Here is a 288,358-nt window from a genome sequence, read left to right as displayed (position 1 = left end):
GGACCTTGTTCGTGAAAAGCAAGTCTAACACCTCCGAAAGTATTGTTCATCTCTCAGCTCATATTGGCTTCACACTAGCTTGATTGTAAGATGTAGCATCTTCCAGAATCTTGGTCAATTGACACACATTCCAAGCCAAGGCAACACAATTGTTTCGATTGGGATTGAGGGGTATATAGGTGCACAAGCAGTATAGTCATCGGCCTTAGTTTCATCTCTGGTGTTGCACCACTGCCAGCAGGCCTGGAAAGTACCCCAGTGGAGTCACATAGGAACACAAGCATGGCTCCATTGCCAGCGAGCCTGGTCAATACCCAGACGGAGTTACTTGCATCACGTCCATGTGCAGGAAGCCTTTCTTTTCTTTTGCCTTATTCACTTTTCATTTTGAATTTTTTTGAATTTTCATTTATTTATTTATTTTCATTTTCACTGTGCATAGCACTTATTCATTTCAGAGGCGGAAGAGGGATCTCAACTTATTGAGAGTAGAGGAGGCTGTTCCAGTAGAGAAGTAGTTTATTATATCTCTGACATTCCTGTTAATTTTTCCCCCTCTCACCTTACTCTACTTGACTAAGCTGACAAGGGTTAACCCAAAAACAATCGACTAGAGAAGGTGACACTAGTTAGCGTGCAAGTGTTATGTTTACACCAAGGTTCACTTCGAAGAATACGTATTTTACTTCAACATATCATAGACTAAGAGTAACAAGTTCATCATACAGAGGTAAGATGACAGATAACCAAGTAGTGATAGTTGTACAAACCCTCTTGTACTTTACCAAGCTCGTTCATGAGTCACACATGGTTTCATGCAAACTAAACTACGAATGAAACAAGTGAACAAACTAACAATCAACAAATCAAAGCAAGAGCAAAGGAAAAAAATGAGAGCAAACTAAGCCAACAAACAAGCAAACAAAGCATGAAAGTAAACAAGCATGCAAGCAAACAACTGAAAGAAAACACTACTCCTACTCTTACACTAACAGTGCATGGGCCTAATCACGTGAAGTGATACTTCCAATGTAGCGATCAGCGCATTGGTAGACCCATGTGAGTGAAGGCTTGGTCCGCGAGTAACCCAGTTGTGTGGACCAGCATACAAGAAAGATATGATAGTGAAGACAACCACACTTCGTGTTTCAAAGTGCCCACGGGACATAGGTGAGTGCATGTGCATGAAGGACAGTCTGTGGACTTATCATGGTGCTGTGTGACATTAAGTGCAACTTTGAAGCAAAAGTGCCCTCTTTACTGAGACATGCAAGAAAACGAAAGAAACAAAGATAACTTGTGTCGCGCATGAGTGCTTGCAATGTAAGACTCCTCCAATGCATGAATAATGGGATTGTGCAGTTCGAGTGGAGGAAGTGTGATCTATGTGTGAGATGGTTCTTCAATGCATACAGATGAGTGATGAGGAGCCTTGGGTGATTGAATAGTTTCATGATCGGAAGTGAGATTAACCCAAGAGAGAGAGGGCCTGACATGACCATCAACTCGGGTTGAAGTGCCTCGACAGTCTTGGGTGTCTCAACTTCATCATCAAATAGATCATCATAAACCGATGGCTTCGAAAGATCAACTATGATATATTCATGATCGTGATAAAAAATGGAAGCAAATGGATCAAGACCGCCATGATCAGGAAAATAAATGAATTCTTCGGCATCCTCATGATTAGATGAATCAAATAGAGTAGTAGATGAAAAGCGAACGAACTCACCCTCTCCGTTTCCGGAAAAGAAAGATGAAGGATCAAGTGGATCTTTAATGAATAACTTATCCTCTCCGTCGTCGAATGGTGGACTAGCATTTGGTGAGTCCTGTGAGTGATCATCAATGGGTGCATCTATAGATGAAGACACACATACAAAATCATGGATGGTAGGTTCACCAAAGAAGCTAGGAAGGAACGTAGGGGGCTCGGACGGAAGGGAGTCATCCTTCGTTGAGTGTTGATGTTCAAGATACCACTCATACTCTTCATGAATGACAACGCATGTTGGTTGTGCAACACCAACTCCGTCAGTGGGTTGTTCCTTGTTCATAACAAGTGAAGAGTTCGGAATGGACGAACACAAGACAACATCATCCAGAGGAACACCTGGGTGTGGAGATGGAGGTCAAAGAAAATAATGCATATGGGAACTCGAAGGACTCACAACCAACTCTACGTGAAAATTATGTCGAGTGATTTTGGGAGGGTGTGAAGAATGAACAGATGTGCGAACATGATCCTCAGCATCACTGGGCGATGGTGGAACTATTGAATGAAAGGGAGGTGGACAGTTTGTTGAGAAAGTGCCTTGCTCCCACATGGGATTATGCAGTTCCATCAACAAATAAGGTTGAGCGAGGCTTGACATCAAGCTTCCTCTTAGGATGACATATTTCTTAAGACAGTACTCGAATCGGTCCCAGAGATAAGCAAACTTCATCTAGCTCTTCGGAGCTTGAAACTGTAAGTCACGGAAGTGCTGCCAAAAATCAATAACGGATTCATGTGGAGCCCTCCATTGCTGTAACAGTTTTTGGTCAAGATGGTCTGGATCAAAATGATGGAACATGTCTTCAATAAGATCACATAAGTGCTCACATGAGTGCACGGTGTCAGCCAGTAGGCTGAGCACCCAATGAAATGGGGATTCGCGAAGTGTGAATGCAAGCTGCAGACCAGCATATTTGTCAATAAACTCATCTTCCTCATAAATCATGGAAAGGAAGTTATGTAAGTACTTAGGCCAGGCCACTTCGCCTTCACCATCATACGTGTGAGTGGACAAGAGATTGAAAATCTTCCCCTATATGGAGACATCTTCATGATTCGAAAAACACCTCGGGGGAAGAACAATGCAAGATTCCATGAAATATATGCAAAGGTTCAAAATTTGATGAGAGGGCACTGCTTGTCATTAGGCCCCCCATCTAGCGCCATAAATGTTGCCGGTGTTGGACCTGCCAACATGTCAAGGGGATCTCCTCGGTAAGAAGTCCCAATTAGACCTCATACCATTTGGTGTAGGAGTCCCAGCAGTGGGTCATAAGGTAATGCCTTGACTGCGATCTCGCACAGAGGCAAGTAAGATAACTCTATTAGTAGCAAGGGTGTGACTGATGGAGTGAGTCAAGGAATGAGTATGAGAGGTTCCAACACTTCAAAGGGAGAGGAAGGTGAAGATGAGTTCCAGGTTGAAAGGGATCAGTCCCAACTCGGCTAGGAACACACAACACAAAGGACATGCACAGCTTCTGGCAGAGCAGTTGACACGAATGCAACAGTCATAACATACAAGGTAAGATACCACGAACAACACTCATGGATCAATGCGAGACAAGTTTGACGGTTGATATAACGAGGTTCAGAGAAAGGTTTATCTGATGTCCGACAGAGCATTCGACATGGACGGTGACAACATTAAAAACAAATGCAACACATTAACAAAAAGATTCATATAAATGCATACAAATCAGTTCATATACAAGTATGTAAGTTAAACAACATATGTCATTAAGGCAAATGGAACAGTCCAACTATAATAACAACATATGCATGAAAATGTGCTGGCTCTTATTATTAAACAAGTGTAAGTCACAATCATACAATACACCATGTAAACCTGCTAGCCCCATTAGTGGAACGTTACAACCACATCCACTTTCTCCTCCAAAGAGATGTACTAGCTCCGTGCAGTGGAGAAGCCAAGGCGCATTACAATAATGTCCAAGCCTTCTTCAACATAGTCTTAGTAAAATCTTGGCTGACCAAAAGCTTATACAATGAGTTATGAGGGACTATTTATAGCAAAGGGTGGGGTGACCCTTGACATTCCCCTTTGTGACAGTTCAACTACCCTTATGACTCTTCACCTACTCTATGACTGTTACATCCAACTGTTGACACTTGACTTACACTTGAAATGACTCAACATTACAATGCACATGTAATCATGTGAGACAACATGGCTCAAGCAAGCCTTGCAAGACATCACTGACACTTGGTCGCTGTGGTGAGACCAACTCTTTGACATGCTTGTGATGGTGAAGCAGGTGAGCTGATGCCAAGCTTGGTCATCCATGATGGTGTGCATGCACCTCATGGTGACATCTTGCTAAAGTGAACTCTTGCCTTTGTTGCAACCGGTGCATTGTTTCAGCCCCTTCATCCAACTCGTCTAATAACATGCACATGGTCTTCTTGGGTACGGTTGAACTGGAAACACACTAATGCATAGTGTCCATGTTGATCTTCAAGTGTGTGTTGGTGTTCATGTGCATCAACTTGCCAAAGTGCATGTTCAACCCCAGTTGGACTTGCTTCTTGTCTTCGTCTTGGTGAGTGTGCTGATGGGTTTGATTGCATGTGCGCGCTCAATGACATGCATGCTATTGGATCCTTTGCTTGTGATCAACAACACTGCTCACCATGTTTTCTATGTGTCAGCTGTCGGGATGGATCCTTAACTCGTACTGGCGCAGTTTCATTCGTGAGTGCATGTTGCGTCCATTGTTGTTCATGTTCCTGTTGCAACTCATTGGTCTGTCTGTGCAGCTTCATGTTCTTCCTAAGTTGTTGCTTCGGCACATGCAACTCCTTATTTGTTCCATCTTCTGCCTTCGCACGATCTTCATGTCACGTCGTCACTTCATAGCCTGAGTCTCCAGAGTTTCTTTCATTATTAGTGGATCTGCTTGATCTTGCAACTTTGCTCCGCCTCTATGTTTTCAACAACCTTCCTCTTGCATTCGCTGCATTTGGTATGCTGCCTACAGCTGCTGTTTACGATGCTGCTTGTTGTGATGTTGCTGCTTGATGTCCTTGTCCACGAACAACTTGATGTCTTTGTGAGTAGGTAAGCCCATGGAGACTTGATCGACTGCATCCTCAAGCTTGATCTGAATGGTGTCTTCGTCTCTGCTCTCTTGGAAACCATTTTACCTGTACTGTTGAGAGGCAGATGAACACATGTGATACTTGGAGACATGGAAACACTCATAGCAAGCAATATGTCAGTCGAAAACTAAAATGAACATGAGAACTGACTTGCAACATACTTAGTTGAATGATCATGAAGGTTGCGCAATTTCGGTCAAGATGTCAGGAGACTGACTGCCAAGACTGCACAAGGCATAGTCTGGGCTGTTGGGAGACATACTGACTACTAGAACTGTGCAATGCACAGTCTAGTCGGGTAGTTGGCTGCTGGGATTATGCAATAGGCAATTCCAACTGGGAAGGACTACTGGCCCAGGGGCATATTTGCACAAAATTATGGGCCAAGCAGCCACTAACCTCCAGAAATGCACAATTTAGTCCAGGAGGCCAGTGTTGGGCCAGAATGCACAAATGTGGATAGGAAGGTGAGCCTTCCTTCTCCAGATTGCGCAATGCAGCCTTGGTGAAGATAGAGACCGGGTCAAGGTTGGCTCGACTTGCCGACGGGCAACTGAAAACAAGTTAGTTGATGAAATGCATGGTGACACTAAGTGATAGCAGAATCGATAAACAATGCATGCAAAACATGAATGGAAGATTGAGCAAACAGATCAACATGCATGTGGGTGAGGTCGTTCACTGGTTGGGTGAACGTCCATGCAAAGCAGTTTCATGCATTCGACAACAGTGAGATAGTAATGAAAATTGAAACGGAGATAGGACAAGCTAGAATATATGTAAACGACAAAAGGAATTCAAAGAAATCAAGCAAACAACACTCACACAAGTGTTTACACAAAAAGCGACATAAATACAGCACAAGGCATGGGAAGCGAGCTTACCCCAAAAAAACTGAGCTAAATGTGCCGAATACTCCTAGATGTGATGTGGGATGTTAGAGCTACAAGGTTGATGTGAGGAATGAGCTCTACAATGTCCGGTTGATGAGTTTTGATAACATCGAGGTTATGACGCACATGCCACAAATCTAGGGGAAGTGACACTTGGAGGGAGGTTTCGGAATTACTCCTTGGATGTAACCTCCAACTGCTAAACATAGATCCCTGAAACAAGGGATGCCTTTGCATGCTACCTTGGGAGAAGCAACCTATGTATGCAAGTCTGTTTTTCTCAGTCCCGGAGGGAACCAGTCAAATCAGTTACACATGAAAGAGACTACTTGATTGCTGCAGAAAAATGCACATTCTTGACTGTAAGCTGAGCTGACTGCCCAAGTGGATTGCGTAATTTCTGGGCCCGGCAACTGACTACTACCCAGATTTGTGCAAATCCTGGGCTGAATAACCTGTTGATGGGAAAAACTGCGTAAATCTTGCTGGGAGGGTTGACTGGCAGGATTGCGCAATCTTGGAGCCTAGCAGGCTATCAGAGGGAATTGCGCAATTCCTGGAGGGAAAGGCTCGTTTTCCTCCAGAAATGCACAAATTTTACTGGGAATCTGCTCAACCTGCAGCTGGACCAAGTCCGGGTGAGCAGCCTGTGAAGGGAAAAGATCAAACTGTGGTCGATAGGCTACCTTTGAGCAAGAAAGACATTGAAGCTTGAGGACTTGACGAAACAAGGCAAGCTGTTGTGAAGGTTAGTAGGGAGGCTCCAAAACAGGCTAAGGAAAATTTTTGGAGGGTGGTTGTAGCCACTACAACACCTTCGTTGCACTTCAACTTTTCCAAGGCCTCTTCTACGGCTTGTAATTGAAGTTGCAACCTATGCTTATCCTCTTCTACTTCTTGTAGAATTCTCCTTAATTCAACATTCTTTGCTTGAAGGCGTTGATTGATCTCTTCATTTGAATGATGAGAAGAAGATGAAGAAGAAGAATATTCTCCTCAAGATGGAGATGGAGCATCATCCTCTGCTCTCTTTCTCTTGTTCCTCTTTTGCCATTTTCTCCTCATAATCTGCAAACAATATGTCTCCCATGTTTTCCATCCCGTAGAAGGCCTCATAGAGATCTTGGTTCTTCTCCATTTCCCTTCTTGTTGTATGTTCAATATCGCCCATGATGGCATTCACAATCCTTAGCAATAAGTTCAAAATGCTCTGATATCACTTGATCTGGAAATTTTTGTGAATGCTTTCAAACAAAAATATGTTATATGCAAGACCTTTTAGTTTCACATATTTGCATGTGAAATCATGAGCTATGTGAATTCTTAAACAACACTTCAACAAACCGTCAGCATGAAACAATAAACAAAGAAGAAGTAATGATAACACAATGATATGATAATGGAGTTCATCTAGTTTGGAATATGTCTCTAGATCCGGTGTCAACTTGTCAAGAGTGGATAGGCCACTTCATTAGTCGCTATAAGAAGATGATGAGTACACGATGCAATCTTTGTCAATACAAGGATGAACCCCCGTATATAGAGTGGCATGTCTCTTCCCAAGAGATGTTCTCCTACAAAACTCTCACTCACAATTGTTCTCCTCTAATATGACAAAGGAACAATTTCTCACATAAAGTGGCATATGATGATCCTCAGACAAAGTGGCATACATGGATCTCAGATTCAAATCATCATCTCAACAAAATCAAATGAACACATGATGAAAATACACCTTATACCTCAAAGTCTGGGATAGTCTAAAAACGGTTACTCGGATGAAGAAATGTCCTGCGCTATCACATTACTTGGGAAAAACTATGAAATTTGAGTATAAACACATCCCCTTTCTGTCACGGTCAAATCTGGGCTCCCTGGGAGTCTTTTAGATTCCTTACAATATTCTCTTTTGGACACGGGCCAAAAATATACTACTGAGATGAAGAAATGAACTACACCATAAGATTCTTGGAGAAAAACTAGTTCAAATGAGTATAAACTCAACATATTTCTGACATTGTAAAAAAAATCAGCCCTAGGGAATCTCCAAGATTCTTTAAAGATTCTGCATAATAATATTTTATGGGATATTCCCCCAAAATATTCTCTCTTGAGAAGCATGCCTCGCTTGGAAACGGATCCTCCTCGGCTCTTGGTTCCACACGCGCTTCCTTCTCGACCTCTGTTCTCTGTTCAAAATGAGTGTGGGTTTTATACATACTTGTGGGCGGATTTCCCAAATACTGAGAGTTGGCACGTTGGTTTAATCGGGAAAATTAGTTAGGGGTGGCTCTGGTTCCCACCCATGGCCCACCCATTCTTCTTTTGCGCTTGTGTGTTTATTATTCAATGACATTGTTTCTAAATGGCACACGGGGTTGCCTGTTGAGGGTCGGCCCACCAACTAGGCGGGTTCAATCCCCGCTGGCCCTGCATCACATGGCATGGTCATTGGGCCATTGTACCATCCATATATATATATATATATATATAATGTGTTTGGGGGTTGGACGGGTCCCCCTAGGCCCGCCCGCCCCATTTTTGTTTTTTAATATTTTTTGTCTGACTTGCAAAAAAAAATCAATTGACAAATTTTGAGGGTCGGCCCACCAACCGAGCGGGTTCGATCCCCATTGGCCCCACATATATATCTATATATATATATACACACACACACACATATAGATATTCAGGGGTTGGACGGGTCCCAGAGGCCCGCTTGCCCATTTATTTTTAATATTTTTTATTTGACATGCAACAAAAAATCATTTGCAATTGGTATGCAAGAAGAAGATTTATAGGAGCTCTGCGATGGCGATGGTTAGGGTTTGCTCAAGCAGGGCTCGTTCTGCAGCCGCATCGGCCCCCAAGCCAGTCTCAGGACCTGAAAGCGATCCAGGGTATGGGTTAACAATAAACGCTGCGGGGAAGCTGTCTGCGCCCTCAGAGAAACGGTCTACCTCGCCTCAAATATGTCCAGATCAGTGCGGCCGCGTATCTGCAGGGCTTTCGGTCACATGGAATCTAATGATCCTGGATTGGGAGCGAAATACAAGCTTCCAACGAGACTGTGAGGCGAGGGCTTCAACGGAAGCTCACCTTTCTGCGTGGATCCACGAGGAGGGTGTTCTCTGGTGGAAGATCGAAGACCCAAACTGTGCATTTGAACAAGGAAGCCGTCGGGCCGTATGGCGTTTAGGGGCCAGGGCTCGTCAAACCCAGAACGCATGGAAAAACGGCAGGAGGGGACTGCATGTTGCAGATCCGCTTTCCCCTTCATCGCATGGACCCAAACTTTGTAGTTTCGGCTTGGATCTACACGATCTAGCCTTTATCCGAGTACAGCTTGACCCCAGGCAGCAGATCGAAGGCACCAATCATAGATCGAGCAGGTTTTCGGCAGATCTAGACAGGCACAAGGAAAAACGAACCAAAACAGAGCCAGATCTGGAACTTTGCCTACAGCCAGAGCAGGTAACAAATTCTTGTTTTCAGATTCTGATTAAAAACTCGTTTAGTATGGGTTCATGCAGGAGACACCCCTTTGCAGTTGAAACAAAAAATATGGGCAGAAATGGGATACCCAGTCCAGATCCAACATCTGGTCAGTGGTAGGCGGTCCCTCCAGGACTGTAGATCGCTGGAAAGTTATGAGATTGGGCCAGGATCAATCATTACGTTAAACTTCAGATTGAGAGGAGGGGCTCTGCCTCAGGGACAGACAAGCTCCTCAGGGGGAGACAAAGGGAAAAAAACTGCAGCCCAGCACCAACCCAAGGGAGGTTTATCCTACAAAAACATTTTACAGGGCAGCAGGAATTCAGGGCTCTCTCCAGACCAAGGCGGACACATGCCCAGGCCATACATAGTAGATCAGTCAGAGCAAACCCCAGCTTTAAACTTAGATTCGTCAGGGATTGATGACTTCGTTAAGTCCTATGAAACGCAAGCTCTAATTTGCCGTTTCAACAGCTTCTGGCCTAAACCCTTGGATCTATTCCATTGGATCTTCACCAGCTGGACCATGGAATGTGATATTCATCTATGTTCAAAGGGGTTCTTCATAGTAAGATTTACATCCAAGGAAGTCAGAGATACAGTCATCAGTGCTGGGCCATGGTTTTGGGGAACATCGGGGCTGTTTATGACCCCATGGTTCCCAGATTTTGATCCAAATAAAATGACTGTAACCAAAATGCCAGTCTGGGTTAGACTATACAATCTTCCACTGCACTTTTGGAATGAACGAGTGTTGGAAGGCATTGGGAACAACATAGGGAAATATATCAAAACAGACCTAGAAAGGATCGATGAAAGGATCTACACTTTCGCACGTATCTGTGTGGAAGTAGATTTAAGTAAAGGGCTGCCGGACAATATAAGGCTGATCTACAAACAACAGAACTGGTTACAGGTACTAGATTATGAAAACACCGCTTTCAGATGTAGGCTCTGTAGGCAGACATGACACTTACAAAGCTCATGCCCAGAAGCCAAGAATAAAAAGAAGCAAAAAAAAGGATGGCATTTTTCACCCCCAGATTCAGAGGATGAAGAATAAGAAGCAGCAGAGGAAGAGATCCCAGCAGAGAAGACCGAGGTATCTCAAGAAATGGAGAATCAGAAGGAAACCCCATCAGAAAACAAGGCAGAGAAGTCTAGCATGGATCCTAGCACGGGAGGCATCAAACGGCACCACCACTCAGATAATTCAGATTCAGACAAAGAAACTGGCCCATAGAATGCAGAAAAATAGTTAGTCATTGCTTCGATCGAGCCCACTCAAGGAGAGTGGCGTAAGGTTGAAAAGAAAAAGGGGAGAAAAACTTGAAGCGTGAGTCCTACTCACTGCCGGAATTCAGTTTTTTTGCCTCTTTTCTTCTCTTTCCTCCCTTCTTTTCTTCTTCTTTGTGCACGTTAGTCCTCTAACATTGCGTGGGGTGCGAAAGCACTCGAGCCCTTGTGGCAGCTTACGGAATGCTTCAATGCATCTGCTAGTGTAACTTTTCATTATCTTTTTAATAAAAAGTTACCGTTTTTTTCCTTGGAAAAAACAAAAAATCATTTGCCAGATTTTGAGGGCCACTGACAAAATTAATGAGGTGATAATTTCATCAATTCTGAAAATCACAAAGTGTCAAAATGTCACTTAGTTAGTGGCTGCCAAATTTGGTAGGTTCTGTCAGATTTAGGCAGTCTGCCAATTTTAGGTATGCTCCAAATTTAGCTGGCGATAAAAGTACTAGTCCTTTTGACTCGAACTTTGACTATGAATATCTTGTAGATACGAAGTCAGATTTGAGTGTCGTTTGTGTCATTGGAATCAAGATGACGAGCTCTACATTTTGGTCCTAGTTTCTATGAATTTCGAAGACTTCTTATTTTTGAGCCTTTCTGGAGCCACCTGGATCACCTGGAGCCACTTCTGTCCTCATCGAAGGGAGACCATTCAGTCCATCATGTTCCACTGATTGTGCCAGAGTTCATTCACGAAAACGATAACCTCATTACAATCATCATGTCAGTCTTTGGCCAGTTGCTCCACCGCTTCTGACACCTCACGAAGTTGTGCTTCTAAAACATCAAATGGAAAAGGAAGGTCAATGTGACTCAATCAATTTATGTGTTGTTGCTCAATTCCCTCACCCTCATCTGGTTTCTCCACACGGTATCCACCTCCTTGCCCATGCAACCCAACAACTTGTCAAGCCCAACCATATCGGTGCTGCATAGTGCCCCATTTAGCTGATTGACTTAGTCCATGCAAGAAAGCCAAACCAGAAACCCAGTTTCCAGGGCGATACTAGTCCACAAACACTCCCAGTACACCCAAAACACCCCTTCAACTGGGTCATCTTCTCCCCACACAACCAGTCAGATGGTGCGACACACCCTTCTACATACCCTCCTCCTCAAAGGACAACCCCAATCCACCACCACCTCGAAGAGAGTAATGCAAGAGTCTTCCAACACCCCACTAAAAGGACCCTCCAAAGACAAAAGGTTATAGAAAGAGAACACATATGACATGCTTAGGTTTCCACTATCCCCAATGACCATTGTAGCCAAACCCAAATACTCTCCACATGACACAACAAGAACCCCACAAGGAAAGAGTCGACATATAATGAAAATTAGACTGAAAAAAGTACATGCACCATTGAGAGAAGGGATAAGATGCGCCCCTTGTGGCTACCCAACACCACAAAGGGATTATCATCACCTTTTACACTTCCTACCCCGAATCCCCAACACCTACCAACTCCCACGCAAAACACTAGACCAGACCCCTCAAAGCTTTCAGTAAGAGAACTAGATAGGGTCAAGACATAAGAATATACCAGAGAGGAAGGGGTTCCAGAGATTTCAGGTCCCAAAAATAAGCTGACCCTTTTGGTCAAATTTCCAACCCACACTACTGGTAATACATTGTAGCTAAAAGCCACGCCCCTGCATCCCAAATGACTATCACTTGCGCCACTACCAGAGTCAAATAAACACCAAGCTCCTTACAGACATACCAGAATGTCATAGTCTTTACCGAGGGAGCAAGGAATGGATCTGTCTTAAATCTACCCAACTCTCCTAATGAAATTCCCCTCACCATAGGCTTATCCTTAATCTCCCAAATCTCGAAAACACCACCATGTGACTAGGCTAGCGGTAATTAAACGAAACAGGTTCTCTAGATCCTTCCCCAAGCGAGCACCAAGTGAAGTTTCCACGTCACGATTGAGCAGCATTAATGACACATGGGAGGAAGGTTGTACGCTAACTCTTGAGCCATCAATCGTTCGTTCATCACCCCATCGGGGAGAGAAAGACATCTATTTAAAAATTTACTATAATGAAAAATTACTTTAATATGAATAAAATATTTTAATAACCATGTTGAGCAAAATGTTTCAATGTCAACTATGTAAATATTATATAAAGCAATTTAAAATAAATAAATAAAATTATTTTGGTAGAAACATTATATTGGTGTGTTGCTCCAAATCAAGGAGACATGGAGTTCTTTTTATGCTCAACAAAGACTTACAAATGGAATATATGACACATGGCACAAATCTGTTGAAATCTTGCTTCTAGTAAGGTAAAAGTGATTCAACGGGCAATAATGGACCCACTTCATCTGCACATTCGCGACACCATTTCTGAGGCATCGGCGTGGCCTTGTGCTGATGACTCATAGATATGAACTCTAACTAGGTCATTAATTTTTCATTTTTCAAGCCATCGTTCTGGCTTGAACTCGCAACAGTATTTACCCCAGATGAGTAAAAGAGGCACAACACCATCGACCCATTTTTAAATTTCATTGCATCTAGTGGGACATTATCATCCAGTGCCTCTAATATATTTATGCAAACCGATGTGTATAGATGCACAAACTAAACAGGTTTGGGTCGTTTTCACCTTTTGATGTCTGCATTCTCTGGCTTATGATGCCTTTTAGCTGCATCAAAATATTATGTTCGACGTGTAGGTACTGCTGCAGGATCCAAAAGAACTAGGTGAGTGCAATAGGCATCGTGTCCATACCCGCCATTATTATGCTTGCGTAGGTGCCTCTCAACTCCTGCTCAGCGTACATGCCACCCTTAATTTATTTACCAACATTGAACATGGAAACATTTCTCTCGAAGAGGAGGAGCTCATTATTCGCTTGTGTTAGGGTCCTATAATAGGAATCAGTGGTGTTGGCCTCTTACTATTCAGTTTTGGTCAGTTTAGCCTATGAATCACTAGGTGTCATAGCCTAAAGGTTTGCTTGTCCAAGGAGCCATTTAGTTCTTGAAGTCCTGTGGTCAAGACAAGTTTGAATGTTTGGGAGATTTTTTGCATATAAATTCTGGGTCAGATCATGTTGCAGGTGTTTTCATGGTAAAGTTCTCAGAAGCAACTTTCCAATAGTATATTTGGTGCTTCAAACTGACTTCTGGATCAAAAGATAGAGCAAGTTGAAATTTGCTCCTCAAAACCAGAAAACAAAGGAAAAATGCCCAAGTGTGAAATTATTTATTTGAAATATTAAAATTAATTCAAAAATAACTTAGCAACCCAATCTCTAAACCATTAGAACCACATTTACTTTCATGCGTCAGCCAATAATAACTTCCGAAGTCAAAATAAAAAAGTCAAACTAAATTTGTGACCCCACCCCGCACTTCATACATTAATTTTCCCTAATGTAAAAATGCCTCGAGATATTGAATTTTTACATCGATAGTTATTAATGAATTTAAGGGAGGGTGGCCTATTCAACTTTTAACCTACCCACCTACCAAGAAAAAGGTTGTTTTACCTGACCACTCTCACTCATTTAAGACCCCCCCCCCCCCCCCCCACCTCCGAAACCACTTACTACCTACCCACCCCAAAACACTTATGATCTGAGTTGACTCAACTCCCGGATTCAACCAAGATCTTTTACTCTCATGATGTGGTTAGAATTTCATTTTAACGGAGCATAAATGAACATATATGCATGCTTAAGCAAATGGAAACATACTGACGATCAACAAATCATAAACAAGAGACATTGATAACGAAGTTCGTTTAGTGTGGACTACGTCTTCAGGCCCGGTGTCAAGATGGTGTTGGCCGCTTCATTTAGTGCTGGAAATGGTGAAGATGTACATCGACTATATTTTATGTCATACAAGGATGTTCCCTCTACATGAGTGGCAAAGTCTCTCCAATAGACCTCTTATCAGCATGACATAATCTTACACATGGTGACAATGAGTATCCCGCCATCGTGGCATTAAAGGGATCTCAACCAAAACACCCATGGTGACAATGAGTATCCTGCCATCATGGCAACAAAGGGATCTCAATCAAAACATACATAAAAATCCATGATGAATACATCTCACATGAAATAGACACAAAGATTCTACATCATACATCAAGCAGGAATCAAAACAACATAATAAATCTCATAGCAAATGATCAAAGAAGTACATGACAACAACACTGCATATACCTCAACTTTGATGATGATTGAAGAATAGAATACTCAGTTGCTGGACCTGAATGCACCATCGAAATCGTGGCGTCGAATGGCATAGAATTGGCTGTCCACACTCTGAAATCTCACACTGTCAGTCCAATCTGGAAAATGACCAAAAAATAGAAGGATCAGCTGCAAAAACTAACTGCACCACTGAATTTCTGTTGTCGAGAGGTGTAAAATCGACTATCCATTTTTTGAATTCTGACATCGCAAAATCTGGGCCTGTAGGAATCTTTTAGATTCCCCCATGATTCTCCAAAGATTCCCTCCTATGGGTTCACTGGAGATCTGCAACTCAAATTAGAAAATGGATCTAACCATTGATATCCTTGTGAAATTTTGAGAAGAATGAGTATAAAGTTGGCTGCATTCTGGATCTGGGAAATTTCAGCCTCCAAGGAATCTGAAAGATTCCCTCAAGCATCTCAAAGATTCTCCTTTGTTGGCAATCTGCAAATCTGCTGGTCAAAAGGTGAATCCAACCTCGCCATTGCGTTCCATGCGTAAATCTGAGAAAAATGACTGTAAACTTGATTACATTCTGACAAAATGAATTTTTACCTCCTAGAGAATCTTTTTAGCATCTTAAGATTTTATGCAAAACTTTTGTCTCGAAAAATGTGCCATCATGGTTCCACCTCTGTGAACCATGTCATGGTTTCGCTCCTGGCTTAGGGTTCCCCACAATCACGGTTCCGCTCCTCTCTCCGTTCTCAAATGCGCTCCAACTCCTCGGCGTTGGACTAAGGGCGCGTTTATATGGTGGTAGGGTGGCAGATTTTTCAAAGCCGCCACCTGTGGCACGGTGGTTAGGCAGAGGAATGGAGACGGAGAGGTCGGGAGATCAAATCTTGCCTCTCCCAAATTCAGCGCATGGTTAGTTTGTTTGTAACCAAAATCCAAGTTTTGTTTTAATGTAACGATTATATGTCACATACGGGCGCGGTTTTGTTTGACCGTTGCGCATTAAATGGTAACGTTTTGGAATGGTTCATTTTTTGCATGTTGCCACATGGGGCCACCCAGTGGGGGCCATCCCACATGGGCCAGGCCGGTTCAATCCCCGTTGACTCCACTATTAATGTTTATGTGCATGAGTTTTGGCGTATAATGGTTGGGTGTGGGCTGGGTCCACTGGAGGTGGCCTGCCCACCCTGGTTTGTTTTTAATGAGTTATAACAACATCCAGATATGTGTTGGAGGTCTGGCAGGGTCATGGCCGTTGGCCTATTTTTAATAAAAAAATTGATACATGGTTTTGGGGTCCAGTGGAGGTGGCGAGGGTCATGGCCCACCGCTTATTTTATAATATTCTTTTTGTTTTTATTAAGACAATTGGTTATTTTTAATTTTTTCGAAAATAAGGAATATTGTGAAATTTAAAGAGGCCAGAATTTTTCCCGCTTTCGGGAGCTGAGTTTCAACGCCATTTGATGGTGAATTTGTAGGACACTTAAACCTGGTCCACTGCCCAACTTTGACCAAAACTTTGAATGACTGTATCTCCTCCATACGAGCTCGGATTTGAGTGTCGTTTGCACCGTTGGAATTAAGGTGACGAGCACTTCAACCTAGTGCTGGTTTGAGAGAAATATGACAACTTTGAATTTTTACCCTTTCTGAGTCCTCTTGTACTTCTACATGTGTCTAGAGCCACCTGGATCAAACCTCCCCACTGAGGATATTTTGGTCCTCCAAAATCATTCAAAATAATCTGCAACTTCTTTGTACATTATCTACACTTACAAGTGTCTAATAAGTCACCCTTCCTTCTCCTTCACCTTTGTCCTTTGGAGCCATAAGCGATGAGCCAACACTTGCAACCTCTGCAAACTTGTAGTACATTGTTTTTCAAATTACATGCTTGATTTACAAGACCAACTAATGACCCAAGCATCGCATACTTGCCACGAGTTTATAACACATACTCTATGGTCAAGTTTACATCATAATGGAAACAATACCCCAGCTATGAAAACAAGGCCAAAATATCATTGTTGCTTTAACATGCGATGGAAAACACATCATCACTACAACACATGATTTACGAAAATAAGGCCAAAATCTATTGTTTCTTTAACGAGTGATGGAAACACAACATCACTTTCATAGTTTAAAATGCATCACAAAATAAGTCTAGACATCATTGTTGCTGCAACAAGTGATGGAAAACACATCATCACGTTTATAGTTTAAAATGCAACACATGATTGGAAAAAATAAGACCATGATATTCTACAACACCTAGAAGAACCATTTCTCATTTATCAAAGTGAATGGGTTGTCTCCTTGTGGCGCATTTGCTGGTCAAATAGTTGTTTCATCTAGTTCATGCTTGGATGCTTTGTCTTTAAAGCGCTTCTTTGGATGGAGCCTCCAACATGTGGCCCTTTGATGACCACTTCTGTTGCAATGACTACAATAAGTCTTCTTCCTCCAGATCTGCTTTACCTTCTTCTTTGCCTGTTGTTGAGAGGGTCTTTCATGCCTCCTCCTTTTGTGTGCTGCTATTCTTTTCCAGCACTCAACAAATGTATGGTTATGTAATCCACAAAAAGTACATGTTTTTTGATGCCATGTTTTACATTCATCATTAACAACATGATTGTAATCGAAATGAACATTCGAATATTGAGACTTGTTATACCTTTCCTTGTTGTCTCTGGTGTAATTATGGCGATGAGAGCTTGCCTCAACTCTTTCCCTACAATGGGCACTGCCATGGGATGATGGTGATGTGTTCCCATCATTCTCTTTCCTCGACGATTTCGACGATGTCTCGAAAGCATTTGACACCTTCGAGCATTCTCCTTCAGTGTATCCCAAGCCTACAAATCGAGGTCTCTGCACAACCTCCAATGGCTAAGTAATGCCTTGGCTATTAGAACCAAGTTCTTCTTCTTCCTTGTACCTCATTTTGGTAATGAGCCTCATGTTTGTCCCTGTAATTGGCATCTCCACATTTCCAACAGAAATTATACTATGTGAAGATGAATCTAAAGGGAAATCAACATCTTTTACCTCCACTGTCGAGTTGGAAATAACCGATGAGGGCTTCTCATCATCGATTGTTGGTGGTTCGTTGGCTGTCTTGGCGCATTTCCCAACTTCCTTCCCGACATACCCAAGTCCTGCCTGACGGGGTAATTCCTCTACTTTGATGGGGTTGATAATGCCTTGGCCATTAATTCCCAAGCATTTCCCTTCATACCCCATTTTCTTCAACAGTTTGGAGCAAATTCCTGTGGTACGATTTTCAAAAATAGTGAAATCATCATCAAAAAACATACATGAAACCGAAGAATTACTTTTTACCTCACAGGGGTTATGCTGCAGCTTTTCCAAGGCCTCGTCCTTAGCTTGCAACTGTCGTAGAAAACTCTGTTTCTCCTCTTTCACTTCTTGTAGAAGCATCTTCAACTCAGTGTTATCTACTTGAAGAATTTGGTTGTTGTGCTTCAATTCTTCTAGGGCCTCTTCCGTGGCTCGCAACTGAAGTTGCAATGGTTGCTTTTCCTCTATCTCTTTTTGTAGATCTTCATACATTATGTCCGTCTTTTGGGACACTTTGAGCACATTCTCGTACATCTCTTTGTCATCCTCCATCATTTCATGTTCCATTGTTCACTCTCGCAATTCACATCCACATGAAGACTACTCTAATACCAAACTCGATCCGAGTTGACTCAACTCTCGGATTTAACCAAGATCTTTTACTCCTGTGATGTGGTTAGAATTGCATTTTAACAGAGCACAAATGAACATATATGCATGCTTAAGCAAATGGAAACATAATGATGATCAACAAATCATAAACAAGAGACATTTATAATGGAGTTCGTCCAATGTGGACTACGTCTCCGAGCCCGGTGTCAAGATGGTGTTGGCCGCTTCATTCAATGTTGGAAATGGTGAATATGTACATGGATTATATTTTCTGTCATAAAAGGACATTCCCTCTACATGAGTGGCAAAGTCTCTCCACGAGACGTTCCGCTACAAGAACCATCACTCACAATAGACCTCCTATCAGCATGACATAATCTTACACATGGTGACAATGAGTATCTCGACATCGTGGCATCAAAGGGATCTCAACCAAAACACCCATGGCGACAATGAGTATCCCGCCATCCTGGCAACAAAGGGATCTCAATCAAAACATACATAAAAATCCATGATGAATACATCTCACATGAAATAGACATAAAGATTCCGCATCATACATTAAGCAGGAATCGAAACGAAATAATACATCTCATAGCAAATGATCAAAGAAGTACTTGACAACAACACTGCATATTCCTCAACTTTGATGCCGACTGAAGAATAGAATACTCAACTGCTGGATATGAATGCACCATTGAAATCATGGCATCGAATGGCATAGAATCAATTGTCCACACTCTGAAATCTCACACCGTCACTCCAATTTGGAAAAGTACCGAAAAATAGAAGGCTCAACTACAAAAACTAATAACACCACTGAATTTGTGTCCTTGAGAGGTGTAAAATCGACTATCCATTTTCTGAATTCTGACACCGCCAAAATATGGGCCTGTAGGACTCTTTTAGATTCCCCCATGATTCTCCAAAGATTCCCTCCTCTGGTTTGACTGGATATCTGCAACTCAAATTAGAAAATTGATCTCACCATTGAGATCCTTGCGAAATTATGAGAAGAATGAGTATAAAGTTGGTTGCATTTTGGATCTGGGAAATTTTAGCCTCCAAGGAATCTAGAAGATTCTCTCAAGATTCTCGAAGATTCTCCTCTGCTGGGAATCTACAAATCCGCTGCTCAAAAGGTGAATCTAACCTCGCCATTGCATTCCCTGCAAAAATTTGAGAAAAATGACTGTAAACTTGATTACATTCTAACAAAATGAATTTTTACCTCCCAGGGAATCTTTTTAGCATCTTAAGATTCTCTGCAAAAATTATGTCTTGAAAAACGTGCCATGATGGTTCTGCCTCTGTGGACTATGTCATGGTTCCGCTCCTAGCTCAAGGTTCCCCACAGTCACGGTTTTGCTCCTCTCTCCGTTCTCAAATCTGCTCCTCCTCCCCGGCGTTGCACTAAGGGCGCGTTTATATGGTGGTAGGGTGGCAGAATTTACAAAACCGCCACCCGTGGCATAGTGGTTAGGCGGAGGAATGGAGGCAAAGAGGTATGCGGATCAAATCCCACCTCTCCTAAACTCGGCGCATGGTTAGTTAGTTTGTAACCAAAATCCAAGTTTTGTTTTAATGTAACGGTTATATGTCACATATGGGTGCGGTTTGGTTTGACTGTTGCGCATTAAATGGTAATGTTTTGGAATGGTCTGCTTTTGGCATGTTGTCATATGGGGCCGCCCCTTGGGGGCCATCCCAGTGGGTCGAGCGGGTTCAATCCTCGTCGGCTCCACTATTAATGTTTATGTGCATGAGTTTTGGCGTATAGTGGTTGGGTGTGGGTCGGGTTCAGTAGAGGTGGCCCGCCCACCCCGGTTTGCTTTTAATGTGTTATAAAAACATGCAGGTATGGGTTGGAGGTCCAGCGGGGTCATGTCCACCAGCCTATTTTTAATAAAAAAATTGATACATGGTTTTGGGGTCCGGTGGAGATGGCGGGGGTCATGGCTCGCCACCTATTTTATAATATATATTTTTTTTGTTTTTATTAAAACAACTGGTTATTTTCAATTTTTTCGAAAATAAGGGATATTGGGCAATTTAAAGAGGCCACAATTTCGCCCACTTTCGGGAGCTAAGTTTCCACGCTGGTTGACGGTGAATTTGTAGGACACTTAAACGTGGCCCACTGCCCAACTTTGACCAAAACTTTGATTGTCTCTATCTCCTCCATACGAGCTCGAATTTGAGTTTCGTTCGCACCATTGGAATTAGGGCGATGAGCACTTCGATCTAGTACTAGTTTGGGAGCAATCTGACCACTTGAATTTTGACCCTTTCTGAGTCCTCTTGGACTTCTGCATGTGTCTATAGCCACCTAGATGAACTTATTACCTACCCCTCGAAATCCATTAATCGTATTGATTTAAATGAAAATGTGGTGGGAAAGAAGATAAAGGAAATTTCATATGTTTATGAAATGGGTTTATGAATGAAGAAGTTTACGAAAGTAAAAAATATTTTACCAACCATGGCAAAACAGGACATGGTTTTTAAAATCCATGGGAAGGAGAAACAAGACATGGTTTTTAAAATCCATGGGAAGGAAAAACAAGGCATGGATTTAAAAACAAGTCATGGATTTCAAAACAAGAGGATGGTTTATTAAATCATTCAAAGAGATATTTTGAAATTTTATTTTATGAAATTCAGTTCGATATTTAAGCAAAATATTTGGAAATATTATTCAAAAAAATTTCTTCCCAAATATTTTGCAACAATGATGAAGGAAAAATCTATGGAAAAAAGGTTCAACACATAAATTTGATTTAATTCCAAAATACAAATAATTTATTGATCAGCTAGGTGGAAAACATCAACAGACATGCAATTATTTTCAGATTTTTTGGCTCAGAAATAACATTCAAAGGGACAACTAGTTGATATAGATGGCAGAGTTAATTAGGTTTGAAAGGGCAACTAACAGGTTTTGTGAAGACAACTTCAACGTCTCCAGATTCCAAGGCAGAGCATCAACATTAATGAACTGATTTCCAGATTTGAAGGCTGAAGATCTTCCAGCAGTTCCATATTTCCTACATTTTTTTAGTGATTCTTTTTATCTTTAGCTTATTATTTAGATTTTTTCAGAAATTGTTAGATATTATTTTTTAATCAGTTCCTTTTTGGAATCTGAATTCTAGTAAGAAATCTATGAATATGTTGTAATAAGACTTAGTATAGGTTGGAATTTGTTGGAACTTGTATAAAGAAAGGAGTTGTGTATTGATGTAAGTTGTGCATTGTACTGAAAGTGATCAATTTACAGAAATACAGAGAGTTTTGTTCCAGGATTCTTGTGTCAAACAATTGGTGATGTACTTTCTTATGTAAGATTTGTTTCTTTTCTCAGTTTTCCATATGTTTTCCCTCTTTATTGTTGCAAGAAGATTAAGGGTCAAATTTGCTTAAGTGTACTCTGCTCTGGCTTGTAAACAATATCAATGTTTTCATTCTGATGTTAAGTATAAAATTCATCTCAGTATGCTCTATATTTAATTGAACTTAAATCATATTCATCCTTTCACTCCACAAACACCCTATAAGATCCAAAAGTTTGCCTATCCTGCCCTGTTATAGCTGCTCTGTCATTTTGTGATTGATTTCCCAAAGGTTCATGACTCCATGCCCAATGGACTTTCCCTACATTTTTCAACCAAACCTTTGAAAAACCAACCTCAAATTTCAATAACTGTCTTAATATCTTAAAAAAAAAAAATCTAAATCAGAATGAGAGGTCCTTATTTGAAGTTGGAAGGGCTAGATCCCAGCTTTACAAGTTGTTTTGTTGTTACCTATGGGTTTCTCTCCTCAGCCTAGGGAAATTACAGAGTGATAATAGCTTGCATCGCTTTGTTTGCGTTGAGCTTATCTCGATTGTAGGTTTCCCAAACCTGTCTGCGTGGCTCATTGGGTCCCTCGATCTCCCTTACCATCTCCGTTTATAAACCATCCAAATGTTGTGACTAAAAATTTGTAGAAATTTCAAGTTGGGTAGGTGTAGTTAGATGTTGAATTAATGATTTAAATTAATTCCCATCGTTCGCCCTTCCCTTCCAACCCTCAGATCCATCTTAAACGAATTCAAAACATACATTTTCCCCTCCAAATTTTCCATTCCTGAAGAAAGATGTAATTAGTGTTACAAAGTGGCATTCAAAATAATTCTGCAAGGTTTGTTGTAACATAATAGGTTGTGTTATCTCCTCCAGATCTCATAATATCAGGCCCAATAAAAACAAAGTAGCAGAAAGTGGTGAAATATTTCGTTCATCTCCTAATTACCACCACTGATTTACAAAAGAGAGCAGAACCAATCACAAACTACGATCTCGTCTCACCAATTTCAAATTCATTTGAATGAAACTAGAAACTGGTTGATGTAAGGGAGATACGTCCCCTTCGAGCAAATCCTTTTTGGCTATGCTTTCCTCTACATAATTCCCATGTTTTTGCATCGAACACAGGCACCTTTAAACGATATTCAAATCTTTCTGCCAATATATTACAATATTTTTCTTATTGTGTCATTTTTCCTCTTTTGCACCTAAGTTCCCTAAGTGAACTTTCTGTAAAAAAAGTAGAAATCGCTCAAGTGTTTATTTCTCAGTGAAATTTCCCTAAAATTGAGGGCACAATTAAGTGCCCTCAATGAACAGATTGTCGTGCCCTTCATCACCCGCCCACTGCTAAAATGTTATTCTCTGAGCCAGTGACCCATCTTGTTGGTATAATAAATGTGGAGAATCCCCCTGAACCTGATATAACCTTGTATTGATGCCTTTCCCTTTTCCTCACCCAAATAGCGCTAGGATCTTGACTCACAACTGTCAGATTAAGAATCGGGTGTTTAAGCTTATTATGTACAATGGTAGTCAAAATAATTTGGCCTCCACTGCACTTGTCAAGGCACTTGCTTTGCTTTGGGCAGGGCATAAAGTAGCATAGAGGCAAGAGGGATAGAGTGAGTGCTCTTTTTTCCTTCCTTAAAAAAAAAATTGCAATGTAGAGGAGAGTGATAACCTGACTGCTCTTTTTTTCCTTCTGTAAAAAAAAAATAGCAGTCCAAAGGAGAGTGATAACATCACTTCTCTTTTTTTCCTTTAGTAAAAAAACAAATCGTTGGAGTGTTCATTTTTCATTGAAATTTCCATAAAACAAGTCTTCATTTAAGTAGATTACAATTTTGTTAAATTTTGAACTAATCATGTCATTTGTTAGCTCCCAATTGCACATAGAAAAAATGTGAATTTTAACAACAACAAATAATTCAAACTATAATACTTTTCAATCAAAATTTCTCCAATCTTAAAAATTCCATATCCCATTTTCTATATGAAAAAAAATGAGTAACTAAAATCTTACAACTGTAAAAAGATATATTTTTAGTATAATTTACATTTTCAAATATGAGTAGTAGCTTTCATTTTCAAAATTGATCTTAAAATTGGTATTTGAAATTGGATTAACTAAAAAATCTAAAAATAGAAGTAAGGTAAAATTAAGAAGTTATAAATCAACATGATAAAATGAGAAATAAAAACTAATTAAAATGAATATATATATATATATATATAAAGCAATCAGCTCAATATGTTCGAAAACATGGATAAAAGAAATAATAGTTATAAAAAAGGATCCTAATGTTACATTCAAAGACTAGGATAAAATTAAGGCATTCAAATCTTTCTGCCAATATATTACTGTATTTTTCCTATTGTGCCATTTTTCCTCTTTTGCATCCGAGTGCCCTTAGTGGAGTTTCCACAAAAAGACAAATCGTTGGAATGCTTATTTTTCAGTAAAATTTCCATAAAAGCAAGTGCCCTCAATGAAGTTTCCATGTTTTAACTTTAAGAAGTAATGAAAACTGTGATATCTAGTGAAGAAATTTTATTTTATATGGTAATTTAATATATCTCTCTGAATAGAACCTTGATTTTATATGCTATTTTATTATAGTTTTTCTTAAAAGGAAAGATTATTATTCTTGAGTGAGATATGGATGTTACTACTATCATTTTAATGTATTCTTTCTATTTGGGTTTGTTTTCATGGTCAAAGTGAGTTAGATCACTTCTTGATGGGGCAAAGAGTTTTTTGGTGATAAGTCATTAGCAATGTTATTTGATATTTGGTTTATTCTATTGGTATTGGTACCATTTTTATGGAATAATAGATGAGTAATTAATTAGTTTTGGATAGTGTTTATATTTTTTTTTGAAATGGATTAAAGTTTTAATTTAGATTTTTTTATTTGTCATCATGAAGTGTTTGATTTAGAGTTTATTATTTAAAGTAGATTTGGATATTAAAATATTTTTTCATAGTCTATTAAATTGGAAACTAGACTAATAGTAGGGTTGTTGCGCGTGTGTTTTGCAGTTTCTACCACACTTATCTCAAAGGTAGCAAGGCTTTCTCTCTAAAATATTTTCGTGGGGTTGTAGCTCTCTAAAGCATATCTAGTTCACCTCCTTACCATGGTATTTTTAAAACTTAAGAATAATAATGAATAGATGACTATGAGGAGAATAGAGCACATCAAATGAAAATATTTCTAATACAATCTGCAATCACATTTTCACTTGTTAGTAAATTTAGATGAACATGTAAAGACCATTTAAATTTTTAACTTTTAGCTTCTTTGATTCAAACGTGGCACCCAATAATTAGAATATAGCGTACCCAAAAAGTGACCTACAAATTCAGAAACACCCCTCATGTAATTTTAGATGAGGACCATCACACTGTTAAGCTTGAGTTTTTAGATGAGAAATTCCTGTGTTTTGGAGCATTAAACATATTATAGTGAATATTAAACTTTGAAATTCAAATTTCAAACTATTTTCAAGATGTAAATTTTAAATATATTAATATGTGAATAAAAATAGGAAAAAGAGAAAAATATAGATGAATATGATAATCAACATGATACGTTATTGGATGTTCGTGGATTGAAGAGACAATTTTTTAAGTTAAAATAAAAACATCATTTTAAAAAATGTTAACTAATTATCAAAAAAATAAAATAAAATAAAATAAATGTTTGGTCAATTTAGTGTGTCATAAATTGCTACATTAATTATCAATCTGGGAGTCGTAAACTGATGAAGTGTGGCGCACTATATGTGCAAGATAGCCTCTTTCTTATGTTTTTGTTGTTTTTCAATTTTTATTTTGTTTTGGGGGTTTTTATTTTTGTTTATCTCCTAATGTGAATGGAATTCCTATTCCTGAGTCTCTAGAAGGCAAGTATGGTTATAGATTTTAAGGCGATTGTGTCCTCTATAATGGTTCCCAAAACTTAACACTTCAGAAGGTCTTAGAACATACTAGTGATGAAAGTAGTACTTGAACGAGAATGAAAATGTGCTGCTATTTAAAACAAGTAAATAATGTGTTGTTATTTAAAACAAGTAAATAATGAACTACTGATCATGAAACTATCATCTCTGCTGCTGTCTAAATACAAGAAAAATGATTTAAGCTACTGCACTCAAAGAAATTAAAAATTGCAAGGAAAGTAAAACTAAAATCAAATTACACATTCATAATTCGATCCCTTTCCAGTAGTCCAACTATGGCTTTCAGAGGTAATCATCAATGTCATGAGCAATCTGATATCTAATTGCAGAAAAGTAAAACTAAAATCAAATTACACATTCATAATTCGATCCCTCGCCAGTAGTCCAGCTATGGCTTTCGGGGGTAACCGACAATGATATGAGCAATTTAATATCTAATTGCAGAAAAGTAAAACTAAAATCAAATTACACATTCATAATTCGATCCCTCGCCAGTAGTCTAGCTATGGCTTTCGAAGGTAACCGTCAATGATATGAGCAATTTAATATCTAATTGCAGAAAAGTAAAACTAAAATCAAATTACACATTCATAATTCGATCCCTCGCCAGTAGTCTAGCTATGGCTTTTGGAGGTAACCATCAATGATATGAGCAATTTAATATCTAAGCTAACTAATAAAGCAAGGAAACAAAACTGAAATCAACAAAACAGAACTGGAATTAAAAACTAGGAAAAGCAAAGTCAACAGAGAATTAATCCCATGTCATTAGTCATTGTGAAAATTATATGCAGATGCTCGGGCTGCCTACTCTATCCTGAAACATACATGCACTGATCAGTGTTATACAAAGTTGTAAAATCATGAACAGAAGTGGAATGTTAATACCATGACAATTGAAATATACACAGGTGGAATATATGCAAATGGAAATAAGAAAACAATGCAGGAAACTTTACAGCAACAAGAGAAACAAAACCTCAGCGTACAGGGGCCCTCTGCACAGCCTCGGTCAACAGGCTATCAATCCAAGATTATGTTCACGCAATCATGTAGAAACAAAGTCTTCTCATATATTTCATAACACAGTTACAACAATAAAACTAGTGTCACGGCACAGTGGGCTTGAACAACAAAAATTACATTCACAAAGACTAAGACTATGCGTTATAGAAACGCGTTATTTATAACAAAGTTTACATAATTGTTTTCTTGTAGAACTACGTGAACAAGGGACACGTAAAAGACAGTGTCCATGGATTTAGCGTATTGGTGGCTGAGAATATTAAATCTATCAACTGTGGTTGTTAGATTCTCGTCATGGGTCAGCCTACAGGTGGCAACAGACCCCAGAGAGTTAGGAACGGCCACGCATCCTTCAGAATCCTTCACGTGCTAGAAAACGGAGTCTGGCTGCCGTAGGACTCTTACATAGGACCACCGTTGACCACAACTTCCCTTGATGAATTCGGCTGAACCAATAGGACCTGATCCATGTCCAGGTCATTTCTAACTTGCTTGTGTGGCCTGTTTTGCCTGGTGACACCTGCAACATAGAGTTTAACAAAAACAGTTGTGGAAAGTGATTGGATTCCGCAGCTAATGAGCAAAATCTAGTTCAAATAGCAAACACAAAACATAGTTAGAAAACCACGTCAAATGCTCTTTTAGAATCAATATGCAATGATTTTGATAGCTTAGGAGGTCCAGGTGAGTGGAAAAAGTTCTAGGAAAGTGTGTAGGAGAGGTGTAATTTCAAAGCTCTACATACCCCCACTGTGAAGGTGTTGCATGTCCCCATGCAACCAAAACTTTGATCATCCTCCTTCAGTTCATGTGTTCTGAGACCTCTGCCAATACATCCAGTCTTCTTTTCTTCTTCCTTGGGACCACTACCATCCTTGGCTTCCTCATTAGACACCTGAACTTGAGGTTGATGAGAGCCCTGTTCAACCTTCTGTTCTTTCTCTTTAATTTTCTATTTTTCTTCTACCATAGCCCAAGATGCAACATGGTGTTGTCATGAATGATCTTATCTAACCTGCTTTGTTCCTTCAATGTTTCATTTTCATTTTTAATGTGTCTATTTAAGACCTCCAGCTCAAAAACTTCCTGTTTCAGTGATTGGATTTGAGCTTCTTGAGCTGTATTAGGCTGGGCAGATGAAGTGCCTAGGTCTCCGACTGTTTTCTCCAAGGACTCTATATAATCATACATTTCTTGTTGGTTCGGTTCTATCTTAGGTGTGGTCTTTCTTTGGCTGACCCCAAAATCTTGTTGAGAAGGGTTGATTTCAAAATCTGGCTGAGAAGGACTCATGTCAAAATCTGGCTGAGAGATAGGAGTATGGTGGGGACCACGGCCAGGAGGGATTGCTGAAGGTTGCTCCGGTGTTTCCCCTCCTAAATCAATAAAGTGGGGTCCTTTAGTTTGTATTTTTCTCAACTTCCCCTTAAGTCTAGAACTTCTCCTTAAGTTTTGTGGGCTGGTGTCCTCTTTCTTCCCACTCTGTTTTTCTTTCCCTTTCTTCTTTGCTGCAGCTGACTGTTCCTGAAGGTAAACTAGTCTTTCAGACAGTATTTGGTGGTCCTCTTCTGAGGAAGGTTCTGGGGTTTGATGGACAGCCTCAATACTTCTTTTCCCTTTTGATTTTCTTGGCTTCTTACCCTCAGTCTTTTCCTTCCTACTTTCAGATAGTCTTTCTTCCCTACTAGTTTCTTCAACTATGTTAGTAGGAGTACCTTGAATTTTATCACTTGTTCTCTTTCTTCTGCTTCTCCTTGATGTGCTACTTTCAGGGGTTTCTTGTGGATCTTTAAAGAAATTTCTGACCAAAAACTGCTCCCATGTGTCCTTCTTTTCTTTTAATTGTTTTTCTATCAAGATTTTCACAAGGCCGTGGTGATACAAGTGGGGTTCTACGTCCCCCAGATTCTTTTGGACTGTGGTGGACATTTTCTTCAGGCTATTTAGCAAGAAATAGGGCAAATTAAGAGTTTGGTTCTCTAGAAAATTCATCAGCAACCGGGTGTGATACATGTACATTGACCCGAATCGTCCCTCACAGGTAATGAATTTCTGGATTATTAATAGTAAACTAGCCCATTTTTCTTGTAAAGCAGAGACAGGGATTCCTTTATTAAAGATGCTTACATCCATACCTAGATTTCGTAGGATAACCCTCCATGCTCTTTCGTCAAAGCTCTTATTTTTGAACCACCATTCTCCCTCCTGTGGAAGTTCGGTTGCAACTGCTATGGATGCCTCCGTGACTGTGAATTTAATGTCTCCAATCTCCGCTTCTACACCGTCAAAGGACCTCGCAAAAGTATTCATAACTTCCTTGTTGTAGCCTAAGAATTTCTGAATAAATTGTAACCACCAGGCCTTTCTTAGCATGCCTTTCACTTGCGGATACCCTTCCATAAATTTGGGCCCTTCTGGTTCTGCTCTCAACAGAGGACCCATTCTTTCCTCTTGTCTTAAACACGTCTGCGTGGGTATTGGATGAACGGAAGTGAGATGGCTGGGTTAGCGTGAAATGGACAGGATTTATGGAGAAAAACCAGTGACTGTAGATGGAAAACAGAGAACAGGTAGCGGGAGTGAGTTTATGCAGCAGAGCAGAGGCTTATGTGAACAGGGTAGGAATACAAACACGACTTGAATAGGATAGTAGGGGAGTAAAATGAGCCCGGCAGAGTTTTAAATTGAAGTAGACGTAAACATGCTCAAGAAATGGCTGCGGAATTTGTGCGGCGGAGAAAATCCATGATCAAATCAACCACGTCCCATAATTACAGGTGGAGTGTCAAAGTACAGCCGAACACGAGTTAAAACCGGAGGCTTGATCATGAGGCCGTTTGAAAATAAATGCAAGGCTTGTGGAGGAATCATATAGAGGTCGTGGAACGATTATGGGGCTATCAACGCCAATCATTGCATATAATGGAGCTGTGGTTTCAAAGCTATATAAAATGTGCTCTAAATGCTATTTGAAATAAATCTTACCCATACCTTGGAAATTTTGCCACTTTTCGTCCATTAACCTTTGATCAGCTACTCCTTGTTAATGCTTTTAGGTTCCTCATATCTTCAAAATAGGTCCTTGGTCATACCTGCATTTGATTTTCATGATCATTTAACTAACATCTGACTGTCAGTTTTGAAAAACAGAGTGATGGCTGCGAAACTGCTTGTAGCTGCAGAAACTGGGTTCAGTTGCGGAAACTGACACAACAATCATATGACTAAGTGGAGATGGATAAATGATGACTGACTAAATGAAAATGGTCATGAAAAAAACTTTTATTGGCGAAATGAAATGAAATGGAGTGGAATGAAATGAAGTGGAGTGGAATGAAATGAAGTGGAGTGTCACAAAACTATGAAATGAGAGAGAGAAATTTTTTTTTTTGCAAAATATAGGGCGTCAGGAGTTCCTGATTTTCGCCCTGTATTTTCTGTATAAGACTGCCAATCAGTGATTGGTTTTCAAGCTTATACATATTTTTTCTTTTTTCTTTTTTCTTTTTTTCTTTTTTAGAAACAGAAAGGAACAAAGGCTAGGTTGGTGGAGAAGAAGGATTCTTCTTCACCAGCCTTATTGCAGAATTATACTGAAAGATTTTGACAAATTCCTTTTGAGAGTGCTTATGATAGATCTTTAATCTATGGCCATTCACAATAAGAGGAGTTTGATGTTCATCAATAGTTCTGATTCTTATCGCTCCATTGCTAAAGATTTTGTTAATCTCATATGACCCAAGCCAATGAGTCTGAAATTTTCCTTTAAAATCTTTAAACTTGGAATCAAATAGCAATGCCCAATCTCCTTCTTGAAACTTTTTCTCCTTGATGTATTTGTCATGCCACTTAGATCTTTGATATTGAACTAGATCAGTTTTTAGGATTGCCTCTTGTCTAATCTCATCTAGCTCATTCAACTGCTCCATTTTATGCTTTTGGGCTTCTGATAGATCCATTCCCAACTGAACTGCCATCTTAAAAGTTTTGACTTGCAACTCAATGGGGAGCAAGACTTCTTTCCCATAAACAAGTTCATAGGGAGAATGTCCTGTTGTATTCCTCCATGTAGTTCTGTAGGCCCACAAGGCTTCAGGAATCCTTTCTACCCAATCTCTTATGTGTAGATGAACAGTTTTGGTGATGATGCCTTCAATAACTTTGTTTGTAGACTCCACTTGGCCATTTGCTTGCGGATGGTAAGAAGTAGGATTTCTGTGCTTGATTTTGTATTCTTCCATCAACTTCTCCACCAGGTTGGATGTCAATTGACTTTCTTGATCTGTCACAATTTCTCTTGGAACGCCAAAGCATTAGTTTCTGCTACTGAAAATCCAGTTGTTAGTTTTCTTAGAACTAACATTTTGGTTCTCTTAAAAAAAAAATTAAAAAAAATCTTAAATTTTTTTGTTTAAAAAATTTATATTTTAAAGATTAAATTATAAAAAAAAATATTGAAAAAACTAAAACTAAAACTTAAATTAAAAAAAATAAAATAATAATAATAATAATAATAAAACAATTAAAAAATACCCCTCCCTCACCCCCCTCTCCTCCCCACCCTTGGTCGTCCCCTTTCCTCTCCTTCCCTCTTCAAATCTTCCATGCCTGTTTTCAAATTAACTTCCACGTCATTCATCTTAGCTTCTACGCCTTTCTTTAAACAATCCATCTTAGCTTCTACACCTTTCTTTAAAACATCCATCTTAGCTTCTACATCTTTCTTTATATCATCCATCTTAGATTCTGTTACTTTTTGTGCAAGTGACACTTGTTGCACTTGGTCCCGTAATTTTGATATATCATGTTGCATTTCTTCCTCTTCTTCATGAGTCATGCTAGAGATTTCAGGTTGCTTACTAGGTGTTTGTATTTTCTTTCCTTGGGGCATCAATTACCGATAATAATGCTTTACTATGCCCTTTGAATTCCTTCGAACTAACTTTTCAAAACAAGCTTATGCAAAAATTTAAAAAAAACTACACACCTTTTTTCACTTTGTAGGAGCTTGATATTGAATCTGATGTATCTCTGTAATTTTGGATCATCGAGTTCTGAAATTGCAAATTGAAGTAGCCCTCTATGTCCTCCTTCCAATGCCACCAGTCTGATCTAAATTGGATTCTCCAGGGAAGATTTATGTCAAATCTCCCACAGTGACCTGATTGTATACTAGTTCAGTAGATCGAACTTGTACGACGTACCACGAGTCACTGTTTTGACCTTTAGCTCTGAAAAATATATAAAAGAAACTACAATCTGTCCTCTTCCTATACCTTACGAAATTTCAATCCGATGCTCAGAGAGAAATTTATGACGATTTTCCCTAGGTCACCTATTTGGAATGTAATTTAGGAGTTTGCTAAAAGACCAACTTCCTCAGATCATATCTTCGCAAATATAGTGCAAAAAGCTCTAAAATTCGGACCTCAGGTTCAGCGTGATTTCGTCTCAAATGGGTTTTTTTTTTAGCTTCTGAAACATCGTAGAAAAAATGTTATAGCGAAAATTCCACGATGACCTATTTGGAGCAGCGAAACCCTAGAATCCAAAGCTCTCATACCAAATGTTATGAAGCCAGCTCACAAAAAGATAGAAAAGATAGATCAACGCCTTAGAATTCAGCCTCTTCGAGGGGGAAACCTCCTTTACATTACATAAATGAACAATTCTTGGATGATTCAAATGACAAAACCTCCTTTCTATATATAGGAGTCTAAGGAGTCACAATATAACCCAGCCGACCTAACAATGATTATATATAGCCACAAAAATAACAATAGAGGGATTCTATGGGGCACAGTAATAAAAATATGGGCACAATAGGGGCACAACAATATTAATAAGGGATACAACTAGAATAGTAATGGGGTAATCACTAGTATTATTGGGACCTAACATGAGGGGAGAGGGGAGGGGAGGGAGGCTGAGCGTGAGGCCCACGAGCTGCAGGGCGTTCAAGCGCGCGGCGGTTGGACGAGTTGTGGCACGGTGGGAGAACCCGCAAAGTGAAACAGAGCAAATGCGATGTGTTTTGGTGGAGGAGTGTTTATATGCCATGTGGGTGGTCCTGGGCGACCCGACAGGCGAACCACCACATGGGTGGGCGGTCCCGGGCAGGCCGACAAATGAGTTTGGTGAAACAATGGATGGGCCGACGTGTTGGAGTATCGAACGGTGGGTCGGCCGAACAAAGGGCAGAGATGCATATATATGCCAAATGACGACTTGGTGAGGGATCAATCATTTGGAAGAGCAAGTCTTCGGTGAAGAGTGCGAGCAAGGTGCATTTTGCGGTTAAGGAGTAGGGCGTGCGGATGTGCCCGCATGACGGGCAAACCGGAGAGTGAACCGCAGGTGTCACAGATTGTGAACAGGTGGGTGACCCGGTCGTGCTGAGCACGCCCGAGTTGGGTGACACAATCGTGCAGAGCGCGCCCGAGTTGGGTGACACAGTCATGCAGAGTGCACCCGAGTTGGGGGACACGAACATGGAGGACAGGCGCCTAATTTGGGCAAGTGACACGGCGACCCGAACGATGAGCAGGTGAACCAGAGGGCGTGAACGGGCGTTTGTGCAGGCGGTACTACGTGCGGCCCACCGAACGAAGGGAGGTCAAGTTCGTGAACGAGAGTTCGGGCGAGAGGCGACATGGGTGCGTGTGCACCCGCCGAATGAAGGCACAGTTGGCTGAACAATAATGTCGGGCAAGGTAACATGGTGAGGGCATTTGCTAAACGAATGATGAACGAGTTGGGTGAAGAAGTGCGACGGGTTGTGAACAAAGGTGACCAATGTGCGGATGTGTCGGGTAGGCGTGCACGGTGACACGGGTGGGCGCCCAAGTTGGGAAAACAACATGACGAGCTAAACGAACGCATTCAGGGGTGAACGAAGAGTTGGGCAGAATGTGCAGTGACCGTTTAGGCGTGCCGATGAGCTGGGCAACCGAGTTTTCCGAAGTTGTAAAATTGGCTAAGTGTAAATTTGGGGTTTCCTCAAGATTTAACTTATATATATATATATATATATATATATATATATATATATATATATATATATATATATATATATATATATATATAGATATATATATACGGGTAGACTCACATCGGGGAGTTGCCCCTCCGTTTATACTCTTGTGCATTTATACATGTTAATGCTGTTATGATGAATGTTCATGGTTTTCCTCGTGTATAAACGATAACTTAATACTTGGTAACAAAGAAATAAACTAAGTACAAATGTTAGGCGTAGTCCATGACCGTGAGTATTGGTGGAAAGAAAAGGTTCGGTAGTGCCGCACCTTGCTATAATGCGGTTGGAAGAGTACCGCCAGTGTAGGGGCGTGACAGGTGGTATCAAAGTTGATGGTGGACAAGGTGCAGGTTTTGTAAAGAAGCTTATCTCACTACACTTCGTGACTGGTTTAGCAGAGGTGAAGCTTCGTGCTTGAGCCAAGCTGAATGACAAGGCATGGCAGGTTTGAAAGAATGTGAAGGGAAGCTCTTGCTAACCTTGTATAGGTTGAAGTGGATGAAAGAGGAGAACCCACGAATTCAAGATAAACTTGAAGTCTTGGAAAGGAATGTTGAAGACAAACTTCTTCGACTTGGTTGGGCAATGGAGCAGGGTGAAGCTACAGATTGCAATGACGAAGAAGAGGAAGCCGTGATGTTTGTGGATGTTGCAGATGTGACAATGATGGAGGAGGAACTTGAAATTGATCAAGTTGGACCAGGATCATGCAGTTTGCAGACATGGGTGGATGAGGAAATTCACATGGAGGAGCCTTATGATGAAGTAAGTATTATTGATAGTTGTGTTTCGTTTGAGCCTTTGGTAGATGAACCGTATGCAAGGAAGAGCAAAGTCAGTTTGCCAATGCAAGGGAGGATCTTACCATGGATGTCTACGATGAGACCTTGTATGGAGAAGCAAGGACCATTGACTGTTGCAAGACTTGTTGGGGTTGTTTGTGACCTTATGGTAAAAGGTACAAAGGCCCGTGACAAGGGAGGAACATGATGATCATTGCAGAATAATGGGTCGTGCTTTAGCCACATGGAGAATTGGCTAAGTGCCCGGCATGGCTCATGGATAGATTGGAGGAGGGCACACACTTGAGTATGATGATACTTGGGTGGAATTCTCATGGCCAATACCAAGAGGAAGTCTTGGTGGAACCTTTAGTGGGGGAGCCATGGTAGAAGAGACTCATATGATGTGATGATGAGATGGTTGGGTGACCAAGTTCACTAGACCGAGATTGCAGGCTTGGGTGAGGATGACCGATTGTTGTGATGGGTCTACTTAGTTGGACAACATGGGCAACTTAGTCATGGACATCAGGTTGGAGACATGGAGCATGGCAGTCTTACGCAGGGACATTACGTAGGAGCACTTGTAGAGGTGTCACTTATGGGCATCCAATGAGGAGTGCTAAGGCAGGGATGTTGTGCAGGTGGATTTGCTGGTGTGACATGGAGACTTATTACTATGAGCGATGGAGATGTTGTGCACTCTTGTACAACAAGGCCATGGACTTGGTTGGACTTGTGAGCAGACTATGGAGCATTCCTACTACATGGAGAGCTGAGGCATCTTGCAGAGACCTTTGGGCCAAGACATGTATGCTTGTTGGGGTGTTGGTTGGAGACGATTCATGGAGCTCATGATGACATGAGGTTGTGAATTTTGGGGACTTCATATATGGTGGACTTGGAGGATCTGATGCATTGGGGAGCTGAGGTCAGGGACTTTGATGCAGGATGGGGTGTATACTTTTGAGTACATGTGTGGGTGTGCTTGAAAGAGTGACTTGATGTGGAGGATCGATACGAGACACTTTGGAGTGATGGAGTTGCAACGATGATGATGCCTTGGTGGCAACACTTGGACATGGGTTGAGCCGAGACTTAACCACTTTTGACACATGGGAGTTGATTGATCTATGATCATGGGCAGCACATGGATGGATATTTTGCTGATAGATGATGATGTTGGGATAGATGCGGCTGATTTCATGCAACATATGGACACCAAACATCATGGAGAGCATGTTGCAAACGAGATGAAGTTTACTTCATGGACCTGAGCATGGCTTATATGGAGATGGATTCTTGATCGAGTTGATGATGTGACAAGATGTTCTAAGAAAAAACTGATGATGGCATAAGGATGTGCATTCTTATGGTTTGAGTGTGACAGTTGGACTGATCACCTGACTAGTTCGAATCATGAGGTTCAGAAGTGTGCAGAGATGTGTTAGCATTGTGTTGGAGTATCATGGCAGCAGTTCACACGATGACGATACATGATGAGGTCGACACGATATGTTGCAGAAAGCATGTAGCTTGAGATGGAGGGGCTAGCCTTCCATAATGGGAGCAACATGTGAAGATTACGACAACGGAGGTTGGTGATCATGGATTAAGAAGACTTTCTAATGTATGACATACCGGTGGATTATATGCCTTGGTATGGATATCTTGGTGACAGATGGTTGCTGGGATGAGAGATTGTCGAGGATGACAATGATTTCAAGTGGGGGAGAATGTGAGGCCCACGAGCTGCAGGGCGTTCAAGCGCGCAGGCGGTTAGATGAGCTATGGCACGGTGGGAGAACCCGCAAAGCGAAACGGGGCAAATGCGATGTGTTTTGGTGGAGGAGTGTTTATATGCTGTGTGGGTGGGCGGTCCCGAGCGGGCCGACAGACGAGTTTGATGAAATAATGGATGGGCCGATGTGTTGGAGTGGAACGTTGGGTCAACCGAACAAAGGGCGGACATGCGTATATATGCAAAACAATGAGTTGGTGAGGGATCAATCATTTGCACAAGCAAGTCTTCGGTGAAGAGTGCGAGCAAGGTGCGTTCTGCGGTTAAGGAGTAAGGTGTGCGGATGTGCCCGCACGACGGGCAAACCGGAGAGTGAATCGCAGGTGTTGTAGATTGTGAACGGGTGGGCGACCCGGTCGTACAGAGCACACCCGAGTTGGGTGACACGGTCGTGTAGAGCGCGCCCAAGTTGGGCGACACAGTCATGTAGAGCGCGCCCGAGTTGGGCGACACGGACATGGAGGATGGGCACCGGAGTTGGGAAAGTGACATGGCGAGCCAAATGATGAGCAACTGAACCGAAGGGTGTGAGCGGGAGTTTGTGCAGGCGGTACTACGTGCGGCCCATAGAACGAAGGGAGGTCAAGTTCGTGAACGAGGGTTCGAGCGAGAGGCGACACGGGTGCGTGTGCACCCGCCGAATGAAGGCACGGTTGGCTAAATGATAATGTCGAGGAGGGTAGCACAGTGAGGGTGTTTGTTGAACGAATGGTGAACGAGTCGGGTGAAGAAGTGCGACGGGTTGTGAACGAAGGCGACCGATGTGCGGACGTGCCGGGTAGGCGTGCACAGTGACACGGGTGGGCACCCAAGTTGGGAAAACAGCACGGCGAGCTGAACGAATGCATTCAGGGGTGAACAAAGAGTTGGGCAGAATGTGCGGCGACTGTTCAGGCGTGCCGATGAGCTGGGCAACCGAGTTTGCAAAAGTTGTAAAATTGGCTAAGTGTAAATTTGGGGTTTCCTCAAGATTTGACTTTTATATATATATTGATATACGGGCAGACTCACATTAGGGAGTTGCCCCTCCCTTTATACTGTTGTGCATTTATACATGTTAATGCTGTTATGATGAATGTTCATGGTTTTCATCGTGTATAAAGGATAACTTAATACTTGGTAACGAAGAAATAAACTAAGTACGAATGTTAGGCGTAGTCCATGACCGTGAGTATTGGTGAAAAGAAAAGGGCCGGTGGTGCCGCACCTCGCTATAGTGCGGTTGGAAGAGTACTGCCAATGTAGGGGCGTGACAGGGAGGGTCAAGGGTGGTGAGGGGAGGCGGGGGAGGTAAGGGGGGAGAGCACCGAGGGTAGGGAGAGGAGGGGGGTGACAGAAGGGGGGCACAACAAGGGAGAGAGAAGGGGTCAGGAGGGGGTGAACGATGGCGGGGGTGAGTTTTTTTTTAATTGTGTTTATTGAATTTTTGTTTAATTGTTTGTTTTTAATGGTGAGGGGAGGGCCGAGGGTAGGGAGAGGAGGGGGCAAGGGAAGGGAGAGAGGAGGGGTCGGCAGGGGGCTGGGTGATGGCGGGGGCAATTTTTTTGAATTGTGTTTTTTGAATTGTTTTTTTTTTATTATTTTTTTTAATTAGTTGTTTTTTTTAATTGTTTTTTTTTAAATTGTTTTGAAAAAAAACAATGTTTTTGTTTTAATTGTTATTTTTTTAATGTTATTTAATTATTTTTATAATTTCAATCTAAAAAAAAAGACAATTCTTAAATTTTTATTTTATTTTATTTTTTATTTTTTATTTTGTTTATTTAAATTATTTAATTTGAATATATATATATATATATTTTTTGTAATTATTTTAAGTTTTTTTTTTGTAATGAGGTTTTTATTATTATTATTATTATTTTTTAACTAAAAAAATGTTTTTAGATTTTTTTGTGGATCAATTTGTTTTTCTTTAAATTCTATATTTTCTTTGAAAAAAATCATTTATTTATTGATATTTATTTATTTTATTTTTTTCATTTTTTTTTCAACGAGTTAATTTTGGTTTTTTTTACATTTTTATAAATTTTTTGTTTTTTGTTTTTTGTCATGTTTTTTTTATTTTTATTTTTATGTTTTATTACTAACATGTTTTATATGTTATATGTTTTTATTTTTTTTTATTTTTTTTTTGTTTATTTTTTATTTTTTATTTTTAAGTTTTTTTTTTTGTTATGTTTTTTTATAAATTTTTATGTTTTATTACTATGTTTTTATTATTTTTATTTTTGTCATGCTTGATGTTTTATTCTTATGTTTTATGTTTTATTTTTACATTTTTATAGGTTGGTTTGTTTTTTTGTTTTTTTTTTAAATATGAAAGTCACCAACATTTAAAAAAAATTATCCACACTTAATTCATTAGAAAATTCAAGGTGTAAAAATTAAGCTCTTTAAACAAAAAGGGTTGATGCTCATCAACACTTTTCAAAATCAAGATAAAAATCACTAACAAAAAAAAATGTTCACACTTGATACATAAAAAAAAAAAATTAAAGTGTAAAAAATAAGCCCTCTAAAAAAAAGTGTTGATATGCATCAACACTTTTTAAAATCAGCATGAAAATCACTAACATTTAAAAAAATGTGTTGATGCTGCATCAACACTTTTCAAAATCAGCATGAAAATCATTGACATCGAAAAAATAATAATAATAATAATAATAATAATAAATAAATTGTTCATACTTGATACATAAGAAGATTTAAAGTGCCAAAAATATGTTTTAAAAAAAAAGTGTATTCTTGCATCACCACTTTTCAAAATCGGGTGATTTTTTGATACCTCAAAAAAATGGGTACCACTTCACTTTCTCGTTTGATCAGTGACTATGTTAGCATTAGATTCAAATTTCGTAAATAGTGATACAAATAGGACAGACTTTAGTTTGTTGGGTATCATGTTCAGGGCCAAAGGTTGAAACATTGACACGTGGCAATTCGTACCAATTTGCTCTATTGAACCAGTCTATAATCAAGTCATCGTAGGAGATTGGGCATAACTCTTTATTGAAGAATCGAATCTCAATCAGACCTGTGGGGTTGGAAAGAGGATTCAAAGAGATACTAGAGGAAGAAATTTCAGACCTTGGAGATCCGAAATTACATAGATACAATAGATTCAATATCGAGCTCCTAGAAGGCAAGAAAAAGTATGCATTCAAGGATCATTGCAGTAAGGACCACACGTCAACAGTCAAGGGTAAGTCTACTACAACAAGGTATGTATGATTAGTGTTTGCATTTGAATTTTGAGTATCATCTCTGAGATATGTTTTTGCAGGACAACGTAAGTATATTGTTTTGTATTTGTTTGGGTCTTGCTTATTAATGCATGTGCAGGAAGGATGACACTTTAGAACAACTCAGACACATACTAGAAGGATCTGCAATGCCAAAGTACCATTACTTGAAGCAATCACAACAATATCTCAACAGCTACAAGTGATCCAAGAAGCAATGTCAAGTGAAGTGTCAGGTCTTGTCAAAAATCCAGTGCTATAAAAGATTCATCATTGTAAATTTGTAAAAGAGTCAATATGCCTAGAGTCGAAGAGGCATTGCTGGGAGGTATAGAAGTCACTGTTGGAATGATGTCATGGTTGGGTTGCAAGTTACAGTTTGATTGGGTGTTCGGTCAAGTACAAGAAAATCATTGTAAATCATATTATATCGTGGATCATTGTCCATGGTACGGGAGTCCACACTCTTGTCTCACTTCTGATCATTATAGGGTGGCAGGGAGGTGTTAGGCAAGTGCATGAAGTCACCTACAGGTTGAAGCATGTGAACATTTCAGGGTGGTAGGTTGGTCTAGGATGTTGGGGCATCCATTCAGTTGACTACTGAAGAAACTAGGGCGTTGGTGTTACAGGGAAAAGTGTCTACTCAGAACTGCTTATCCCACTAAGGTGTGATAGCTGCCTTAGAAACAAACAAAGTAAAGCTACTTTCGTTTTTCATTTATGAAGTATAGATAGAGAGGAACAAAGAAGACCAACCTCTGTCTTGCGCTAATCTCCTGGTTCGATTCCTCTCTTCCTTGATAGTCTTTCGCTACTTGTTCCTTGCACGCCCAGCTTCACAGAGTACCTGTAAGATCACAGTAGCATAGCACTATACAAGAACATGGATCTATAATCATAAACAATCTAGGATCAGATGTAAATTGACCATACAAATGCAGCAAACATAAATGACACAAGAGTATGGAGGAAAACTTGAATAGATTTTATTGATAAACAAGAAAGAGCCAAGAGGAGTTACAACCAGTTGTTCTGACCCAACATCAACCTCTCAGCAAGGAAGCCCCTCTTCACCTCATACAAAGCTTAGATCACCCAACAATCTGATGTTTGTCTCAAGAAACCAACAGCAATTCCTTACAATATGCAAAATTCCAGCCCCCAACCTCCGGATCTCTGGGATGAGAGATCTATATATAGATATTTACAGAGGTGTGAGTCAGCTCTGGGTTTTTGATTAGTGTCTTCTCTCTGATAGTTCTTGATGCCACTTGGAGATATCATTGATCTCTTACTCATCCTTGGGCGATTATGAGAGGCAAGTGTCCCAGGAGAAGTTTCTGGAAGATTCCATGATCATCCACCTCGCAAACTGTCTCCGCCACTTGTCTTTTCCCGTCCATCGCACCCCATAGAAGGGCTTTTTGAAATGCAACGCACTTCCCGTGTGTACAAGGTGCGATGCATCGCACCCTGGCCATGGAGCAAGTGAAATGATCCAGTTTTGACCAGTTTTGAGTAGTTTTTCATGGAGAACTTCTGGGAGAAGCTGTAGTTAGTTGACCTTGTTCTTTTAGGGGTTGGAACAACACCTTTAGGGACTTAGGAGCCCTTAGTTTATGGACATTTATGCTTGGGGTTGTAGTGCCCAAAAATGTCTATAACAGTTGGGGCATCCTTCTAGTGGGAGCTGGAGAAGAATGATTTTCTAGAATTCTAGGAAGTTGTAACTTTTATTTTAGTTGGGGCTGAAGATTAAAGAATTTATTAGAAAAACGTTCGATGGTTTTTTACCCGGAGGGGGTTTTCCACCTAAACTTCTTGGGCCTATTGTGTTCTTCTGTTACTGTTGTTACTGGATAAACATCAATAATAATTGAATATTAACTAATGCTCTGAAAGATTTAAAAGTGCTAATTGCTAAGGAAAACTGATTCAAACCCCCCCCTCCCCCCAACCCCTCTATTTCCAAAAATTGGTATCAAAGCTTGTTTCCTTCAATATCAATTTAACAACTAGAATGAGATCATGGAATACACCAAGAATAGAGTTCCTTTGTTCAATGGAAATAACTATGCACTTTGGAGTGGAAGAATGCAGGTTCATTTGCTGGCACAAGGCTTCACATCGACCCCGGATGAACAAGGTAAGAAAAATATGGTATATGATGCAAAGGCTAAAGATCTTATTATCAGTGGGCTTATCAAATTTTTCTATCTTAAGGTATTGAGTTGAAAAATTGCTAAAGAGGTATGGGCAAGCTTGAGAATATATATGCAGGTGACTCACAGGTGAAAGAAGCAAAGCTTCAAAATTTTAGGGCAAAATTTGAGTAAATTGGAATGAAGGAAGATGAATATGTAGAAATTTTGAATAATAAACACTTATTCACAGAGATTATCCCGATTATACACTATTGTTGAATACATGCATAATACATAATATCCTCTACGTTGATCATCAATTTAGCAGCATCAAAAACAATGAAACATCAATCGCATGCACATATTAACACAGTATGTAACCCGGGGAAAGCTTACAGCTGAAAACGCCACACTATCTGTATATCAATGATTGAGAACATGTAACATTACATAGTACAATACTCCTCCCAAGTATCCAGCACTATCTCCACCTGTTACACACAAAACTAGCTCAGATCCAAACAAGTCACAAGTTCAAATCTCCTCCGCTGCTTTGCCTGCCTCCACTGCACAATGCTGCAAGAGAATCACTCCACTGTGAACCAAAAAGAGAAGTCCATCTATTTTTCCCAACATGACCAATCATCCATAATCAACATACTGCAACTCATAGACCATGATCCATATGTCTAAGAATAGACATAGTCTAAAAATAGACTTTGCGCCATAATTTGCCTACGAGCCCACTTAGTGAAGGCGACTCCTTTCCACTAAGCTCCATCATCTTGTTGCATTCTCAACGCTCCCTCTCAACAAGATATGGATTATCAGCAAACCCTATCCTGCCTCGGTGGTATTCAAATTTTCTTCTGGTGAGCGTTCGTCAAGATATCAGCATCCTGATCCTCCGTTGGAATGTATGAAAGTAACATGATTCTCCGCTGCACACAATCTCTAATATGACGGTACCTGATGTTAATGTGCTTAGATCTATGATGAAATACAGGATTAGCCGAGAGTTTAATGCAACTCTAGTTATCACAGTAGGATCCAAGTGAGAACCGAACAAACCGACCAGAATCTTCCTCATCCATATAGCCTCGCATGCAGCCAAACTTGCTGCCATATACTCGGCCTCTGCTGAACAGAGTGCCACGGATCTCTGCTTCCTACTGTACCAAGAAACTGTTGTCGACCCAATACTAAAGACCCCTCCTGATGTGCTCTTTCTGTCCGTTGGGCTCCCTACCCAATCTACATCCGTGAAGCCACATAGCTTCACCTCATCCTCATGTCTGTACCACAAACCATATCCCGATGTGCCTCTCAAATAACGCAATACATGCTTGCCCACCTTCCAGAAGAGCTTGGTTGGCTTAACCATAGCTTATGAAAGTTGGTTAACAACATAACATATATTGGGTCGTGTATTGACCAGATACATAAGCGACCCCACCAACTGTCGATAAACAGTGGCATCCACTTCTTCTGTCGAAGTGGCATCCTCCTTCCTCCAACCTCCAGGAAGAGGAGTATCAACAGGCTTGCAGCCATGCATGTTGAACTTCTCCAGTATCTCCCGAGCATACTTACCCTGAGAAACAAATAGTCCATCACTACACTGCCAAATTTCCAATCCCAAGAAATAATGAAGCAGGCCCAAGTCCTTCATCTCAAACTCCTTAGCAAGATCATCCTTGCATGAAAGTATCAACAACTCATCACCCATTAGAATCAAATCATCCACATAAAGTACAATGATAAGCAACTTACCCTCCACCAAAATCTGGTATAGGTTAGGATCCGCCTCACTCTTAGAGAATCCAAGTCCGGTGAAATAATTATCTATCTGTGTGTACCAAGCACGTGGTGCTTGTTTCAACCCATACAGTGCTCTCTTGAGCCTGCACACATGCGACTCGTTGTTGAAGATCTCAAAACCTTCGGGCTGCTCAATGTATACCTCCTCCTCAATGACTCTGTTGAGGAACGCAGTCTTCACATCCATCTGATGAATGTGCCACCCCATCTACGCTGAGAGAGCAAGAATCGTCCGTATGGAAGAATACCTTGCGACAGGTGCAAAGGTCTCCTCATAATCGATCCCCTCTATCTGTGAAAAGCCTCAGGCAACAAATCTTGCCTTGTACTTCTCCACACTCCCGTCAGCTTCCTGCTTAACTTTGTAGATCCATCTCGAACCCACCACTGATTTCCCTTCTGGTCTAGGAACAATCTCCCATGCATTGTTTTTGACAATCAAATCATACTCTTCCACCATGGTGTCTACCCATGCGAGATCCTCCACAACTTCCTCGAAAGAGGATGGCTCAGTCACAACACATTTGCTCACAAGATCCATGTATCCAATGTACCGATCAGGTGACTGTCTCTGCCTGCGTTGGACTGTAGGTGGTCCTACAACTTTCTCTGCATCTTGAGCCAGTCGCTCAGCTTCTGTCAAGCGCTTTCGCCCTCTGATGGTTGGCGCTGCATGAGTGGTCTCTTCCACTTCATGAACTTCGTCCTGTGGCTGATCCACATCCTGAAGCTCATCCTTAGGAACTAATAGCTCCTCATCTGCATGCAAGTGTGGCTCCCTCTCAAGCGGACACTTCATGGCTTTCTCCTCCTGAAATTTTATATCCTGTCGCACAACAGTGTTACCACTTTTTGGATTTAAGAGATCTGTGGTTTGTGTCTTTTGAATTAGTGATCGGAGAATCCACAGTTTGAACATCTTTATACCAACGTTTCAAATCCCAAGTGGGATCCATCATCAGGGCTGAAGAATGATGATAAAAGAAGAGCAATAAGGCAGAATAAATACTAATGAGGAAGAAGTTTAAGGAAGAACACAGAGTCGGCTAGAATTTTTAATTTATTTTATATAATTTTATTTTATTTATATTTATTCATATTAATTATTATAAATAATTAATAATATTTTATTGTTATACATATTAATTATTATAAATAACTAATATTTATAATAAATTAATAATTTATATTTATATTTATATTTAATATAAATATAAATATTAATTATTAATTTATTATAAATATTAGTTATTTATAATAATTAATATGTATAACAATAAAATATTATTAATTATTTATAATAATTAATTTATTGTTATACATATTAATTATTATAAATAACTAATATTTATAATAAATTAATAATTTATATTTATATTTATATAAATATAAATATAAATTATTAATTTATTATAAATATTAGTTATTTATAATAATTAATATGTATAACAATAAAATATTATTAATTATTTATAATAATTAATTTATTGTTATACATATTAATTATTATAAATAACTAATATTTATAATAAATTAATAATTTATATTTATATTTATATTTATATTTATATAAATATAAATATTAATTATTAATTTATTATAAATATTAGTTATTTATAATAATTAATATGTATAACAATAAAATATTATTAATTATTTATAATAATTAATTTATTATAAATATTAATTATTTATAATAATTAATATGAATAAATATAAATAAAATAAATTAAAAATTCTAGCCGACTCTGTGTTCTTCCTTAAACTTCTTCCTCATTAGTATTTATTCTGCCTTATTGCTCTTCTTTTATCATCATTCTTCAGCCCTGATGATGGATCCCACTTGGGATTTGAAACGTTGGTATAAAGATGTTCAAACTGTGGATTCTCCGATCACTAATTCAAAAGTCTTACCACTGTCTGGCAAATACACACGATAGTTGTGGGGCATATCAGTGTACCCCAAAAATATCCCAACCTCTGCGGTCGGCTCCAACTTCTTCCTGGCATCCTTCGTCACATGCATGTAAACATTAGCACCAAAAATCCTCAAATGAGAAAGATCAGGCTTCTTACCAGAATAAGCCTCCTCGGGTGTACTCATGCCAAGTATCCTGTGAGGACAACGGTTCTGCACATATACTGCAGTATTGCATGCTTCCACCCACAAGTGAAGGGATAGGCCCTGATCATGCAACATCGCTCGTGCAACACCCACGATCATTCTGTTCTTCCGCTCAGCAACCCCGTTCTGCTGTGGGTTATGGGGATCTATGAGCTCTCTTCGAATCCCTTCTGCCTTGCAGAATTCATTGAACCCGCTAGAGATGTATTCACCACCATTATCGCTCCTAAGAGCCTTCACCTTCTTCCCCAACTCCTTCTTGACCAGTGCTTTCAACTCACAGAACTTTGAGTATGTCTCACTCTTCTTCTGCATGAACAAGATCTAGGACTTACAAGAGAAATCATCAACAAAGATCACATAATACCTGTGTTTTGTTGTCGAAGCCACTGAGAAAGGTCCACACACGTCTGCATGAATTCTCTCAAGGATCATCGTGGCGCGACTATCCTTCTCGTGAAAGGTGGCTTTCGCAAACTTTCCCAAAGTACACCCCTTGCACTGATCTGACTGCGCAAGAGTGCCTTTAGGAAGCCCTATAGTGATCTGTTGTAGTATCTTTAAGGCTCCATGGTGAGGTGACCGAATCTCCTGTGCCACAGCTCGCCATCATCCCGGCTCACCAATCCTTCTGCCTTGCATGCCATTGCTGCACATCCATCTACATGCAACTAATAAAGGTTCCTCACTCGAACCCCTATCTTCTGGGTTTCTCCAGTTGTCTTGCTGCGCAGGAAAGCCTTTCCCTCGCTGAAAACAACATCATATCCCTTGTTTTCTAACATCGCCACAGATATAAGATTCTTCTTCAATCCTGTAACATGCATCACTTCCTTCAATACGAAGGGTTTACCAGACTCCCTCTCAAAGGAAATGGTACCGATACCAGTCGCACTGTATCTACCATCATCGCCCATCTCGATGTGCACTCCAAGATCTTTGTCCTCCAAATCAGAAAACAAATCTCGATCTCCTGTCATGTGAAAAGACACACCATTGTCTAAGAACCACACCGATCCCATCACACTTAAAACCAAGCATGCGATCAATGAAAAATCAAGCTCAAACTGTGAGGCTAGAGCCTCTCCTACTGCAGATCCAACAGCTTGCTTGTTCTTGTTCTTCTGCGGACAATTAGTGGCATAGTGTCCATGCTGGTGACAGTGAAAGCACTTCACCTTGGACATGTCCTGCTTCTTGCCTTTTGCACCAGACTAAGAAGCCTTCTTGTTCTTCCCCTTCTTTGCTTTGGCAGCCAAAGTGCAATTTTCTTCATCAGTCCCCTTTGATGAAGATCCGTCCGTGGTATTCCGCTTGATCTCCTCCTGCACAAGATCTGACCAAAGTCTCTCCCATCCTAGCAATTTCTCTCGACCATTGACAGAGTCCTGATAGGAATGCCAACTCTTCGAAAGACCAAGGAGAGCCAAGTTCACCAAGTCCTCATCATCAACAGTCACCGCCACACTTCCCAGCTCATCCCGACACTGAGTGAACTTCGTGAGATACTTGGGCATACTATCTCCCTCCTCACATTTGATGTTTCTAAGTTTATCCTTGAACGCCAGATTCCTCTAACCGCTCTTGCTTTGGAATAGATCTGTCAACGCTTTCCACATCAAGTATGGAGAAGCCTTTCCATGTAGGCTGGACACAATTTGATCCTTCACGCCCTCCAACCGAATCCTTCGACACTTTGCTGTCTTCTTTTGCCAAGCATCAACCTGCGCAGTATCAGTAGGCTTTGGGACCTCAACCTCTATGAACTCCTTTAGCCCATTATCATCCAACACTGCCTCCATCCTGTCCTTCCGTGCAATATAGTTCGAGCTACCCTCAAGAGTATACTCCAATCGCAATCCGTTGAAAGACTTTGCCATGTTGATACCAAGAAAACATTGCTACAAATTCGAATTCCACCAGCTCCAAACTCAACCGCCTCCGATCTAGTATTCGTGAGAACAAGGTATTTCTCGTACAAAGATTGACTGTATGGGCTTTTACCTGATATCTCACCTTCCAAAGGAAGGATGAATCCAGAGGCTACCTGGCCCGATTACAGACTCTGCCTGAAGAAATAAGATGTAAACACTTTCTGAATAATAGATCTGATGATCAACAGCTCTGATACCATGTAGAAATTTTGAATAATAAACACTTATTCATAGAGATTATCTCGATTATACACTATTGCGGAATACATGCACAATACATAATCTCCTCTACGTTGATCATCAATTTAGCAGCATCAAAAACAATGAAACATCAATTGCATGCTCACATTAACACAGTATGTAACCCGGGGAAAGCTTACAGCTGAAAACCCCACACTATCTGTATATTAATGATTGAGAACATGTAACATTACATAGTACAATACTCCTCTCAAGTATCCAGCACTATCTCCACCTGTTACACACAAAACTAGCTCAGATCCGAACAAGTCACAGGTTCAAATCTCCTCTGCTGCTTTGCCTGCCTCCACTGCACAATGCTGCAAGAGAATCACTTTTCTGTGAACCAAAAATAGAAGTCCATCTATTTTTCCCAACATGACCAATCATCCATAATCAGCATATTGTAACTCATAGACCATGATCCATATGTATAAAAATAGACTTTGCGCCATAATTTTCCTGTGGGCCCACTTAGTGAAGGCGACTCCTTTCCACTAAGCTCCATCATCTTGTTGCATTCTCAACAGAATATATTGTTGCATACTTTAATAATGTTGATGAAACAACAAATACATTAGAAGGTTTGGGAGAACTTGTCGACACAAAAATTGTTGTCTGAAAGATCCTCAGAACCTTGTCAGCAATATTCAACCCAAATGTATTTGTCTTGGAAGATAGATCGAATCCGACCAATCTCAGCATAGATGAATTGCATGGAATTCTTACAACATATGAAATGAGGATTGGAGAAGAGGATGTGTTATATCCCTATATGTAGTTGTTATGCATGTATAGTCTTGGTTATAGTTATTCATGAATAGTAGGTCAAGAATGCCTTGTGAAGTCATTGTATGTCATGATGCTATTGGTTGTTATGATGCTAATGTGTTGGCTAAGATAGAGTAGGAGATGCAAATCATCATAATGAGGCTGCAACATTAGACTTTGGAGTAAGAGTAGATCGTCATACATGTATTGTATGTTTGGCATGCATGTATATAAATTAAGGATCTTTATATGCATTAGGTTTATATACATAGGGTTTATGTACATGTCTTTTGGTGTTATGGTTACATTCATGATAGATGTTAGTTGATTAGTGTAGTTATATGCACATGTGTCAGATAGTCAAAAATGATAGTAACCTGTAGTTGTATGCATTGCTATTGTTATTTTATATTAGATAACCTGATGATTATGTTATATGTTGTTGATGAGTATGTTATAGGTTAACTTATTGTTGCTATATGACAGTTAGCTTGACGATTAGGGTTTCATTAAGATCTTGATGTCATATGTATAATGTTAAATTGGATTGGCCTATGCAGATGGTTAGGGTTATGACATTCAAGTATGAGTTGACTTATTGTGTTGCATTATGTGTTACTTATCTAGACCGATCGTACATATGTGATTGCTATGGATAAATGATAAACGCTTATGAGTTTAGGATGTGAACATGTTAGTTAGTTAGTGTTATGGATATTGTGATCTTATTTATGTTTGAGTTGACATGTTGTGAAGTTATATCGTGCTAACTAGATTGATTATGTAGACAATATAGCCCCCATGAGATACATTAAGGTATGCACTTGCTCATGTCGTCTACTTTGTGCTTGATTGTTTGATTATGACATCTATTTGGTGTTTGAGTGTTTGGTGTCTATTATGTTGTCTAGTTGATTTATTTAACATGGTATGTTTGCAAGTTGGTTGAATGTTTGATGAATTGCATAATATGAGTATGTGTTCAAATGATGTTACTTTACGATGGTTGTACTAATACATATGTGTTGAGACAGTGGATATGTGCTTAAGGGTAGTAGGTGATAGTTGTAGCATGATGTCTAATGACTATGGGTGGGCAATGGATTATGACATTATTGTTTGCAAAGGTTGATTTCAAATTTTTAGATATGATTGTTTTGATATTTAGAACGTGAGGTTGACATGTGTGAAGAGTTGCAGGAAACATGCTTGGTATTAGTGTAACAAGGTAACAATTGATGTGTTTATAATACTAGCAGTTGGATGATGTGATAGCATGTAATAAGACTCAATTGCAGTAAGGTAAAAAGGTAAAAGAAAGGAGTTGAGAAAGAATTCCTTTGGCTATGTTTGGAAACCCTAATTCCAAACGAATGAGTGTTTTGCATACAGGAAGCCTTATTAACCTTAATCTTGTCTAACATTATGTGGATACGTGCTATATTCATGAACATGTACTTGGCAAGTACATTAGCTAGTCTTTAGTTACAAGTGGATCTGTCAAAGGATTGGAGTCCCTTGAAAAATGGCGTGGATGTGTTCAGTTGCAAGCAACATGCTTGGCACAATAAATGAGGTAACTGGTGTATTGTTATGTTTATTTATGCACTAGCAGTTATGTGTTTATGGCAGTATGATGCAGGGAGTTGCATGGCAAGAGAGGTTGCCATGAAACCTTGAAGAAGGCTCTGGTTGAGTTTCCTTGGGAACCATGGGGATTGAGTCATGGTGTCTATTATTAGTATTGTGCCTTTGGTCTTTTGTGATTTGCTTGTGTTTGATTTGTAGTTTTGTTATGTCTAGCGTATGATCATGCCAATTTGTTTGTGATGTCGTATTGCTATTGGTTTTCATGGTTTTCTCTTGTTTGATTATTGTCTTGCCTTCTATGTTTTAAGTGTCTTGGGGATTGTTGGGAAAGAGGAAGTTTAATGGAGCTCGGGGAGAGTTGTGTGGTACCCAACACGTAATGCAAGACACAGATGAAGCTTGGTGCATGAGTAAACGTAGCAGAAGGTAAGACTATGATAGTCAGTTGGACTGGTTGGGTCCATTGCAGTAAATGGATGATGACAAAACGGCCATGGGAAAGGTCGTTAATAAAAAGGTAAAGTAAATGGATCTGAGGTGTCAGATGCCTTGGCTATGTTGGGACTGTTGTTCTCAATATTGCACATGTGTTGCATGAATAAAGGAAGTTCTCTTAATCTTGACCTTATAATATCTGGCAATTTTGTTGTGATCATGATTATGTTGTTGTTTATATATGTATACATGTAGGCGTGTATATATGTCATGCATAACAAAGTGATCATGAATCATGATTATTTTATGCTAATGTTTATATGTACATGTGTATGTATGTATGACGTTGATTGACGAGATCATTAATATTTTATGATGTATGTATGTGTACATGTATCTATGTCACTGTCTAATAGGGTGATCATGAATCATGATTATTTTATGCTAATGTTTATATGTACATATGTATGTATGTATGACATTGATTAATGACATCATTATTATTTGTGATGTATGTATGTGTACATGTATCTATGTCACTATCTAATAGGGTCATCAGGAATCATTATTGTGGAGGAATGATTGCTTACGCAGGCAAATGACATGAAGAGGTTCCTGGTCTATGGGGAATCAAGCGGGAAGAGTAGTCATGACAAACATATGCGGTCAGTATCATGTGAATATGAAATTATATTGTATGCTTGTATTATGCCTATGCTTATGTTATGGACAGGTTATATCGATGGATACATCAATAAAGTGAAAGCAGTGTGTTTTGCGGCATGTTGGGACAAGCATGGATAAAACACTCGAAGCAAGGCTGCTTGATAAAGAGTCAGTGTGGTTTTGGATGCATGGTACCACTGTTGTGCATGTCGTATATGTTGTACTTGTTGCACTTGTTGCACCCGTGATGTTGTGTGCATGCAGTGTAGTGTACATTTAGTGTGTGTACATGTTGATTATGTAATGTTATGTACATGATGTAGTACAAATAGTGTTGTATGAATGTTGCATATTCAGTGTTGGGTATAGATGGTGCTATGTACATGTTAGATATGTGGTATTGTGTGCATGATGGATATGTGGTGTTGTGTGCATATGGTGTTGTGCACATGTTGGATATCTAGTGTTGTGTACAAATGATGTTATGTACACACTGGAAATGCAGTGCTATGTACAAGTGGTGTTGCGTGCATGTTGTACATGTGGTGCTATGTACATATGGTATGGTGTGCATGATTGTACAAGTGGTATTGTGTTCATGTGGTGTTGTATACATGTTGTACAAGTGGCATTGTGTGCGGGTGGTGTTGTGTACATGTCTTTCATATGGCGTTGTGTACATGTGGTGCCACGTACATGTCGTGCGCGTGGTACTGTGTACATGTGGTATTGTGTACACGTTGTACAGTGGTGCAATGTACATATGTCATTGTGTACACGTTGTGTAGGTGGTTCCATGTACATGTGATGTTGTGCAGGTGGTGCTTGCTACATGTGGTACTAGTGTACGTGTGGGATTGAGTGCATGTCATACAAGCTGTGTTGTGGGCATGTGGTACTATGTATGTGCATTGTGTAGGAATGGTATCATGACATATGCATTCATTATGTTGCACTCTAGACACATATTTGTGTTATGTTGTACATCAGGTATAGGTACATGTATAGTGTTGTACACCGAATGTAGGCATATGTATTGTATTTCATACAATGGGTGTAGGTGTATGTGTTGTACGTCAGGTCTAGGTGCATGTATTGCATGGAGTTGTATGTCGTGTGTGGTTGTATGTGTGTGATGCATAATATGCATATGTGCGCATGGTTGAAGAGAAGGCACTGGGTGTTTGTCGGGTGTGGCAATTGATCTGAGGTGCTTACAGAATAAGGACAAAGGTGGAAGCGAAGGATCGATTAAAGGATAAGTATCGGTATTGTATTTTAGTTTTACTATGCATATGATTTATGATTATGGTCTATGATGATTACATGTGATCTATGATTCCGGTTTACGATGGTTACATGTGATTTATGATTTTGATCTATGATGGTTATGTTTTGAGCTAACCTAATGTGATGTTTTTATGCATGATGCTACTTTGACTTGTCGTGACAGGAAGTAAAGGTGTACCTTATTAATGAGCTACCAATGAGGTATGATTTGAAGTTATTTCAATTTATTTTGGATCTAATGGAAGTTATGTGTTTGGTACAATAAGCACGAAAATGCCTGGTTGGGTGGTTAAAATCAACTACAAGAATCAACAGCAACAGTGAAAAGAATTGGAATATGCAGTAGTATGTTGGTAAATCACTTCAGGAACAGGGCCAATGTGGGACATTGGTATCCAATTATGTCCATTGATTTCCAGGAGCACGCTATGACCGGTATGGTGGTTTTAAGGCAAGTATATGCCTTGGTTTATGTATCTTTCGATGCGAGGAAGCTTTGCCAAGGGATGGAATACCCAAGATGGGGGTGCCAGCGGAACTTGGAAGGTGAGTGATTACACGAAAGGGTTGACCAGATTTCCCGAGGGACTATGTAGCAGAGAAGGGAAGGTTGGGGATGGATTTCTTTTGGTCATGAGCATTGCTAGATGGAATCAGATGCACATTGGGAATGCACCCTGGAACAATGAGCCGGTAACTGTTCACTGAGAGGACAAGTAGTGCAGGATTATAACGCTGGACATTAGATGTAGTTGACTGTGGCAGTGGATTCTGGACTTCCTGGGAAGGAGGTGAATCCTATTATTATTGGAGGGTGGAGGTGTAAGCCTCTAAATTCCCTTTTTGTGGATGCAGGCATCACATCTTTTTATTTTCTGGTTGAGCAAATGTGTATATGCATATATTATTGTAATTATTGTATCTAGTTTGATTTATAAAGCTCCATTAAACGATATGTTTGTCATGTTTTAGCAGATGGTCATTGTAAATACTACAACGATCTATGTTATAAAGCTCCATGGGAAGTATGTTTTGTTTTCAACATTCTTGTTGGTCATAGGTGTCATTGAACATTGAGGACAATGTTCCCCCAAGGGGTAAGGTTCTGTAACAACCCTGGTGAAAATTCCATGTAAAAAAAATATAAATACCGCGGATGATGGGACATGTATTCCAAGCTGAATGATGGGCAAAACATCCTAGTGGGTGTTCATTTGGTTGTCTATAGCTAAAGGGATTGGCAAAGGCAATGGCTAAGGCTTTGGAAAGGCATGAGGCATTTATTGTCATTTTATTTATGAAAATAAAGGAAATTAGGATAAAAGGAGGTGAAAGGTCACAGGTTACATGTGAGGAGGAAAATGAAGAAAATAGAGGCCTCATTAATAAAAAGGCTTTTGAGGATTAGTTGGTAACCTTTTGTCAGTTTAGCTTTTGAGCTCTCTCATTATTCTCTCTCTCTCTCATACTCTTGGACACTTAGAGTTTTCTTGGAGCACTTTGGCATTGGAGCAAGGAAGGCAAAGAAGGCAAGAGGAAACAAAGATCAAGCAGGGAAAGGCAAGATCAAGCAGCTACAACAGGCTTCATTGCAAGTATCAACTTGCATGTGTGTTTTCCTTGCTAGATTTGGCATGCATGGGATTGCATGTGTTTCTTTTCTGCCATGGTATGGGTTTTTCCAGGTGTGACAGTATTTTCAGCCTAGCCTTGCCATTTCCTAATAGCTTTGATGAGATGGGTTCTCTCATGCAGTTTATGTGGGATGATTGCATTGGATTTGAAGTTGAGTGGGGTGGATCTTCAAATTGACAAACACATGGTGGTAGTGGTCCCTGAACCAGACTGAGGATGCATGAAGCCACTGGCCTAGTGACCCTTGAACCAGACTGTGGGTTGTGGTAAAGCTAGATTGTGTGCCTCGGTGGGCATAGGAATCCTTGCCGGTGAATGGCGAGATATAAGGTAAAGCCAAGAGGTGGATTTTTTCTTCGTTGGTCCTAATGATTTTGCGATGGAATGCACAATAAATACTAGAGAGTATGTCTCAGTGTAGGACCTAGTGATCCCTCGATCAGACTGCGGATCCACGATAAAGCCTGAGAGACTAGGAGGTGTTGTAGCATTTTTTGGTTTTGATAAGTTAGAATAAATTAGACAAAAAATGAAAATATATTTACTAAATGTCAAGATAGGATGTGGAAAAAAATAATATTGAATAAAAAATGTTAGGAAAATATTTTGATAATATGTCCATATCAAAGAAAATGTTAGGGTAGATGCCCTAAAAAATGAAGGCAAAATAAAATGTTAGGTTAGACATAAAAGAAAAAGAAATCAACTTTGAAAGTGTTGCAAATCTAAATGCCACTACTTTGTTCTAAATTCAGTTTGAAAAATAATAAGTTGTGTGCAGTTTGTTTAGATGCCACACTAGGTTATTTTATCCAATTATATAGTTGTATCATAATTGGTTTTGTTTTAAATTAATTCTCATAGGTAGAAAATAAATTGGCTAAACAGTTTAATCTGAGCCAATGGAGGGAATAAGGTATAGAGATAGATTTTTCGTAGATATCTAGTCGCGCGCGCCCTGCTCTCGCTAGGGCAAGCCACCTCGGATCTTGCCTTGGCCCTCAACTCTCAGTTCTCAGCCATGGCCCCTTCGGAAGCTTCACCGGAGGCGGCCGCTGCCCAACAGGCTTTTTCTGATCTGGTTAAATCTTTACCTCCTCAGCGACCACGTCCTGCAATCTCCAAGTTCGTAAAGAAGCTCGATGTCCTGCAAGAAGTTAATCTACCTCCAGCTCTACCCTGTATGGCCGCTCTTTCATTAGCTGAACGAGGTCTCATTGGTCAATTTATTGGCCTTTGGCCATCCCTGAAGACAGTGCAAAGATGGGTTGAGCGAAACTGGTCCAACAAAATTCAAGGCAAAATCTCCATCTGATTCTGCGGGAAAGGGTATTTCACCTTCCATTTCGAGTCAAGAGAAGACAAAGATCTAATCTTCAGAAACGGACCATATTTTATGGACTCCAGAGGCTTATACCTTAATAAATGGACCCCAGATTTCGATCCTGAGTTGGATGTTCTGAGCACTGTTCCGGTCTGGGTCCGTCTCCCTCATCTTCCCCTCCATTGTTGGGGAGACGAATTGGTTCGAGCCATTGGGAATGTTGTTGGAAGATTCATTGATCGTAGTGAGCCGAAAGATAATATGCAGGCCTGTGCTCGCATATGTGTTGAAGTTGATCTAGGCAAAGGCCTTCCTGAGGCCATCAAGCTCAAAGTGGATGATTGGACACACATTCAGCAATTGGACTATGAACAGATCCCGTTCAAGTGCAAGGTATGTCACGAATACGGCCATTTTTCCAATCGTTGTACTAAATTAGTTGATGTAGAGAATGCTTCACAAGATGAGCAATGGGAAATAGTCAAGAAAAAGAAGACAACCCCCTCCTCCAAGACATTCTCTGAACCATCCCATCCCATTCATAATCCTCCCATTCCCTCCACCTCATCCCTCTCTAACTCCTCCCTCCCCTCTTTAGCCCATCCCCCCCCTCCTCCTTCTTCATCTAATCCTTTTTTTGTCCTTCCCCCCCTGAAGATAATCCACCCCTCTTGTCCCAAGCTGATGCCTCTGATCCCCTCCCCCCTCTGCCTATCTCCTCCTCCCTCTCCCTAGATCCGCCCTCATCTAGACTTACCAGGAGCACTTCGAAAGAACATGGTGCAGCTTTGGATACACAAAAAAAGCATGGGCCAGGAAGGAAGTCTGCCAAGCAAGAGAGAGATGAAAATGCTCAGAAGGATATTGCCATGGGCACTCAGAATCCCATAGAGTCATACATCTTGGGGCAATACGATAAAGAAACAACATACAAGGAGCAAGGAGGGCGAGAAACTCTCCGTACCCCTCATACTCAATGATGAAAGTTCTCTCATGGAATAGTAGGGGACTAGGGCACCCCTCCAAAATAGTTGCCTTAAAAGATTTAATAAAACTTGAGAAACCTGGAATTCTACTCGTACAAGAAACAAAACAAGGACAACAAGAAATGAAAGGAATTATTGGCCAACTAAAGCAGTATAATGGCAGCATTTGTGAGTCAAGGGGTGCTTCCGGGGGAATCACAACCCTTTGGAACCACAACATATGGACTCTCATATCAGACACAGTCAGCCAGCATTGGATAAAGACCGTTCTAGAAAGCACTATAGATAGCCAAAGTATAGTCATTTATAATATTTATGCACCAAATCATTACAGAGACAAAGAGCAGTGTTGGGCTACCCTCAAAGTAAATATAGATGAAGAAGAAAACAACAGTATTATTCTTGGGGGAGACCTCAATCTCATTCTACATTCCAATGAGAAAAGAGGAGGCTGCTTCTCTCCAGATCCGTGCAGAATGCAATTGGAGACCATCATGCAGGAACACGATCTTATTGATGTTGTTCCAAAAAATCGAAGATTCACTTGGAGTAATCGCAGGTTGGGCAAAGGCAACATCATGGAGAGGCTGGATAGAATTCTGGTGAATATCATGTTCCTTTCCTCCTTCTCTTCTACCTATGCCACCATCCTTCCCTTCTCTGCTTCCGATCATTATCCCACAACTCTTGTTCTTGAAGCACATTGTCCCTTAGGGCCCATTCCTTTCAAATACAACCCTCTGTGGAACAACATCCCAACTGTCAAAGAGATCATTCAAAACACTTGGTGTCAACATATAGAAGGATCATCAGGGTACATATGGGAAAACAAGTTAAAAAGAACAAAAAATGCCTTAAAGGATTGGGCAAAAAATTATTACACGGAGCCTGAGAAGAAAAAAAGAGATAAAAGCCAAATTGGAAAACATTCACAGCATAATAGAGGAGGGTGGATTTCTGTAGGAAGAAAAAGACCGTGAGAGTGAACTTTACTTCCAGCTATACCGCGCCAACAGAGAGGAGGAGCAGAAATGGAGATTAAAATCTCGGCAGCTATGGCTGCAAGAAGGAGACAAAAACTCAGCATTCTTCCATAAGCAGGCTGTTGTTCGAAAAATTAGGAACAATGTCACATCTATCATAGACAGAGAAGGAAATCTTCAAGTCACTCAAGGAGCTATTAGACAGGCAGCTTCAGATCATTACAGCGCTCTCCTAACAGAATCGAAAGAGGAGGAAGACTATTCAGATTTGCTGCAATATCTTCCCACTGAGATCAGCAAGGAAATAAATGATAGCTTGGTTAAGGAGATTGAAGAAGAAGAAATAAGAGGAGCTATCTGGACTCTTCAACCAGATAAAGCTCCTAGGTCAGATGGTTTCCCAATCTGCTTCTACAGAGCTTACTGGGGAACAATAAAAAGAGATCTAGTCAAGATGATGAAATGGACTCAGCGAAAAGGAAAAATTGGAGGGTTCACCAATGCTACCCATCTCGCCCTCCTTCCCAAAGAGAACCGGCCCTCATCTTTCTCCTGATTTCGACCCATCTCTCTTTGCAATTCTTCTTACAAAATCCTGACCAAAATCCTTGCTACTCGTCTCAAACCTCTACTTCCCTCGCTCATCTCTGAAAACCAAGGAGGATTCCTAGCCAACAGGAAAATTTCTGACTCAATCCTCCTCGTCCAAGAAGCTATTCACTCCAGCCAATCTAGGAATGAAAAAGGTTTTATTTTAAAATTGGACCTGGCCAATGCCTTCGATAGAGTCAGGCACTCTTTCCTCATTGTTGTTCTAAAGAAAATGGGATTTGCTGCCCCTTTCCTCGATCTCATTAAAGCTTGCATTTCAGGCCCTTGGATCTCTCCTCTTGTTAACGGTAGACCTAGACCTTCTTTCCAATCTTCTCGAGGGCTAAGACAAGGCTGCCCCCTCTCCCCCTATTTGTTCATCCTAATGGTTGAATCCTTTAGTAGAGCTTTGGACTACAAGCGGCGGGTCGGACTCATTACTGGCATTAAATTTGAGAACGGGGTCAAAAACATCAATCACTCTCAATTTGTTGATGATACTCTGTTGATAGGAGGAGCATCCAATATAATAGCCCGCCATTTCAAAGCCCTCTTGGACAAATACATGAGCTACTCAGGAGGTATGGTCAATCAACAAAAAAGTTGCATTTATGGTTGGAACACTACAGCTCAAGTCCTTCATAGCATCGCCAACACCTTTGGGGTCCCTTGCAAATTAGATTGGGAACACTTTACTTATCTGGGCATGCCAGTGAGTGTTGGTCCTTTGAAAGCTAAAGTTTGGGATACCATAATAGAAAAGATGAAAAGGAAAGTGCAGCAATGGGGCTCCACTTGGCTCAATCCAGCAGGCCACCTTGTTCTACTGAAATCAGGTCTTTCTTCTCTTCCCTTATACCAATTTACACTTCTGCAAGCTCCTGCCATTTTCCATCATAAAATGGAAATCATTCTCCGCCACTTCCTTTGGCAAGGGGGGAAAAATGAAAAAAAGTTCAATCTTGTTAGCTGGAAGCAGGTCATTCAAACCCACGATCATGGAGGGCTAGGAATCAGATCTCCCAAGTACCTAAACCTGGCCTTTGGTGGCAAGATCGTTTGGAGATTCATCAGCGGCCACTCCACCTGGTGGAAAAGAGTGTTGGAAGCCAAATATCTAAACTTTCCAAGGCAGCACCTCTTAGACAACGATATCCCCAACAGAGTTTGCTCCAAAATCTGGAGATTGTGCAAGAAAGCAATCCCTTTAATGACCCAAAACATTTCCAAAGTCCCCAAGGGTGGCACCAATATCAAAATTGGAGCAGACAAAATTATGGGACAACAGCCTATCAGCAGCCAACCTGGAACTGATCAAATTCTCTCTTTCTTTGACAACATAGGGCTTCATTACTTGGATCAGATTTCCCAATGGGATACCCATTCTCAAATTTGGATGGGATGGACCTTCCCAGTCATACCCATGGACCTCAAGGCGAGTTTCACCATTCTCCAAGCTCACCTCCACAACATTGCTCCTATTAAAAAAAATGATATTGACAGTTTTCATTGGGATCCCTCAGGCGCCCAGTACACAATTCAAGCTGCCCATCAGTATATCTGTAGCAGCGATCATCCAATGCCTATTTGGAATCATTGGAAAACTGTCTGGAAGTCTGAGGCCATCCCAAAAATTAAATTCTTCATTTGGGCACTTCTAAAAGGGAAAATCCTCACTTCTGACAACTTGCAAAAGAGAGGCATAATTGGACCTTCCCATTGCCCAAACTGCCAAACAGCTGAAGAAACTATTTAGCATCTCTTTATAGCCTGCCCCTTTGCCACTTCCTGTTGGAAAGAAATATCCTTCAACGACCATCTCCCATGGAACCCCCATAACTCCATTGGAGAAGTTCTGCACCTTTGGAAGAAGAGTTACCCATGGCAAAAAAAGAAGAACAGCATAGTCAAAAGGGTTTGGGATACTCTTCCCTACTCTCTTCTGTGGAACATTTGGTTGGCAAGAAATCGAATGGTTTTCAAAGATAAAGAAACCATCACAAGGAAACTTTGTAACAAGGCAAAAAGTCTTACTTTAGAAACTATCTCAGCTAAAAATCAGAAGCAAATTGACATCACTAGCCTTTGTGTTGAAGAAAGGAACTTCATAGGCTATATATTGGACAAAAGCAATAGTAACCAGAGTGGGAGCAGCATCAGCAGCCAGCTTAACACCTCTATTCATAGCTGGAAAGTAAGATTGAAGGAAGAGGAGTTCTCAACTTGGCTCAGAAACAACAACTCCAACTATCTCTTCTTCGATGGAGCCTCCAAATCCAACCCTGGAACAACAGGGGCAGGTGGAGTCATCTACAATACCAATGGAGATATCAGAGCCACTTATGAATGGGGGCTCGGTCCCCTCTCCAACAATAGGGTTGAAGCTCTAGCTCTTTACCAAGGACTCGTACAACTTCAAAAGCTAGGAATCAACTCAGCAATGATCTTTGGTGACTCAGCTACCATTATCAGTCTAATGGTCTACAACCGAAGTGCCTCCAATGTGATTCTCCAACAAACTATCAATTGTTGTCAAGCTCTCATTCAACAAATGGCTGACCTTCGCTTCTTTCATGTTCTTCGAACTTTCAATAAGGAAGCTGACACTTGTGCCAATAGTGCTTGCAACAGACCCATAGGAAATATTCTCTGCAACTCTGTTGAATCCCATCATTATCTTCCTTGACCAAAATCCTTTCAATGCTCAGAATGGACTGTGGCCAAACAATTGACCCCAACTCCTGCAGCATCCTCAAGAACTGTCAGGATCTGAACGCTACTCAAATCCTTTTTGTCAGCCTTCAGAATCTTGATCTTGCAGTAAAATCTCTGAATCCGATCCGCTATCATCCTTTTAGTCCTATCGCCCCCCGTGATCTTCCCCATGATCTTCCCCGCACTTTTCTCGTGTTCACTTCATCCCTCATCCTTAGCCTCTTGCCTACCCTCGCATTCTTAAATGCTCTCTCCCCTCACTTCCGCATCTCCCATTTTCTCTGGCAGCTTTCGCTTCCCCATTCGTTAGCTCCCTGCTCTTCTTCTGTGTTGAGCCTTCGATCCCCCTCCCTACTGTCCCTCACTCATCCTTCAAGCTCCTTTCGCTCAAACTCGCCGGATCTGCAGCAGCGCAGAGCCCTCCTCCCACAGAGCATCAAAATCATAGTTCGGGTTCCCTCAATGGCTAGAAACGAAGACTGTCTTCATTGCATTGATTTGCAAGCAGAGCTGGAGCAAATCCGTGCTCACCAGAAGATTTTGGATGCTAAAATTGACATTCATGCCAAGATCACTAGCGAGAAGCATGAGGCTGACATCAACCTTTTTCTCCACCGAGTTACTTCACTTCAGGAACAGTTTAACGATCTCTCCAACAGATGCAGCCATGCTTAGGAATCCATTGAAATTCTAAAATTTATGTTGGAGAAAAGAAATGTTCCCAACACCAGCTCTTCAAGCCTAAGAAACATTGAAATCGACAGCAAGCCAGAAGAATCTACAGCGCACCAGATCAGCCATATAAATATAGATTAAGCATGCACTACAAATTTTGCTTCTTATTATTCCAGTTCATTAGAATCTATACTTGTTCAGGTTTTCCAAAAGTCAAAAATGATAGGAGCAAAGAGGAATTTTGTCTTCCTTGTAGTGTTTTCCTACTTTGCTTCCCGGGCATAATGCCTTGTAACTCAGGAGCTTAGTCTCCTCAATCTTTTTTTGAAATACAAACAACAACCGATTATGTTAAAAAAAAAAAAAAAAAACAGGTATAGAGATAGATTTTTCATAAAAATAAAATATTGGGTTGCTAGTTTAAATGCACTTTGAAAGGATGAGTAAAATGTTAGGAATAGAAGGGTAGGTAGAAATGTGAAAGTTTGAGATGTTGAAATGGTTATTTCCTAAAGATCAAAACATTAGGAAACATATTGGTGACGAGAGTTCAAATAACCAAAGTTTAACCCTTATGTTATTTCATTCATATCCTATCACTTCATTCATTTAAAGTCACCCAGACCCACAACCACCGCGTCCACCTATCATATCGCGACCCCATCGTTCATTCCCCGCTCACACCACCTCACCTTTCATCCCGCACACTCCTCCGAAATCATACGGCCCACACTCACTTTCGGCCCTCATTTGCCATCCAAAGTTTATCGGCGGGGTTGGGGGGGTCCCAAAATGGGAAGTCTTTAATACCGCCTATATAAACCACAAAAAAGTGCCTTTTAGTCTTTCAGGACTAGAAATCCTAAAACCACAAACCACTCTGTCTTACTCCCGAACGTGATATCCTTCATAGCCATTTACCACCGCCCCACGTCACCTCCACGTCACATTTCACTTCATATCTCCCATCCAATCATCTGCCACCTATCTGTTGCCCATTCATTTTCGCTCCTGCGCATTTATAACCAAATATCCGTTAATGAACCCGTTGGATAAGTAATGAACTTTCAAACATTCGGTGCCACACTCCCACTCCATTTTTCTCTTTATAAACATCATGTCATACACTTCAAAGGTTACACAGTTAACTTCTACGACCAAGATTATTCTTCAAGCCCGCCTGCTCAATAGCTCAGCCACTGTCTGACATTCTAGTAGCCACTTGTCCTGTTTACAAGCACATCTTCCAGGTCCACTTGTCAGTTACCTGTCTCCACTCTAGTAACTCTTTTTACCATTTTATCATTTACAGTCCACTGTTTCGTTTGAAAAAATGCCTCCCAAGGGAAAAACAATCGCAGAGGTTTCACATCCTCTAATTCACCCACATATTGATTTCCACCATACTCCATTAGTTGACAAGGATTGCAAAATCATTGAGACTTCTTCTCAATTTGATTTATTTGAAATTTATTGCTAGTGGGAAGAGCAGCTAATTGACCAAAGTGATGAAATTGGGCTCTGGGAATCCCAACTACCCCACTATATTTTTCCACAAATACACAGAGCTCCAAAGTTTGTGAGAAAATGCCATGAATCCTATGATCCTAGCCAAATAGCCATTATCTCACCTACTGGAGAAATCCTCTGTCCCATTAACGCTAATTCAATTGAGAAAATGTTGCAGGCCCCTGCCAAAACACCAACTCATCCTTTTTCTCATGAAAACCTGATAGAATCTTATAATAAACTGGACTTTACCAAGAGATCCCAGACCCTGGAACTGTTTTTAGCAATTGGTAGTCCTCTACCAAAGAGAAATCCCCCTTATGATTCATCTATGTTTCCTGATAGAACCAGGCATATTACTACTATCCTGTCCTATTTTCTTGGTTATCACTCTAATCAGTCTGTCAATGAAGCCATCCTTGGTTTCTTATCCATGTTTTCTTCTGATTCTAAGCCTACTGTTATTTATGATTTCAGTCATTTCATAGCAGAGACCATACATGAGCAGTTTGTCAAATTTAACATTGAAGAAGTATTCAAGTATGCTTTACTACTTGTGTATCTTTTTATATATTTCCAGGGAGACAACTTCCCATTTCCTTTACGGAAACTTGATGAAGAAGGACAACAACAGTCAGTGATTTTTTGGACTTCAATGGGGATGAAGGAGAAAGAAGAATTCACATACAAGTAGTTCATAGAACTATTTATTCATCTAGCCCTCAGCCTTATGAGCAGCACTCCATTACCAAGGATTAGTGAGGAGATTGTCAAAGAACTTCAGTTCATAGATCAAGCTGCAACAGGAGATTGGTATTGCTACCAAAACTACACATAAATCAGGGTTTTTGGCTGTGAGCTTCCACCCTACAAACTGCCAAAGTACCTCCCTATTAGAATCTTTGCACTGGAGTACTTGAGGCAAATATTGAATGTAGATGAAGTACATTTTGTAGCTGCCAAAAAGAAATCACAATTTAAGCTCAAAGCTCAAGTTGGTCCCTTCATTTGTAATACTAAGACAACAGGGGAGGAAGTAGATAAGCTGTTAAAAGAAATGAAATTTTCTCTCAGTTTCTCTTGGTCATATGATCCATTGGGAGTCATCTCCAAACTCAGGGTGGAAAATAAGTTCACACCATATCATCATACAGCTAGGCCTGAGATAGAACAGTTCAAGAATCAGTTGGAATGGACAGAGAATACCCTCCAAGAAGCTGAGAGTAATCTCTACGTCAAATATGCAAATTCCCATTGCACAAGAAAAGACTGCCAAGAGAGGGAGGGAAGAACAATCTTCACCAGCAATAGAGGCAACAAGCCAAGGCCTCAAGGTCTTTCACAGGAAAAAGAAACAAAGGGTCTCTATGAATATTGATTCACAGTCTCGTGAATAGTCTATACAATCTCCAACTCAGTCTACCACTTCTCATGAACAACAGATAGTCTAAATTGTTGGAGGCATTCCAGAGAATAAAGAGGAAGACATCTTCCATGTCTTTTGTGAAATTGAAAGAAAGAATGAAGAATTGAAGTTAAATACTTACACCCAGTTCTGGAAGCATTCTTCCAGCTCTCAAGCTAGGATTCTTTCAGTCTTCGACTCTAAGAAGGGGAAGATGCAAATGGTTTTCTTGCAAGTCCAAGTTCCTCAGCCCAGGACTGCAGCATAATACCAGAAACACACTTCTTTTGAGTTCAATGTTCATGATGTGCATCCAATTGATCAAATCGAGATGCACAAACAAATTGGATAGATGATTGCTTCAACCTTGACAAACATTGCTATGAGTTTGTCGAAAATGCAGGTTACATTGGCCAACATTTAGTCACAACTAAAGTTGGAGAAGGTATCCTCATTAGCAAAGGATGCCAAGATTCAATCTTCGGAAAATCTAGGGCTATGGATGGGATATTATCCCTTAAACATAAATGTTGCAGAGGAGCTCATTAAGAAAAAGAACACTGAAGTTGCAACACTAAAGAAACAGATAAAACTACCAACATCTGAGGATCCAATGGCCAAAGAAATCGAGGAGACAGAGACTCAAAATTCAGATATGACGAAGCTCATCATAGAAAAGAATTTGTAAATAAAACAAATGGAGGAGAAGATGGATAAATTGGTTAAGGAGAAGGAGGAATCTATCAAGAACATTCAAACTTCAATGGATGTAGTCTCTCTTGCAGCAGTTCCCATCACCAGAGTTTCTACTATAGCCACTACGTCAGTGACAGGTACAACAGAAGGAGCTGAACATTGTACTAAAGTTGTTCAAAACTTGTCTATCCAGACAGGAGAAATAAATAAACTAAAGGATTAACTCAAATAATTACGTTTTATGAAGTCTGTTGTACCTTAAGAAACCAATTTCCTGGTTGTAGAGAAATTGTGCTGAAGACATTAATAAATATTATTTACTATCACTTATTGTTTGTTGTGTTCTCAAATGAAGGACCTGGAAAACTTGGTCTTTAACCCTTAACACATGTATGACCAGAACATCTCAGAATGCCATTTGTTACTAGATATAAATGATGAGTGAAGAGAGCTTGAAGGAGAAGTTAAAGATAATATGCTCGTTTTTCACATAAACTACTATTTGTAACTTAGAAGAATTATGAAAATGAGAACTGAATCATAGACAATATGTTGCTTAACATAGAAACTACTATCTGTGACTCTTGGAGAAGTTAAAGATAATATTATGGTCTTTCACAGAAACTATTATCTATAACTTAGAAAGGAAGGTGGAAACTTCAAGTATAGGAGCGCTCTTTTAAGGAATTTTAACTTTATCTACATAAGCAAATAAAAACCTGCAGCTTCATTACTATGCTTGAAAGGAGAAAACATAACATGACACATGACAGAGAAGGTTACCAAATTATACACAACAACTCATGGAAACTTTTGATTCTTTCATTAAACAACGATGATATCAGGAATATAGTGGGCTAGTCTCCGAGTTCTCCAAAATTCGAACCACCCTCGTTACAATTCCCTTTTTGGGCTTTTATCTCTTCTATCAAATCAGTTTTGGAACAGATTTCTCGGAACAGCTAATAAACTGCTTTATAACAGTTACAAAACTATTTTCTCTTTGAAATTATTCAACTTTATTACATATACAATATTAAAACTCAGAAAATATGTGAATTGCACCAAAAGCTTTGAAAGGGGTCCATATATATATGTCAGGAATGATCTGATTGGAAAAAACATAAATAAAACATGCCCATCTGCCTTTTCTTCGAACTCAACTTTAAGATTGATTTTTCCCTTTACCAAGCGAAATTAACGCAAACCTTTGGTAACTGCGGAACTGAAAAAGTATTAAATCTACTTCATGAATCCATCAGATCCGCCTTTTCAGCGCTCCTTTGACTTCCCATCGCATATCGCAATCGGCCCTTTCCAGTGGTGTATTAACATAATGTTGGACTTACACATAAATCCTTCATATTTGCGCTATTTCTATTATATCTCTTTTATAATAGAAATACACCATAAACATACCTTTTCCACTTTTAACGCGGGCTTTGCACAACTATCGAGACATACCTTTATCACAATCACTATTGGCGCTTTCCATTGTTATATCGACCCAACCCTTAACATATTGCGATATGACGAACACGTCGAAGTTGGTCAAACAGGATACTCTTGAGGTGGTGGAAGACTCAAGAAGATCCAAAAAGGTTCTGAAGGCTTTTAATGCTTCATTCATAGCTTTGATCCCAAAACAGGAAAAAGCCACGACTCTGGATGGCTTCAGACCCATATCTTTATGTAATGTGGTGTATAAAATTATTTCCAAGGTGATCCCCAATAGACTCAAGCCCCTTTTATGAGCTATCATCTCAGAGGAGCAAACGGGCTATGTGGAAGGAAGACAAATCCTCAATAATATCATCCAAGATCATGAGGTGGTTCACTCTCTCAAAAGAAACAAATAAGTTGGTATGATCATTCAATTGGACCTAGCGAAAGCTTGCGACAAGCTAAGTTGGTCTTATATAAGAGCAGTTCTAAGAGCCTTTGGCTTCGACCAAAACTAGATAAGATGGGTTATGGCACTGGTTACCATGACTAGTTTCTCCATCCTACTTAATGGCGCTCCTTCAAGACTCTTCACACCCTCCAGAGGTCTCAAACAAGGGGATCCACTCTCACCCTTCCTCTTTGTTCTTATGATGGAAGGGCTAGGCAGAGCGATTAAAATGGCAAATGCTGAAGGAAGAATCTAGGGCATCAAACTCACCTTGGATGGAGCGGCTAACACTCATCAACAATTTGTGGATGACACAATGCTGCAGGGAATACCCACAGTCAGGGAAGCCAGAACGATCAAACATATTTTGAATGACTTTGCTATGGTTGTTGGCACAGAGGTAAGCCTCAACAAATCAAAATTTTTTTTGTTTAACACTGACATTGCTATTCAAAGAAATATCACTAGAATTCTTGGGTTTCAAAGGGACCAGCTACCTTCCAAGTATCTGGGCATACCTCTCACAGATAAACCTCTCAACAAGGAAGTGTGGGAGCCAATTATAAATAAACTTCAGGACAAGATTGGAAAATGGATATGTAGGTCTTTAAATTTGGCGAGGCACCTTGTGCTCACATAGGCTGTCCTGCAGGCCATTCCCATGTTCATGTTCTTAACTCTTCCTGCTCCTAAAGGAAGTAAGCAATAGATCAGGAGCATACAAAGGGACTTTCTATGGGGCAAAGGAGAAGAGAAAAAGAAATGGGCTTTAGTTTCCTGGGACAATATCTGCAAATCCAAGCGCCATGGTGGCTTGGGGCTTCATGATCCTGAAACCATCAACTGAGTTTCGGGAGCTAAACTCTGGTGGAGGTGGATCAAGGAATCAACAACTCCCTGGCCTAAGCTTTGGCAACAAAAATATGTTAAGCATTTGCAGGAGAAGGATCACATTAGAATGTCAGGGCATATTAAGGGCTCCCACATTTGGAACCTTGCCTGGGAAAATACAAGTATTGTTCAACAACATAGTTTCTAGGAAATTCGAGCTGGGAACCTAGCTCGATTTTTGGAGGAGAACTCGCAACAGGAACCCAATTTGTATAAGGATGAATTAGCAACTCTCAAGAATGACACAGAAAACAAAGGTCTACTTATGGTAAAAGACTTCTGGGACCAAGATAGAAACAATGGAAAATGGAGAACTTGGAAGGATCTAGGCCACAGTGAAGAGAGTCCTCTGAAGGCCTAGGCAGAATCTCTTACCCAGGATCTAGAACATAGGAGGATTATGGTATCCTCCTTGCCTGACCAACTAAGATGGGGAAAGAACACCAAAGGAAACTTTAACCTCAAAGAAGCTAAACAGGTAGTAACATGATTTAACTATCTAAACCCTGATCAAGTTTGGAAGAATCTTTGGCAGAGCCCCCACTGGATGAAAATAAAGTTATTTATTTGGCTAGTTCATCAAAGGAAAATATTAACTTGGGAGAATCTCCTGAAAAAAGGCTTCACTGGACCATCCAAATGCTACCTTTGTGGCTCACAAGAGGAGACGATGGATCACCTTCTCAACCTCTGCCCTTTCACCTCCACCGTGTGGGAATGGGTGGCCTCAATCTTTAGGTACACTGATAGGGACAGACTCGGCATATCCAACACTTTGAAGAATTGGAGGAAAAATTTCTCAAGGAATGAAATCATCAATAAAGCCTGGACTCTGATTCCAGGCTTTGTCAACTGGAATGTTTGGAAAGAGCGCAATAGTCGGATCTTCAAGAACAAAGCAAGCAAGCCCCACATAATTGACCAAATTTTAAGGTAGCTCAAAGACACAGTCAAAATCTTGTTGAGGACACTTCCTAAGGACCCTCCTCTGCCCCAAGATGCGAGTATTCTACTACATTTGGGTCTCCAGTCTATAAGCCCATAGGGCATAATCAAGGGTGTGAGCCAAACAAATGCAGATATAAATATTTGGAAGCCTCCTCCACATGGATTCTTAAAGGTCAATATAGACGGAGCTTCTAAGGGCAACCCAGGGTTAGCTGGTTTTGGGGGTGCTATAAGAGATGAACAGGGTCAAATAAAGAAGATCTTTCATGGCCACTTGGGGAAGGCCACTAATAACATGGCAGAACTCATGGCCCTAGAGCAATGCTTGGAAATCTTGGTGGATTCAAATTCACATAATGTCATCATTGAAGCAGATTCGGAATTGATTATTAGAGCGGCCAAGAAAATATGCAATGGTACATCACCAGATAAAGTGTCAAAACACTGGAGGCTATCACAGGTCTTTCACCGTATCTACACCCACCTGCAAACCTTAAAAACTGTAAGCTTTGTCCATGTGAAAAGAAAAGCTAACATGTTAGCTGATCGTTTGGCGAATGAAGGAGTGACTAATAAGGAAAGGGACACTCAGCATATTTGGGAGTTGTTACCCCCAGGTAAATTGTTAGAGGACTGTCTCTGTCAGGCTGCCAAAGATAGGGAGCAATGGATTAATAGGATGGATCGAAGAGGATCAGGAGACAGGCGGGAGGATAGGGAAGCCTAAACTATTTGCCTGTTGTTTGGCAGCAGTCCGAAGATTGTATTGGCATTAGTATTCCATTGGATTTGAGTGGAAGGTTGAGATCAACGGAGGAAGACCAAGGATGCAGTGGCGTGAGGACCGATTTTGGAAGTGCTGCAGGTTTAATCGACCATCAATCATTATATGGATCGATGGCGACACATTGATTAACGAAATATTGTTATCTATGAGTGTCTGTGTGTTAAACGAAGTATGGCAGAGAAACTGGGGTTGAAGCACAAATCCATCGATAAGCAGCAGATCGATGGTGGAGGGAGGAAGGAACGACAACCGTCCGATGGAGTAGATCGACGGTCTTTGCTTGGTGAAAGAACGTGCAAATTAATTCGCGCGGAAATGGTTTCTTGAACCACAAGTGGTATTTCGGGCGAGGTCTAAGTGGTAACCGGTTTTTTGAGGATGGCCTCTGATTCCACTCTTCAAGCGACACGTAGTAGCGAGGAGGAGAGAGGAAACCGCTTTTTGGGCGATTAATCCTCGTGCTACTTGTCCACCTGAAATCAACGTGGACCATTGGATCCATGAAGGGTAGATCAACAATGGAGGTTTGGTCGTGCAAGTGGTTGTTTGACATTCGGAGTAAGGAGGTGGAGTTGGAATTGTGACTCGCCGATATGCGATTAAGTGATTCGACGATAGCCATTGGATCATTGGAAGAGTTGGACGACAGTTTTCAAGCCGTTCGAAGATCAGTGTTCGGTGAGCGCAGTGGGAGGGCGTTGCACCGGAAGTGCGTACCTGTCATTTTTTATGGTCGCAGATGTATTATTTTTGAAGTCTGACCTTATGGGTTGCGGGTCGGGTTTTGTGTATTTCCTGTGTAATCCTTATTTTCCGTTAGAGTGAATGGTTCCGAGTTTTAAAGGTTTAAAGCCAATAACACTTCTGATAGGTTATGTGGACCATTTTTTGGTAAACGAAAGGAATTTTGGTTTACCCTGTAACATATGTAATGTACTTGTTCGGTTAATAGAAAGCTCCATTCTTACTTGACCAAAAAAAAGAAGTTATAGAACATAATATAAAAACTATCGGGTCCGGCATCCTTATCGCAGATCGCAATCGGCGAATGAACCAATACATATGCATTCGGCGCCTTACGGACCTGCCAGAGTTATTAAACACTTTATATATATATTCGGGTCCGACCCTTATCACAGATCGCAATCGGCGGGATCACATATATAATAAACGCTCTATGTTATTTCGGACCCGCCGACATTATAAAATATGGCATATAATATCGTGTCCAGAACCCAATCGCAAATCGCAATCGACGCTTGTCAACGGAACCAATCGTCCATAATCATTGTGGACCTGCCGAACTTTTAAACGCAACATATATATTTCGGGTCCGATGTTAACACTTTAACACTTGTTTCCTTTGTAAATCCGATATATTTCTTTATTTCTTTCTCGTTTCGATATGCACTTATACATATATCGGGTCTAGCTCCATATAACCATTTATATAATGACTTGTTTTGTTTGTATAGCAACTTTGGCTACTCCGGGGCTGATTCTTTTACAATTCTTTTAGTGATTCCACTATGTCACTTCTTCATCTTGCTTTTATCTCGTTTTAAAGATATTTTCAAGTGATTTTTGAATCAAACATGAATATTAAAGGTAACAAAAAATGCATGCTACAACAAATTCTATATCAGATAATACACACACAACTGAAACAAACAGACTCAAAGGCCAAGTGGAAGTGTTGAAGAAAGAACTCACAGATTCCTTCATAGGAAACAAGTTGGGTTTAGCAAAAGAAGTTTTGTGGGAAGAAATCACAGAGGTAATCAAGGAGATTTGGCCCTCCATTAAGATAATATTCAATCAAAAAGATCTCTTGGAAAAAGCTTAGGAAGTAGTGGAATCCATAACTAGGTAGCTGGAGGATATGCCAGAGACTGCCTCTGACATAATCAAATTCTTGAATTCCAAGGATGACTATGAGCTTGAGGAGTTAAGGATAAGTGACAGAACTGCAACAATATTAGAGGTAAAGAAGATTATCACTAAGAAAAATCTCATCCTTCAGCTACATGGAAAGTGTAGAAATGTTAACAACATAGTTCAGAGATTTTTCAACAAGATTGAACCTTTGGTCAGCAAAGGTTTACCTTCTATGATGGTTATTAATGATAAATTGATGCCAATTGAGGATTATGTCAAGAAGTTAACAGAGGTGGGCACCCATGCAACTTCAATAGCCAATATCAAAGGATCAACAACACTAGCTCTCATAGTAAAAACACTCAGGGATTCTTTCTTCATCCTGGATCAAATCAAGCATATATTTTTGGAAAAACCAACTTTTACTAAATACACTGAGATGGATGAAATCTACAGGAGGGTAACAAAGATTTCTATCCCAGATAAGAAACACTAGGAAGAATTAACAGATTTACTTGATTAAGGATTATTGAACAACATTCAGTTTTTAAGGGAACAGTCAGCCAGCTTCAACCACTTTTCAACTTTTTTTCAGTAATAGTCATTAAACAGCACAGCACCAAAGTAGTGCCAGATCATTAGACAGTTTCATTTTCGATTGTGTAAATAATCTATTTTTGTAAAATAAGTTCAAGATATTTTTTGTCCTATTGATGTATAAATAACACTCTTCATGAGTTATTCAGGGTTGCACCCTTGAAGAAGCATTTCTAGACATCTTATGTAATTAATCTTTCTAGATCATTAATACAAAGCAAAGGATTCTGAATTCTATTTTACATAGTTTGTGTTTCCTGTAAGTTTTTCCAGTGTCATTCATTATGTTTTTTCTTCATATACTTGTGTCTTGCAGAGATAACTAGGTAGGAATAATTGTATTTCAATATATTCCTATAAGCTTTCTGAAGTGATAATCTATAAAGAGAATGAATTAATAGACTGTTTTTTTAATTAATTCCCTCAAAATTAATAAATCATCAACATCTTTTGTAGGCTCATGTGTATTTTCTCAAACCTTTAAACATAGTTTAAAGGTTTTCATACCTATGATTATTTAGCTTTCAATTTGAAAACTATGGCAATCATATTACTTTTCTGTTTCTGCTCATCATCTTAAAAGCTATTTCACTGTGTAAATATTTATAGCAGCCCTCTGCTGAGATATTAATATTATTCAATAGGTTAGGCACATCAGTTCTATATCTGTTTCATCCATTGGTCTCCCAAATTAAAACAAAACCCCCAAAACATTTATCTTAGATGCTCTGGCATAATAGCTGACCATTATTATCTTAGAGATACAATGGGAGGCACTCAAATTCCTCGCGGTGTAGGCGGAGAACTCTGGTGGAATCCACATTGATTGGTGTTTTTGATGTGTTCTATGAGTCCCACATTCATGCTTGGAATATGGCACAAGGGTGATTGGTTGAAGAGAGACTTGGCTCAGCCAATCTATGGTCGGGTGGAACGTGGTAGTCCCATCTTCGGATGGTTCATTGCATTGATTAATGAGAATTTCATTCCATTGATTTTCATGTGTAAATGTATTGGTGTATATATGGATTTTGATAGCTGATATGTTTATTGTAATTTTGTTCCTATTCTGTTGGTTATACGTTCATTTTATGGTAGCAACTATGTTAACCTCTCTACATGTTTTTACTTGTGTTGGAATGGATATTGTATCTATGACCTAATAAATGATAAGGCAACAAATGACATGAGGAAACAATGGTTCATGGTGATTCTCAGATAAGTAAGAGATCCCTACACTTAACTATGTTATTTACACATGTAGGTTACATGTCGATGATATGTTTGATGAAATTCCTATCATGGCTAGTAGGGGTCTGGCTAAGGCCTTGATCAACTATTTACTTTTGCATCATTGTTTCCCTATAATTTACTTAATTTTGAGCTTTCATTCCATTATGGGCAGTGGCCTAGGCTTTGGGCCTGAAAAAGTGGCTCAAATCCCGGAGTCGTTGGCACAAAATTGACAAGTTTCGTCCACAGTCCCTGGCATGCAGGCCTATGAGAGTGACTTTAGGTCTCTGGTCGCTCCCTTGCCCATAGAATGAGAGCAACTAAGCCTTAAATTGTCCAAAACAATAGTGGGACCCAGGGACAGGTTGTCTGAGTGGTTGACTTGTCTCCTAAGGGTTCTGTTGATGGGTTGGATGGTTGTGTGTGATGTTCCATTGATTCCACTTCCTTAAGGTCACCTAGGAGGTCAAATCTGATCATAGTAGCCTCTCATCTCATGTTTACCCCAGTTGCACAGTTACTTGGCTGGATGTGGGAGGAGGGTGTTACAGTTACCACATTGGTTTACTTTATAATTATAAGACTTCCAAACATTCATGCATTTGATTTGAAAATTGGATTTAAACCAAATTATGCACACATCTCAAAATTAATTATTACCGACCTATTAATAAATTCAAACTTCGTTATGCACATATCTCAATATTAATATTACCATACTTATTAAGAAATGATGGAAGAGATCAAAGCAGTAGAGCCATCAAACCAACCCAATCCTTTAAACAAGAGAGTTGTAATATAATATCTTTTTTCCCAAAGGAAAACCTCATACAAAATCTTCCAAGTACTTGCACATGATCCATGGATGGTAAATGGCATAAACCATTGGCCCTGATTATGGAACCTAATCCAAAGGGGACAAAGAGAGTTTAACTTGTCACCTCCCCAACTTTGTGGGAGAGATCTCAAATATGGCTCATGACCGCTTGAGCTAAGATTTGGAGCCAAAGTTGTGCCATATTGTTTGAGTAAAGCCTTAAGGCCAGAGTTGTACTATAGTATCTCTCCAATATTTTTAAGATAAAAATGAATTACATTTGACAAACTAAAATTGAATGTTCCAAAACTTGTGATAAACCTTAATTAATAATTTAAGAGCTACAAAGCTTTACCCAAGACTTATCCATTTTACCAATGATATTCTCCCATACTTTTTTTATAAACTTGGCAGAGCTTTACCGAAGCACTAGTTTTCCAAATTGTATACGTCATCATTTTGTAGCAAAGCTAGATTAATAGATTAGATGTATGAGCTTTGACCAACCTCTAATGTAGTTTCTAATAAATCCCACAACATAAGAAATCCCATATATCAACACTTATGTGTGGATATTCTTTAACCTAACTTTCCATGTCAACGATTTTTATCCTTCTCACGCATAGGTAATTTATCCACTTACATTCCCAATAAATTTGGGTTTACGGTGTTAGCATGTGTGGGTCACTTAAGGACAAAACATGTGAACCCAACCCAGGAGGAAGAGGCAAAAGATTATGTTTCAACATAGGAGTCCAATAAAATCAATAGGAGGTGCAAGAAATAGGGCAATGCGCAATCCCTATGGCAATGAGCTAATTCCCCACCAAACAAGGCAAGCATGGATTTTTATTTTTTAATCAGTAAAACCAAAAAACTTCGAGGGAAAGCAATTAAGATGAATCTTATTAATCTTCTTATAAATGTTATGGATGGATATTTGAATCACTCTAGGTTAAATTTTACAACAATAAACTATTCAAAAAACAATTGCATAAGAAAGCAAGTGAAATATATATTAAACTAGGTTAGTTTCCCTTTCACTTTTGGCGATCTAATTAATCTACTTAAGTTGGAAAGTAAAATTAAAAATAAAGATGCAAAAAACATAAAGAAACCTTTATCTTTCCCTTCAAACCCAATGCAGACAATAAACAACAAGCATTAATGTTTATTCTTAATTCTTCTAGATGTGTAAGTGCTCAAAAAGGAAATGAAGTGTTTTGGGAAAGAGCATAAATTTATGTGTATAATCAACTAACAAAATCCTAAACTTCTGCAAAATAAAATAACAAATATAGAGAAATAAAAAAGGAAAGGGTTAAACCTCTTCAATATGCCCAATTCACTAAGCTCCTCTTACAAAACCAATATGTTTCCCCATTCTACACGAATATGTGTGTGTGTGTGATAAAGAGAGAGAGAGAAACAGAGAGAGAGCATGCAAGAGGGAGAGAGTGTGAGAGGGAGAGGGAGTGGCAGTGGGAGTGGGAGAGAGAGAAAGAGGGAGGGAGAGCATGAGGGAGAGAGAGCATGAGAGAGAGAGAGCATGAGAGAGTGGGAGAGAATGTGAGGGAGAGAGAGAGGGTGGGGTGGTGCCGAGGGGAATTGAACCAAGAATAAGGTGCTTGAGAGCCAACAAGGGCATCATTGGAAGAAGAATAATTGAGGCATTTGGTGCTCTGACATATTTCTGAGAGAGAGAGAGAGTGTGTGTGTGTAAGGAGCCTATAGATTTTTTTTCTTGTTCCATTAGTCATGGTTGTATTGGTGACGAGATCAATATATTTTCAGTTGGGGTGGCGTTGAGGGGAATTGAATCAAGAATGAGGTGCTTGAGAGCCAACAATGACATCATTAGAAGAAGAATAATGGGGGCATTCGGTGCTCTGCATGTTTCTGAGAGTGGATTGTATTTTGGATTTGTTGCATTGAATCTTGTGGGAGGATATCGGGGCAAGGAAGACCTTAGTAGACGAGTGACAAAGTGAGAGATCCATAAGAAACTGTGGGGATAAAGTACAACAAGTGTCACAAGATCCAAAATGGCTCGATGATATAACATGTGGTATATAAGATTTGATACTTGTGAAATGTATATGCAAAATGAGATATTGAAGCCCATTATTCTTCTTCATATAAGAGTGGATCTACAAAGCCATTGCATACTCAAGGTGGCATGAGATGCCAAGAAACTAAATCAAGTGAGTGACTAAATTCATCCCAATTTGGTGTTCATTTTGAAGTCCATTATGGATCTTGATGATAATTACCAGGCTAGAGAAGGCAAGAGGCAAGTGATGCCATCGAAATAGACGAGGGGATTTGTAGGTGATCAACAATAAGTAAGATGATATTAGGGCATGATATTGTCGTTGTGCTAGATAATTTGATAAAGATCCAACAACTCTTTAAGTGCATTGAGATTAGAACCCACAATACTCAAGTGTTTTGATTGGAACCAATCCTTTAGCATAATGAGAGTGACTCTTTTGAAAGTATATTGTTTAATATGTGTGTGTGATGTTTATTTTTCTAAGTATAGGAGACACAAAATGAAGAATGGTTCATAGGAATATTAACCATGGTGAATGGTGATTAAACGTACATAAGAAATGACATGAACCATTGGCAGAAGCACATGGATGTAGAAAGAAAGAAGAAAAAATACATAATTAAGGAGTGTTGAGTTGTCTTACTATATTTGGAGTAGAGAGAGACACGAGTAAATAGAAAATAGATGTTTTTTGTTTCATTTCCTTGTGTATAGAATGGTAAGACAAGTACTTGGTTTATGCAATTGTATTTCTAGTAAGAGGGATGTTGGCAATGAAATCAGTGGATTTTTCATCACCTCATGCGCTCAGGCATACAATGTAATTTTTATGGAGTTCGATTTTATCACATGTAAATGTGCAGATGGATGTGAGAGGCATGCATACCCTTGGTTTAATGGTTCACTGGTGTAATTTTATACGTAGACTTAGGTGATCGAGGTTGTGTTGTATTCCTGAAAATTTGGTAGATAAACTTTGAGGGGGGTAGGTGTTTACTCAAGTCAAGTTTAAAAGGGGGAATGGGTTAATCTTGAATCAAGCACAAAATAGTTAAGACAACCTTGATATAGTTACTAATAGGTTTATTGTTCATGGTTTATGACCTCGTGATATTACATGTGATGAATTCTATTTGAGATCTTGAAATACTTGATTGTAAGATGCCTCAAGTGCCCTAGTGTTTGGACGACTTGGTTGGATTATACAAGATTTAAAATATAATAGACAACTATTAGGTATTGATTTTACTAGTTAAGAGTTTATAGGGTAAATTATTGGCTCTATGTGTTTTCTTGTGTGTTGTTTCTCTCTCTTAGCTTTAACAAGTGAGAGGGGGTTTGATACAACATCCCTAGGATTCTCATTGATTTAGGTGGTACAAGGAGTGAAATGAAAGGCAAGAAAGGAAATGAAACACACACATAGAGAAATATAATAGAAAACATACTAATATGGTGAAAACCCAACTTTTATTAAAAATGAAATAACAAAAAATTGTAGAACACAAACTACGTACAATGGTGGTAGCTATCTCTAAAGAGAGAGAGATGATGACTACACACATTTGCAAAATTTATCACAAGAGGTTGAATGAATTTCCTTTTAACATAAAGGAATAACCCTATAGGTATAAAATCCCAATCCCAGAAGATGAAGCACCAAAAGGTTTATGGGACCTAAGGTGATTAGTTGGTACATCAACTTTAGGTATGCAACTTTTGCATACAATATCTATTTGGGGTACATAATATCTCATTGGAAAGAATTATCTGATGAATACAATCTTTTGAATAGGGCTAGGACATGCCATGGTAACCCTTGGCCCTTGAATTGCCAAAAAAATTGTAGAAGGGCACAAAATGACCTAGGAGGTTTAGGACCCAAAAAACCATAGAAAAACTGCCAAAAAGATAGAGAACTATTGAGGTAATGGAAGAGGTGGGTGGCCATTGATATCTACTTGAATCACTCCTTGTTATAAAAAGCCACATTAAATCACTCATCCATAATAGACACCACTCATCCAATTTTGCATTCCTTGAGGGAGATATCCTTAATAGCTCCTAACTTCATCCAATTTATGAGGGTTGTATTTTGTAATTATAATTTAGAGTCCATAGAAAGATAAAGAGAATTCATACTTTTACATAGAGAATGAAAAAAACAATCAATATGTAATGTCGATGACTTTGAATTTTGTTTTGGAGTGTGCTTATCTTCATCTAGTGCCCTCCTTAAGCTTAAGGGGCTACTTGCATTCAACCTGTAGGTTTTAACCCCGTATAAAAATTACCTACATACGAATTCTAAAACACAGAAAAAATAAACAATGCAAGAGCATAACACATAAAACACATATACATAGAGATGTTCCCACTAGATCCCAAAGCCGGGACTACCAACTTGATTTTTCATTATGTTCCTTTCAATGTTATAATACATATTTATACATGTCGAAGCATCCAATACCATGGACCGAAAACCATCGCATCCAATACCATGGACCGAAAACCATCGCGTCCAATACCATGGACCGAAAAACCATCGTGTCCAAAAAATAACATGTGCAAAAATCATGCACAAAACCATAGGTGGGTCCGCCCAACCTAACATAGGGTCCAAAATCAAAATTTTCCGCCATAAAGTGGGGTTACGGGTACCCCTCAAACCCCCTGTTAACTACGTGGAAAGAATATAACACAATCCAACATTCTGCCACTTGTTGTTTTCTTTCCACAGGGGGCCACAGGAGAGCTTAGTTATTTTTCCAGCCTTGAAACACCCATTGTTTCTCTAGACCAGGAGAACTTCTCAGAGCTCACAGATTTTTTCAATGCATCTGCAGTATTCTTCAAAATGTCCACCTTTACCAGCAACACCTTTTTGTCTTCTATCATATCCCTCACATAGTGATACTGAACATCAATGTGCTTTGTCTTTGAATGATAAGCAGGGTTCTTTGCCAAGAAAATTGCACTTTGGTTGTCACAGTCTATCCTTATAGCTCCCTGTACTAACCCCATACTTGAACACAATCTCTGCAACCAAACTGCTTCCTTGCTTGCATGAGTGGCTGCCATGTATTCTGCCTCTGTAGTTGATAGTGCCACTACAGATTATTTCTTACTCATCCAACTGACTGCACCTCCAAATAGGTTAAACACATACCCACTTGTAGATCTTCTCTAATCCAGATCTCCAGCCCAGTCTGCATCAACAAAGCCACGAATATCCAACACTTTGTCTAATCCTGGTCTTCCTTGGTAGCACAAACCATAATCACTAGTGCCACGCAAAAACCTGAAAACTTGCTTCACTGCTGTCCAATGCTCCTTCCTTGGTTTTGACATAAACCTGCTCAGTACTCCCACTGCATGTGCAATGTCTGGTCTAGTACAGACCATTAGATACATTAGGCTACCGACTGCACTTGCATATGGAACATGGGACATATCCTCTTCCTCTTCTTGTGTCTTGGGACACTGTTCAGTAGATAACTTTACACCTACAGGAATAGGAACCTTCACCAGTTTACTATCATGCATATTAAACCTCTGTAGTATTGTCTCGACATACTTCCTTTGGTTTAACTAGAGCTTCCTCTTTTCCTGATCTCTTTTAATTTCCATGCCCAAAATATAGTTTGCAGCACCAAGATCTTTCATGTCGATTTTGGAGGACAATTGGGTCTTCAAATCTTGGATAATTTCTTTGTCATTTCCAACCAACAACATATCATCCACATACAAGACCAAATAAATAACACGGTCACCAATTAATTTAAAATACACACAATGATCTGCTTTGCTTCTGGTGAAGCCAAGTCCCTGTATAAATGTATCGAATTTCTGATACCACATCCTTGGTGACTGTTTTAACCCATACAGAGATTGCTTTAACTTGCATACCAGTTCTTTCTTACCCTTCACCGCAAAGCCTTCAGGTTGCTTCATGTAGATCTTCTCTTCCAGATCCCCGTGAAGAAATGTTGTCTTCACATCCATAAGTTCTACCTCAAAATCAAAAGCAACAGCAACAGATAAAAGTAATCTAATAGAAGTTACCTTGGCAACAGGAGAAAAAATATCACCAAAATCAATTCCCAACACTTGGGAATAACCTTTCGCTACCAACTGAGCTTTGTATTTCTCCACATTTCCTTCTGCATTTGTCTTCTTCTTGAACACCCATTTGCTGCCAATGGGTTTCCTTCCGGCCGACAACTCCACCAGATCCCAAGCCTCATTTTTGTGCAAAGATGCCATTTCATCAACCATGGCCTCTTTCCAGAGTTTTCCATCCTCTGAATCCACCGCTTCCTTCACAGTTCTGGGATCATCATCAGTAATAGATAAAGAAAAATTTGAACAGAAAGAAGATGGACTATACCTTTCTAGCTGCCTTCTTTCTCAAACTGATCTTCTTACACCCGGAGTTTGTGGCTCTTAATCTTCTAATTCCTCCTCTGCTGTAGAGTCTGATTCTTCCTCCTTTAGCTCAAACTCTATCTTCTTAGGTTCCTTTGGTTGGACTTCATGTTTAATAACATCTTTCACCTCTTTGAACACCACACTTCGGCTGTACACAACCTTCCTTGTTACTGGGTTCCAAAGCTTATAACCCTTCAAACCATCCTTATACCCAATAAAGATGCATTTTTCAGATTTACTATCCAACATGGTTCGTTTCTCCTTTGGAACATGTACATATGCATCACATCCAAATACCCTCATATGTGAAAGAGAGGGTTTCTTACCAGTCCATACCTCTTGTGGAGTTTTATCCTCCAACACTGATGAAGGTGATTTGTTGACCAGGTAAGATGCTGTCTCCACCACCTCTGCCCAGAATTCCTGTCCTAACCCATCACCACTGAGCATGCTTCTTGCCCTTTCCATCAACGTTTTGTTCATTCTTTCTACAACTCCATTTTGTTGAGGTGTATATGGAGTAGTCTTCTGCCGTGCTATACCACACTTCTTATAGAATTCTTCAAATTCCTTACTGCAAAACTCTCCACCATTATCTATCCTCAACACCTTTATCTTCTTCTTTGTTTGGTTTTCCACCAGAGCCTTGAATTCTTTAAACCTGTCAAAGACTTCAGATTTCTTCTTAAAGAAATATATCCATGTATTCCTTGAGAAGTCATATATAAATGATACATAGTACATAGACTTACCTAGTGATGGAACCTTCACAGGTCCAAACACATCACTGTGCACAAGTTCTAATATTTGTTTCGCCCTCTTACTTCCAGAGGGAAAACTCACCCGATTCTGATTCCCATATACACAATTTTCACAGAAATCAAAATACAGAGAGCTATTACTCATACCTTCTACCATAACTTTACCATGAAGTATTCAAAGGCCCTTCTCTCCAATATGTCCAAGCCTTTGATGCCACAGCATGGTCCTCTCTCCAGAGACAACTAGATTTTCTGCTCCACTTTCAGGAACCACAAAACTGTTGCACCCATCAACAACAATGCTACCTTGTAGCTTGTACAGAGTTCCAGTCCGAACTCTCCGCATCAATACTAGTGCTCCTCGAACCATCTTGCAAGTATCCTTCTCAAACACTGTTTTTACACCTACATCATCCAGCTTGCTTATAGAAATAAGATTTCTGGCCAATGCAGGAATATGTAGAACACCCAGAAGTGTTCTAACCCTTCCATCTTGCAACTTCAACTTTACTTTTCCACGACCAATGATTTTGGCCTTCCTGTCATCCCCCAAGAAGACATCATTACCATCATATTTCTCATACTCATAGAACCACTCTCTATGGGGAGTGAAGTGAAAGGATGCACCTGCGTCAACCAACCATGCCTCATGATCTACATGTGTACTTGAAGAATCCAAGTACACATCCCCACCTTCATTTGAGGTGGTTTTCGCCTCTGTAAAAGGAGCATCATCAGATCCCTTTCCTTTATCAAGAGCTTTAGATTTACAGTCCCTTTTGAAGTGCCATTCCTTTCCACATTTCCAGCACACCACCTTTACAGGTTTTCCTGGAGATTTAGATCTCCCTCTAGATTTAGATCTCCCACTCGATGACTTATTTTTGTTTCTGTTCTGGGGCCGTCCTCGTATAGACAAGGCATCACCATTCTAGCTCTCCATATTTTTCCGTCTCATCTCCTCCGTCAGCAAGGATGAGACTATTTCATCAAAATGCAAGGCAGTTGCATTGCTACCTATTACAATAACGAGACTATCCCATGAATCTGGTAGAGAACACAACAAACTGATGCACTTATCTTCATCTGAAATTTTAATATCAATAGATGCTAGTTGACTTAACATAGTTTAAACGCATTCAAATGCTTTGTCACCGAGTCTCCATCTTTCATCCTCAGGTTATACAACTTTTTCCTCAGGAACAGTTTATTCACCAAAGACTTAGATTGGTACAAAGTCCCTAACTTGTCCCACAAAGCCTTTGCCGTAGCTTCCCCTGATACATTCAACAATACTGAATTTGAGACACATAATTGTATTGTGTTCATTGCCTTCCGATCCAACTTCTTCCATTCTTCATTGGACACTCCCATTGGTTTAGTACCCGGATCTACCGCAATCCACTGATCTTTATCCACCAACAGATCCTCCATCTTGAGTTTCCACAACTCAAAACTCTGACCATTAAATTTCTCGATATCTATCTTTCCACTGCTCGCCATCTTCTTTCACCACCAGAATCGATCTCGCAAATCTCCCACTGAACAGGGTCTACCACAGGCCCGAGCGAAACCCCTCAGCAACAAAGGCGTCCCCTTGAAGCCAAAAATAGCAGTGATACCAAATGTAGGTTTTAACCCCGTATAGAAATTACCCGCATACGAATTCTAAAACACAGAAAAAATAAACAATGCGAGAGCATAACACATAAAACACATATACACATAGATTTTCCCACTGGATCCCAAAACTGGGACTACCAGCTTGATTTTTCATTATGTTCCTTTCAATGTTATAATATATATTTATACATGTCGAAGCATCCAATACCATGGACCAAAAACCATCACATCCAATACCATGGACCGAAAACCATTGTGTTAAATACCATGGATCGAAAAACCATCGCGTCCAAAAAAAACATGTGTGAAAATCATGCACTAAACCATAGGTGGGTCCACCCAACCTAACATAGGGTCCAAAATCAAAATTTTCCGCCATAAAGTGGGGTTACAGGTACCCCTCAAACCCCTTGTTAACTATCTGGAAAGAATATAACACAACCCAACACAACCCCTCAAGTCCTTCTTTACCATCATTTTCATATTTAAGCCTTCCTCATTAATGGCTTTAACAAGATTTAGAGTCTCCTTTGGACTCATAATTTCATCCTTCCCCAAGTTCTCTTCCTTTGCAACATAACCCTAATTTTAGAACCCACCAATTCATCTATAGAGGCCAAATTCCTCGAACTTTTCCTTCTACATTTTATTTTAATGAATTGAAGCACATATTTGTTTGGTAGATGTCCATAGTATGAAATTTTGAGCATTGAAAGGGAATGCCTACATAATATGGGGTTTGTATGTAGTACATTTTCATGACTTCTATCTCAATGCTTTTATTAGTTCCTCCTTTAGGTCCACCTCCACTGGGATAGAAGCAATTGTTTGAACATTTCTTTTTTTGATAACCTTAATCTACCTTTAGGAAGGTCCCTAGATTGTTTCTTGTAGTTTTCAAAAAATCTATGGACCATAACTCCAAGGTAATCCAAACAATTTTACCCACATTGTTTTGATTGTAGATCTCCCCATTTAGGGTTCAAAATAAGGTGTCCATCTTTTTAGAGTTATTGGTATGAAGACCCAATTACATATAAATGTTAAAATATTAGTTGTATCATGTTCTATTTAGAAATTAAAAGTAAGCCAATCAGTTAGAAAAATTGGAAATTATGGTGAATAACCTAGGTTCGTTCCTTTTTATTTCCATTAATTATTGTATATTTTTTGTAGAGTATTGCCCGCTAAACACTACCTTATTAAGGCTTTATTTGTCAATTTCACAACTTGATTCATCCTTATGTCCTCCTCCAAGTCTAGATTAACGTAGTTTTTTCTTCATTTAACACATTTCCATCCCCTTTCCCCATAATTTTCCTTAGCCACACCTTTATCCTTCTTTATATCCCTTGTAGTTATGGTATCTAGGGCATATATTCGAACCTAACTTTCCATTCTAATTCTCCAATCCAAGCTATATCCTTGTTTGGACTTCCTTTCATGCTTAAATGTTCAAGAAAAGTAAATCTATCAATGAATTGCTTATGACTTTAAAAGTGGCTTTTACCCCTTCTACTAAAGGTGATAAGGATGGGTTGATCATGCACAAAGAAAGATTAAGGTTTTAATTATTTAGGTTATTTTCACCATGGACACTAAAGTTTTCCTTTACTATAATCTAGAAGGTCTCATGCCCTTCCTTATTCCACTTTCATTACTTGTTCTTTCCTCCTTTAAACTTATGATTTGACTAATTTATATATACTTGCCATTTTCCATTATAAACTGTATAGTTCTATCTTTGAATGTTTCCCTTAAAATTATATCCACCTTAAAAAAAACCAAGTGAAAATGACTCAACCTTCAAATATATTATTAATATAATTGACCAATTCTTCTTCCACTCACAACTCCATAAAAACTTAAACATACAATTTCCTTTTTGCTTTATTTTCTATTTATTTATAAACCATATAAATTATATTATATTCATTTTATTTTCAAACATTTAATTTTAATATAATAACTAAAAAATATATTTATGGATCAGAATTATTTATCATACATCCTCGCACTACATTGCCAAAATCTAAACAAGTAGTAAAATAATTTACTTTCATTTAATTTAAGTGTATTGCATTCCTGCAAAAATTCTCATGCATCCTCGCATTACATTGCAAAAATCTACACAAGTGGTAAAATAACTTAATTCCATTTTATTTAAATGTATTGCATTCTTCCAAAAATTAACCGCCCTATGGATTCCAACTTTTTATTAAGCATTAGTTGATAAAATTAATAAAAATAAGGCTTTTTACATAGGTTCTTAAGAGTATTTGTATTAAGTGTAACCAGTTATTTTTATGAACATAGACCATGAGAAGATGAAAATATTTATAATTTAAAAACTAAAATAGCAACTAAAAATATTTTTATTAAAAAATAAAAATAAAAAAATATTTATCTCACAAGATTAAAAAGATATCAGCAAGCTATTAATCAAAGTCGCTTAATGTGAGGAAATGGTCTCGTCCTTTCTCGCACAGACCGGAAATACTATTATAGGCCTAGAGAAATTCGGGGCAAAACATTGGGGAGCACTGAATGAGTGATGTGAGTGGAAGCCTGGCGGGATGAAATTAATGTGTTCAAATATGGAGGAAGCGGATAAAAGATGCGTGGCACTTGAACTTTCAAAGGATCTTCTCACGCGACTCTTCTCTCGGCTCGATTGTACTGATCTCATGCACTGTTCTCTTGCTTGCAGGTATCTTTCTCTCTTCTCTCCCAAATCCACAAATTATTTGTTAGTTCGTTTATACGAAGAAAGTGAAAATTCTTTTGTGTTTGCTGTCATAATTTTATCAATAATTATGGAAGGAAGTTTTATAATTCATATTAATATATATTAATATTTTTCAAACTTCTATTGACAAAATTGACATACAAAGATTAAAAATGATGTATAGGATGATCCATGATATAGATAATGGCGCCGTTGAAGAATCTTAGTGGAAAGCCCTCACAAGGTGGTAAGACTAGTGGAGCATTATACGTGTTGTCATTATTATTTAAGCAACAACTTCTCTCATTTTAGTGGGCTTCCCTGGTCAAACTTAGGGTTCCTAAGGTTAGACACAATGAAGTTTAAGGTCTCCTAAGTAGCGACTCAAATCACCACCAATAATAATATTAATATATATTAATATTTTTCAAACTTCTATTGACAAAATTGACATACAAAGATTAAAAATGATGTATAGGATGATCCATAATATAGATAATGGCGCTGTTGAAGAATCTTAGTGGAAAGCCCTCACAAGGTGGTAAGACTAGTGGAGCATTATAAGTGTTGTCATTATTATTTAAGCAACAACTTCTCTCATTTTAGTGGGCTTCCCTGGTCAAACTTAGGGTTCCTAAGGTTAGACACAATGAAGTTTAAGGTCTCCTAAGTAGCGACTCAAATCACTACCAATGGACTGTATCAAGCATGTTAAGGTTATGTGGTCATTCAAGGTGAATTCCAGATTTGATTTAAAGTGTTGTAAGGCTGACCAATGAGGTTTAACAAGTAACAATCTGATGCAAAACCATGCCCAAACCACTCAAATCTGAAAATTACCAATCACTGTTGTAAAACTTGCATAAAACATAGGAAATTTCAGCAGTAAACAAGTTAAAACAGCGATGTGATTTAGCCCGCAATGTGAGTTATGAACCGAGAGAAATAGGTGTAAAATAATGACTAAATCTAGGGTTTGATTAACTTTAAAAATCTGAAAATTACAAGTCATATAACATCCAATTAAAACAAGTTGCCTAGCCGTAATTATGCAGCAATATAAATTAGCAAGGAAAATTTTATGCAATAAAATGATTTTAGGTCTAACATTCAAGAAACCCTAGGATTTTAGGTCAAGAATGTGCAAGAAAACCCTAGAATTTTAGGTCAAAAATATGCATGAAAGTCGTAGACATCTAGGGTTTTTGATGACTGAAAATTATATGTAAGTTAAGCAATACCCCAAATTTACCCGAAAACATAAAATACAATTTGAATTTATAAAATACGATTGATTAGGTTAGGAGAAGACTAGCGCTTACTATTTGTTTGGGCATATAGGGTCAATCAAGGACTCCCTTGAGGGAATGCAAGTAGATCTAGGATGATATCTAGGATTCTCCAATACGAATCCTAGAAGATCCTGTTATATTTTTAATATCAGCCCTGATATTTTTTATCTCAGCAATTAATGCTAAACCCAGGAAGTATTTCTCACAAATAAATTCCCAAATTGCTGTAAAATAAATCCACTGATATTCTAACCTAGCAAATTAATTTGCAGCGGAAAATAATTGCAGGAAATCAGACATGCAACAATATGTAACAACATGCAACCGTAGAAACTTCACCCAAACAATTCTCCATCACTTTTATTAAAATTTGGAAAATATGTGTTAGACTGATAGAGAAAATTCCATGCAGAGAAATTTTACTGCTGCAAGGAAACCTGCAACTTGGCCTCCTCCTAAAATCGGCCTGCAAGAATTTTCAACCTGATGTACAACACCCTCACTACTGACTTGTGGGCTCGACCTGCTGCTGCCGCATGTGTGGGCTCGGCCTGCTGTACTTAGCCTCCTCTCAGCAAACATACCTTCCTTCGCTTGCTGTATTTGGTCCTCTCCCTCTCCAACTTGTCTCCTCTGAATTCTCTTGAAATCTCCTCAGCGAATTTCTCCTCTTTCTCCTCAATCAAGTCGAGCCTCTCTTTTGAGAAATTCTCTTGCTCAAGCACTCAATAATACTAATGTGTTTCATCTCATCATTAGACTTATTTAATGGTTTCATTAGGTCAAATCCCTAACCCTCATTTCTTAAGTGATCAATGGCTAGGATTAAATCCTAAGATCATTCAAGATCAACGGTTGAGATTATATCGTCTAAGTCACTTAAATAAAGTTACTTATCATTATACTTAGGTGTATTAGTTCTCAATAATTAATTATTGAACATTTTCTAAGTTAAACTTAGGGAAAGAAATATTTTTCACTTACACGTCGCATGCAAGCACCCAAGGAGGCAAATCAAAGTCTTATCCATGCTAAGACACAAAGCTAGAAGACTACTTTTTGCAGCTACAAAAATCAACACTCCCTCCTAGACAGGAAGGGATTCTCCACCCGCCCCAGCTTGTCCTTGTAAAACATGAACTTCTGTTATTTTAGGTATGTTCTATGCTGAGAGCAAATTTACTTCAATTTTCCATATTAGCTCAATATCAATTCCAGATTAGCAATCAAATTTAGCATGATAGTAAAATGCAGATAGAACATAAACATAAATCGCAGAAAACAAGCCAAGACAAGAGGACACAAGATGTGGCGCCAGCCAGTGACAAACTCCAATGTGGGGAAACCCTTGATCAATTCTTCTTATGTTCTTCAATAGTTCAACAGAGAGAGATAGTACATATACATCAGAAGTCAACATTTTGACTTGACAAAATAAGAGTAGAGATCTTCACTAAGAAGATAACGCGTGAGGTAGCTGATCAGAACATAGGTGATTCCATCACCATGATGCGCCCATCACTGTGCTGCACTTCATTACACCATGATGCACCATTCATGATCACTATGCTGCACCCAATAGTGTGCTGCATTAACCATACTGCATCCAACAGTGTGCTGCATTCATTGTCACCACGCTGGACCATCATACCATGTCCATCATCACTGTGCTGCACCATGCTGTACCATCACATCATGTCCATCATCACTGTGCTGCACCATCACACCATGTCCATCATCACTGTGCTGCACTCATCATCACTATGCTGTCCCAAATTCCAGTGCTGCAGTTGACAACACTATGCTGTCCCGAATTCCAGTGCTGCACTTGACATCACTATGCTGTCCCAAATTCCAGTGCTGCACTTGACAACACTATGCTGTCCCAAATTCTAGGCTGTACTTTCAGGGCTTAATATATTGATAAGACTTCTTCTTCTCGGTGGATAGAAGCCTTCCCATTTGACTGTGACTAGGGCAGATTGTGACTAAGTCATGCACTTTAACAATGTATGAGAGCTTCTCTTAACAATGTATAATGGCCTCCTATGAACAGCATATAAGGGACCCTCAAAGACTGTGCACAAGATGTATTTGAAACCTCCTTTCTACGGATTTAGACAGCATATGAGAGCCAACTCTATGACTGCAGTTAGGGCTTGTACTGACTGCAGTTAGGGCACATAAAACCTCCCCTTAAACTGTGGCATAGTCTCTTCAAAGATTGCGGATAGAAGACTGCGTCTAGGGTCCGGATAGCGGCCAGATTTCTTCTTCCTTACTGCGGCTAGTGTAAGGTTAGATCCTCCCTTTAGGACTGTGTATGGAAGCCTTTCTAGAATAGCGAATAGGTCTCTTCTAGACAAGCGTTTAGGCTTCTCCTGCTGCGTTGAGGAGGCCTCCTTCATAACAACGATAATGTCTTCTTACATGATTGCATTGAGGGCTCTCTCTTAATGACAACTTTGAGGGTCTAGGGCATCTCCTCTAGGGCAGCGTATCCTCTTTAGATCTCTCCTCCCACCAAAACCCAAAGACAAGTGGAGAGAGATCACAAGAGATGATTGTCAAATGACTTGAAGACCTCTCCTATTTATGGTGAAACGTTGAGGACAAGTGGGGGTAATTTAGTTGTTGGCTGACCTTGATGAATTGACCCATAACACAAATAAATTCATATCTCCATGAATACATATCGGAATCGGATGATCTTTAGATCAATCCTACACCTCTCGACGAGAGGAATCCAAGAAAAATATTAGCTGCCTTGAATAAGTAGACTCACATGGAGTTTGTCCCTAGTTGTCAATTTTAACACTCCCACTCAACTAGAGAGAACTCCATTTGCGAATCCATATGCCAGAGTGTACTATCTCCGCCATCAGTGCCATGCACTGCTCTGTTCTGCTAAACTATGAAGAAGAAGAAGTGATCGAGAATGTATCATACCATCCTTTATTGACCCGAAATCAGTCCCATATAAATGAGAGTGTCTCGTACCACTCTTACTGACCTGAAGTCAGTTCGAATAAAGAGAGTGTGTCATACCACTCTTACTGATCTGAAATCAGTTCCAAAAAAGAGTGATATCACTCTTACTGACCCGAAGTTAGTTCCAATTGATCCCAGATCAATATCATCCTAGCATAGGGAGTACGGTAGTAACACGATGCGTCCATCGTTACTACTATGATCCCTATCCTCATTTCCCTACTCATTGGCCAGATGAGAGGTACTTCCCATGAGTCCCAGACTGCATGGGTAGGACGTCTCAGTAGGAGAAGGATGAACCACTCATCCTGCCTACATGTCGTATCCCAGGGGAAGGCTGAACCACTCACCCTGTACACAACAAATCACTAGGGGAATGCTGAACCACTCACCCTATGACTGTATCTCGGTAGGAGAAGGATGAACCACTCATTCTGCCTACATAGCAAACCACTAGGGGAAGGCTGAATCACTCACCTTATGGTTGCTCATCGCTCCAAGATATACCCCCAATCCCCTCGGAGCTCCTAGAGCTCAATGTGCATATCAGACAGGACCCTTGGGAGAGAGTCTCTCCACGACTCCTAGTCGTTCTCAGAAAGTCAAGAATTTGACCTTTCCCAGGGGCTTTAACATAATATCGACGACCTGCACATCAGACCCAATGCGATGGAGCCTTCTTGCTCCTCGATGTACCATATCCCAAATAAAGTGGTACATGATGTCTATATGCTTGGAGCGATCATAGAACACATGATTCCTCAACAATTGAATCCCCCTCTGGTTGTCACTGAAGATCACGATGGTATCCAGCACGTGTCCAAACAACTTACTAAAGAGCTTCCTCAACCAGGAAACGTCGCACGAGGTCATACTTGTAGCTATGTATTTGGCCTCAGTGGTGCTCAAAGCAACCGACTTTTGCTTCTTGCTCATCCAGGATATCAAAGCAGAACCAAAGAGAACAACACCCAGAAGTGCTCTTGCGATCCTCCACATTGCCTGCGTAATCAGCATCAGAATAATCATACAGCTTCACATTTCCGGCAGTGTATCTCAATCCATGAGAGATTGTGCCCTGAAGTTATCTCAAATGATTCTTGGCACCAATCCAGTGAGGCTCAACCATATATGAGCTCAACATGCTAACTACAAAACATATATTCGGACGGGAGTTCACTAAGAACATCAATGCTAGTATGAGTTTATGAAACTCAGAGGCAATTTCCAAATCAGGTCCGGCATCACTACCGCATAACTTCTTAAAGTTAGGCTTCATCAAGGTAGTCACGAGCTTGTAGTTCACCATTCCACATTCAGAATCCAACTCTCTCTTACTTTTGTAAATGAGAGGGTCCGCACCTATCAGAAAGAGGTCGTCCTCATAAGGTACCAGAATGAGAGGTCTATCATCCACAACCTTAAGGCAATGGTTTGGATATGCTTCACTCCTAGTGAATCTCAGTTTCATCAGAAAGCTTGTTAATCCTCTCATACCAAGCTCGGGGTGCTTGCTTTAAATCATAGAGAGCTTTCTTCCACCTGCATACATGAGATTCCCGATCATGAATCTCAAACTTCTCGGGTTGATCCACATCTGTGGTCTTGCTATTACAATAGGGGAATGGTCCTCTTGTAAGTTTTCCTTCGGTACATCTCGGACATGTACCTCCATGCTCTTCTTGAATTCAGGCATCCCTGTCACATCTGTCTTATGTCGGGTAGAGCCCCATAATGAAGATGGGCAGACCTCCGGTGCCATAGAAGAGATGAGTCACATGACATGGTCCCCAATGGAATTTCAGCAACTTGATACAAATTGCCAACCCTGAACCCAAGACTAAAAGCATCTTGAAAATTCCATTTTCAAACATGTACCTTTCCATCGATGAATGCCACCTTGAAACCTTTGACTTCCATCGCTGAAATGGACACTAGGTTCTTCTTGAGATCAGGTACATAAAGAAATTTCTGTAAATGAATCATGTTACCCTCATTCAATTGAGGGGTAACATTCCCTACACCCTTTCCGAGATAGGTGGCATTGAATTCAAGTATAATCTCCACGATTGTTTCCTTCTCTATCAAATTAGAGAGAGCTTCCTTCTATCCAATGAAGTGCCTTGAAGCACTACTATCAATAAGCCAGATTCCCAAAGAGTCTGGAGGAGAAGTAGTGGAGAGGGCGAATATAAGACTTTAGCTTATCAGAAACAACATTTGATTCTTCATACCTGGAGTTCCTTGCTTTCTTTGAAGAGTCGGCCATTTCCTTGATGACCTGCATTCCCTTTTCCTTTGCCATTGTACCTGTCATTCCTCCGATCATTGAAGATGCCCTTGGAATGATTGTTATCATCATCAAGTGATGTGTCCCTTCTATTTGGACACTTCCTCGCATAATGGCCAAACTTATTGCAAGCAAGGCATCTGCCTTTCCTTCCATTCTTAGATCCAGACTTCCCATTGAAGTGACCTTTAGGTAGGCCACCAATTGCTTGCGCTGCGCCACTTCGATAATCTTCTTTGCTTCGACTTCACCCTTGGTGAATTTGAAGTGGCCTTTGACCTTGTCCAACTGTCTTCGGTGATTGCTCTTTGACTCTTGCTTGGGCTTTGTCTTCACCTCAGCTTTGATACCATGTTAATTTTAGTTATGTTCTATGCCGAGGGCAAATTTACTTCAATTTTCCATATTAGCTCAATATCAATTCTAGATTAGCAATCACATTTAGCATGATAGTAAAATGCAGATAGAACATAAACATAAATCGCAGAAAACAAGCCAAGACAAGGGGACACAATATGTGGTGCCAGCCAGTGACAAACCCCAATGTGGGGAAACCCTTGATCAATTCTTCTTATGTTCTTCAATAGTTCAACAGAGAGAGAGATAGTACATATACATCAGAAGTCAACATTTTGACTTGACAAAATAAGAGCAGAGATCTTCACTGAGAAGATAACGCATGAGGTAGCTGATCTGAACATAGGTGATTCCATCACCATGCTGCACCCATCCCTGTGCTTGATCCGGATTTAAACCGGAACGCAACAAATTACAGAGATAACCATATACACAAAGATGCAGCGGAAATAATACTTCATTTCATTAATGGAAAAATACTGAAATATGCTTACAACCAGAAATGGAAATAAACCAGCTAGGGCGATGGTAGCTTATCTCCTAGAAGAGATGTGATGGCTACATGCCTCTGAACTGTATTACAATGAGGCTCGAAGGCCTATTTATTGTTGAGAAACAATGGAAAACCCTTAACATTCCAAAACCTAACCCTAGGAGATGAAACGCCAAACTGTGGGCCCCGTTTGGGGGTAAATTGGTACATCAACTTCCCGGGGTTGTAACTTTGGCATATGATCTCCGTTTGACGCGTACAATAGCTCATTAGAAAGATCTATCCGAGCACTATCATTGTTGGAACGGGCAACATCGGTCCATTCCATGGACCCATGTTGCCCCTGGATTCCCCAAAAAACGTCGTTTAGGACCTCAAAACGGCTCCGGAAGTTCAGGACCCGAAAAAACTGCTAAAAATAGTAAGTTGTGCTACAATTGAGGAAACTGAAAATGCTGAGAAAGACAATGGTGGGGGTCCAGGTGGACTTGGCAGGTGGCCACCAATATCCACCTGGATCATTCCTCCCCCCTTAGGAAGCAATGGTCCCCATTGCGTTGAGCTCCTCCATGAGATGAGGAAACTTCTGCTGAACTTGTTCCCTGGTGAGCCACTTGCCCTGCTGAAGGAGTTGGCCTGCTTTGATAACTCGATACAGTTGGATATTCTGTTGGCGAGTGTTCTTGATCTGTGTGTCCATGATCCGATCAGTTGCAGCTTGTTCCATGCAATCTGGATTTAATTCTGTGGGTTTGAGCTGTTCTGCAATGTCGGATGTGTCTAGCAATGGTGGAAAGTATGGCCGAAGGCGGTCCACATTGAACACTGGGTGCAGGCCAAGGAATGGGGGAATGCTGAGCTCAAATGCATTGTCTCCCATAGCCTTAGTAATGGTGTAAGGACCATATCGGAGTGGTCTCAATTTCCGATAGGCTCTAGTAAGGCGTTCCTTTTGCAAATGCAACCAGACTTTGTCGCCCACCTGAAACTTGTGTGGCACCCGGTGTTGATCATGTCGCTACTTGTACTTGGCATTTGATTTCTCAAGAATGTCATGGACCTGCTGGCGAATATGTTGGATGCGCTCAATGAAGCTGGTGGCCTTATCTGTTTCGGACTGGACATGAGCTGAATTCATGTGAGTAGCTGCAAGGGGCATGGCCACATCAATGGGGCATAGTGGCTGGAATCCCAAACCCACCTGAAAAGGGCTATGGCCAGTGGAGCTGTGAAGAGCTCGGTTGTAGCTGTGCTGAACATAGGGAAGGCTCTCGTCCCATGTGCGTGGATGCTTTGAGTTATACATGCGCAGAATGTGCACAATCATCCTGTTGACAACCTCTGTCTGGCCATCAGTTTGAGGATGGAAGGCTGTGGACTTTGTGAGTTTGGTGTCCAGCATTGACCAGAGACTGGACCAAAATGTGCTGAGAAACCGACTGTCCCGATCTGAGATGATAGACTGTGGGATCCCAAAGTGCACCCACACTCGTTCAAAGAAGAGTTTAGCAGTGGCTTCTGCTGTGATATTCTTCTTGCAGGCCATCATAATGGCCATCTTCGAGAACCTGTCGACGACCACAAAAACACAGTCATTTCCATGCTTAGTGGAAGGAAGGCCTGACATGTAATCCATGGAGATGGATTCCCAAGGTCGACTAGGGGTAGGCAACGGGGTATAGAGGCCGTGCTTCTTAATGGTCGGTTTGGCAATGGCACAGGCAGTACATGATCGGATGTACTTCCCAACATCCTGTCGAAGATTCGGCCAATAGAAATAATTTTGCAGTACTGCCACTGTTTTCTCGACCCCGAAATGCCCAGCAGCCCGACTGTAGTGTGCTTCCCAAATCATCTTGGCACGCTCGCTTGAAGGAACACAGAGGTGACCGAGGTGGCATAATAGGGCATCCTGGAGGTGAAAATCTGCAAAATGCCGACCCTCCAAGAGTGTCTGGTATGTGTGGCCGAATTCTGGGTCGCTTTTGTAGAGAAGTGGCCAATCAGAAGTCTCGTGCCCACAAGAGTTGAGCACGGTGGTTAGCGCCATGATCGGTGGCCGACTGAGGCAATCTGCAACATTATTGGTGCTGCCCTTTTTATACTTGATATTCAAGTGAAACTGTTGCAGGTATGTAGACCACTTCTGATGGCGATCATTCTGCAATTTCCCTTGGGTCTGTATGAACTGCAGAGGTCGGTGGTCTGTGTGGATGACCGTTTCCTTCTCCAAAATGTAATGCTTCCATTGTCGGCAGGCCTGTACAATGGAATACATCTCTTTATCATAAGTGGGGTACTTCCGGACTGTGTCTGAAAGTGTTTCACTGTGATATGCCACTGGATGTCCATGTTGAGTAAGGACTGCCCCAATAGCATAGTCAGAGGCATCTGTCTCGACCTCAAATGGTTGTTGTAAATCTGGTAACGCGAGCACTGGTGCCGTGCAGAGGCGATCCTTCAATTCCCTGAATGCCTTCTGTTGAGATTCAGACCAAAAGAATTTTGCTTTCGCCCCGCCCTTGGTGACTTGACTCAAGGGCCATGAAATATGAGAAAACCCCAACACAAACCTGCGGTAGAAGTTGGCAAGACCTAGAAAGCTGCGGAGCTCTGTTAGAGTGGTTGGAGAGGGCCAATCCCGAATGACTTGGATCTTGGCCGGATCGACATGCACCCCCTGTTCATCAATGATGTATCCCAGATACTGAACCTGGGTCATGCCAAAAGTGCATTTCTCCAAATTGGCACATAGCTTGTGTTGCCGCAGTGTTTGGAGAACCTGTCGGATGTGGTGGAGGTGCTCTTCCCAACTCTGGCTGAAGATCAGAATGTCATCCAAGTATACTACTACAAAGGAGTTGGTGAATGGCCGCAAGATGTCATCCATTAGCCTCATAAAGGTTGCAGGAGCATTCGTCAATCCGAAAGGCATGACCAACCATTCGAAGAGGCCCTCCTTGGATTTGAAGGCAGTCTTCCACACATCGGAGGGTTCGATTGGTACCTGGTGATATCCTGACTTCAGATCGATCTTGCTGAAATATTTCGCCCCCTTTAGTTGGTCTAGGAGGTCATCAATCCGCGGGATCGGGTACCTATTACGGACAGTGATCTTGTTCAGCGCCCGATAGTCAATACAGAGTCTCCACGTCCCATCCTTCTTCTGTACCAACACGATCGGGCTCCCACAGGGCGATGAACTCGGACGGATGTGACCTTTCTGCAGGAGCTCCTGAATCTGCCTCTTGATTTCATTGTTCTCCAGAACGGAGCACCGATAAATTGGTCCATTGGGTAGCGGCGCACCTGGGGTCAGATCGATGGAGTGCTTGACTTGACAGTGCAGAGGAACCCCTGCCGGGGAGGTGAAGATGTCCTCGTACTCCTCCACAACCTTGTCCATCTGTAGTTGTCGTGCAGAGGGACCCCGTTTGGAGGCCGCGGCCACTGTCTTCTTCTTCCTTGAGGGCGTATCATCAGGAAAACAAATTTTCTGGTTTTGGAAATGATCTTACTGCATTGTTTTGCAGTAATCAAAGAGATGGCGGCAGGTGGTGCTACCTCTGGTATCCTGAACAACTTATTTCCCAATGTAATAATAACAGCACGGGGCCTTGATTCATACACAGCATGTCGCTTCCACAAGTATGGTTGTCCTAGTAATACATCACAAACTTCAAGGGGAGCAATGTCACACAATACCTCATCCGTGAAGGGCTTGATGTTGTATGGAAGGCGACACTGCTGGCTTACGCGAAGATCTCGTCCTTGGTGAAGCCACCCAATGGTGTATGGTTGTGGATGTGCTGTGGTCGGTAAGCCCAACCGCTTCACGACCTCTGCCGAAATGAGGTTCTTTTGACTCCCGCTATCAACAATGAACTGTATCGGGGAGCCCTTTACCCACATCTGAGAGTGGAAGAGACGCTCCTCCTCCTCTGGATCTTCGGGTTCATTTTTCTGGATCTTTGCGGTAGCAACAGTGGCGCTGGGATCCGCATCAATGATCTGCTTCCCTTTTTCATACCCCTTATCGGGTTCTGACTCAGAGTCGGAACATGCATCTGATTCTGAAACCTTTAGCTCAGCCACCAGTGACTGCTTGGCCCGACACTCACTTGTGTTGTGAGTGGAGCTCTTATGGAACTCGCACCATTTTCCAGTGTCCTTTCTCGGCTTCGCGGCGCTGTTCTTTGCTTGCGGCTTCGGCTGGTTGTCTTGGGCTGTCCCGCCTTGGCTTTGTCCTTTGTTCTGTGGTTTAGGGGCACCTTTCCCCTGCTTTGGATTCGCAGATCCAAAGTCTCGCTTTTTTTGTTTAAACTTCTGCTCGACCTTGACGGCATATCGGTATGCTGCGCCGAGCGAGGGGATGTTTACGAATTGTATTTCTTCCTGGATGTACTTGTGCAGGCAGCCACGGTATTTGAGTATCAAATGTTGCTCCGAATCCTTGATACCCAACTTTGTGCGAAGGGTATGGAAAAGATTGGTGAACTCCGGCACGTCTTGGTCCCTTCCTTGTCGCATCGTGGTCCACTTTATGTATTCATCCTCATAGCTTCCGACAGGGTAGTACTGCTCCTTGATGGCATCCCGGAACGAATCCCAGGTGGGTGCGGCTGAAAATAGTGAGCCAGTACTTTCATCCTTCTGCTCGCAGTAGGTTTCCCACCAGTCCTTGACGTGGGGGGCTGCTTTGAGAAGAGCAAAAACAATCTTTTCCCGACTCGAAAATTCATGAACAGAAAAATAACCCTCTAGCAGATTTAACCATTTATCTACGGCATCTGCGTCTATTTGACCCTCGAATATGGGGATTTCAAAATTAACTTGTACCTTAAAGGGTGTGGCGTTTCCAGAGTAGCTGCTGGAAGCCGATGCGTTGCTTCTGGGTAGCCGCTGAAGGATCTGGGCAAAGCTGTCCATCATTGCGTTCCGTTGTCGCTCGAGGGCTTCTTCGAGCAAGATTTTGATGGGATCTCCTGCCCCCTCGTCTTTCTTCTCGTCCGCCATGGGAGGCCGTCGGGATTTGCGAGGCTGGTCTTGCAAAGGTTCAACCAGTTCAAGCCCTAACTCCTTATATCCCGACCTTGTTGGGGACATGCAAAGAAAAACAGAGAAAAAGCAGACCGCTCTGATACCACTGATCCGGATTTAAACAGGAACGCAACAAATTACAGAGATAACCATATACACAAAGATGCAGTGGAAATAATACTTCATTTCATTAATGGAAAAATACTGAAATATGCTTACAACCAGAAATGGAAATAAACCAGCTAGGGCGATGGTAGCTTATCTCTGAGAAGAGATGTGATGGCTACATGCCTCTGAACTGTATTACAATGAGGCTCGAAGGCCTATTTATTGTTGAGAAACAATGGAAAACCCTTAACATTCCAAGACCTAACCCTAGGAGATGAAACGCCAAACTGTGGGCCCCGTTTGGGGGTAAATTGGTACATCAACTTCCAGGGGTCGTAACTTTGGCATATGATCTCCGTTTGACGCGTACAATAGCTCATTAGAAAGATCTATCCGAGCACTATCATTGTTGGAACGGTTCCATGGACCCATGTTGCCCCTGGATTCCCCAAAAAACGTCGTTTAGGACCTCAAAACGGCTCCGGAAGTTCAGGACCCGAAAAAACTGCTAAAAATAGTAAGTTGTGCTACAATTGAGGAAACTGAAAATGCTGAGAAAGACAATGGTGGGGGTCCAGGTGGACTTGGCAGGTGGCCACCAATATCCACCTGGATCAGTGCTGCACTTCATTACACCAAGCTGCACCATGTTGCACCATTCATGATCACTATGCTGCACCCAACAGTGTGCTGCATTAACCATACTGTATCCAACAATGTGTTGCATTCATTGTCACCATGCTGGACCATCATACCATGTCCATCATCACTGTGTTGCACCATGCTGCACCATCACACCATGTCCATCATCACTGTGCTGCACTATGCTGCACCATCACACCATGTCCATCATCACTATGTTGCACCATGCTGCACCATCACACCATGTCCATCATCACTGTCTGCACTCATCATCACTATGCTGTCCCAAATTCTAGTGCTGCACTCATCATCACTATGCTGTCCCAAATTCTAGTGCTGCACTTGACATCACTATGCTGTCCCAAATACCAGTGCTGCACTCATCATCACTATGCTGTCCCAAATTCTAGTGCTGCACTCATCATCACTATGCTGTCCCAAATACCAGTGCTGCACTTGACAACACTATGCTGCCCCAAATTCCAGTGCTGCACTTAACATCACTATGCTGTCCCAAATTCCAGCGCTGCACTTGACAACACTGTGTTGTCCCAAATTCCAGGCTGTCCTTTCAGGCCTTAATATATTGATAATGCTTCTTCTTCTCGGCGGATAGAAGCCTTCCCGTTTGACTGTGAATAAGGCAGATTGTTACTAAGTCCTGCACTTTAACAGTGTATGAGAGCTTCTCTTAACAGCGTATAATGGCCTGTTATGAACAACGTATAAGGGACCCTCAAAGACTGTGCACAAGCTGTATTTGAAACCTCCTTTCTGCGGATTTAGACAGCGTATGAGAGCCAACTCTATGACTGCGGTTAGGGCTTGTACTGACTGCAGTTAGGGCACATAAAACCCCCCCTTAAACTATGGCCTGGTCTCTCCAAAGATTGCAGATAGAACACTGTGTCTAGGGCCAGGACAGCGACCAGATTTCTACTTCCTTGCTGCGGCTAGTGTAAGGTTAGATCCTCCCTTTAGGACTGTGTATGGAAGCCTTTCTGGAACAACGAATAGGTCTCTTCTAGACCAACGTTTCAGCTTCTCCTACTGCGTTGAGGAGGCCTCCTTCATAACAACGATAAGGTCTTCTTACATGACTGCGTTGAGGGTTCTCTCTTCATGACAACGTTGAGGATCTAGGGCATCTCCTCTAGGGCAGCGTATCCTCTTTAGGTCTCGCCTCCCACCAAAACCCAAAGACAAATGGAGAGAGATCACAAGAGATGATTGTCAAATGACTTGAAGACCTCTCCTATTCATGGTGAAATGTTGAGGACAAGCGGGGGTAATTTGGTTGCTGGCCAACCTTGATGAATTGACCCATAACACAAATAAATTCATATTTCCATAAATACATATTGGAATTGGATGATCTTTAGATCAATCCTACACCTCTCGACGAGAGGAATCCAAGAAAAATATTAGCTGCCATGAATAAGTAGACCCACATGGAGTTTGTCCCTAGTTGCCAATTTTAACAACTTCCCCTTCACTAGAGGTTTGGTGGAAATATCTGCAATATGCTCCCTTGTAGGTATATATTGCAATCTCACAACACCTCTTTGGAGCACGCCTTTGATGAAGTGATTCCTGATCTCTATGTGCTTGGATTTATCATGAAACATTGGATTCTTTAAAAGTTTGATGCAACTTTGGTAATTGCAGTGTATCATGGTAGGCCACATCTCAAGATCAAATAAACCCATGAGCATTTTGTGAAGCTAGATGGCCTCACAACTAGCCAGACTTATTGCCGTGTACTTTGCCTCTGTTAAGCTAAGTGAAACTTAATGTTGCTTCTCATTGAACCACAAGATCACCGCTGACCCCAAACTAAAACAACACCTAGAAGTAGATTTCCTATCTACTGCATTCCCTATCCAATCAGAATTGGTATACCCCTACAGCTATACTCTACCAACTTTGACATACCTTAGTTCAAAATCCATTTTACCATGAAGGTACCTTAACACATGCTTCATTGCTACCTAATGAACTTGCCTTGGCTCCACCATAAATTGCTTTAGTGTGTTCACTACAAAGCATAGATTTGGCCTTGTATTGACCAAATACATCAAATACCTAATAAGTTGCCTGTACAAAATGGGATCCACCAACTCACTCTTGGAAGCTTCAATCTTCCTCAAGTTGGTGATCATGGGTGTAGACACGGGCCTACAATTCTTCATCCTAAATCTGCTTAGAATCTCAATTGCATAGTTGCCTTGCCCAAGGAAAATCTCTTCTGGCTGTCTGCACACCTCCAATCCCAAAAGGTAATGCATGAGCCCAATATCCTTCATCTCGAATTCCAAAACAAGGTCCTCCTTGCACATCCCAATGAGCTTCTTCGGTCCCGTCAAGAAGATATCATCAATATAGAGGACCAAGATGAGCATGTCATCCTCAACAAGTACATAGTACAAGTTTGAGTCCAAGTATTCTTGCTGAAGCCCAATCCAAGAAGGTACCCATTGATCCTGGAGTACCATGCATGTGGTGCCTTCCTAAGTCCATAAAATGCCTTTTTCAATTTGCATACATGGGACTCCCTCCCATGCACCACAAATCCTTGAGGCGACTCAACATACAACTTTTCCTCAATCACCCCATTGAGGAAGGCAATCTTCACATCCATTTGATGTATCCTCCACCCCATCTCTGAAGCAAAAGATATGACTGCCTTGATAGATGCATATCTGGTGACAGATGCAAAGGTCTCCTCGTAGTCCTCTCCCTCCTTCTGGGAGAACCCTCTTTGCCACGAAACTTGCCTTATACTTCTTGACACTGTCATCTGCGACATGCTTGATCTTATAGGTCCATCAAGAAGTGACCACTGACTTCCCCTCATGCCTTGACACTACATGTTAATTTTAGGTATGTTCTATGCTTAGAGCAATTTACTTCATTTTTCATACAAGCCCAATGACAATATTCAGATTAGCAATCACATCAACATGATAGTAAAGTGCAGATAGAACATAAACATAAACAGTAGAAGACAAGCCAAGACAAGAGGACACAAGATGTGGCACCAGCCAGGGACAAACCCCAATGTGGGGAAACCCTTGAACAATTCTTCTTATAATCTTCAATATTTCAGCAGAGAGAGATAGTACAAATATACAAATATGAGATTTTATGACAGCAACAGTAAGTCCATGTAGCCCTGACAACATTCAATAAGAGTGTTGTAGCATATCCCTTTTGGTAGATCATCAATCTAGTAGTCCTCCATATAACATTGCTGCAACATTCCTTTTTATTGCCTGGTCGTGCAATTTTGGTTAAGGCACAAAGGGCATCCCTAAGTAGCCCTTGCTATGGTGTTATGGCCTCTGGCCTAGCACATAGCAACTCCTGTAGCAAATGTCCTCAAAACATCATCAACCGAATGCTCAAAGCATCTCTTAAAAGTGTTGTAGACTTCTTGTTGCACTGCTGCAATTCTGGGACTGATTAGGGCACCAATCACAGTCCCTAACAGCTCATCAAACTGGCCCAGAATTGCTTTCCCTTGCTGCGATTGTCCTCCAATGAGATGCTGCCCTCCATGCTGCTCCTTTAGAGCAAATTCAAGCCCAATGTAAGGATTGTCCACCCTCCAGCAAGTCCTCCTAACCTTGGCCTCCAAGATCATGGCCTCGGCCTTCCAATTAGCAACTCGGACCCTTGAAACAATCCTCAAATGACCTTGCTGATTAGACCTTTCCTTGCTGTGGCAAGGGCTTCCTCTTGCTGTAGCTAACCCTTCATTTGACTGCAGTTTTGGGCCTCTATATTACTGCGGATTTAGGGCTTTCTTAACAGTGAATAGGGCTTCTTTATGACGACGTTTAGAGCTTTTGTAGGCAGCATATAGGTCCTCCCTTGACTGTGTCCTAGTCTCCTTCAAGATTGCGGATTAGGGCACCTTCAAGACTTCTATTAGGGCCTCTTCCTTGCTGCTAGTTAGGCCTCCTTAGACTGCGGCTAGGGCACCCTTAAATCTGGGGCTTTATCTCTTTCTTAATGCGGCTAGGGTAAGGCTAGATCTTCCTCCCTTTAGGACTGCGGCTAGCTGAGTATAGAGTCCTTCCTCTTGTCTGCGGCTAGGGTAAGGCTAGATCTTCCTCCAATACGCTGTCAAAGGAAGCTCTTTTAGAGCTTCCTTTGACAGCGTATTGGAGCCTCTCCTTGCTGCATAGAAGAGCCTCCTTTAGGACAACGTATAGGGCTTTTCTACTAGACCTCTCCTTCCACCAAAAACGCAAACGAGTGGAGAGAGAGATCAAAAGAGATGAGTGTGAAATGACTTGAAGGCCATCTCTATTTATAGTGCAACGTTGAGGTTGAGTTGGGGTAAATTGGTCCTGACCGAGCTTGACAAATTGTCAAGTAACACAAATAAATTCATATCTCCATGAATACATGTCGGAATTGGATGATCTTTAGATCAATCCTACACCTCTTGATGAGATGAATCCAAGAAAAATATCAGCTGCCATAAATAAGATGACCCACATGGAGTTTGGCCCTAGTTGCCAATTTTAACACTAGTCCCACACATCGTTCCTCATGATGGAACTATATTCCTCCACAATGGCATCCCTCCAGACTTGCTGATCTGTTGCCTCCTCAAAAGTAGGAAGGCCTGGAATCACTGATGTTGCTCATCAAGGCCATGTAGCTAGAAAATCTAGCTAGTGGTTTACTTTGCCTAAATGTCTTGCTAGGAGTCTCCACATGCTCCTTTGCATCTCTCAAAGTCTGCTTGGCCTGTCTCGACCTCCTCTTGGTAGAGCTAGAAGGAACATCTTCCTCCTCCTCCTAAATTGGAGGATGCATCCCTACTACTGGTGTTGCCGGTTCCTCCTCAACCTTTGGAGCCTCTTGATCTCGCTCCCCTACCACCATTTGCTCAATATCATGTGGCCTCCTAAAGGTCCTACCCTCCTTGAAATTGACATCCTTATTGATGATGACTCTCTCCTGTGCTGGAATGTAAACCTTGTAGGCCTTTAAGACCTCACTATAGCCCACAAAGATCCCTCTTTGAGAAGAAGGCTCCAGCTTAGTCCTCTTCTCTGATGGAATATGGACATAAACTAGACTACCAAATATACGAAGGTGTCTCATTTCTAGTCTCACTCCTATAATAGGAGTCTTGTTGTCCATTGCCCTATGGGGATTCCTATTCAATAAGTATACTACTGTATTGCAGGCCTCTACCCACAAGAACATAGGCAAGTCCTGATCATGGATCATTGCCTTCGCTTCTCCAACTATGGTTTTGTTCTTCCTCTCTGTAGCCTCGTTTTGTTGATTCAAATTGGATCATTATATTGTTTGTCATCCATCTCAATGCATTTGGAGTGGAAAAAGTGGAGGAATCAACTCACAGGACCGTTTTTTATTGGCGGGGTCTAGTTTGGTGAAACGGGGTCTGAAACCTTTCGGGAGCATTTTGAGGCATCAAACGAAGTTTTTTGGGGGTAAAACTTTGTCACTTTAGCGCCACACCCTTTCTTGCAATTCTACACACAGAGACCTTTCCAACGACGCCAGAAGCGCGTCAATCGAAGTCTGTATGCAAAAGTTATGCCACTCAGAAGTTGACCTTCCTGTTTTCACACTTATAGTTCGGGAAGATGCTGCGTCAACCCCCATTATTTATGGAAAAGGGGCTAGCCACGTGTTTGAAAGACTCTAGAAGAGTCTATTTGTAACTCTAGTTAAGAGTTGATGTAGTCAAACTTAACCACTAGTAGGCTATCGGGCTGTGTTATAACTGGGACACTAGGATGAAGAGGCATTCCATTCTTTCGAGTGCATTTGTTCCATAGTTGAGCAAAGATAGCCAGGAGAGATAGGAGGTAGAGCACACAGAGAGGATCTGTGCAATATAGTAGCCCACGGGCCACATGCATTAATTCTTTGTACTTGTAGTCATATTTCCAGACGGAGAAAGAGAGCAAAGCGACCTCACCTTCCAGCGGGGTTTTCTCTCGAAAGGGTTTCCCAGACAACATATCTTGTGTCTTGTGTGTGTGTGTGTTTTTTGGTCATTCTTTACTTTTTTGCATAATTTCCATTCGCATGCATGCACTGATTACAGTTAAATCCACAAATCTTAAAGTTTAATAAACTGTAATAGTGTAGAATTTTCATAGTATTAATATATTATTATTAGATCTGTTGTGATGAATTGTCTAGTGGAATATCCACGACAGTTTACGGATCATTTGTTAAGGGTTTTAAGGCATTGTGAGTTTTCTCTTAATTCCATCCTTCTTACAGAAACCCTTGAACTCGTTGGAGGTATACTCATCCCTGTTGTCTGATATCAACACCTCGATCTTCTTCCAAATCTGGTTCTCCACAAGAGCTTTAAACTCTTGGAATCGATCAAAGACCAAATGCTTGGTCTTGAGGAAATAGATCCATGTCCTCCTGAAATAGTCATCTATGAAGGTCACAAAGTAACTGAACACTATGATCGAACCGCATACATCTGAATGCACCAAGTCCAATACTCCCTTGGACCTAGTCTCACTATGGGGAAAGGCTGCCTTGGCATGCTTGCCAAATGCACATCCTTTACACTGTTGAAAAAATGTGTAACTAGGTTCGGTCTTCGTAAGTATGAAATGTATTTTTGACTCTTATAAATTATGAACTAAAAGAAAACATTTATTATTGTTTTTGGAGCTTGGGTTTCATGCTCAAGGTCTTTTATTTTATAGGTCAAACACCCATTGAGTGCTTCTAGGGTTTGTCCTAGGTCAAGAAGTCAAAAGAGTCATTGTCATAAGTTGAAGACCCCACTGGGCACATTGTAACTTGTAAAGAAAAATATTTTTGTCTTTAAAAGTGTCGGAATACCCTCTAAGACCAAGTTGGTTTGGCAGCTGGCAAGTCGGCCTAAAGGAAGAGCCACATCCACCCTTGAAGAAGCCTATATATAGAAGAGGACTCATCCTCCTTGAAGACACTCACTCGTCTCTCATTCTAGCGAAGGAAGAAAAAGGAAGGGGTAGTGAAGGAGAAGAAGGACGAAAAAGTTTTGTGTTTGGGCTATCTATCTCTCTCACACGTGCTAGATAGGACTAGGGTTTTTGCGCTTACCTGGGGCATCCTTCTATAAGTTCGATCTTGGAGGAAGGGAGGGAAAGAGGTCAAGCGAAGGCTACCAAAGGTCTCTCTCAAGCTCTAGAAGTCAGGGAAAGGCAAGCGAAGGTTAGAGGAGGGCTCTAGAAGAAGATCAAAGTTCCCACGTGTGGCAACAACAATTACTGGGGGCCAAAATTTCAGGATTTGCAGTAGGAAGCCAAAAATCTTGCAGCTTAAGGTCGAGAAGGTGCTACTGGAAGAGATTTGACTTGGTTTGACTAGATCGAAGTTGGCACATCACTCAAAGAGGTTGGTCTTGGTCTTGGTCTTGGTCTTTGAGGGTATTGGTCTCAGTCTTAATGTCTTGGAATTCGTAAATTGAAGAATCTACAAGGAAAAGAAGAGATTTAAGGGTTTTACTCTCAAGAGGAGAGGTTTTGCCCTGGCTTGCAACCTATATACTGTGTAGTTGTGCTTTTTGTTTTGGTAGTTGTTTGATGCTTCACACATATAATAATAAGTAATAATGTTAATAAGTAAAAAGGAATCACAAGCAGGTATCAAGTAAAGAGAATTAATCATAATCATTGCCCTATTAAATTCTCATCATGGTATCAGAGCTAAGGTTGGCTAAGGGCATCATGAAGATCTCCAACACATTGAAGAAGTTCATCAAGAAGTGTTCAAAGGTAGCAAGCTATCTCAAGAAAAACATCAAGGAAGCATGGAGTCTCTTATTCTCTACAAAGAAGGAAGTAATCGAAGAAAAGGATGAAGGTCTATTCTCGGCACTCCTTGGCACATTCCAAGACATGAGCATTTGGGCAATTAATAGTGGTGCATCTAGGCACATGACAGGTCATCACAAACAATTGAAGACCTTATCAAAGGGAAAATCCTCTTATTCAGTGGAACTTGGAGATAACAAAAGCTATCTCGTGAGAGGCATTGGATCAACCTCTATAGAGCTAGAGAATGGAAGTAGCGTTTATCTCAACAACATCCTATTTGTTCCAGGTTTCCATAAGAACTTACTTTCCATTTCAAGTCTAGAGCACAAGGGTGATAAAGTAGCTTTCATTGATGGAAAAGTTGTTGTATGGAGTAAAAACTCAAGCATAGAAAATGCTAGAGTAATTGGTATTCAGGAAGGAAGACTTTATAGGTTGATGTCTCCTCTAGCTCAAACATTGGTTCACATTGAAGTTAGCCCATGTGAACTATGGCATAGAAGATTTGGTCATGTTCATTTCAAGATCCTCCCAACTCTAAGTTGCATAGTAGATGGAATACCTGAATTAAAAGAAGATCATGAAGGAGTATGTAAGGGATGTGCATTGAGTAAGAATACCAAGAGACTATTTGGAAGCAGTTCTTCACAATCAAAAGAAATCTTGGATCTCATTCACTCCGATATATGTGGCCCTATGACTCCTAAATCTCTTGGAGGTCATCTATATTATGTCACATTTATAGATGATCATTCAAGAAAGACCTGAATTTACTTAATGAAAACCAAGGACGAAGTATTTACAAAATTTCAAGAATTCAAAGTTGAAGTGGAGAAACTTACAGAAAGGAGAATCAAGATACTAAGATCCGATAATAGAGGAGAGTATACATCCAAGGAGATTATAGCATTTTGTAAGGAATTAGGGATTAAGAGGGAGCTGATAGTCCCATATAATCTCGAACAAAATGGAGTTGTAGAACGAAAGAACCGATCCATTGAAGAAAGTGTAAAGGCGATGTTACATGATCAAGATCTACCAAAATTTATGTGGGGAGAAGCCACGAAGACTGCAGTATATATTCAAAATCGAAGTCCCCACAAGTCACTAGACAACAAGACTCCCGAAGAAGTATTCATTGGGAAGAAGCCTACTGTAGATCATCTCTGAATCTTTGGGTGTCCCATATATATTCATATACCAAAGGATAAAAGAAAGAAGCTAGATCCTTCAGGCATGAGAGGAATATTTGTTGGCTACAACAACTCCTCTAAGGCTTATAGAATCTACATAAAGGAAGGACACCATATAGAAATAAGTCGAGATGTCATATTTGACGAAAGTATCACATTCAAGAAATCTAAGGAACTTCCCATGTACTCTGATGATGAAGAGATTCCCATGTACTCTGACGATGAAGAACTTCCAGTATTTGAAGAAGAAGAATCTCATCATGAAGATGAGGATCCCAGTGAACCTATTCAACCCGTGGTCCTCCCTGAATCAAGAAAGAGACCAAATTGGTTGAAGTCTACATTACTTGATGCAAAAGGTCATGGGGCAACAAAAGGCTCATTTAGAGAAAGCAAGAAACCCAAAAGATATTTTGGGTATGCTGCATACATGACAAAGCTAATAGAAGCAGAACCATCCACTTTTGAAGAAGCTGTCAACCATTAGGAATGGAAGGATGCCATGAATGAAGAGTATCAATATATAATGAAGAATGGAGTTTGGGAAATTGTACCTAGGCCCGAAGACAAATCTATGGTAACTTCCAAGTGGATCTACAAGATCAAACATGCGGAAGATGGAAGTATAGATAAGTATAAGGCAAGATTTGTGGCTAGGGGCTTCTCCCAACAAGAAGGCATCGACTATGAAGAGACATTTGCTTCGACAACAAGGTATACGACGATTCGTTCATTGGTCTCTCTAGCAGCATTGATGGGATGGAACATCCATCAAATGGATGTCAAGACTCCGTGTCTGAATGGCACAATTGATGAGGAAGTATAGATAGAGCAACCCTTGGGATTTTAAGTTAAAGACAAAAAGACATATGTTTACATATTGAAGAAAACATTATATGGCCTCAAGCAAGCACCAAGGGCATGATATGCTATAATGGATGCATATCTTCAAAGAATAGGCTTCACAAAATTTTTTGTTAATCCAAACCTTTATATCAAGGTTGTAGATGGAGAACTTGTAATCATTCTTTTGTATGTAGATGATCTTCTCTTGACAAGTGTAGAAAGTCGATTTGAAGAATGTAAGAAGCAACTAGCTGCAAAATTTGACATGAAGGATCTAGGGCTGATGCATTACTATTTGGAACCAGAAGTCTGGAAAAGACCTGATGAAGTTTATTTGGGTCAACGAAAGGACGTGATCAAGATGTTGAAGAGGTTTGACATGATGGATTGCAAACCTATGACCACTCCGATGATCACAAACTTGAAAAGACTAAGGAGTTCCGAATCAAGCCTTGTGGATCCTTCCAAGTATAGATAACTGGTTGGCTCACTAATGTACTTGGTGAACACTTAACTTGACATATGTTTTGCAGTAAACATTTTCAGTTAATTCCAAGTGGAGCCAAAGCATGATCATTGGATAACAACAAAACATATACTGAGATATCTGCGAGGAACTATCCACTACTACTTAAAATATGTGTTGATTTTTAATGTACCTTGGACAAATGGTTTCCCATGGGTTAGTCTCTACTTAGGGAAAAGTGTCCAAAATAATTCTTTTCCTAAGTGTGACTTTATAAAGTGAAAGTGACTTTATAAGTGGTAAAGTCAATGTTAAATTATAAAGTGAAAAGTGACTTTAGACATAAAGTACAATGTGGGTATTTTATTTAATGGGTGAGTTAAAAAATAGAAAGTGAGAATTAAATGCACATTTATTCTCGTCCTTTGATGTAAATGAATCTGAGCCATTAGATCGTAGGGCTGCCCAAAAGTCATTTAGGGAAACAAAAGGGGGAAAAGAAAAGGGAGACTACATTCATTCTTCATGAGCAGATTGGAGAAAGGAGGTTGAGAGCTGGAGAAAAGTTCTGAAGGAGAAATTTGTTGCAGCAAGCTAAAGGAGTGATTTCTGGACAAAGCTGGGCATGGAAATCAAGGTTTAGAAGACAGTAGAAGGTATAGTACAAATAACACTGAACGCTGTGAGCTGCACGCCGTTCGAGAGAGGTTTTTGAAAAATAATAATTTGTTTTGGAAAAAATCCGTACAGTCGTATTCGTACAATACATATTTTCAGCTTCAAGTGGGCACGATAATCAAGGCAAAGTGGGCACGGTTTTCAAGGAGTTTTGGGCTAAAGAGATAAGTTCTATTTTACTATTTTGTTTTGTCTGCAAATGTAGTTTTCTTGAACTTGAAAGATAAATAAATTTGAAGAGCTCTCTAACAGGGTTTCCCCGGAGAAGATTGAAGGGGTTTTAACTTTTGCTTGGGTCTAAGTTGACCAAAAATCTGTGTGTATTTGTATGTGTGTTGCTGGTTTGGTTATGTCCATATTTATTTTCAGCATGTGTTGATAGCCCCATGTGTTTTAATATGAAAATTTCATTTCTAGAATTCTATATGTTGAATGTATTTTTATGGGAAAGGACATTTAACTGAATGGGAGTGATAAGGTGAAATTAAAACCGGGTTGGGATTGTTGGAAACTTTTTTTAGTCATCAAATTTCAACAATATGATAGGAGGAATGATGTCCACCTGATTGGATATACAAATTCCGACTGGGGAGGCTGTGAGCAGGATGGAAGAAGCATTATGAGAGGATGTTTCAGTTTGGGATCCTATATGATCTCATGGATGAGCAGAAAGCAAGACACAGTTGCTTTGAGTAGTGCTGAAGCTGAGTATGTTGCAGCTTGTGAAGTAAGCAGAGAGGCGGTTTGGTTGAGGAAGCTACTATCTGACCTATTCGAAGGACCGATGGACCCTACAGTGATACATTGTGATATCCCCAGTTATATACGGTTTGTCTGAGAACCCAATATTTCATGGAAAGACAAAGCATATAAACTAGTATCACTATATTCGAGAGCTAGTACAAAATGGTGTGTTGCAACTACAATATTTCTCCACTAATGAGCAGGTAGCTGACATATTGACGAAATCTCTTCTTAACAAGAAGCTTATGTACTTGAGAGATGAGCTTGGCTTGGTTGATATATCCTCCCTAGTTGAGAGGGAGAGATAGGCATGTCATTCTTGTCTTCACTTGGGAAGACCAAATGGAGGATTGGGTAACCATATGGCATTTGATACCCTTTGAGGATGTGGTAGGGAATCCAAGATAAGAGTAGCTGTGAACCGATATTCTTTGAGGACTAGCTATCCAAGACAAGAATAGTCCAAAGAAGGTCATACTCGGTGAACACTCGAGTGGAGTATGTACCTTGAAAGACAATTAATGATGGTGTCTATAAATCATTTGTCTCGCCAGCATTGTGCTCTGATCTTGTGGAGAGATAGAGCTATTAGTCAAGGCCGTGCTATGTGAAAATGCTAGTTAATATGATGCTAGACAGATGGGTTACCAATCAGACTCTTCTTATGAGATCTCTTCAGATTGAGAATGTCCATGTACCTCTTATGAGTACCTCCCTAGTTAAGAGGGAGTGTTGAAAAATGTGTAACTAGGTTCGGTCTTCATAAGTATGAAAGGTATTTTTGATTATTATAAATTATGAAATAAAAGAAAATTATTCTTATTGTTTTTAGAGCATGGGTGTCTTGCTCAAGGTCTTTTATTTTATAGGTTAAGCACCCATTGAGTGCTTCTAGGGTTTGTCCTAGGTCAAGAAGTCAAAAGAGTCATTGTCATAAGTTAAAGACCCCATTGGGCACATTGTAACTTGTAAAGTTTTTTTTTTTTTGCCTTTACAAGCGTCGGAATACCCTCCAAGACCAAGTTGGCCTGGCAGTTGGAAAGTCGGCCTAAAGGAAGAGCCACATCCACCCTTGAAGAAGCCTTTATATAGAAGAGGACTCTTCCTCCTTGAAGACACTCACTCATCTCTAATTCTAGTGAAGGAAGAAGAAGGAAAAGGTAGTGAAGGAGAAGAAGGATGAAGAAGTTTTGTGTTTAGGCTAACTTTCTCTCTCACACGTGTTAGAGAGGACTATGGTTTTTGTACTGACCTAGGGCATCCTTATACAAGTTCGATCTTGGAGGAAAGGAGACAAAGAGGTCAAGCGAAGGCTACCAAGGGTCTCTCTCAAGCTCCAGAAGTCAGGGAAAGGCAAGCGAAGGTCAGAGGAGGGCTCTAGAAGAAGATCAAAGTTCCCACGTGTGGCAACAACAATTAATGGGGGCTGAAATTTCAAGATTTGCAGTAGGAGGCCGAAAATCTTGCAACAAAAGGTGTTACTGGAAGAGATTTGACTGGGTTTGACTAGATCGAAGTTGGCACATCACTCAAAGAGGTTGGTCTTGGTCTTGGAGGGTATTGGTCTCAGTCTTAAGGTCTTGGAATTCGTCAATTGAAGAATCTATAAGGAAGAGAAGAGATTCAAGGGTTTTCCTCTCAAGAGGAGAGGTTTTGCCCTGGCTTGCAGACTATATACTATGTCATTGTGCTTTTTGTTTTGGTAGTTGTTTGATGCTTCATACATATAATAATAAGGAATACAATTAATAAGTAAAAATGAACCATAAGCAGTTACCAAGTAAAGAGAATTAATCATAATCATTGCCCTATTAAATTCTCAACATACACACACCCTCTTGCTCCAACCTGATCTCTAGAAAACTAGTGACCATCTCGTGCACTAGTGATAAAGTCTTGTAGTGTAGATGTGCTACCCTCCTGTGCCAAAGGTGACTCTGGTTGTCACTGTCATGCACTAGGGCTTCACAAGTTGTCCTCTCAACAGATACAGGTCGCTCTCCCTCATCCCTATCACACTGCCCTTATAAGCCTCACAGAAACTTCATCTCCCATGAAGTTGACCTCAAGTCCCCTATCCACCATGGCCAATATGGAGGGCAAGCTCTTCTCCAACCCAAGTACATATAACACTTCCTTAACTTCCAAAGGACTCCCTTAGTCCAGCTGGAACTGTATGCTACCAACACTCTCCATTGCATATCTCACATTATCTCAAGTTCTACATGGAGTTCTCAGTGCTCCTTAGCGAAGATGGTAAAGAGGTCTCAAGATCCCATCAGATGACGAGAAACTCCATTGTCCACAAACCACACACCATGAGTGATGGTGCCAGAAAAGCAAGAGACCAAAGCAAACTCCTTTTCAAACTTCTCAGAAAACTCATTCATCTACACTGTTGCTGCTATAGAAGTTTTCCTTTTTTCTTTTGGCATAATGATCGAAGTTGTGATATGCAAATCATTTAACTTTGCTCATGTCCTTTTCCCTTGCGAAGGTGCTCCTCTACCTTGGTTTTGCTTGGCTTTTCTCTTGCCCTTCTTCACTTACCCGACAAGAGAAAGGTTCTCCTACATTATACACTTGCGTTGTTAACTAGTCATTGAACATTCTTAGATATCCTTCTAGGTAAAATCATCCCACAACCGATTCCAATTTGGAAGCTCCTGCCTAGCAAGGATCCACTCTACAAAGGTGGTCCATTGCTTGGAACAACCCTTCAGAGCTGCTTTTACAAGCTCTGAATCATTCATGGCTTCCCCCATAGCTAATAGTTTATCACGAACTCATTGAATCATGGTGAGATAATAAGTAACAATCTCAGATCTGTTCCTGCGAGTGGTGTTTTGCTTCTCCCTTAGCACCATCTTCTTGTTCTGGTTACTACTCTGGTATAGGCTGGTCAAGGCTGTCCACATCTTATGTGTTGTATCCTTTCTTGTTATGTGAAGGATCACGTGATCCTTCACACTATCCAAAATAATGCCTCTAGCTCATATATCCTTTATCTTATGTTCAACTGCTTGGGTAGCATCCAAAGGAACTTTGATCTTTGTGCATGCAACTTCCCACAAGCCATTTGCCATAAGAACAATGGTGATTCTCTCCTTCCATGGACTGAGATTTCCAGCCCCTTCTAACCCAACTCATATTTGATGATGCCATTTACCAGATCTGCTTTAGCCAAAAAACCCTAAAAAATAAATTGTCGTTAAAATAAAAAAATTGATGTGAAAATCACCAATTTCCCTTCTTCATAGTTTCCTTATGTGCTGTATCCTTTCCTGGTTGAATTTAAGCAAGATTATTAATTTGATTAGATTTTAAAGTATGAGACCAATGCCTTATTGGAGTCAGAGACAAATTCCTGCTTATAGTAAATTGGAACCAAATAACTGGATGGACACTCGCTGCTTGAGATGATTGACTAACCTAAATCATATGCAAGTCCTATGACCTATGTGTGATGCAATGATCTTGGTTATTTTTAATTATATGCCTAATCTAAATGTGACTTTCACCTAACTATTTTGAAGCTGGGCTCCAAGGTAGGTTGTGGGAAGGAGGCCAACGAGAATCAGGCTAGGGCCTGATTAACGATACCTTTTGTTGTGCTCCTATCACCCGATGCCTTTGGCGTTGCAGAAACTGTGGCTCTGACGACTACAAGGTCACCATGTTAACTACTGTAGAGTTCCTGAGGCCCCTCAAGCTAGATGAGAAGGGTTGCCCTATATTTCTATCAATCTAGCTTATGCTAGGAGGTAAATTATTAATGCAATCTAGACTTATTATGCTTGATGCAAGTGTGAAAATTCTATCACTGCAGCAACTGTTTTACTTTTCCTACTTATTCCTCAATAAGTTATTTATGAAATTACTTCAATAAACATTAAAATAAATACTGCTGCAGATATCACACCGTAATACAGAAACAAACATATGCACATGAATCAATACATTTACACAGATATTTTGGACAACAGTGGTCGGAAAAACCTAATGTGGGAAAATCGGTGCAGCAAGGGAGGATTTTATTATCAACTATTTTTCAGTACAACAGGGTGCCAAACTGGCTTACCCACAGAGAGAAAAATTCTCTAGCACTTCTCCCAGTCTCAGCGTCAGCCCGGCTAACCTCTACGTGGCTCTCAGACACTCTGCATTAGCCCCTGCTTGATTGCGTCAGCGTTGGGCCTCTCTGCGTCACCCATGCAGGCCCAACTAGTGACTGCGTAGTCTCCTGCTGCCTCTGCATCTGCCTAAAATGCCCTGCGTCTGCCTTTCCTACCTCAGCGCTGATCTCTAGTGGCTGATCCCGTCTCTTTGTTCTGTACTTGCTGCCTCCTGATTGCTCACCAGACCACTGGTTCAATTTCTCAGCTAACCCCACTCCAGAAATTGAACTGATTGGTCTCCCTTAGTGTGTTCTCCAAGTGACCCTCAAGCCTCCTTTTATACTTTTCTCGTTGAAAGATCAACGACTGAGATTAAGTCCCTAATCAACGACTAAGATTAGATCTGGCTTGATCCCTGACTTTTGGACCCTTCTAACACAGTTTTATATTAATTCACATTAATATTTTATTTTCCCTAAGTTTAGACTTAGGGACTTCATTAAAAATATTAATTATTTTAATATCTCTCAAACTGTTTAGAATCTGCCCAAACCATTTTTGGGTATTGGAGATCTCATGTGCTTTAGCCTCTCCACCAATTTTCGTGGCTAGAGCACATTTGATGCTACCTCAAATCAACACTCCTTCTTAGCGAGTACTATGCTCTAGTAGTACTCACTGAGTATCACCCTGATCATCTAGCATCGGTCCCTATGTTGATGTTAAGCCTCCCTGCCCAACATCCTCTGCACTATTGTATCCTGTACTGCTGCTCGTGGCTCTACTACTGCCACTGCTGCATCTGTACAAGACTGCATCTGCACTGCAACTCCCTCTGCATCCGTGCTACTATCACTCCCATTTCTACTTCTGAAACCGGTTCTTTACCATCCCCATCTTTTCTCTGAAGTAGTCAAACTTTGTCCTTCCAAGGGCCTTAGTGAGGATGTCTGCCACTTGTTCTCTTGTAGGAGTGTAGTTCAACTGTACAGCGCCTCGTTGGACACAATCTCTAACAAAGTGACACCGGATATCAATATGCTTCGACCTATCATGAAACACTAGATTCTCAGAGAGCTTGATGCAACTCTGATTATCACACATGATCTTGGTCGCCTCCATATTCCTTTTGAATAGGTTCACAAGCAGTTTTCTAAGCCATATGGCCTCACACAAACCTATGCTTGCTGCCATATATTATGCCTCAGATGAGCTCAGAGCCACAAACTTCTGTTTCCTACTGCACCAGGAGGTCATTCCTGATCCAATGTTGAAACAGTACCTAGAGGTACTTTTCCAATCCATTGAATTTCCTGCCCAATCTGCATCAATAAATCCACTCAAATTGATATCCTTACCTTTGGTGTACAAGAGCCCAAAATCGACTGTTCCCTGTAAATACCTGAGAACGCCTTTGGTTGTTGCCCAGTGTGCCCTCTTTGGTTCCACCATGAATTGACTGAGGGTGTTGACAACGTAGCAAATGTCTGGTCGGGTATTGACTAGATACATCAGGGACCCTATGAGTTGCCTGTATAGGGTGGGATCGACATCCTTGTCTTCTGATGCATCACTCTTGTTCCAGTTGGTGATCATTGGCATAGCCATGTGTCTACAGTCCTCCATTCCGAATCTTTTCAGGATTTTTGTAGCATACCTCCCTTGTCCAAGGAGGATTTCTCCCTTTTGCTGCTAGACTTCCAACCCTAGGAAGTAATGAATTTGTCCCAAATCCTTCATATTGAATTCTGTGGCTAGATTCTTCTTGCAGTCCCCAATGAGTCTGGATGATCTTGTTAGAAAGAGATCATCCACATACAATACGAAGATTAGCAGCTCGTTCTCTACAACCAGATAGTAGAGATTTGGATCCGTGTCACTCTTGACAAATCCCATCTTTTGCAAGTAGCCATCTATTCAACCATACCATGCTCTCGGTGCCTGTTTCAGCCCATACAAGGCTTTCTTCAATATGCATACATGAGACTTCTTCTCATGAGTCTCAAATCCCTCTGGTTGTTCAATGTATACCTCTTCTTCTATTACCCCATTCAGAAATGTCGTTTAGACATCCATTTGATGAATCTCCCATCCCATCTGAGCTGCAAGAGATATCACAGTCCTAATAGATTTATACCTGGCTATCGGGGCGAAGGTCTCCTCATAATCAATTCCTTCTTTTAGAGCATACCCCTTAGCCACAAACCTGGCCTTGTATTTCTCAACACTGTTGTCTGTAGCGTATTTGACCTTGTAGATCCATCTTGAACCTACCACTGATCTGTCTTGAGGCCTTGATACCACCTCCCAGACATCGTTCACCATTATGCAGTTGTACCCCTCTACCATCGCATCTAGCCAAACCTGAGGTTGAGCTGCCTCCTTGAAACTGGTAGGCTCTCCATCCTGAGCTACTAATGCCTGATATCTATATGGCTGTTTTCGTTCCCTCTTATTGTTTCTTAGCGCACCGATGAAGTCCTCTGTATCTCGCAGAATCTGACGAAGTTCCCTGCTAGTTCTTCCTCTGACAACAGGTGCTTCTGTTAGCTCTTCCTCCTCATCCTGAGAATCTTCCTGACCTGAGGAAGAATTCTTTACTTCTATTGGTTGAAGAGGCTTAACTAGAGGCTCCTCTTTCGATTGCTCCTCGGAAGGCATCTCACGAGATCTTCTGAAAGACCTGTCCTCCATGAACTTTACATCTCGTCGAACTACTACCTTCCTGCTCCTTGGAAGATAGATTTTGTATGCCTTAGCTTTCTCGCTATATCCCACCAGATATCCCTTTTCCGCAGTTTGATCCAGCTTCTTCCTTTTTTCTTTGGGTATGTGGCGATATGCTAAACTCCCAAATATCCCGAAATCACTGACTTCAGGGGTCTTCCCTGTGAAAACTTTCTCTGGAGTAATCTTGCCCAATGCTCGATGAAGAGTCTTATTCTAAACATAGACTGCTGTGTTGCATGCTTCCGCCCACAGGTTTTTTTGGCATATCCTGATCATACATCATGGCCCTAGCTGCTTCTACAATAGTTTTGTTCTTTCTTTCTGCTACTCCATTTTGCTCCAGATTGTAGGGAGCTGTCCACTCTCTTCTAATGCCCTCCTTAGCACAAAAATTAGTGAAGTCCTTATTGACATACTCTCCACCATTATCTGAGCGCAAAACTTTATTTTCTTCCCAGTCAAATTCTCCACCAGAGCCTTGAACTCCTTGAATCGACAGAAAACCTTGTCCTTGGTTTTCAAAAAATAAATCCAAGTTTTCCTTGAGTGGTCATCAATGAAGGTAAGGAAATACTCGGCACCACTGAGAGTTTTGACGGACATAGGTCCGCAGATATCTGAGTGTATCAATCCTAGTACACTCTTGGCCCTGTGTTTGCTCTTAGGAAATGCTGCCTTGGCATACTTTCCTAGAGCGCATCCCCTGCATACATCATTTCGTTCTGTACTTAGATCCGCAACTCCTGTTACATTGTTCCTGAGAATTCTCAGAGCTCCATGGTGCAAGTGACCCATTCTTCTTTGCCATAGTTCATTCAAGTCCTTGTCTCCATGACTGCCTATTAGTACCATTGGTGATTCTAGTTGTAATCTATACAACCTATTTGTTAGGTCCCTATAATACTAGTGATTACCCCATTACTATTGTAGTTATATCACTTATTAATATTGTTGTGCCCCTATTGTCCCCATATTGTTATTACTGTGCCCCATAGAATCCTTCTATTGTTATTTTTGTGGCTTTATATTATTATTGTTAGGTCAGCTGGGTTATATTGTGACTCCTTAGACTCCTATATATAGAAAGGACGTTTTGTCATTTGAATCATCCAAGAATTGTTCATTTATGTAATGTAAAGGAGGTTTCCCCCTCGAAGAGGCTAAATTCTAAGGCGTTGATCTATCTTTTCTATCTTTTTGTGAGCTGGTTTCATAACATTTGGTATCAGAGCTTTGGATTCTAGGGTTTCGCTGCTCCAAATAGGTGATTGTGGCATTTTTTTTGCGACGTTTCAGAAGCTAAAAAAAACCCATTTGAGAAGAAATAACACTGAACCTCGGGTCCGAATTTCAGAGCTTTTCGCACTATATTTGCGGAGATATGATTTGAAGAAGTTGGTCTTTTTGCAGACTCCTGAATTACATTTCAAACAGGTGGCCTGGGGAAAATCGTCATAACTTTCTCTTTGAGCATCGGATTGAAATTTTCTAAGAAGGTACAGAAAGAGGACGGACTGTAGTTTCTTGTATATATTTTTCAGAGAAAAGGGTCGAAACAGTGACTCGTGGAACGTCGTACAAGTTCGCTCTACTGAACTAGTCTATAATCAAGTCACTGTGGGAGATTTGGCATAACTCTTCCTTGGAGAATCCAATTTGGATCAGACTGGTGGCATTGGAAAGAGGACACAGAGGACTACTGCAGGTCACAATTTCAGAACTGGATGATCCGAAATTACAGAGATGCATTAAAAGCAATATGGAGCTCCTACAAAGTGAAAAAAGGTGTGTAGATTTTTTTAAATTTTTTCTTAAGCTTGGTTTGAAAAATTATTTTGAAGAATTCAAAAGGCATAGTAGAGCATTATTATCAGTAATTGATGCTCCAAGGAAAGAAAATGCAAACACCTAGTAAGCAACCTAAAAGTGCTAGCATGATTCATGAAGAAGAGAAAGAAATGCTACATGATATATCAAAATTACAATACCAAGTGCAACAAATGTCATTTTCACAAAAGCTAACAGAAGCGAAGATAAATGGTGTGGAATTTAAGATAAAGGGCGTGGAAGCTTAAGATGAATGGCATGGAAGCTAAGATGGACGATTTGAAGACAAGCATGGAAGATTTGAAGACAGATGGCATGGAAGCTAAGATGGACGATTTGAAGACAGACATGGAAGATTTGAAGACAGATTTGACAAAGTTTCTACAAGAAATTCTTACTAATGGTGAAAGGGTAGTAAAGGAAACTCATGATGAGAACAAAAGAAATGTTAATCATGATTTTATAGACTCTAATGTTGGACCGAAGACCCACCATATTCCAAAAATCGGTATGAAGAAGTTTGATGGCAAGGATCCTACAACATGGATATTACAAATGGAGCAATTTTTTGATCTCAATAATGTGCAAAACACACAAAAGGTACGTATTGCAACTTTATATTTGGAACCAAATCAGTTTGTATAGTATCAATGGCTTTGCTCTCGTAAACAAATTATCACTTGGGCAATTTTTACGGAAGAATTGACAACACATCATGAGGACACAAAAAGCAACACTTTTTTTAGCCAATTGATAAGTCTCAAACAAAAGGGTTCAATAATGGAGCACATTGAGGAGTTCCAAAAATTGAACATAAGGGTAAAAAAATATTCCAGAGGAGCATAGGATTGATGTGTTCATAGGGACTTTAAAGGATAATATCCAACATGATGTTCGCCTTTGGGAACCTGATTCATTAGAGAAGACATTCAGGTTAGCAAGAAAAATGGAAAGCAAAATTATGGCAACCAGGAAGCATACCACTCACAACTATAAAGATGGAAGTGTTGTTTCCCCTAGTCTTCCACAACCTATAAGGTTGACACCACAACAATTGGAAGAAAAAAGAGCAAAAGGGCTTTGTTACAGTTGTGATAGCAAATACACTAAAGGTCATAAGTGTGTTGAAAAGAAATTATTCTACATCGATTGTAAGAGGAAGAAGAAAATGAGCAAGAAAGGTCAAAAGAAGAGGATATACTCCAGGAACAAAGCCTAGATAAAAAAGAAATGAATCCGACCATATCTTGTAATGCATTGGCTGGAATTACTACTTCTCAAACCATCAAGATAGAAGGACAAATCAAGAAGAAAAAGGTAATAGTGCTGATTGATTCAGGAAGTACCCACAATTTTCTTCATTGTAAGACAGCAAAAAAATTGAATTGCTTCCTATATCCAGCACCAAAGTGCAAGTGATGGTTGCAAATGGAGGAACGATAAATTGCTCTGGAAAGTACCATAATATCAAGCTATCCATGGGAGAATATGTATTGAATAGACCAATGCTTTCCATTCCAATGGGAGGTGCTGATGTTGTACTAGGAGTCCAATGGCTACAATCCTTGGGTACAATAGCTTTTAATTTTCAAGAACTTTTCATTGAATTTTCTGTGGAAGGAAAGGAAGTTGAATTAAGGGGTATTGCAGGGAAACCGGGAAAGATAATCAGCTCTAACGGTATGACAAAGCTTCTAAAAAAGGAACAAAGAGGTGTAATTGCACAATTATGTTCGCTAGATGTTTCCACATTGGAATCATCTATTTCTCCAGATCTCCAAAAGGTCTTGGACAATCATTCCAAGGTATTTGAGACTCCCAAAAGTCTCCCATCTATTCGTGATCATGATCATGCTATTCATCTGATTCCAGGAAGTTTTCCTCCAAACATCAGGCCGTACAGATATCCATATGCCCAAAAGAGTGAAATTGAACGTATGGTTGCAGAAATGCTAGAGGCGGGTATAATTCAACCTAGTCAAAGTTCTTTCTCTGCTCCAGTAGTATTGGTGCACAAGAAGGATGGATCATGGCGCATGTGTCCGGATTATAGGGAGCTCAACAAGCTCACTATTAAAGATAAGTTTCCCATTCCGTCATTGATGAATTACTGGATGAATTGCATGGATCAATTTACTTCACCAAGTTGGATCTTCGTTCAGGATATCATCAAATCAGAATGAAGACTGAAGACATTCCGAAAACAACATTAGAACTCATGAGGGTCATTATGAATTTTTGGTCATGCCTTTTGGCCTTACCAATGCACCTTCTACATTTCAAGGTTTGATGAATTCCATTTTTAAACCCTTCCTTAGAAAATTTGTGTTAGTATTTTTTGATGATATACTAATCTACAACAAGTCTTGGAAGGATCATGTTGAACATGTTGACAGGGTGCTACAACTATTGGAAGAGAAACAATTATATGCAAAAAGATCCAAATGCTTCTTTGGAGTACAAGAGGTGGAATATCTGGGTCATATTGTATCTCATGAAGGAGTTAAGGTAGACCCTAGCAAAATTAAAGCCATTAAGGAATGAAAATCCCCACATCCATAAAGCATCTGCGAGGATTTCTCAGGTTGACAGGGTATTATCGAAAGTTTGTTAAGAATTATGGGAGAATAGCAGCACCTCTAACAACATTATTGAAGAAAGATGCATTTTCATGGACTCCAGAAGCAACAAAGGCCTTCGAACATCTTAAAGAGGCAATGTGCCAAGCACCGGTCTTAGCTACATCGGACTTCACAAAAACCTTTATTGTGGAATGTGATGCTTCAGGAAATGGAATTGGTGCTGTTTTAATGCAAGATGAAAGACCCATTGCTTTTGAAAGCCGTCCAATCAAGAGAAAGTTTTTACACAAAGCTATTTATGAGAAGGAAATGTTGGCAATACTCCATGCACTTAAGAAATGGCGACCCTACCTAATGGGAAGACACTTCAAGGTAAAAACGGATCATGATAGCCTTAAACACTTTTTAGAACAAAGATTATCCTCTGAAGAGCAACAAAAGTGGGTCACAAAGATGTTGGGTTATGACTTTGAAATCATCTACAAAAAAGGGAAGCAAAATGTGGTGGGAGATGCACTCTCAAGAAAGGATGAGGATGTGGAAGCATTGTTGTGCGCCATTTCTATTATCCAACCAGATTGGATAAACGAAGCAAGGGAGGAATGGAAGAATGATGAAGAAGTGTGGGCACTTATTCGAAAGTTACAACAAGATTCCAATACATCTGATACATTTAGCTGGCAAAATGATTCGTTATGGTACAAAGATCGCTTATACCTCTGTAAGAATTCCCAACTAAAACAAAAGATTCTTATGGAATTGCACACTTCTCCCTTAGGAGGGCACTCAGGATTTTTAAAAACTTACCACAGGGTTAAGAAGGAATTTTTTTGGGATGGCCTTAAATCGGATATTCAAAAGTTTGTGGCAGAATGTTTTGTTTTCCAACAAAATAAAGTTGAAACAATTAAGACACCGGGTCTATTACAACCTTTATTCATTCCAAGCCAACATTTGGAGGAGGTTTCAATGGATTTTATCACAGGTTTACCCAAGTCTGAGGGAAAGAGTGTCATCATGGTGGTACTTGACAGAGTTACCAAGTATGCACACTTTTGTGCATTATCACATCCACTTAAAGCCAGTGCAGTTTCTATTGCATTTATGGAAACAATTCAAAAGCTACATGGAAGCCCAAAGATTATTGTAAGTGACAGAGATCCCATTTTCACTGGAAATTTTTGGACAGAATTATTTTCTTGTCTTGGTACTCAGTTAGCTCATAGCTCATCTTCTCATCCTCAATCTGATGGGCAAACTGAGATAGTAAACAAATGTTTGGAAGGATATCTTTGTTGCTTTGTATTTGATAAACAGACACAATGGGTCAAATGGTTGCCTCTGGCTGAATGGTGGTATAACACTTCCTTCCATATAGCAACAAAAATGACCCCATTTATGGCACTTTATGGATATCAGCCACCATCCATCACATCATATTTAAGAGAAAATTCTAAGGTTCAAGCAGTGGAACATCTCATCGAACATCAACAACAAGTCCTCCAACTCTTAAAGGATAACTTCGTGTTGGCACAGAATAGAATGAAACAACAGGCAGATCAACATCGCAGCGAAAGAAGTTTTGATGTAGGTGATTGGGTATTCTTACGGCTACAACCATATAAGCAAATGTCCCTCAAGCAAGCTAAGAAGGATAATAAATTATCACCAAAGTATTATGGACCATACAAGGTGTTGCAAAAGATTGGTACTATGGCTTACAAATTGGAGCTTTCTGCAACTTCTCGATTGCACCCAGTTTTCCACGTTTCATGTTTAAAGAAAGTTATAGGCGACAAGCTTCCAGTTCAAACAATATTGCCAGAACTCGACGAGGAAGGAAAAATTATATTGGAACCGGAAGCAGTCACAGAAACAAGAACTCAACAACTACGAAATCGATCAATTTCGGAGTATCTTATCAAGTGGAAGAACTTATTCGCAAAATATTCCACATGGGAGGATGAAAATTTTATACAGAAGCATCCAGAACTACTCAAGCGTTGAGGACAACACTTTTTTGAAGGAGAGGGGCATGTTAGGTCCCTATAATACTAGTGATTACCCCATTACTATTGTAGTTGTATCACTTATTAATATTGTTGTGCCTCTATTGTCCCCATATTGTTATTACTGTGCCCCATAGAATCCCTCTATTGTTATTTTTGTGGCTTTATATTATTATTGTTAGGTCGGCTGGGTTATATTGTGACTCCTTAGACTCCTATATATAGAAATGAGGTTTTGTCATTTGAATCATCCAAGAATTGTTCATTTATTGAATGTAAAGGAGGTTGCCCCCTCGAAGAGGCTGAATTCTAAGGCGTTGATCTATCTTTTCTATTTTTTTGTGCGCTGGTTTCATAACACTATTACTTTTGATCCCGATCTGCACTTTTTTTTTCCAGCTTGGGTGTTTGACGTATACCTTCTCCTTGATGAAGTAGACGTCATAGCCCTTGCCTTGAAGTTGTGACACGGAAAGTAAGTTCATCCCTAATCCTGGTACATGCAGCACATTTATAGCACGAAACCGTTCTCTCGATTTTGTTTGAAAAACTATGGTACCCTTCCCTACTGGAGTACACTTTGCTTTGTTCCCCATGGTGATATGAAATTTCATCTTCTCTTCTCGATATTCTGAGAAACATTCCTTGATTCTCGTCATATGCCACGAGGCTCCACTGTCTATATACCACACTTCTGATGATGCAGAACTAGTCATACAAGCCACTTCTTCTTTCATCCTGGAAGCCGACATAGAGAAATCAAAGTCTCTTTCTCTTGTGCAATCTTATGAAAATCTGTGTGAGTCCCCTGATGTGGATCCTCTGCATCATGGTTTCGACCCATAACTGATTTTACTTTCCTGTCTCTGATTAGTCCCTCTGATACCATGTGAAAATTCTATCACTGCAGCAGCTGATTTACTTTTCCTACTTATTCCTCAATAAGTTATTTATGAAATTACTTCAATAAACATTAAAATAAATATTGCTGTAGATATCACACTGTAATATAGAAACAAACATATGCACATGAATCGACACATTGACACAGATATTTTGGACAACAGTGCCTGGAAAAACCCAATGTGGGAAAACCGATGTAGGAAGGGAGGATTTTATTATTAGCAATTTTTCAGTACAACAGGGTGCCAAACTGGCTTACCCACAGAGAGAAAAATTCTCCAACACTTCTCCTAGTCCCAGCGTCAGCCCAACTGACCTCTACGTGGCTCTTAGACACTCTGCGTCAGCCCTGGGCCTCTTTGCGTCATCCACGCAGGCCCAACGAGTGACTGCGCAGTCTCCTACTGCCTCAGCGTCTGCCTCTCCTGCCTCAGCGCTGATCTCCAGTGGCTGATCCTGTCTCTCTGTTCCGTACTTGCTGCCTCCTGACTGGTCACTAGATGTTAATTTTAGGTATGTTCTATGCTCGAGCAATTTATTTCAATTTTCACAGTTAGCTCAATATCTTTTTCAGATTAACAATCACATCAGCATTAAAGTAAACTGCAGATAGAACATAAATATAAATTGCATAAGACAAGCCAAGACAAGAGGACACAAGATGTGGTGCTAGCTAGGGACAAACCCCAATGTGGGGAAACCCTAGATCAATTCTTCTTATATGTTCTTCAATAGTTCAACAGAGAGAGAGAGATAGTACATTTACATCATAAGTCAACACTTTGACTTATCTAGATAAGAGTATAGATCATCTCTAAGAAGATGATACACGAGATCAGTTGAAGACATGCTACTTCAACTGATTCTCCAAGGTGACTCCTTCACCTATCGTTGTGCTGTATTTCATCCAATGTGGAAAAAGTCGAAGTCGGGATTAATTCGGCAAGGGTCCAAAAGTTGAAAAACTCGGCAAAGTCGGGAGTTTTTCGAAAAAGTCGGCAAAAAGTCGGCAGAATTAAAAAAATACAAAAATATTCATTTTTAAAAAAATCCGGACTTTTTCAATAAAATCCTGACTTTTTCAATAAAATCCCGATTTTTTCAATAAAATCCCGATTTTTTCAAAGAAAAAAAAAATCATTAAAGAAACTACCACGATTTTTTGGAAAAAGTCCCGATTTAATCCCGACTTTTTCGATTTAATCCCGATTTTTTCGTTTCTTAAAAAGTCGGCAAAAAATCGGCCGATTTAATCCTTTTCTTGAAAAAATCGCGTTTTGGGGAATAAATCCCGATTTTATCGGGACTTTTTCCACACTGATTTCATCATCATGTTGCACCTCACCGTGCTGCACCATGCTGCACCTCACCGTGCTGCACCATGCTGCACCCATCATCACTATGGGGCATCTCATCATGCTTCATTAATCATGACTGTACCCATCACTGTACTGCATCATGTGCCATTGCTGCACCATGTTGCCATACTGACGTATGTGCTGGCTAGACCTTGCTTACTTGCTGTCCCTTACTTGTTTGTTGTCCCTAGCATGCTTGTTGTCCTTAGTATGCTTGCTGTTGCATGCTAGTTGTACTTGCTACATTAAGTATCATGCTGCTGTCCAAATGTTAGTTTGTTGTCCCTTGCATGCTGCTGTACCAATACATTCTTGCTGCACTAAGTATCATGCTGCTGTCCAATACTAGTTTGCTGTCCCTTGCATGCTGCTGCACCAATACATGCTTGTTGCACTAAGTATCATGCTGCTGACCCAATACTAGTTTGCTGTCCCTTGCATGTTGCTGACCCTTTACTAGTTTTTCGTCCCTTGCATGCTGCTGTACCAATACATGCTTGATGCACTAAGTATCATGCTGCTGTCCCAATACTAGTTTGCTGCCCCTTGCATGCTGCTGTACCAATACATGCTTGCTGCACTTAGTGTTTTTAAAACTGGCCTAACTAACCGGTTACCAGTCTAACTGGCCGGTCAGCAAGTCTACCGGTTGGAACCTGTTGAAAACTCCGGTCAGGAAGGCATTGTGGCGAAGTTTTGGCCCTAACCGGCTGGTTCCGGACGGAACCGGCCGGTTTGTAGTCAAACCAACCGGTTCAGTCCTAAACCAACCAGTTCAGTCCGAAACCAGCCGGTTACGTCCTAAACCGGCCAGTTACCTGGCATGCCAACATCCACCATTTGTATTGCTGGTTTGGCATGTGGTGTGAAGAAAGTTTGCTATGGAAACTAAAATTGTGTCACTCTATGGTTGAAATTTGCATTATGGTTACATTACTCGGTAGCAGGGGATTCTTCATTACAAGTTTTTTTAAGGCATGTTGGATTGTACAAAACATAGACAATGTATTGATTTCATGTCCGTTGTTCCACTATGGTATTGGCATCTTGTAGGTTACGTTGAATTCCAACCGATTGAGGATGGTAAGTTTGGAGAATTCACAATTTAAACGCTGTAAGTGCACTGTGTCTGGTCCTGTTTCAACATCTTAGACAGCCTGCAGATTTAACACTGTTTCTAGTAGTGAAGTATATCTCCAGGAATCATGTAACAAAATTCAAGTAGAGTATATCTCCAGGAATCATGTAACAAAATTCAAGTAGAAAATGTGTCAACAGAAAGAACACTCCAGTACAATGTTTCTTTTCAGATTATAAATGAATTCTGGTTGAACCTGATTTCATGCCTAGATCATCCTTCAGTCAAGTAGCCAAAAGACTAGAAATAATCTCCAGTAAACATGTAACAGCGGTTAAGTAGCAAAATGTATCAGCAGAAAGAGCGCTCCAGCAGAATGCGTTCTCTAGTTTAGAAAGAATACTAGTTGAACCTGATTTCATGCCTAGATCATCCTTGGGCCTAGTAGTCGAAAGACTAGAAACAATGGTCGCAGTCACCTTTCAGCATGCAACAAAGAATACTTTGAGCCTGTCTAAGGGAGCACCTCACCTCTTATTGCTCACACTTTGGTTACAGTAAAAGGTAAGCTCAATATTGAAGGAAAAGGAATAATCAACCCTTGTATAGATACTGTATGCTCAGTCCTGTTCCTGGCAGCAGAATTACAAAGGGTGCATGATTTTGGAACATTTTTGTGGTTATGGTTATATATATATTCCCAGCCTTCTTTCGTGTTTGAGGGCTGACCTAAGACAAGATGCGGGAATGTTTGAGAAGAAATATAGACTGAAGATTAAATTGATTTAAAATAGAGTTTTAAATCTGAGCCGACCTGTCCATATAACCAGAAGCAGTTTAACTTGAGACCATGAAGAGCTTGAAAGAAAAACATGTTGACCCACTTGTCCATATATAAAGGTGGATTTGAGGTTTAGTTTACATGATGTGTACAAATTTGTAAGGCATAGATGGCATTTGTATTATTGGTTTGTTTGTGGAGATATTACCTCTGACATGGATATTGAGAGTTTAATAGAGAAATGTCTAATTGGCATACTCAGTTACTCCAATTTCAATTAGCGTCAAACACCATCTCATGAAGCACAGAGAAAGCATTGTAGGGTCTATCTTTCATGATCTCAGAGAGCCAAACATGGTGGAGGCAAGTGAACCATTTTTCATTATTAATGAACAACCATATCTTTTCATCGTGGTGATTCAATGCAAGATAAAGGGTTTTTTTTATGGCAATAAAATTGCAAACAAACAAATTGTTTATTTTAGTCATTGCTTATGTATTTTACTATTTTGTCGATGATATGTATTGCACTCGATGCCATTTTGATATATTCACCTTTACATGGTATATAAATGAGCAAACTTTGCATATTTTGTCTTTATTGGCTTGGAATCATGGTTTTAAATCTAAAAAATGGTTTTGTTTCATTAAAAATTAATTATTTAATGTATTTTTCTAAAACCGGTTCGTTTAGACCTAACCAGTCTCGGTTCGACCGGTTCCGGCTGGTAAACCGGTTCATTAGGTGGACCGGTCCGGTCATCGGTTCCGGTTTTAAAAACATTGGCTGCACTAAGTATCATGCTACTGTCTATATAAATGAGAAAACTTTGCATATTTTGTCTCTATTGGCTTGGAATCATGGTTTTAAATCTTAAAAATAGTTTTGTTTCATTAAAAATTAATTATTTAATGTATTTTTCTAAAACCGGTTCGTTTAGACCTAACCAGTCCCGGTTCGACCGGTTCCGGCTGGTAAACCGGTTCATTAGGTGGACCGGTCCAGTCACTAGTTCTGGTTTTAAAAACATTGGCTGCACTAAGTATCATGCTGTTGTCCCGATACTTGCAGTACCATGAACTTGCTATATCATACTGCTGCACCTCACCATTGTGTTGCCCCTCATTATGCTATGATACACTACATCGCTGTACCCATCATGTTGCAGAATTCATCAACATGCTGCTGCAATATATCATCATCATGCTGCTTCAATGTATCATAATCACTGTTTTGGGCCTTCTCTATTTGCTGCATTGCTAGACTGGTTAGGGCATTCTAACTGCAGTCCTAACAGCCTTCAAAATGTAGCGAGAATAGCCCTCCACAACTGTGGCTTGCTACAACAAGCTGTCCCTTAGCTGCGGCCCTCTTCAACAGCTCCTTGGCCTCCTGGAATAGCCTCCTAACTCCACGCTGTTCTCTTCTAGGCTTGCTGCGGCTAGGGTATATCCATACCACCCTTAGGACAACGTATAGGCTTCTCCATAGGACATCATAGGGCCTCTCCATAGGGTTGCGTTAGGGCAGCGTAGGGATTCTCCATAGGGTTGCGTTAGGGAAGTGTAGTGCTTATCCATAGGGCAGTGTAGGGCCTCTCCATAGGGCTGTGTTAGGGCAGCGTAGGGCTTCTCCATAGGGCTCCATTAGGGCCTCTCCATAAGGTTGCGTTAGGGCCTCTCCATAGGGCTCCGTTAGGGCAGCGTAGGGCTGCGTTAGGGCCTCTCCATAGGGTTGCGTTAGGGCCTAGGGCACTCCCTTTAGATAAGGGCACTGTTATCCCTTAGGATCTCTCCTCCTACTAAAATCCAAAGACAAGTAGAGAGGAAGAGATCCCAAGTGTGTTGAAATGACTTTGAAGGCCACCTCTATTTATACTAAAACGTTGAGCACAAGTGGGGTTTATTTGGTTGCTGGCCGACCTTGACGAATTGTCCCATAACACTAATAAATTCATATCTCCATGAATACTTATCGGAATTGGATGATCTTTAGATCAATCCTACACCTTTCGATGAGAGGGATCCAAGAAAAATATCAGCTGCCATTAATAAGATGACCCACATGGAGTTTGGCCCTAGTTTCCAATTTTAACACCAGACCACTGGTTCAATTTCTTAGCTAACCCAGTGTGTTCTCCAAGTGACCCTCAAGCCTCCTCTTATACTTTTCTCGTTGATAGATCAACGGCCGAGATTAAGTCCTTAATCAACTGCTAAGATTAGATCTGGCTTGATCCATGACTTTTGGACCCTTCTAACACAAGTTTATATTAATTCACATTAATATTTTATTTTCCCTAAGTTTAGACTTAGACTTAGGGACTTCATTAAAAATATTAATTATTTTAATATCTCCCAAACTGTTTAGAATCTGCCCAAACCATTTTTGGGTATTGGAGATCTCATGTGCTTTAGCCTCTCCACCAATTTTCGTGGCTAGAGCACATCCGATGTTACCTCGAATCAACAACAAGATGATGAGTGAAAATTATCTTGAGTTAAGATTGTTTGGGTTACTTCAACAAGAGTACTTAACAATATTAAGCTACAATCTTAAGAAAGATAAATGTTGAAAGATACAAGTGTAAACTTCAACAAGATACCAAATAACCAATGAACTTAAGATGCCAAATGCTTAAGATAAACAAATCAAGATGTCAAACTTATTAAGATTATAACAATTATCCATCGATTTCCGCTAATTAGATCTCACAAGGTCAAAGACTCAAAATTTAATTGAACGAGTGTTTTCAATGCAAAATTTAAATCGGTAGTATCACTTCAGAAAATTCAGTGTTTATTAATGTTATGACAACAGTAAGGAAATGCTAAATCAATAATGCTTATGCTTGCCCAATATCACAAAAATATGCCCAATTATCAAATAAACTTAGCTAACTGAAAATTCAGATGTATTGGGGCCTTGAAAGTATGCTTTCAACAAATTTTCAGATCTGATATATTTATGATAGTAAATAAATCACAAATCAGCAAGCTAATGGGCCTAAAGACAGTGACAAAAAGGCCCAAGAACAATAAAATTTTGCTAGAAATTGAAATTTAAAATTTTTTAGCCTTCTTTAAGTGTGAGATTCAGAAAATTGCAGTGCTGATTCAGAATTTTATGCAGTAAATTCCAGCCAACAGAAAATCAGATCCAAGCCATATCTAGGATGCCCACATGGCCAAAATTCAAGAATTTTTAGATTTTGCAAATTAGAGTGATTTTGACCAATTTAAATGTGTTTTAGGGCTTGTATGTTATTGTTATAAAACAAAAATCATAGCAGTGGTAAAACAATGAGAAACTAGGGTTTAGAGATCAATTTCTTATGCCCTAGGCCTTGAAGTTCACTTGCCCAATTTATGCAAAATTTTGTTCAAGGATTTGATTTTTGTAAAAACAAACTTTGGACCAATTTCTTTGCAGAACACACCAAGAATTAGTCTAAATTTTTTTTCAGAGGGTAACCAAGGGAAATTTAGGGCCAAGAGAGGGCAAGGAAGAGGCCAAAAACGAAAGGAAAGGCCTAATTAGGCCTGCGGCTATGGTAAAGAGGCCTAATAGGCCTCACAGTAAGTCCAGACTCCAAAGAGGCTGCTGTTGGGCTAAGGAAGGCCCTAAAGCCTTCTAGGGGTTGCGGCCTAGGGTTTTGAGGCCCTAAGGCCTGTGACACCCTTGGAAAGGCCTCAAAAGAGGCAGCTGCAACCCCTTTTAGGGCTGTGACTTAGGGGAGGAGGGAGCTGAAGGGAAGAGGAGGGGCCGAGGGAGGACAGAGGTCGAGGAGAGGGCAACGAAGGAGGACGGAGGCTGGGGAGGTTGAGGGGAGCTGGATGGAGGGCGAAGGAGGGGATGGGGGGTCGAGAAAGAGAGGAGAGGGAGGCCAAGGCCTCAAAGCCTCACAGCAAGGCCAAAAAATGGCCCTAAACCAAGATGCTGAAGGCTAAAGGAGAGATGCTGAGGCTTAGGAGGGAAAAACCGGGGCTAGAAGCCTTGAAAATTTTGAAACCCTTTCTCAAAACATTTTATGCTTTAGCTCTTTGATTTTGTGAAAATTATTTTGTGGGTAGCTGTACAAATTTTTCAAGAGGCTAGATCTTACCCTCAAGGGCCTAGATCTAGCTCTTCTTCCACTTGATCCCTTGATCCAACCTGCAAAAATAAAATTACAACAACCAAACCCTAAATATATACAAAAAAGTCTAAAACCCCAACCCAAGTTAGAAAAAATAATTTACAATCTAAATTACAAAATTATTTTACAATTTATACTAGGGTTTCAAATAGACTTTTGAGAGAATAATTTTTATAATATTTTTTCCTTTGAAGAATGACTAGAAATGCTTTAGAAAATTTATGCTCACTATAGCCTTGGCGAAGATTTAATCCGCTATATAAAAACTAGAGATCCAAATAAAATGATCCTTGCCCATAGCCTGTGAACTTGAAGACCAAGGATTGAGTACTTGCAAACACTATGTATTATCTCGAAATAGTCTTATGAAGCACAACATAGGAAGCCCATAGTCAATACATACCACAGATCAACGAACAAGAACACCTCAAGTTGCACCCCAAAGTCTTTTATTATAGCAGAAAAAATAGTTCCTAGCGGGACAATAGTTTACAAAAGTGCTTCAACAATGATATTCTAGCCAAAGATCAAGATGCTAGAGACTCAAATGACTTTCTAATTTATAGATAAATCCTCCAAATGGAAAAATAACGGTTAGTTTCTTTGATCCTTGTCTATATAATCTTGGTCGTTAATAAACACTTCGAGATCTTTTAATCTTGGCCCTTGATTTATTATTTTTGAGGAATTTTCGAAAATATCATTTAATTCCATTTTAAGTAGCTCAAAATTAATTATTTTGAGCTAATTTCCTAAAAAAATTGACTTTGACTTAACCACCACGATCCAAGGGTCCAAATTTTCTGGAAATATACAATATTCCCTTGGCGGAAGACTTTTAAAAATTGACTCTTTTAAGACCCACAAATATTTCCATTTGGAGAATTTATTATCCTAAAACAATTTAAATATGACTCTAATTAATTAATTTTTTGGCTTAGGATTTAATTTTATTTTGCCAGAAAAATTAATTAATTTACACATGAGGGGATTCAATTATTTTTCCAACCCTCTAATACATAAGATTTTTCATTTACAAGACTCAAAGAGGGAGTACACTTTTGGCTTAGGCTCTCAAGACACATAACCCATCTGCGACACAATATGATATAGTAAACCAAGTGATTTTAATAAAATATTAAGTGAGCTAGCTTAAATTATTCCGAAGCCACTTTTACATCAGACTCGACTAAAACCACTAGGACTCACCTAATAATTCAACAATAAATTTCACTCTAGCTTTGGGGTTTAAGCTGAAAGGGAAAAACTCTTCTGATTAGTCATGTCTAGAAACACAGGGAATCAATGAGGTTAAAAAACCTCCTAGGATGGAATTCGTCATCAAAATTATAGGCTTATCTAGGTTGTTACATAGGTTCAAGTTTTTACTAAGATCATTTACATTACATAACTTGTAGAATGGGATAACCATGACACATGGACTGCTGATATGTGATCTGATCTTTGTTGAAAAAACTAGTACTTCCGCTTCCCTGGAACTTTGATAATTTGAGTGCAACATTTGGCTCCATATGGGGACACGTTGCTTCCAAGAAGTAACGTGAGAATCCCAGAATCCTGCATCCAAGGAAACAAAATTCCATCAAATAGATATCCATTCAACATCAAAATCATCATGCATATATAGAAAATATTGTTTGAATAGAAGAATCTACTCTAATAAATTGAAATATAAAAAACATAATATAAATGCGCAAAATAAACTATCTAATGACATGAAATAAAAGGGAGTAGGGTTAGAGATACTATACGAGATGCCCTATGGCATCAGATGTCTTCAACATGGTGCATACTAAGCATTGGCGACTCTCTAACAAGTTTGTGGGCTGCTTCTTGGATGTGCCATGCTGAATTTTGAAAATGCTAGGACTGTGACTCATCCGAATATCGAGCTGCTCTCGGCCATCAGATTCATCAAACTTCTTCCTTTTTCTTTTCTTCTCGGTGGGCTATGATGTCAATAATGAGACCACTGTAGATTTCTTGTCCTGATTCTGAGAATGTCTGGATGAAGGATCTAAAGAATCTGAAGTATGCCCAATCTTATTCTGTATGTACTCTGTCAAAGGTGACACATAAGCTTGACCATTCTTAGCTTCTTTTTCAATTTTGGTACTTCTAGCTGACTTGTATTGAGTGGGGCAAGTAACCTCCTTGCAATGAGATGAGAACTGCTCTGGCGGACCGAGAGGCTTGTGATTTGTCGAAGGCTCTTTGTTTCTTTCATTATTTGATCTATGTTGAAGTTCTTGTACCTGTATCTTTTCCATTATTTGTAGTTTATTCTGAAGAGTGATCTTTTCAATTCTCATGGCACCCATCTGCTTAGAATGTTCATCTTTCATAGCGTTAATCTCTTGGGCATGGTTTTCCTCCATGGTCAACAACTTATTCTAAAACATATCTGACTAGCTTCTGTATCTTTTATTACTTTGTCATTATTTGCTTTTATGGCTACTAAGTGATTCTGCATATTGGACATCATAACCTCCATATTTTTAGCACATTTTTCCTCTATGGTGACCATCTGATTGGAGTGATTAATTTTCATGATCTTTAGCTCCTCATCATGTTTTTCTTCTATAGCTGACAACCTGCTCTGAAAACCGATTTCCATGTCCTTTATCACTTTATCATGATTTACTTGAATAGAACTCATTTCTTCTTTATGATTTGATTCCATGGTGATCAAATAACTTTGCATGGTGGCCATCTGATTGGAATGATTGGCCTTCATGATTTCCAGCTCCTCATCATGCTTTTCTTCTATGGCTAACAATTTGGTGTACATGGCTCTCATATCCTTGGCGTGATCTACTATCAATTTCTCTTGATTAAGTTCCATGGTTTTCATTATTTGAGTTAACTCATTGATAAGTTGCTTATCTTTTTCCTTTTCATCATCGATACCAATTCGACAACTTGTCCCTACCTTTCCACTGTTGCGGATTCGTCTTGCAATAACACAAGCAGATTCATCATGAAATTTCTCGCAGGGTTTGCAATATGGCACATTCTCTTGATGACCACTTTCAGCTTTCTGCCCAGTACCAGAGGCACAAGGTGGGCCCCTTTGATTTCCATATTTATCTTCAAAGGCCTCAATAATTGATTGTAAAGAGTCAAAGGTTTCATCAGGGAACTCCCAAAACCAATTCAATGCATCGTCTTCTAACGAGAGAACAAAGAGTCGCATCTTGACATCCTCATGTTTATCATATGCATAGCCACTGAACTTTTCCATACAAAAAACGAACTTTGTAAGGTGCTCACTAGCAGTGACTACATTATTACCTACGAAAGAAGGCAAATTATCAATGGCATCTCCCGGAAGATCATGAAGAATGTTAGTAAAGCAACAAGGGGCGAACAAGTCATCCATGATGACTTGCTTAAGGGGAAAGGGAAGTTGATGGATGTCAGAGAGAGAGATCCTTGTTCAAGAAAAATAAGAGATCCACAAGAAGCGAGCTTCTAGCAGAAATTCCTGTAAAAAATGAAAGAAGTGGAGTCGCCACTTGAACATGAATCTAGCTCCAAAATCCAAAAGGCAAAAAACCGAAAAGCTAGTCAAGGATCAAGTAGATGGATATCAAGGAAAGCTTCTTGTCTGGGAAAAAATGGATGAATAAGTGGAGTCGCCACCCAAACAGGAAACCAACCTAAATGTCTAGGTGCTAATGGTGTGAATGAACAAGATGAGAAGATTAGGGAGAGGACGAAAGATAAAGTGATGAAGATGCGAAGAATGATGGAATAGAAGGCGCCAAAAAATGTGGCGTTGGCAGGATAAATGGAATGGAGTATGATTAGAAGATTATGAGAAATTGTCGTAAACCCTGACAACAAGACAAACTTGTCCCCGACAATGGCACCAGAAAATGTTGTCGCCCGGATTGTATAAGCACCACGACAACACTTAGGACGGGCGCTGTCACTCTGATCCCCGCCCACTCCATTCTAGCTGTCTCTCAACAACAGGCTATGGGGGGGTAGTCCCTATGGACTGAGGTGAAGGAAAACAAGTTGGAAACCAACTTGTTTGGGAGACATGGATGAGTGGCCTAGCCACTTGGTTGAATTTAAGTGAGATTATTAATTTGATTAGATTTTAAAGTATGAGACCTGTGCCTTAATGGAGTCACAGTTTCTTGCTTCCAGTAAATTGGAACCAAATGACCGGATGGACACTTGCTACTTGAGCTGATTGACTAACCTAAATCATATGCAAGTCCTATGACCTATGTGTGATGCAATGATCGAGGTTATTTTTAAGTATATGCCTAATCCAAATGTGACTTTCCCTTAACTGTTTTGAAGCTGGGCTCCAAGGTAGGTTGTGGGAAGGAGACCAACAGGAATCAGGCTAGGGCCTGATTAACGATACCTTCTGTTGTGCTCCTATCCCCCGATGCCTTTGGCGTTCCAGAGATTGTGGCTTTGACGACTGCAAGGTCACTGTGTTAACCACTGAAGAGTTGCCGAAGCCCCTCAAGCTAGATGAGAAGGGTTGCCCTATATTTCTATCAACTTAGCTTATGTTAGGAGGTAAATTATTAATGCAATCTAGACTTAGTATGCTTGATGCAAGATGATGGGTGAAAATTATCTTGAGTTAAGATTGTTTGAGATACTTAAGTACTTAATGAATTAGTCTTAAAGCAAGAGTACTCAACAATATTAAGATACAATCTTAAGAAAGATAAATGCTGAAAGATACAAGTGTAAACTTCAACAAGATGCCAAATGCTTAAGATAAACAAATCAATATGTCAAGCTTCTTAAGTTTATAACAGTTATCCAATTATTTCTGCCAATTAAATCTCACAAGGTCAAAGACTCAGAATTTAATTGAAAGAGTGATTTCAGTGCAAAATTTAAAACTTAGAACAAGCCACACAAGTGTTAGATCCCAATAGCTAAATCAACAGTATCACTTCAAAAAACTCAGTGTTTATTAATGTTATGACAACTGTAAGGAAATGCTAAATCAATAATGTTTATGCTTGTCCAATATCACAAAAATATGTCCAATTATCAAATAAACTTAGCTAACTGAAACTTCAAATGTATTGGGACCTTCAAGGTATGCTTTCAGCAAAATTTTCAGATCTGATATATATATAACAACAGTATATAAATCACAGATCAGCAAGCTAATGGGCCTAAAGACAGTGACAAAAAGGCCCAAGAACAGTAAAATTTTGACAGAAATTGAAAATTTAAATTTTTTAGTCTTCTTTAAGTGTGAGATTTAGAAAATTGCAGCGCTTATTCAGAATTTTATGCAGTAAATTCCCGCCAACAAAAAATCATATCTAAGCCAAATATAAGATGCCCACGTGGCCAAAATTAAAGAATTTTTAGATTTTGCAAATTAGAGTGATTTTGACCAATTTAAATGTGTTTTAAGGCTTGTATGTTACTGTTATAAAACAAAAATCACAGCAGTGGTAAAACAGTGAGAAACTAGGGTTTAGAGATCAAACCCTTAGGCCCTATGCCTCGAAGTACACTTGCCCAATTTATGCAAAATTTTGTTCAAGGATTTGATTCTTGAAAAAACAAACTTTGGACTAATTTCTCTGCAAGACACATCAAGAATTAGTCTAAAAAAATTTCAGAGGGTAACCAAGGGAAATTTAGGGCCAAGAGAGGGCAAGGAAGAGGCCAAAAATGAAAGGAAAGACCTAAATAGGCCTGCGGCTATGGTAAAGAGGCCTAATAGGCCTCACGGCAAGCCGAAAAGGGCTGCCGTTTGGCTAAGCAGGAGCCTAAAGGCCCTCTAGGGGCTGCGGCCTAGGGTTTTGAGGCCCTAAGGCCCGCGACACCCTTGGGAAGGTCTCAAAAGAGGTAGCAGCAAGCCCTTTTAGGGCTGTGGCTTAGAGGAGGACAGAGGTTGGGGAGGCCGAGGGGAGCTAGACGGAGGGCCAAGGAAGGAACAAAGGGCCGAGAAAGAGAGGAGGGAGGCAAAGGTCTCAAAGCCTCGTGACAAGACCAAAAAATGGCCCTAAACCAAGACGCTGAAGGTTGAAGGAGAGACACTAAGGCTTAGGAGGGAAAAATCGGGGCTAGAAGTCCTAAAAATTTTGAAACCCTTGTTCAATTTTTTTATGCTTTAACTCTTTGACTTTGTGAAAATTTTTTCATGGGTAGCCTTGCAAATTTTTCAAGAGGCTAGATCTTACCCTCAAGGGCCTAGATCTAGCTCTTCTTCCACTTGATCCCTTGATTCAACTTGCAAAAATAAAATTACAACACCCAAACCCCAAATATATACAAAAAAATCTAAAAACCCCAACCCAAGTTAGAAAAAATAATTTACAATCTAAATTGCAAAATTATTTTACAAATTATACAAGGGCTTTAAATAGAATTTTGAGAGAATAATTTTTATAATATTTTTTCCTTTGAAGAATGACTAGAAATGCTTTAAAAAATTTATGCTCACTATAGCCTTAGCGAAGATTTAATCCGCTATATAAAAACTAGAGATCCAAGCAAAATGATCTTTGCCCATAGCCTGTGAACTTGGAGACCAAGGATTGAGTACCTGCAAACACTATGTATTACCTCAAAATAATTATATGAAGCACAACATAGGAAGCCTGTAGTCAATACATACCACAGATCAACGAACAAGAACACCTCGAGTTGCACCCCAAAGTCTTTTATTATAGCAGAAAAAATAGTTCCCAGTTGGACAATAGTTTACAAAAATGCTTCAACAATGATATTCTAGCTAGAGATCAAGATGTTAGAGACTCAAAAGACTTTCTAATTTCTATATAAATCCTCCAAATGGAAAAAAAACGGCTAGTTTTTTTGATCCTCGTCAAAATAATCTTGACCATTGATAAACACTTCAAGATCTTTTAATCTTGGCTCTTGATATTTTATTTTTGAGAAATTTTCGAATTTATCATCTAATTCCATTTAATTAGGTCAAATTAATTATTTTGAGCTAATTTCCTAAAAAATTTGACTTTGACTTAACCATCAAGGTCCAAGGGTTCAAATTTTCTTGAAATTTACAATATTCCCTTGTTGGAGGATCTTTAAAAATTGGCTCTTTTAAGACCCACGAATTTTTCCATTTGGAGAATTTATTTTCCTAAAACAATTTAAATTTGACTATAATTAATTAATTTTCTGGCTTATGATTTAATTTAATTTTGCCAAAAAAATTAATTAATTTACACATGAGGGGATTTAATTAATTTTCCAACCCTCTTATACATAAGATTTTTCATTTACAAGACTCAAAGAGGGAATACACATTTTCCCTAGCCCCTCAAGGCACACAACCCATCTGCGACACAATATGATCTAGTAAACCAAGTCATTTGTAATAAAATAATTAAGCGAACTAGCTTAAATTATTCCCAAGCCACTTTTACATCAGACTCAACTAAAAACACTAGGACTCACCTAATAATTCGACAAGAAATTTCACCCTAGTTTTGGGGTTTAAGCTGGAGGGAAAAAAAATCTTATGATTAGCCATATCTAGAAACACAAGTAATCACCGAGGTTAAAAAACCTCCTAGGATGGATTCCGTTATCAAAATTGTAGGCTTACCTAGGTTGTTAAATAGACTCAAGGTTTTACTAAGATCATTTACATTACATAACTTGTAGAATGGGATAACCATGACACATGGATTGTTGATATGTGATCTGATCTTCGTTGAAAAAATTGGTACTTCTGCTTCCTTGGAACTTTGATAATTTGAGTGCAAGAGGTAGCATCCAACAGACTTGGATCTTTGTGCTTGCAATTTCCCACAAGCCATTTTCCATAAGAACAATGGTGATCCTCTCCTTCCATGCACTAGAATTTCTAGCCCCCTCCAACCTGTCTTCACACCTCAGATTTGATAATGCCGTATTACCAGATCTGCTTTAGCCATAAAACTCTAAAAAATATACTGCTGTCAAGATAAAAATTATGTTGTTGAAATTACTGATTTCCCTTCGTCATAGTTTTAGAGCTCTGATACCATGTCAAAATTTTAATATCAACCCCAATCTATCTTATCTCAACAATCAATGGAAAACCTAGAAAATATTTCTCACAAATAAATTCCGAAATTGTTGTAAGATAAATACATTGATATTCCAACCCAGTAAATTAATTTGCAGTGGAAGATAATTGCGGTAAATCAGACATGCAACAACATGCGTCAACTTGCTAAAACAAAAACCTCACCCAAACAATTCTCTTGTCACTTTTATTAAAATCTAGAAAATATGGGTTAGACCCACAGAGAAATTTTGCTACTGAAAGCAAACTTGCAACTCGGCCTCCTCCTAAAATCGACCTTAGAAATTCATTGTCAGCTGGAAGAAATTGGCCTACAAGAATTTTCGGTCTGGTATATGACTATTGTACGACATTCTTGTCGCTGCATGTGTGGGCTCGACCTACTCCCGTTGCATGTGTGGACTCAACCTGCTGTACTCAGCCTCCTCTTCGAAAATCCACCTTTCTTCTCTTGTTGTGCTTGACTCGTTTTCTCTCCAACTTGACTCCTCTAAATTTCTCCCCAAATCTCCTCAACCAAATTTTCCTCTTCCTCCTTAGTCAAGTCGAGCCTCTCTCTTGATAAATTCTCTTGCTCTATCATAGGTTAAATCCCTAACCTTGATTTCCTAAGTGATCAATGGATAGAATTAAATTCTAAGATCACCTGATATCAACAGTTGAGATAATATTGTCCAAGTCACTTAAAATGAGTCACTTAAATAAAGTAACTTACTTATCATTAGACTTAGGCCTAATAGTTCTCAATAATTAATTATTGAACTTTTCCTAAGTTAAACTTAGGAAAGAAATAAAAAAACTGTCACCTCGCATGCAAGCACCCAAAGAGGCAAATCGAAGTATTCTCCATGCTAAGCCACAAAGCTAGAAGAAGATCTTTTGGAGCTACAAAAATCAACAGATCCAGTTAGTACTTTACAAACTTCAAGACAATTCAATGGAAGATAGTAATCTTCCAAGGCTTTTAAAGAAGGGATTTGTCCAAGAACGATATGAGGAGAATGCATGACCACCACTAGTGAAGTACAATTACACTTATAATCATTAATTTGCAAAATCTAACACCTAAATTCTAATAAGATTAAGTGAGACCACTTACTCATGAAATCATTTTCATCCATAAACCCTAGACATGAGCACCCATAAAGTTGTAAAGCTAGCCGCAAAAATTCTCTTTAGGGAGTCATTCTAGTTATTCACTTATAGCAAATATAGAAGAAAGAAGTAATTGCAGACAAATAGTTGTTCTCCACAAGTTTTGGCAATGAGTTTCAAATGAGAAGTCATTCTCTTATTGATATGAGAGATTTAACACCTTTCTCATGAATGATATTCTCCTAGCAAAAGCTATAAGAAAATAAAATAATGATTTTATCTCTTACAAGTCCATTAGATAAGGTCACGACACAAAACTTCATGATACAAGAGTGAATAGGTCTGAAGACCCACAAAGATGCTCCAAAATGAAGTAAATATGCCCATAAGACGAGATGTCCTACATAAATGCATGCTCCAAGCCATGTGTGGCACGTGTTGTTGAAAAATGTAACTAGTGTCGATCTTCACAATGTAATAAAATGTAATTTTTATCATTGACATATTTATTCTATTCATTCTATTTTTGGTCAAAGCATGTTCTTCATGCTTATAGAGTCATTTGATTCAAAAATAATTTATTATGAGTAAAAAGAAATGTATTTGAGCTAAGTCCCATTTAGACCTTTTGTAAAGAAAAGAAAATGAATTTTTGTTTCGAGTCAGTCCACCAAAATTGTCAAAGTTGGCCCTCCTTGGAACAAGTCGGCTTGGGCCTCCAAGAGCCACCTATTCGACCCTCCAAGACAACTATATGTAAGAGGCAATTTGACTCATTTGGAGATCATTCATTCACACACAAGAAGTACATTTGAAGCATGCGAAGGAGGACAAAAAACAAAAGTCAAAGGAGAGAGAATTGAAGTAAAAAAAGAGATAATTTTGCTTGATTGAATTTCAGACTTGAAGGATGAATTTTTTTCTGTGCTACTATAGGCCCGAAATTTTTGGAGTTGACTAGATTTGGGGCAGTTTTACCATGTTTGACTTTGAAATTGGAGGTGACTTGGAGGAAGGATTGAATTGACATTTTGGTGGTAGTTTTGGTCTTGGTGGTCTTGGATATCTCATTTTGATCTGATGTTATAAGAGAAGGATTTTTGGGTTTTGCCCTTGTGGGGTTTTGCCCTGGCTAGGAGCCTAATTTCTTGTGTTCTTTGTCTCTTTGTGATCTTTATGTTTTGTTAAGTGCTTGATGAAGAGAACATAAAATTTAATAAGAAGCCAACAAACATTCACAAGTAATTCTCAAGTTAAGTGAAATCAATGATCATTTTTATTACACTTGGTTTCTCAACATTGTATCAGAGCTAAGGTGAAAAAAAGGCAGCTTGAAGATCACATCTTGTTTGATGAAAATTTGACAGCATAGGGATGAATTTCTAAAAAATAGAAAGTCTAAAAATAAAATTTCTAAAAATAGAAAGTCTAAAAAATATTATTTTTAAAAATAGAAAGTATAAAATTAGAAAGTCTCAAGATAGTAAATCACCTTGCATCAATTGGTAATCAAGTATTGTTGATGGAAAATCCCTTCTAATCATCAATCAATCCTAATTTTTCAATTTCGACTTAATCATCAATATTATCATTAATATTATATTATTGATTTTATGATACTATTATATTATTATTAGAAAGAAATTCAAGTCACTCCATCATGGCTCACAATAATGTTCTCTTACACTCTCATTATTGGCATGGCATATTCCTCTTACACTCTAACACTCAATACAATCTCGTAATAAAAGATTCCTCTTACGCTCTCTTACGCTCTCATTAAAGCATGTCATGAAAGATTTCTTTTATGCACTTTTTAAAGCATATGTTACACTCTCCTTCTTAATGGCATAAGTTACAACGGCATGCGTACCTTCTTAATGACCTGAGTTACATTTTCTAAATGGGCATTTGTTACTCTCCCTCTTGGCATGCGAGTTACTCCTCCTTTATGGCATGAATTTGTTGCCCTTTCTATATATGTGCCTCATTCTTTCTCTCCTCACTACTTGTGCATTGTGAAATAAGAATTTGAACTTGAGAGAGAGTTGGAGAGAGTTGAAGAAGACTGTGAGAGAGAGACTTGGAGAGTAATAGCAGAACTTGGTGAACCAAGGTTGATTCAGTGCTTCAGTGTTTCAGTGTTGATTCAATTGAAGGGAAGGTTGATTCAGTGTGTGCATCTGCTGCTGCTACCAGTGATCTTCATGCTACAACTTGTTCAAATTTGGGTGAACCTACTCATTCTCTTGATCTCTCATTGTACTCTGTATCTCTGTTGAACATTTTATTTCTAATAGAAGAAAAATGTGGTTGGGTTTCCCCTTGTGGGTTTTTCCCTGGTCATTGGACCTAAATTCTGTGTCTACTTGTGTTCTTGGCTGTCTTTTATTTTGCATATGGTTTATATGGTGTATGTTTTGTCTACAATTGCTTAATTAATATTGCAGAAGAAAGAAGCTTTGGAATAAGTAATTGTTGCAGCATAGAAAGTCAAAATTTCAACCTTGTTGGCATATTTAACGACACCCTTACAACAATTATCTCCCTCTCAAGACACACAAGGATCTCTACTATTATCAAATAGGAAGAATATGGCAAGTACTAGAATTTTGGAAGAAAGCATATCCAAGGAGCAACAAAAAGTCTACTCAAGCAAGAAGCCTATTTTGATCTCTCTCAGTTTGTAGCACACGTTCAAGGAGGTCCAAAACTTATACTTGTTTGTGATCCAAATTGCTATCATCATTCTTTGTTTGGACCCTGAGCTCAAGAAAAATGTATGTTCATTCCCGTTTCTTATAATATGGTAAGAAGATCAATTTCTCCTTGCAAGAACTATGTGGAGAAGCATATATTCACGTGCAAGACGACTATAATTGGAACATATCAACACATTTTTCTGAGGCATCCAAGCTCACTATGACATTCGAACCTGTTGACCAGTACCGGTCAACTACCCATGCAGTACACCCCCCTTTTTTCTTTGCAAAAAGGGGCAGCACCTGATCGATGTGTCCGTGCCAGCCTGCAGTCATCAGCAACTTGATCATTTTTTGTAAACCCAGTCTGCATGTATGAATTGTAAATAATTCTAGCAGATATGTGTCGTGTAAGTAAATTGCCTGGGTGGACCTAACTTTCTAATGATATTCTACGTCCTGGAAGGTTTTTCGTCTCACCGATCCATGATCGACAGAGTTTTCCTTCAAACCTGACCCCAAAGCCGGGATGGATTTTGTCATTAGAATTTTAGGAGAATCCTAGTGTGTTGATCTGCTAGATTATAGTTGTGTCGCAGAACTGGGTGATTTATGAGGGTCTATGATTAAGTGGGTTTGTCCCCTTAAGATGTAAATTGTAAAAGTCATGATGAAATGTGTCTTGAGGGTTGAAAATGTTTTAAATCCCCTCATGAGTCCTAAGTCCTAGGTCCTAGGTGATGTTTCCGAAGGCTTAGTTCGATGATCCATTTTAAAATGAATTAAGAAATTAAAAATGAATAAAAAATAAAAAATTAATAAAATTAATAAAAAATTATTAATAAAAAAAAAAATTAAAAAATTAAAAAAAAAATAATAATAATAAAAAATTAAAAAATAGAGCAAAAATCCTAAATAATAAAGTAATAATATTTTAAGTGAATGCATGCAAAATATTATTTTTTTAATAAATCGACGGATGAGATCAAGAGATGTCTTGATCCTCATCAACGGTCGAGATCATTTCAACATGGATCACTCGAACTAGCCGTTGGAGGTATTTCCTTTAAGTAGGGTGCTAGGGGTCATTTCAAGAAGATGATCTGTGAGTCTGATACTGAAGAAGCTCTCTTGTAAATCTGTTTCTGGTTAATAAAAGAAGACTTTGGGGTCCATATCTTGCTGGTGTTACTCTCTTGAAATGCTGTGAGATTGTTTAATTTTCTGCATATGTTATTTTCAGCCATTAATAATAGCTTTTTGTAGAGTATTGTGAGCACAGGTATCTTGTTCACTTGCTAGGGTTTGAGTGTTGTTAGGGTTTCTGAAGTAATGGCAGGTATCTCCATTACTTTCTGAGATCTAGCAGCATTCTTGCCCTCTTTACTGATGGTTGTTTTGAGTTGTGCAGAAAACATTTTCTGAAGGAATTTTGTGGGCGTTCGGGGAAGTTCTCGGCTGAACCAGCCAACTCCCGCAAGCATTTTTTGTTGAGCCCAGTTGGATTTGATCCTGGGTCTATCATTCGTTTTATTTTTCTAAGTTGCATGAGAGATTTTCTGAAGTTCTTCACAGTGAAAACTTAAAATTTCTGTTCTTTAAAATATTTTCGTGCTTATTGCTGAATCTGGCTGTTAAGGGGCCAAGTTTGTACAATAGTCAGCTGTTCTAGGGTTTCAAATTTTTTGATCTAGGGTTTTAAATTTCTGCTTTTCACAAATTTTTCATTAGGGTTTTGTTTTCTTTCGTGTTTGCAGGTATAGGGTTTTGTTTTTGCAAGACTGCCGTCATTTTTCTCACCCACTGCACCTGTAATGATAAACGCCAATCCAGGCCCAGCAGCAAAACATTTAATTAGTACCCTGCATTCCATCAATGTCAGTGAAAGCGTCGCTGCAAATCAGTTTCCAAAAAGGGCTGCATGCGTGGAGAATCAGATCAATCTCAGGAAAGCCGACAATGTGAGCAGGAGCATTTCGTTTTATGGGCCAAGTATTTTCTGGGCGTGAGATACATTTTCGCTGCTCCTTCTTGCCGTCACTGGCAGCATCAAATCAATTTACTTGAGAGATCATTTAACGCTGGATTCCTCAGCATCAGATGCCAGTCGATCCTGCTTTACGCGCAGTGGTATAGTGTGCTATACGCAGTAAATTTTTTGGGCGTATTTTCGGTTAACTTTCGGTGATTCGATTCATCGCCTGGGCAAATCGTCAGCTGAGCATACGTGTATTTCTGAGCTTGAAAATTGTCAAAACGCATTTAACCTGCAAAGCCCGTCAATGTGCCATTATTGGTGAAGATCGATGGCATGGTGTGTAGCAGTCGCGCGCAGGTGAGAAATCATGCTCCCTCTGGCTATTGTCAATCCGAAAGCAGCTTCAACGCTGGCTCATCCGCCGTCCGGAACTGGAAACCGCAGGTAAAAAATCGCTTCATCGCCTCAGGTAATACCTCATCGTCATCATTAAGTTCCAGCGTTTTCCCGTGGATCGCTTAGGTTTCTTAGTCAAGGTTATCGCTGATATGAATGCATATTGCATATTGCTGATATGAACGCGTGAGTCGTTTTCTTTTGCGTGAGTTGAATTTTTTTTTTTACGACTACAACGTTCAACAGTTTAGCAGGTTTAAACTTGAAGTCGATTTACGATTTCTTAGGGTTTGGTTAATGCGTTAAGCTATTTTCGCGATTTTTATTATTCTCAGAACGAAAGAAAAAATGGAATCGTGACATATTTTGATCCACGTTTTCTCCAAATTTTGGTTTTAGTTTTAATGGTTTTGATTTTGCGTAGATCTTAATTTAGGTTTTAATTTAATTTGGTTTAGTTTTTTTATTTTAAATTTTTTAATAAATCGTTTTGTTTTAAAAAAAAAAAAAAATTATTAAAAAAGGATTTATTTAAATTAATTTATGTTTAGTTTTATTTTTAATATAGTTTAGTTTTTATAATTTCTAGTTTTCATTTTTAGATTTTATTTAAAAAAAAAAAAAAAAGTTTTGAAAAATAAAAATTTTGTGGAAAATTATTTTTGCCAGATTCAGTTGTTTTCATGTTATATCTTTCATGCTGAGATCTAAATTTTCAAGTCGAGATACGAAATTGATATCTAGTTAATGGTTTACGATTCTCGTGGTGTTTTAAGGCATTTATCTCTTCAAAATTTTCAGTTGCTGGATATCGTTTTGGTCATGTGATTTAGCTGATACGTTTCGATGACAAATGATTGCTGTTCACGATTTACGTTTCTATATCATCTAACAAGTAATCATCTTAACCATAATCTCTTAAGGCACTGGTCTGCTAAATTAATTAAATCTTTTTGGTGCTTATTTTAATCGTATCTCGTGTCTCCCAACCAACTGGTCGACAGTTGGCCTCATCATCTCACAGGGACTCCCCCCCTTAGCCGCGGGAGACAGGCTTAAACGGAGGGATCGGGGATCAAGGTGACAACCCCCGATTTGAGGGTTGTCGTGTCAATCCGCGCGACAACATTTTTTGGCGCCGTTGCCGGGGACAGAGTTTTTCTGTTCCTGGAGTTTCATCGACATTCATCTTCTCATCTTTCTCATCTCTCATTTGAGCTGGCAGATTCGACCTTTGGGGGTTATCATTTGGATCTTTCATTGCCTTATCAGTGTCTCTTCGGTGTGTTTCTTGTTTGGGTGGCGACTCCATTTTCTTATTTTTCCCATACAAGAAGCCTCCCGCATATCTGTTTGTTGATTACTTCTTGGATCTTGGAATCAGATTTATTGTTCAAGTGGCGACTCCACTTCTTTCATCTTTTGATTTTCTTGAGCAGAGATCTAGTTCTATTATCCATTTCATCCCTTATTGTTCATCATGGATTATTCATGTAAACCATGTCGTTTTACTCACCGTCTCCATGATTTTCCGGAGGAGGCCATTCCTGAATTACCTATTTTTTCAGATGGTGATCCAATCGCTGCTAAAAGGCATCTAGACTTGTTTATTCGCATCATGATCATATATTGCAGACCCCCTCAGTTTAATCATGAAGATATCAAAATGCGTCTATTTGTCCTTTCTTTAGAAGATGATGCTTTGAATTGGTTTAACAATTTTCCTAAGGATTCTTTTACTTCTTTAAAAGACATCATCAATGCTTTTGAAGATAGATATGGTTATCCGGACAGCTCGCCTTCTGCCCCTAAAATTGTGCAACAGAAAGAAAGATTTCAAGATCAGAATGTGTCATCCACCGGAAATATTGCAGATCAAGTTCATAACAATGAAAAGGAGGAGCAAAAGCAAATAATACAAGATTTAATGATGCTAGTGAAAAATATGGAAAGCAATCAAACTAGTCATATCAATGATGTAAGAACTTTATGCACCCATCTGGAAAAACGTAATAGGGAGATAGAGATTATGCAAAATCAGCATGCTAAAGAAATTGAGGCCATGAAAACTAAATATGAAACAGAAATTGGAAACATGCAAAGTAAGATCTCAGGATTAGAGGAAAATATGGTGACCATTAAAGCTGATCATGATAGGGAAATTGACTCTATGCAAAATAAGTTATTAACTATGGATGAGGGAATGACTATCATGACATTCAATCATAATAATCAGTTGGCTGACATGCAAGCGAATCACAAAGAAGAAATAAATTCCATACAACATTGCTTGATGAACATAAAGGAAGAAAATGTTAAAGTAATAAAAGATATGCAAGAACACCATGTCAGATAAATCAGTGATATAAAGGTTCAACACTCTAGTCAGATGGATGCCATTAGAATCCAAGTTCAAAGTTTTCAGCAATTGGAAGATAAGAGAAACCAGGGAACATCAACAGATCCAGAGCCTTCTCATTTGTTACAACAAGTTCCATCTTATTATGAGGAGGTTATTGATTCGATTGAAAGATGGTTAATTGAAGGTGATCCAGATAGACTTAAAAATGATAAAGATCAGATGCAGGATAAAGAAAGACATATCACGCATACTTCATCTGATAGTTTTGAAACTGAAAGTACCAGATCATCAGTAATTCAACCTGCCAGAAAGAAAAAGCGCAAGAGAAAGAAAATGAGAAGAAGATTTGACGCATCAGATGGCCGCGAGCAGCTTGATTTTCGGATAGGAAAAAGTCCTACCATATGCAAAATTGGACATGGCACATCCGACAAGCAGCCGACAGATTTGCCTGAAAGCAGGGAAATACTCAGTATGCACTTTATTGAACACATGTGATGCCATGGGGCATCTTTTGTATCGTATTTCTAACCCTACTCCTTGTTTTTTTTCGCATTTTTATGTCTGCTTTAGATAGTCAATAAATGAAGAGCTTTTATCTTTCCTGTGCTTAATGTTATATGATGATTTTTGGATGGACACTACTTATTTTTGTGTTGTATGGATGCAGATTCTGGATTCTCACATTCTTGCAAGCAGCAACGTGTCCCCAAGTAGAGCCAGATGTTGACCAGTACCGGTCAACTACCCATGCAGTACACCCCCCTTTTTTCTTTGCAAAAAGGGGCAGCACCTGATCGATGTGTCCGTGCCAGCCTGCAGTCATCAGCAGCTTGATCATTTTTTGTAAACCCAGTCTGCATGTATGAATTGTAAATAATCCTAGCAGATATGTGTCGTGTAAGTAAATTGCCTGGGTGGACCTAACTTTCTAATGATATTCTACGTCCCGGAAGGTTTTTCGTCTCACCGATCCATGATCGGCAGAGTTTTCCTTCAAACCTGACCCCAAAGCCGGGATGGATTTTGTCATTAGAATTTTAGGAGAATCCTAGTGGTTGATCTGCTAGATTATAGTTGTGTCGCAGAACTGGGTGATTTATGAGGGTCTATGATTAAGTGGGTTTGTCCCCTTAAGATGTAAATTGTAAAAGTCATGATGAAATGTGTCTTGAGGGTTGAAAATGTTTTAAATCCCCTCATGAGTCCTAAGTCCTAGGTCCTAGGTGATGTTTCCGAAGGCTTAGTTCGATGATCCATTTTAAAATGAATTAAGAAATTAAAAATGAATAAAAAATAAAAAATTAATAAAATTAATAAAAAATTATTAATAAAAAAAATTAAAAAATTAAAAAAAAAAATAATAATAAAAAATTAAAAAATAGAGCAAAAATCCTAAATAATAAAGTAATAATATTTTAAGTGAATGCATGCAAAATATTATTTTTTTAATAAATCGACGGATGAGATCAAGAGATGTCTTGATCCTCATCAACGGTCGAGATCATTTCAACATGGATCACTCGAACTAGCCGTTGGAGGCATTTCCTTTAAGTAGGGTGCTAGGGGTCATTTCAGGAAGAGGATCTGTGAGTCTGATACTGAAGAAGCTCTCTTGTAAATCTGTTTCTGGTTAATAAAAGAAGACTTTGGGGTCCATATCTTGCTGGTGTTACTCTCTTGAAATGCTGTGAGATTGTTTAATTTTCTGCATATGTTATTTTCAGCCATTAATAATAGCTTTTTGTAGAGTATTGTGAGCACAGGTATCTTGTTCACTTGCTAGGGTTTGAGTGTTGTTAGGGTTTCTGAAGTAATGGAAGGTATCTCCATTACTTTCTGAGATCTAGCAGCATTCTTGCCCTCTTTACTGATGGTTGTTCTGAGTTGTGCAGAAAACATTTTCTGAAGGAATTTTGTGGGCGTTTGGGGAAGTTCTCGGCTGAACCAGCCAACTCCCGCAAGCATTTTTTGTTGAGCCCAGTTGGATTTGATCCTGGGTCTATCATTCGTTTTATTTTTCTAAGTTGCATGAGAGATTTTCTGAAGTTCTTCACAGTGAAAACCTAAAATTTCTGTTCTTTAAAATATTTTCGTGCTTATTGCTGAATCTGGCTGTTAAGGGGCCAAGTTTGTACATTAGTCAGCTGTTCTAGGGTTTCAAATTTTTTGATCTAGGGTTTTAAATTTCTGCTTTTCACAAATTTTTCATTAGGGTTTTGTTTTCTTTTGTGTTTGCAGGTATAGGGTTTTGTTTTTGCAAGACTGCCGTCATTTTTCTCACCCACTGCACCTGTAATGATAAACGCCAATCCAGGCCCAGCAGCAAAACATTTAATCAGTACCCAACATTCCATCAATGTCAGTGAAAGCGTCGCCGCAAATCAGTTTCCAAAAAGGGCTGCATGCGTGGAGAATCAGATCAATCTCAGGAAAGCTGACAATGTGAGCAGGAGCATTTCGTTTTATGGGCCAAGTATTTTCTGGGCGTGAGATACATTTTCGCTGCTCCTTCTTGCCGTCACTGGCAGCATCAAATCAGTTTACTTGAGAGATCATTTAACGCTGGATTCCTCAGCATCAGATGCCAGTCGATCCTGCTTTACGCGCAGTGGTATAGTGTGCTATACGCAGTAAATTTTTTGGGCGTATTTTCGGTTAACTTTCGGTGATTCGATTCATCGCCTGGGCAAATCGTCAGCTGAGCATACGTGTATTTCTGAGCTTGAAATTGTCAAAACGCATTTAACCTGCAAAGCCCGTCAATGTGCCATTATTGGTGAAGATCGATGGCATGGTGAGTAGCAGTCGCGCGCAGGTGAGAAATCATGCTCCCTCTGGCTATTGTCAATCCGAAAGCAGCTTCAACGCTGGCTCATCCGCCGTCCGGAACTGGAAACCGCAGGTAAAAAATCGCTTCATCGCCTCAGGTAATACCTCATCGTCATCATTAAGTTCCAGCGTTTTCCCGTGGATCGTTTAGGTTTCTTAGTCTAGGTTATTGCTGATATGAATGCGTATTGCATATTGCTGATATGAACGCGTGAGTCGTTTTCTTTTGCGTGAGCTGAATTTTTTTTTACGACTGCAACGTTCAACAGTTTAGCAGGTTTAAACTTGAAGTCGATTTACGATTTCTTAGGGTTTGGTTAATGCGTTAAGCTATTTTCGCGATTTTTATTATTCTCAGAACGAAAGAAAAAATGGAATCGTGACATATTTTGATCCACGTTTTCTCCAGATTTTGGTTTTAGTTTTAATGGTTTTGATTTTGCGTAGATCTTAATTTAGGTTTTAATTTAATTTGGTTTAGTTTTTTTATTTTAAATTTTTAGATTTTAAATTTTTTAATAAAACGTTTTGTTTTTTTTTTTTAAATAATTTTTTTTTTTATTAAAAAAGGATTTATTTAAATTAATTTAGGTTTAGTTTTATTTTTAATATAGTTTAGTTTTTAGAATAATTTCTAGTTTTCATTTTTAGATTTTATTTAAAAAAAAAAAAAAGTTTTGAAAAATAAAAATTTTGTGGAAAATTATTTTTGCCAGATTCAGTTGTTTTCATGTTATATCTTTCATGCTGAGATCTAAATTTTCAAGTTGAGATACGAAATTGATATCTAGTTAATGATTTACGATTCTCGTGGTGTTTTAAGGCATTTATCTCTTCAAAATTTTCAGTTACTGGATATCGTTTTGGTCATGTGATTTAGATGATACCTTTCGATGACAAATGATTGCTGTTCACGATTTACGTTTCTATATCATCTAACAAGTAATCATCTTAACCATAATCTCTTAAGGCACTGGTCTGCTAAATTAATTAAATCTTTTTGGTACTTATCTTAATCGTATCTCGTGTCTCCCAACCAACTGGTCGACAGTTGGCCTCATCATCTCACAGGGACTCCCCCCCTTAGCCGCGGGAGACAGGCTTAAACGGAGGGATCGGGGATCAATGTGACAGCCCCCGATCTGAGGGTTGTCGTGTCAATCCGCGCGACAACAGAACCTACTATAACATCATGCCTCTGTAATCCAAAGATGACACTGTTGCTGCACAAACTAGCAGGCCTTGTAAAGAGGCAAGAGCTAGAGGGCACAACAACACCCTGGGATAGAGGCCCATTATCACCACAGCCTAAGTCCCCTACTCTTCTCGGATTTTCACCAATGAGAGGAGTCCCAATATGACTCACTTGTGATAGATATGTATCTATAGTAAGTTTGAAGTGAGGGAAGGTGGCTCATTCAATGGAAAGGTTCAACAAATGTGCGATCTTTGGGAGAATCTAGTAAGGCTTTCCAAGAAAATCCCCTTGAAAAGAAGGCTACATGAGACCTAGGGTAGAGATATTTAGCGAGATATGAATTCATCCAAGGTCAAGGTAGACAAGAGGAAAGGCAATGTAAGATTTACTTCAACAAGTACTAAAGTACATACCTTCGAAGAATCCCCAAGTTGAATGATTAGCTTCTAGGGTTCCCTCTCAAGAGTGATAGCTAGGGCATCACAATTTGGCCTCCTTGAAGACAAATTTTAGCCAGATATCAAATCATGTAACCTCCATAGCCCAAGGGTAAGGCAATATTCCGAGAAAACTTGGTGATCACCCCCTTTTTCCTTCTCTTTTTCTCCAATTTTTAAATTTCGGCCCTAACCGTTGACGACCAGCTAGGGCTTGATGCGAATTGCATTGGAGAGGTGACTTTGGAAAACTGTTTGGACAGGCTACTGCGTTGGTGTTTCCTCTAGCTCTCCACCAAATTTGAGGCAATTCCCACGGTTGGATTGTGAAAAAACTCAAGCCCTAGTTGCATTCTTGGAAATCATCTTGAACGTATTGGTGAAAGGTCTTCTTGAGAGTTTTGCGCATAGTATTCGGTGGGATAAATCTTTTAAAACCCTTTCCCTATACTGCCTTGACCTAGTGAGCTCTTTGGAGGGTCTCCTCCCATGGTTATTTATTAACCTTAGGACTCGTGTAGTCCCATTCTAGGTCCTTCTCAAGAATAGCGAAAGCTTATACAAAATATGCAATCACCATACAAAGATTCTTGAGTGGTCCTAATCATCTTTGGAGCCTTGACCATAGGCCCCTTATCATCATTGGATATCATTAACCCTAGGTCTAGGTCTCCTCATATGTCTTTCTTGGAGAGCCTTTTGCTTCTCTTGAAGCATTGAGCCTTTATTTGAGCGTCTCTTTGAATGGGCCTTCGAAATCGCATCATACCTAGTCATTTATTCTATCATTAATAGTGATTTCCCTCATACCAAGACTCCTCCCATTGGTGAAAGTCCATAAAGAGCAGGGGACACTGATTGAGGTGGCAATGGGTCTTTGTCCCATTGTTGTCATTTGGTCTTTCTGAGACGTTTCAGATTGTGAAATCTTGAAGGGACAAAGAAGGGATCTCTAGGTACCCATGGTATAAATTTCAAAGATTAGGCCCTGTGGAAGTTACTGTTCCTGAATGCTCCTTGAATTTGCTTCAAACAGGTAAAGTTGTCATTTTTGCTATAACTTATTTTTTGGGACTTTTATAGATTGTGAAAATTTCAGAAATAGATTTGCAAAATTGGATATGTAGCGTGTTGTGCAAGTTCATTTTTAGGAAGAGTCCAAAAGCAACAAGTTTTTGGAGAAGCAAACTTGGTGAAGGCAGAAGCAATAAGTACATTGTAGTGAAGACAGAAACAACTAAAAAACTTGGTGAAGCAAAAGTAGCAAGTAGACTCAGTGGAGTTGATTTGTATCTTGGGGGGAGGCCCCAAGATCAAGAAAATTGAAATGCCAGAAAAAAGGGGAGACCACATAGTAAACAAAACCACAATTTTTTTTTTGATTAAAACAGAGAATAACTGTAAAAGCTACATTGTGGTGGACAATCTGTCATTTTACAAAATGCGACTTGTTACTTATAGCATTTTTTAGCTACAATATCACAGGTAAATTCCATGGTTGGGGAAATACCATGGGTGAATGAATACTATGGGTAGATGTCACTTACAATACCATGGGTAGATGCCACTTACAATACCATGGGTAAATTCCATGTGTGGATGAATACCATGGTTGGATAAATACCATGGGTGAATGAATACCATGGATAAATGCCACTTACAATACCATAGGTGAAAACCACTTTACATTCGGATCATTCCTCCCCCCTTAAGAAACAATGGTCCCCATTGCGTGAAGTTCCCTCTTGAGAAGCCTTTGTTGAATATGAAGAGCCACTTAAGAGAAGGGTTTTGTGTGTTTAACCCATAATCGTGATGAACGAAGCTTTGAGGACAAAGATTCCCTGTAATGCTTGTGACCAACTATGATAATGATAGTGTGCAACCTAGCAAATGGACTTCGATGAAGCGTGGGTTTGTTGATGAGCCATAACCATGACAAATGAAGATCCGATGATAGAGATACCCTGTAATGGTTGTGACCAACTGTGATACTAACCGTGTGCGACCTAGCAAATGGAATTTGATGACAAGGGTTTTGTGCGGTTGACCCATAACCTTGGGTTTGTGGGTGACCCATAACCGTGATGCTTGTCAATCTGCTTGGTAAAAACATGGTGGCTTGTTCCTATCCAATGAGATGTTGTAAAGGATTCTTTCACATTATAGACCTCTTGCTGCAACTTTGTTGATAACTTTTGCTACAGGCAATGAAATCAAATTCCGGTGAAGACCCATTGGAGGTATTGAAGAGAGCTTTCTATTGATATAGAAACTTGAACTTTGATGACCTTTGGAGTGAGAAAATGATTCTAGAAACTCATGGTACGTGCGGTCGCGCAACGTTCCAAACATGTGTAACTTCAATTGCTCATATCTCTCAAACCGGGAAACAAAATCAAATTCCGTAAAAAAACTATTTGAGCTAACAGAAAATACTTTCAAATGAACTATTTTGCACCTTCTAAAATGCTTATGGAGGTCGTAGCACTTGCATGAAGTTTGCTGAATATTGCTGCAAAACTTTGAAACTGAAATATGCTTCAAACCCTCATTCCCATGGAGCCGTAACCTGAATCTGATACCATTGATCCGGATCTTGAGGGGAGGCCCCCAAGATCTTAAAATCTGAAATTCTAGAAGAAAATGGGAGAACGCACAGTGAAAAAAACCACAAAGATTTTTTTATTTTATTTATTAAAACAAAGAATAACTATAAAAGCTACATTGTGGTGGACAATATGTTCTTTTACAAAATGCGACTTGTTACTTATAGCCTTTTTTAGTTACAATACCACAGGTAAATTCCATGGGTGGGTAAATACCATGGGTGAATGAATACTATGGGTAGATGTCACTTACAATACCATGGGTGGATGAATACCATGGGTGGATGAATACCATGGGTGAATAAATACCATGGGTGGATGCCACTTACAATACCATGGGTAAATTCCATGTGTGGATGAATACCATGGGTGGATAAATAGTAAATACCATGGATGAATGAATACCATGGATACATGCCACTTACAATACCATGGGTGGATGCCACTTTCCATTCGGATCAGGAGTAGGTTGGTGCGTATGAATATTTGTAGCAGAGGGGATTGGTGTCTTTGGTAGGTTATTTCCTACAAAGATTTGTTATAAAGAATTTTCATTTGTATCTTATGTTCTTTATGCGAGATTGTTTCGTTATGATTCATGAATGTTACAATAAGTAAGAAATTGTCTTATAGTAATTCATCTTGTAATGTTCCCTTTCTAAAACCTCTTGACAAATCCACGAAATTTTCTAAGTTTACATATTCTGGTTCACTAAGGTATTTTAACGAACAGTGTGAATGCAAGTATTGTAGGTGACTTCTTATGATTGGCTTTCAAATAAACATATACAACACTTAACTCATACCCAAAATGAAACCCCAAATCATCATGAACTTATATATATATAGGGCTGATACAAGCTCACATAACAATGAATATAAGCAAGAAACAACTCCTTTCTTTTGATTTAAATTAAGGAAACACAATGCATACAAGAGAGGAGGAACTCGACTTTATTTTAGCATAGGAACCTTCAATATTTCAGTCATAAGTATGGAATAATTCCAGCTGTACAACTCAGGAATATGATCCTAGAATGGCTGTAGTTGATCTTTGACTTTATTAATCTATCCAGAAATACACCAACAACCCTTACCCAACACTAGAACATAGAAACACGCCCTCCACACCCACTACTTATGACATTTGACTGAAGAGATAACTCAGCCAACAAATCAGCGAAATAACAACTGAGAGAAAGGCCACGACTCACAAGAAACTTGGTAACACATCCTCCTTGTATACACCACTCAGAGCCAGCAAGAATGAAGGCACACGCAACCCATAAAAAGAGTAACTCGTGTTGAGAAATGCAACAAGAAATTCCAGTTTAATTTGTCCTTGAATTAGACTGTGAATTAAAATAGAATTATTTTCTTATAGCAATTTGAAAATAATTAATTAAGTTTAATTAACTTAATTAATTTAGGAAATTCGAATTGGAAGTCTTTTAGAATACATGTATATGTTCTCCCTAACTTATAGGAGTTAAGGATGAGTTATGAATGAGTTGTAATTAGTTAACTCAGTTTATTGAGTTAAGTCCAGTTAAATTAGTTCCAATTAGTTTCAGGAACTAATAGTGAGTAAACAGTCAGTTGGGACACTAGTGACCTAATTACTGCTACTCTAGTTAACTGAAGATTCCACCATTAAAAACTCATGCATGTCGATTCTGAGAAAGACCCAGTTGAGACTAGAGTGTAGGGACATTGTACTATTTGTTTTAGATTTTTTTGAGTTGCACTAATAGTGCATGCAATCAGGAACTGATCCTTGAGGGATTGCGCTATTTTTAGAGGCTTTATTTCCCTTTAAATACAAGCTATCCTTCATAGGAATTACACATTGGAATAAAGACTTGGAGAGCTTGTGAATTGGCTAAGCTTTGGCCTTGAGCTTGCTTATGAGTTGGAGATTGAATTTGCTGAGTGCTGGGATTGTAGAGAGAACAAGCATTGTAATTTCATCTTGATTTTCCAGATTAATACAAAACAGATAGTGGGGTTTTGAGTTGTGGCTTTCCTCAGATATTTATTGTGTTATGTGCCTTTGATTCTCTTCCTCTATTGATTATTGTTTGCTCGATGTTTATGGGCTTTTGCTGTAAAGAGTAGAAGTAGATTCTTGTCTCTTGTTTTAGTAGATTACATGAGCTTGTGAATCTATAGGGTTTTCTACAACTTGTCCCTTGTTTCAGCAAACAAATTCAAGAAAATAGTGAGACCGATCCATGTGCAGTCCGGCAAGGAAACTTGGCACCCTCCTTCAACCAAAATCAACCCTCTTTCAGATTTAAATACAACCCCTTCTTTAGCAACGGATTCAACCCAAAAATGATGTAACACGCCCTTCTATTCACTGTAAAACTCGTCCTCTTTAACTAGCATATTCGACCCCTGATTTGTGTAATTTGTCCTTTACAATCTAGTTCAAAAATCGACCACCCCAAACTCTTGGTATTCAACCCTCTTAAAAAGGAATGAACTCGACCCTTGAAGATGATATAGTACTGCAAGCAAATAAAATATTCACAATGTTGGAGCCCCTGCAAACGGTTGATTCTTATGCCGGAGATTCTCTGCAATATACACCAATGGAAGATCTGAAATAATCCTCCCTAGAAGCTAACTAGGGTGGTACTTGAAGTCCACTAAAATTAGCTTTGAGTTTCTCTTGAAACTCGCTTGTCTCTTTCAATTGTCAATAAGATAGATAGGAATAGGATGAGTTGCCATTGAGTTCCTCCTCCTTTTATAATTCTTCATGGAGCCTCCCTCTAGCTTCTAGATTATCCTTTTTCCTATTATTTTATTCGTGGGGGCCATTTTCCACTTTTTGCCGCCATTTAAATAAATTAATAATTTGCTGCCATTCCAATAAGATAATAATGTCTCCCTTCTCCAATAAAATATTATTTTTCCGCCATTCCATTAAAATAATGATTTGTCTTCTTCCTTTAATAAAATATTATTTTGCCACCATTCCATTAAAATAATAATTTGTCTTTTCTCACAAAATAATATTTTCCCATTTTTAATATTATAAAAAATGATCAAATCTCTGAGTGATTTTGCATGCAAAAAATTGGGAACATTGTGAAAATCTCAAAACTGGAATCCTATTGCAACAACTGGAATTTATTTATTTGATTGTTAATTATTTTAACAATTTATTTGCTACGACAAATATCAAATAAATCACATAACAACCTTCACAAATAAAATACTGCGGAAATAATAGTGCTGGAAACTGAGAAAATACTAGCACACACAAAATAAAAATGACACTGTTGTTTTTGGACAAAAGTCCCCAGAAAAACCCAACTTGGGAAAACTGGTGCAACAGTGAAGGTTTTTATTATTATGCAACAGTGAAAATCTGAGTACAATCTGGATGCACAAACTGGGAATCCATACAGGAGAAACTAACCACAAATATTAGTGAGACAAATTTTGTCTCACCCGGCATTGATCCATCTCTGAAACTGGCTCTGAATGGGCTCCACGAAATCCTTGCGTCAAGCCTGTGCAGTCACTGGTATGCTCTGCTTGCCAAATCGAACTGCTGCCTTTGAAGTTTCTGCTCTGCCTTTGCGTAGCCTCATTGAGGAAACTCGACCCTCCTGTAGCTGACTCTCCGCATCTGGAAAATCTCCTTCGGACTCACTGTCCATGCCCCTCACTTACTGCTTCGATCTCTGCGTTTTCGGCAACTGACCGCTGGTACTCTAGAAATCAATCTCCCAAGGAAATCAAACTTTTGGTGTTCTGGTGTGTATTCTCCAAGTGCCCATCTACTTCTTCTTATAATCCTTTGTTGGGTCTTCAATGGACAAGATTAAATCTTAATCAAGGGCTAGGATAATCTTGAAGTCGTTCCATGTGAATTTCTAGATGGTTCGCACCTTGACTTAATTAATTATGATTAATTAACCATATTCCCTAAGTTTAGACTTGGGAAATTTTTAAAAATTGGTTAATAATCTAATTAAGCCATCTCCAGGTGGAATTTCCATAAACTATTTTCGGGTTTTGGAGATCTCTTGTATTCTAGCCTCTCCACCAAATTTTGTGGCTAAAACACATTCGATGCTACAAAAACTAACACTCCTTCTTAATGAGGTCTTTGTTCTTTCTCTAGTGCTGCACATCCTGCGACAACACCCTGTCTTTGTATCACCTCTGTCACGCTACTAATGTCTGACTGCTACTTCCCACCAACCACTGCGCAACTCTGATGCTGCATCTGTGCTGCTACTGACACTGCCATACTGCTGCCAACACTACATCTGCACTGCAACTCCCTCTCATCTGTTGCTGTTGCAACTGCAATTGAAAAGCATCCAAAATACTGAATCAACTGTGTTCAGTATATGTATCTATCTCTCGAGTCCTGACTGCTACTAACGACTACATTGTCCACCAAGGAATCTGCACTATGCCACTCTACACTACGGCCAACTCTACATTGCGCTCCCCAACATTTGACTACTATTAATCTGCAACTGTCACTCTGGTACGGATTGCATCAACTGCCACTGATCCATCCTGCTACTGAATACTATGGGCTCCTGTAGCTAGGTAATGATCCATGAGGTGGACTCCTTAAGGACCTTGCCCAATCTCTGTAGCTCTCTGGCGCTACAACTCCAAATCACATGACCACACTCCTGGAGGTATGGCTGCCAACATCGTGAAGTCTTCTTCCAACTTGGAGGATAGCTTGTCTATCTTAGCTGGCGTTGCCTGCTGGTCCTGCTTCTCTGACTTGTCCTTCTTCTTGATAGGACATTGCATGTTGTAGTGACCGAGCTCACCACATCTGAAGCACTTGACCTTTGACAGGTCCTTCTTCTTCCTTCTCTGTTCCCCCTGCCCTTGACTGGGACGCTTTGATGTGAAGGACACATTCTCCTCCTTCACCACCTTTGATCCGCTGCTACTGCTGCCACTGATGGAACTCTTTAACAGAGCTCGCCTCAACTCCTCCTGCTACAATTCTGACCGCATTCTGTCCCATTCTGGGAGCTTGTCTCTGCCCAATACACTTTGGACAAAAACTTGCCACTCCTCAGAGACACTGTTTAGTGCCAATCTCACTAGCTCTGTTGGTTGAGGTGCTGCCCCAACAACTGCAAGCTGGTCTTGGACCCCTTGAATCCTAGTGAGGAAGGGATCTATGTCTTCCCCCTTCTGCATCCTAATGCATCTCATCTTTTCTTCCTAGAACATCTTCCATTGCTCAGAAGTGCCTTGATATAGCGTGGAGAGAGCATCCCACATATCTTTGGCAGTATCCTTGCTAGCTATGTGTGAGACTATATGGATCCTTATCTCTGGTGATGCGATCGTTGATTAACACCTGGGGTTTTGGCCTAATGGCAATCGTGATTTCCAACAAATTGCAGGAGATCAAGTTGTAGAATCAAGTTGTTGGAAGAGCGAATACTCTGATTTGACTTTGTTGACCTTGGGAAGTATTGTCTTTCTCAAAGGAGGATCTCTTGAAGAACTGTCTTAAGGTTTCTGTAGCAACTACAACGTCGAAGGTGCAGTTAGAAGCTGGCTGGTGTAGGATTAAGGCTATTGATTGTTCATTGTAATATCCCAAATAATTTTTTTGTAGAAAATTTGCTTCAGAATTTATGCCGTTAATTTCACAATCACATTTGACAAATTGAAACCTTTGCATTAATCGACAGGCAAGAAAATATGAACTGCAATTGAAAATTGACAAAATGCACATGAAGTAAAACTCGATGTTATTTTATTAATATAGAAAATGTTGGTACTGTTGTTGCACAGATTGTCACGACAACGCTCAGACCGGGGGCTGTCACCCTGATCTTCGATCTCTTCGTTTAAACCCGTCTCTCGCGGCTAAGGGGGGTAGACCCTATGGGACAATGGAGGACCAACTGTGGACCAGTTGGGTTGGGAGACACAACAATGGCAATTCAAACACTTGATTGATTTATAAATTAATGGACCAATGCCTTTAATGATTAAATGATTATTTATCAAATACTGGAGAAATATGAATTCATTAACAATCATTTACCATCAAATAACCCAAGCGATGTAAGATATTCAACAAATGTACAACGCCTTAACAATGATCCAGTGATTGAACTTCAAGAAAAATTAAATGCTTTAAATGATCATAAAATTTAAATGCTGACCAGCTACCACCTTTATATAGCCAACTTTAAATAAACATTTAAGTGCATTTAGCTATAGAGGAATGGAACATAAATATCACAAGAGACTCCAAAAATGAATTTTCAAATTTTTTAGTTAAACTTTTTCAAGATATTTTTTAATTTTTATATATATATATTTTTTATCATTTTTTTTTAAACAAAAGTAAACTAAGCAAAAATTAAAATGAAACTTAAGATTATTAACGCTAAACTGAACTAAATGAAAAAGAAAATAAGCTAGAACTAAAAAAAATTCAAATATTTAAATAATCTAAATCTAAAATTTAGTTCTAAAACTAAATAAAGAAAACTAAAGAAATTATTTTTTTATTTTTTATTTTTCATTTTTTTTATAATTTATAAGTTTTATGATTTTTAAATAAAACAAAACTAAAATAAATAAATAAATAAATAAAAAGTTAGAATCACAAAACTAAGCTAAACTAAAGGACCTTTTATGCTTTTTGAAACTTTTTATTTTTTATGATTATTTAACCAAACTAAATCTTCTAAAATCTATCTAAAACCTTAGACTAAATGAAACTTAAACAAATTAAAACATCAATCCTAACCTCATGAAATACACGCCAATATATACAAAATCAAAAAATAACCTAAACTTAATCTTCCTTTTTTTTTAATCAAAATTTAAACAAAACTAAATCTAATTTTAAAGAAATCTAATTCTAAAAATTAAAACAAAGATTTAATAGATCTAAATCTAAAATGAACTAAGATATGTCCTAAACTAAAGCTAAAACAAATTTTAATTCAAATCTAAAACGAAAAAGTTATACATTACACAATTAAACTAAATGAAACTCAAAGAAAAACCTACGCTCAACTTTACCTACGCATTCGCGTGAGGAGCAGAGAATGACGGCGGGAGGGACTGCGAGGGAGATTTTGATGAGAACGCAGTGCAGATGAAGCCGTTGGATGCAGTTGCAGGTGCATGCAGTAGTTTAGAGCTGCAATCCAGTCTTGAGAGGCTGAAAATCGATTTTCTTTGTTTGCTTGCTGCTATTAGTATGCAGGTTGGAGGCGGAAGCTGTGGAAATCACGCATTTTGCAGGTGAAAACTTGAGCTGAGCATGGAAATAGTGCAGGAATGGCAGTGCAGGCCGGCCAGAAGATGGGTAGTTTCGATGCCAGGTTTTGGCAGCTCGGAACAACGTTGAGACAAAGATTTTTGTTGCAGATATATAGAACGATGGGGAGATCCGTAGGAAGAGTTACAACGGTGATGGCTAAAAGAAAAATGCGTGGGAGAGCAATACGCTGGCAGAAGAGGAATCGCAGGAATGCTGGAGCGAGACCGCGTGTGAACTGTGGCTTAGTAAAAGAATGGCCAGCGTAGAAGGGTATGGATTTTTGCAGGTTGAAGACAGCAAGGAAAGGAGAGCGATGAGTGATGGCAGAGGGTATGGCAACGGTAAAAACTGTGATCCCTTAAAAGAAAATTTCAAAATTTTTCTGCAACAGTATAACCCCAAGTAGCATTGAAAAATGAAAACGTAGTTTGCAAACCCGCAGTTCAGAAACCTGATCAAAAAAATTTAAATCTTTCCTGCTCCAAATTCCCTGATGGAAACCCTAAAAAACTTCTCAAAGCCTGTACCTGCAACCTGCAATGACAACGAACAGAAAACCCAAAAATAATATGTGCAAGAAACGAAACTGAAAACCCTAATTAAATAATTACAGTATTCACAAACTGCAGGCTCTAAAATAGCCAGATTTCTCGTTATGCCACATAAATATTTTCAGAATTTTAATTTAATGTGAGATGCTTCAGAAAAACCCTGCATGCATTCATAAAAAATTTCAGACGATAAGCCCGGGATTAAAACTGGCTGGGCTCTCTTAGAAAACGCAATCCGGGAGTTGACTGGTTCAGCGGAGAACTTCCCCTAACGCCCGGTAAACTCAAAACTAAGATTTCCTGCACAGCTTAAAATCAGCCATTAACATAGAGGGAGAAAACAATAGTGAAATCCAGATCAAATGAAGATACCTGCCATTATATTTCAGAATCTAAACTTATCATTCAAACCCCAGAGATCAGACAAGATACCTGTGCGTGAATCAATCTTCATCAAGCTAAAATTAATAGCTGAAAATAAAATTATGCAGAAAAATAAAACATCTTACAGCACTTTCAGAAGAGTAACACCAGCAAGATTTTCAACCCCAAAGTCTTTCTTTATTGCACAAAAAATGACTACAAGAGAGCTTTCTTTAGCACCAGACTCTCAGATCTCATCTGATTTCAAATGACCCCTAGCACCCTATTTAAAGGAAAAATTCTCAACGGCTAGTTCGAGTGATCCATGTCAAACTAATCTCGACTGTCGATGAGGATCAAGATTTCTTTTAATCTCATCCGTCGAATTTTTAAATGCATTTTAATATATTAAACAATTAAAATTCTGCATTTATTTACTCAAAAAATTGACTTATTATTATTTTATTTTATTTTTCAAATTTTTATTTATTTTCTTAATTTTTTTTTAATATATATATATATATATTTATTTTATAGTTATTTTTAATTTTTTATTATTTACATCTTTTATTTTTGGATCCTCGAACTTAGCCTTTGGAAAAATCACCTAGGACCTAGGACTTAGGACTTATGAGGGGATTAAAACATTTTCTAACCCTCAAGACACTTTACATCATGACTTTTACAATTTTACATCTCAAGGGGGAAAACCCATTTGACATAGACCCTCATACACCACCCAGTTCTGCGACCAAATATAATCTAGCAGATTAACACACTAGGATTCCTCTAAGATTCTAATGACAAAATTCATTCTGGCTTTGGGGTTAGGCTGAAGGAAAACTCTGCCGATCATGGATTGGTGAGACAAAAAACCTTCCGGAACGTAGATTATCACTAGAAAATTAGGTCCACCTAGGCAATTTACATACATGACTCAGATCTGCTAAGATTATTTACAATTTACACATGCAGACTGGGTTTACAAAACAATATGATCGGGCTGATGATGACAGGCACGGACACGTCGCTCAAACGCTATCCCTTTTGCGAAAAAGGGGGTGTACTGCTAATGGGTAGTTGACACGTAGTGGTCAACAGGTACAAAAACTGGAAATGGCTGAGGTAATGGCCTCAAAAGATATCCGCTGCAACATTGAATCAAACCACCAAAATAACTTGCTAAGCACAACTTATGAATCTTGGATGAATTCACCAAGGGAAGAGCTGGGTGCTCACCCACTCTCACTGAATCACTTGAGGGTTTCCGGCTTGGGGCTATTGCTTTAGTTGGGAACTCTTGGTTCTCCAAATCTCTCCACAAGAAAGAAAACCTCAACTCCAAGATGCCTCCAAATGATCTCTTCCTCCTCTTTCATAGATCTGATGTATAGATCTCCAAGCCTCTAGAAGTATCTTATTTTATTATTATTCTAGAAACTCCTCTCTTAACTTTGTTTTAAGCGACCTTTTAAATTTTTATTTTATTTCACTTAAGTCATGTTGACCACAATTTTGTCAACAGTGCTAGAAAGTAGTGTACAAGGAAGTAGAGATAATTTTTCAAAGATCAAAGTAATCAATCAACATGAATATATCAATGTAAACTCAATTTCTGCAAGGTTTATTGAAAATGATGCTAGTATGACCATTTACTTATGTAACAACACCTAGGTAAGCCTCTGATTTTAGCAAAGGATTTCATCCTAGGAAGTTTTTTAACTTCCCTGAATTATGTGTGTTTGTCAACACGCCTAATTGACAAAGTTTTTCTTCCAGCGATAACCCCGAAGCTAGGGTGGAATTCGTTGACAAGGTCTTAGGTGAGTCCTAGTTATCAAGTTTGATGTAAAAGTGTGTTTAGGAAGAAATTTAGTGCATGGTCCCTCATAATTAAGACACCATGGCTAAATTATTTTATTATAAGCACACTTGGTTTCATACTAGCTCTTCTTTGTCACTGAATTGGGTAATGTCTTGAAGGTCTATGTCTAAAAGTGTTTTCCCGTTCTAAGGGTTGAGATTGTAATTATTTTGATGTACAAATATTTTAGTGCATGGCCCCTCGCAATCAGAAACCAAGGCTAAAATATTTGAGGGTGGAAAAATAATTAAATCCCCACTGGAGTCAATTAATTTTTTTTTTTTGGCTAAATTAAATAAAAATCCTAAGCGAGAAAATTAATTAACTTTGAGTAAAAAATAATTATAAAGAAATTAATCTCTCTAAGTGGAAAATAATAAAAATTTCGTTGGTCAAAAGGAAGTCAATTTTTGGAGGTCCTCCACCAAGGGAAAAATGGATATTTTAAGAAAATTTGATCCCTTGGACCTTGGTGGTTAAGTCAAAGTCAAAATTTGGAAGAAATTAATCCAAAATATTAATTTTTGCATTTATAAAAAATGGTTTTTAAGAGAAACTAGAATTTTTCGTCAAAAATAAAAATTCAATGGTGGAGATTAAAAGATGATCAAGTTATTTTTGACGGCCGAGATTATTTTCACGAGGATCAAGACAACTAGCCGTTATTTTCCACTTGGGGGGGTTTTTTCTATGTAAGGAAGCCATTTAGCTTCTATTTCCCATTTTTGGATGAGGAAATTTTGTAATGCATGTACTGAGCTGATTCTCTACTGGAAACATTTTTCTAATAATAGAAAGACTTTGGGGTTCAGTTCACAGTGTTCTTCTATCTATTGATCTATGGTATGTGCTAGTTATGTGTTGATTTTCTATATTGTGCTGAATTTATTTAACTCTTATTTCATTTGTCAGTGATAAGAGAATTCTATTGGTACGAGCTATCTTAAGTGATTTGATTCACTAAATGATCTAATAGTTTATCTTAAGATTAAATAGAGATTGACAGGTTTGCTAGCCCTTGGGCTCCAAGTTCACAGGCTGTGGTGAAGAGCCGACTTTGTTTGGGCTCTAACCTTTCATTGTGACATTTGCAGGAGGGTTTTGGCTGGTCTATCTTTCGAAATTATTCATTTGTAAAATTTATTTAAAAAATTCTCATTGCTTTTTTGATCCTGAGCTACAAAGAATTAACTTGCTAATGAGAGCTAATAATTTTATTTTGTAAATATTGTACATTTGTAAAATTATTTTCTAACTCTCGTTTTATTTTGTAGCACTTGGGAATTTTTGGGTTTTTGAAAATTTTATATATATTTGGGGTTTTGGAATTCTTTCATTCATTTTTGTAGGTGGATCCTCAAGCCCCAAAGGAAATCGAACTATTTTGTGGAGGATTAAGCCCTAGAGCTAGGGTTTGAAGGGTTTCACCCTTCCAAGGGAGATGTCTAGCTCTCTCAAGCAAATCGTTGGGGTTTTAGAGGCTGATCTAGGCCTAGGAAGGCAATATCTACCCTCTACACCTCATACAAGCACAAAGTTCAGCTAAGAAAGGAAGACGCTGGCCTTAAGGAAGTGAATTTTGGCATTTTGTGGAAATTATTTTGTGTTTGCAGGGGTTCTAATTTTTTTTTCAAGCCTCTATGGCCCAATTGTCACCTTTTCCGTCCTAGGCATGGTCTTTTCTTCCCCTGCATTAGACTTTTCTCCCTTTTTGTGAGTCGCAACCTTTTAAGTCCTGCCGTGAGCCTCAGGAGACTTCTTGCTCAAGGTTGCAGGCCCTTTAGGGCCTTAACCCCTAGCTGCAACCCCTTGTGGGGCCACCCCCTGCCCTCTTTTGCCCTCTTCTCCTAGCCACATGCCATTTTTGGCCTTGCCGTGGACCTAGGAGGCCCTCTAACCCTTGCGGCCCCCACCATTTGCCTCTTTTCCCTTGGCTGCAAGCCTTATAGGCCTTCTTTTCCCTAGCAATGGCCTAATTAGGCCTTCCTCCCCCTTCATTGCCCTTTCTTGGCCCTGTTATCGCTCAAACTAGTAGGGGTCCTAAAAGGGGATCATTGAAGGGCTAATACTAGGCTAAGGGCAATCATGGAGGGATAGCCCACGGTCACCTCGGCTAAGGCTCCTTGCTCTTTACGGACTTTGAACGATGGGAGGAGACTCGTTATGATGAGGATCACAAAATGGATAGACCAATGATAGGGTGAGGAGTGATCCTAGAAGTCTATTCACAAAAGGCTCAAATATGTGGCTTGCTTGGTTTTGGAGGCAAGGTTTAAAGCTCTCGATGAAGGGCTTGAGGGGAACTTCAAGGTTTAGGTTTAGGGTATATATCTTATAATGGAGGTTCCTAGGCCTTGAAATCCTTGTGAGAGCTTGGGTTGCTAGTGATCCTTGAAGAATTACCCTTGGTAGTGTATGGGACCACATGGGGCAAGTGGACCCACGGGTAGGGTTTAGAAACCAATGATATGATTGACCTATTTTGGAGGGAGAAAGGGACCAAAGATTGTTTTTTAAATGGAAGATAATGTGAGGGTCCAAATGAGGCTTCTAGCTTAAGGAAACCCAGGGCAAGATTCAATCTCGTGGCTAGGGCTTGGGATATCTCAAAATCCCACCGTCGGAATCTCTTCAAAATTGGAGGGCACCTAGGAGACACACCAGTGTAGTAGGGGCCAAGAGATCGATTTCTTTTTATGGGTGGTTTGCAAGATAAATGATGCCCTAGGAGACCTAATGGGCTAGGCCTAGAAAATGAGAGGGAGTAGGGTGAAAAAGGTTTAAGGTGATCACCTTTGGGTGGACTAGTGCCTAATCCTTTTGGGAGATTGGAGTCAGGTAGAATTATGACTATGGACCTTTGAATTTTCTAGGTCAAGGAGGCCTCAAAGACAACTTCGCTTAGCACTAGGGCAACAACAAAAGCAACTTCAAAGACTTTATACTTCGTTTAGCAAGATAGAGGGCCTATCAAGATGAATTTCAGTGATGAAACATCCATAGGAACATTCATTCACTATACATGGGCCACACATGAAGCATTCACTATCCAGAAACAAAATTTCCACAACTTTTCATAAAGAGATGCAACAAATAAGCCCTAGTATAGCGAAATCCTAGCAACAATGTATGTGACAAAAATAGAAAGAAAGAATAACATTAAGTTGTACAACGATCTAAAATTTTCCATTCAAGAAGCTCCAAGACATGAGCAAATAATCCAAACATCAAAATTCATTCCATGCTCCAAAAATTCGTCTTCCAAGTTCCAAATCGAAGTGATGATGCTCAAATGAATCCTCATCACTTCTATTTATACACTTCTAATGAGTTCGTTTTAGCTATTTCGGCCTACATTAGCCCCTAGAATAAAATAATGTGCAAAACAACTAATTTTTGGTGACAAGCCCACCAAATTAGCTCATAAACAAAAGAATAAGCCTCTCAAGAGGTTGAATGATCAAATAATACATGTCATTGGGCCTTCTAAGAAACCCGATGAAGTCCATAAGTGCCACAATGATGAATAGGACTCCCAAAAGTAGTGGACAAGGGGCTGGCCCCCTGTTCTCCAAATAATAAACCTGTTGTGCTCCTAATGGGTGTGAGGGCACACAGGTAACTTCATGGGTCTCTAAGTAGATCGAAGATGCCTGTAGACCATTTGTAAGGGCTCAGATGATGGTGTAAGTGACACCACATCAGTGTACAAGTCTTGGGTCATTTGCCAAGTGCATGGTACAACTGTGGGGCCGGCTGGGCATGGTGAACCACGTGACCTCGTCCAATAGGTGAATCTCAAGCAACCTTTGAACATCTCTGGGGATCCATGAATTGCTGTCTACTATTGTGGAGGCCCATGGTTCTCCACATACACCCTACTTGTGCTAATGTAGCCCTCTAGAGGGTTAGGACCCCGTATAGGAAAACCAAACCCAAAATGGAGACCATCTGCAATCCTGCATAAGATCCAATGCGTCCCCTAGCATTCCAGTACAACAAGTCATTTAAGGAAATTGAGTTAAAGAGCTTACAAACCATGGACAATAGGTGGGCACTTCATAATGGCATGATCTTCCATAGTGGGCTTTAGCTTGTGCGAATGTCTCCAAGCTCCAAATGGGGTTAACCAAGTACCCTATTAGGTGGTTTCTACCTTTAAAGGGGATAGTATGTCCAAGGTACATCCTTCAAAGGGTGTTGGCATGTAAAGAGATGAATGGAGTAGGGAATGAAAGGGGCAGCCTTAGCCACATGTTGGGGTACAAGGGTAGCTAGTAAAAGGGAAGCCCACACTTGGGTATATAATGTATAGGAGGGAGCAATCGTGGTGCATGAGGTGCGCTAACCTTGATTTTTCCACCCTTCTTTATATGCCTTTTTCCTTTTATGATTTTTCATTGATTAACTGCTTAGGGCTCAAGGGATAAGAGCATGATGTGTAAGGTATAACAGTGCATTCCCCATTTAAGGTAGGGCGGTTCATCGTCCACCAGGGGTTGGGACAATCATGGGTTCCTGAATGATAAAGGAGGCTCATCTAGGACCTATAGGAACTAGGGTGATGGCCATGATAATGTGGTAGAGCTCATGTATTGACTTTTGTCCACGTGTTAAATGTGTTTGTCCTGACCATCTTTTGCATTTTGTGGTATATTTTCATGTTGAATGTGGCTTTTGTCCATTTTTGTTAGTATTTTTCTCTGTAGGATTACCAGATTCGACATCCAGATTCTTGTACTCAGATTTCACTGCCGCTTAATAATAAAAACCCTCAACTGTTGCACATGTTTTGCCAAGTTGGTTTTTTCCGGGGACATTTGTCCAAAAATAACGGTGTCATTTTATGTGTGTGTGTGTGTGCTAGATTTTCTCAGTTTCTAGTGCTATTATTTTTGTAGTTTTATTTGTGAAGGTTGCAGTGTGATTTATTTGATATTTGATGTAGCAAATAAATTGTTAAAATAATTAACAATTAGAAAAATGAATTCCAATTGCTGTAATAGGATTTTAGTTTTGGAATTTTCACATGGTATCAGAGCGAGAGTGATCAGTCGGGAAGCTCAGAAACGAAGAAGAGAATTTCGCTGCTCAGTGGGAGCAACAAACCGAAATTCTTAAGATAACACAGTTCCTTGACAGGCAGGCTGAGTTGTTGGGGTATGAATTCAATTCTCAGTTGCAATGTTGCAGAAAAGTTGAATTGACTAGGATTGTAATTCCAACAGTCAGAGGGAGCCACTGCAACTCAGATTTTCGCTAAGTAGATTTCTGGATGGACATAGAGGGTTTTGCAGCAGTTGCAGTAGCAGAATTTGTCTCAGGTGAAAAGAGAAAGCACACATAGAGAGAGGAATTTCCAGATTTCTCAGAGGGTTTCGAGATCCAGTTTTCTGGAGGAGATCCTAGATTTCTAGTTGCAGCAGGCAGTGCGGGTTTGCCAAAGCAGCCAGTTCAAGTTGTTGGGATTGCAGTTTGTGTGCCAGTTTTCGGAGAAGGATATTCGGAAAGGTTGAGCGAGTAGTCCCAGAGAACAATTGAAGGTAGAGCTAGGTAGTCAGCAGTAGTTCTGTGCATTCTAGGAGGGAGTGCGAGTTTCAGAGTTGGTAGTTGAGCAGGAAAGGGAGGAGATTTCTGTTTAATTCTCTAGTTATTTGAGTTTCGCAGTCAGCTTTCTAGAGATGGTCGTATGAGATTGCCAGAGGAGGTCGTACGAGTTAGCCAAAATGCAGATCAAGGCAGTAGATCGACGTCTAGTTGTCGAAGACAGGTGCCGGAGTAAATGTGAGTTGTCTAGTGCGAGTTGCAAAGAAAGGAAGGTTCCCATCCAGGGACTAGGCTCGATAGGAGATAGTGGGACACCATATCTAGGTGGAGCAGTATGAGACTCCAATGTGCTAGATGGGCAGGGTCCAACGCAGTTGCAACAAGGAGATCAATTAGATCAGTTCCAGTTGTTGCAGCGGGACCATCACCCTTGCTACAGGGGCGCACAGTATCATAGTAGCATGCTCAGTGTCAACAAGCGCTGTCAATCATATAGATGACAACTGCAAATTTAGTTGCAGTCAGTACATGTGAGACAATTGTAGAGCTAGATGCAATCATATAGGTAGTGTGAATTGCCCAGTTGCAGGATGCAGGTGTAGTTCCAGCCAGAAGATTCCTAGCGCAGAACTACGCAGTGTAGTTTCCAGTGCAGGATGACAATGCGAGTTGCCAAGAGGGAGCAGAGAGATTTCCCATAAGGAGATCGAGACTTAGAAGGAGTGTAGCTTCAGAGGGAGAAACTCTATGTAAGCTAGCGCTTCAGGATCTGGGGAGATGAGACACATTATTACAGTTGTTGCAGCAGCAGTGCGGAAGCATCAACAAAGCAATAGCAACAACAGTATGAGTAGATCATATTTTGCTATGTTTGCAGCCATACCTCTAGGAGAGAGGTGGGGTGATTTGGTGATGTTGCCCTAGAGAGCTACAAATATTGGGAAGGGTCCTTCAGGACTCCACCTCATGGATCATTACTTGGTTACGGGGGCCCACAATATTCAGTAGCAGGATGGATCAGTGGCAGTTGATGCAATCAGTACCAGAGTGACAGTTGCAGACTAGTAGTAGTCAGATGCTGAGGAGCGCAGTGCAGTGTTGACAGCAGAGCAGGTGGCTCAGTGCAGAGTTGGAAGCAACACAGATTCTTCAGTGACAGTGCAGATGCTAGTAGCAGTCAGAGACTCGGGAGACAAATGCATCATACTGAACACAATTGATTCAGTATTTTGGATGCTTCTTAGTTGTAGTAGTTGCAGTTGTAGCAGCAACAAATGAGAGGGAGTTGCAGCGCAGATGTAGTGTTGGCAACAATATAATAGTGTCAGTAGCAACATAGATGCAACATCAAATTTGCGCAATAGTTGGTGGGCAACAACAGCCAGACATCAGCAATGTGACAGAGGTGATATAGAGACATGGTGTTGTGGCAGGATGTGCAGCACTAGAGAGAGAACACAATCCTCACTAAGAGGGAGTGTTAGTTTCAGTAGCATTGGATGTGTTTTAGCCACGAAATTTGGTGGAGAGGCTAGAATACATGAGATCTCCAAAACCCAGAAATCTTTTATGGAAATTCCACATATAGATGGCTTAATTAGATTATTAGTCGATTTTAAAATATTTCCTAAGTCAAAACTTTCATTTAGAAACTCACACAGATTGACTCCAAGATGATCCTAGCCATTGATTAAGTTTTAATCTTTGCTATTGGTGCTCCAACAATGGATTATAAGAGGAAGTCGATGGGCACTTGGAGAAGACACACCATATCACTTGGAGAATTCGATTTACCAGAGTAGTAACAGTCAGTTGTTGGAGAGTTCGAGCTTTAGTGAGGAAGTAGAGACAGTGAGGGGTAGGGACAGTGAGGTTGGAGGAAGATTTCCAGATCTAGTGAGTGCATTTGTAGAGAGGCAGAAGAACCACAATGAGGCTGATGCACGGACTGCGCAGTAGCCTCTAAAGGCAGTTCGATTTGTAGATTTAGGAAGTTGTATAAGTGTTCCGGTGGCAGAAGAATTTTGCAGAGGTCGGGAGAAGCATTTCCAGAGTCAGTGGCAAACAGAAGAAGCAACTCAGATTGAGATCCAGGCTATACGAATTAGAGCTTGCGCAGAGCCCACGCAGAGGGTGACGCAGGGCAATTCGTAGAGGGTTTCAGAGGCCAGTCTTGAGTGCGGAATTTGGTTGTGAGGTGAGGAAAAATCCTCACTAGATTTTTGTCAGCATTTTTCTCTGTAGGATTGCCAAATTCAACATCTAGATTATTGTACTTAGATTTCACTGCCGCTTAATAATAAAAACTCTCAACTGTTGCACTGATTTTCCCAGGTCGGGTGTTTTCTGGGGACATTTGTCCAAAAATAACGGTGTCATTTTTATGTGTGCGTGCGTGTGTGTGCTAGATTTTCTCAGTTTCCAATGCTATTATGTCCGCAATTTTATTTCTGAAGGTTGCAATGTGATTTATTTGACATTTGCTGTAGCAAATAAATTGTTAAAATAATCAACAATTAGAAAAATAAATTCCAATTGCTGCAATAGGATTTCAATTTAGGATTTTTCACAGTCTAGGAAATGGGGTGCTATGGTAGGTGGTAAAATTCAAATGGATTTATCTTATGTCACCATACCCCAATTTGACGACATCCCCTTCATTCTTTATAAAGAACCTTCATATCCAACTTGTTACACTCAAATTGCCAAAGTTCCAAGGAAGCGAAAGTACCAACTTTTTCAACAAGGATCAGATCACATATCAGCAGTCCATGTGTCATGGTCGTCTCATTCTGCAAGTTATATATTGTAAATGATCCTAGTAAAACCTGGAGTCTATGTAACAACCTAGGTAAGCCTATAATTTGATGACAAATTGCATCATAGGAGGTCTTTTTAACCTCGCTGATTACCTGTGTTTCTAGACATGGCTAATAAGAAGATTTTTTCACTCCAGCTTAAACCCCAAAGCTAGGGTGAAATTTATTATCGAATTATTAGGTCAATCCTAGTGTTTTTAGTCGAGTTTGATGTAAAAGTGGTTTGGGAATAATTTAAGTTAGTTGGCTTAATTATTTTATTACAAATCACTTGGTTTACTAGATCATATTGTGTCACAGATGGTTATGTGTCTTGAAGGTTTAAGCCAAATGTGTATTCCCTCTTTGAGTCTTGTAAATGAAAAACCTTATGTATTAGAGGGTTGGAAAAATAACTAAATCCCCTCATGTGTAGATTAATTAATTTTTCTGGCAAACTAAAATAAAATCCTAAAGCCAGAAAATTAATTAATTATAGTCAAATTAAATTGTCTTAAGAAAATAAATTTTCCAAATGGAAAAATTCGTAGGTCTTAAAGTAGTCAATTTTTAAAGGTTCTCCACCAAGAGAATATTGTATATTTCAGGAAAATCTTGACCTTTGGACCTTGGTGGTTATGTCAAAGTCAAATTTTTGAGGAAATTAGCTCAAAATAATTAATTTTGAGCCAATTAAAATGGAATTAAATGATAAATTCGAAAATTTCTCAAAAATAAAAATCAAGGGCCAAGATTAAAAGATCTTGAATTGTTTATCAACAACCAAGATTATTTTGACAAGGATCAAATAAACTAGTCATTATTTTTCCATTTGGAGGATTTATCCATAAATTAGAGTCTCAATTCAGTCTCAAGTCATCTTGATCTCTGACTAGAATTGTTGCTGAAGCATTTTGTAAACTATTGTCCTGCTGGGAACTATTTTTTCTACTATAGTAAAAGACTTTGGGGTGCAACTCGAGGTGTTTTTGTTCATTGATCTGTGGTATGTATTGATTACGGGCTTCCTATGTGGTGCTTTATATATATATATATTTTTTTAACAGAATCGGTTACTTGTATATTATAAAACATCAGGGACTGAGTCCTATTACATAGATACGATAGGTCATGGCGGTGAGGATCAAAAGCGGGTTCGCAGACCCTTGTTCCTCATTACAACATAAACGATAACTGAAATTAAAGAGGTAACGGCTATATTGCCGAACAAAAGAGCCTCCAAGCCAACAAAATTTACAGTCCATGGTTCCTAGGGAAGTTTCTGAGTGACAGAGTCATCGGGGAGGGGATCCTTCCTTGCACTGGCTCTAGTTGAAGCCTCCGCCTGCATACTTTGAGTGAGAGATCTGATATGCTCTAAGGCTTCCTCAAGATGAGTGCACCTGCTCTTCAAAGCCTCTATTTCTGCTTTTTGCTTCTCTAGCTTCTTCCTTTTCGATCTGCTATCTGCTTGATAATCCTCCTTGAGTTCATTGAAATGCTTGACGAATCTGTTGATCATGAACGTGTGTGCTTGACAAAGTGAGCAGTCGGTGTTGGTGATGATCCTTTCAAAAGGATTGGTGGCCTGCGCCTGAGCCCCTTGCTGGTCCTGCTGATCCGCCATCTTACTGGTCTGGTGGAGGATGTCGACGAGCTGAGGAAGCGGGTGAGGACAAATTCCAGGGGGGAGGGCGATATAAGGGAGAAGAAAGCACAGAGAGGGGGGGAGCGGAGCAGTACAGGGAGGGGTAGGATGACAGGGGAGCAGAGAGAAGTGAGGGGACACGCTGCTACAGCCAGTGAAACCACCAGTTAGCAAAAACTTTAAAAAAATTATAAGGAGTTCTGATGTTACCGCAGTCGTAGAGCGAGGGCCGAGCTTCCGATGGCTGAGAGCTGCTTCAAGAAAAAGCCTACGCTTGGAGAAGGCGCCGTCCAGAGCTCTTGCAACACTGATAGATGAAGAAACGATGAGGCCCGAGCTGCGATTTATAAGAGAGAGGAGGTTTCTCGGGTGCATGCACCAGTGTTGGGAGGGTCGACTCTTGAAATGACTGTGATCCCAAGAAAGGATCTTGCAGCGAGCGGTGAGGATACGGAGGTGATGGTCCGATGCGCAGAGCCAGTGAATGGCTGTAGGGAATGATTGAAGATCCATGTCGGGGCAGGGATAGGAGGTGTGATCCACTGCAGGGAAGCGAATTTGATCAGAGATGTACAGATTTGCGCAGTCGAGGAGATAATGCAGAGGGAAAGGGGATTCGATTGTGGGCAAATTTCGAGGAGAGTGATGCCTGAGGTGACTCGAATTCTGAGTAGAGAGGTTGGGATGGGATTGGTTAGGGGATGGCTTTGTCATAAACTGAATCATTTTCTCTCACTTGACCTGTCTGTCTGCTAGTTGCCTTGTTGGCCTGCTCATCTGCTTCTGTGTTGCTGCTCCTTAGGACGTGTTTGAGGGTGGCCCCATTTATTGCTCTGATGTTGTCCATAATCCTGGATTTGATGTTGTTTAAGGCCATTTGTTTGAAATCCCTTCCTGAGACCATAGCTGCTATGATGATAGCTGAGTCGCCTATTATTAGCAGGTTCTGAAGGCCGAGTTTCCTCACTATGGAGGTTCCCAGGAGGAGGCTATATGCCTCAGCCTTGTTGTTGGACATTGTGCCCAATCCCCACTCGTATGTCACGATGGTTTTCCCTTGAAGGTCTTTGATGACGCCTCCTGCACCTGCTTGGCCCGGATTATTTTTTGAGGCCCCGTCGAATTGAAGGGAAGGCCTTTTTTGATTTTGAATCCATTCTCTTATTTCCTCTTTGGTTCCTCTCAACTTCCAATCAGTTTTTTTCTTTCCTGTGCTTACAGTTTTTTGAATCCTTGCTTCATAGCTGAATTTGCTCATCCATTCCATTTCTCTTGGGTCCCCAGGTTCATGGTCTGCTTGGTCTATTCCATTCGCACCAATGGTCTCGGAGATGAGGGCAATTGTTTTTGCAAGGGTGCTGGAGATGCTGGGTTTCTTGTTGTTGAAGATGCTTTTGTTTCTGGCGTTCCAAATTTGCCAGCAAAGGTTTGGGGGAATGCTATTCCACAGCCTTTTAGCCAGGGTCTTGCTTTTTTTGGGATAAGGATATCTATTCTCCCAATTTTTTTGGAGGAGGGTGACCTGATTGGGAAGATCACCAATCATTAGCGGGCTAGTGATGAGCTTCCAGCAGTTCTGAGCGAAGGGGCACTCTAGAAAGAGATGGTTGCTATTTTCTTCCGCTGCTCTACATAGGCAGCAGATTGAGGGGCCAAGGATACCCTTCTTCCTTAGATTTTCCGCTGTGAGGATTTTGCTTTTAAGGAGGGTCCAATTGAAGAATTTGACCTTTGGGAGACATTCAGGTTTCCATGCCACCTTGTGAAGAGGCCAGTTGTTTGTTGCTGAGGCGTTTTGGAGGAATTTGTATCCCTCTTTGACAGTGTAGCTGCCACCATTGGGGTCCCAGACATATTTATCCTCAGACATGCTGTTGAGGGGAGCTGAGCCTGTGAGGGTTATCTTAAGATCGGTCCACAAATTCATTAGATTGTTAGGAAGGGGAAGGGACTTCCAGCCTAGCCATCTGTTTCGATCCCAAGTAGAGATGTCATAAAGGGTCCTGAGATTTTTCCTTTCCATCCACCCATGAAGGGGCCTAAAATTTGGGAGAGCTTCCCTTGCTTCTGTGCCCATTATTCTATCTGTCCAGATGTTGATGTCTCTGCCATTGCCCGGGACTCTTGAGATACAGGTTTTGAAATGAGGGAGAGTTTTTTTAATAAGTTTCCAGACTGGGGTGCTTTGCCTGTCAATGATGATTTCTGAAAGGATGTTGGAGTTGGCCCCGTTCAGATATTTCCTTTTGATGACCTCTGTCCACCAGGCTCCTTTTTCGTTGAGAATTCTCCAGATCAGCTTAAAGCCCATTGCCATGTTGGCTAATCTTGGAATTCGAATTCCCAGCCCTCCTTTTTCGAAGGGTAAGATGACCTGATCCCACCTTACCAGGCTGAACTTTTTGGAATCCTGCCTTCCACCTTGCCACAAGAAGCTCCTAATGATTAATTCCATATGCTTATGAATGCTGGCAGGGGCAAGAGTGGTTGCAAACTGGTAAATTGGAAGGGCTGAGAGGATGGCTTTGATAAGAGTTGTTCTTCCAGCCAAGTTAAGCCAGGACACCCCCCAGCTCTGAAGCTTCCCTCTCAGCTTCTCTATTAGTTTGACCCAAATTTCAGTTTTGACCGGCTCCTTAGCTAGAGGTAATCCCAGGTACATGAAGTGGGTCCAGTTCCTTTGGGCAGGGATGTCCAAGATTGTGGAGATTCTCTGGATAATATGCCTGGGGAGGTTCCAGGTGTATATCATGCATTTATTATTGTTGAGCTTGCCTCCAGATACTTGAAGGAAGAGCTCAAGCGTTTTCTTGAACCTTCTAGCCATAAGACTGGAAGCTCCTCCTATTAGCAGGGTATCGTCCGCAAAGAGAGAGTGGTTTATCCCCTTGGTTCCCCTTACTATGCTTATACCTGTGATTTCCTTTAGCCTTCGTAGATTTTCCAGGTGTATACTTAGAGTTTCGGCCATGATGATGTAGAGGAAGGGGGAGAGAGGGCATCCTTGTCTCAGGCCCCTTGAGCTTCTGAAAGAGTTACTTGGCCTGCCATTAATGAGAGGGGCTGTCCAGGTGAATGAAATACACTCCATAATCCTGCTGATGAAGATCTCAGAAATGCCGAATTTCCCAAGAACTGCCTTGAGGAATTGGTGGTTGACTCTGTCAAAGGCGTTCGCCATATCTAGTTTAATGATCATACCCTTTTCATTTCTGTTTATGCTGCTGTGTATTGCCTCCTGAATAAGAATAACATTGTCCGTTATTTGTCTTCTGGGCACAAAGCCTCCTTGGTTCTCAGAGATGAGGGAGGGGAGAAGCTTTTTTAACCTGTTAGCTAATATTTTGGTGATGATTTTATAAGAGACATTGCATAAGGAGATTGGGCGGAATCGGTCAAAGGATTGGGGATTGGGATCTTTGGGGATGAGAGCTAAGTAAGATGATTTGATGCTGCTTCCCATTTTGCATTTCGAGAAGAAGTTCTTTGCCATTCTGATGTAATCCTTTTTGATGATTTCCCAATGGTTTCTGTAAAAAGCCACAGTGAACCCATCAGGGCCCGGTGCCTTGTCCTGAGCCATGCTGAAGATTGACCACTCGATTTCCTCTGTCGTGATTTCTTTGTCTAATTCAGTGTTTTGTGCTGCTGATATTTTGTTTTCTATTATGTTGAGAAAATCTGAATGATCGGTGGGTTGAGGATCTGCAGTAAGGAGAGCGCAGAAGTGCCTGGACGCTGCCTCCTTTATTTCCTCTTGCTCTCTGAGTTCGCTTCCCTCGATCATTATTCTATCTATATGATTCCCTGCCCTCCTTATCTTAAGGCTGTTATGAAAAAATGAAGTGTTTTTGTCTCCGGCTTTGAGCCAAAGACAGCGAGACTTTTGCCTTTGCTCTTCTTCATCCTTCCTATTCTGCTGATACAGTTCTTTGTACAATTCGTTCTCTTTGACCTGATCTTCCTCTGTGTACTGCGCTCTTTCTTTTTCCTGGCTCCATTGCTCCAACTTTGCTTGAAGGCCTGTTCTTGCTTTGCTTTCCTCTGCAGCATAATTTCTTGCCCATTGCTTAATGACAGTCCTGAGAGATTTGAGCTTTGCTTCCCAGATGTAGTGGGGGGAACCAATTATTTCCTTTGCCCATTGCTCCTTAATCATGTTTTTGAAATCTTCTTTACTGTCCCAAGCCTTGTTATATTTGAAGGGAAGAGGGCCCATGTTCTTCCCTTTATCTAAGATCAGAGCTACTGGTTTGTGGTCTGAGATGTATCCTTGGATGATTTTGCTTTGAATACTTGGAAATCTTGCCACTGTTCTTTCTTGGGCGAGGATTCGGTCTAATCTCTCTTTTATATTGTTGTTGCCAGTTCTTTTGTTGGACCAAGTGAATCTCCCGTTTTGCGGAGGTATGTCCACTAAGTTATGAGTTTGTATTATTTCTTCTAATGAGTCCCTTGAAGGATCAGCATAGAAGTTTCCTCCCAGCTTCTCATCAGCATTCCTTATAAGATTTAGATCTCCCCCCAGGAAGATGTTCCTTCCCTGAACAGTCAAGAGATCTGAGGTTATTGAATCCCAACATGATGCTTTGTCTCTATAATGATTGGGAGCATAGATGTTGTATATTGAGTATTCTTCTTTCGTGGCTATGTTCTGCATGTCTGATCTTATCCACCATCTGAATGGCTTTTGGTGTTTTAGTTCCCATTTGTTTTTGTCCCATATTGTCCCTATGCCTCCTGAGGCACCAGCTGCACTTATTGCTATACCTGCGTAGCTTCTGCTTTTTTTTATGTGATTTTGGAATTCCTGTTCCGTGATTTTGGTCTCCTGGAGAAGGAGAAGGTCTGGATGTTCAGATTTGAGTAGGTCTCGGACTGCATTTGCTTTTAGGGAGGAGCCCATCCCCCTACAATTCCAGGAGACCAAAATCATCATTTACCTTGTTTGTTGTGAGCCCCGCTTTTCTCTTTCATTTTTTCTCCGCTTCCTTTGGTTTTATCAAGGTATGTGTCCATTGGTTGTTGCATTCCGGTAGCCATTTCTTTTGCTGCATTTTCATCCCTAATCTCTTTGTTAGACTTCCTTCCAACTTTTCTGGGGGGATCAGTGGAGAGGTTGTTTTCCTTTGTTTTGTTCCTGGTTAAGATTCTTTCAACTGTTGGGGGGGGGAGGGGTGGGGGGGGAGGGAGATAGAGGAAGGGGTTACAGTGGGGCCTCGTGGGGAGGGGGGGGGGATGGGGGGTCCTCTGCGGACAGGGTTTCGAAAGGGTTGGAGGAGGAGGGGAAGGAGGGGCCAGATCCAGAGGGTTGGGAAGGGAGGAAGGGGTTTTCATGGGAGTTCTTTGAGGATGGTCCAGGTGGGGGGTTTGATTTTTTCTTTTTAACATGCTCCCATGTTTCTTCAGGGGCTTCAACAGTGCCTTCAGATACATTTGCTTTAGATTTACTACACCTATTGGCAAAATGCCCATATTCGTGACATACCTTGCACTTGAAAGGTAGCTGCTCGTAGTCCACTTGCTGTATGTGCGTCCATTGGTCGACCTTGAGTTTGATTGCTTCCGGCAGTCCCTTCCCCAGATCTACTTCGACACATATCCGTGCGCAGGCATGCATGTTCTCCTTCGGTTCAGATCTGTCGATATATTTACCGACAGCGTTCCCTATGGCTTTGACTGACTCGTCCCCCCAGCAGTGAAGCGGCAAATGGGGCAGACGAACCCAAACGGGGACAGCGTTGGGGACGTCCATCTCCGGATCGAAGTCTGGGGTCCATCTGTTTAAGTAAAGGCCCCGAGAGTCCATGAAATAAGGGCCGTTTCTGAAGATGAGGTTCCGATCCTCCATTGATTCGAAAAGAAAGGTGTAGAATCCTCTGCCGCAGAACCTGATTGCTATTTTCCCTTGCACCATCGAGTTCCAGTTTCTCTCGACCCATCTCTGAACTGATCGGGGGGAGGGCCACAGTCCCGTGAACTGTCCGACCAGGCCTCGTTCTGCTAAGGCGACTGCTGCTCTCCTCGGGAGGGAAGGAGGAAGCGAGACTTCCGGGATTTCATCTAGCTTCTTGATGAACTTAGAAGCTGTGGGGCGGATTCTTCCTGCTGCAGGCTCAGGAATAAGGGAGGCAAAAGATTTTTCAAGATCCTCAGGGTCCGGAGGCGGGGGTTCCATTTCGGGCATTGGAGGAGATCGGAGATCTCAAGAGGAACCGGGGAAGGCCCCGGTGCGAGGGGGGCAGGAGGCCCAGGGGCGAAGGGGAGTCAGCAGAAGAAAGGCTCGGGCCTAGCAGCGAAGCTGCCAGGCACAGGGGCGCAGAGGAGGTCGGATCAGGGATGCGCGCAGAATGCCAGAGACTTCAGAGTCGCCATCGTCCGTGCTTCATATTATTATTTTGAGATAATACATAGTGTTTGCAAGTATTTATCCTTGTTCTCCAAGTTCACAGATTGTGGATAAGGGTTACTTTGCTTAGCTCCTTAGTTTTTATATGGTGGATTGAATTTTCTCTAGGGCTATATTGAGCATAAATTTTCTGAAGCGTTTTAGCCATTCTTTCAAGGAAAAAATATCATAATTTTTTTTTTGTCTCAAAATCTATTTTAAAACCATGTATATTTTTGTAAAATAATTTTGTAATTTTATTTGTAAATTATTCTTCTAACTTGGGTTGGGGTTTTTAAATTGATTTTGTATATATTTGGGGTTTGAGTGTTGTATTTCTATTTTTCGCAGGTTGGATCAAGGGATCAAGTGAAGGAAGAGCTAAATCTAGGCTTTTAAGGGTAAGATCTAGCCTCTTGAGAATTTTGCAGGAACTTTCATTGAAGATTTGATGGCAAAATTCAGATCCGGAAGAAGAATTTTTTTTTGAAACAAGGGTTTTCAATTTTTGGCCTTCTTGGGACCAGATTTGCCCCCTCCAAGCCCAACGTCTCCCTTCCTTGGCCTGCATTAGCCTTCCTTGGTCTTTGCATCATCTTTCTGCCCCTTTAGGGCAAGCCGTAGCCTTGGGAGGCCAGTGTCTCCCCTTCTAGGCCACACAACTGCCCTTGTCTTGCCCAAACCACTGCCCTTTAGGCAGGTTGTCCTCCTTTTGGCCCTAGTTTGCCTTCCAAAACCCCAATGTCAAGCCTTTATGGGCTTTCTTCCTCCAGCGTTGCACTTTTCCGGCCTCCTCTTGCCTTTTCTGCCCCCGATCTATCATCTCAGCCTCCTTATCCCCAAACGTTGGCCTTCCTTAGCCATTTTCTGCCCTAACTTGACCTGAAACCCTAATATGAATTTTAAAGGCTAAAACTTGGTGGTTTTGCAGGTTTAAGGTCTCAAAATTCATATTTTTTAAGCGGAAACTTGATTCCAAAGTTTCAATGAATTTCAACCATGTGATCTTCAAGGCCTTAGGCCTAGGGTTTGACCTCTAAACCCTTGTTTTGCTTCAGTTTTACTACAACAGTCAAATCAATAATCTTTAAGCCCTAAAATCACATTTTAAATGGTCAAAATCACTTAGAATTGTAAAATCTAAAATTTCAAAAGTTTTGGCCACTTGGGCATCTTGAATTTGGCCTAGATCTAACTTTAAAGCTTGCTAGAATTTACTGCATAACTACAAAATTCAGATCTTGGCATCATCTCCATTATCACTAGCTTGCTGATCTGTGATTAATTCACTACTGTAATAAATATATCAGTTCTGAAATTTATTGAATCACACCCCGTAAAAGCCCTAAAAATTGATTTTTTCAAGTTTCAGTTCATTTTTGCTATTTTTGGGCATATTGACCATCTATCTTTGGCATCTTTAGCTTGCTGATTTGTCATTTACTTGCTGCTGTAATAAATGTTTCAGATCTGAAATATCACTGAATACATCATCACAAAGTGGGCTAAACAAGTTAAGTTACATTTGTTGGTCATTGGAAATTTTTATATTTCATGTGTTGAGAAAATTTCATGGTTTGAGGTAGTTTCTCATTGCTGTCATAACATTGATAAAGTCTGAAATTTCTGAATTATTATTGCTGATATAAATTGTCATAAATTTGAAATTGACTTATCTCATCTTGGTTGTCTAACTTTGCACTCTTTCATAAGTTCTAAGTCTTTGATCTTGTGGCATCTAATTGGATAATTGTTATAATCTTAAGAAGTTTGACATCTTAAGTTCATTGGTTATTTGGCATCTTGTGGAATATTGTTGAAGTTTACACTTGTATCTCTAAGCATCTGTCTTGTTTAAGGATTGTCATTTTAATATTGTTAAGTACTCTTGCTATAAGAAGATTCTCACTAAGTACTTAAATAACTCAAACAATCTTAACTCAAGACAAATCTCACTCATAATCTCTTGCATAAGCATACTAGATCTAGATTGCACTAATAATTTACCTCCTAGCATAAGCTAGGTTGATAGAAACATAGGGCAACCCTTCTCACTTAGCTTGAGGGGCCTCGACAACTCTTCAGTGGTTAATACAATGACCTTGCAGTCGTCAGAGCCACACTCTCTACAGCGCCGGAGGCACCAAGTGATAGGAGCACAACAAAATGTATCGTTAATCAAGCCATAGCCTGCTTTCTGTTGGCCTCCTTCCCACAACCTACCTTGGAGCCCAACTTCAAAATAGTTAAGGGAAGGTTACATTTAGATTAGGCATTTAACTAAAAATAACCAGGATCGCTGCATCACACATCGGTCATAGGTTTGCATATCATTTAGGTTAGTCAATCATCTTAAGCAGCGAGTGTGCATCTGATCATTTGGTTCCAATTTACTATAATCAAGAATTTGTGACTCCATTAAGGCATTGGTCTGATACTTTAAAATCTAATATAATTAATAATCTCGCTTGAATTTAACCAATTGGCTAGGCCACTCATCCGTGTTTCATCTCATTTCATAGGGACTACCCTCCATAGCCTACTGTTGGGAGACAATTAGAACAAAGTGGGCGGGGATTAGAGTGACAACCCCCGCCCTGAGCGTTGTCACAATGCCTGTACAATCCGGCGACAACACAACTCATGTGGTAAAACCGAGCTCAATTCCATATTACAAGGTCCCTGAGGTTGAGAAACCATCCCCCATCCTTTCCTCTCAAGAAGTCCACATCCTTAAAAGGACAAATCAAAAGCAAAGTAAGAAGTGGAAGCCTAAAAATAAGTTTAAAGTTGGGGACATTATGCTGGTTGACAAGAACCCTATTCCTGTCAAGATTCATGGGAAGGTCAGTGAGGATTACTATTACATTGCTAGACTTGATGATGAACTTTGGCCACAACTGGTCAAATTAAGTCGTATCACCCCTTTCCTTGATAGTTGATATTGTATTATATGCATGTTAGAGTAGGATGCATTGCATGCTGATCTCCTAATTAGAACTAGCATCATACTCATTTTATCATACTAGAGTAGTTGCATTTAGATTAGAATTGCATTTAGACTTTAATATTTTATTTTCTGTTGATTTTTATGGCCTAGCAAAAGCATGGGTGATCATAAGACGTCGCAAAAACATGCTTCCCCATGTGGTTAGTATTTGACTTGCTGGTGAAAGGTCTACGATCCCAAAAATTGTTGGTGTTCACATGACCTCTCTGTTCGAGTATGTTCATGCACTGTACTGAGAGATCATGTCCTGGATGGAGCCAGATGTTACCCGCCACATGCGGGTGACACCCATAGGTGAAAATTTTCTCCTAGATTATCTTTAGCCAGTAGCCAGTAGCCCCTTGCAACCCCTAGATTGCTCGATGTGCCACCATCTCTGCCACCTGAGCCAACCATTATGCACCCTTGCCCATCTGTCATGATCGTATGTTTGAAGGTGGGCCTTCCAACCCTGAAGGTATGGCTTTCATTATGTAGTTGGGTATTTTTGTTTTACTTATTATGGACACTTATGGGCATGGATTAGTGGGGGGATTCGACGGAAAGAATGGGCTTGGTCTGTACTCTTGTCCCCTTGTCCAACTTGGTGGTTAACCTTGTATCCTAGTCCCATGGGATCTCCTCTATTAGCTACTAGCTTTAGGAGTGGCACTACATGGGAAACCTTGATTTTGGTTGCGTGGTCCCGCTTCCTGACATCACATACATCACTCCCCTTCGCTCATTATAAACCCTTTTCACATATTTCCCATCTGGGTCCACATTTGTCCATTGGATCCACAAGGAGTTAGCCTCCCCCTCCCCTTGTCCACACTTTGGGTCAGGCCTAGAACGATGCCGCAGAGGTTGATGCAGCTAAAAAGGAAGTAAAAAGCATAATTTGACCACTGTCAACAAGAAATGTACCATAAAATACAAAAGATGGCCGGGACATACAAATTTAACACGTGGGCAAAAACCAACATGAGCTCTACCCCTATCATCATGGCCATCATCTTGGTTCCTAGGGCACCGATATTGGCCCCCTGCATCACTGAGGAACCCATGATTGTCCCAACCCCTAGCAGGGGATAAAATGTCCAACCTTAAAGAGGGTATTCACTGCCATATCGTTTGCATCATGCTCTCATCCCTTAAAGTCCCGAGTAGTTATAAAAGAAAAATCGATAAAAGGCAAAAGACATATGAAGAAGGGTAAACAAAGGCCAAGGTATCTCATGTACCACAATTGCTCCCTCCTACATCTATACACCCAAGTGTGGGCCTCCCTCATTATAGCTACCCTTGTACCATGGCATGTGGCTTGGAGCCTTCCCTTGATGCCCCACTCCGTTCCATCATTATATCACATGACACTTGCCATATGATGGATGTAGCATGGACCTGTTTCTCCCTTAGAGGTTGAAACCACTTAATAGGGTCTTTGATTAACCTCCTTTTTGAACTTGGAGACACCTGTACATTCTAAAGCCCATTATGGAAGAACATGCCACTATGAAGTGGTCACTTGGTTCCATGACTTGTAAGTTCATTTGCTCAATTACACTAGTGATTTGTTGTACTGGAAGGCAAGGAGACGCATTGGATCTTAAGCAAGATTGCAGGTAGGTCTTCATCTTGGGTTTAGTCTCCCTATACGGGGTCCAGGCCCTCCAGAGGTTCATATTGGCATTTGGAGGGTGTGCGGTTAGAGCCATGGGCCTCCATTATAGCAAAAAGCAGATAGCCATGCCATGGGATCCTTCAGCACCATTCATTGCTCACTCGTGTCCCACTTATTTGATGATGATGATGATGCACCTAGACCACCTTGCTAGCTGGCTACACTCTTGCACCACATACTTGGCAATTGACATAGGGGCCAGATGTGGTTGTGTCTCACCATGGGAGACAAGGGGAGGCCTTGCATCATTGTTCCAACCCTTGCAGATGGGATACGTGCTTGTTCAATTTAGTTGGAGATCCATGAGGATGATTTTGTGCCCCCACAACCACTTAGGGGCACCACAAGTCATTTGCTTGGAGATCAATGGGCCATCCCATTCATCACTATTTTTGAAGCCCTTTTATTCATCTTGGCACATGTTGGACTTCATTTGGCCTTCCAACAACCCTTCTAACTACTTGTCTATCTTTTCGGCCCTCTTGAGAGAGGCTAATTATTCTTATTATGGAGCTCTTTGGTGGGCTTGTCACTAGAGTATTGTTATTTGCACATTATTTTATTGTTAGGGACATCATTAGGCCTAATTTAGCCATTCAAACTCCTTAGAGTATAAATATGAGAGAGGTTCATTTGATCTCTCATCATCACTTGGATTTTTATCTCTTCGGAGAAAATATTTCAGACCTACTATTGTTGGACTAATTGGAGATTATTTGATGCATTTTGATGTTTGGATAATTGCTATCTTGTCTTGGAGCTTCATTCTTGCAATTCTAATGGATGGATATAATCTTCTTGTCTTGTAAGTACTCTTTATGCATTTTTTTTTCATGTTTATTGTCTAAAGTATGGAACGCTATGCTATGATTATTTTTGTGCCCTAATTATTGATGTGAAATTCATAAACACTTGGTAATCTTGGCTCGTTGTATATGTTATTCATCTTGGCAAGAAGATCGAACTATTCCTAGGGGTGGGTTAACTCTTTACACCTTGAAACTCCATTAATTGGCAAGTCGAAGTATAAATCCTTGTTGTGACCTTGTAGCTGCTTCTCTAGGGCATGCAAAGTTGCAACTAGGCTCCTTGGAAGAGCAAAAACCCTAAATCAAAATCACTTTGACTCCATTCTCCACAATTGGCTAGGCATTTGTGATCACCCTAAATTTTCCTTCTTTCCACAATTTTTTTGTCCTAACCCTAGACAGCTAAGCTAGGTTATCCAATGAATTCCATTGGAGCCATCATCTTGCTCAACGAGTTGGCTAGGAATTCACATGCCCTCCAAATTTGAAGTCAATCCCACGGTCAGTTTGTGAGATAAACCAAGTCCTACTTCCAAAATCATTTGGCTCTTGGTCCTTCTAGGTTAGCAACATTCTTAGGGATCCTTTGTGCTTGAAAACTCGAAGGAAGTTCATCAATTACTGATCCCTTCTTCCCCCTCTCTTGGCCTAGGTCCTTGGTTGAAGATTACACCCTAAACCCTAGGTCTTGTTTGGGTGCCCTTGGGCTTCTTTGTGGTCCCACATCTCTATCATTTCTTATCTCACAAGGCCACTTAGAAACCTTGTTTCTAAAAGGAATCTTAGGTCTAGGGCATCCCTCATTAAGGAATACCTCTAATCCCTAGGTCTAGGCATCCCTTGAGCCTTTCTTAGAGAGCCTTTCACCTTGCTTCTAAAGCAAGCAAACCCTATTATTTGAGTCTCTCTTGTGAATGGGCCCTAGAAATCACTACCTATCCTATCATTGATTCATCATTCCTAGTGATTTCCTTATACCGAGACTCCTCCCATTGGTGAAAGTCTGTAAAGAGCAAGGGACATCGATTGAGGTGACAATGGGTCCTTGTCCCATTGTTGCCACTTGATCTAGTAGTAGTCCCTTTGGAGCCCCTCCTAGGAGCCTTGCTAAATTGAGCGGTAACAGGAACCAGGGTGATGGCCAAAGTGATAGAGGGTAGGGCTCACGTTTGGCTTTTGCCTATGCACTAAATTTTTATGCCCCAACCATCTTTTGCATTTTGTGGTACATTTCCTGTTGTAAGTGGCCAAATTACGCTTTTATCTTTCTTTTTCGCTGCATCAACTACCGGGGCATCATTTCAAGCCCTGTTAGAAAATAAAAAAGGCAGAAATTTTTTCTTATATAGATAATTACTTGTGATTCTTTTATCTTTATGTTCTTCTTTATCTTTTAGTTCATCAAGCAATTACCAAAGCAATAAAACAAGGACAACAGATGTAGGTGGACAGCCAGGGCAAAACCCCTATCTAGGGTAAAACCCAGTTAACAATTCTTTCTTCAATAGTTTATCGAGATAATCCAAGACTCTAGACCTAGACAAAGATTCCCTCCACACCAAGTCAACCCTCAATCCTTCTTGCAGATGGCAACCCTTCACAAGCAACTTCTACCTGGCGGCATCAACAACAACTTCAACCCAATAACAACTTCAACCCAGCAGCGGTAGCAACAACATCTTCAACCAAACTTGGAGAACTTCGATATCCCTTGATACACCTCAAAATGGAGTGAGATTTGTCCCAAAATTTCGGTTTTGATCCCTTCTATCTTCCTCTAGAAGCTCACACTTCTTTCTAGCTTCTTTTCCAGCCCTTAAACAATTTCTCACTTTTCCAGCTTCCAGCTTCAAGGATCGAACTATAAGAGAGAGAATGAGATGCTCCAAATGAATTCTAACTCCTTGTATTTATAGCTCTTCTGTGAGGTCGAATTACTTGTCTTGAGGTCGACTTAGTGTGGAGGAGACTAAATTCATTTTTGACTCAAAAAATAATTCGTTTTACATGATCCGAAAGCCCAAGAAGGGTCTCTTTAATGACTCAAAATAAATCCTAGAAGTCCTCAATGGGGACTTTGACCTAAAACATGATGACCCAAGCATGAAACCCATGCTTTAATAAGTCATAATATCAATAATAATAATAATAATAATATTTTGTTCATTCTTTTGATAAGTACATCTCAAATACATTTATGAAGACTGAACCTAGTTACAAATTTTGACACTCCCTCTTAACTAGGGGGAATTCATCACTACAAGTACAAGGAAGATCTCAGAGTACATGAACCATGAAGAATTTTAAGCATCGCAATGCCATGGACTAGATTCCTGACCAGGGCAATCTATCCAAGTGGGACTAAGATGGAGTAAAGTTTTCAACCTCTCTAGGTACCATCAGGCTTACTTACTAACCATCAACCCAGGGATGTAGGTGTGTATCCGAGGTCAGAGCTCCATGACCAACGCTACCCTCCCTACTTCGGGAACTAGACATCAACACAAAGTGTCAGCCAGATGTCCTCCTAGGGAATGTCTCACACAAAGCCTCATCTTTTCAATCGATAACAAATCCTCCCCGATCAAACAAATTGACAACAAATCTCTCCAATCAAACTGATCGTCAACTCTAAACATGTAAAGACATGCTATCAAACTTCTGAGAGATTTATCTGTACAAACACAACCCCAATCAGTAACAAACTTTCAAATGTACATAGATACAAACCTTCGGGGTCTTCCAAACAACTTGATGTTGCTTCTCAACTTTTCATAGTAGGACTTAGAGCTTTTCCAATGAATATTGACAGAAGATTTCTTCAACCATGCAACATCCTTTCCTACTTCTCATGCAACAACATATTTCATAAATCTATCCAACGTTTGTTATCTCAGCAACCCTCAAAAATACATTCTCCAATTTCTTATATCAAGGTGTCCATCATGACTATGATTTGACCTCCTTCTTAACTAGTGAGATTCCTTTCATCTGTGCTCCCTCTCAATTTAGGGAGATTTCTTTCATTCAAGCTCCCTCTTAATTAGGGGGCTCAACTTCTTTTCTATGACATCAGAGAATCTTTCATGGCTTCCATCCTTTTCATCAGAGTTATCAAGATCATCATCATTCTCGTCATGCTTATCATATTAACTTTATTTTACGAACATCTTCACCATCTTTGAAGATTATGTATCTGCACAACTTAGATAACAAGTACAACCAAATCTATAGAAGCATGAAGTTAGCCATATCAAAATCACGAAAGCATTCAACTTTATATATCAGATGCCCAAACTTAACTACAAACAAGAGACAGATACTCTTCAACATCTTGCTAGGGATTTTGTCATAAACACTAGGCTACTTCATCAAGGCTTGTTCATAAAAACCTTCATTACATCTAGGGTTTCAGTGCTTCTTCCAAAGGTATGACATACCTAACATATGGTAAACCCTAGAAACAATTTCAAACAAATATAGATCTACAAAGTATCTAACAACTTTCAGAATTCATATGTTAGACTTCCCACTAGGGTTTCATACAAACCCTAGATTTCATACATGAGATTTAACAATAAAAACTAATCACAGCTCTATCAACAACATGACTAGCTTTCACTAGGGTTTGTTGCAAACCCTAGATTTACTCAAACAATCATCAATCATAACTAAAACTTAGATTTCAACAATCTTACACAAATCTCAAATTATCACATTGTCATCATATATCAGAGGTTTTTCACTTCTACTAAGGTTTAACTCTCAAAATCCTAGAATTCTCAAATATTATCGTCCTAGAGAAACAAACTTTGACTAGGGCTTAGTTCCAAACCCTAGGGCTCATGACCATCGACAAATAGGTCAACTCATACATTAGGACTTCATTATCATGCATAGGCATTTCATATTATGTGTTAGTCAAACCCAACTTCACAAATATCAATAAGAGTTAGACATAACAAATTTGATTAGACTAGGGTTTGATCGGACAAACACACACATCACAAGGAAATCATTTCTAAGACATTATAAGGGTCTTGCTTATACATTCTACCAGACCCAAATGATCTAGGGTCTCAATACAAAACACAACAAACCCTAAATTACCAATACTTCAAAGGTTCAGGATTTCAGACATTACCATTCAACCCTAACAAGTTAGGGTTTCCATAACCATACCAAAACCCTAAACAAGACATTATCAAAGCATCAGTTAGTTACTTTAGACTTCATCAAAACATCAGACATTTTCTTTCAACAATAACCCTAAGCAGATTAGGGTTTCACACATAATCATCAACATACCCTTAGGTTAGGGTTTTTCACATTGAACCTTTCTAGGGTTCCACAGAGTAATCAAAGATAAGAGGAGGGTAGATTTATCTAATTATGAATCACCCAATCAAGAATCTTTAAGATTCAAGAGAGCTAGATAAAAAGATGGTAGTAATATTTTATGAAGAATGAATATAGAGATAACAAGAACTTGTAATTCAAAACATACCTCTTGTTCCTAACCAAACCTTGTAATTTCAATGCTTTATTTTTGTGAGGCCTTCTTCCTTGGGTCTTCAACAAGTTTTCCTAAACAAGGAAAATAAGAGGAGAATTGTGATTAGTATTTGATGCAAATAAAACAGATAAGTAAGGAAAACCCAAAATGAAAATGCTAAAAGGATACTTATCTTGGAGGTTGATGAGGGCTCCCTCCAAGCTTGAGGGATACCTATAACCTTAAGAACAAATAAAAATGTTTTTTCCAAAATGTTAAATCTACAAAAAACTAGAAATCGAAAAGAAATAACAAAAGCTTAAATCAAAAGACTTTAGTAGTGTAAGTCTCTTAAATCCAATTCTTCGGGCTTAGTCTTCTTTGGAGATCCTTCTTCAGCTACATTGGCTTGATCCCTGCTTCTCTTCTTGTTCTTTGGATTGTCGGGGCAGTCACTTCTATAGTGACCCATCTTGTGGCATTGGTAGCATTCTATCTTGGACATATCAACCTTCTTCCTTGGCTTTCTTGACTTTTTGGAGTGTCCTTTCTTGTGAGAGGCAGAGTAAGCATTTGATACCTTTTCTTCTTCATCGTTGGATACTAAAGAAATTCTCATTTCTTCTTGGGTGCAGGCATTCCACAGTTGTTCGAAGGTGGGAGCTTCTTTCCAACTATTGAGACCTGAAGCAAAGAGCTAGAAGTAGGTGGTAATTTCAACAATGCAGTGATTACTAACTCCTTCTCTGGCACTGTTTCATCTATGGCTTGAATTCCATCTCTAATCCTTGATATCCTTACAAAGAAGGAAGCCACAATATCATCCTTTGTCATCTTTGCAGTTCTCAACTCATTCTTCAAGCTTGCTACTTGATCAATATTTTTGATGGTGAATAATTTTGTCAATGCTTCATACATTTCTTGAGCATGACCTATATTGGAAATGTATGGGACAAGATTGTCCTTAATGCTTTCTACCATCAGAGTCATAGCCAATATTTCCAATTCCCTATACTTCACCTTGTCTGCATCACTGGATTCTTTGGTAGGTTTCTTCACTTTCCCTCTGATCACATCCAAGACCTTGTTATTTTCAAGAATGAGGTCAATCCTCTTCTTCCAAGATCTGTAGTTTGATGCTCCTTCCAACTTGTTCTCACTCTTTAGTGTGTTAGACATTGTCCTTGAAGATAGTGAGTTTCTTTTCTTATAAGAGCTTCTTATATGATCCCTAGATCAATCCTTTAGATTCCTTATTGTAGATACTCAAGACTGCCTTTTTGCTCCTCCACCTTAGCTCTGAAACCATGTTAGAAAATAAAAAAGGCAGAAAGATTTTCTTATATAGATAATTACTTGTGATTCTTTTATCTTTATGTTCTTCTTTATCTTTTAGTTCATCACGCAATTACCAAAGCAATATCACAAGGGTCATAGATGTAGGTGGACAGCCAGGGAAAACCCCTATCTAGGGGAAAACCTAGTAAAAAATTCTTCTTTCAATATTTTCTCGAGATAATCCAAGACTCTAGACCCAGACAAAGATTCCCTCCACACCAAGTCAGCCCTCAATCCTTCTTGCAGATGACAACCCTTCACAAGCAACTTCGACCTAGCAACATCAACAACAGCTTCGACCCAACAACAGTAGCAGTAGCAGTAGCAGCTTCAACCAAACTTGGAGAACTTCGATCTCCCTTGATACACCTCAGAATGGAGTGAGATTTGTCCCAAAATTTCGGTTTTGAGCCCTTCTATCTTCCTCTAGAAACTCGCACTTCTTTCCAGCTTCTTTTCTAGCCCTTAAACAATTTCACACTTTTCTAGCTTCCAACTTCAAGGATCGAACTATGAGAGAGAGAATGAGATGCTCCAAATGAATTCGAACTCCTTGTATTTATAGCCCTTCTGTGAGGTCGAATTACTTGTCTTGAGGCCGACTTGGTGTGGAGGAGACTAAATTCATTTTTGACTCAAAAAATAATTCTTTTTACATGGTCCAAAAGCCCAAGAAGGGTCTCTTTTGTTGTAGATCTAACCCAGAAATATAAGATAATAGCAATAAACCCATAAACAATAAGAGAGAAATAGATAGAAATGCTTCTTTATTATCAAAACCCTTATGGTAGGGCAACACCATACATTCACTCCTTAAGGAAGGAGAACACTCCACAAGCCATATGCCTGTTCATACGAGAATACTTCTCTTCCTCTTCCTTGTGGAGTCTCTAGCCTTTATATAGGCCTCATACATACAATACCATGTACCATTACCATGGTTTCCTTATACCATCAACTAATACCATGGGCCCCTTACATTATTATTAACTACTTGTGGTCCCTTACATGACATGGGTTAACCACCTTATTTATTACTATGGCCCATCCCATTATTACATTATTACCTTGGGTACCACCCTTGGTACCCCATATTATCCCCCCTAGGTACATAACATCTTTAAATGTACAATGACTCTTATTACTCAGAATAAATCCTAGAAGTCCTCAATGGGGACTTTGACCTAAAACATGATGACCCAAGCATGAAACCCATGCTTTAATAAGTCATAATAATAATAATAATAATATTTTCTTCAATAAGTACATCTCAAATACATTTATGAAGACCGAACCTAGTTACAAATTTCAACAAGCCTAACCCAATGTGTGGACAAAGGAGAGGGGGAGGCTAACACCTTGCGGACCAGATGGGGAAAATGTGAAAAGGGATTGTAATGAGCAGAGTGGAGCGAAATATATGGTGTTGGGAAGTTGGACCACATAAACAGAATCAGGGTTTCCCAGGTAGTGCCACTCCTAAAGTTTGTAGCTCATAGAGGAGATCCGATGGGACTAGGATACAAGATTAACCTCAGGTTGGGACAAGGGAACAAGAGTATAGTCCAAGCCCATTCTTTTTGCTGAATCCCCCCACTAATCCATGTCCAAATGTGCCCAAAAAAGCAAGCATAAACACCCAATTACATAATGAAAAGTCATACCTTCGGGGTTGGAAGGCCCACCTTTAAACATCTAATCATAACAAATGGGCGAGGGCACACAATGGCTGGCTCAGGTGGCAGAGAATGGTGGCACATTGAGCTATCTGGTGGATGAAAGGGGCTGCTGGCTGCCGATTGAAGACAAATCTAGAAGAAAATTTCTCCTATAGGGGTCACCCACTGTTGGTGGGTAACAAAGCCCTAAAATTTGTAGCACCTTCCAGCTTATTTTCTGCCTTAATAGAGGGAGTCATCTCCTCAAAGATCTGGTTACAGATAGATTGTAGAAGTAGGTGTCTTCAAAAGTGATCTCAATGCCCTTTCCTTCGACAAGGCTTTGATACCATGTTGATTTTTCAAATGCAATATTGATAAGCACAATTTTCTGCTACACATAATTCTTCCAATGATATTTATTCTACTTTAGCACATTCCAGATCATTAAGGAATTATATTTCGGAAAATTAAAACCATAAATGCAGTAGGGCAGTAGAGATCACAGTAAAATAAACATGCACAAGAGACAATTTTTTTTACCCTGGGAAAACCTAACCTTGGGAAAAACCCAGCAATCTTTTCTTAGGAGAAATTATCCTATTCAACAAATGTACAATCTGATTTTCCCAGTCAAATTTGGTCAAACTGACCATAGAAAACTACACAAATCAAACCTGGTTAATAGAGAGATTTTCAGCTTCCTGTAACAGTTAGTCAACTCTGGTCAAACAGGCTGAAATTTGGTCTTTGCAACTGCCTCGGAAATTTGGTCAATTTGCGGTCAACCTACCCAGAAAAGATTTGGTCAATCTGCGGTCAACCTACCCAGAAAAGATTTGGTCAATCTACGGTCAACCTACCCAGAAAAGATTTGGTCAATGGAGGTCAAACTGCTCAGAACAGATTCAATCAACTGCACAAACTTTCAGTCAACTGCCTCAGTCAAACTGCGTCAAACAGATCAGAGGAAGCTTCGGTCAATGCTGGCCAAATAGCTCAAAAATCTCTGTCAATGCTGGTCAATGCGAGTCAAACTTCAGGTCAAACTTCACAGGTCTTGTCTCTCGCTCTCCTTCGCATGTGTGGACAGAAAACAGAAGAAATAGTGATCCGAATTGCTTGCCAGATGGGAGAGGTCGAATGTCAATATATAGAGGTCATAGTAGGAGGGTTTTGACCAAGGGTCAAACCCATTTGTATGGTGGGGCCGACCTGTCTTCCTGGAGCCGACATGAACTCAAAAATAATAATTTTTCTTTTAATTTTATTGATTTGAATACCGTCCGCAGCTACAGAAAGTCAACGCTAAAGGTAGCTAACAAGTATCTAGCTTCTTTTTATCACCCCATGAAAACATTTTGCAATTCAGTTGATGTTCTAATGGAATTTGCAGGCAGAGGAATAAACTGGTCTGATGTGTCATCTTCTAGAGAAAGAACAAATAATCTCATGTTTACATCCTCATGATTTGGAGCAAACTTGTTAATCATGTTTTTGAATTTCCTCCAATGATCTACTGTTGGCACAACATTATTCCCTTGAAAGGTTAGCAATTTATCAATGGTTTTCTTGGGAATGTCATGGGAGAGGTAACTGCTAACACCTAGTTTGTTCAGGACTTGACTTTAATAATATTCTAGTGATAAACAAGATAGTTCATAAATGTTGTTTTACTTGGTCATTCAATTGAGTTACCTTATAGACTGTCATGGTGTCATGTTGCTGCACCAACAGCTTGGAATAAAGGGAAGTAAAATAAGAGACAAGGTTGAGAATAAATTGTTGACATTTGAAGGACTTCATGACTTGAAATACACATATTGATCAACATGGTTTGGAATAAAGGGAAGTAAAATAAGACACATGTTTGAGAATAAATTGTTGACTTTTGAAGGACTTCATGACTTGAAGGTTATAGTCAAAATTTTCTGGGACTTTACAAAATTAAATAATATTTTTTAACCAAGTAAAAATATACAAATCCTATGTAAACCCCTCAATAACGTGACCTTTTCTTCACGACCCTAACATGCAGGGTGGCTGCAATAAGATAATTGCCTTTCTATTTGTACATATTTACTTTTTCATAATATATGTATTATTTTCTAAATAAATGGACAAATGACTAGTTGTAGAGAAATCGACATATACACATCAAAAGAGAGGATGAAGGGACTCACCAATGTTGTGTAGGTTTTCTGCAGCTGCTTACACATTTATTTTGGTTATAATCTCCTCAATAATCACATATAGCATTACAACTAGTCTTGGGTGCAAGGTAGGATGGTTGGTATCTCCCTAAATTCTTCCCATTAACCCAACATGACTCTCTCCCATAGTCCCCAAATCCAATGATACAAGATTGTCACCTTATAGGGCATCAAAACTTGTCTACAGATTGACAAAGAAACAAGCCATGGCTTAGAAAGGATATTGGATGGTAATATAGATATAAACAAGCTGGGTAAGTCTTTGAATGCATTCAAGTACATTGTGAAAATGATTTCTGCAATGATATTGATCCTTGATCCAATAAAAATAGTTAGATGGTGATGAGAACAATGCTTTGTCCATCCTAAGATTGGCTGTCGATAATGGTAAATGCCTCCCCTCTTATTCCCTAACAACAGCAAAGACAACTGAAAAAAAATCAGCACTTTAAGAGGGTCAAAATGGGTTTGCCAATAAGTTTTTCAGTCATTTTTTATTTTATTTTATTTTATTTTGCTGATTTGTCAAAATTTGTGTTGTGTTGATTTTTTTTTCCAAATCTCGTGACTTTTTCAGGCTGATTTTTTGTTTGAGGTTTGGCACTGTGAAAAAATTGTGATGTCATGAATTTTTTGTTTGAGGTTGGCATCACAAAAAATCACTATGCCACTGATTTTTTGGTGATTCTTTCATATATAGTATAAACTTTGGTGAATCTGAGTAATGTGTAAAATGACAACTATGAAATGTTTGGTGATATTTTTGTAAAAATATTCAAATTTCTAAGTAATTTTATAATCCTATATAAATGTTGACAATTTTTAGAATATAATAATTTTACCCTATAGAATTTGGGGAAATCTTTAAAAAAAAATGAAAATTGAATATCTTTTGAGAAAAACATGGAAAGTTATCTCAGAGAAAAATTTAACCCTAAATTTTTTCCCTGCTTTCAGGTTCGTCTAAACAATCAACCATTGCACAAAGATGATTTTTACAAATTTTTTCAACCACAAAAACAGTTTAATCAAACCCATTTTTAGTGGGGAACTGCATCAAGCTCTTTAGTCATTTGTACCTAAGCAGTATCCATGACAGTGTTGCTTGACCTGAAGATAAATGGACAGTTATTGATCTTTGTATAAAGAGGCACCAATTCACACAAAAAGTTCATGTGTGTGAGAGCCAGAGTGAGGGAGTGCAATGTTTTGCATAAAGTTTCTGATGGTTACTGATGTGATCTTGCAGGCAGTGGTATGCTGACTCTGCAGACTTGAGAGAGGCTTGGAAAGCTGAATATATGGAGGCTTGTACTGTTAGAGGTTTCAATGTCAAGAGAGAGAACTATCCTCCTTTCCCACGACTAGAGGCTTATATCTCTGGTTATTTGGACTAGTAATCAAGCTTCGAGTGAAGCAGATGCTTTTTGGAACTGTAAGTATTGGAATTTTATAAACATCCTATGAATCTAACCTTTGATTGAGGTTGATACTGTAACGAATTCTGACCATTGAAATATTATTGACAATCTAATGTCTCAAGTGTATTTTTGTCACAGACAAATTGTGCAGTGAATCTATGTCATTGACTAGGATACAGTGCAGCTATTGGATTTATAGAATTTTTTTCCTTGGAAAAAAACGTAATTTTATTTCATTTTGTGGAATGATACAAAATTACATTCTGCATATGCAGTTGCACATCACTGTGTGTATTCTAAATGAGATCTTTGTGGATCTGTCAGATTGACTAAGCCTTGTGAAGAAGTGTTTATTACTTCCCTGCTAAGTCACCTGACACGGGGATTCGGGACACGTAGGATTCGAGATTCGTGGTGTCGGATTCGGACACGTTGACCCCCTGGAACAGGACACGTAGGATTTGTTATATATTATTTTATATATATATATATATATATATATATATATATATATATAAAAATTAGATATTTCTTACACAAATTTTAATTAATGATACAAATTTATTGATTTCAAATATAGATCTTCATCTATAGCTATTAGCATGCATAGTACATACAAAATTCAAATACATGTCAATCTATTATCTATTTCTTATGCTTGGCCCTCTTGCCACCACGAGAAATGTCTAATTTTTTAGTCTTGTTGGAAAATCAAGATTTTTGTCATTAATATCACCCTCTAAGCATTAATATCCAGAGATATCTTTGTCATTACCTCTGTACCTGTATAGGGATCTTTGTCATTAATATCACCCTTTAAGCATTAACATAAGATAGAACAAGCATAACATGTCAAGTCAAGATTTTGTTTGAGTGATGTGTACATTTTTAGGAGGGTCATGATACAGGAGTTCGACAACCAATGTCACTAACATCAAGGTACATAGAGGGATTGGGGCTCTTGATTAAATACGAGTTCCATACCCTAATACATGACAAAATTCAATGGAAACATTGCAATTCCCCAATCCTAAAATCCTGAAAAACTGATAAGTCTGCTGGATTTTGAATGAAATCTAAAATTCTACTTTCTCCATATGAAATCGAATGAGGTCGGAACCACTCCCAAACATCCTGAGTCATTTCATGGTAATGTTACAAATTTAAGTAACTTTTACTTTAAGAATTTAACATTACCATGAATAGCATATCAATACTAGGGCCTAGACTTGATAATTAAGCTGCCAAAACGCTTGCCAAATGAAAATATGCGTGGCTATAATGACCAAATGCGGCCTTTTCATACCCGTGCAGGTCACTTTTGTCGCCTAACGAGTCCTGGAAAACAGGACACACTGCCAAAATTGTGACACGACCTCGGATTCGACGAGTCAGGAAAGGACACGATGTGTCATGGTTTTTGGACACGAATCAGGGTAGAATCGCGTCGGACACGCTGGATTCGGGATTCGTGGGGCCTATAGGATGAATCCGGTTATCTAGCTTCCCTGTCATTACATGTTCAGAGTTCATATAATATACAAGATGTGAAGTGGAACTTCACCTTCAAAAACTTTTCAAAAAAAGTAGTGTATCACTACCAAGAGATAGAAACTGTAGCAAAAACGAAAAAGAGAGAACTAATTAGGAGCTCATAGATTCGGCAGGTCTGCTTCCCTCTATTAAAAACCTGTGATAGTATTTAGCATTGTGGAAAAAGTCTGCAAAAAATCGCGATTTTTTGAACTAAATGATTTAATCCCCCGAATTTTTGGCGACTTTTTCACAAAGGAAAAAATCGCGATTTCTATCCAAAAAGTTGGCCTCCCTTCCCAGGCCACGGATAAAGAGCCCGCAAAGGTGAAAAGGGTCTTATTTTTCATTGTTTTCTCTCCCATTCGGCACTGTGGAGATACATAGGGGTTTGCCATTGCGTTAGAGGAGAATATATGTGTGTTTTGAGGTGGAGATTTGGAGATTTTTCCACTACTCATCGTGGGAGATTCAAACTTCAAAGTGCCGAATTCCTGCTGCCCAGTGCCAGGTATGTATTTTAATTTCTCTCATAGTTTCTTTTACACATGATTTCTTAAATCTTTCTATACTTCTCTAAAATTCTATTAGTTTGTTTATGTCTTATTTTTGCCTAGAATCTAGATTCTAGATTGAAGCAAAACTTCAACTTTCAAGATTAAAATGACAAAAATTCAAATTTCAAACCCTTGTTTACTGAATCTGAGTGTTTTCAAGTGACTGAGAAGAGGCATTTAAAATCTAAAATCAACTATTGCATTTGTGTTTGCTTTTTATGTGATGGGAAATTTTTAATTTGTTTCAATTTTTTTTTGTGCCTAGGTTTAAATTCAAGTTCAAAGTTTAAAACAAAATGCCAAGGATTTTGGACGCTATGTGGGAATATGGTGAACCTGATACTATACACGAATCTGGGGGGATCAATAGAATGTATTTGACTTGCAAGTTGTGTGGCAAGCATATGTCAGGAGGTATCAACAGATTAAAATTCCATTTGGGGCAAATTTCGGGGCAAAATGTTGACCTTTGCCCAAATACAACTCCAGAAATCATCCGATGGGCCATTCAATCATTGATGGATAAAGAGGAGGGAAAAGACACCAAGGCAGCACTAAAAATCCAACTTGTAGGGGCCTCAAGAGTGGGGGGAATTGAGAGTGGCAGTGCTTCTTCAACATCACCTTCCTCACCCATAGGTCCCAACCCCTCATCTATCTCATCTTTTTTTGTTCCTAGAACCACAGCTGGTGCACAACCTGGCATCAAATCAACAATTAAAAAAAAGGAAAAGGCAGAAGCTGACAGGTTGGTCAGTAAGTGTCTTCTATGGAGTGATGTTCCTTTCAACATTGCCAAGACAAACCCATTCTACCAGCCTATGTTTGATGTTGTTGTTGTCGTTGGCCCGGGGTACAAAGCCCCCACCTTTGCAAAATTGAGAGGGCCTCTTCTTCAAGATGAAAAGACTGATTGCACTGCTAGATTGGAGGAGTTTAGGGCATCATGGGAACAAACTGGATGCACAGTCATGTCAGATGGTTGGACTAACCAGAAGGGTAGGACCCTTCTTAACGTCTTGGCTAGTTGTCCCAAGGGCACAATGTTTATGAAATCTGTTGATGCATCTGCACACATTAAAGATGCACGTACATTATGTGAGTTGTTGTACATCTTTATTCAGGAAGTAGGCCCAAGCAATGTTGTCCAAGTCATAACGGACAACACTGCAAATTATGTTGCAGCTGGCAAGTTGCTTATGGAGAGGTATCCTAACTTGTTTTGGACACCTTGTGTTTCTCATTGCATTGACTTGATGTTGGAGGATATAGGTAAGATTCCTATTGTGAGGAATATTGTTGAATCATCCAGGAGCATAACAAAATTTATATATAATCATGCATCTGTGCTTAGCTTGATGAGAAAATACACCAAAAACAAAGAGTTGGTGCGTCTTGCCATTACACGATTTGCCACTACTTTCATATCTCTTCAGTCTCTGTTGAATTCTATGTGGGATGTGAAGAGCATGTTTCTTTCAGCGGATTGGCATTCTTTATCTATTAGCCGCGAACCAGAGGGAAAGGGCATATGTAGACTAGTTTCATATGATCAAAGCTTTTAGGCAGGAGTAGAGGAGGTGTGTGCCATTTCAAAACCTTTGGTAAGGGTTCTTTGGTTGGTTGATGGAGACAAGCCCGCAATGGGCTACTTGTATGAGGCCATGGATAGGGCCAAAGAAGCCATTCGTGCTTATTATGAAGATAAGGGAGACGAGGGGTTAGAGAAACAACAGGTCATATGGAGAGTGATTGATGAGCGATGGAACAATACCCTCCATCGCCCCCATTCATGCTGCAGGTATCTACCTCAACCCGACATTTTCTTACGCCTGTGGTTTCAGATTTGATGCCAAGTGATGGATGGATTCTTCACTTGTGTCGAGAGGATGGTGTCATCTGAGCAAGAACATGAAGATATTTATAAAGAAATGGAAGTCTATAGAATGGGAGGTGGCACATTTGGTTTTACCATGGCTATTAAGAATAGGACAACCAAAATGCCAGGTAAGTTTCAGTTTGTTTCAAACTTTCAAATTTAGAATTTCAATGTTTTTTTTTATGTTTCTCATTTTTTTTTTAACTTGTAGATGCTTGTTGGACAAGCTATGGTGCCAAAGTACCCCATCTCCAAAAGCTTGCCATTCGAGTGCTCAGCCAAACATGCAGTTCCTCTGGGTGTGAGTGCGACTGGAGTGTATTTGACAAAATACACAGCAAAAAGCGGAACAGATTAAAAAATTTCAAATTAAATTTTTTGAATTCATTTGATTATTTTTAATATTTAAAGGAACGATCCCCGATATGCTATATCGTGTACTATATACATGCCATTCCCTCCTTTCCTTGTCCAAATTTTCTCAGTACTAATTTACAATCTATGACCCTAATACAGATTGGAGTCCCAATGCCTCAATGACATGGTCTACATCTACTATAATCTTTGATTGTGGGTGAGACAGCTTTAGACACCTACTGATGTAGAAGCCTTCTCATTGGACAATATTGATACCACCTCTGCATGGAGAGTCGAGACTGAGAGGCCGGTCATGGACTCGATCCCGGATTGGTTAGGTGTGGATCTAGAGGATGTAGCAGTTACAGGGGAGGGAGAGCTAGAGGTAGAGGAGGAGGAGCAACATCAGGGTTAGGAGGCAAAGCTGGTTGAGGATGATGAGGAGGAGGTGACACCATCTAGGATGGGCATCAGCAGCATAGGACAGAGGCCACCTCTTCCATCGGCTTCTAGAGGACGATTGAGTCCATTTATATCCCCAGGGGCAGGGCTTTCTTACTCTAGAGGAAAAGGAAAAGCCGTTCCCTATTCTCGTAAAAGGGGAAGAGGATCTCAGTAACTGATTACTTGATGACTCATGATATACATTTATTATATTTTTTGTTGATATTTTGACTCTTGAGAGTTGAGACTCAGACAAGACTCAAAATTCAAGAGTTGATTCACTATTTTGATATGTGATGTAGCACTAGACTTCATATACATATTATATATTAGCTTTCTTTACATGTTTATGTGGAAATGCATTTATTTAATGTTGTGGATACTCTAGATGTTAAAAAAAAAATGAATAATTTCGTGTTTTTTTAATTTTGCCGACTTTTTCAAAAAACTCCCGACTTTGCCGAGTTTTTCAACATTTGGACCCCTGCCGAATTAATCCCGACTTTGACTTTTTCCACATTGGTATTTAGAAGAGTTGTTTTCTTGCTGCTCAAAAATATGCCATAGATCTTGTTGGACGCAGATTGTCATTGATGTCAGTATAGCAATATTCGAGGAGAAAAAGGAGCCAAGAGGAGCAGAATAGAGGATGCAGACAACCATCGCAGCAACAGAGGAAGAAGCAAAGCTATAAGGAAGCAGACAGAGCCATCAGAGGAGTAATGGGTGCATTTATATTATCAGGAGCTATCGGGCCACAAAAGAATTATATGCATGAAGATACAGGCGGAGGAGCATATATCATACATATGTGTTTTTACACTATCGGAGGCACAAAACCTTATATATATATATATATACTATCGGGCCGTAAAACCCATGTATGCATGCTTTAACACTATCGGTGGACAGAAAGCCCATATACATAGGCTTAACACTATCGGAGGCAGAAGACTTGGCTCTAGGGAAAATACACTATCGGAGGCGGATTGCGGACTTGAAACTCTATACATGGGAGTGTTGAGTTGTATTGGGTCCGGCACATCGCATCGCTATGAGGGGTCTACGTTAACGTTGAGCCCTGACCCTGTGCGACTTTCGATCGTCAATAGCGAGTATCGCATCGACACTTCGGAAGTGGGAGCTACAATATGTCAAGCGGTCCATTGCGATCGCCGATAGCGATATCGCATCGGACCTCCGCCAGGGGCAACTCCCGACTGCGATGCATATCCACGCGGACTTGTCGCACATTACAAATATGACTTAATCTATGATCGCATCTGTCGCATATCGCAAGCCATAAAGCCTTGCCACATTGGAAGCACCGACTGCGATAGGCTGTGGACCCGACGGGCATATTAACTATGGTTTAATACCATATCGCATCCAGTCCATCGGAGCAGTGGAGGATCGGCCATCGGCCATCGGCGGAGTCATGGGTCCGATATATAAAGGACCCCCGGGAGTCACGAATCACTGATTGCGATTTAAGCGCGGACCTGATACAGGAATAGGTGCAATTGTAATATTTCCTGAAGTCCGCCTTTTAGTCTGTTTGACTGTTTTTTCTCATATTCTCTGTGTAATGGAATGTCTGGCTTGCGCGGGGTGTTTTAAGCCGAAAGGCTTACGATGGCTGTTCCGACGGTTCAGAAGGCTGAACGTCAGTGAAAAGGGGTGAATCATGGCAATTATGATTGCGATCGGGACAAAACATCTCCGTTTAATTGAAAGAACTCTGTGTATGCCACAATCATTGCCAAAAGGAGCACTGTTACGGTAAACCGGGAGGATGTGTTCTCCGTGGATCGTTTGGACCAGTCTAATGAATCTATGTATCTCGAGAAAGTTAGTGAACTTGCACAGCGCAGAGGAAGCCGCAACGACCGAGGAGGAAGCCTAAGAGGCGGTGTAAGCAGAAACGAATGGACAGAGGCATGGGAATGTATAAAACAGTAAAAATAGAGAATTATTCGTGTTGTTGTTGTGGTGAAGAACCAGAGTGTGAGGTAGCAGAAGCAGCAGAGGCAGAAGAGGCAGTAGAAGCAGTGGAGGCTGTAGAGGCAGAAGAGGCAGTAGAAGCAGTGGAGGCTGTAGAGGCAGCAGAAGCAGTAGAGGCAGGAGAGTAGGAGTGAGAGAACCTCAGCTGAATAGAGTGTAGCAGCATACCAGTTTATACCAAGGTTGGGTTGGAGCCTCAGAACTGAACAGGACTGAAGTCATTGGGGGTAGGTGCTCCTAAGTGTAGAACCACTGCAAAACAGAGTTGGTGCTTTGGAGGTTGGAGCCTCACTGAAGTCCAAGTTGGAGCTTGGCAACTATTCACAATCAGATATATACTTATATTGTATTTATTTCATTGCATTGTCTTGAGTTTTAATAAAAGCATTAATTCTAGCTGTTGATTTCTGTGTTCTGTGTATACATATACATATCTATATATGCTTTTGGCAATCACTAGAACAATTAAAAAAAAATAAGAAATACTGATTCACCCCCCCCTCAGTATTTCCAACAATTGGTATCAGAGCCGGCTTCTTCATACTAGCCTAACAGCTTGAAGAAGGATCCGCAGCCATGATGAGAAATCACGAAGCATTGGGAAGACCTCCTTTGTTCGCACTAACTTTGGTTTCTGGAAGAAAAGAATGACCTACTACTTAATGTCCCTTGGACCTGAAGTTTGGCATTTTGTTCAAAATGAATACCAAACGACTTCCACTCTTCGAACAAACCTAGACGAGAGGAAAGCCTACATCGCAAATGCAAAGGCCTTGAACTCCATCACTAGTGGAATCACTGATTCCGAGTTTACAATAGTCATGCACTGTACCTTTGCCAAAGAATGTGGGAGAAGCTAGTTGGCTTATACGATGGAGACTCAAAAGTCAAAAAGGCAAAGCTTCAAACTCACAGAAGACAATTTGAAAGTTTGAGGATGGAAGATGAAGAAGATATTGCAGCATACCTCCTCCGAGTAGCTGAAGTTGTAAATTCCCTGAAAGGATTGGACGAAAAAATTGAAGAAAGTACCATTGTTCAAAAGGTATTAAGGTCTCTTCTAGACAAATTTGACTCCAAAATAAGCGCAATAGAAGAAGCAAAGGATCTAGATACCCTCAAAATGGATGAACTCCATGAAATTCTCACTGCCTATGAAATGAGGAAAGGTGGCCCAAGCTCCAAAGATGCAGCATTCAAGGCCTCAAAGTCAAAGAAGGGGAAAGAAAGGAATTACTGTAGTGATGAGTCAGATGTGGAATCCGAATTGGCTCAATTTGTACAAAAGCTGAAGAGAGGATCTAAGCTTAAAGGCAAGTATCCTCTTATCTATTTTAAATGTGGTAAAATAGGTCATTATGCAACAAGATGTCCTCATAAACATGACAATGATGATGAAGGAAATTCTAAAAGAATGGCACACAAAAAGAAAGGGTTCAATAAGAAAAACTTCTTCTCCAAGCAAGATGAGTTTGATGAGGATGAGTTTATGGTCATCAAAAAGAAATCAGATGAGGAAAGTGATCATGATGAAAGCCAAGAAACATTATTCATGGCACTCGCAGATGATGATGACTCAGGGCTGGAAGGAAATGTAGATGAACTGTTAATAAGCGCCATTGAAGAAAATGAGAAACTACGGAACAAAATCATTTCTCTCAAAGTGGAAAACAAGGAAATAAGAAGGAGAGAAGATCTCTTGGAAGAAAAGCTTAAAGAAAAAGAAGAGACTTGTGAAGAACGTGAGGCCGAAATAGTGTCTCTGAGAAAGGAGTTGGAGCAAATTAAAAAGGGTTGTAAAAGCTCTCAAATACTTGAGACTATTCTGAAAAATCAAAAACCTCAACATGACAAGTCTGGAATAGGTTTCAAAGGAGAATCCTCAAGCACTAAGAATAGTGCGAAAAGCTATGCCGATGCACTTTCCTGCAATCCAAAAGATGAAAAAGTATGTTATCAAAAGTGCATCCTAGATCCGAAGAATGAAGAGAGAATTACTCCAAAGAAGAATGTGGAGTTGAATCATGGACACTACAGCAAATACAAACCTGTACTCCACCAAGGGCCCATCGCAAATCCAAAGAACGAGGCAGGAGTAATTCCCAGGAAGGAAATCGACTCAAACTGTGGTTGCTTCAACAGGTACAAAACCATCTTTCTTGGACACTGCTTTCACTGTACAAACTTCGGTCATCAAGCCAAACATTGTATGGCTCGTAGAAGTGAAAAGACAAAGCTAAAGGACTGAATAATCAACTCATATGCCCCCAAAAGGCACGGACAAATCAAAACCTTCAATTCATTTGATCCCTTGACCAAATTTGATCTGATTTGATCTTTCTGCTACAATAATGGACACTATGAACAAGACTGCCCACTCAAAGGAAGAAATACGAGTAGCAAGAACTCCAACATGGATAAATGCGGCCTGACTCTATATGCTCAAAATAATGGAAACCATTGGTTTGTGGATAGTGGGTGCTCCAGACACATGACAAGAGATAGAAGGAAGTTTGTCTCACTGAGCAAAAAGGAAGGGAATGTGTCCTTTGGAAGCGGATCTGGCAGAATTGCAGGAAAAGGAACAATTACTCTAATCAATGGAAAAGGAAAAGCTCAAGATACTCTCCTAGTTGATGGACTCAAACACAACCTCCTGAGTGTCAGCCAAATCTGTGATCAAGGACATAAGGTTGTTTTCAGCACCAAAGACTGTGAAATAAGGAACTCTGCCTCAGGGGAACTTGTGGCAAAAGGGGTGAGAACATCAGACAACATTTACATTTTGAACAAGATTCAAGAAAATAAATGCTACTTGAGTTAGACAGATGAGAGTTGGCTGTGGCACAAGCGACTTGGACATACAAGCTTCGAAAATCTGATCAATATCAGCAAGATCAAAGCTGTACGAGACATCCCAAGGCTGTTCAAACCAAATCAAGGAGTATGTGGTCCATGTCAACATGGAAAGCAGACCAGAACCAGCCACAAGACAAAGGAGCTCTCTACATCGAAGCCCTTGGAGATCATCCATGCTGATGTGTGTGGGCCAACTAGAAATCAGGGACTCCAAGGAGAAAGGTACTTTGTGTTATTTGTTGATGATTATACTAGAATGATGTGGATATATTTTATAAAGTTTAAATCTGAAACTTTTGAGTGTTTTAAGAATCTAAAAGCCCTTGTAGAAAATGAAAAAGATTCAAAAATTAAGTGCCTCAGAATAGACCGAGGGGGAGAATTCACATCAAACGAATTTAGTGAGTTCTGTAATATTCATGGAATTAAAAGGGAATTCTCTGCTGCCAGAACACCTCAGCAAAATGGGGTAGTTGAAAGAAGAAATCGAACAGTCCAAGAAATGGCAAGAACAATGCTATTAGCAGTAGACTTACAGCCTAGATTCTAGAGAGAAGCAGTAGGGACAGTTGTCTATACATTGAATCGAACTCAATTAAGACCAAATTGTGAAAAAACTCCTTATGAGCTATGGAAAGGAAGACCTGCTTTGGTGAAGTACTTCAAGATCTTTGGAAGCAAGTGCTTCATAAAAATAAATGATGGCTCACCCAAAAAGTTTGATTCTCGGGTTGATGAAGGGATATTTCTTGGATACTCTACACAGAGCAAGGCTTACAAGTGCTACAATTATCGATTGAAGAAAATAGTGGAAAGCATTGATGTAAAGGTTGATGAAGATCTTCCAGAAAAGGAAATTGAAGAACATGAAGATGACTTTCTCATTGAAGAAGAAGAACCTAAAGAAGAAGAAATAGATGAGGAAGAAGAAGAAGAAGAAGAAGAGGAAAGAGAACCACCTAATACCCCTTCAAAGATGAAGTATGTCCAAAGACATCATCCAGAAGAGCAGATCATTAGCGATAGAGATGAAGGTGTGCAGACCCGAAGAAGGATAACAATCACACCCAAGAGAAAAGTCATTGCCCTCCTATCTATGATAGAACCAGAAACATTTGCAGAAGCAAGTAAGGATCCTCATTGGGTAAAAGCCATGAAAGAAGAAATGTCCCAAATTGAGAAGAACAAGACATGGGAGTTGGTACCTCGTCCAAAGGACAAAAACAAAATAGGAACCAAATGGGTGTTCAAAAATAAAATGAATGAGGAAGGATAGGTTATCAGAAACAAGGCAAGACTTGTCTGCAAAGGCTATTCACAAATTGAAGGAATTGACTTTGAAGAGACATTTGCACTAGTGGCCCGTATGGAAGCTATCAGGATGTTCTTGGCATTTGCTTGCTCAAAAGGATTCAAAATCTATTAGATGGATGTGAAATCAGCGTTTCTAAATGGGGAACTCAAGGAGGAAGTATACATGCAGCAACCAGAAGGTTTTGATCTAACAGCAGGAAAGGACTTAGTTTGTAAGTTGAAAAAGGCTTTATATGGGTTGAAACAAGCTCCTAGAGCTTGGTATGCAAGATTGGATCACTACCTTCAACAACAAGGCTTCAAAAAGGGAGTGGCTGGAAGTAATCTACATAAAGACAGATGAAGGTAAGTTACTAGTTGCTCTTGTTTATGTTGATGATCTGATTTTTGCTAGTAATAATGATGAAATGAGCCATGAATTTTCTCAAAGCATGTCAAAAGAGTTTGAGATGTCAATGATAGGAGAGCTGTCCCACTTCCTTGGACTTCAAGTATCTCAAACCAGAGCAGGATTGTGTATATGTCAAACCAAATATCTAAAAGACATGCTCAAAAAATATGGAATGGAGGATTGTGCACCCATGAGCACACCTATGACCACAAACTGCAAACTGAGCAAAGATGATGACTCCCCTCTAGTAGATGCAACTCATTACAGGTCAATGATTGGAGCCCTTCTATACTTAACAGCTACAAGACCAGACATAATGCAGGCAGTAGGAATGGTGGGAAGATTTCAATCTGCTCCCAAACAATCCCACTTATTAGCTGTAAAAGAATTCTCAGATACCTGAAAGGAACTTCTGATTTCGGTCTTTGGTACCCAAAGAGCCCAACACTGACTGTCACTGCATACACCGATGCTGATTGGGCTGGAAGTATAGATGATTGGAAAAGTACTAGTGGAAATGCGTTCTTCCTAGGAGACTATTTAGTATCCTGGCTCAGCAAAAAACAATCATCCATATCATTATCCACAGCCGAAGCCAAGTATATTGCTGCAACAGACTGTTGTACTCAGATACTATCGATGAAGGAAGCTCTAAAAGATGTCGACATATGTACAGATTGACCGATTACCGTCTATTGTGACAACACAAGTGCTATCAGTCTCAACAAAAATCTAGTGATCCACTCAAGAACCAAACACATACCAATCAAGTATCATTTCCTCCATGAGAAAGTAGCTGAACAAAACATCGTCCTGGAATATATCAGTACTAAGGAGCAGATAGCTGATATTTTCACAAAACCTCTTCCTCGAGAAGCATTCGAACATCTGCGTCAAAAGATGGGGGTTATTTCTTTATCATCACTCAAGTTCATTCATAAAGATGTAGCAGGACAGGGGGAGTCCATATGCATTCCTTTGCCATTGATGTCAAAGGGGGAGAGCAGAAGAATATTGCCATCAATAACAAAGGGGGAGATTGTTGGACACAGATTGTCATTGATGTCAATATGGCAATATTCGAGGAGCAAAAGGAGCCAAGAGGAGTAGAACAGAGGATGCAGATAGCCATCGCAGCAATAGAGGAACAAGCAGAGCTATAAGGAAGCAGACAAAGCCATCAGAGGAGCAATGGGTGCATTTATATTATCGGGAGCTAGCGGGCCACAAAAGAATTATATGCATGAAGATACAAGCAAATGAGCATATATCATACATATGTGTTTTTACACTATCGGAGGCACAAAACCTTATATATATATATACATTTATACTATCGGGCCGTAAAACCCATGTATGCATGCTTTAACACTATCGGCGAACAGAAAGCCCATATACATAGGCTTAACACTATCGGAGGCGGAAGACTTGGCTCTAGGGCAAATACACTATTGGAGGCGGATTGCGGACTTGAAACTCTATACATGGGAGTGTTGAGTTGTATCGGGTTCGGCACATCACATCGCTATGAGGGGTCTACGTTAACGTCGAGCCCTGACCTTGTGCGACTTTCGATCGCCAATAGTGAGTATCGCATCGGCACTTCGGAAGTGGGAGCTACAATATGTCAAGCGGTCCATTGCGATCGCTGATAGCGATATCGCATCGGACCTCCGCCAAGGGCAACTCCCGACTGCGATGCATATCCACGCAGACCCGCTGCACATTACAAATATGACTTAATCTATGATCGCATCTATCGCATATCGCAAGCCGTAAAGCCTTGCCACATTGGAAGCACCGACTGCGATAGGCTGTGGACCCGACGAGCATATTAACTATGGTTTAATACCATATCGCATCCAATCCATCGGAGCAGTGGAGGATCGGCCGTTGGCCATCGACGGAGTCATGGGTCCGATATATAAAAGACCCCTGGGAGTCACGAATCGCCGATTGCGATTTAAGCGCGGCTAAGTTGTCAAAAACGCCGACCCTATCCATCTGAAACGCTGATCCCCATTTTTGGTACGGAAACTTGTACGATTCAAGCTAGAAATGACATGGATCTGTATTAGTCTTGTTTCATTTTTTTTGGAAACGTGCAATTTTTGGTCGGAAACGAATCCTTGGCGTTTCATGGGTTTCAAAAACGTTTTTGAAATTCCAGATCCGTATCCCGATTTCTGGATCCGTATCACATAAATTGTGATATAGATCCAGAAATCGTGATACAGATCACAAATTTTTGGAAATAGATCCGAGTTTCGAAGTTCGTCAAGATGGGAATGGTCGGGTATTTTCCTTGGTCGCCGGGAACAGGCAAATTTTTTTAAGGGCTGTTTGATTGAATTTCTTAATTGCTGGTGGAGTAAAAAGGTGTTTAACATAAAACAACATACAACCAACCCGCTCACCTAACTCGCCTCATTTCCATTGTTCTGTTGGAAAAAGTAACTATGTTTGGTCTTCAATAATGTACTTGAGTCATTATGTAATGTACTTGTCAAAAGAATAAAGAAAATTATTATTATTATTATTATTATTGTGACTTATTAAAGCATGGGTTTCATGCTTTGGTCACCATGTTTAGGTCAAAGTCCCCATTGACATTTTCTAGGATTTATTTTGGGTCTATAGAATTATTGCACATTTAAAGAGACCCTTCTTGGGCTTTTGAATCATGAAAATCGGTCAAGTATTGAGTTAAATATGAATTATGTAACCTCCACACCATGTCGGCCTAAGGACCCATTCTACCCCACAAGAAGACTATAAAAGGAAGGACTACAAATTCATTTGGAGCATCACTTCTCATCTTCTCATCTACTGGGCAGAATTGCGAAAATCTTGTTGCTGGGCAGAAGTGCGAAGTGTATAGCTGGGAAAGTCTGTTGTCGGGAAGTTGAAGTGAATGCGTGTTTGGGAGAGTTTAAGGAGAAGAGAAAAATCGAAATTTTGGTTGTGGTCTCACTTTGTTTCGTGCTCTTAATTGGGAGAACGAAGTCTTCCAAGGTGGAGTGTTGCCGGAAGTTGCTGGTTGCTGCAAGTTGCTACATAGTCGAAGTTGTTGGGAAGAGGTCAATCTTCTAGAGGTTGACTTGGTGTGGAGGGAAGGTCTGGTCAAGGTCTAGGGTGAAGAGTCTCAAAGAATATTATTGAAAGGAAGAATTACTTTGACTGGGTTTTCCCCTTGAGGGGGGTTTTGCCCTGACATGTGCCTACATCTTGTGTTCATTGTTTTATGTGCCGCTGCTTTTGGTAATTGCTTGATGAACTAAAGAAAGAAGATATAAGATTGTAATAATAAGAAACATCACAAGTAATTATCAAGATCGAGAAAATCTTTACTGCCTTTCTGATTTTCCAACATGGTTTCAGAGCTTTGGTGAAGAAAGAAGAAAAAGGCAGATCCATTCATAGGCACTATCTCAGGGAAGGAATCTATCATATTCAAGGAATATGTCTAACTCTATCAAGGGTGAAAACAAGCTTGAAGGAGCATCTAACTTCAGATCCTGGAAGAAGAGGATTGACCTAATCCTTGAGAAGAACAAGGTGCTAGATTTGGTAAAAGGAAATGTAAAGAAGCTTACCGAGGAAGACAGTGATGCCGACAACACGAAATTCAGGGATTTAGAATTGTTGGCGATGAATCTAATGGTAGAAGGGATAAAAGACAATCTTGTCCCATTCGTAGCTAACATCGATCATGTGCAGGAGATGTATGAAGCCTTGTCGAAGTTGTTCACTATTAAGAGCATTGGTCAAGTAGCAAGTTTAAAGAATGAGCCGAGGAATACAAAGATGAGTAAAGAAGATACTGTTGCAACCTTCTTTATAAAGATAGTTAGACTCAGGGATGATCTTTTAGCCATCGATGAGATTATTCCAGAAAAAGAATTGGTGATCTCTGCTATATTAGGATTGCCACCCTCTTGGAGTGCTTTTGCTTAAGATCTCAATAGTTGGACGTAGCTCCCACCTTTGAAGAATTATGGATTGCATGTAGTCAAGAAGAATTAAGGATCTCAATGGTTACCAATCCTGAAGAAGTATCAAATGCTGATTTTGCTCATTGTAAAGAAAAGAGTTCGAAGGGACGAAGGAAGAAAGTTGACACGTCTCAGATAGATTGCTATCAATATCATAAGAAAGGTCACTACAAGAGTGACTGCCACGAGAATCCAAGGAATAAGAAGAGAGGAAGAGATCAAGCCAACTTTGCTAAAGAAGGAGACTCAAAGAAAGTCAAGCATGAAGAATCCGACATTAGGGACTTACACTATTAAGTCATTTGCTTTACATAACTTGTTTTATATGTTTTAGAATTTATAGGTTTTTAACATATATTTGGAAAAGACATTTTTGTATTAAGTTTGAAGGTTTCCCTCAAGCTTTGGAGGGAGCTCCCAACAACTCTCAAAGATAAGTATCTCATGTCCTTTCAGTTTTGGGATCATGTACCCATTTAGTTTTGATTATATTAAAATACTAATCACCTTTCTCCCTCTGTTGTCTTGGTTAGGAAAACCATCTGCAAAAAGGAGGATCTCTCAAGACAAGGTTAGTCAATAAACAAAGGTATGTTTTGAATACATTGATTAGATTACTCATTTGATGATCTATTACTAACTCTGTCATGACTAGCTGTATTGAATCCTAGTGATTCTTGTTTGGGTGATTCATCTCTTGATAAATCTACCCACCCCACTCATATTCTTGATTTACTATGTAGAACCCTAGACAGGTTGTGGAAAACCCTAATCGAGGGTCTGCTAATGTGAATATCTAAATTTCTAAGCTGCTTAGGGATATTGTGAAATGCTAGTTGAAGTTTTATTGATGATGTCTTGTTTGGGATTTTGGTGTGATCCGAAAATCCTAACTTTTAGGATTGAATGATGAAGTCTAAAATCCCGAGCCTTTGAAGTCTTGCTAATGTCGGGTTTGCTATGTTTCTACATTGGAACCCTAGCTCATTGGGGTTTGGTGGAATATGTGAGCAAGACCCTTACATTGTCTTTAAAATGTTTTCTTTGGTATGTGTGTCTTTGTCTGATCTAGCTCTTGTTTAATATTGTTGTGAAGTTGGGTTTGACTAACACATGATATGAAATGTATTTGCATGATGATGAAATCTAAGCATATGTTCTTTTGATTGAAACCCTAGCTTGGTCTAGGTGAGATGTATTAATGTTGTTGGACATATGATATGCTTATGTATGGTTATGAATTCCTAGATATGTGTGCTGACCTAGTCATTGATGGTCATGAGTTTTAGGATTTAATGGATTTAATGGAAGTCCTTGTCTGAGATTCTAGGATGATGATATTTGGAAATCTAGTGTGATGTGGCTAAACCCTAGTGAAGTTAAAATTGTCTAGTATGTGTGATGTAACAATCTGGTATGGTTATGAATTCCTGGATATGTGTGTTGACCTAGTCATTGATGGTCATGAGTTTTAGGATTTAATGGATTTAATGGAAGTCCTTGTCTGAGATTCTAGGATGATGGTATTTGGAAATCTAGTGTGTTGTGGCTAAACCCTAGTGAAGTTAAAATTGTCTAGTATGTGTGATGTAACAATTTGAGATCTATGTGTGTAATGATTGTTGAGATTGTGAAAATGGAATTCTAAGGTTTTGGAATTAAACCTTAGTCAAAGTAAAATCTTTGGAATATGATGATTTGAGATTTGTATAAGATTGTTGAATTCTAGGGTTTTGGAGTTGAACCTTAGTCGAAATAGAAATCTCTGATATATGATGACTATATGATAATTTGAGATTTGTGAAGAGATTGTTGAAATTGGAATTTGACGATTGCTAAAAAATCTAGGGTTTGCAAACTAACCCTAGTGGTAGTTGGTCATGATAGTGACTGATTGATGGTTGATTGAAAATATAGGGGCTTGGAACTAACCCTAGTGGAAGCTGGTCAAGTTGATGACTAAGTTGTGATTGACTTTGATTGATTTGTTTCTATGAAATCTAGGATTTGTATAAATCCCTAGTGAGAAGTCTAACATATGAAAGATTGTTAGATACTTTGTAGATTTATTTGTGAAATTGTTTCTAAGGTTTGCTATATGTTGTAGTAAGGTATGTCATGCCTTTGGAAGACATATTGAAACCCTAGATGGAATACATGTTGTTATGAAGTAGTCTAGGGTGTATGACAAAGTCCCTAGCAAGATGTTGAAGAGTATATGTCTCTTGTTTAAAAGTTTGGGTATTTGATATGAATAAAGTTGAAATGATTCCATGATTTTGATATGGCTAATATCATGCTTCTATAGATTTGGTTGTACTTGTTATTTTAAGTTGTGCAGGGACACAATCTTCAACTTGGTGAAGACGTGATGAGCATGATGGGGATGGTGATAACTTTGATAAAATGGTTGGAAGCCACAAAAGATTCTCCGATGCCAAAAAGAAGAAACTGATCTCCTAGAGGAAGCATAAATAGAGGAGATCTCCCTAAGATTAAGAGGGAGTCCGAATAAAGAGGTGCTTCCTGGTTGAGAGGGAGGGCATAGCTTGGTATAAATTGAAGAATGAATTTCAGAGGGATATGTTGCTGCATGTAAAGTGGGAAATATGATTGAGGAATCTTCTGTCAAAGATTCGATTGATAGTCCTACTATGGAAAGTTGAGAAGCAACATCTGTTGCTTGGAAGACCCCGGAGGTTTGTATTTGATTATATACTTGTGAAAGTATGTTATTGATTGGGGTTGTGTTTGTATAGATGAATCTATTGAAGGAAAGCATGCTGGTTACCAATCATTTTGATTGGAAGAGATTGGTTATTCTTGATTTGCTGGATCAAGGGGTGTTGAGGCTTTGCGAGTGAAGCATTGCCTGGGGAGGCATCTGGCTGACACTTTGTGTTGACGTTTGAGTCCCCAAAGTTGGAAAGGTGGTGTTGGTCATTGAGCTCTGACACACACTTGGATTTTTTGGGTTGGTGGTTAGCAAGTAACCCTGATGGTACCTAGAGGGGCTGAAAGCTTGAGTCCATCTTAGTCCCATCAGGATAGATTACCCTGGTCAAGGATCTAGTCCATGGCATTGCAGTGCCTAAATTGTTGAGTGAGTGGTTGGATAGGTTGCCCTAGTCAGGAATCTAGTCCATGGCATTGCGGCCCCTAAAAGTTCTTCATGGTTCATATAGTTTGAGATCTTCCATCGTATATGTACATTATGAATACCTCCCTAGTTAAGAGGGAGTGTTGGAAAAAGTAACTATGTTCGGTCTTCAATAATGTAATTGAGTCATTATGTAATGTACTTGTCAAAAGAATAAAGGAAAGAATTTTTATTATTTTTATTGTGACTTATTAAAGCATGGGTTTCATGCTTGGGTCACCATGTTTTAGGTCAAAGTCCCCATTGAGGACTTCTAGGATTTATTTTAGGTCTATAGAATTATTGTACATTTAAAGAGACCCTTCTTGAGCTTTTGAATCATGAAAATCGGTTAAGTATTGAGTCAAATATGAATTATGTAACCTCCACACCATGTCGGCCTAAGAGAAGATCAAGTCGGCCTAAGGACCCATTCTACCCCACAACTGTTGGAAAATACTAACGGGGGGGGGTGAATCAGTATTCCTTAGCAATTAGCACTTTTAAATCTTTTCAGAGCATTAGTTAATCTTCAATTATTATTAACGTTTATGCAATAATAACAGTAAATAAAAGAACCTAGGAGGCACAAAGATTTTAGGTGGAAAACCCTCTCCGGGTCAAAAACCACCAAACACTTTTCTAATAAATTCTTTAATCTTTAGCCCCAACTGAAATGAAAGCAACAACTTCCTAGAATTTTAGAAAAGCATTCTTCTCTAGCTCCCACTGGATGGACGCTCCAACTCCCGAGATTCTTCAGTAGTCAACTGAACAAATGCCCCAACACCCAATGAGCTACAACTCACCCTAGCACCACCCTACCACCCTGAAGTTTTCACAGGCTTGAACCTGTTGGTGACTTCATGCACCAGCCTAGCACCAGCCTACCGCCCTATAGAAGAATAAAAGAGGAATGGACTCCCATACCATGGAAAATGGTCCACTTTACAATGATATAGAGTGATGTAGAAGAAGACGACACACTAGACCATAACCCCAACTATGATACAACTACCTAATGTGTTGGGAATCATGATTGCCGTTAGACCAAAACCTGCAAGTGTTAGTCAACGATCGCATCCCCAGAGATAAGGATCCACGAGAGGCGGTTAGTCCATGTCACGAAACACATGGGGAGCGTTGGTTTATCAAATGCCCAACAATCTCCCCCCAACGCGAGCCGGGTGTGTATCGAACTCGTGACCTACGCTTTGATACCACTTGTTGGGAATCACAATTGTCGTTAGACCATAACTTGCAAGTGTTAGTCAACGATCGCATCGCCAAAGATAAGAATCCACTAGAGGCGATTAGTCCATGTCACGAAACACACGGGGAGTGTTGGTTTATCCAATGCCCGACACTTTATCCTCTTTGTCCATGTTTTTGAGTTTGAAGCTTTAGAAACCCTAGAGAAGGTAATAAGGAAGTGGGAGTTATGGTGAGTAGGGATAGGGGAAGGGGAGAGGAGTTTGTGTGATGTAGGAATGAGATATGTATGATGTGAGAGTGAGAAAGGGGGGTATTTTTTAGTAGGGACTATTTTGTAAGTAGGGGTTTAGGGATTTTGTTTGGGGACTAGGGTATAGGGGATAAGTGTATTTGACAGTAGGGAATAGGGAATAGGGATGATATTTAGGGATATGACAATAAGATATGGGAATGAACAGGAAAATGATAAGCAGGGAGGGTTTTTAGACAACCTAGGGTTTGAAAATTTTAATAGCGAACAAACTCAAAAATCTTGAAATGAGTGCTGGGAGGATAGCTTAGGGAGTATACTTACTTGTTTGAGGCTCTATGTAGCAAAAGGAGTGATTTGGATGCTTGTTAGGATAGTTTTGATGGTTGCCGACCCTATGCGCAGCGTCGTGTACAAGTGCGCAACGCCCTGTTGTATGCGCAGTGCTGTGCAAAAATACATAGGCGTGCGGGCTCTATGCGCAGCGTTTTGGTTGTATACTCAATGCCCCAGTTAAACGCACCCTCCAACTTGCAGGTTGATTTTTACTGCCTTCTCGGTGTCCAAATTGAGCCCATTGTTGACACCTAATCTTCATGATTGGGTGAATTTATGTAAATAATTAAATTAGGAATGTGAACAGTCATCGGGAGATGAACTGAACAATCACTCCCTATTGTATATAACAATGACCTACCTATGGAATAAGATACGAATCAGTTTTTGTTTTGTGGAGTTACTGCCTGGCCTGACATGGTATCAGAGCCAACTCTTTTTAGCCTTTGTGTCCCTTGTAACTCCCTGTCTGCTCTCCATATAGCTGAGCAGGTTCTTCATAAAATTAGCTGCCCCACTGCCTGACTGTTCATAAACGTTTCAAAAAAAAAGGGGCGTCATTGCACCTGCGCCTCCATTGCATGAATTGCATTCACCTGATTACTCTGTCCTGTCTGACTGTTCAGCTCTCTGACTGATTTATAAACGTTTCTGACATGGTAGCTGCGCCTGACATGGTATCATTGCATACTATGACTGTGCGGATCCCCAGCATCTCCCGCTCGCTGTAGGTTCTATCGAGCAGAACCAAGGACTCCCACCTCACTTTCACGCGGAAAACCCTTTCTGAGCTGGTTGGACCTGCCGGATTCTGGTGAGCTGGTGCGTCTGCCGGGAGTTGTGGACACTTCTCTGGCAAAGCGGAAGCGTGGTGTAGTTGTTGTGGTGCAGCGGAAGTGCTCTCTGGCGAACCGAGACCTCGTTCTATTCCAAAGTTTTGCAGCTGTTGTGGCGCAGCGGAAGCGCTCTCCATTAGCCTTTATTTATATAACTTAGTGTGGCTTTTTCGGAAATTTATGGAATAGAACCACGAATCCAGCTTTTCTGTGTATAGAGCGTGGAGCTTTATTTATCTCTGTTTATAGATTGTGTATAGAGCGCGAAGCTTTATTTATGTTTATAGATAAAAAGTAGCATGCGGTCTTAACGAAAGAGAGCTGGCTGGCAAGTCTTATAGAAAAACTCAGAGCACAAAGAAAGCTAAAGCTGAGAACGTAGCGTGGTAGAATTTCGACAATTTTTTTGTTATTTTGATTTCATCGGAATAATAAGAAAATAGGAGAGCTAAATTTACGAAGAGAAATTACAGTTAGTCTATGTCAGAGTTTTATAGACCGAATCACTTCTCCACATTGAATGAAAGGGACTTTTTGTTACAAAGCCTGTTATTCGTGGGAGTCTTAAGAAAATGATTAACATAGCATGGGTAAGATCTATATTTCGTTGATAGAAGCATCCACATTAGAGTTTTATTGCCGTTGCTCGAGGTCTGAATAATACAGTGATATTAAAAATTGTTTGAATGGGATGCGTTACTCCACGATTAAATTGAAGGTCGTGGCTGTGTGTTGAACGTTTTGGAGGATTGAACGCTGTTAAACGCTGCATATTGATATGAACTGTGCGTTTTGGCTCCGTGAACACTAATTTTGAGACACGGTGAATGCTACCTGAAGCGGAATTCTATTCACATTATATGAATAGCGTTTGGATGGTCTTAATGCACTTTGTATATAATGTTTGGTGAAGATCTTTAGCGCAGTGGAATTCTGATAGTATATGAATAGAGTTTGAATGGTGGTAAAATTTAAAACAGTGTATGCGTTGATTAATCTGCTGCCTTTTAAAAAAAATATCTGCTGCGTTGAAGAAGGATATTCGAAAGTTTTTTTTTGATGGTATATATATATGAGTGAGAAAGCCACTATTGAAGATTGAACGCTGTGCTTTCCCATCTGACAACAAAATTTTCTCTTGAGATAATATCATTATCGCTGGCATATACTCTGAAGTTTTTGTGGTATATACTTGAAGATTTTTGACATGTAAAAATGTGTACTCTAAACTCTGTTTAACACATGAAATTGTATTGAGCCCCTTATTTTTGGTACGCTGACTTCATGGTATTGGCGTCCATATTGGTATATAAGGAAGAGATTTGAAATCTTTTGAGATTGCCTTTTTGAGTACATTTTACTATATATCAGCAGAAGTATTTTTCTATCATCAGAAATAATTTTTGTTACAGTATGCATTCAAGAGAAAGAGGAAGAAATTTCAGAGGCAGGGGGGCAGACACCCTCAAGAAGAAAAGGCAGATTTACACTGTATTCGCTGCAAAAGAAATGGATCACATGATGCCTCTACATGCAAGCTACCATGGGACAAAATTGAGCAGAAAAGAAACCAACAGAAAGGTAAAACTGATGATACAGACAAAGGTAAAGCCCCTGAATCCGCTCACTATATTGAGGCACAATGTAACATTGGAGTAAATGAAGATTTGTTTAATGCTTCACTTGCTTCTTCGAAAAATGATTGGTTACTTGATTCAGGAGCAACCTGTCATATGACTCATAGAAAAGATCTTTTTGAAGATTTCACTGATAATGTTGATGGAGCAGTATACTTTGCAGATCAGTCAAAAATCAAGCCATCAGGGCTTGGCACAATCAGGCTTAAACTGCCTGGTCTTCCAGACTTTCTTTTGGATCATGTTCTATATCTCCCACAACTCAAGAGAAACTTGCTGTCCTTGGTCCACATCCGCCAGCAAGGTCACTCCATTCATATGTTTGATGGCAAGCTTGAGGTAAGAAAAGCTTCTGACCACTCACTTGTCATGAGGGGAATAGAAGAAGAAAGGCTTCTCAAACTGCAAGGAACCTCTGCTCATGCACAACATTTCTCATATATTTCTCATCATGAAGAAGGTACACTTCCATCAAGTTGATTATGGCATGCTAGATTTGGACATTTAAACTATGACAGTCTCCGCTTATTGAAGAAAAATGGTGTTGCTGGTTTGCCTACAATTCCTAGGAAACATAAGCAATGTGATGCTTGCATTCTAGGAAAGCATAGCAAACAGTGTTTTCATGATTCACATTCAAGAGCACATAGGAAGCTTGAACTCATTCATTCAGATTTATGTGGTCCAATGCCTGTTCCTTCTGCAAATGGAAATAAATATATCATGACATTTATTGATGATTACACCAGAATGTGTTGGGTTTATTTATTGAAGAACAAATCTGATGCTTTTCAAACATTCAAGAATTTTCATAAATGGATTGAAAATGATGCACAATCTCATATTGGGTCTATTCGAATTTCGCACTGATAATGGAAAAGAATATACATCAAATGAATTTGAAAACTATCTTCGCCAACATGGGATCAAACATCAAACAATTGTGCCTTATAATCCCCAACAGAATGGTGTAGTTGAAAGAATGAATAGAACAATCTTGAATATGGTACGATTCATGCTTTTCTTCAAAAATGTAAAGATAATGTTTTGCGCTGATGCTGTTCTATGTGCTGCATATATAAAGAATAGATGTCCATCTAATGCTATAAGAAACAAGACTCCTTATGAATTATGGTATGGGCATGTTCCTTCGGTAAAACATCTCAGGATCTTTGGTTCCACCTGTTATGCTTTGATACCAAAGGTACATAGAAACAAACTTGGTGCTAGAAGTCGTAAGTGTATCTTCCTGGGGTATTCAAACACCTCCAAAGCATACCGCCTCTATCATGAAGTAAATAAAAAGTTTGTTGTATCTAGAGATGTAATTTTTCTTGAATCATCCAAATCTGACAATGTTGTTGAGCGGCAACTGTTGAGATTTTCGGTTTTAATAAAATAGGCAAAAATCTCAGTAGGTGACAACAATAAGATTGAGTTGCTATATTAGCTCTATTTTGTTGGGAGAGAGTTAATGCAGCCTATATCTGTTGTAAGAGGATTTATGAGGCAGTTAGATTCTCTTGGCTATAAAACAGGTGTCCATACGGATTGGTGTGAGCGTGAGAGTTTGTGAGGAAATTGATTCTCTTGTAATCTCCTGTTTGATAATAAAGATTGCTGATGCCTATGTTTGGTGGACGTAGCCCAGAATGGTTGGGTGAACCACGTTAATCTTCTGTGTCTTTTGTGTATGCTTTTATGCTGTTGTTGTCTCTGGTTTTTTGCTGCGCACTGATTGCTCCAACAAGTGGTATCAGAGCAAGTTGGAGGAGCGTGCGGCGGAGGACTGACGGGCCCAAATCTGCCTGTGCGTTGGAACTGTTGCCTGTTCCCTGTGCCGAGGTTGAAGTGCAGTGAACCTGCGTGGACCTGCGGTGGGATTAAACACTGCATGAACGGACCTGCGTATGACAGCGCAAGACTGTAAATCAGCGCAGAGTTAACATTTTTCTTTTAAACAGCGCAGCGTTAACATTTTTCTTTTAAACAGCGCAGCGTTAACATTTTATTTTTTAAATTGCGCTGGTTTTGCTGAGATGATCTACACTCCACGTGACATCGTTTGCTGCGGTGGATTAACCTTTACTGCGGTGGCAGCGTGGTTTGAGCTGGCGTATTACGTTGGAATTTTGTTACGCGTGTTAGTGGATCGCTGCAGGTGGTTGTGCGCATACCATCGGTTCACAAAAACTGTTGAAACAACATGTAGAACTCCACGTGATATATGTTGGCTGCAGCTACGTATTGATTGCGTGATAAGTGATGGTCGCATACTTTTGTGCTGCGTTTTTTTATTTTTTGTTTTGGGATTGGCGCGAGATTTGGTAAGACAGTAGCGCCAATAAACAGAAAAGGTGCGGATAAGGCTGTCTTAAGTGCGCCAGTGCGCCAATTTCCAGATCAGCGCGGATCCGAAGGGGATAAACGCGCCATTTTTGTAACTCTAAACGATTTTGCTGCCGGCGCGGATTTGCTGGAGTGATGAGAGTGCCAATGCGCCAATTTTGTTGGTAAAATTTGCTACTCGGTTTTGTATTGTAATTTGCACAACAATTTTTTTTTTTTTAAAAGCAAAGGCAGTGTAATATAAGGCATAGGCGGCTTGTATATATATTAACTTCTTTTATTTAAAAGTTGGATTTGGAGATTGTTTGTTTTTAAACGAGATGGCGAAAACTCAGAGTGCCCGATTTGAAATTGAGAAGTTTAATGGCAAAAACAATTTCGAGATCTGGAAGGTAAAGATGCATGATTTGCTGGTACAACAAGGCGTGGCGAAGGCGTTGTTGGGTAGATCCAAACTGCCTTACCCCGTGACATATGATGAATGGAATGAATTGGATGGAAGAGCCTTAAGCGGTATTCGACTGTGTTTGGTTGATGATGTTTTATTTAACATAGTGTTAGAGAAGACTGCTGCTGGTTTGTGGACGAAGTTGGAGAAGCTGTATATGACAAAATCCTTGACAAATTGGATTCTCCTGAAGCGGCAGCTATACAGTTTGCGAATGAAGGAAGGTACTTCCATTACTGATCATTTGAATGTTTTTAATACTCTAATGGTGCAATTAGAAAGCATAGAAGTAAAATTTGAATCCGAGGATAAAGCCATAACTTTATTGTGCTCGTTGCCCGAGTCGTGGGATCATTTTGTTACTTCTATAAGTCTTAGTTCATCCGAAACCATTGAATTTGATGATGTCGTCGGAGCTTTGTTGTCCGAGGAGACCAGGAAGCGGTCGAATGCTGACACCTCTACATCAGAGGCAATGATGGCTAGAGGTCGTTCTAGAGAAAGACGCTCTGGTAAGCACAACGATTCGCGTTCAAAGTCAAAAGGAAAGAAGAGTAAAGTAAAGTGCTGGTTTTGTGGCAAATCGGGGCACTTGAAGAAGGATTGCTGGAAGCGACAACAAACTTCTAAAGAAGCTTCATCGACAGAAAAGAAGGAAGCAAACATGACCGATACAGGTTCGGCATCTGGTTTAGGTATGAGCGACGAAGTCTTATCAGTTAATTTGTCAAATCATGATCAACATTGGTTGTTAGATTCCGGTGCATCAAACCACATGTGTATTCATAGAGACTGGTTTAAGACATATAGATCAGTGAATGATGGTGTCGTGTACATGGGTAATGATGTCACATCTAATATTGTGGGAATAGGGAGTATACAGCTGCAAATGTTTGATGGGACAACCAAAATGTTAACTGACGTAAGACATGTACCAGATTTAAGAAAAAATCTAATTTCACTAGGAGCACTTGACACAAATGGATATAAAACTGTCATTCAAGGTGGAGTAATGAAAATTTACAAAGGTATTCTACTAGTAATGAAAGCTAACAAAGTAGGAAATCTGTTACAGTTAGAAGGAAGAACAGGGTCAGTTCATGTGTCTACGGTGTCTGAACATGACAGTAGTTCCATTCGCCTATGGCATCAAAGGTTGGGCCATATGAGCGAAAGAGGGTTAAAGATTTTGGCTGATCGCAAGTTACTTCCTAATCTAAGGTCTGGAAAGTTAGATTTCTGTAAACATTGTCTGTTTGGCAAACAAAGTAAGCAAAAGTTTAAAACAGGCAAACATACTAGTAAAGGAATACTTGATTATATCCATTCAGATGTTTGGGGTCCAACACCTACAACCTCGTATGGTGGCTCGTCATATTTTGTATCGTTTATTGATGACTTTTCTAGGAAAGTGTGGGTCTACATGTTGAAAAGGAAGTCTGATGTTTTTACAGTTTTCAAGAAGTTTAGAGCATTGGTAGAAAACATCACTGGTAGAACTATAAAATGTTTACGAACTGATAATGGTGGTGAGTTTACCTCCAAGGAATTTGACAACTATTGCAAGGATGCAGGGATCGAGAGACATAAGACTACTGCTTATACTCCTCAGCAAAATGGAGTTGCTGAACGCATGAACAGGACTCTTTTGGAGAGAGCAAGGAGTATGCTGAGTAACGCTAGTTTGCAGAAGGAGTTGTGGACAAAAGCGTGGCTACAGCTTGTTATGTGATAAATCGATCACCATCGACAACGATAGGCTGCAAGATTCCTCAAGAGGTATGGAAAGGTCACCCTTGTGATTATTCTAAACTCAGAGTGTTTGGTTGTGATGCATATGCTCTAGTGCCTAAACATCAGCGAACTAAATTAGATCCAAAATCAAAAAGGTATATCTTTGTTGGGTATGGTGATGGAATAAAGGGATTTAGATTGTGGGATCCTACTACCCGCAAAATCATCATCAACAGAGATGTAAGTTTGATGAATCCTCTCTTGTACAGTTAGATGTAGATAATAAATTGAAACAGGATGATGTATCTGATTTTCAGCACATTCAGTTTGACAACACTTCTAATGATAGTCATGATGACCATAGTTCAGATTCTAGTCATGAACAGGTTTCAGAATCAGATTATGAATAGGGTTCAGATGTAGGTCATGAACAGGTCTCAGATGGTGATCATGAAGAAGTTCCTATAGATGGTAGTCAGCGAATTGCGGAAGCACCAAAAACATCCTTAAGGAGGTCTACAAGAATCAAATGCCCTCCTAGAAGGTATGATGATTATGTTACTTCAGTTGCTTTGACCGCTAACGATGATGGACCTTTGTGTTATCAGGAAGCTGTAGAAGGTTCAAAGAGTGACAAATGGAAAGCAGCCATGAAGGAAGAAATGATGGCCTTAGGTAAGAATGGCACATGGGATCTGGTTGAACTTCCCAAAGGCAGAAAAACTGTGGGATGTAAATGGGTTTTCAAGGTGAAACGGGGTGTGAATGATACAGAGGACAGATACAAAGCAAGGCTGGTTGCAAAAGGATTTTCTCAGAAAGCAGGCATAGACTTTCATGAGATATTTTCACCAGTTGTTAAAATAGTTTCAATTAGAATTGTGTTAGCGTTAGTTGCTTTGGTTGATTTAGAATTACAACAACTAGATGTTAAGACTGCATTTTTACATGGAGATTTAGATGATGAAATTTATATGGAACAACCGGAAGGGTTTGTTCAGCATCGCAATAAGAAATTTGTCTGCAGGCTCAAGAAGTCATTGTATGGTCTGAAGTAGTCGCCTCGACAATGGTACAAGAAATTTGATTCTTTCATGTTGAGTCAACAATATATAAGAAGTGAATATGATCATTGTGTTTACTTTAAGAAGTTAAGTAATGGCATGTTCATTAACTTAGTGTTGTATGTTGACGATATGCTTTTAGCAAGCAAAAGCATTGAAGAAATCAACAGGTTAAAGACTCAGATGGCAAGGACATTTGATATGAAAGATCTAGGAGCAGCAAGACTGATTTTGGGCATCGAGATTTTCAGAGACAGGGGCAATGGTAAGCTGTCGCTATCACAACAGTAGTATATTGAGAAAATACTTTTGAGGTTTGGTATGAACAATGTGAAGCCTGTGTCAGTCCCTTTAGCTTCCCATTTTAAGCTTTCTTCTAGTTTATGTCCTAATACAGATGAAGAAAAGGAATATATGTCTCGAATTCCATATGCCAATGTAGTAGGATGTTTGATGTATGCGATGGTGTGTACTCGACCAGATATTTCACATGCAGTTGGGGTTGTCAGCAGGTATATGGCAAATCCGGGTAAAGAACACTGGTCAGCAGTGAAATGGGTGCTTCGGTATTTGAGAGGCACAAGTAGTTATTGTATCACTTACAATAAGAGTAGTGAATTTGTTTGCGGGTATGTTGATTCTGATTTTGCAGGTGATTTGGATAAGAGAAGGTCAACTTCAGGGTATGTCTTTACTCTTGCAGGTGGAGCTATTAGCTGGATGTCAAAGCTACAAAACATTGTTGCTTTATCCACTACTGAAGCAGAATACATTGCTGCTTCGCATGCTTGCAAAGAAGCGGTTTGGCTGAAAGGTTTGCTTGGTGAATTTGGTAGGTTACAGGACAACATCAAGTTACTTTGTGATAGTCAAAGTGCAATACATTTGGCTAAGAATCTGGCCTATCATAGTAAATCAAAGCATATTCCAATTAAGTACCATTTTGTAAGACAGGTTATCACTAAAAGGGGAGTCTCTCTTGAAAAGGTGCATACAAAGGAAAACTGTGCAGACATGTTCACAAAACCAGTTTTGTTAGAGAAGCTGTGTTGGTGTTTGGCTTCTCTTGGCTTGCAGAAAAAATAAGTAATAACGAAACAGGGCATTAGGCTAATTGTTGTCAAGGTGGAGATTGTTGAGATTTTTGGTTTTAATAAAATAGGCAAAAATCTCAGTAGGTGACAACAATAAGATTGAGTTGCTATATTAGCTCTATTTTGTTGGGAGAGAGTTAATGCAGCCTATATTTGTTGTAAGAGGATTTATGAGGCAGTTAGATTCTCTTGGCTATAAAACAGGTGTCCATACGGATTGGTGTGAGCGTGAGAGTTTGTGAGGAAATTGATTCTCTTGTAATCTCCTGTTTGATAATAAAGATTGCCGATGCCTATGTTTGGTGGACGTAGCCCAGAATGGTTGGGTGAACCACGTTAATCTTCTGTGTCTTTTGTGTATGCTTTTATGCTGTTGTTGTCTTTGGTTTTTTGCTGCGCACTGATTGCTCCTACAGCAACTTGATCGCTTGGATAGATTCGCAAAAACAAAATCATTTCAAGAATTTGATAATCAGATTCCACATCTTGAAGGGGGGATTCCTATACTAGATCAACATGTGGAATCTTCTTCTGAAGAACACTCTCCCCCGGATGAAACTCCAACAACGGATGATGCTTTAAGTGATGTAATTGATAGAATTGGGAGACTCAATCTTGATTCAGTCCCAACTCAATCAACAAAGCAGCTTGGACCATCTCAGAAAGGTCCCCCAAAGTAGCTGTCAAAGACACTTGAAAGTGTTCATCCTGATGAAATTGGAAAAACAAGAACCAGAAATTCAAACCGACAAAATGGAGGTGATGTAGATGACTCTAATTCACCTGTTGATATGGATGTTTCTTATGATTGTGAATTGAACTTGTCTACAGATTTTGAACCAACTTCCTTCAAAGAAGCTGCTTCTCATGATAAATTGAAAGAAGCGATGCAAAAGGAGTATTATGCCCTCATAAAGAACGGCACTTGGAAGCTGGTTGATCCTCCATTTGGAACCAAACCAATTGGCTTCAAGTGGGTCTACAAGAACAAGTACAAAGTTGACGGCTCACTTGACAAGCACAAAGCTAGGCTTGTGGCAAAAGGTTTTGCACAGAAGGAAGGGGTCAATTATGAGGAAACTTTTGCCCCCACAGCAAAATGGGCCACCATCCGGACACTCTTTGCACTAACAGCTCAGAACGGTTGGAAAGTCCATCAAATGGATGTAAAAACTGCCTTCTTGAGTGGAGATCTAAAAGAGAATGTTTTTGTGTCCCAACCTGAAGGATTTGCTGTGAAAGGACATGAACAAAAAGTATGCAAACTTGTGAAGTCCTTGTATGGCCTCAAACAAGCACCGCGAGCCTGGTATGAAAAACTAACTGAGCATCTTCTGAAACTCAACTTCAATCATTTTGATCTTGATGATGAAACTTTATTTGTCAAGAAAGTTGGCAAAACAGTTGTATATCTTGTGGTATATGTAGATGATCTTTTAATGACAGGGAACAATGAAAGCTACATTGCATCCATAAAGAAGGAATTGGGGAAAAGTTTTGAAATGATTGATTTGGGCTATGTTCATTACTATCTTGGCATTGAAGTAACCCAACATCCAAAATCCATATTTCTTTCTCAAAAGAAATACATTGGAGATTTGTTAAACAGATTTGGCATGACATAGTGCAATCCTCTTTCTACTCCAATGGAACAAAACTTAAAGCTCACATCTATTGAAGGAAAGGAATTTGAGGATGCAACAAAGTATAGACAACTTGTAGGAAGTCTCATCTACCTCACTACTACCAGACTAGACATTTCATTTGCTGTTGGAATCCTCTCCAGGTTTATGCAAAAGCCTTGTGAGGGACATTGGTCTGCTGCAAAAAGAGTTCTAAGGTACTTGAAGGGAACTCAAGACCTTGGAATCAAGTATACACAGGTGGACGACTTCAGCTTGATTGGATACTCTGATTCAGACTTCGATGGAGACAGAGAAACTGGGGTATCTACTTCAGGATATGCTGAGTCTTGGATTAGGAGCTGTCTCTTGGAGATCACGCAAACAATCAGTTCCAGCAGATTCCACAATAGAAGCAGAATACGTGGCAGCAGCTGAAGCAACGAAAGAAATTGTGTGGCTCAGGAAAATTCTTGAAGATTTGCAGGTAAAACAAGTACAATCAACTCCACTCATGATTGACAACACCTCTGCAATAAAGTTGGCCAAGAACCCAAAGTTCCATGATCGAACGAAGCATATCAATACTAAATATCATCTGATTCGACATCATGTTGAGGCCAAAACAATCCATCTCCGTCATTGTTCCACAAATGAGCAAATTGCAAACATCTTCACCAAAGCACTTGGAAGGGAAAAGCTTGAACGATTCAGAATGATGCTTGGACTCACCAACATCCCTTCAGATTAAGGGGGGGAATGTTGACACCTAATCTTCATGATTGGGTGAATTTTATGTAAATAATTAAATTAGGAATGTGAACAGTCATCGGGAGATGAACTGAACAGTCACTCCCTATTGTATATAACAATGACCTACCTATGGAATAAGATACGAATCAGTGTTTGTTTTGTGGAGTTACTGCCTGGCCTGACACCCATGATAACTAGTTGGAAAGGTCTCTCTCTTGGCTACACAATGGACCTATCAAGAACTAAAAATGATCAATTATAGCCCCTGAAAAGTCAATTCTCCCAAGACTGGTCAAAAAGTGCAGAATGAGGGTGCAAAAATGAAGTGTTCTCTTGCAGGAAACTTTTGGAGGTCTTCCTCAACTCCAAATTGAGATCATGATAGCTCATTGGAAAGATATTTCTCTCTAGTTATCAGTTGACTCATCAAGCAAGTCATTTGGACAATCCAACTAGAAGAAAAATTGATTTTCCCAAAGTCACTGTAGAAGTGCAACAACTCTCTTGTAGCAACTGTATTTTTGACATTTCTCTAAAACCATGACACTTGTGTAAAAAGTGAAGGAGGGTTTTCATCCTTGGCCTATTATGGACAAAAACCTCTCTCACTTTTGCCAAATTCATCCCTGTTTGGTCTAAAACATAGTTTGAAGAAAAACCGACCCTATGTGTGGCAAATGATTTGTCCCTTGGAATGACTTATTGAAAAATGATGGAGACATGATGTGTATGAGTTGGAATGGCCTCATACTTGCTGAAATGACCTCCCTTATGCCTCATATACTCAGATGTCTCTGATTCCATAGCCAACCCTAGCTCAATGGGTGAGGAAATTAGGGTTTAGTGCTTGTGGAAAATGATGATTTGGACACCCTTGGGAAAAGACAACTCCCTTTGGCATGCACTTAACCCTTTGAAACTTTACCCTTTCACTTGACTATTTCCTTTGACAAATTGATCTTTTGATGGTCTGGCATCTTTGGAACACTGAGTTAACAACTTGGGATGGTGAAATTATTACATTTGAAAGACATAAAATTACATAATGAAATAAGAATTTCTCTTTACAAATCATCTTCACATGGTGAAGGGATGTTATTTGATCACCCTTTACTTGCTGGTCTTATGCAATGGAATGAAACCTTGGCAATCGTAATGACCTAATGAAACCTTGAAAAACCCTAAAAGACCTAATGAGACCTTGAAGGACTGAATTTCAAGATGACATAATGACCTCATGACTGATACAAATGGCATGATAAAAATAAATTTATGGATGATGTACAGTCAACAAGATATGAAACTATGCCAGCAAGTAATCACATTTAGGGAAGATTTTGGACTAGGACTACCATCAGTGACTAATATTTTTGCATGAGCTAGTGAAATGATAAAATATTTCTGTGTGGGACACCTAAAATGAATATGAAAAGAGCAATTTTGATCACTGATGGTAGTATGCAAATACTGACTCTAACAACAGGTGTTCTATCACATGACTTCTTAGATTCATCAATGGGAAGATCGACAAGAAATAGTATTAGGTTGAGATTTTCTCCGCTATGCAATTTTGGGTTGAGATTGAGCTCTCTGATGTGATTCCAGGGTTGCGATGTGGTCCCTTTTGTTTATCGATATCATGTTATTTGATATGGTTTCATAGTAGTAGCTCTCCCATGATATTCTGGGTCGATATGTGCTCCTCGATGTGGTTCCAGGTTGAGTCATGCTCCCTGATGGTATGCTCTCTAATGATGATATAGATCACATATTTAGATCCCCACTGATACTCCTGGGTAGTAGCTCGGTGACAGAGATTTCGAGTAGTACCCCGATGGACAAAGGGTGGTAGGCTGAGCTTCCCTTCAATGTCAAAATTATTCTTTTTTCAGATTCGAAAATGTTCAACACATGAGCAGGGACAATCAAGAGATAAACATGAATAACCAAGAGATGAAATCATTTGACGTTCTCCATTTTGTTAGTGTAATTAAGAGCAATAACCATGTGTAGTGGAATTGCTTCTTGTCTTCTTGCGCTTCGCGATAATCCTCCAAAAACTCCTAACATAAATACTTTTTCTAGTTAAACAGGACCCCCTTGCTGCACTACGCAGCCAAAGATACAACTGGGGCCGACACTTCGTTCGCTCGACACTTCTTCATTATCTTACCAACAAGAATGTGCTCGAAAAAATGCACAACTTCATCATTAATGAAGCTAATGGTATATCCCTGGGATTTCTTAGCTAAGCCGAAGTCGTTCTTCATCTGATCAACCAACTTTTTCTCCCGAGACTTCCTGACAAATGCGTCGGCAGGGTTCGCTCTTTGGTAAGTGTTATCACAAAAAATTGATCATCTAGCCATTATTTACTAGATGGATCGAAGTACACCATGTGAAGCCAATTTTACCATAGTCAAATTGCTTTCATTGTGAGAAATTACTTAATAAACCACATTTGTTAAGCAATTTATAATTCAAATCATGAAGAATAATTAAATAAATCACCATTTGTTTAATTATCTTTTAGAAATAATTAATTAAACCATTTTTTAACTAATATTCCTTGTCACATTTGACCCAATTATGAGAAATAAATATATATATATCATTAATTATCTTATTTTTCTCTAGGAATAATTAATTACTGACTAATTAGATATTATTCCTTGTCAAGTTTGACCAAATGCCTTAGTAATAATTAAATAAATCAATATATATATATATATATATATTTTTTTTTTTTTTATTATCCCTTAATCATATTTCTTGAGATGATAAATAAATCATTTATTTATTTATTATTTCTAAATAAAAGTTTAAATACTTTTTCCCTCTAACCAAATATAATAAAATATTCCAAATGGTTATTCTAGAATGGGGTTAATAATATTTTATTATTACTCATTATTCGAGGATAACTTAATATTTTGTTATAAATAGAAGGGTTTTCCATTCATTATTCACTTTTTATTATTTTCATTGTTGTAACTCTAACTATTATCACTGTCGCACACCATTTTTCTTTTCCATCTGAATTCTCATTAAGCTCAAACATTTTATTTGCTGGGTTTTACACATTATAAAGGAGAGAGACTCTACAAAAGTTGAAGACATTTGACGATAGCCAAGAACCCATCCCATAGAGAAGGACTGGTAACATTATGTGTTCCCTTCACGGGTGTTGTTTAATAAAATATATTCTTTATATATCTGGTTTCCATTGGATTATTAGAGTTACTTGCGCTTATTTTACTATTCCATTTTGTTGTTTAACTATGATTGTAGCATAGATCAGGGCTTTGGCAGGATTTGTTTCTATCATTTGCTGCAGATCGACAATGTTTAGCAGCCATTTTGATTGTTAAGGTTGTTTGTCATCCACAGCCTAAAGTGGTTTCTTTTCGTACACATTCGAGAAGAAAACACAATAACAAATTGGCTCAAATGAGTTTTAATTTTAGCTTTTGAAGCTTCGCAAAAAAAAGTTATAGCGAAAATGCCACGATGATCTGTTTGAAGCAGCGAAATCTTAGAATCCAAGGCTCTAAACTTGCTTCAAAACATACCTTCAAACTTGATCATAATTTTGTGCCCTAACCAAACCTCAACGAATCCTTAAACTCCCTGCAACAGATCCTATGGTAGAAACTCATGACGGCCGAAAAATTACAGAGGTCTTCTCACAAGATAGTTTGTTTAAAAGTATTTGTTAGAGGAGAATATGAGGGTCACTATTTATAGAAATGTCTTATGTTGAGAGGGTCCTCAACAAGTGAATGTGGGAGGGATTTTAGGAGCATAAAACATTATTAATTATTGACTATTCAATGACCAAAACTAATGATGAGTGCCATGCCACAACCCCATGGGGTTTTTTTCCCACTAACTGGAGTTACTAACTTCAAACACAAATAACTCTCAAACCGTGAAGAACTACGTGGTGTGCCATATATCAACGGAAACATCTCGATGAGTAGAGTCCATATAGAATATCCTAGACTCAGAATAGGATGACTTGTCAAGTCAAAATGCCCATGTAAGATTGGGGTAGCCCCTAGTGCTGCTTGGGTTGACATCAATGACAACCACTGATCAACAATCTCCCCCTTTGGCATTGATGGCAACACAAGTACTCCCCCTGCGATCATGACACCTCTTCCTCCTGCCTTCTCTCCCCCTTTGTCATCAATGGAAAAGGGTAACTCCCCTTGACAAATTGTCATCCTATCTAATGAGAACTTGGGAGAATCCCAAGCTTTTGGCGAAGATACTCAAATGCTTCACGAGATAATGGTTTGGTAAATATGTCAGCAATTTGTTCCTTTGTACCAACATATTCAAGCTTGATATTCTTTTCAGTAACCTACTCTCTAACGAAATGATATTTGATCCGAAAGTGCTTTGTTTTGGAACGCGTCACAGGATTCTTGGAGATATTGATAGCATTGATATTATCACAGAAGATACGAATAGGCTCATCAAACTTGACTTGAAGATCTTACAAATTTTTCTTCATCTAGAGAACTTGAGTACAACAAGTTGTTGCCGCGATATATTCTGCTTCCACTATGGATAACGAGATTGAAGACTGCTTTTTACTTAACCATAAAATAAGGCAACCACCTAGATAGAATGTTGCTCCACTGGTACTCTTTCGATCATCACCACTTCCTGCCCAATCTACATTTGTATAAGCTTGGATAACTATATCATTTTCTTTGGGATACCATAGACCATATTTTGCGGCGCCCTTAAGATATCGAAGAATTCTTTTGACAACGATAATATGAGATTCTTTTGGTGCTGCTTGAAATCTTGCTACTTGTCCAACTACCTACATTACATTTGGCCGAGAAGCTATCACATATAGAAGAATGCCAATCATAGATCTATACAACCTATGGTCCACATCCTTTGACGAATCTTCTAAACTTAACTTGCAACCTATTACCATTGGGGTAAGGACAGTCTTGCAATCTTCCATCTTGAATTTCTTGAGCATTTCCTTGATGTACTTGGTTTGATATATAAATATTCCTTTATGCTATTGATATATCTGAAGCCCTAAAAAGTATGTCGGCTCGCCAAGTAGAGACATTTTAAACTCACTTTGCATCTTTGTGGCAAAGTTTTTACTTAATTTTTCATCATTTCTTCCAAAGATTATATCATCCACATATACCTCGATAATTGTTAGGTTATCTTGATCCACTTTCACATAGATATTGTTATCGACACTTACTTTCTTGAATCCTTGTTGATGTAGATATCCATCAAGATGATCATACTAAGCTCTAGGAGCTTGTTTGATACCATATAGTGCCTTCTTTAATTTGCAGACGTAGTCTTCCTTGTCAGAGAGTAGAAAACCTTCGGGTTGTTCAATGTAAATTTCTTCTTCCAATTCACCATTTAGAAAGGTTGACTTAACATCCATTTGGTACACCTTGATTTATCTCGAGCATGCATAAGCGAGAAACATCCCGATAGCTTCCATTCTGGCAACGTGAGCAAATGTTTCTTCAAAATCAATTCCTTCTACTCGTGCATATCCTTTGTAGACTAATCTTGCATTATTCCTGGTAACCTGTCCATCCTCATTCAATTTGTTTCTCAAGACCCATTTAGTTCCAATAACATTTTTATCCTTTGGTCATGAAACCAATTCCCAAGTATCTTTCTTCTCAATTTGATCCAGTTCTTCATTCATAGTTGCTACCCAGTAACATCTTGACTAGCTTCCTCAAAATTGCCAGGCTCAAAAGTTGCTAAAAGAGCAAGGTGGGCTTGCTGTGATGAACAAAGCTGTCGACTTCTTCTGGTTCTAATTACTTCATTTATGTTGTCGATGATTTGATTTGATAGATGATTCTTTTGACAACATTCTTTTAATATTTTTAGAGAAGTTTCTTGTACATCCTACTGATCATTTCTTATTTCCTCTTGGTTGACTGTTGCTTCCTTATTTGATTGGTCTTGTTTTGGAGCTTCTTCTTCATCCTTCACAGATTCTGCCTCAAGCCCATCAGAGACGATCTCATTGTTATCCTTTAGAACACGGTCTTCGTCAACAGTAACATTTATGCTTTCAAATATTTGCTTTCTCCTCAGATTGTAGAATCCATAAGTCTTTATTTTACGTGAATAACCAACGAAAATGCCTCTGTCAACACGGGAATCGAACTTGCGTAATTTGTGGTCTCCTCTTTTGATGCAATATTTACTTCCAAATATTTTGAAATATTTGATGTTAGCCGATCTTCCCTTCCATAGTTCGTATGAAGTCATGTTTCAATTGTTCCTGAGCAGACCTCTGTTTATAATGAATACGACTGTATCGATTGCTTGAACCCATAATTTATCATCCAATTTTGAGTCATTTAACATTGTTCTAGCCATTTCCTGTACGTTTCTGTTTTTTCTTTCAGCAACTCCATTCTGTTGTGGTGTTCTGGCTGTTGAGAATTGCCTTTTTATTCCATTTTCGTCACAGTATTTCTGAAATGATTTGGATGTGAATTCTCTACCATTATCTGATCTGAGACATTTGATCTTCAAATTGGTTTCATTTTTGACCAATTCCTTGTAGATTTTGAAACATTCGAATGCCTCAGATTTTTTATTTCAGAAACTGACAGCTGCCATTCTGGTGTAACCATCTATCATTAGCATAAAGTATAATTCACCGTCTAAACCTTTTGTTCTCATAGGACCACATAGATCAATATGTATTAATTCCAATGGACGCGACACACACTGTTCCTTTGTCTTGAACTCAAGTTTTGTCTATTTTCTGTGCCGACAAGATTCACATATCATATTCGCAAGTTTTGAAATTTTCAACATTTCTTTTACTGCTTCCTTTTTGTTGATCCTAACCAAATTGTCGAAATATATATGTCCCATTCGTTTGTTCCATAACCAACTTTCATCTTCTTTATCCAAAAAGCACCCTTTAGGTGTTTGATCCAAAATGTATATGTCGTTTGGAGCTTTGCTTGATGTAGCCACAAATTTTCCAAATTTGCCTTTCCTCATTTCACATTTCTTAGAGTTGAATAACATCGTGTGTCCTTAATCACACATCTATCCAACACTGCGCAGATTGTGATTCATATTTTCAACCATCAACACATCCTTCACTAATGCACCCTTGCTTCCAAGTGTGACCGTACCTACTCCTATGCTGTTTGAAGACCCATCATTTCCAAAAGACACCATTCCATCCTTCTTTTCCTTCAAGGATATGAAATTATTTTTATCTCCAGTCATATGCATTGAGAAACCATTGTCAACATACCAAACGTTTATGTTTCTTTGAGCCTTGAGAGTGATAAACACATTTTTTAGTCTTCTTTTTCCATACTTATTCATTGTTGATTTTGTGAGAATTCCTTTGAAGAGATTCAAAGTCTACAATCTTTAGCAAGATATCCAAAATTGTTACATTTGTAACATTCAACATCATCTCTCAAATGATCAAATCTGTTGATATTCTGTTGAGTTATGGAATATCCATTTCTGAAAGATCTTCTGGAACTATATTCATTCCAAACATACATGCAACATTCTACAACTTTGTGTCCAAACCTTCCACATGAATAACAATGACCATAAAATATAGTTTGATACCTGGGAGGAAATATTCTTCGAGGAATTATTTTCCATGGTTCTTCTTATGAGCCTTGATCTCTTGATTTCGCTGAGAGATCTACTTGTTTGGTAGATTTTGCATATCCATCTTCTTTTGTTGTCATAGAAGGACTTGACTCTTTTTCAGATTTTTCTTTGTAACCAAGACCGCTCTTGTCACTGCATGCTCGCTGATTGTTGATGAGTTCTTCCAATGGCTTTGAGCTCTTGGCGTACTTCTAAAGAGCTTTTCCATTTTTTACTTCCTTTCATACAGAGACTATTTCAGCTTCTAATGCCTCTTTTTCCTTGTTGCTTTCCTTTAATTATTTCCCGAGTGATTCTTCAATTTGTTTGTATTCTTCAACCTTGATTTTAAGATTAGGACCTATTCCCTTTCTATATTTAATTTGTCTTCAAGAGTGTTGATGTGCTTCTTTTTGGCCTTGAGCTTTTTTATAACCGTGATCACTTCGTTTTGAAATTCAACCTCAGTCATCTCTTCTTCTCCTTCTTCGTCATATGCCTCTTGCTTATTGTGCTTGGCCATAAACAATACTCTTTCATTGATTTCTTCTTTGTTATCACTGTCTTCATCAGATGAGGAGCTATCTTCTTTGGAGAAGAAACTCTTCTTAAACCATTTCTTCTTGCCTTGCTTGTTGTACTTCCTAGGACCTTTCTTTCCCTTCGTAACAACCTCATTTTTGTGAGGACACTTGGCTGCAAAATGCCCAACCTCACCACAATCAAAACATATTAATGGAATTTTACCTTTGAATTTTCCCGTACCTGTTCTCATTTTCCGCGTGAAGTAGGAAAATTCTTTATCTGAAAATTCTTCTTAATATTATTCTTTTTCTTCATCCTTACAACTGCAAGGTTTTTCTTTCGGAGTATCCTTATCCTTACTAGGCTTCTTGGATGCGGAAAATGTTGTTTCTAAGTGAGATGTGCCATCCTCTTCTTTAATCCTCATTTCATATGCCGTAATAATTCCATTCAATTCATCTATGCTGAGATTGGTAAGATTCAATCTATCTTCCAAGACAAATACCTTTGGGTTGAATATTGTTGGCAAGGTTTTGAGGATCTTTCGAACAACAATTTGTGTTGACAAGTTCTCCCAAACCTTCCAATGTATTTGTTGTTTCATCAGCACGCTGAAAGTATGCAACAATATATTCATCTTCCTTCATTCTGAGTTGCTCAAATTTTGCCCTGAAAATTTGAAGCTTTGTTTATTTAACCTGTGAGTCACCTGCATATATATTCTCAAGCTTGCCCCATACCTCTTTAGTAGTTTTGCAACTCAATACCTTAAGATAGACAGATTCGATAAGCCCACTGATAATAAGATCTTTAGCCTTTGCATCATATACCATATTTTTCTTACCTTGTTCATACGGGGTTGATGTGAAGCCTTTTTCAACGATTTCCCATACTTCGTATCCTTGTGCCAACAAATGAACCTGCATTCTTCCACTCCAAAGTGCATAGTTATTTCCATTGAAGAAAGGAAATATATTCCTGGTGTATTCCATGATCTCCTTCCAGTGGTTAGACTATTATTGAATGAACCAAGCTCTGATACCAATTGTTAGAAACATTGGGGGGGGTGAATTAGTATTCCTTAGCAATTAACACTTTTAAATCTTTTCAGAGCATTAATTGATCTTTAATTATTAGTAATGTTTATCCAATAACAACAGTAAACAAAACAACACAATTTTGACCCAAAAAACCCCCTCTGGCTCAAAAACACCGAACACTTTTCTAATAAATTCTTTAATCTTTAGCCCCAACTGAAATGAAAGTTACAAGTTCCTAGAATTCTAGAAAATCATTCTTCTCCATCTTCCAGTAGAAGGATGCCCCAACGTCTTGGTTTCTTCAGTAGTCAACTGAATGGATGCCCCAACATCCTAGACCAACCTACCAACCTGAAGTGTTCACAGGCTCCAAACTATAGGCGACTTCATGGCCCTGCTTAACACCTCCCTGCCACCCTATAATGGATGCCCCAACATCCTAGACCAACTTACCAACCTGAAGTGTTCATAGGCTCCAAACTATAGGCAACTTCATGCCCCTGCCTAGCACCTCCCTGCCACCCTATAATGATCAGATGTGAGACAAGAGTGTGGACTCCTATACCAGGGACAATGATCCACGATACAATATGATTTACAATGATTGTCTTGTACTTGACCGAACACCCAATCACATTATGACCTGAAACCCAAGCATGAAATCATCCCAACAATGACTGCTATACCTCCCAACAATGCCTCTTCAACTCTAGGTAGATTGACTCTTTTACAAAAATGACTTTTTCAATGATGACTCTTTTGTAAATTTACAATGATGACTCTTTTACAACATTGGCTTTTTGACAAGACCTGACACTTGACTTGACATTTCTTCTTGGATCACTTGCCGCTTTTGAGGTACTATTTTCCTTGCTTCAAGTAATGGTACTTTGCCATTGCATGTCCTTCTAGTATGTGTCTGAGTTGTTCTAAAGTGTCATCCTTCTTGCACATGCATTAGCAAGCAAGACCCAAACAAATAAAAAACAATATACTTACACTGTCCTGAAAAAACATATGTCAAAGATGGTACTCAAACTTCAAATGCAAACACTAATCATACACACCTTTCTGTAGCAGAATTACCCTTCACTGTTGATGTGTGGTCCTTACTGCAGTGATCCTTGAATGCATACAGTTTCTTGCCATCTAGGAGCTCGATATTAAATTTGTTGTATCTATGTAATTTCGGATCTCCAAGGTCTAAAATTTTGTCCTGTGGTAGCCCTATAAGTCCTGATCGAGATTGGATTCTTCAAGAAAGAATTATGCCCAATGTCTCATGATGACCTGATTATAGACTAGTTCAGTAGAGCGAACTTATACGAAGTGCCATGTGTCACTGTTTCAACCTTCAACCCTGAAATTGATATCCAACAAACTATAGTCCGTCTTATTTCTGTCACTATTTACGAAATTTGAATCCAATGGTCAGAGAGAAAGTTATGATGATTTTCCCGAGGTCATCTGTTTGACATGGAATTCATGAGCTTGCAAAAACCCTAACTTCTGTAAATCATATCTCCGAAAATATAGCAAACCAAGATCGGAAATTCAGTCACGAGGTTCATCAAGATTTTGCCTCAAATGGGTTTTAATTACAGCTTCTGAAGCTTCGCAAAAGAAAATTATAATGAAAATTCCACAATGACCTGTTTGAAGTAGTAAAATCCTAGAATCCTAGGCTCTAAACTTGCTTCAAAATAGATCTTCAAACTTGATCATAATTTTGTGTCCTAACCAGACCTCAAGGAAATCTTAAAATCCCCACAATATATCTTGTGTTATAATCTCATGAGGGCCGAAAATTACAGAGGTCTTCTTACAAGATAGTTCGTTGAAAATTACTTGCTAGAGGACGATATGAGGGTCACTATTTATATAAATGTCTTGAGTTGAGAGGGTCCTCAAAAAGTGAACGTTGGAGGGATTTTAGGTGCATAAAACATTATTAATTATTGACTATTCAATCACCATAACCAATGATGAGTGCCATGCCACAACCCCATGGGGTTTTAGCCCACTAACTTGAGTTACTAACTTCAAACATGAATAACTCTCAAACCGTGAAGAACTACGTGGCGTGCCATAGATCAATAGAAACATCTTGACAAGTAGAGTCCATCTAGAAGATCCTAGACTCGAAAACAGGATGAGTTATCAAGTCAAAATTCCCATGCAAGATTGGGGTAGCCCCTGGTGCTGCTTGGATTGACATCAATGACAGCCACTAATCAACAAATTTTTTATTTCAAGACTTTGTTGCTCATTTTGTACCTGAAGTTTAGATTGCACTTTATTCTTTTTTTCTTCTTTCTCTTCCATCGAATTAATACTTGATCCTTATGCTATGGCAATTGTTGTTCAAGTTCTTGAATTTTATCATCCTTTTGTTTAATAAGTCCTTCAATTTGTCAGCAAAATCCATATTTTCATTTGCATATGTGCTAATATGTGCAGCTAAGACTCCAATAGCTTTCTCTGACGTAAGCTGAGATCCATCCCAGACATTTTGTAAAGAAAATTCACACGTTGAACTTAAATCACTTGTCCTTTTCCTTTTTCAGGTTTTCTTCACAATATCCTTTTTATCTGGACTGTAAAATATATCCATGGATGGAATATACACCATATGGACAAGGGGAAGAGAGCATGCTAATACTTCAGACTGAGACTCACCAGGTCTGGAGCTAATTGGAGTCCTGATTAAAGTGTGAGTAAGAGCTAGAGTTGTCTCATTGTTATCAAAGGCTACTTGATCAACTGATCTTAAACACTGTTCTTCAATCTACTTATCGTTATTTTGGATATGAATTTATGTGCCTAGAGTGACTTCAAAATTTTATTTATGAACTTTTTGAATAACAGTGGAAGTAGTATTTGAAACAAGAATGGAAAAATGAATAATTGTTGTAACATGAATATTGTCAGGACCTGTATCAAGAACTATATCCTATGTCACAAGGTTCGTCGAACTTTAACCTTGAGGTTCGAATTTTGGCGAACCTTAAAAAAAATTTGAGGTTCGGCGAACCTCATCGAACCTCATAGCCATTGACCAAGTCCATAGATCAAAACTCATAACTTCATGTCACAACTCAAGCTTGTAATTTATCCTTGCAGTTTCCATGTCCGTGATAGCATTTTTTATGTTTACTGATGTTGATTTCTTACTATTTTATCCTATAATTCATTATATATATATATAGACGAACCTAATGGCGAACCTCATCAAAACATTTGAACTCAAACCGAACCTAATCATTGCCGAACCCGAACTCGAACCCGAACCATGTGACATTGACTATATCTTGAATATAAATAGAAGAGGCAACAAGATTAGTATTCTAGGAAGATTTTGTAGTAATCTTTCAAATTTCTTCCATTGTTCTTGCATTGTGGGATCTTTAAACAGTTCATCCATGACTTCATCAACAACTTTTTCTATCTGCAGGGATTCTTCATTTACTGAAACTTTGATTTTCTTTGATGTGGAAACTTTCGTTGGAATTTCTTCCCCTATTGTCTGTTGTAGTATTAAGGGAAAGAGGACCTTCTTTCTTCTTGAAAAACCAGAAATTGCTAATATTTCTCTAGAGGGAGTGCCTGTTCTTTGTGGTGAACAATCTGATATGAATTTTCTCTTTGAAATAAATAATCAAACATGGGCTACTTATGGGAATACTTCTTTGCACTAGTAAAGGTACAATATAGAGAGAATAGTAGCATGATCGTACATTTTAATAGGAATTGTAGCTAGCTTTAGTGCAAAGAAATTAAGCAATTATTTCTTAGCATGTTGAAAATATTGAAGAGTATATTTTCCAATTAGGACAGGAAAGATAGGGTATAGATTTTTAGAATTCCTTTGAAGTTCAGCTGTAATTATGGTTTCAACAGTTTGATAGACTACTTCCTTACATGCTAGTCGGTCTGGGATGATTAACGACAAAGAATGGGGAGGAACTTGACAACCATAAATCCTAATACAAGAAAATGTTTCCTCTGAGTACCAGTTGCCAATTTTCTCAATGCAACTTTTGGTTTCTTTTAACAACCTTGGGGTTTAGTATTAAACAAAGCTTCATAGATTTGGATGATGACATAATGACATATTTGGTAAAAATGATCAAAATAATTTTCTTCCCAGAGCTTACTATGGTACAAATAAATAGGGAGGGTTTCAGTAGTTGTCCACTTCCAACCCATATCTAGAAATGAAGTTGTGAAACATATGGCATCTACAATGTAAGAAGACATAAAAATGAGGTGTATAAAAGGGATTCTTTTCTTGATGAAAATAATCAATCTGTTTGGATAAACTATCTGAAAGTATATTTTCCCAATTAAAAGAATAACCATCAAGAGAACCCACTCAAGAGAAAAATCAGAAACATCTTTCCTTGGCACAAAGATAAATAAAGGGGCTTGAGTGAGGAAGTAGAGTACTCATTAGAGGTTTCTACTTTAAACTTATGTTCCCTATTCTTCCATTGCTTAATAAGGTCGATAATTTGCCTATGAATCCTAACACATTCCTCTTGGGTGATATTTTCCAAAAATGCAACATTATGAGTTAATTCAGGTTCAAGAAGTTTGTACATGACTTGAATGTCCTCGGGGTGAAAAGAGCCCATAAAGGTACATTGGGAAATTCATATCACATGCTTGTTAATATCTGCATGTTCCAAGGTCCATCTTATCATATCCGTGTAAGGAAAAACCTCGTTCGAGCAACAACTGTGTAAAAATGATTTTGCAACTACCAACAAATGTAGTATCTGGATTATCTTCAACTCCCTCCTCATCTGTGAGAATTTTAGTATCATTCTTGTTTTAATTATTTCTCGAACCACTTGTACATGAGATTCCGTGATGATACATCGATATCTCGTGTGATAACTTTGTTAGAGTAGATGAAGGTATTTGAATCTTTATTTTCAATTGTTTAAAGAATCAACAATAGAGGCAAATGAGTTAAATTCATGCATGGATGATTTTGTCAAAGTTGTGTGCACTTTCATATTATAAATCTGCAAAATCATGTGCATGAAGTGTAGATGCTGTTGCACGGAGCTAGATTTAAGATCGGGGTGGAGGTGTTTCAAGTGGCCAATGATATATGTCAAAAGTGTTAAAATTGAAGCCAAGAGATCGATTTTAATTCAATAAATCGATTTCTTATTAATTGTGTTTGACATCTGAGGCCGAGATGTTGCAAGTGGCCAATGAGATATTTCATCGTCTTTTTTTATTTTGAATTTTTTTAATTTATAATAAGAAAAATAAAATATTTTGATTATTTAGATTGAAATTTCAAATTTAATATTGAGTAGAAGATATATATATATATATATCGCATCTTCACATACTCGGAAGAGCTATTCGAATGAAAGAGTTGCAAAGGAAAATATGACTTAAGTTATGACAAATTTGACAACCCGAGGTTATACATGTGAAACTAATGCAAAAATGATAATATTTTTTTTTTCTCTGTAAATACTAACTTCTATTAACTGAAAGGCAAAATATTTTTACATATGATCGAGGCGTAACAACACTCGTCAGAACAGAACAACCCCATTACAGACATGAGCTGGGGAAACCAGTTACAAAGTGCAGGAGACCAGAAATCAGACAAAGAGAGAGACATGCTTTGCCGTGAAGGAGAACTGAGCCAACACAGAGATACAAAAGATTTTGCAACCCAGTATATAAAGAGTCATCAAATTCCACCTGGGAGCCAAAAAAACGATAGGACATTTGCATAGAAACCTGACCATAAGCCTGAAACCGAAGCCGATACAAAAAGGAACAGTCCCAAGTGGCATTACTTCTCCTCTGCTGGTGCATTGTCCTTCTTCTCAGCCCGATCAGTGTCTCCAGTCTTCAGACCTTCACTTCCGCTTAAATCACTGTCAGTGATAGCTATGGCGTGCTCCGCCTCGCCCTGAGTTCGGTCCTCGGCTGCAAGTCCTGTGTCTTCGGTTGGAGGAGGATTTTTAAGAAAAGCCTCCTGCTCATTTATCTCTTTTTCCCAATTCTTCATGCCGTCTTTGCCCGAGGAGTTCTCACTGCCTGGAGAGGGGACAGGGGCGATGCAGGCCAAGGGGGAGACAAGGTTTTCCTCTTCCGAGAGTATAAGGGTAATGTGGGCGGTGACCAGGGGTCTGTGCAGATTGCTCTGAAATTTGAAGTGCGTTGTTTGAAAAGCACTGTTCGGAATGGGTTTCCTGCCAGAGCCAACAGAAGGTCCAACATCATGGACAGGGGAGGGATTGAACGAATCTGGCGCTGTTTCCATGGTAAAACCAACTGGAGGTTGCAGACGGGTGTCACGACGTCCCTCAGAGCGTTGCCGCTTGCCTGAATGCACCATGATGACAGTATGAAGGTGGGACTCAAAAGGGTTATGGGTGGGATGACTACCAGGACGGGGTCGGGTAAGGCAGGAGGGTTGCTCGCCAGAGCTAGCGACCGATAGCACAGTATAACAGAGCGTATGGACCGCTATGAGAATTGCAGACAATAACAGAGAGCGAGAATCAAGAACAGGGGCGAGATTACCTTTGAGAAGGATGGCTTTGAGCCCGCAGCGATGCACCAGATTTAAACCAGCACCCACAGCTCCCGCAAACCAAGTTCTATCACCGCGCGACAGAGCCCAAAGCTTGATGAATAAGTCTTGGATCGGCATGATTATAACCGGAGGCATAATGCATCGATCAACGCAGATCTTAATTGCAAAACCACCACCCGAGCTCGCATTAATATCCATTCCTTGCTCGCATGAGGTTACGTCCCGGGAGGCCACGCTGCTCTGCAGCTGGCAGTACTGGGCATTAAACTCATGCATGGAGAACTGTGGGAGCCGTAATGACACCCGGATCCGGGAGGCAAAAATGATAATATTACTTAACATCTACGAAAACAATAACTTCTGAGTTGAAAGCCATGCATGCAAAATGACTCTGATGGGACGGAATTTCAAAAGAAAACAGTGAAAGAATGCTTTTATTGAAATTTCCATAATTCTTTGATTAAATTAATAAATCATGATTAATCATTTATTATATGTCTAGGTGGATAAGGAAGACAACACATGGTGGGTTAAGGGTGGCATTAATTAATCCACGTCATGTTGGAGAGATTTAAATCGTTATTTGACAGAATGGATGACAGAATTGTTAACGAGAAAGTTTCCAACCTGTATCGGCAACTTGTGGAGGTGTGCAAATAAGGTCCAAGCAAGAAAGACTAACAAGAAATCAGCATGAAAAAAAATTGCGAGCGAGACAGAAAATGTTTGCATTACATGACATAAAATATTTGTTCATGATCAGAGCTTTCACGCGGGGACTTAACATTATGCAAAAGTAAAGTTGTGATGAGTGACAACCGGGATGCGAAAGGTAACGAAACTTTTACCATTGAGTAATGTAAAAAGGTCTATCTCACTACCGAGAGTTAAAACATAATTATCTTAGCACTATAATAAAAACAGATAAATGAGAACCATGATGGGAACACGTCTCCATGACAAAACATTAAAAAATTATATCTTACGCCCATACTTGTGTGGATGTCATAGTTAAAAATTTAATCTTTTCTTAGGGGACAGAGCAAAAGGGGTGTGTGACCTATGTTTTTAAATAATATTTTGTTTCTTTTTCTTGTAAGTTTTTGAAGAATTAAGTCACATACAAGATTTGTAATTATTTACATAAAGTGAATAAGGTATATACAATAGAATAAGAGGGAAACCCATTTATTATTGATAATTACAATGTGGGGTGTTGTTGTTTTTTCTTTTCTACAACACGACACCCAAATAATAAAAACAAATATCTCAACCAGTGTGCATATTCTTATCACTCTAACCAGAAACAAGTGACTTATCTTCATAAGGATATTGTTATTATCAGAAACGGTCTTATGATAACAATTCATCCCAAGTTTTCAATAATCACAAGATTCTACAGAAGATTAATTTGGGATGGTTAAATCATTTTATAGCACAACAATTCTATACCATACTTGGAAGTTCATATCGTATTGTGTTGTCAAATATGTTAGTTCTGAGAATTCAGAAAGAGAAGAAGATACTACAAGACCAAAAAATATTTTTAACATTACCATCAATACACTTTCAGGATATATATTTTCTAAAGGGGAATACAATGTTATGAGCATACTATATAATTAATAATTAACATATTAAAGAGACGTGCACTAAGGGACATGACTATTCACGAAGTGGAATCTTGCCTATTATATAAGTAGGATGCTCATTTGTAACTAAAACATATCATATTATATCATGTCCCTTGTACATTCAAACATTTCTATATAAATATATTATTTTTCCTATAATGAATATTTACATGTTATACACAGTCTAAATATTTGCTAAGTATGAACTTTGTTCATTATAGTTAAGTGGTTTGAATTGTTTTATATTATTAAAACTTTCCATTATATTGATTTTCCCCTCTCAGTATAATCATAATTCCAACACTTTCACTCACTCTCACTCACTTACTCTTTCTCACTCACTCACACACTCTCTCAACTCTCTCTCTCATGCATGCACCCTCGCTCACTCACTCATTCAATCACTCTCCCTTAGTCTCTCAATCCCTCAGACACACACACACACTCTCTCTCTCTCAATGCCTCACACACATACAAACTCAATCCCTCTCTCGCTTTCACACACACACTCTCTCCCTCTCTCTCTCTCTCAATACCTCTCTGACTCACTCTCCCTCCCTCTCTCTACCCCTCTCTCCCTTCCTCACTATCTCCTCTCTCTCTCTCTCTCAGTCCTCCCTCCTCTTTGTATGTGTGCACGCGTGTCCATATACCCCTATATGGTTCACTCCATCCCTCCCTCTCTCTCCACCCTTCCTTTCTCTTCCTCTTTCCCTCCCTCTCTCTTGATATCTCACCTTCCCCCACCTCCCTTATCTCTCTCCCCCTATATCTCCCACCATTCTCCATCTGCCTATTTATTGCATGCTCAAACTTTATTTCTTATGTCCCTCTCCCTCTCTTTCCCTCATTCTGCCCCTCTCCCCCACTCTCCATGTCTTTTACTTCCCTAATACCCAACTCCCCACCACTTTCCCTCCTTTTTCCTTCGCCAATAACCCCCTCCCCCCCACTTTCCCTCCACTTTCCTTCCCCAATACCCCCCTCCTCACTTATCTCTCTCAATCTCTGCCTCCCTCCCTCCCTCCCTCTCACGTTCTCCCCAACCCCCATTCTCTATCTCTCACCCCCACCCTTTGTCTATCCCTCCCTTCCCTCTTCTCTCTTTCTCTCTTCTCCTCCATTTTCACCTCTATCTCTCTCTCTCTCTCCATCTACCCCTCTTTATTTCATTACATATCTATCTCTCTTCCCCTCTTCACTTCCCTATGCTATACATTTTATTTCCTCTCCCTTCCTCTCTTTCTTTATCCCCCCCTCCTTCCCTTAGCCCCTCCTTCAAAATAAACACCCTAGCTCTATATTTCTCTCCCTCCCTCCTCCCTCTCCCTCCACCCATATTTCTGTGTCCATATTCTCCTCTCTTGATCTGTAAACTATTGTGGATATTCCACTGGATAGTTTGCCACACCAAATATGATAAATTTATACTAAAAATTTGAAATCTATATTATGAGGGTTATTTTCATTAGAATTAGAATTGATTAAGTTGCTATTTATATGTATGAAATATAGAAAATGAAGAAACTATAGAACATAAAAAGTACTATCAAACACAACCATAATAACACAATGTATGACCTGGGAAACCCTTTCAGGAGAAAAATGAACTAGAAGGTGATGCTACTTTATTCTCTCTTTCTTTGAATTGAAATGGATGTAACCACAAAGAAGTGATAATTGTGGCCTATGGGTTGATATAGTGCACAAACTTTCTATATTTTCTCTCTATCTATCGATTGTTATTTACTATAATCATGTATGGAACAAAATGCACTCAAATAGAATGGAACACCTTTTTCTTCTAGTGGACAGGCTATAAAACAACGACAAGGGCTTCACTGTGGGCCAATACCATACCACGTGGGTTCATATTGGGGGATATATATTGAGGAAAAAATGACACAATATATTGAGCATATAATAGGGGGTAAAGGGTTTTAATATTGGTTGGTATAAAAAATGGAGCTCAAAGTTAATGAAAAAATATAAAGGGGTATAAAAAATGCTAATGAAAAAATGGAAACCTAGAATATCTAGTGAAAGTAGGGGTTTTTTAAATTGGGAAGGTGTATTGGGTTCGTATTGGTAGGGGGTTAAATAATGTGATTTTTAGAGGTATTTTCCAATATGTAGTCAAATTAAGGGTATTGTTTAGTATTTCATGAACACACGCGCTATGTTATAGGTTCACTGAATGAAGCCCCTGTGAACACAACCTGATAGCCTACTAGATATTAGGTTTGACTCAAACTCTTAACTAAAGTTACAATATTAACTCTTCTAGATTCCCCTATGTTATCACATCAAAAATGATCACCTAGCCATTTCTAACTAGGTGGATCGAAATACACCACGTATGATCGGGTTTACCATAGTAAACTCACTTTCACCATAGGAAATAATTTAGTAAACCATTTTTATTAAATTATTTCTGTTTAAAAAAAAATCACGAGAATCACTGAATAAATAATTATTTATTAATTTTCTTTAGAAATAATTATTAAATCATTTTTTGATAATTATTTCATAACAAATTTGACTAAATCACCTTGGAATAATTAAATAAATCACTATTTATTTATTATTTCTTATTTTTGGAGTAATTGTTTAACCATTATTTAATAATTATTTCAAATCCACACTTTTCTTAATTCTCACAAAGTGATTAATAAATAATTTTATTTGTTAATTACTTCAACGATTTTCTAAACAAATATATTTGACCATTTTGAGTATATTTTCCCCAAAAAATATAATAAAGTATTCCTTGTGGCTAGATTTTGATTTGGTCAATAATATTTTATTATTTTCCAATTCCTAATTTAGCCCAATACTTTGTTATAAATAAGAGGGTTTTCCATTCATTCTTCACCATGATCATTATCATCATCACCATTATCATCTCATAAAATTTGAGCTCCCACTTGAGTTCCATCTTGCTTTTGGGTTTTCTGCATTTTGAGAGAGAAGAACAAGATCGTTGAAGCACAAGGACATCAAAAGGACCCATCCCACAAAGGGGGATTTACAGACCCATGTTGTAAATCTTCTTCACCAGGTGTTTCAATAAAATTATAATTCATTTAAAGTATTCTATTGGGTTATTACACTTCTCTTTTCTGTTGCTATATGTTTTGGGCTTGCATAAGATATTTTCTTGTAGGGTTTTATCATGTTTTATTGCAGATCTGAAGCATAAAAGTGACCACATCTTGTTGTTAGGGTCACTTGTCACCATTGACTTAAGTGAATAATTTTTGGCACACATACTAATAATTTTCATACTAACAAATGACGACTCCACTAGTGTAGTAATTCAAATCCTTGGTGATTCTCATTTCATTGCTCTTAAATGTTGTTTCCAATGATTTTTAGCCTCGTGAAATTTTATTTTTAGATCCCTATTTTCTAGAAAAACTTTGGTTTATGTTTGTTTTTTGCATCTTTTCGCATGTTACACGTACCAACCGAGCAAGAGATGACACAATCTAGGTGAGATCTGCTGAGCAAGAGTCGCGGGAGAAAAATGCACTTTTTGGCCTCTTTTCTATGTTCCACAATTCATTTTTTAGGTCTTTTTCTGCATTCCAATGCACTTTTCAAGTCAGTTTCTGCATTCTCTCATTTTTCAAAATTTTTCAAATTTTCCTACTATGTTGCATGTGTACTGGGAAGGGTTTTTATTCTTTCTTGTGTCACCCCTAGGCCTAGAATCTCTTAGTAATTTTTCATTGAGGAAAGGAAAATCCCCCTAGGGTTTAAAGTACAACTCTATCATTTAGGAAGAAATTTGTTGATTTGAGGAGTCTATGGTATAACACTTTCAACCTTTGATTTCTAGGGTTTTGTCCACTATTTTACTGCCCTTTTGGATAGGTTTCTTCATCAGTTTACTCCCTTTATATTTTGGTATTTCCTCCCCCATTAGGATCCCCTTTTGATTCCTAGGTTTTGGAGCTTCTTGCCTATCCATTTTCAACATTTTCACCTCTAAGTTTTGCTGATTGCCTGCACCATTTTCAATCTTTTGGCCTTTAGAATCTAGTACCTAAACATTATATCTTTTGGCCATAAGTGTTTCTTTGAGTAGCTTGTTTTCCACCTCTTTTTAAACTTCTTGATAGCCTTCATGGGTGGGGGTTTGTGTGCTTGGATTTGCTGTTAATTTTACTGTCCATTTTCAACATTGTTTACAATTTTTCAACACTTTATTTTCAACAGCACATGACATCATAAAACATGCTCAATTAACTCATCAACTTGACACATTATTTCACACACACACCCGTTAAGCAAACATGAGCTTGGTTAACACCGCCAATCCAAGACTTAAAACACTACAACTTAATAATTCAACACACGTAGATTAAGCCCACTTAGACACCAGGGCCAAACAATCTATGTAGTTAGGTGTAAGATTAGTGGGATAGGCTTCCAATAACACCCATCGGTCACTTACATTGAGACATAGGATCTGACATATTGGGGAGATTAAAACCCTTCTCCATCCCATGGTCCAAATCTAGAGTGCGTCAAAATCTCGATTCATAGGGGGTTAGGCTAGGTCATCATGTGAGCGGTTGTCCTTGGAGCTACCCAACTCGTGGGAGGGAATATCGTGTGTTGGATGGTCACCAAGGAGATCAACACTCAACCACCCCCATGGGACAAAGGTAACCATATAAGTGACCAATCATATGAAAATACCCTATAGGACTAGCCGTGGGCAACAAATGGTTCTCTACCCTACCTTTCTCTAGACAACTCTGCTTGCGGGGATCAGATTCTATCATGTGAGAAGTCTTTTGGAAGGCCATTTGAAAAAATATAACTAGGACTTGTTTAAGGATTTAGATCACCTATAGTCTAGAGGTGATTTTTTCTTTTATAGGACGTGTTTGCTTGAATTAGAGTAACATATTAAAATAGTTATTTTGCACTTTCACCACTACACTATTGTTTGATTCTTGTTTGTTGCTCTTTTTCTCCTCTCATCACCCTTTAGTCTATTGAGTCATCATTGCCTTTACATCATTGTGCCCCCTATGCATTTTTCACAGAGACTTCATGATCTTTGCCCCCAGTTTCGTTTAGGAAATCTTACTCCTCCCCATCGAGTTAGAGTTCATCCTCCTAACCCTCCATTGAGTCCTCATTCTGACTCTAGTTTTGTTGATTTTTCTAGTTCTTCCTTTGATTTCATGTCTTCTGAAACTTGTACCTCCATCATGTCAGACACCAATGTGGGTGTGGGAAACCAAGGTAATCCCACAGGATCAACCTCTGTCGGTATGGTCACTAACCTCCCATTTCTCCCCTATATGGTTGGTTTGAGCCTTTCTAATTTTAGCTAGCTCATCAATGATCCTCTTTTCCATGACCCCAATTATCTTTCTATTCCTACCAAGCTTCCATCTGACATCCCCAAGTTCGAAGGTAATCTTGGAGAATACCCCACAAATCATGCTCGCTCTTTTCATATGTGGTGTTCATCTAATTCCATCATTGAAGACTCCATTTGTATTTGCCTTTTCCAATGCACCCTTACTGGAGCTGCTCCCGAGTGGTATATGGACCAACCGCCTGCCTCCCATTCCACCTTCATGACTCTCACCAAAGTTTTTTTGTTATACTTCTAGCTAACCCTCTGATATGACATTTGTACCAAACTCTTGACCTCTTTTCGTCAAACTTCTGCAACCCACCTATTTGACCATGTTCAAGAATGGTGCAGAAGGAGGAGCACGTGCAAAGCCCCTGTGTTTGAATATTTTATCTATATGGATTGGTTCCATAGAACACGATTTTCCCCCATAGGTAAAGATGTCGCCTCCCACTTCCATTAGTTTGAGGAAGAAGCACTCTAAGTAGCTTTGAAATATGACATGATATATGCATACTCATGATATGTTTATACTGACCTTCCTGATCTACCTCGGCTTGATGCTGCTAATGCACCGGGGGCATCTCATGTCGCTGACGATATCATTGTATCTATCTCACAGACTCAACCTCCACCATATCTTCAACCTCACATGAGTTATGGTCAACCACAGGGGGGGACCAATTCCTCTTACACCTATTCCCCTCCACTCATTCACATGGAAACACTTACCAAGGTACAAGCACGTTATATTCATATCCCCATCTGCATCAGTCGATGCAAGGGCCAGATGTTGCTTCACCTAATTATCCAATTGTTGTTGTGAATCCTTTCTATTCATATGCACTGCCAAATGCTCCAACCCCTCTGACACTAGTGCTCCAACCTCCCATGCCTCCTCCACATCTTCCACAACAACAACCACCTCCTCAAATTCAAATGTATTCTCAACAGAGCGCAACCAGTCCCCCCAACCCGAAGCGAAAGAATAAGGGGAAGGGTAACTGGAACTAGCCATTTCAAGGTAACCAAGGCAAACCATGGTCCACCACTTAATGCCCCTTAGGGTGACAAACCTAATCCTACAACCCAGCAACACGGAAGACAACCCAAGAAAAACAAGGCTCTTTGTATGAATAAACCTTGCGCATGTTGTGGAGTATTTGGCCATTATACTCATGAGTGTCCCTTTTACCTCAGATGCGCCAAGCATGGGAAGCTTAAGCGGCTTCTTCGAGAGGACCTCAGTGTTAATTTTTGCAACTAGGATCAAATTCCACTTTGGACAACTCAAATTACCGAGATGATCATTGCATTAAATTCCCCTTTTCAAGAGGACCAAAATCAACCTAAAGATCACCCCATTTGGACAAGTAGAAGTTGATTTTTAAATGATTTTATTCATTCACGTATAATGGAATGGGTTGGCCCCCAGCACATGTGAAATTGGTTAGGTTGGCCTCAACCCCAAGTGGACCCTCATGAAAGCTTATAAATAGAAGCAACCTCAAGCTCATTTCTACACATTTATCAAGCCATCTTCTACTCTTCTTTTTTGTCTTGGTTCACAATGGTAAGGAAGAAGTTCATGCAAGGGTCCAAAATCACAGGGGGTGAAGTTCACACATATCTAGGGTTTCTGTCTCTCAGATGCAGGCACGTAACTGAGATTTTTTATCCTCAAATGCAAGCCCACAGTGGCTAAGAGAGCATCCAGGAAGTCTCCAACACTCACAAAGAGGCCTGAAGGGATTGTCCAGAGTTTCTGAGGTAGATCAGACAGTATTAGTGCTTGGATGCTGGCATAGAGTGGTCAAATTAGTGTCCATGCAATGTCGGACGTACACATAGTAACGAGAAGAGAGCATCTATGGGTTTGGAGTGAATCTGAGTGAGTTTGACCCCAGACACACGCACACAGTCTTCCTGAGAGCATCCGGGCAGACACAGATGCCCTCACACAATGGTTGAGGGAGCGTCCAGGGAGTTTCAAACACATGCAGGAAGTCTTGTTGAGAACGACCAAGGTTTTGATCTAGGGTTTGACAGTTGACTTCAATTGGCTTTAGTGGTCTGATGGATCAATGGTTTCTCTTTGTTGTTATGTAGATATGCAATTTTTTTTTGTAAATATCTACCCCAAATTTATGTATTGGGATTATTGTACTCTCGGTTGAAAACTTTTTATGACAATCTAATAAAGAAGAATATTTGAAAGGGTTTTCCCACTTATGGGGTTTTTCCCTTAGTCTTGGACCAATCTGTTGTCTCTTATTTTTGTTGTTGTTGTCTTATTTGTCATTGCATATATTGTTCTATCTTCAGTTAGAGTTTATGATTGGTTACATTGCTAATAATTGGATGCATTGTCAATGAAGAAGTAAATTGGGCTAAAGTAATTGATACAACATAGAACAATATGAAAAATTAACATGGTATTAGAGCTGAGGTGAAGGACAAGCCCAAAAGAAGACAAGCATTGAAGCCCTCATTATTAGAAATAATATTTCCTATTTAAGGTCAATATGTCTTCCTCTACCTTCAAGGAGCATGAAACGTTAGGTGATGCATCAAACTTTGATGCATGGAAAGTCAGCTTGGAAATCATAGCAAACAACAATTATGTGCTATAATACATTCAAGGAAGTATTCTCGAGCCTCCAGAAAATGCTTCAGCTTCCCTCAAAAATAGGTACAAGGAAGGTGATTCCAAAGCAAAGAAAATTAAAGCTGATGGTTTACAAGATCATTTACTTGCATATGTTGGAAATTTAAGAAAATATAAAGACATGTATGAAAAGATAGCCATCATGTATGAAATCAATAATTTGAATGAGATCATCAACTTGAAAGATCAATTGAAGGAAACCAAGATGAATAAAGCAGAAGTTCTTCAATCCTACATTATGTGGATTTATCGCCTTAGAGATCAATTGCAGAGAGTTGGAGAAAATGTGTCTGGCAGGGAACTAGTAGTTGTGACTCTTAGAGGTCTCCCTCCTATTTGGGAAACCTTCATTTCTACAAAATAAACATCAATTTCCTTTCGTCATTTGATGAAATTGTTGGGAAGCTTATTGTTAATGGTGTTGGATATGCTAACATTTAGGGGATCTCCTCGATAAGAAGTCCCAACTAGACCTCAAACTATTTGGAGTAGGAGTCCCAACAATGAGTGGTAGTGTAATGTTGTGATTGCAATAGTGTGCAAAAGTAAGTAAGATAACTTTGGGTGAGAGCAAGTGTGTGAACCTGCGGAGAGTCAAGTTCTAACACATAGAGGCGAAAAGGAAGTGTGCCCCTTAGGAGCCTGTAATAGTACGCATCTTGAAAGAAACACACGAGCGGAATGATATCACAAGATAAAATGATGAATAATCCACAAATTAAAGTGATGGGTTAATCCAACAACAGGCATCCAACAAGATTTGTACAATTGCATACAAAGTAGTTTATAAGCAAATGTGTAAGTTAAACAACATACATTGCTAAAGAAACCAAAAGAGTCTAAATACAATAAAAACATATGCATGAAAGCGTGTTGGCTCTGATATTATTATTACAAGTGAAAGTTCCATCCATACATACACCATTGACAAGCACTAGCCCCAATAGTGGAATATTACAATCAAGAACACCTTTTCCTCCAAATAAGTAGACTCGTTCTACACTGTGGAGAAGCCAAGGCTCGTCACAATACTCCCAAGCCTTTTCTACGCCTAAGCCTAGCCAAACGCTTGGCTTCCAAAAGCCTGTTCTATGAGTTATGAGGTTCTATTTATAACAAAGGGTGGGGTGACCCTTGACATTCCCCTTTGTGACTCTTTGACTACCCTCATGACTCTTCAACTTCTTTACAAATAACTCATTACATAACATCATGACTTTTCACATTCCATTAATAACACTTGGAATTTCACTTACAACATATTTACAAATAATATTACATTTTCCACATGTACCCATTTAAGACAAAATAGGCTAGAGACAACCTAACAAGGAAAAACACTATGACTCTGAAGTTTGGGGAAAGACCAACTCGACAACTTCCACTTGGTGCTTATCGGTCGCATATTGATGCCAAGCTTGCTACTATGTAATGATGTCCCCAAACTTCCTGATGGTGTCTTCTTGAATGAGGACTCTTGCCTCCATAACATCTGGGTATATAGTCTCGGAACTTGTATCCAACTCATTCTGAAGCATGAGCAGCATGGTGTTGACCTTGACGGGACTGCCGATGTACTTCTGCATGTTGTGTGCATTCAGTTCCAAGTTTTCTCTAGTGGTTTCTCATCTTAACTGCTCCACGTAATCATTGATCTCTAGTCAGACTTGGTTCTTGTGTTTAGCATTGGCGAGGGAACCTGCGTTTGTTCACTCTCTTCCTCAGCTGCTCGCTGTTCTAGCTCGTCAACCCATATTGGCTTTGTTTTCTCTTTCATTGTGCCTTACCTTTGTTCTTCTTCCTTATTTTGCTTCTCTCTTATTCTTTCCTCCTCATCTCCTGTCCTTCCTCTGGTTCTTGTTTTGCTTGTTGTGATCTCAGTTCTGCTACCTGCAAACTCTATTTTTCTCTCTTCCTCTGCTTTGTTGTCTTTGTCCTTTGCTTCCTTTTGGTTTTTCTACTAAATCTTCATGCATGAATATTTAATCCACATTCACTCTACAACTTTGTTCTCCCTTTATTATGTTAGCATATTTCTCTTTCCCTAAAATTGTACTAGATTGTCGCCTCCTGCCACTGCTATTGGACTTGCTTCCATGTTAGTGTTGACTCATTTTCTATGAATAGTTGAGTGTTCGCATATATTGGTGAGTAAACTAACGCTTGCTAAACTGCTTCCCCGATGCTTCTTTTAGTGGTCTCTCTTGAAGCAACTCTCTTTGGTGCCATGGTACAATTACTTATGGAGATAAGTGCTTCATGAGAGTGGTACCTGTGGGACAGAAATGAAACTCATGGCAAGCAAACATTAGCTCTTACAAATCTAACTTCACAACATGATCAAGCAGTAGGGAATTTGATGAGAGAGATTACACAATTTTCAGTTATAGGGGTGAATGACTTATTGTGGGAACTGCGCATCGCACAATAGCAGCAGTTAGTGTGGAAGCTTGATGGCTGGAATGGGTCAGGGCCTGGGAGAAAATGTGCATTGCATAGTCTTAGTGGCTAAGCTGGGATATTGGATCCTGGAACTGTGCAATGTGCAGTTGGAGCCAGGCCAGGACAGAATCTACGCAATTCCAAAAGCCAAGGCAGAGGCGTTGAGCTTCTAGATTGCGCAATGCATGTAGTGAACTGTGAGATCGAGGCAAGGGGAGCCCAATTTTTCCCATGGGGAGTCTGAAAAATCAAGCAGACCTGAAGGATGATGTGATGTTGGGTGCAGATATGATTAAGTGTTGATGCATGCATGTGAAACAACTGTAGTAATTGATTAAAATGAAGGAAAACGAATCATATGAAGAGAGTCGCCACAACAACAAACCTTGGTGAAAAAATGGGAAAACTGATGCGACACTTGGGAAAGGAAATCTATAACTTGAAAGAACAATTATACAAGCTACAAAAAATTAAAATTCTAGCAGTCGTTCAAAGAAACAAGTGAAATATAACTCACAAGCTAAGCAACAAAAAGCGACAGAAAAAGTGGCGAAAGATGATAAAAGCAAAATGCACTTGAAAAAGTGACGACGATGCTCTGAAGGTTCCTTGATCTCCTTGAAAATGCTAGATTTTGATGATCAAATGTACATGTGAGCTCTAGAGGTGTCCTTTTCATAGAATTGAGCAAATTGGAATTTATGATGCATATACCCGAGATCAAGGACAAAAGCGAAACTTGGTAGAAGCTTCTAAAGATAGCAATGTTCCACCTTCGGGAAACTAATAGTAGATCCCTACCTCCTAGGGATGCTTTTTTTCCTTTAGTTTCTTCCTTTTCTTGGTGGGGGGGGAACTTGCCATGCATTGCACAGAAAGATTGCATAGTTTTAGGAAGGACTGGGAAACTCTCTGGCTCATGCATTGCGTAGTTTTTGAGCAGTTGGTTCTGCACAATTTCTGGGATGAGTGGCTCTAGGATGCCTCTCATGTTCTACGCAATTTCCTAGCTAAAGGCTAGCTGATATCTAGCTCTACGCAATTCCTAGGCACAAGGCCCGCTGTGAATAAAGAGTGTGAAATTCTCGAGAGCAAGGCCAGTTTCTCTCAAGGATTTCATAGTTCTCTAAGGCAAGCCTGAAACTGTGAAAATACCAAGTCAAGAGACCGACTTGTGGGTTAGAAAGTAAACCAAGTAAGAAAACACAATCCAAGATGCAAAGGATGAGGCTCAATCAATGCACAAGTACTTGGATCAGTGCAAGATGAGTTGATGTGGTTTAGAAGGGAGGCTCCAAAACGAAGCCTAGGAAAAATTTTGGAGGGTGGTTGTAGTCGCTACAACACTTACTCATGAAGAATTGAGGATGAAATAAAGAGGAAGGATTCAAATCAAGAAGAGGGAGAGCCCACTGCATATGTCACTCATGACAAAAGGAAGAAGGGAAAGGGAGGTCCATCAAGGAAGCCTCCTTCTCAAAATGAAAAAGGAAGGAATGAAAAATATTTATCTCATATTGAATGCTAGAATTGGCACAAGAAAGGTCATTATGCTCGAGATTGTCCTTAAAAGAGAAAGAGGCCACGTTACAACACTAGAAGAAACAACAATAATAAAAGAAGAGAAGACAATCCGATGAATAACCGCAATAGAAGATATGAAAGAAGAAGAAAAGATTCCTCAAGCGACCGTGAAGAATATCATCCTCCAAAAAAGAAGTCAAGAGATCCCAAGTATGAAAGTAATGTTGTAAATAAATCTAAATGCATTCTTATTTTTGCCCCTACTAGTTCTTCTCCATCGGATTCGTAGGATAGTTGGTTGGTTGATAGTGGGGACACTCATCATTTATCCAGATACAAGGAAGTCCTCTCTAATCTAGTAGAGATAGAAACTAAGATGAAGATCATTCTTGGAGACAACTCCACTCATCCTGTGAAAGGATTTGGGTCCGTCAAATTTTAGTTGAATTATGGGGAATTAATTTTGTTGCATGATGTTATGTATGTGTCAGGTTTAATGAATAATTTGGTATCTATATCCTCATTGGAAGATAAATGGATGGGGGTTTCCTTCATCAAAGGAAAAGTTTTAACTTGGTCTGTTGATTTACCTATGAGAGATGCATTCCCATTAGGTTCAAGATTTGAAGGACTCTATAGAGTCATTAGAAGGCCACTTCTAGCATTGTTTCATAATACCAATCATCTAAGTGAGTTGTGGCACTGTAGATTGGCTCATCTTCAGTATGATGCTCTTCTGAAATTGAAGAAACAAGTCTCAGGTTTTCCCGATGTTCAAGCTCATCATGATGGAGTTTGTCCAAGTTGTGCGTGTGGAAAGAAAACAAGGAGACCATTCCTTCTAGTGAGAACAAGACAAATGGCATCCTCCATCTCATTCATTCTGATATATGTGGTTTGATGCCTATGCATTCCATTGGTGGCCATCTCTACTACATCACCTTCATTAACGATTTCTCAAGAAAGACATGGATATAGTACCTTAAGAACAAGGATGAAGCCTTTGAAATGTTCAAGGAATTTAAAGCCTCGATATAAAATCAAATATGGAAGAGAATCAAAGTATTCAGGTATGATAATGGAGGGGAATACATGTCAAATGAATTCATATAATTTTGCAGGAAAGAAGGGATCAAGAAGGAAACAATTGTGCCATATACTCCTAAACAAATTGGTTTAGCTAAAAGGAAGAATAAGTCTATATTAGAAGCTTCCCATGCCATGCTCCATGATCAAAAGGTGTCAAAGTTCCTTTGGTAAGAAGCCATAGATGCTACTATATATGTTCAAAACAGGGTGCCTCATCAAGCATTAGAAAACAAGACCCCCAAAGAAATGTTCACAGGTGTCAAGCCCGATATTAGCCATCTTCATGTATTGGATGCCCTATATATTTTCATTTGCCAGAGGATAAAAGGAACAAGTTGGAAGCTCTAGGAAGAAAATATATGTTTGTAGGTTATTGTGAAAATTCTAAAGCATATAGAATATATATTCCTGATCAAAGGAAGGTTGAAATTAGCAGGGATGTAACATTCGATGAAGATTCAGCTCTTGGAGAACCAAGCGACCTTTCCCCGCCTCCTCCTACCAAGAAGGAGAATGATGATTGGGATATTCTATATGGTCCTTCCATGCTCGAGTCATATATTGTTGATGATCCCATGGAGCCTATGGATCCTCTAGATCCTCCTCCAAGTGATCCTCCTACTTGGAAGAGACCACTTTGGCTTCGCAATACTCTACAAAATGTTGAAAGAAATGTTCCCATTCGTAGATCATTTATAGAAAGGATGCAACCATGCAGGTATTAGGGATATGTTGCAGCCATGAGCACTATGATTCAATCCAAACCATCCTCATTCGAAGAAGTTGTAAAAGAACAAGTTTGGAAGGATGTTATGGTAGAAGAATATGAATCGATTGTGAAAAACGATATATGGGATGTTGTGCTAAGACCAAATGGGAAGTCTATCGTGACTTCAAAGTGACTATTCAAAATCAAACATGGAATTAATCGTATCATTGAGAAATATTGTGCAAGTTTCGTAGCTCGAGGATTCTCTCAGAAAGAGGGAGAAGATTATGATAACATATTTTCTCCTGTGGCTCGATATACAACCATCTGTTTGATAGTTTCCCTTGTTTACAGTCAAGGATAGAACCTTCATCAGATGGACATAAAGACTACATTCCTTCATGGCATGTTATAGGAAGAAGTATATGTTGAAAAATCATAGGGATTTGAAGTGGAAGATCGAAGAACGCATGTTTGCAGGTTGAAGAAGGAATTGTATGGTTTGAAGCAAGCTCCCCGAGCATGGTATGCACATACTGAAAGTTACTTAATGGAACTAGGATTTACAAGAAGCAATGTCGATCCCAACTTCTACTTCAAGGTAGTCCAACATATGCCATTGGTTTTGGTTTTATATGTTAACGATCTATTTTTGACATGTAGTGAGCCTCTAATGATCGAGTGTAAGAGGGAGCTAGCCTCTGAATTCGAGATGAAGGACCTTGGTCTCATGCACTACTTTCTAGGTCTTGAGGTGTGGCAAAGGCCTGGTGAGATTTTCCTTTCACAAGGAAAATACATTGTGAAGTTTCAGGAAAGATTTGGAATGACTGAATGCAAAACCATAGCTACATCGATGGAAATGAACTTCAAGAAGTTATGTGGAGAAGCTGCAGGACCCGATTTGGAGAATCCATCTAAGTATAGACAAGTTATTGGGGCTTTGATGTTCCTTTTGAACACCCATAGAGACATATGTTATTTAGTAAACACATTGATTCAATTCATGACCAAGCCCCTCCACGCACATTGGATCACTGCTAAACACATGTTGAGATATTTTCCTGGGACGATCACACTTGGTTTGAGATATTCTACTGGAGATGTTCAACTTCATGGATACATTGATGCTGATTGGGCATGAAATGTTATCAACAAAAAGAGTACATATGGAGCTTTCTTTAGCCTTGGATCTTCCATGATATCCTCGATGAGCAGGAAACAAAATTTTGTAGCATTGAGCATCGCTGAAGCAGAATACATTGCCGCTAGCATGGATAACTGTTTTCGGCGGAAGCACCCTAGGGCTTTGGGTTAGAACCCCAACAGAGTAGAAGCAAACTACAACAAGAAATACTCATACAACTCAGGCAAGATGCTTATATTATCAAACTACGTAAGAGTGACCGTACCCAGATTTCCTTCGTTTGAGTAGGTCCCGCAGGGTTCAGACCCTCTGCAACTCCCGATGTTCTTCAAACCTGAAAATCATTCAATTCGAACATACATAGCAGTATAGAAGTAAAGCATATTCACGAAATTGACTTGATATCATATAAAAAAATGATTGATCATACATCAAAACAACATTCATAAATGAATTAAAACATAAGCTGATACACAAACATAGTTAATTTCGAAAACAAGACATCGTTTCTTTTATTGCAGTAAGTTATAAATAACATGGAGAGAATTCATATGAGTCTTCTTCTTTTGGCTCCAAGCGAAACCATCCTCCGGATTCGTTCCCAACCCTCAACAATCTTCTTCCATCACCAACACCATGACATCACAAGTAAAAGGGAGAATATCTATAATCAAGGAAACAAGGGTTTCTTGAAGATTGGGGAAGTGCATGAGGCACAGGGATTCAGACTCAGTAAGGGATAATCTCAGTATAATAACTCTGTTTCTTCTCCTCCTTAAGGCCTTCCCATAGAGGTCTTATTTATACCACTCCCAATTAGTTTTTTAGTTGGGAAACAGTTGGGCCACGGGAAATAGGAGGTAATCAACAGGTAAAACCCGTGAACTTTGCCCATAATTAAGGATTTTTTTATTTTTAAGTGTTTTAATACATATACGTGGGTTGGGTATTGACTGACCCACATGTACACACTTTTAGCTCAGGGAAAAGTAATGTATAGGGAATAAAACACTGTTTTTTATATTTTTGGACCAAGTCTGGAAGGAGGGGTTGCCCTAGGCCATAAACAAAGCATCACAAATACCAAGAGTGGTAAATGGTGCTAGAAGAATAACTATGAAGCAATGTAGTTGTGGAAGCTCTTTGGAGAGCTATTTGAGCAGGTCCTAGATACTAAAGTGATATATTGTGACAATACGAGTGGGATTTGTTTTGCAGAGTATCCCAAGTTTCATGAGAAGTCCAAGCACATTGAGATTCGATATCACTTTATTCAAGACATGGTGCAAAGAGGAGCTGTTACACTCCATCACATTTTGACAGATGAGCATATTGCAGATATTCTCACCAAATAATTATCGAAAGGAAAGTTCTTGGTCTTCAGAGAGAAGCTTGGACTGATGAATGTGTCCCATTTGGATATGGGGTAGCGTTGATCGAGGACACCTAGCCAACTCTTCCCACCCTATTTGAGCTCCCAGTGTGAGGAATTGAGATAAAGGGCTCCTGGGATTAAGGTATCTCTAGACAATAAGGTACTCCCCTATCTGTTACCCATAGGGTTGGAGATGCTACTCCCATATTTTCGTAGGGTTAGAGATGTTGCACCCCTATCTAGTCTATGCAAAGTATATCCCAGTTGGCATCATACCCTCAAGCAAGGCTTGTTGGGAATACCACTCCTCGTTTGCCCAATGGGTTGAGAGTGTACTTGGGGTGTACAACCCAAGTCGATTATGATGCAGGTGTTCTACCACATGAATATTGAGGGTCATTGATAGGAAGGTAGGTAAGAAATAGGATTGGGTTGAGAATTTCTCCCAGATGAGATTCCTGGGTCGAAGATGTGCTCCCCTAGTTATTTCTCCCTCATTCTTCTTCTTTTAGATCTAAGAAAGTTTTAGTTGATAGAGTTGAGCAAAGACATCCAAAAAATAGCGACAACATGACAAGATGATGTGATTATAAAAAAATAGATATTGGTAGGTGGAATTCTTCCTAGTTGAGAGGGAGTGTTAATTTTTGTAACTAGGGTCAAATTCCACCTTGGACAACTTAGATGATGGAGATGATGATTTCATTGAATTCCTCTTTTTGCGAGGACTAAAATCCACCTAAATATCACCTATTTGGACAAGAAGAAGTTGATTTTTCAATTATTTTATTCATTCATGTATAATGGAATGGGTCGGCTCATAGCACATGTGAAATTGGTTAGTTCGGCCTCAACCCCAAGTGGACTCTCATGAAAGCCTATAAATATAAGAAACCTCAAGCTCATTTCTACACATTTATCAAGCCATATTCTACTCCTCTTTTGTCTTGGTTTGCACAAGTATGACGGAAGAAGTTCTCTCAAGGGTCTAAAATCACAGGGGGTGAAGCTCACACGAATCTAGCGTTTATGTCTCTTAGACGTAGGAAAGTAACTGAGAATTTGCGTTCCCTAACACACACACACAATGGCTAAAAGAGCGTCCAGGAAGTCACAGATGCTCACACAAAGGCCTAAAGGGAGCGTCTAGGGTTTATGAGGTAGATTGGAGAGTATTAGTCCTCGGATGCTCACACACAGTGGCTAAGGGAGCATCCATGCAGTATTGGACGCACACATAGTAACTGGAAGAAAGCGTCTAGGGGTTTGGAGCGAATTTGAGTGAGTTTGACCCAGGACGCACACACACAGTCTTCCTGAGAGCATCCAGGTAGACATAGATGCCCTCACACAATGGCAGAGGGAACATCCAGGGAGTTTTAGACGCACGAAGTCAGTCTCGCTGAGAGCATCCACAGTTTTTATCTAGGGTTTGATAGTTGAATTTAGTTGGCTTCAGTGGTCTGATGGATCAAGGGTTTCTCTCTATTTCTGTAGATCTGCAATATGTTTCTGTAAATCGCTACTACAAATTTATGTATTGGGATCATTGTACTCAGTTGAATTTTTTTTTTGAAGATCTAATAAAGAAGAAAATTTGGAAGGGTTTCCCCTTGTGGGGTTTTTTTCCCTGGTCTTGGACCAATCTGGTATCTCTTATGGTTGTGTTGTGGTCTTCTTTGTCATTCCATATATTGTTCTATCTTCAGTTATAGTTTATGATTGGTTACATGCTATTAATTGGATGCATTGTTAAGGAAGAAGTAAATTGGGCTAAATTAATTGATACAACATAGAACAATATGAAAAATTAACACTCATCCCATTTCTCCACCTCCTCCCCCTCCTACTTCATGACAACTAATTGCGCTTACAAATCCTTTCCTCGATTAGGGATATGTAGCTGCCCAATCCACACAAGGTAATGTAGCTCCTCAACCTTCACAATCTAGCCAGAACAATTACCAAATCCTCATGATGAATTCCGATGAAGTCAACAATGAACACATCAACCTCTAGACTCGGTTGTGCCAATATGACAAGCCCCCTTCAAAGTGAGCGTCTGATTTCCAACCTAAAGTTTCCACTAAGCCTTTGTTGTCACCAAATGGTTCCCTATAGATACCTCTACCTAAAGTCGAGGTTCCCTCCAAGATCCTCAAAGGACCATTACGTTGAAATCTTACTTCTTCTAAATCCGTCCATACCTATAGCATAGTAGATGACTTTGCGCAATCCGCTATTGCCATGTAAAATTTGGAAGTCCTCTAGATGTGCCCATCTCAATGTAATCTACTATTTGCTTTAGGTGCTATGGATCTCTCTAACAATCGTCTGATTGTCTTTGACGTTGACAAAGTGGAACATCCCCCCTTTCTTCCTTAGTTTCTTTTCAAATACTAGTCTCCATAAAGAATTCCATAGTCCAACGGTGTATCATAGACGAAGGTGCCTCCACTTGTGTGATGGATGCTAGTGTTTGGAAGAAACTTGGTTCCCCTAACCTGTACCCATCCACTATCACTGTTTGTGCTTAGGAAGGTCACCCATCGCAACCCCTCGGTTTGTATCGCCACTGTACCATCACTGTTTCCTGCAAGAATGTCTTGATTGATATCGAAGTCATTGATTCCCCATTAGATTATAACATCTTTTTGGGTCGTATTTACACCTATGCCATGTCTGTTGTCACATCTATTGTCTCTCTCAAGATGTGCATTTCTCACAATGGAAAGATCATCACTATCAATCAGTTGACTTATGATGACCCTCAATCTTAGACATCTCCTCAGACCACTATCTCATCAATGACAGGAAATAAGACTATCACTTCCCTTACTGATGTATTTCTTGGAGTTTATAAATATTCCATGCCACTTGGGGCTTATTATGGCCCACCACCCACCCCTTCTGATCCTAGCTCGTCCAATGTTGATCTAGGTAGATATTGATGGCTGCCCGCCTATTCCACTTGGAACCCCACTATTGTTTCTTTTTAGTTTCCATAATTGTAGCACAACTTACTATTTTTGGCATTTTTCAGGTCCTAAACTTCCAGAGTCGTTTTGAAGGAATAAGGATGTTTTTAGGGAAAACAAAGAGACATAAAATGTCCTAAATTTGTTGACTTATTTATTTTTGGCCTCCTCTTTGAGATCTTCGAAACGAGGTATTATGATATGCAAACATAGATCGTATGCCAAAATTATGACCCTAGGAAGTTGATGTACCAATTTACCCAAATGAGCCCCCCAATTTTGGTGTTTCATCTCCTAGGGTTAGGTTTTTCGATGTTTAGGGTTTTCCATTGTTTCTCGATAATAAATAGGCCTTTGAGTCTAATGTTAACATAGTTCATAGGAATGTAGCCGCCACATCTCTTCTTAGAGATAAGCTAACATGGCCCGTGCTAGTTTATTTCCATTTCTGTATGTAAGCATATCTCAATTATTTGATATTAATGAAATGAAGTTTTATTTCTGCTCCATCTATGTGTTTATGTGTACATCTGTATTTTGTTATGTTCCTGCATAAGTTCGGATCAAGTGTTTGCATGCTTCAAGTGTCACGGGCTACCATCAAGCGGTCTAGTACACCTTCACAATAACCAACCCCTCCGCAACCTCCTTCTCCCAACTCAACCCAGCCTTTAGGTATAATTCCTCTAGGCCCATTTCCTTCTACTGGTATCTATCCCAATGCTTTTCAACCTAGAACCATTCCCCTAGGTCTCAACCATCCAGTAGAAGTTCTGGTCCCACTGTTATGCTAGAACAAAAGCTTTCCCAACCCACCATTATGACCCACCCTCCTGATGTCGAGATGATGGATAGTTCCACCCTTATTCTCTACCTATCGTCATCCATGGGATCAATCTATTGTAACTCTCTTGACATTTTATATTGTGATTTGATTGAACCTTCGTCAACGAGCACTTTGGTTTCAACATTGGTATATGTCACATCTACTATTCATTTGTCTCCCCTTTTCTACGATGCACATGTGAACCTTATCTCTCATGATGATACCTCAGGTAGCTCTTGTTCATCATGTGGTCTCTCTTCCTCCTGTCTTCCCATATTTCATTCTGATGAAGACATCATGGAAGCCATGACCACCCCATATTATCCTTGGGATGATATGCACCATCACGTGACTTCCATCCGCAACAAACCCATGATCAATATGCCGTGGAATCCAAAGATTTCATCCATGGTGAGGTTGATTGGTTTAAAAATCAGATTCCCGTGCTAGACGCTTTTAAAGAAGGAAATATGGCTAACATCTCCCCTAGCATCAAAATTATCATTTCCAATAAACTAGGGATCAAATAAAATATCACCTTGGGGGCACAATGCACCCCAGAAGAAATTGATGTTTACACTAAGTTATTCAAATAATTATGTGATGTTTTCACTTGGTCTTATTTCTAGATGCGTAGACTTGATCCCACCATTGTTGAACATCACATCGACACTTGGCCAAATGCCATTCCTATATAGAAAACGTAAAAGCCTATTCGTCCTTCCAAGAGTGATGTTATTAAAGTTGAAATCGATAATCTCAAACATGCTGGTTTCATTTACCCTTTTGAATACACCACATGGGTGTCCAATCTTGTTCTTGTCCTAAATAACAAAGGAACCATTTGTGTCTGTACAAACTTTCATGAGCTGCACAAATATTGTCCCAAATACAACTTTCCCACACCGTTCATAGATTGAATCATTGATGAGTGTGCAGGGCATGAGGTTATTTCCTTTATGGATGGATTCTCTAGATATAACTAGATACATACTCGTCATACTGATTAAACTAAAACTGCCTTCACTAGTTCGTGGGGAAATTTTCTTATAGGGTCATGTCTTTCAGTTTAAAGAATGTTGGGGCCACTTTTTAGTGTGCCATGTCCTATTGTTTTCACGACTTGGCTCACATTGTCCTTGCGTATCTAGATTATCTCACTGCTTGTTCCAAGCTTTGGTCATAACACCTTCGTGATTTGCATACCATCTTCCTTCAATGCCACAAGTATAACATACACCTCAATACCCTTCAATGCGTCTTTTGTGTTCCTGCCGATTGACTATTTTGGCTTCATTATGTCCAAAGATGGCATCACTCTTTGTAACACCCTACTTCCACATGTACCCAAGCTTACCTGTCCATGGGGTAAATATTATGAAGAGTTACTATGATATGACTCAGCATCCTAGATTACCTTAAGGAAATGGAATTGACAAACCAAAACCTTACGGAGCTTCCTCAGGAGCTATAGGACCCACATGAGCTAAACCACCCTTCTAGGTGCCCAAACCCTGAGTCATATTTCTTTTTCATTAACAAAACTCTTAGTCACATGCACAAGCCTACATCCATGTGATTGTAGGCCTCTAGGCTCTCTCAAGGCTAGTATACAGACTGCTGCCCAAAACTTGATCAAGTACTTGACCTAACCAAGCCTAACCATGACAAAAATTTCGTCAAACACATGATGAACATGAAATCTAGAGGTCATAAATATACATCTAAACATAAGGGTCTCATACTTATTTGAGAATCATCAAGAAGGTCTAATTCCATCTCATACTAGCTGCAATAATATCTATTAGGTCATACATTCATTAACATTTCATTTACTAACTAAAACATGATGAGAGCTTGTTGTAGCGACTACAATAACCCTCCAAAATTTACCTTAGCTTCGTTTTGCAGTGTCCCTACCAACCATCCTTAGCAGCATGTCTTTCTTTGTCTGAGTATATAGGCTTCAATGGAGCTTAAGTGGATTACCAACTTGGTTTGGTCAACTTGTTTTCCTCCCACCAGTAGGTTGACATTTCGAACTTAACCATTTTCTGGGTGAGGGGCTTAGCTAGAAAATTGCGCAATTCTGGAGGGGAACCAACCTTCCCTCTAGAGATTGCACAATCCAACTGGCCTGCCTACTGGGCTCTAGAAATGCAATCCTGCTAGGCAACCTTCCCTCTGAAAATTGTGCAATTTGGCCTGATGCTGGGTTTCAGCTCAAAAACTACACAATTCTCACTGACAGTTAGGGCTTCAGTCAAGAAATTGCGTAATGCACTAGGGACATCCAGTCTTGCTCATCCCAGAAATTGTGCAAATTTCATCCCTAGGCTTGCAGACTGCTACATGTCCTTTCAAGTTCACTAGTTCCCCCCATAACTGACCAATCTTGATTTGCATGCATGGGCTGATTTTTCCTGAAAAGGAAAAAAAAGCAAAAAGCAAAAACAAAAAACATCCGTAGATTTTAGGGATCTATTTTTAGTAACTGGAGGTTACATGCAAAGACCGTTTTAGAAACTTCCTGCCAAGTGTCATTTTTTCCTAGATTTGTGGCATACGTGTCATAAGCCTCGTCCTTATCAAACTTATTTATTCGATGCTACAGAGCTCATTCCTCACATTGATCTTAGAACCCTGACATACCACATCACATCTAGGAGCATTCAACATATTCAACTCAACTTTTTTGGGTAAGTCTTCTTTTCATGTATTTTGCTACTTTTGGGTGTCTTTTTGTATTTCAATTTGTATGAATGTGGTTTCCTTGGTTTTATTGAATGCTTGCTATCGTTTTGATGCATGTTAGTTTGTAGAAGCATTGTTTCAGTTTTTCATTGCACCTCACTGTTGTCGCATGCATGACATTGTTTCTGCACTAACGGTTGTCGTTGCGGTGACTCGCTTAACGCACATGCTTGTATTCCCGTTTTCTGAATCCTGCACTAACTCTTTGCATGCATGATCATTCACTCTTGTTTACACTTAGCTTCACCATGCATTCAAAACTTTTCATATTTTCAGTCACCTGTTAGCGGGTCTGGGTTGCCTTGGCCCGGATCTCGCCTTGCCCGACTAGCAATGCACATTTCTGAGAGTGAAGGCTTTGCCTTCCTTCCAGAAAATGTGAAAATCTGGCCCATTACTAGCCTCTAGGCTTGTTTTGTGCAATTCTGGGAGGCAGTGCCCTGCTGGCCCCAAAACTTGCGCAATGCAGTTTGCTAGGTTTGCATGTCATTGTTGACTGAAACTGCGCATTGCGTAGTTTCACTCTGCAGCAGGCCAGGCTGGACTGTGCATTGCATAGTTCCAGCAGTCATTCAGCCTCCTAATAACCCGAATTGTGGCTTGCGCTTTTTTGGCAAACAGTCTCCCAGCCTCCTGGTGAAAATTGCACAATCTTCCTAGTTAGTCACCCGAGTATGTTGCATGCCTGTCCTCAAAGTTGTTTTGCTTTTCAACTAACAAATTGATTTCCATGAGTGTTTCTATGTCTCCAGGTATCGCAGGTGTTCGTCTGTCTCTCAATACTACAAGTAAAATGGCCTCCAAGAGATCAGGGTCAAAGGACACCGTTGAGAGTGCAACTAGGGATGCAGTTGAACAAGTGTCTATGGGATTGCCCATCTACGAGGACACCAAGTTGTTCATAGACAAGGATATCAAGACAAAATGGTAGGAAATCAATGACACATTCTCAAGCACATTTGAGGAAAATATGGAAGACCGCAGGGTCTATGTCAACATTCACAAGTCTGCCTTGTACTGGATTTCATGCAGGTATCCCACGTTTCCATGCGCGGACATGATCCACTGGATTATCTTGCATACTGATCCTGAGACAATGGTGTTGAGAAGTGCTAGTGGAACACATCTTGTTGCCTTCAGGGTGAAGGAATTTCAGGAAATGTATCACTTCCCACAACTAGGGATCATAATAGAGAAACCCTTCAGTAGACCCAACATGAATGCAAACTCAAGAGATATCTTGAAGAGCAGGGCGAAAGAGCCAGTCAAGTTCAAGACAAAACCCAGCCAAGTTTACAAGACGAATATACTGTAGAAGGCATATCAGTACTTGGTCATATTTTCTTGCCACTTATACAACCAAGAGAGCACAAAGACCTTCCCGCAGAGTTGGATGATTATGTTGGACCAACTAGCTAGTGAAGGAAGACCTTGCAACTAGTCCAACATGTTGGCTCTCAGGTTGAAGGAACAAGTGACAAAAGCCTGACACCTGCCCAAGGGTCAACAAGCAGAGATATACATGTCCACTTACATTCTAGATGTAGTCTGTGCCTATTAGCAGTTCCCAAGCTTGGGTTGGGCATGGACACCTTCAGAAACCTCTGTGCACACTTATTGTAGATTTTTCTCTGAATGCAGCTTCCATGGAGTTATCATATAGTTTTCAAACCACTTTGTCACCTCAATGTACAAAATGATATTTGAGTGGGATCCACCTTGCATCTCATAGGCGGTGATGGAAGCATTGATCAACATAGAGATTGGTATGCCTCACCTCTTGGCACCTTCATACGGATGTACAATGCGGAGAAGGCTCTGCATGTTTTACCGAAGTTTTCCATGGACAAGCTCGTCATGCAAGAGGTGTCATATCACATCTCGACAGGGTTGTCAGCGAGACTGTATAGGAAGAAGAAGGCACCTTGGCCCGCTCTTCCTTTGTAGATTGAGTTGTATGAGATTCAAAATCTCAAGCATGCTGAGGCCAAGACAGAGGAGTTCAAGCGATTCATCTTCGACACCAGTAGTTTTAATCCATATGACCTGCATTGCTTGGTGAAGGACCACTATGTGAGAGTGTAATTCCCTTAGATCCACGTGGCATGTCATTGGCCTGAGGAAGACCCATGGAGGTACTATTATCACTCATCTAGGCTCAATGAACCGGTCGGAATAAATGTAGAGTGGATAGAAAAGCAGAGGGAAGCAACATCTCAGAGAGCAGCATCATCAACAACAACAGAGGGTAGCATACCTACGCATGACAAAGGCAAGAGAAAGGTTGTTGACAGTGCGTAGATAGGGCAAAACTGCAAGTTCAAAGCAGATCCACTTGTGTTGAAACCAGCTTTGGAGATTGAGGCTAAGAGGCGACAATGCGACAAGAGGATCACACAAAGGCTAAGAGAGAAACAAAGGATGGAGGAAACAAGAAAGGAGTTGCAAGAATTGAAATGGAAACTTCAGGAAGAACAGGAGCTGCACAGAAGAGAGAAGGAAGCAAAATAGGAACAGGTACAGTAGGAGGCGCAACATGCACAGATTGATGAAAATGTGCCCATACATGTTATAGACTCATTTGAGTAGCTGACACAAAGAAGATAGGGTGAGAAGTCGTAGGAGTAGGACTTAGCTCAAGAGATTGAACAGATGCTAGAGTAGATGGACACAAATATGGTTTAGCCAGAGTCAGATCAAGATATTGACCTCATGCTTCGGAACCAAGAGGTCACCCCACCGTCTTCACCAGATTCGGAAGTAGAGCAAGTCCCAAGCAATCAAGGAGACACAGAGATCCTTGAAGACAACCCGGAAGCAAAGATGCACAACATATCTTTTGATGAGTCACAACACAGACTTGTGCACTCATGAAGAGTACCTACTCCAGATGTCCACATATCTCCTGCATAATTTGAAGAATGAGTGATCGTATCCGATGTGCGCAAGCATCCAACAACATTGACTGATGCTACTAGAGCATATGCCGAAGCCACCAGCTCGAGTGTTCGATTCTTGATAGCAGAGAACATGCACATGGTGAAGGAGTTACAAGCGGCCAAGTAGGGAGGAGAGCAGGTTACATCATCCGCCAGAGCATAGTTGAAGAGATCAACACTGGATGAAGTATTGTCTCTCGAAGAAGTCATGTAGACGTTGTATTCCAGATTCGTCACCGTGCATAAGTCAATTGTCCATCTCAATGGTTGGCAACAACGTTGTACTAGGAGAGCACACATCTTGTCAAATCTGCATACTACTGTCGATCGCATGCAAACATGGACAATGAGGTACAAGGGAGCCCCATTGCACTTGCCAAAGATGGTGAAGCCAAAGGCAGTAGAGTTGAAGGCATGCATCTAAACTCACATATGAAACTATGAGGAACTCCCGCAGCTCATGCTTCACATGCACGGGTGTTCAAAAGCATGGATGTCATTGTGCATAGGCATGCGATCCCATCTATTGGTGCACTCACCGAGGCGAAGTCAAAGAACCAATTTTGACTGAGCTAGACATGTACTTTGATGATTTGAGGTGTGTAGCCACCAATGCAGACTTGTTGATTAACGCCGGCACTATGCATCAATATGTTGTTGGTTCGGCTGCACTCAAGAATATGATGCACCTGTTATTAGACGAGCTAGACATAGATGCCAAATCAGTGTACCCAAATGCGATGCAAGCAAGAGTGCGCTTTTAGCAGGATGTCACTGTTAGGGTTCTAAAATTTATAGGATATCAAGGTAATTGAGAATTCTATCTCAAGAATCTTATTTTGTAAATACTTGTCAATCTGCCAATGATTTCCAAATAAAAAGAAAAAGAATGAAAAAATGAAAAGGGGGTATAAAGAAGAAAAATAAAGAGAAAAAAACAAGAATATTGAAAAAGAATAAAATATTTAACCCCACCAAAAGAAAGAAAAGTGAAAAAAAAGAATAATATTGAAAGTGTTGCAAGTCTAAATGCCACTACTCATAGATAGTTTTTTTTTTTTTTTTTCCTCTGTAAAATAAAAGTTGTGTGCAACTTGTTCAAAATGCCACAATTATTAGTTTTAGTTTAATCATACAGTGTAATCATGATTAAACTCCTTTAAATTTCTATAAATTAAGATAGAGAATAAAGATTTACCCAACAGTTTAATATGGGTAAATCATTAGTTAGGTAGAAAATGACATTGATCCAACTGTTTAATCTGGATCAATAGGAGAAATAAGGGATAGGTTAGATATTTTTTCATTCTGCATAAAAGAAAATAAAAATGGGTTTGCTAGTCTAAGTGCACCCTAGAGACAAAAATAAAAAATGCTAGTTTAGCTAAGGGTAGGCAGATTAGGTGATTTGGTAAATATTTGCATATATAAATTTTATCCTAAGTTTTGAGGATATCATAAAAGGCTGTAATGTGCATGATGGGATAAAGCCTTTTATATGTTTCATTATATATCCCTTATCCTAAGTTAAAAAGGGAAAATATGTGCGCTAAGGTTGATATTTTTCATTTGTTCATTTTCCCTTATCCTAAGTCGGGAAGCAAAGGTCAAAAAGCGCAAGCTGACAAAATTTATCTGTTGTATTCAGGTTAAAGAAAACTCCACTCACTACCCTCGGGATCTGCTCCCCCACTTCATCCATAGAGCTCATCCGTTTTCGCCCCCCCCTTTCCATTCTTTCTTTACCGACCGGGGGGGGGTGGTGTCCGGAAAGCAGTTTCCCCCACTGGGCCCCATCCCTTACATGTCACCCTGTGGTGATTTCGCACCCCACACTAAAACCGTAAACGCCCACTACCCCCTCTCGAAACCGCTTTCCATCATCCATTCTGTTGTGCCCCACCACTCCTCCACCACTCTTCACTCGCCACATGGCATGATTGTTGGACCAATTAAATGCGGTCCCGGCCAAAAAAACCGTTCTTCATTTACTTTGATTTCTCCCATGTAACTATTCAGCCTAATGGTCCTGTGCCATTTCCAACGGGACATTCGTCATAGAGTTTAAATGCCTTGAAGCTTGTCATTCTCACCCCTTTTCACTCCTGCTTTTTTATGTTATTCACAGTTTCCCACAATGATCTCTATTAGAGCGATTCCGCGGCCAGATTATGACAGAAATTGACATTTCCTTTCCATTTTCACCTGACAGTCCATTATCCTGCTGTGTTCGGTAAGCTCCTCTGCAAATTCATCCTGTACTCAGAATTTTACAGTCATGCCTCCCAAAACTAAAACTCAAGATAAGCCTATTAATCCTTTAATTCCCCCTTCTGTAGATTTAGATCATACACCTTTAGCTGATAGGGATTACAGAATAAATGAAACTCTGTGTGACTGCGATTTTCTGGAATTGTATTGCTGGTTAGAGGATAAGCACACAGATAAAACCGATGAGATTGGGCTATGGGAGTCAAACCTCCCCCATTATATTTTCCCCTTGACATTCCAAGCTCCAGAATTTACTAGAAGATGTCAAGCTTGTTATATCCCTGCCCAAAGAGCCTCCTACAGGTGACATTCTTTTCATCATCATAGCCTAGTCCATTTACCAAATGATACTAGGCCCCATTATGGAAAATGTTGCCCCTTTCTCCCTAGAAGCCCTTACCCATCTTTAACAAAAGATGGATTTTGCCACCAGATCCAAAATTTTTGATATTTTCTTGCAAGAGAATGCCCAATTACCCAAAAAGAATCCTCCATATCCTTATTCCATCTTTCTTGATCAGTTCAAGAAGATTATTTCCATGATTTCTTACATCTTAGGTTATCATTCTGATCAATGAGTATATGAGCCCATTTTAGGATTCCTTTCCATATTTTTCCACAGACAACAAGCCCTCCTTAGTGTTCAACTTTAGTCGTTTTTTGGCTGATAATATCCATGAACAATTCATAAAGTTTCCAACAGAACATGTGTTCAATTACACCTCTATTTTGATTTATATGTTCCTCTATTATCAGGCAGACAAATTCAGTTTTGCATTGCAGAAGCTTGATGATGCAGGGAACTAGCATCCAGTGATCTTTTGGACCTCATTGGTCATGAGAGAACAACATGAATTCAATTATAAGTAGTTTATTGAAGACTTTGTTCATCCAGCCATGAACATTTTGAACAGTGCAGTACAACCTAGAATCAGTGAGGAGATCAAGAGAATTTTACATTTTTCAGACCAAGCAAAGGCTAGAGATTGGTACCTATACCAAAATTACACAGAAATTAGGGTGTATGGATGTGAATTGCCCCCCTACAAACTCCCCAAATACCTCCCAATGAGGATTTTTCCCTGGAGTATATCAGGCAGATGTTGAATTCAGATGACATCCACTTTGTAGTGGCCAAGAAGAAGGCACAATTCAGGATAAAGACACAGGTGGGCCCATTTGTGTGCAACACAAGAACAACAGGTGAAGAGGCAGATAGAATACTTAAAGAAATGAAATTCAGTTTGAGCTTTACATGGTCTTATGACCCCTGTGGCATCATCTCAAAGCTCAGAGTGGAAAACAAAAACACTCCTTACATTCATACTTCAAGGCTAGACATATTACAGTATGCCAATCAACTGGAGTGGGCAAAAAATACTTTGCAGGAAGCTGAAGAACAACTTGTTTCTACTTCTAGTTTGCAGACTCCTATTCCTCTGGAAAAATCAAGTAAAAGACAAAGGGAGGAAGGATCATCTTCTACAACTCAGAGTGAATCTAAAGAATTCAGAATCATCTATAGGAAGAGAGAAAAGGTAACTCCCATAGTAGAATTGGATAAAGAAACTAAAGAGCAGGAAGCCATCGTCATCACTGATTCACCACCTGCAACTATCAAATTCACAACATCTCCTTTTGAACCTTCAGCTTCACAAGGTCATAAGGAAACTGAGTTGGAACCACAAACTGTCCAAACAAAAAAATAGAAGACATTTTTGGCAGGTACAGGTGGATAAAGCTCAGAAATGAAATTCTAAAAAACAACACGTATAACCAATTCTAGAAGCAGACCTCCAACTCACAGAGTAGGTTGTTGTCATTCTTTGACACAGAGCATGGTAAAATGTAGATGGTCTTTCTTGAGGCCCAGGTTCGACAACCAAAATCAACAGTAGACTACAAGAGCACCACCTTTGAATTCAGCACAAAGGACATACATCCCATTGATCAAATGGAGATGCACAAGAAAATTGGTGAAATAATATCCTCCACTCTAACTAACACTGCAATGTCACTATCTAAATTGCAGGTTTCTTTTGCAAATGTCCAGTCTCATCTGAAAATGGAGAAAGTGTCCTCCTTGGCCAAAGATAACAGGATCAAGTCTTTGGAAGACTTGGTGATTAAGATATGGTATGACCTAAATTTTTCAATTCTACTAAAGAAATTGTTAAAAAGAAGAACGTGGACATTGCAACATTGAGGAATCAACTCAAGCTACCAGCCACAAAAGATCCAATGACCAAGGATATTGAAGAGGGTGAAGTGCAAAAACCAGATATGATGAAATTGATCATAGAACAAAATGTGCAGATTAGGCAAATGGAGGCAGAGTTGGAGAAACTGATAAAGGAGAAGGAAGACAGTCTAATGATGGCCATTGTCCCCCTAGATGCCATACCTATTTCTCAGCGCCCATCAACAGGAGAAACCACTGCAACCACTTATTCCACTCAGACTCCAAGTGCTGAACAGGTAACACAGACACTACAAAACATATCATTGCAATCAAAGGAAATTGAGACTTTGCAGGGCCAACTCAAAGCTTCGGAAGTGAAAAAGGCTAAACTTGAAGCTGCTCGGGTTGCTGAAATGGAGAAATCCAAGAAACTGTTGGAGAAGTTGCGGCAAGTAGAGAGAGACACTTTAATTGGTCAGACCTTGGTCCAAGCCAAGGAAACTATTTAGATGAATATATTAGACTCTATGAATGAGATATGGCCTTCTATACAAATAATATTTGAGCAGAAAGAGCTAATAGAGAAGGCTACAAAAGCTATTATGCAAGGAAGATAAAAGTTGGGAGAGATGCCAACAAAAGTTGCTAATATAATCAAGTTCTTAAACTCAAAGTCCAAGTATGAGCTGGAGGAGGTAGGAATCAGTGATAGAACTGCCACCATTTTAGAAGTCAAGAAAGTCTTGACAAAGAGGAATCTCATTGATAAGTTGGAAGAAAGGTGTGAAACCTTAGAATTGCAGGTAAACAGGTTCAAAAACAGAATTGAAGCCTTAATGCAAAAGGGACTACCTAGTATATATGTTATAAATGATAAACCTATCACTTAGGAAGACTATATCCTGAAGATGAAGGAAGTGGCCAAAATAAGCATTTAATTCAATTGAATTAAGGGAAGTATGACAACAAAGGCATTTTTGGAAACCATGTCAAATGATTTCCATGTACAGAATGAGGTAAAACACATTTTTACTGTGAAGCCAACTTTTTCCAAATACATGGAGGTGGATGAAATTTACCACAAGGTAACAAAATTGATAGTGCTAGATGAAAAGATATCGGAAGAATTGGTTGATTTACTGGATTGAAGCATAGCTTAGGAGCTGTAAAACAACTTTCCAGCGCAACAACCATCATGACGGTTAGTTCAGCATCACAACACTGTTTTGGGTTGACTCAGCAACTGAAACCATCAAAACTGGGCCACCTTTCTTTTCAATAACCTACGTGGCCTATTCTTCTGCCAAGATTAGATGATATTGTTTATAATTAGGCTAATAATACACTGTCGGTTTGACAACGATTTTGTAAAGAATTTTTGAATTTTTCATTATAAATACTTCACTGTTTGAAGTATCAAGGGTTGATTTCAAAATGTAATTTCCTTCTGCATATTATAATATCCAAAGCACTGGAGCATCAATAATACAAGGACCTTTCACAGGATTCATGTGGTGTAATAAATGGTGATGTGTCTCTTTTGTATATTTGTTTAAACATTGTTTTTCCTTTCTATGTTATTCTGAATGTTTGAATTAATCAAGAAAAACTGTGATAAATAGGATTTGTTACTCAGAGCTCCCTATTTTGGTTGTTGATAATTTCAATGTTTTCCACTAAAGTTAGATCAAGGAATTCTTAATTTCTCCTTGGTTTCTACTGAACCTTTCACTTCTACTATTCCAAAAATTCATTTAATTTCTGAAAATATCTAGTTAGTGCAACCTAGGTTTCCCTGTGATAACTCCTCTAAAAATTGCTGCAAAACTCCATTTTAGTTTATAGACTCCGTAGCCCAATGGAATTATAACACTCAAATCAACCAAACCTTTCAAACAGAACAAACAAGTATAATCATAGATAGCCTAAAACTTACACTAAAACAAAGCTAAATTAAATAGAGAGATCAGTCTCTAAAGCTGGAAGGGCTAGATCCCATCTTCCAAAGTGGTTTTGATGCTATCTAATGTGTTTACTCCCTCAACCTCAAAAATACATAACAACAACATAGTGGCGACCATACTGGGGAATAATACTTCTTAATCTAAAACATTATTAGTCCTTGGTATATAATCAGTATTTCTATAAATCCATACTTATATATCATTATGAAATACATGATTTGAGGTTGTTATTTTGTAAATATTCTATAGTGTCATTGATTTGATTTTTATTTGTGTGATGATTTTTAATAGACCTGGCTCCCAAAATAATTTTCACTAGATCTCACCGTGACCCCAACCCTACTAAATTCATAGATAACCCTAAGAAGTTAGTGAGAATTTTTTTTTTGTAGAGAGTCAAGGTAGTAATAGCCCATTGTCTAGATTCAATTCTCTTCCTGAGAATATTCCTTTGTCAAGGTCTAATTCACTCCCAGAGAAATTTGAAACTATACAAGATATAGAGTTTGATTTTCCTTTCTAGCATAGTTTGTTTAGATCAAAGTATGAGGCTTTTGTAGACCAAACTGTCATTGATAAAGCCATACTGCAACCATACATACCCCAGACCCAACATTTTGAAGTAGATCCTGATCTAGAATCCTTACAACAATTTGACAAATTACAAGGTCTAGTTTCAGTGTTGGACCAAGCTATTGAAGAAGCTTTTATTCAACAATCGGTTGAATTTTCTACTTTAACAGTTGCAGTAACCTCTTTGTCTAGTCAGTCTTCCCAGTATGTTCATCTACAACCTCCCAACCCTACTCATTCTATAGTTTCAACTTCCTCACATGTGATCTCTCAAACTGTTATTCCCACTATCCCTGTAGTTATGAAAACTACACCTCCATTAGGTCATCTTCAAGTCAATCTTCTAGAACAGTTATGGCTGGTAGGTATGCACCTTAGGTGTTACCAAGCCAGCTAAATGCTATGCCTGGAGATTACCAATCTAAAATTGCGACCTTTGATAACACTCATGCTTATACTGATCAACAGAATATGTATAGGATGAATGATGTGTTTGACCTCCAAGAAGTAGATGAATCTAATGTTAAAATGAGATTGTTTGCTCAGAGTTTAGGAGGTGGTGTCAAGAAATAGTTTAGGGGTTTACCTGCAGGAAGTATAGCCAACCTTGATGCTTTCCAACAAACCTTTTTAGCTAGATGGGAGATCAAGAAAAATCCACTTCAACTCCTAAATGAATATAAAAGGTTGAAAAGAAAACCAAATGAAAGTGTGGAAGAATACTATGAACGGTTTAACACTGTTTACAATGCCATTCCACAAGACATCAAGCCCTCCCATGGCCTAGCTTTGATTGATTTTCCAGATGGTTTCGATGTAGACATGGAATATCAACTGAGAGAGGGAGTCCCAACAAATTTGGAAGAAATGCAAGCAAATGCTATTAAAGTTGAAGCTAACATCCTAACCAAGAAGGCCAAACTAAAGTCTGAACGCATAGTCACCATAAAAGAACCTTCTACTTTTGCTATTGATCATAAAATTGATAACTTAGTGAGAGTAGTGAATTGGATGATGCAAAGAGTAAACATCAATGACCCAACTCAAGTAAGAGAGAACCAAAATCCCCCTCAAAATAGAAACCAAAACTTTAGAAGGAATGTTCCCCAAATTAAACAAAGAGAACAAAAGGGTCCAAACCAACAGGTTCAGCTGCTTTTCAGGAAAATTACGCAGATGATGAGGGGAATATTGTTGAATATTTGGATGATAATCAAATAAATTTGATGGGGATAAGCGATGATGAAGCAATTTTCCTCACTCAAGAGGAGCGGGAACTTTTTCTCCTAGCCCAAACTGAATTAGATTCCGAAGAGTCAGATGAATATAAACAAGGGTTTGAAAATGCTATAATGGAAGTCCATAGGTAGTACAACCTTAGGAGAAAAAAGAATCCAGACACTCTCAACACCAAAAACTTAGAAAATCCTGCTAAAAAGTCATCTAAAAATGAACTTAGGAAAACCACAGATAGTCTTCCTAAGAAAATTGTGGATAATTTTGGTAAGAAAAAAGTAGAAATCCCTGTCAAAAAGGTTGTTGACAATGTTTCTAAAACTACTCAAACAGATGTCCCAACCACCAGTCAACAAAAAGAGTCTATGAATAAACAAATCACAGATCAATCTAAACTTCCTAACTTAAGTAAGATTCAAACATCGTTCAACATTGAGAATGAATTAGCTAAATTGAAAATCCCTATTCCTCTCATAGAGTTAATGAACAAAAACATGTACATACCCCAAGTAATGAAAGCCTTAAACATAGGGGAAAACACCAACTCTGTAAATCTGAATGATGACCAACCTGAACTCTTAATTGGACAGGAAGTTGAGGGAAAAATAGAGGAAGGAGGAGTTCCTCCATTCTATGTTAGCTTGAATATTCATGACAATATTCTCCATAATGCTATGCTAGATTAAGGTGCATCCCACAATTCAATGCCCAAAGCTATTATGGAGAAATTAGGACATGATATTACAAGACCTTATAAAGACTTGTATTCCTTTGATTCTGTTAGGTTCATATACCAATAGGAGTCATAATTTTGAATGACTAAGGTTAAGCCTTGTAATATTGTACATACCTTTGCTTTCAGCAAATGTTTTCCATATTAAAAAATTTAAAAATGTAAAGAGGGTATGTCCTAGAAGAAAATCAAAGGACAAAAAGAATGAAAAAAAGTAAAAAAATGAAAATATATGAACCCCAAAAAACAAAAAGAAACCATGAAAGTGAGAAAGTCTAAATGCCACTACTATTTACTTTTATGCATAATAATGATTGTGTGCAACTTGTTATTCATGCCACAATCCATGGTAATCAAACTGTTTAATCTTGATTGTATCATGCTTTGAATTTTATGTTTATAGTTAGAGAATAAAATCCGACCAAATAGTTTAATCTTGGCAGATCATTAGATAGGTAGAGAAAATAAAAGGAGCTCATCAGTTTAATCTGAGCCCTTGGATGATATAAGGTTAGAAATATATAGTTTGTTTTATTAAAGAAAAGACAGAATAAGGGTTTGCTAGCCTAAATGCACCCAAATAAATGAAGAAAAAAATGTTAGATTGGGTAAATGGGTAAGTAGAAGAAAGGTTGCTGAAGTATAAAGTTAATTGGATCAAAATGCATGCATCATGTTTAGACTCATATTTCAATATATATTATCAATTATGGAAGCGAAACCAAAGGTTTGCAAGTTAATATGGTTAACTTTCCCTCATTCATGTTTCCCTTACTAATTTCCTACCCACAAGTATGCTCCATCACTTTAAATCCTTCAAGTCAAAGAGGCTCAGAGCATTTCTATGAATTTTGGAGGGACCAGACCCTTGGCTTAATGACTTATGAACATCAAGTGCTAGAATCCCCTTCATAAAATCCATTCCCCCCCTCATTTCCCTAATAAAACCCCTTTTCCTAAGGTTAAAACTCTTTTTCCTAGGAAAAGTAAAAACAACTCCATGTTAAAGCCCTTTTCATTCCAAAAACCCACAAAAAGTACTTTATCCTAAGTGCCAAATGTATGAAATAAAATGCGCATATTTTACATTATGCTAAGGATATAGTCACTCCGCTCATCACTTTTCATATTAATTTTTAACTTAATTATATAAATCCCAAAATACTTTTTCCCGTATATTAATTAAATCCCAAATACCCCAGACCCTTAGTTTTAATAAAAACTATATGTTTACCCCTTATCCCGACAAAATAAATAAAACCCATCATTTAAACCCCACCCGATCCCCTAACCTCGTGATTAACCCCACGTTAATCACAAATCGCCGTGATTAAGGCCCCTGGGCCCCCACTAAACTCCTGTTCATTTCCTTTGCACAAGTTTGCCACCAACCATGCCCTCATTCGACGGTCCACAGCCATATCGGCTTCACCCAACGGTCGACTGTTACCCGCCCGATAAAGCAGTTTTTCCCAACCCCTCCTTTGCTACGTGTCACGCTCTGGAGTAGATTGGTTGACCCCTCCGAAATACCGCCCAACCTCCATAAGTGGTGCGATGGCCTAGGAAACCACCCCCCCACTCAACTCGCAAAACCACTTGCTGTTCATTCATAAAATTTTCCGCCAAAAATAATCGTTGCTCCATAAAAATGCCGAGAATCCCATTTTGACCTCTTTGCACTCTTTTTATTTGCGAACCAGTGTGATTCCTGCAAACGCCAAATTGACCATTTGAACTCCGAATTCACTCCTGAAGGAAGTTGCAGATACCCCATTCAACCTCTCAGTTCGTACCAGATCCATTCGAACCTCTGCAGCTGCCTCCAAATTTGCAAATAACTCACCCAATTCCATGTATTTCACTGTGAATTACCACTCACCCTTTCAAATTTGTAAAACTTTTAGCCTGTGAAGTATTTTCATCAAGCAAAATTAATTGAAAAATACTTTAAATTTGAAAACCCGCGACCAAACCCTATGAAAAATCCCAGTTGCCATGAAAAAATTCTGAATAAACCCGTAAAGTCAAATTTAAATCCACAAGAACTAAATTATGGCTTCCCCTATTGCCTTGGATGTTAGAATTGTCACAACTCCCCATTTGGACCTCGACCACCTTCCCTTGGCTGACAGGGATTTCCAAATTAAGGATACATCTAGCCAAAACCTCCTGCTTAAAATCAATTGTCCAAGTAGAGACAGATACCTCAACCATGCTGATGATATTGGCCTTTGGGAGTCCAGAGGTACATGTTTTCCCTAGAATTGTCCACTAGTGCCATTCCTGTTACATTCCCAGCCTGGGAGCTATTATGTTCCCTGGCCAAAAGATTCTATTCACCATTACAGCTGATTCCATAAACGAAATGCTGCAACTCCAACTAGGACTGAGCCTAACCCCACTCTCAATTGGAGATTTGTTAGACCAATATTCCAAGTTAAGTCCCTCTAGACTAGCCCAATTGTTCTAAGATTTCATTGTTGAAGAGCAGCACATTCTAAAAACCTCCCATATGTTTCTGTCATGTTCTATGAAAGGGGAAAATAAATCATCACCATGATATCATGTGTTCTTGGTTGCTCCAATGATGAATTTGTTGATGAACTTGTCCTGGCCTTCATGTCAATTTATACCCCAAGACAACCTCTTGCTGTTTTGTACAATTATGTTGAGTTCATAGCTAAGAGAATGCATGAACAGTTCACCAGGATGCATAATGAGAGAGTATTTAAATACTCATATGTTCTATACCATATGTTTTTATATTATCATCCAGACAGATTTCCTTTTCCCCTCTAGAAGCTGGATACCAAAGGCCAACCCAGGTCTGTCATTTTTTGGACCCCATTGTTCCATAAGTTTGAGTCGCCATATACCTATTCAGATTTCATAGATTCTTTTGTTCATCCAGTCATGACTATGCTGACAGGAAGCCCTCTACCCAGGATAAGTCCAGAGATCAAAAGGGTCCTTCGGTTGTCTAAACAAAGCAAAGTGGGAGATTGGTATCTTTACCAAAACCACATAGAGATAAGAATTTATGGTTTCCAGCTTGGACCATATAAACTACCTTGATACCTCCTCATGAGGTTATTTTCTCTAGAGTAATATAGAAAAATAATGAACTTTGATGAGATAAATTTTGTCTCGGCCAAGAAAATATCACAATTCAAAGTAAAAAACTAGTTATGCCCCTTCACCTGCAATTCTAGAGAGGCAGGGGAGGAGGCAGACCAAATTTTGCAGCAAATGAAGTTCCAAAAGAGTTTCATGTGGAGGTATGACCCTCAAGAATTTATGACCAGATTGAGAAAGAAGGTCAAGTTGAGACCTTATATTCACCACCCCATACTAGAGATAGAAAGATATGCTAATCAATTTGAGTGGGTGGAAAATACTCTTGTGGACAGAGACAATACTAAGGTAGATGTGGAGAATGCCTTATGTGACTTAGAAAGATAGTTTGATGAGAGCTGGTTTCTACAGGTACCTGAACAACAAGAGCCAACCATGAGCACCCTTCCTATCACACAGACTCCTCAGAATGAGAAAAATAACCCCAAAAGGACTAGGTAGGAACCCTCAAGTTCAGGATTGGGCACATCAAATATACAATATGAGACCAGTCAGAGCAAAAGACCTAAGCTAAATCCTGTTTCAGAGCAGGAAGACAGAGAAGGCTCAGTAGAAATAACTGATATTGAGCTGGACAGAAGTAAAGGCACAACTCCATCTGAGGAAACACAAGGGCCATCCATATCACAGACCCAGATTTTGGAAAGGCAGCTAAGTGTAGAAGTATCCTCATTCAGTAGGCTTGTTGATAAGGATAAGGATAAAAGATAGATATAAACAGATCAAGATGAGAAATGAGAAACTAAAGGCCTAAACTTATGCTCATTATTTCAAACTCACACCTACTAATCAAACAAGGTTGATGTCATCTTTTGACATCAAGGAGGGAAAATTACAGATGTCCTTCATAAAACCAACTACACAACAGCCAAGGACATCAGTAGATTACAAGAGAATTAATTTTGAAGTAATGGCAAGGGATATTCATCCCATGGACCAAATTGAGTTTCATAAATGGGCTGGAGAAATGATTTACTCCACCCTCACAGGTAAATCCATAGCTGCCCATCAACTGCAGAATTCATTGAGAAATATCTCAACTCAATATCAATTAGAGAAGGCCTCCTCATTGGCCAAGGATACTAGGATCAAGTCTTTGGAAGACTTAGTGATTGAATTGGGAGATGATCCCAAGGATATCAAAGCCAATGAACAACTAATAAAGAAGAAAAATGATGACATTGCTGCACTGAAAAAAAATTTGAAGATACCTTAGCTACAACATCCCTAAACATAGGAGGTCTTAGAGAGCCAAACCAGACATGAAGAGTTGATGGACTTGGTCCTAAAACTTAATGAATAGTTAAAGGAGACAGAGAAAGAATTGGACACTTTAATCCAATTAAAGCAAAGCGATATTGCCACTACATATGCAAATGTCATCCCAACAATCTCAACAGAAGTCCCTTCAACGTTGACATCCTCATGGGCTCCCACAGCTCCTGTGCCTACATCACAACTAGTTTCAACAGAGTCTACATCAGCATCAGGTGCATCATTGGAAGAAGCAGCAAAGTTGGTCAGAGCCATAGAGGAAATGTTTGTTCAGGCTACAGAAATGAACAAACTGAAAGAAAAGGTGACAAGCTTGGAAACATATATCAAGCTTGCCAAGATCATGCACAAGGAAGAAGTGCAGAAAGCTGCGAGAATGAATGAAAGATTAAAGGCCATGGAGAAATATCTAACACCAAAGGAACCCCTTGGGCAAGCCAAGGAACTATTATGGGCCAATATCATTGACTCTGTCAATGATATTTGGCCATCTATTCAAGTGATTTTTGAACAGATAGACCTGATAAAGATAGCTACAGAAGCTATCTAAAAAGTAAAGGAAGAAATAGGAGACATGCCTGAAGATGTTATCAGACTTATCCACTTCCTCAACGGTAAAAACAAGTATGAACTTCAGGAATTGGATATAGAGGATACGACAGAAACAATTTTCGAGGTAAGAAAGGTCCTTTCCAAGAGAACCTTAATGTTAAACTTGGAGGACAAGTGTCAAAATATGCAGGTAGCAGTTGATAGATTTATGGCCAAGTTTCAAATTTTGAGAGA

General features: G+C 39.5%; 1 long non-coding RNA gene across 1 annotated transcript; it reads left to right on the top strand.

The window, feature by feature from the left end:
* The first annotated feature begins 85,590 nt into the window (after positions 1-85,590).
* On the top strand, positions 85,591-242,959 carry LOC149233555 (uncharacterized). The gene is made up of 3 exons (XR_016247615.1): positions 85,591-85,854; positions 198,938-199,123; positions 242,717-242,959. It is a non-coding gene; the product is annotated as an uncharacterized LOC149233555 (long non-coding RNA).
* The last annotated feature ends 45,399 nt before the right edge of the window (positions 242,960-288,358 follow it).

The sequence above is a fragment of the Pinus tabuliformis genome, chromosome J (assembly GCF_031772625.1).
Source record: "Pinus tabuliformis cultivar Carrire ecotype Pingquan chromosome J, CPIR1, whole genome shotgun sequence".
NCBI classification, from domain to species: Eukaryota; Viridiplantae; Streptophyta; class Pinopsida; order Pinales; family Pinaceae; genus Pinus; species Pinus tabuliformis.
Note: the sequence above shows the minus strand (reverse complement) of the source record. Positions and strands in the feature narration are given on the sequence as shown.